Source organism: Choloepus didactylus, chromosome 7 (assembly GCF_015220235.1).
Source record: "Choloepus didactylus isolate mChoDid1 chromosome 7, mChoDid1.pri, whole genome shotgun sequence".
Classification (NCBI taxonomy): Eukaryota; Metazoa; Chordata; class Mammalia; order Pilosa; family Megalonychidae; genus Choloepus; species Choloepus didactylus.
The window spans coordinates 23,463,010-23,688,420 of record NC_051313.1 but is presented as its reverse complement, the minus strand read 5'-3'; the positions used below and the strand labels follow the sequence as shown (position 1 = coordinate 23,688,420).

The 225,411-nt window shown below is 41.3% G+C and overlaps 2 protein-coding genes and 1 non-coding gene across 7 annotated transcripts; 1 reads left to right on the top strand and 2 right to left on the bottom strand.

Moving 5' to 3' along the window:
• Nucleotides 1-30,202: 30,202 nt before the first annotated feature.
• Nucleotides 30,203-179,188, top strand: TPD52L1 (TPD52 like 1). Of its 5 annotated transcripts, none has more exons than XM_037843963.1 (8): nucleotides 30,206-30,465; nucleotides 109,157-109,272; nucleotides 152,347-152,495; nucleotides 165,733-165,834; nucleotides 169,854-169,868; nucleotides 171,392-171,430; nucleotides 174,301-174,361; nucleotides 178,912-179,188. In XM_037843963.1, exons 1-8 carry the CDS (start codon nucleotides 30,447-30,449, stop codon nucleotides 179,041-179,043), a joined length of 633 nt encoding a protein of 210 aa, XP_037699891.1. In that variant the 5' UTR covers nucleotides 30,206-30,446; the 3' UTR covers nucleotides 179,044-179,188. The 5 variants fall into 5 exon arrangements, with proteins under 5 accessions (XP_037699893.1, XP_037699892.1, XP_037699891.1 ...); XM_037843966.1 differs by lacking the exon at nucleotides 30,206-30,465 and adding an exon at nucleotides 104,781-104,847; XM_037843964.1 differs by lacking the exon at nucleotides 169,854-169,868 and having other exon boundaries at nucleotides 30,205-30,465.
• LOC119541034 lies at nucleotides 85,732-85,922 on the bottom strand. The gene has a single exon (XR_005218169.1). It is a non-coding gene; the product is annotated as a U2 spliceosomal RNA (small nuclear RNA).
• Nucleotides 179,189-191,392: 12,204 nt separating the features above from the next.
• On the bottom strand, nucleotides 191,393-215,332 carry HDDC2 (HD domain containing 2). Its single transcript, XM_037844103.1, has 6 exons — nucleotides 215,180-215,332; nucleotides 210,302-210,423; nucleotides 207,954-208,056; nucleotides 200,625-200,693; nucleotides 194,072-194,210; nucleotides 191,393-191,727 (listed from the first exon to the last, which is right to left on the bottom strand). Exons 1-6 carry the CDS (start codon nucleotides 215,258-215,260, stop codon nucleotides 191,630-191,632), a joined length of 612 nt encoding a protein of 203 aa, XP_037700031.1. The 5' UTR covers nucleotides 215,261-215,332; the 3' UTR covers nucleotides 191,393-191,629.
• Between the last annotated feature and the right edge of the window lie 10,079 nt (nucleotides 215,333-225,411).

Here is a 225,411-nt window from a genome sequence, read left to right as displayed (position 1 = left end):
GCAGGCTGGACTGGGGTTGGGAAAAGTGGAAAGCACTAAAAAAGTACTGAGTCATCTCCTGGCCCCAGGTATGTGGTAGCACATACTGATAATGTTGATGCAGGATTTTTAAATAAACTTAAGTGTGCTCTTTCCAATACCCAGAGACCCAAACTAAGTGATGTGGGAGCCTCAATGATTTTCTATTTATTCAGTGTTTTTGTTTCCTGTTTATAAAAGTAGTATCTCATCCCTACCTTCTACGACACACAAAAGTGAACATAAAATATTTCATGGACTTACATGTGAAAGACAAAACAACATAACTTTTCTCAGAAGAATACATAGCAAAATATAGTTATAACCTTGGGAAAAATAAAACCTTCCTAAACAGGACTCAAAAGGCCTTCACCATGAAAGGAAAAAATGATAAACATTGGTTTAAATTAAGAACTTTTGTTCCTCAAATGACACCTGAAGGGAGCAAAAAGATAAATCATGGACTGAGAGAAAATCTAAAGAAATACATGTCATAAAGGACTTTTACCCAAAATTTACAAATAATTCCTACAAATCATCAATAAAAAGATCCAATTTTTAAAAAGGGAGTGGCAAAACATTTAAATAGGCAGTTAAGAAAGATGCCAATAAGCACATGAAAAAGTGCTCAATATCCTTACTCGTCAGATAATGCAAATTTAAGCCACTACACCCACGAGGAAAGTTAAAATTTAAAGTCTGACGATACCAAGTGCCGCTGACAATGTGATATAACTGGACTCCCATATATTGCCAGTGGGAGTATAAACTGATGCACACCATTTTGGGAAAATATCTAGTAATATCTACAAGAGCTAAATATATGTGCCTGCTCTATCACCTACCATTTCCTCTTCAAGTGAAATGAGGGCATTTGTTAACCAAAGAATATGTACAAGAATGTCCATCAACAGAAAAATGTACAAAATATATTGTGGTATATTCATACAATGGACTATTCAGAGCCACAACAATGAATAAACCTCTGGTACGTTCAACAATATGGTTGAATCTTGTAGACATTATGTTGAGCAAAAGAAACCAGACACAAAAGAGTATAATACTGTAGGATGACTTTGTTTGAAGATCAAAACCAGACAAAACTAGTCAATGGTGATGGAAGTCAGAATAATGATTACTAACAGAGTAGGCGTTATTGATTGGAAAGGGACAGGAGGAAACTTTCAGGGATGATAAAAATATTCTGTTACTTGGTGTGAATTGTAGTTACATGAGTGTATAAAACATAAAAGTTTTTGTGCTGTGCATTTGAAATTTGTACACCTTAAACATCTTGAATGTATTCTATACCTCCATATTAAAAAAATTAGTGGAGCAAAAAGAAGTAGACAGATGATAAGTAGACATAAATATTGCACACTTTAAAGTTGATAATTTACTCTGTCATCACCAAGAATTTTTGTTCTAATTTACCCTCATCAAAACTGTTATGTTTGTAATATTTGCCAATTTGATAGATGAAAAAATGGCTAATTTTTTAAAAATTATGACCAAATTTGTTGTAATTATTATGCCAAATTATCTGTTCTCTAAATTTAATGTCCCCAAATCCACTTCCTTTGTTCCTTTCATTGTAAGGAATGAGCAGTCATCATTTCCTTTCATTTTCTGAACATTTCCAGGTTCCAAGTCATTATATTTAAATGCAAAAATGGTGATATCTCTTAATTATAGCTACAATTGCCAAAATACACATATATAATACAGTAGACATATATTTAATTTACACAATTCACCAAAATTGTTTGGCAGGACATATGCCCAGAATAAGCATGAGACTGGAAGTTTCCAGAGAAGCTGGAACAGAATGAGGGGGGAGAGCAGTGAACAGAGAGGGTGGGGGGATGGGAGTGCTATAAATGGAGACGGATAATTGTTATGCATTTGCATGTAGTTTGAGTCAGGTAGGAAGCCCACTGGAGGATGAAAGCAGAGGAGCCCTCATCCTTACTGGATCCCTCTGGCTGTACAGTGAGACAAGCCTAAAGGAAGGCGTCTTGGTTTGCCAGGGCTACCATGACAAATACCACAAAATGGGTTGGCTTGAACAGCAAGAATGTATTGCCACGTGGTTTCAGAGGCCAGCATTCCTAAATCAAGGCATAGGCAAGGCCATGCTTTCTCTCAATCTGTAGCATTCTGGTGCTGGCTGCTGGCAATCCTCGGGGTTCCTTGGCTTGCATCTCTGCCTCTCCATCACATAGCGATGCCCTTGGTCTCCTGTGGCTCTCACTCTGGCCTCTCTGTATTTTGGCTCCCGTGAATGCATCTAAATTTCCTCTCTTTATAAGACCTCAAGTAATACAGATTAAGATCTACCCTGATTCAATTTGGCCACACCTTAATGAATAACTAATAATTACATCTTCAAAAGGCCCTTTTTACAAATACATTCACACCCGCAGGAACCTGGATTAAGATTAAGAACTTGTCTTTCATTGGGGTACATGACTCAGTCTACCACAGACAGCCAGGTAAGAAGCAGGAGACCAGTTAGGAGGCTTCCACAAGAATTAAGGCAAGAGCTGAACCAGGCTGGTGGCAGTAGGTGGAGTAAGAAATTGTTGGATTCAGGGATTTGCTAATACATTAGAGAAACAAGTTCTATTTATCATTCAACATTGCTGGACTTACCCAGAATATTATTAGAGCAAGAAGATTCCGCATCAGTGAAATCAGGAATCCAGGTCTTGGTGGCTTCCAAGCCTGAACTGTCTGCCTACCCCAGACCATAGCTAGATAAGGCAATCTGGGGCCCCAACCAGATGGCTTTCCAGAAGTTATAAGTGAAGCCCATTTTATATTTACAGCTCCTGGAAACCTAGGAATGCTTGGTCCTATGGCCCCAGCCCCTCGGCTCTGTGGGCCTGGGCAGAGTCTACAGCTTCATCAGACTGCCCATACCTGGGCACACCTTGTAAGGAAGCCATTGGTTGCATTCCAGGTTGTGTTCATTCCGGTATCACTGTAGTGGCAGAAGCAATAAATGATTTAAAAAGCATGATTAAAAAATAAAATCAGAAAGGTGGGAGTAAAAGAACTTGGAAATCCATTGGTCCAACCCATAACAAATAAAAAACCATAACAAATAAAAAACCAGGGAAGTGCTAGAAGAAAAAAGTGCACATCCCCTGGCCCAAAGGACAGTTCCAAAACAGATAATGGAATTCATCCTAAATTGCTACCTTTCACTTAACCTAATCCAATCCACCACCCTGGCCTGCCACTTGATTATATAATTAGAGATAACTATAACTCTGAGTGACTTCTCTCTATTCATACCGTCATTCCCTTCATTGATTTTGCCATCGTTTCTGGTTCGTTTCTTGATCACTGCAGTTGCTGGTGTGCTGGCCTTCAGGCTATCCCTCCATGTATCCCATGCCTATCAAGGAGCACCCATAGAAGGCACCCAGTGTATGTAAGTTGGACCGAAGTGTCCTTTACAGGGCTGTCAGGTGATGTTACTAGAACACAAGCTGACTTGGCTCTCCTCTCTCAGGGTGGGAGCCCTGAGCCGCAGACTCGGAATCAGAGGTTTGCAGGCAGCTCTACAGCTAGGCGCTCTCGGGAGCAACACCTGCGGGGCAGTGAGGGCAAGCAGGATGGGCAGGGAGAGAAGGTGGGCTGCAGGGAAGACCCCACAAAGGCCTTCCCCGTCTCTGAGAACCTGTGGAGCTTGAAAGGCCCTGCAGAGCGTTATCCGGAATTGAGGAACGTGGACCAGGAATTTATACCCCCCGTTTCTCCCCAGAGACGGGTCCTGGAACGCGAGCCGCCCCTGGGAAGGGCATGGTCTTGGCGGAGGGGCCTTCGTCACCTGAGAACAGTGTCTGGAGGGTCTCAGCTGAGCGCTGTCCGTGCTCACACTCCCACAGCGGGGAGTGGGGGGCACTGAGCACCTCGGTCCAGGGGGCCCGGGAGCAGGGGCAGGGCCCTGCAGCACATTCCACTTTCCCAGGATCAGCTCACTCCTGCTGGGTCCCCACCCCCACCATTAAACAGAACTCCTCGTCCCACCATATACTCCAAGTACCAACAAATTCACCCATCTTTGCTTGTATCGCATCCGAGGCTTTCCAGCAAGAATAGGAATTCCATGAGGTTGGGGGTCGGTTTCGTCTCATTTTTGTGTCCCCTGCATCTCCTACAGCAACTGGCAGGTTCATCACGGATAATGAAATGCTTGTAAAGGACAAAGCTATGAAACTCTCAGAAGTTAAGAGACTTGCCCAAATTCAGTCAATTCCATACGTGATGAAGCCACTCCAAAGACGTGTGTCCATTCCATTTGCAGTATCAAACACAGGAGCCCAAGATAGCAAATGGGAAACGCCAGCTCGGGATTGTTTGGGGTGAATTCAGAACAGATATTTATCTAGCACCTACTCCGTGTCAGCAAGTCCGCAGGCATTCCTATGTAATCTTACAAGGGTCCTGTGCTGTCGATACTATTCTCATTTTATAAATTAAAAATAAAAATCTAAACTAAAATTAAAAATCAGAAATGCCCAGTGATTTACCTGAAGTCACACAGCCAAGATGCAACAAAGTCTTAACTCAAACTCAAGGTTTTCTGCCTGCAAGTCTGCAGTTCCTTGCCCTGGGAAAATTCTGACATCTTTTAAAGGAAACTGAAAACAAGGGACGAGGGAGTCACCCGTTTGACAATTTCAACACCCTTCTTTTCTCTCCGATCCCCAAGCCCATCAGAAGCAAAACGACACATGCGAATTCAAATCCATATTGCCTTTGCCCAAGGTAGAGATAGCCTGGGCAGGGCAGGAGCCTCCACGCAGAGCCCCTTGTCCCCTCATCGCTAACCTTCCCACGTACTTGGGTGGGAACACCCCATACTGCCAGGAGACCCGCGGACCGATGGGGGCGCGCTCTGCGGTCCTGGGACGCGGCGCTGCAAAAGCGCCTCCTCGGGGAAGTGCGGCCGGAGCCCGCGAGCATGGTGGACCCCAGCAGCCTCTGCCCGACTGCAGCAGTGGCCGCCATGCGCCCTGGGTCAGCTGCGGGCGGTGACTTCCTTGGGCCGGGCGTAGGAGGGCAATGGGTTGCAATACGGTGCCAACCCTGGCGCGTACCTCCGGCAGTACCCACCACCCACCACCCACCATCTTCCACCCCGTCCCGGGCTGATGGCCCCTGCCCCAAGGAGGGGCCTAAGAGAGGGTGGCTCTCCTGGGGGATGAGCTGGACCAGCGACACCCAGGCGGCACCCCCAGCGCCATTACTGTGCCCTGCATGTTTAAAGGAAAGTTTTTTATACGATTTGAGAAGTGAAATTTTAAATTTAAGTATAATTTAATTTGTGCGGAGAGTAGAAAACAGTTGCCCGAAGGGTCCTGGTTACAACTTTCATTTGCCAGTTTGCTTTCACACGATTTTTAAACGTCTCATTGAAAAGAAAAGGATGGGAAGGGGGAAAAGGGGGGAAGAGAAAGGGAACGATAAGAAAATGTATAAATAGGAAAGAAGAGCTATGAGGTACCAGAAACAGTCCTGGGTTGGGGGCAGGATGAAAGGTGAAAAGCACTTTTCCTGCCTTAAGGTATTGGGTGGAAACCTTGGGGCTTGTCCTTCCGGTGTCAGTTTTACTTTGTGATTGGATGTTAGTCATGTAACCTTTCCAGGCTTGGATTTTTGCTTCCTTGCTGGTTTATCTCAAGTGAGGGGGCACAAGGACTGGTTCTGAGGTCTCCTGCAGGTCTCAGATTTGGATCTGCACAACCTCTTTTTAGAAGTTGGCTCAGCTCTCCAGTTCCGGCATTTCTCCAAGCCCCCGCGCACAGGCTGACCTCTAGCTCCTGCCTCCTTCCCACACTCCGGGGCCCATCACGGTGGCCTCGTCTGTGGAGCACTCAGAACCACTACCCAGCGAGGCCCTTGTCTTCATTTGCTGGGGCTGCTGTAACAATTTATCACAAACCGGGTGGTTAAAACAAACAGAAATTTGTACTCAAAGTTCTGGAGGCAGCAGTCCAAGGTCGAGGCGTCAGCAGGCTCGGTTCCTTCTGGAATCTGAGGGAGAATCTGTCCCTGTCTGTCTCCCGTGTTCCTGGTGACCCTTGGATTGTGGGCACGTCACTCTCTCCGCTGCCCACGTCCTCACAGGGCCTTCTCCTCTCTGCATGTCTTCAGACAGCATTTTGATAAGGACACTCTAATCCACTATGACTTCATCTTAACTTGCCTAAATACATCAGCAAAATGTAAATAAGGGACAAGGGGCATTGTCAAAAAAGGTGTCACATTCTCAAGTTCCAGGTGGACGTGAATTTTGAGGTGAGATGGGCAGGTACATCATTATCCCACCTGTAGCACTTACCACACTTCCCTTTTCAATCCTAGGGGTTCCTCCAGGGCAGGAACTGGCAGTGCCCGGCCCTTACTATAAGCTCTACAAAGAGGGGAAGGAAAGAAGTGACAACTGAAGGAAGAAAGGAAAGCAGTGATGGAGGAAAAGAAAATGGAAGGAAGGATGACAAAAAGAAGGAAGGAAAGCTCCATGCTTTCTTTGTTGCAAGAGCCTCTTTCCAAACAAAATACTATTATTCCTGGACAAAGGATTACTTAAGGCATCTTTGCATTTGTATGTGCCTGCAATGTACTTGGAAACCTGCAAAGAGAAAGAACATGGTCCAGCCCTCTTGTCTCCTTGCTGATCACAGGGAGACCACCCCACAGGGTTACCAGATTAAATCCAGGGCATCCAGTTAAAATTTAATTTCAGATAAACAACTAATTATACATATATATACATGTGACTGTGTATGTGTGTGTGTGTGTGTGTCCCAAATATATCCCAGTCATAGTAGAAAGAACATAGACAGACACTGGACTCAGACAGACAAGAGAACAAAATTAGGCTCAACTTTTTAGCTGAGGGAAGTGGAGGTAGTTGCTTAACCTCTCTGTACCTCAGATTCCTCATCTGTTAAATCAGAAAACACTTAGGAAGTGTTGTTGTGAGTTTAAAGTGCCTGGTGTATTTTTCCTCAGAACAGTGAAACATAGTCATCAATAGCTCCACAGATATTTTTGACGGAATGAGAGAACACTTTCCCCTCTTCCCTGTATGGAATTCTCTGGAAGGCTGGGACAGTTTCCTGCTACCCCTGCAAGAGTAGGAGCCTTAAACAGGTCACAACAGGGTACAGGGAGCACCTCCAGGCTTCGCTATGGAAAACCTGCTCACATCCTGTGTTCCCAGAGTAACCTTGTGCTATGATACAGAGTGAGTCTTCTATAAGAGGCACAACCAATTTCAGAGGCACAGCTCTCCTTCTAGAAACTGTGTGATTGCTGGTTGCAATACAAGGGCAGCTGCCTCTTACGACAAATTGGAAAAAGTCACCTAACCTTCCAGAGCCTATTTCCACAAGTGTCACCATGGAATTACAAGTGCCCTCCAAGTTGTGAAGGTGAGCCTAACTAATTTAAATGAATCTCAGAAGCTGTTAAATAGCAATACAGGTGAACTCCATTTTATTAGAAAATCATTGGAGCAGCGAGCGAATGTACTCCCTAGAGCGAAAATCAATTTTTTCTATATCCTTGAAACAGTATTCATGGTTGTATAATTAATTGATAATAGGGAAAAATATCTAAGAAGTGTATTATTGAATGTAAGGCTGTTTCTTTTCAGAAAAAAAAATCATTGTAAAAAGAGAAGATGTTTTCTCTTAATGCTACTATTGTAACTAGGGATTTTGCTCTTGACTTGTCTTCTTAACTGAGAACCTCACATCGTGTAAATAAGGTGAGTGAGGAGGTGAAAAGAGCCCAGGCTCACTGGTCTCGAGACCTGAATTCTAGGGCCTGCTGAGGGCAGTGTAGACTGGGGATCCAGCCTCTCTGTAGCCACATTTCCTTCCCTCAAATGAGGAGGGACCAGTTCTCTAACCTCCTATAACATGTTATATGACCAATAATAACTAATAAAATCAAACTACAGCAGTGATAAATCTCTTTTCATGACTTTATAAACTTAAATTTAGCTTTATCAGCTACTCAGTGGGAATAAACATCCGTGGATATTATTTATCCAGGAGGCCCAAAGTAGTATTCAATGAATGGATAGATTCCCTTCTCCCTTCCTTCAAGCCAAGACCTGGAGAATATTATTAACCACTGCTGGGTTGTCATTACGACGCCAATTAGAATGCTTCCTGGACTAACCATTAATTCCACATTGATTTAACACATTTTCATTTCCAATTTAGAATTTCGGGTTGCCAGGCATCTTTGCATTTTTATGTGTGTGCAATGTACGCAATCGTGGCTAGACCATGCCATGATTGCATACTCTGACTTTTTTATGCTTATTCTATTTCTCTTAGTCTGTCTGCTAGTTAGACTGAGCCCAAGAACTGGCAGTATAAGAAGGACAGCCCCGAGAAATCATCACTGCATTCAGTGCAGGAGTTGGAGGATTTCCCCAGAACCTGCGCACAGAAGTCCTTTCAACATCCAGAAATAGATCCCTGTGGATCCTCTGTTTATCTCTGACCATAAAAAGCAACACACTCTGCGGGAAAGGCTGGCGCTGCAGTGATCCCCAGGAAGCCAAAAGCCTGAAGCCTGAGCTGCTCCAAGACGTTTTGAAATCTGTGGAGTGAACACCACACACATCGATGTCAAATCTCCTGTAACCACCAGAGGCTCTCAGAATCAATCCATTATTCTCAGAGCTGCTTCCTAATGACTATTTGTACATTTCTACCCTGTGGCTAAATGTGATAGTGGTTTGTTAAATGAAGAGCATTAAAAAAAGAAAAAAAAAAAAGATTGGCTGATCCAATTGTTCTCACTTCCCATTTCTTTGTATTCAAACTCTGATCTGTATACAAACTCTGTGTTAGACTAACAGTGATTCTGAAAATAAAGGGAAAACACAAATAGATTTTTTAAGGCCACGGGGAGGCAATAAGAGGTTTCTCACATCATTGCTAAAAAATTAGCGGTTCGTTAAGAAACAACTCCAAACGCCTCTCATATCTTCGCTAAGAGCCCTTGAGAAAATCATTCTCACTGTTTATATTCCATAAAGAATTAATGAAAGCCTGGAAAATTGCAGTAAGCAAATTCACTAGGCATGTGTCCAGGAGCAGAACTTGGAAGTGTCAAGTCCAATCAAGTGAGGGATCCCACCTGAGACTCATTTCCAGATGACCATTTCAACTAAACTTGATGCTAAAAAAAAAAAACAGGAAGGCCCAGTCTTCAATCTCAGAACTTCTCTGATTCTGAACAAATGTGTTTAAAGCTGCAGGTAACTTTTTTTAATTATAAAATTTTAGATTTTTGCATAATACATTGTTTTCATTTATCTAAAATTAATTTTATAAAATAAAAACAAATACTGCTGAGGCATTTAGGTTCTGCTAAGGTAACAAAAGCCTCCTATAGCTGATCATTCCTGCTGAATGCAACAAAAATTTTTAAAAAATGAACTGAAGATGCTGAAAAGTAAACAAAACCAGGTAGATTGGGGAAAGGAGTCAAAACATGGAGACAACTCTCATTTTTTTTTTCTTGTGGTTTTGTCCCAAGGGCACAATGATTAAAATTCCAATAGAGTCCTCTGCCATCTTCTGGCCTTCAGAACTATGGAGAGATGAGGCAAGTCAGAGTGTGAGGGAGAGTCACAGAGAGAGAGAGCTGGAGAATGAGAAATGAATGAAAAGAGGAAATTTCAACATAGAAATAAAACAAAAAAATTCAAAACGAGCCAAAGGAAAATGGAGGACTCAAAAATACAACATCTGAAATGAAAAATTCACTGGATGCATTCAGTAGTATAATGGAGATAGAGTCAGAAAACATGAAGGTAGATTAATAAAATTAGTCTATCTGAAAAATGGAAAGAATCTTAAGGATCTATGGGATGATATCAAAAGTTCTAATATATGATACTTGGAATCCCAGGTAGAGAAAAGAAAGAGATTGAGAGATAGATTTTGAAGGGATATGAGGAAACTTTTTGGGTGATGGAAATGTTCATTAAATTGACTGAGGTGAAATTTTATACATTTATGGAAACTCATCAATTATACATTTTAAGTAAAAGATTTAATGTCAATTGTACATCAATAAGATCATTTAAAAAAATTTTTAAATGTCCATGCACATACACGAAAACAAGAAAAATAAATGCTCCTACACCCATCTAAGATTGAGTGATTTTTATTTTCTAAATCTGCATTATTTGCATGTTTCTTTTATATTCAAATTCTGTATTTTAAAATTCAGAAAAAATTTTTTTATAAATAACAGATTAAATATAGTATTTCTCATCTGGTTGTGTATTTGGGAATTTTTCATTAAAGAAAGATGTAACATTTATATTTGTCTTATCTATTGTATTTTGGTGTGTTTAAAGTATTTCTTATTTCATTTTATTTGAATTATCACTTTAAATATTCCTCAGTATTAAGTTTTTGTTTCCTGTCTATATGATAGAGAAGAAACCCCACAAAAATACATTGATCAGAAATAGCTGTTTAACCATACTTAAAAGGTTCAAATCTAAGCCAAAAATAACATAACCCTGTCTATAACCAAAAATAAGTAAAGGTTGAACCACCTTCTGAATTTATTATTCATGGTTTTCTTTTACTTACAGATGTGAATTTTAGCTTAATCACAGTACTTTGCTATTATAATATTATGACAATTGTTTCCATAACCATTTTAAACACTAAATATGAATGTGTGTTTTTGAACAGATTACTTTTACTATGTTATAAGAACTCAAAATTCTTTAATGTGGGCAGAGGTAGTGCATAGTTTACTGAATAAATACATTTTTACTTGTCTTTGGTTATTTGCTGGTATAAAAACCTTAAACAGGAGAAGCCCAAAGTAATTGCCTTTAATTATAATTGTATCTTAAGTATTTTTCTCCTTTTAATAGAGCTAATTTGTATTGCATCACATAGTTTTCTTTTTCTTCATTAGAAGTTACAACCTAAACAAATAGTCTCTGTTTGGAGTTAAACCAAAGAGAAAGCAGTTTAAATATTTTATGAACAAAAATTTAATTAATAACCTGATCAGTGTTGCTGGTGGTAATTACATTTCAACAATTCACTGTCATCCTATAGCCATAGCAATAAGCCTAGGGTCTTAAGCTGTGCTCCCCCAAAAATGTGGTGCACAAGACTAGATTTTGCTTGAAAGGAGTAGTTGATTTGGGGGTGTGAATACAAGGAAAAGGAGCGAGTGGCTGGGAAGAATGAAGACAGGAAAGGGGGGAAAGCACAGCCAAAGGTCACTATCAAGGTGAGCGCCTCTATGGGCAATTGTGCCTCGGTCCCACAGGTGCAGAAGCCATGTAGAATGTGCCTCAGAACTGTCCACCCCAAAGGTAAAGGAGGGCATATTTATCCACCTGCTCTGGGGCACTAACTCCCTCACATTTCCATGTTGTTACATGAATCCCAAAGGCCCAACAGTCTACACTGGGCATCCTGAGAAGTAGAAGCAGAGGACACCCAAGATGGAAATCCAAGGACAGGTGCCTCCAGTTTATGCTTGCTAGCAGCCAATTGCCTCTGGGTGGCTGAAGTAAAAGGGTGGGATGAAAGGATGTGGGGCAGAGCCCAGATGGTGTCAGTACAGAAAGTTGTAGGGACAAGTACTTCAATAAGCCGAAGAAGAGAAATGAGACAATTTCTAGACATTTCAGGCAAGAAAGATTACATTAGTCCCTGTCTTTGACAAGGCTGCTATGAGAAGTACCACACAATGGAATGGCTAAAACAACAGCATTTATTGTCTCATGGTTTCAAAGGCTAGAAGTCCAAAGTCAAGATGCTTGCAAGGCCATGTTTCCTCCCCAGAGTCGGTGGCATTCTGGTTCTGGCTTGCCACAAGCCTCAAGGTTCCATGGCTGCCATCTGCCTCCCATCTCATGGCAATCTCTCTCCCCATGTCTGTTCTGGTTGCCACAGACATCTGGCTTCTTCCTGTGGCTTTCTCCGACTTCTGCTGACCAAGTGTATCCAAATTTCCTCTTTATATCAGGCTTCTCATCATACAGATTAAGACCCGGGCAGATACAATTTGGCCACACATTAATCAGTAATAACATCTTCAAAAGGTCCTATGGACATCACACCCACAGGAACACAGATTAAGGGATGAACCTACCTTTTGTGGGGGATACTGTTTAATCCCCAACACCGCCAATATATTTTCACCTACACATATGATTGCATGTGTCCTGGAGCCAGCTATCTCCTTGTGAAAGATTGTGAGATTATCTTCCAGACTCCAGGTTCAGTGACATCAAGTTGGTAGTTTGAAATCTGCCAAGATAGAAGTGTTTATACTACAGAAATGGGCCAGCTCCACAAACCAGAGCTTTTCATTTTCCTGGCAAAGACCCGGTTTAACTGCTATATGTATATGTGTATACGACATGAGGGTATGGGTGTGTGTATATACACACACATGATAAAGCTATGGATTGTTTGTAAATTGCATTTTGGTTTTAAATAAAGACTAATTTCCTGATTCCAAAAGTAAAAGCTATCCATATGAGTTTTTCTGTAAAGAAACAAACTTTAAAATATGAGGAAGTATCTTAATGCCACCTCCTCCCAGCCCACAAATTAAGGAAGAAAAAAAGCAACACTGGCTCAGGGAGCAGTCCTATCACAAATCTTACCCTGCCAGGCAGGGAAAAAGGGATGGGGGTCAGGCAGGAGCTGAGGCTGGGTTGGTCCTGAGAAACTTCCTGCCTTGACAGTGGGGAGGGGCATTACCTGCGGGACGGGAGAGTAGGCGGAGCCCCAGGCAGCCCCGAGACAGGGCCAAAGACAGTCTGTCACGGCTAATTGGGTGGACTCACAGAACTTACCAGACAGTCAAGGACCCGGCCATGCAGTGCAGGGGGTCCTCCAATCCTTTCAACGTCCCTCGTTAAATACTGCGCCCTAAAAATTCAAACCTAGCCATTTTTTGTCTCGACTTTAAATTACTAAACTGTCATCATATTTCTTAGCATGTCCTGCAATTTGTAAGATCTTACTTAGAACTTACCATCCTTGGTTTTCAACCACTTTAGAGGACGATCTGGTGACCAAAGATAGAAAGCCTGGTTCAAGGAAGTATTTGTTTAGAGGGCCCAGACACCCAAAAGGGGGAAACCCTCAAAAAGGCAAATGCTTCAGTTCTAGAAATATCTTTGCTGTCAGGAATGGAGGCTATTCTGTTTATGTTTTTCCAAGGTGATTTATTAGTAAAGGAAATATCCTATGGAAGGACTACTATGGCATTTTAAATTTCACATTTTAAATATCTTTGATGGTGTTTCAACTGTAACATATACTAAAATGTAAGTTTTTGTGGCAAGTATTCTGGGCTAGTGAAATGCATTTAGCAGCATCAATATTAGCTGAATAAAAATAGTTATTAAAGTCACAATAATTATAATTATTACCCTGGAATCTCTCCTCGGTTCTTTTTGTTTGTTTTAAATAGAGCGCTCTCTTGGTCCTGATTCTAAGGAGTTTAATCATTGCATTTGTAAAATGACCCCAAATCCTATAGCTCACAATGGTTTGAATTTTTAATTCATTCTTACGTTGGTATGAGTCACTTTATTATAACATGAGATGAACTTCTAGAGTACAATGGTGAATTTACTTGAGTACAGGATTTCTTTCTCTTGCTTTATTCTTTTCTGATAAATATACATACATAAGGAAATTTTTCTTGGGAGAAATTAGCAAATGAACTTTTAAAAGGAAGACAGTGTAAATAATTTCCATCACTTGTATCAATATTACTATTGCTTATATGCTGACTGTAAAACTTCAGCCTAATACCACACCGCTACATTCCATAGGCAATTAACATGTTGAATGTTATGTATTTAGCGCAAAAGAAGAGACCCAGGAAGAGATAAAGGGAAAGAATTTATTCTGAGGTTCTTGAGAGATTGTTTGACAGTGGATGAGGAGGCTTTAGCTTAGATAAACTTGTCTCTTCCAATAAACTACACACCTTGTAATGGGGCAAGTTAATTAATCTCTTAAAGCCTCGGTTTTTTAAATCTACAAACAGGGCATACCATACAATGTAACTAACAAATTAAAATTATAATATATATCAAAGTCTCAGCGTGGGCATAGAACATGCTGAATGCAAAAAAATCTAATAGAACTAAAACAAAAACAAATAAAACATTGTTATTATCTGAGATAATCTAATCTATAAGTGGAGATAATAATACCTAATTTTAAGGGAATAAATAAGTTTATATATGTAAATTGCATAGCAAAATGCTTAGAACAAAGTAGATAATCAAGAAATGATAGCTGTTGTCATCATTGGAGTTATTACCTTTGAAATAAATTCATCTTTCACGCGCTTATATTTTAGTTCTTATGCTTTGGCGCCGTCTGGTGTTTACATTGTGCACTGCACTTTTGACTCTGAGTAACATCAGTATTTCCCCAAGCTGTAACAATTTACGTACAATTTTATGCTATATCTAAAATGGACTATTAGTTATTTAATATTTTAATGTAAATTAACTTGTTTCATAAGGTAAAATCAATGTATTTCTTAAGCCAACTTTTCATCATTATAATAAACGGAACCTAGTGTGTTTTAATACACTTTAACATAAACATGCAACTATTAGATTAAGAAAATCTTAATCTGAGTACAAATCAGAATCATCTCTTATACAACATTTTGGAAAACCGTCTATTGTATCAACGGATTTCATGATATGAATGGTGAGGGCAGGCTTTGTAAAGGAAGGAATTTTGAAAATTTGAACCTTAAAGAATTACAACAAGTTAGCTTAGTGAACAGGAGGACAAAGGATTCAAGAATTTAAGTACAGGTGAATGCAGAGAGTTGTGGGAGTGCTCATCACAGCAGGGAGCTGCAAGTTGTTGAAGTGGCTGGATCCCAGAGGGCAAGCGGGTGAGTGGCTGGAGGTAGACGGTAGGTGAAGAGAAGTGGGCAGTGGCCGTGAATGGGACAACCTCCCCTGGCATGTGTAAAGACTATGGACTTACTTCACATAGTTATCTTCCCAAAAGGATACTTTGAGATACAGTTCCATGACATTTTAAAAAGTGTTTTCCCCACATATGGGTGTATGTGTGCCAATATTTACTTAAATTGCTATTATTACTTTGGGTTTTAGCTTTCAAAAATAAAAACTGGAACACGACCTCTAATAGTAATGATAACCAAACAATCTGGCATTTCAGATTCTCCTTGGATTCCATTTACATACTCAACTTGATAACTAATTCCAAGAATTAACCCTTTGTTGGACTGGTCTTATTTACTGGCCTTCCTCCACCTGTACCATCCTTGCGTCTGCCACCCCCATGCTTTTTCCCATTTCTTTAGAAATCCCTTCCTTCTCTCACTAACCATTTGACCACACAGATCTGCTTGCATGGAGTCTTGCTCAAGATCTGCTTTTACTTGGAGACCAACCTGGCACTGCTGATAACATGATGACTCTGAAACTTTTGGAATCCCAATTGTAGTAATATCTAACAATTCCATATTTCTCTGTAAGGATAACCACCATATTATAAATGATGAAAGCAAACTTGATAAATTTGTTTTTAATATTTCTCCAACATTCTTTGTCACCACTTTTCTCGCTCTTGATGATTTCCATTCTCTGGGAACTCCACCTGCACCCCTGCTTTGAGGCAGCACCCTATCTTCACTTTACCCCATCAAACCTTATCAAATGCAACTTTATAATTTTATTTTAAGGCAATAATATATGGTAATGAATTAATATAGTGTTCATCTGCAGGAACATGTTTGCTTTTTAACAAGGGCCTTCAAGTTATTCAGACCTGTGCCTGGTGTGAGGATTTCGAGCATCATCTTAAGAGTCAGGAGTTATTTTTGGCAGAGAACCGTGCTGACACCTCATGAACCACTCCAAACGCATGCCCGTCCACTCTGCCAATCTATCAGCTCACCGGAGATCAGTAGAGTAATCTTTAAATAGGAAGACTATTGCTGACTCAAAGACTGAAGAATAAGAAAGAAGAACTAGGAATGAGAAAGCCTTGCACTAATAAATTTGAATTTGACAAATGAAAACTTGTAAATCTCTAATTCTGGTAAGATTATAGACTAGAGACCTTAATACCATCCCAGCAATTAATATCTAAATTAAAAATGTTAAATACATGTAAATGAAGATATGAGGCTTTTAACAATGAGGGAAACATGCTGAGGACAGCAGTGAAGTGTGAGCAGATATCTCAGGCAGTAAGTTACCTCGTAAGCAGACACAGATGATTTCCATTCAGAGAGAAGTGAAGGGAGAAATCGTGGAACCACGCAGGACAGGAAGCCGAGTGTGAGGACTCCATAAAGTGTGGAGTCAAACAGGGCTATAACTTCAGATAAAGGATGAATTCAAGCCAAGTCTGAGCCACGGGCACTCAGTGAGGAAAATGACTCAGCGCCTTGGCTCTGGGTGTGGGTCAGAGCAGGCAATGTGTACGCAATGCTGGCCACCAGGCGAGTTTAGGGACTCAATAAACAGTAGTGACATGCTTCAAAAATCACAAGCCTGGAATTGTCGTTTAAAGCGACCCATCAGTTGCCTGGTGGAAGCAAATGCAAATCCTTACTGGATGAACACATGCTCCCTGCAAGGCACAAACATCCCACAGGTAGCGTTTCAGGAACTAGGAATCAAAATTGAAAATCAGAAAACATAAAATGAAATAAGACACCATTAGCAAGAATCAACAGAATTAATGACTTCAGCTACTAGAATGATCAGAACAGGATACAAATTAAGGATGCTTAGGATACTTGAGGACAATAAAAGAGGAAACAAAATCATGATAGTGGTAGGCTGAACGCTGCCCCCCCCCCCCATTACAGCCATGTCCTAATCCCTGTAACCTGTGAGTGTTACCTTTTATGGCAAAAAAAAAAAAAAAAAAGAGTTTGCCCATATGACTAAGTTAAGGATCTTGGGAAGGGGCTATTATCTGGGATTATCTAGGTGGACTTTAAATGCGATCACATGTATCCTGGTAAGAGGGCAAGAAAGGAAAATTTTATGCAGGTGAAAGAGGAGAAGGCAATGTGACCATGTAACCATGGGGACAGAGCTTAGAGTGATGTGGCCACAACCAAGGAGTGCTGGCAGCCACCAGAGGCTGAAGAAGCAAGGAATGGATTCTCTGCTACAGCCTCTAGAGAAAGCGTGGACCTGCCAACACCTTGCTTCTGATCAAGTGAAATTGATTTGGGATTTCTTAGCTCCAGAATTGTGAGAGTTTGTGGCAATTTCTTACAGAAGCCAAAGGAAACAAATACAATGATTAAGGAGAAAGAGATGATAAAAAACAATAAGGGACATGTTTTTCTCTGCACAGCTCTGTAAGGGCCTTTTCTCTGCTAGCTTTCATTCACAAGTTTAATAATGGAAAATTTGAAGAATTGGAGCTATGGTGCTTTTGAGCATTTTTCAATTCCAAAATGACACTTTTAAATTATTTTTTTCTTATTCTGTGATTTGTTGAAACCCATTTGACAATATACACTATTTTAAATTCAAATGTAAGTTGCTTCATTCTATTTTATAGTTTTTCAAATAAAGGTTAATATTACTTTCCTCCCTAGCAGGGCTGACTTTCTGCTTGGGTCTAAATGAAATCTAACCAGGCTAGGTCCTTGAACTTGACTTAAGCTGTATAACAGGGCTTATGTTGGTGTGTTCTTATTGACATACCACACAGTTTTTCTGATCATTTTGTGTTGTCTACCTCATTTATTTAAGACTCAATTTGGACTATTTCAGAGTGTGAAAGTCACTTTGAAGTCTTGAAAAAGTAGCTACTGTGGTCATTAAACAATCCTTTACCAGATCTACCCTGAGACGGGACAGTGGATGTGTGTGCTGTCATCAAGATGTCACCTTGATTTCTGCTGGCCGAAATAAATGAGCTTCCTGGCTCTTTTAACTTTCCCTGAGGACCTTATCAATAATCTTTGTGACGTTCTACTTACCCTTTCTCCAGTTTTTCAATGTCACTTGTAAACAATGAAGCCAGAAGTGTGCATTGTGTTTGGAAAAGAATCTGAGAGCACCTGACTTTCTGGTTTTGTGTCTTGCGAAGGGCATAGTAATTTCCATGTATCCAGAGGTCAGGCTCCCAGCGAGGGCAGCCATCCGAGACACAGCCAGCAACCAGCAATAGTTCTCTGATAGCAAAATGCCTTCCTGGAGCTGTAAGGAAATTGCACCTTTGAATAAATAAGTCGAAAATCCTTTAAGGAAAGAGAAAAGCCAAGGGAATGCACTGTGTGGTAGAGGCCTTTGGCTCTTCGTTGTGTCCCTTTGTGCCTCCCCCTTGGGGTTTTCTTATTTCCATCACCCCTGCCTGGTCCTTTACCAGCCTAGCTCTAGTTGGCAGCAACATACCTATTTTTTTTTCTCTCCTTAATGTTACTGGAAGAGCCTAACATTTTTAAAGGAAGTGTAATAAAACCTAAGAAGAAAAAGAAAATTAAAAAAGTGATGCAAGTAACTTGAAAATAACTAGTTTTGCAAAGTACAGGTTTTGGAATCTTAGAAATCAAATGCTAACCATAAAATGGCTTCATTCCTCCCAGCATATCAGATTTTTTGCCTCTTATGGTGAAGACTCATATAAATGATCTGTCCCTTATCCCCTTTGCTGTCCTTCTCTTAAGAAAGAGACTGTGCCAAGAACATGAGTCACTCTAAAGTCAGCAGTGGCCCTGGGGCCCCCCTGAGGCACTGGGGGAAAATGCAGAAGTGTTGGGCTTCCTCACCTGGATTGTTGTGATGTTGTCACAAACATTGAGGACTGGCTGTTTGATGTGCTAAGTCCTTTATCTTGGGGCTTGCCCTTATGAAGCTTGTTACTGCAAAGGAGAGGCTAAACCTGCTTACAATTGTGCCTAAGAGTCTCCCCCTGAGTACCTCTTTGTTGCTCAGATGTGGCCCTCTCTCTGTCTCTCTCTAAGCCACCTCGGCAGGTGATCTCACTGCCCTCCCCACTATGTGGGACCTGACTCCCAGGGGTGTAAATCTCCCTGTTAAAGTGGGATATGACTCCCAGGGATGAATCTGGACCCGACAACGTGAGATTGAGACCATCTTCTTGACCAAAAGGGGGATGTGAAATGAAACAAAATAAAGCTTCAGTGGCTGAGAGATTCCAAATGGAGTCGAGAGGTCAGTCTGGTGGCTGTTCTTATGCACCATATAGACAACTCTTTTTAGGTTTTAATGTATTGGAATAGCTGGAAGTAAATACCTGAAACTATCAAACTGCAACCCAGTAGCCTTGACCCTTGAAGACGATTGTATAACAATATAGCTTACAATGGGTGGCAGTGTGATTGTGAAAGCCTTGTGGATCATACTCCCTTTATCCAGTATATGGATGGATGAGTAGCAAAATGGGGACAAAAACTAAACGAAAAATAGGGTGGGAGGGGGGAATGATTTGGGTGCTCTTTTTTACTTTTATTTTTTTATTCTTATTTTTACTTTTTCTGGTATAAGGACAATGTTCAAAAAATAGATTGGGGTGATGAGTGCACAACTATATGATGGTACCGTGAACAGCTGATTGTACACCATGTATGGCTGCATATGTGAATATATCTCAATAAAACTGAATTAAAAAAAAAAAAGCGGCCCTGGGTAACCAGTGTGGTGGGTTCAACCCCCAAAAGAGGAGCATCTAGGACTTCCCAGATACCAAGCCACAGCCACACCAGTCATTCTGCCCTCTTTCGTGCTCCCTCTCTCTTTAGGAAAGAGGAAAAGCCCCTCTTTGGCATTTCTTGGGCAATGGCATCAGTTCAGGCAGTAGATGAGGAATGATGGATGACAAACCGAGATGGGAAAACTCCAGGTGCACCTCTGTATGTGGGGATGAGGGGCAAAAACCTCACCCCTGGCTCAGCTTTGAGGGCATCTCTTTTCTAAGGTGCAGGACAGTAATTACTGTTTGCAATGTTTCTGTATCTTCAAGAAAGAGTTCAAGCAGTGGTTCTCATCCAGGGGGCGATATTGCCCTCTAGGAGATGTTTGTCAATGTCTGGAGACATTTTTGATTGTCGTGACTTCTGGGGTGCTGCTGGCATCTAGTGGGTAGAGGCCAGGGATGCTGCTAAACATCTTATAATACAACAAGAAATTATGAAGTAAAAAATGCCAACATTGCTAAGGCTGAGAAATCCTGCATTAAAGCATTTTAAGGCAAATAAGTGTAAAACATATTTTAGAGATTGCTATTTAAAAATGATTACGTATTTTAAAGTTTTTAAGTCTAAAGGAGTAAGCTTTAGATACTTAGGAAATTCATGTATATGAGAACCTTATGATACAATTAACTGAGATGCCTTTTTATCATGTGTCCTCTAAATTCTCTGAATATCCATGTATAACTTACGGATCTAGACAATATGGAAATAAGAAAAAAACAAAATTTGTTTATTGAGATTTTTGTAAAGCATTTTATGTAGTATAACCAGTTCATTGAGGAGATACACAACTTTTTAACGGATAAACATGAAACAGTTGTCCTTTTTCTAATAACTCTTCTCTCAGCTGACTTAATAGCAGCTCCCTTGCAGGCAGCTGGTCCAGATTCATTAGTCAGTTTTTGGTTATTAGAAGAGGCTTATTTGGGTATATGACCTACTTCTCTTTTCAGTCTCAAGCTCAATGTAAATCTCTTCCTTCCTCTCTCAGAATTGCTTGGAAAATGCATGCACGTGTGTGTGTGCGTGTGTGTGTGTGTGTGTGTGTGTGTGTGTGCATGTGTATTGGAGTGTTATGGAATGAAAGCTCATCTGATTTTCAGACCCCAAGTGCCCCCCTCTCTCTTTTAGGTACCAGCTCCTCTTGGCAGGGTTATGGGGAGGGAGGGATTGAGAGGAAGGGAAAAGAACGAACAACCCCCTATTTAACTGGAGGAGATTGACAGCATGTCGGTCCCCTGCAGCTCCCCTCGGCTCTGGTGGACCCTACCTGAAGACGTCAGTCTCCACTCTCTGGTGTTCGCCCATTGGCTCCCTGGCAAGACTGCAGCCCACTGATTCCTCCTGGCACCCATGACTGACTCTCTGGCCGGTGGGCTTGTGTAGGAGCCATCTTCAAGACCTGAAAACTGGGACATTCAGGGAGGTGGAGGGAAGGGGCTGGTGGTCCTGGCCCCATCTGTGAGCCATATCTCACCAGACTCACTCTCCCCATTTCTTTTTGCCCCTGCTGAGTTTCATGATGTAGGGGTGAAGCTGGCAAGTCTGCTGGCTAACTGCCCGTCTCCCTTTGTGCAGCCCTGTTTTGGGAATTGTGTCCTAACCTGCAGTCCTATGGTGGTGAACCCATTTGTACAGATGATTTTTGAAGATCCTATTGAGATGCATCCAAACTGAATCAGACTGGGCTTTAATCCAATATGAGTGTAGCCCTTATAAGCAGAGGAAGTCAGGACACAGCAGCAGGAGTAAGTAGGCATCAGAGGAGAGAAATGGCCATGTGGCAAAAGTGAAGACTAAGCTATGGGTTGTCAGCAAGCCACCACCAGAACACCGTGGCCTTCAGAGAAACCACAGACCTGCTGACGTGTTGATTTTGGACATCTAGTCCCCCAAACTGTGAGACAATAAATTACCATTGTTTCAACCAACCAGTCTGTGCTATGTTTTATAGCAGCCCTGACAAAATAAGACAAGCCCCTTCTATCTTCTTGTGTAATTCTGCTGCACCCCTCCCTCCCCCTGGCTTTGGGAACTGGAGGCCTCCCTTTCTCAGCCGCCTGGAGTGTTAGCTCACTAGCTGGCTCTCTCTTTCCCCTACCTTCTATACCTGACATGGGGCTCAAGGGGACTCCTAGATGCTTTCCTAAACTACTTGGGAAGGTGGGAAATTCAAGGTGACAACAAATACTCACTCTGTCCCTAACATCCCTTGAAATTTCCCGGCCACCAGTGTTCCCAACGGGACGGTCAGGGCTGGGCCCTCTGCGCTCTGGTGGGGGTGGGGTGGGGAAGGGTGAGGCACACAGGCAGACCCACATCCAAGCTTTCCTTCAGACTTCTCTTCCCTCCCCAATTTGAGGACCCTTGGGAGCAGGGGAAAAATTCCTGCTTCTACCTGATCACATTTTCTTTTCATTATTTTCTGTTTACCTGGGTGACACCTTTTTCAATTTAGAAGCTGAGAATTTAGTGCCTTTGGTCTTTGCTGTGGACATTTCTAAAATAGTGGTTCTCAATCCTGGCAGCAACATAACCTAGGGGGCTTCCAAAAGACAACATAAATGTGGTGCAGAAGATGAAGAAGATGTTGGGAACCACTACTCCAAAAATCTGGCCACAAAATGCAGATACCGAGACAGAGAGAGACTAAGAACCTAGCCTGAGATTCACAGCTAGTAATTTTCAGGGTTGGAATCTAATGAAGCCCCAAAGCCCATGGTCTCCTTCAGTGTATTAGTGAGGCTCATGGGCCAGAGTAGCTTTCTTCACCTGCCCTTTTCTACTTCTTTCTCATTTTCCTGTGCTTTGCTCACTTCCCAGGGGCACCTTCAGCACTTGGGGTTACAAGCTTCCTTGAGCTTTAGGCAAAGGCTGTTGAACATGTGAGTACACCGTCCGTTTGGACCTTCGAGGTTTCCACCGCATCCTCAACACTGCAGAGAGATCAACTCTGGAGGACTGAACCAGGTTTTCATTGACTCATTCAAGCACAGTAGCTACAAAGATGAAGAACAGGAGGATGAAGGAGGCTGCTTTATGGCTTTACAGAAGTTATGGAAATTCACCATCATAAGTGGCAAGGAAAAAGAAGGATGTAAAGTATGAATCTTCCTTTTTATAATATATTAGCTTCAACAATAGTTTCCATTGGTTAAACCATTATTTGGGGGCTAACACAGTTTATGTGGCTAATTCGTTCATCCTTCAAGACTCAGCTGAGTCAAGCATCCTCAAAGAAACACTTCTTATCTTCTCACCAGTGAGACTCACCAGTGAGAGTCAGGGGGCTCCCTTGTTGCCTATGGGCCCGCTGGGCCTACCTCTGTCACAGGACTTCCTGCACTGCACGGCTTCATAAAGAATCTGTTTATCCTTCTTTTCACCAGACCATGAATTCCTTATCATCTAGCATAGTCCCTGCCACATAAAAGACGCTCAATAAATATATCTGAATGAATATCAACATTTTATTATTATCAGCAATGGTATATAGGTTGAATTGTTTGCTCCAAAAGGACATGTTTAAGTCCTAACCCCTGTTCTTATGAATGTGAACTTATTCGTAAATAGGACCTTTGAAGATGTTATTAGTTAAGATGAGGCCAAACTGGATTAAGGAGGACATTTAACCCAAAATGGCTGATGTTCTTATAAGCAGGTGTTTGGACACATCCAGGAGAGAGACAGAGACAGTGACACATCATGTGATGGAGACAGAGATGAGTTGTGCCACCACAAGCCAAGGAACCCATGGCTTGTCAGCCACCCACAAGTCAATGGAGAGTTCACGGAGTGGATTCTCCCCTTTAAGAGGGAGGGTGGCCCACCTTAGTTTTGCACTTTGAGCCTCCAGAACTGTGACACCATACAGTTGCTTAGTTTCGATCAACTGGTCTGTGGTACTTTTTAAAGCAGCTCTGGCAAACTAACATAACTGATGAAAAGATGTTAAGGGAGAAGTAGCTTAAGATTTTATAAATTAGAAAAGTGAGTCAGAGTTTAGATGAAGGTGAGATGACTCCAACTGAAAAGTCATTAACTATTTTTAGCTCATTGTAACAGCTGGGAGCTCAACTCTAAACTGGTGTTTATTTCCCAAGTAGAGAGGACAACTGAATCGACTCTCACAGTGAACTCACTTATTCTTGACTTCGCACGTCTGCGGTCACTGTCAGCAAAAGTCATTTGAAAGCCCTACGCGTGGTGTTCTACACAGCAATTTTAATGGCAACAGTTATATATCAGTGAAATCTTCAGTGTAATAAAAACAGTGATATATGTATACATGTACCAGGAAAACGCGAGCTTTCCCTCTTTTAAGCAAAACTGTGAGACTCCATTATTGGTTGCAACTCTGAATGGAGAGTAACTTGGGAATGGATAAAATAGAGCCATTCTGATTAGTTAATGATTTATTCAATAAATCTTCTTTGAGCTGTAATTCATATAAGGCTCTGTGGTAGGAAATACAGAGATTCGATATGAGCCCCACATGGTCTTTGCAGACTTAATATTATCTATTTTAAGAATGAAAAAATGGAAAACCATTCAAGACCAAATGTAAATAAATGCTGCATTGTATTTTATACCTAAGATTGTGTAAATGCTGAGAAAAAGAGGGACTCTAACGGCTGTAGACTTCCTTGCTGGAGATGGGAAGTGGGTTATTTCATGCTCAAATTACCAGGCAGGCCTTGGGGTCAGGACTCTATGTTGTTTTGTTTTGTTTTTAGGGTGAAATCACTTTTTTAAAATTATGGTAAGTTATATATAACATAAATTTCCAAAATTTCCCAAACACTTTATAACCACCAAGCAACACTACCCCCCCCAACCCTTGGTAACCTCTAATCTACTTTCCGTCTGCACAAATTTGCTATTTCTAGATATTTCATATAAGTGAAATCATAAAGTATCTGTCCTTGTGTACTGTGCCACTTTGAATGTATTGTGTCCCCCAAACGCCATTATCTTTGATGTAGTCTTGTGGGGCAGACGTTTTGGTGCTGATTGGATTTGCTTGGAATGTGCCCCACCCAGCTGTGGGTGATGACTCTGATGAGATATTCCCATGGAGGCCTGGCCCCACCCATTCAGGGTGGGCCTTGATCAGTGGAGCCATATAAATGAGCTGACTCAAAGAGAAGGATCTCAGTGCAGCTGTGAGTGATGTTTTGAAGAGGAGCAAGCTTGCTAGAGAGGAACATACTGGGAGAAAGCCATTTTGAAACCAGAACTTTGGAGCAGGCACCAGCCACGTGCCTTCCCAGCTAACAGAGGTTTTCCGGACGCCATTTGCCATCCTCCAGTGAAGGTACCCAATTACTGATGTGTTACCTTGGACACTTAATGGCCTTAAGACTGTAACTGTGTAGCCAAATAAACTCCCTTTTTATAAAGGCCAATCCATCTCTAGTGTTTTGCATTCTGCAGCATTTTGGTTATCATTCATCTGTTGGTGGATACTCATGTCATTTCCACCTGTTGGTTATTGTAAATAATGCTGCTATGAACACTGGTGTACAAGTATCTGAGTCCCCGTTTTCAATTCTTTGGGGGTATATGCCTAGAAGTGGAATTACTGAGTTATATGGTAATTCTGTATTAACTCTTGAGGAAGGAAAGTAAGGTTTTAATCTTTTTTTTTTTTTTTTAACCTGGCTGCCTTATCAATCTGCAGGTTTGACCTATGACTTTCAGATGAGAAGATACTTGTGTATCGATCTCTATCTCTATGTATACATGTATCTGTATCATATCCTTATTATTGTAGAAAATGCAAATATTCAAAACGCCTTAAATAAAACAACCTTGATAATCATTGACTAATATTATCCAGCCCACTAATTGAAAGTTTTACAGTAAATATAAGAATGCTAATTGTAAATAACTGAAATCTAAAATACAGAATATGTACTTTCTTCCTAAATTGTGTAGGGAAAGCCCCAAAGGGAGAGAAACCAGATGAAAAGGAATGCTGGCCTGGGGTGGGGGCAGTTGTGTGGCTGGAGTTGTGCATGCCTGTCCTAGCCCTCTCCCCCCAGCCCTCTCCCCCCAAGGGAAAACAGATGGGAGTAATCACAGGTAGGTTTTGAGTGGAGCTGGGAAGAAGGCTCTTTTGAAGAAACATCCCCCTCCCCCCCTCACCCCCCACCCCAGACACAAGGGCGATCGCCCTCCCTGGGCTCTGGGTGCGGGAGTTGCCAGAGGGAGAAAGAGATCCTGGGAAGTCTGGCTTGGGCTGGAGGAGGACTCGCCCCTGGGGCCTGCAGCAGCGAGGGTCAGGTGGTGGGTGTGCAGGGCGGTGGGGACTAGGAACTGCCTGCATTTGTTCCTGTAGAGAAGCCACAGCTGCTGTAACTGGCTGGAGGCATGAGGGTAACATAACTTCGCATCGGCACATGCAGGTTAGATTCTCCCAGAGAGGTTGGATTCCTTGCCCAGTTTCACATGCTCAAGGCTTCAAGACCATGCTGCCAGCCATTGAAACTCACATCTACTATTGATTTAAGCAGACCAGGGTCATGCAAAGTAAATGAACACAAAGTCACTAGCAAGGCAGGAACAAAGCTAGGGCTTAAACTCTGTGATCTTTACATTATTAGGTCCCTCTACGGAATTGTAGGGACCCACTTAGAGCCATGTATCTTAAATATTATTGAACATCACCCACTGTAAGCAATCATTTTCATATTGTACTCCAGATCATGCAGGCATATATACAATATATATCACTGGAACAGGAGTTTCACAATTCACCATGTAACGCCCTCTGCATAGTTCCTATGCTACTTTATTTTTTCTTAAAAATGGTGATATGATCCATCAAATTTATTGAATGACCTACTAATCAGGAGCACCCAGTAAAAAATATAGGGCTCTCATTGATCTAGATTTGGTCATGGGCCCCTCTTTGGGTCAATCGTGGGAACTCTGCTTGTGCCTAGTCCTGGAAAGCATCAGCCTAAAAGTGGGAAAGGAGCTGTTCCCTAAAGGATGATGAAATGGACACTGGGCCCGGAAACAAACAAAACAGCCCCAAACAGAAATAAGTTATCCAGAAAGTTTTGACAGAAGCATTGTATTAGTTAGAGTATGTAAAGTTAAATACTATAACCAATGAACCTTATCTGGAATCTCATTATTTAAACCCAATAGAAATTTATTTCTCTCACACATAAAATCCATTGACTATGCCATGAGCAAGTTCTGCATGACTAGTCAGGGCCTAAGTGCCTTCCATCTATCCCAACAGGCAGAGGGAATATAGCATATAGATGTTCATTTAGGAAGCTTTTATATTAATGAATTTATTTTTCATTGACTACGCCTGGAGGTGGTGTACTCTTCTTTGCCATAATCCATTGGCCAGAATTCACCTGCGTGGCCCCCAGCTCGCTACAAGAGAAGCTGAGAAATGTGGTTTAGCCACATTTTCCAGGAAGAAAAGGAAATGGATTTTTCTGACCACTTAGTAGCCTCTGCCACGGGCAAATGGTTATTCCTGCTGTAAGTCCTGTGCCTGCAGAGCCCCAGCTGGTGAAGTGTGTCCCTGAAGCACAGCCCATATCTGCAAACTTGTTCTTCACGAGCCTACAGCACGATGTTTCATTTCATCTTCTACCATAAACACACAAGCTCAATAGAGAACCAGGCTCCAAAGAAATGTGTCTCCAGGTAGAGAGATGTAATGAGGATGGTGGCGCAGGAAGTGGATTCCGTTGACAGTAACTAACTTTATTTGCCCCAGATGCTGACAGGTGAGGCTGGGTGAGGGATCCTGGGGAGAAAAGGGAGCGAAGTCTCCAGGTGAAGGAAGTCAGAGCTAGGGCATTGGGTTACCAGGGTGTAGTGGAGCAAAAGGGAAACCGAAAGAGAAGGTCTGAAAACATTTCCCTGATTTCCCATTTTTCAGAGGCCTTCCCTGGGTCTAAACCAAAAGAAACAATGACCCAAAAAAGCAGCTGACTCACAGAAGTAATAGAAATAATGCCTGCTTGTGATGAATCTTATGGAGTGTTCTGAACGCTCACTTAAACACTATGTTTCGTGTGTGTGTCTGTTATTTTCAGCTACTTTTTTTGAAATTTTATATCACTTGTCTAATTTTCCCTTAAAAATTATATAAAGAAAATTATATTTATGTGGCAATGTTCCTGACTCTTACATAAAGAAGCAATTTATATCACTATGGTAGGCTAAAAAAGAAAAAAAAAAAGAAAAGAAAAAGAAAAGGTAAAAAGCTCCCCCTCAAAGATATATTCACTACGTGATCCCTGAACTTGTGAGTTTTACCATCTACGGCCAAAGATATGATTAAATTAGGGATCATGAGAAGAGCCTATTTGGGTTATTCCAGTGGGCTCTAAATGCAGTCACATGCACCCTTCTAAGAGGGCGACAGAGGGAGGTTTGAGACAGAAAGGAGGTGACGGGATGACAAGGCAGAGATTGGAGTGATACAGACAAGAAGTGCCCGCAGCCACCACCAGCTGGAAGAGGCAAGGAATGGATTCTTTCCTAGAGCCTCTGGGGGCAACACGGCCCTGCCAGCACCTTGGTGTCAGCCCAGTGGTCCTGATTTCCACCTTCTGGCCTCCATGTCTATGGTTTTAAGCCTCCCAGTCTGTGTAATTTATTACAGCAGCCATAGGAAACGAATACAATCATCTTTATCTAAAACGTGTGAAAAGCTGATTCATTCATTAATGAGTTATTACCTCCGCATTTAGTACAGGTGGTAGATTCTTATTTTCCTCAATGTTTTGCTCTCTCTCCCTGTAAGAGCAATACATTTCTCCAACTTATTGGTATCAGACTTGGTTATGTGACTTTCTGAAGCCACAGAACTGTGCTTGGAAGTGACGTATGCCACTTCTGTGCAGCTGTAAGAGCAACTGTGTGATTCTGCCCTCACTTTTACCCCTCTGCCATGAGTTCAGCCTGCCCCAATAGGCGCCTCCTCCAAGAAAGAAGATGTGCTGCATTGCCAAAGCTAACCTGAGAAAGATGTGTAGTCTCTGTATGAAACAAGCCTCTGTATTTGTAAGCTGCAATGATTTGGGGGTGCTATTTATTCTTGCAGCATAACCTAGCAAAAGCTGACTGAATTATTCGGCAATTAAAAATCTTTCTTCCAAAAACTCCTTTTTTGGAATCTGACTAAATTTCTAAACATACCTCCTATTAATTAAAAAAATGTGATTTTTGTGTGTTTGTGTTAGACAGGCATATCTTGGAGATATGGCAGGTTCAGTTCCAGACAATTGCAAAAAAGCAAATTTTGCAATAAAGTGAGTCATACTAATTTTTAGTTTCCTAGTGCATATAAAAGTTATGTTTACACTATACTGTAGTCTACTAAGTGTGCAATAGCATAATATATTAAAAAATCTATATACCTTAATTAAAATGTGACACAGAGACATGAAGTGAGCACATGCGACTGGAAAAATGGCGCTGACAGACTTGCTCAACACAGGGTTGCCACAAACCTTCAAATTGTAAAAAACGAAATATCTATGAAGTGCAATAAAACAAGGTATGCCTGTATCATATTACTTACAATATGACATATTATATTTGATATATAATATATTATTATATTTTAACATTATAAACCTCCACTTTTCCTTTCTCCTTTCATTCTTCTACCACTCATTATAAGTCCTCTGTTCTTACAAAAGTCTCCTACAGTTTTCTTCCATCACAGATTCTAATCGCCTCCTTCTTAAGAATACAAGACTATCTTTTTGTTTAAAGTGCAACAATGAGCCTCTTCTGGTTATCTCGGAAGGTAGATGACTGCATTCACTGCACAAGCCCAAGGAAAGCCGCCAGCGGGCCTGATGCCCACGCCCAGGCTGCAGCTGGGTAACAGCCCTCTGCCCTCCCCACAGTTGTTCACTGTGTACCCCAACGAGAGAAAGGCCAGTGATTTGGTTTTGTTTGGTTTTAGGTGTGGGTCAAGGAACTCTTAAGAGAAATGGAAGGAGAAACAGAACACAAGCAGTGAGGAAGGCTGTGAAAGGAGTGGAAGAAAGCAAAAGAAGAGATGGTTGGGAGAAGAGGGGAATAAAGGGGAGCAGAAACGGGTTCCAGACAACGCCAAGAGGAATTTTTAACTTCCCAGGGCTGTTTTCTTTCCGAAGTAAAGGATTCTTTCGTTCGTAGAATATACAGTTCCCCTTTTGCCCAAAGCTATCGTGTCTGGCCCCCAGGCCTCTTTCAACACCAAGTGTCTGGATTCCTGTATTGTGTAAATCCACCCCCCTCCACCCTGGAGGGCTAACCTGGGCCCCGCCAGGCATTTATGGGGCGGGGAGCGGGCGTCCTCCGCGCGCTGCGCACAGCGGCCTGTAGGTGGCGCCCCGCGGCCAGCGCCTTCCCGGCCTGGTCCCGGCCAGGTGGACTGGAAGGGGCGGATGTAACCAGGAGCGGCCAGTGGTGGCCGCCGCCGCCGCCCGCCGTCCCCCGCCCCCTGCACGCAGCGCTTGCGACACGCGTGCCCGGGAGAGGGCGCGAGCGGCGGGGCCAGCCGCGTTCTGAGCACAGCCACCGCTGCCAGCTGCTCTGCGGAGCGCCGGGACGTCCCCGTCGCGCTCGGCCCGAGGACGGCCACCATGGAGGCGCAGGCACGAGGTGAGTGGGCGCCGATCGCCCAAGGGCCAAGTCGTGGGGCCCGCACAGAGACGCTCGCGCTGTGTCTCCTAACTTTGCTTTCTCACAGAGCGAATGGGCGCCATCCCAGATGTCCGGAACTCCGCTCCTACGCGCGCAGTCGGGGTAATTCCTGCTCCCCGAGCTCAGAATTTGCGGTGGGTCGCGGGAGCAGTCGAGGAGAGGACCCTGTGCAGGAAATGCGCCCGCGGAATGCTCTGCTCCGATCCGCAGTCAGTCGTCCCCACTCCTCTAACCTCGAGGGTGCCGAAAGACCTGTTGTGCAGGGTCCGGAATCAGCGTTCGCTCCCTTTTCCTCCGGGAGTGGGGAGGGAGCTCGGCTCCTCTCGCCTGGGCCGTGGGCTCGAGTCCCGCGGCTGGGAAGTTGGGTGGCGAGCGGGGCGCGCGCCGGGGTAGCGGCTCCGCGTAGACGCGGGCTCCCGGCTCCGCGAGGGGCTTCCCGCGCGGGGACCGCCTTCCCAGGCGAGGTGAGAGTTACCGGCCGCTGACCCCCCACCAGATCGACACCTGTGTCAGGGGCTGTCAGGGTCAGGGAGCGACCTCTGCCTTCCCCGGTGCGCGGGGAGCCCTCTGGCCGCTCCGCGCTCCCGGAGCTGCCTGTTGTAGGAGCCGCGGCAGCTTCAAGAAGGGCTGCCTCGTGTATTGGGGTCACGCTGGGAGCAGGATTGGGGGGTCCCCATGGAGCCGTGCAGGAATGGGAATAAACGGACCGTGGGAAGGAACAGAGGAGGGCGGATGTGAGCGTGGGACAGGTAGGAAGGGAACTGACTACGGAGCCAGCCTCGGGAGCAACGCCAAGAAGGGATGTCTTGCGGGGTTAAGCCTTTAAAGCAACCATCGCCACCTTTCCTCCACATTGTGGGAAATTCTGCAGATTTTGCGATGGCCTTATCCTGTTTAAACACAAACAAGCAAAACCCTGAAGCTTCCTGACCCCTTGCGCTCGCCCTCTAGGGGCAGAAGCTGCGTCCTAATGTGAGCGGTTTGGCGGGTGCCCGGCCCGGAGCCACACTACAGGTTTGCTGCCAGGATTACAATGGTCTGAACAGCAAGAACCATCCTGGATCATTCCATCAGCCAATATCCTGTCCAGAAAGCTGCCGCTTCCAAATTTGTTCTGTTATCTAAATAGCAAAGGAGAATTCAACCAAGCTAGGGTTAGTTGGTCCAGAGCAAAAAACAGAGGCTAGTTTTGGCCTTCACACCTGAGCTGAAGCAGGAGCTTTTTAACCTAACCTGCCCATCAAAATCGTTTGGAGAGCCTTAGATACTGGCTCTGGCTCCAGAGAAAAATCAAATTCGAATCTTTGGGTATATTTGAAAGCTTTCCAAGTGATTATATTTTGCAGTGAGGGTGCAGAAAAACTGCAGTGCATAAGGAAGACATTGGTTCAAGCTGATGATACCTGAGGCTGTACACTAAGCACCACTCTTCTCACTGGTTTGCTTTACTTTCTGGATTTACTTAACAGATATCCTGGTTCTTTCCTTTGCCAGGCACTGTGTAGGAAGAGCAAAAACAGGCAATTTCGGCTTCATGAAATTTACGGTAGAGGGAGAGACAGACATTAACTTGATAGCTATTTGATAAATAAAATGTAAAATTGCAGCTGTGTTCATGCTCAGAACAAGGGCCACAGAGTGCAGTGGAGCCTGTAGAAGTTTAGGCTGTATTCCAAACAACAGCAAAATCATTAAATAGCTAGGGGTCATTGTCTACTGTGCCTGTCTCTGTTCTTATTTACGTGTATTGTTGTTCACATGTATTGACACACTTCATCTTCACAAGTCCCATGAGGCAGTTACTTCTCTCATTCCCATCCTACAGAGAGGAAACAGATTCAGGGAGTAAATGATGGGTTTGCCATCACGTAGAAAATGAGTCGCGCCGTTGATGCTGTGAGCTCCCCATCAGCGCTCAAAGCCTACCACTTCTAGAGGAAAGACAGGATGTAAGAACCTACCTAACTCTCCAGCTGCCCCTTTCTGCCCTCTTCCTCTTCCCTTGTGGCTAGACAGAGCCTGAGTGGATGGGGGGAGGACTAGTTAAAAGGTGAATGAAGTCCTTCAGGTGAGATTTGGATTCAGGTGATGGTCAGCCAGAATGTGAAAAATGAACAGGTTCAAGAAATACTTAGGAAGTAAAATCAAAATGACTTGGATTGGATATGGGGGTTGGAGGGGGCTGGTCAAGGATGACCTCAACTTCTTGTATAACCAGATGATATTTACTGCTTAAATCCTCATTTTATCAGTATTTTCAGTTCTTCATTTGCAAATACTCTTTTTGTCCTTTAAGTGTCAGGAATAGTGAGTTCTTTGAGAAAAAAAGCTTTTCACAATGTGTTTTTAGTTTTTATTAAAGGGAAAATCTTCTTTCTACCTGTCACATTTTTGTAGCTAAATGAATGTTTGCCTATTAGGTTCTAAGATAGTCTTGTGATTTCCAAAGGGGCAAGCTTCTACCTTGAGAGTGATCTTGAGTGGGGATGGTCCACCTCTTGATCTGGAGACGAGCAAGGACATGCAAGGTTAAGTAAGCAGCTGCTGATGAGATGTCCCCTTAGAGTTTCTAGGGGACCACGCAGTAGCTATGGACATTATTTGTACCTATAGCTCATTAAAAGTACCAGTGGATCCTAATAACTCTCCCAAAAGTGAAATTCCGGAAATAGGTTCCTTGGTTCTGTAAAAGAAAAGATTACTTCCAGCAAAACAGTAAACATTCTGGGGAGTTGAAATAATGGAGAACGCAGAAGTAGGATTCTGAGTAGAGTGATTCAATAAGGAGGGGCTGGAGAACAGTGTGCAGGGGTAGATCACCAAAGGAAACATTCCAGCTTGCCTTCCATTGGGTCTGCACAATTTTGCTTTAATGGAAGTGATTTTTCGAGAGGGAATTTGGTTAGGAATGTGCCACTCTCCTGAAGTGCATGACCGTCCTTTGAAATAAAAGCTTCCTGATTCTTTTAAACTACCTTTCAATATTTCATTATTGTAAATAGAAAAATGTGTTGTTTTTGCCTTTCTCAGGGTCTTTAATGTGAAAAGGAAAAATTTCTCTCTATTTAACACTTCTTTATGTTCAAATTAATAACTGTATTAGTTCCCTTGGGGCTGCTGTAATACGTCACCAGAGACTGGGTGGCTTTAAATAGCAGAAATGTATTGTCTCACACTCCTGGAGGCCAGAGTCCAAAATCAAGATGGTGGCAAGGCCAGGCTCCATCCAGAGGCTCTAGGGGAGAGTCTGTTCCTGTCTCCTCCAGGCTGGGTTTCTTGGTGTTTCACCCCAGTGCCTGCCTCCGTGGTCTCCTGGCCTTCTCCGCTCTGCCTGTGTCCATCTGCTTCTGCCTCTCTCTTACAAGTTCACCAGTGATTGCATGTAGGGCCCACGTGGATAATGCAGGATAATCACCCTCATCCCAAGTTCCTTAACTTTAATCATATTTACAAAGACACCTGGTTTTTTAAGATAAACATTTACAGCAGCCAGAGGTTAGGACCTGAAATCTTTGGGGCCATGATTTGGCCTAGTAGAGTAATGGTTTTATATTCAGACATTCTACTCAGGAGATTCTCTGAAGCTCATGAATGATGCAAAATAATAAATGTCAGATTAATCTTACCTGCTTTCAAGTTCTAGTTAAATGAAAATGTCATATATACCTTCAATTATACTTTGCTGACTGGAAATTTATTTCCCCTTATCTCGTTGCAGGAAGGACTTAGGGCAGCTTACGCAGATATTTAAAATGCTGCAAGATAATGTGAATTAAAAGTAGATAAAGCAAAACAAAACAAGGATAAGAACAGAAAATGAAGCAAGGGATGAAGCACTAGAAAAATGCATATATCATTTTTATTGAGATTGCATGGTAAAAGGTTCTTTCTTGCTTTGTAAACAAAGTATGGTAGTGTGTTAGAAAATGATAAAATAAGCCCCTGCCCCCACATAACAACATGCACATTCTCTTATATCACAGGAATGGGATTACCTGAGGCAAAAAGCTATTTTGCACATTTTGGGTGATAAAATCATTCATAAACCTCCAACTATGGAAGCCAGGTGTCACACATTTTGATTTATGAATGAGTGTTATTAAGAGTATTTTTACTGTCTTCAAAGCTACCCAGTATGGCTTTATTTTTTCCCTCATTTAGAGGTAGATAGTGATGAATACATTATTGAAATCATTCATTTGCAGCAAATCATACTGTTGTTGCAATTAAAATTCCCATGAAATCTAACCATACAAATGATATTTTATAGTATATTGGACTTTATTTTAGATTGCCTTCCCTAATATGCATCTTCTTTTTTCAATTATCTGGGTAGGCAGGATCTGAGAAGTTGCTTTGAAAAACCAATAAGCAAGAACATCCATTTTTGCGACTATGATAAGATTTGCTGTTTAGTGAGGTACAGTAAATAATGAGTAAGTACTTCAACTAATATGTATTTGTTATATAAATAGTGCAACAAATATTTATTTACTACCGTAGTCACAGCAAATCTTCAACAAGCACCTGCTGTTGAGAGGCACCAGGTAGAGTGGTTAAGGTTCCAGAATCAAGGCACACTGCCGTTGTCACTTAGCATTTACGTGACCTTGAACAAGACACTTGATCTGTCTAGGCCATAGTTTTGCCATTGATAAAATGGGAATAATATTAGTTCCTAGATCATAGGATTGTAATGAGGGTTACATGAGCTTATACATTCAAAGTGTTTAAAACAGAGCCTGGCACATGGTACTTACTACATAAATGTTTGTTGTGACTTTTATTACCATATGCCAAGAATTTTGCATGCATTATCTTACTGAACCCTTATAATAACACCGTGAGATAGATACCAAACTTTCAACCCATTTTACAGACAGGGAAACTGAGGCTCAGAGAAATTAAGTAAGAAAAACAGCATTCAACTTTAGGTCCATCTGAGTCCGGAGTATGAGCTTAGCTATTATGCTGCACGGTCTCTCAGTATGTGTTGGGCACTAAGTGCCAAAGAGGAAACAAAGATGCAGTTGGCATGCATGGTCACCTTTTCAGGGAGTGTAGCAAAGAAGAGCTGACAGTTGTCCCTGTGTGGAATGGCACGTAGAACTGTTGAGCTGACATACTCCCATCCCAATGGGATTCTTAGGGTACTTAGAGTGGTAATTAGAACTAATCCACACTGAGAGTGATAATAGCATTTTAGGGGCTTTAAAAAAAAATCTGGATATAACGCTATGCACTTAAAAAACAAACATCAACTTCTGTAATGACTACAACAAACTCATGAGGAAGGTAGTGTTATTCTGATTTATCAAGTGAGGAAAGTGAGTTGCAGAGTTGAGTAGTTATACAACTTTCTTCTCCACACAGCTTGGAAATGTTGCAGCCAGGATTTGATGTCAGAGAATTTGACTGTATTATGGGTTGAACTGTGTCTCTTGGTCCTGTGAATGTGACCTTATTTAGAAATACGGTCCTTGAAGATGTGATCGTTAGGGTGCAGCCAAACTGGATTGGGGGTGGGGTGGGGGCTAATTCAATCTGACTAGTATCCTTATAAGAGGGAAATTTGGACAGAGACAGACAGACAGAGGGGAGAAGGGCATCTGATGACATATGTAGATATTGAAGTGCTGCCCCTGCAAGCCAAGAAACGCCAAGGACTGCCAGCACACCAGCAGTGGCTGGGAAGAAGCAAGGAAGAATTCTCCGCAGGTTTCAGAGGGAGCATGGCCTGGCTGACACCTTGATTTCAGACTTCCAGCCTCCAGAACTGTGAGACAAAACATTTCTATTGTTTTCAGCCACCCAGTTTGTGATACTTTGCTGTGGCAGTTCTGGGAAACTAAGACAGACTCTACATCTTGGGATTTTAATTACTATTCTGTTCCATCTCCATAAATTGTTATGCCTAGGCTGTTAGTGTGTAAAGTTACAGGTGGTAGGTTTTGCTTTGTATTCTGTAGGGTCAAGGAGATTTTCAATTATTGCACTGTCCATCCCATTTGTGGTCTAGATCTGGGAATCTGAACATGACCCAGAGTGCCTGAGATATGAGAATAAGCCCCAAAATAGGGTTAACTTGCTATTTTAGTTGTGTTTTCAATATGAAGAAGTTTATAAAAGTCAGATAACATGTGATTCTTAGAACAAGTATAGAATTTTATCACTAGCTTCAGGAAAAGCCAGTTCAAAAAATGTGAAATGGCTCAAAAATGTGATTCCACTTGGGATTCATCCTAACCCAGTCATCTCAGGACTTTAAAATTAATACAAGGCATAGGATCTGTGTATTTGTTTCCAGAAAGTAGGGCCTGCATTCTTTAGATGCTGGCTAAGAGGACTAATCTTACTGGGTGCTCCAAAAGAAAGATTTTTTATAGTTTCATAAGCACTATAATTACTTGTTTACATAAATATGTTTTATTCATTTAACCATCTCATAAGCATATTAGCTTAAATTCTACTTGAAAGTATGTATCTAACATAATTATTAAAAAGTGAGTAGCCAGAGATCTGTCCTTGTGATGAGACAAATTGTGTCCCCCTAAAAGATAGGCTGAAGTCCTAATCCCCAGCAGCTTGGAATGGACCTTATTTGGAAATAGGGTCCTTACAGATGGAATTAGGCAAGTTAAAATGAGCCCATACTGGAGTAGGGGGGTGCATTAATCCAATATGACTGGTTTCCTTATAAGAAGGGGAGACACACAGCCAGAGATTGAAGCCCAAAGATTGCTGGCAAATCACAGGAAGCTAGGAAGAGGCAAGAAAGGATTCTCCCCTACAGATTTTGTACTTCTAACTTCCAGCACTGTGAGACAATAAATTTCTGCTATTTTAAGGCATCCAGTTTTTGGTACTTTGTCATGGTAGCCCTAGAAACATATGACAGTCCTTAAGCCACTATGGCAATCTCTGGGTTAAATTTCCATGGTCTAAGGTAGCAAGTTGAAAAGAAGATTCATTTGGCTTGCCCCCTGCATGCATGTATGAACCAGGTGAGTGTGAAACTTTACATGGTTCTGGGATGTGTCCAACAGCTCCCCATCAGAGATGGCGTTTCATAGCCATTTCTTAAATTTAGAGTTAGATTGCAATTAAGAACACATAAAGGATGAGTGCAAAATGTGTATTTTCAATCCCGTCATTCTGCTTTTCATGGACTATTTAAGAAATAAAATGTAGTTTATTTAAAATTTATGCAATAAATTAGTCATTGTTAATGCACCAGGGAAGGCAGCAGAACATTTTAATGAATTTGAATTGGCTAAAAGGAAGGTTTGGATCCCCAAGGAAGGATGAATTTTAAAATAGTTTCTTACAGTGTGAATCGTATATGAGTGTTGCATTTTGATGCAGAGGAAGTGAAAGTCCCAGAATAAAACCACAAATCTCCAAGAATACACCTTATTCACCAATGTGTTGTTTCTTTCCCAAAAGGCAAAAATCTGGCATTTTGCTATTTGTGCTGTGGCCAGATAAGGCACCACACCCTGAAAATGTATGTATATGTTACACCTCCATCTCAAATCTTGCCTATAATTATTTGTATCTTACACAAATTACATTTTCCCTGATGTAAATCTAAAATATAGAATCCTCTTAAACCTCTTGAAATTTTCGAAATTCATCTTCCTGGTCATTAGAAATTGCTTTTGCTAATCCATAGCAAGATTACCTTGTCAGGCATCCTGGAACTGGAACTGATTCATTCAACAGAAAAGGACACGTTGGGATCAACTTTCTTCTGAGGTCTCAATTTCGGGGTCTCTGATGGTTGGAAATTTTTTAGTTTTTCATGATTCCTCCTTCCCTCTTTCCTGAATGAGCTGAGAACAGTGCTAATGAGAGCTGAAAACAAAGTTGTCTATGAATATTTCCTGACATTTTGGCTTCCAACATGGATTTCTTTCTCTGTGAAGACATCACGGAAAGATGGTGTCCCTTCCTTAAGAGTTAGGATAGGCCAGAAGTCTTCACTCCTCTTCAAATGGGTGGAAAATTCTCATGGGCACTCACCACTTTCACTTATTTGCCCCAACGCATGAAGGGCATTCATGCCAAGGGAAAAAGCTAATATTTGTTGTGGGCCTGCTGGGTGCAAGGCATAGTTCCAGCCATCTATAAGATTCTCTTTGTCTACTCTCATCAACATCTTTCCTGAAAGGAAGAAACATATTCTGGGGATTAGTACTTCACATTTCACTGTGACAGTTTAGAGAATGTGAAGAAATTAAGAGCACACATCCAGAATTTTTTGAAATATGATTTGTGTGGTTTAAAAAAAAAAAATCTGCATGCAGAAAAAGTGAGAGGAATAACTACTAGCCAGAAGTCAAGTGATTATGTTGCCACAGTGCTTAACACGTGAATTTTACAGTTTCGCTGGCAAACAGAAGAGCCCAAGACCCTGCCCCTTCTTTGCGGAAATTGTTTTGGCATCTACCAGGAGGAAAGCCTTTGTACTCACAAGTAAACATGTGCATTTGAAAAGCAAATCTTTTATTGATAATAAGAGTTCAGTAACAGTAAACAGAGGTAAAACATGCATCTGAAAAGAAACCCAGACATGCATTTGATAAGAATTGGTGTCACAATATTGTTTTAGTATTGACTTAAATTCCTTTGATTATGGGGTTGCTGATTTCATTAAGAGATCTGGGCCCAGAGTATATCACAAGTATCTAACACTGTCATGTTATGTCCTACTATCCCAAGCCTTACAATTATGCACAGATAGAACTTTTTACAAGCTTTTCAAATGGAGGGCAACAGCAGTTGACAGGATCTGTGATGGTACTTAAATAAAAATCCATTTATATTTAGCAACATCCTGAGTTTTGTTTTCTAACCATTAATTTTGTCATGACCCAGAATTCATATCATACAAAAGTAAACACAAACAAACAAAAACAACTACTGCATTGTGGAGATCTGACCTCCAGAAGAGTAAGAGCTCAGGGCCAGTTCTCTAACTCTTGGTGCCAGTTCTTTGGCTCTTCACCCTTGGCAAGGAGTGTAACACCCTCTTCTCTCCGACCAATGCCCCATGCCTGCCTCTGCACAGCCAGCCTCTGCCCTTCTCAGATTACTGTCTGTTCTTCTTATCTCTTCTCCAAGACAGCAGGAAAATGAATCTTTTGGTTTAATGTAATAGAACGTGTTATACATGCTAGAGGTCCCATGTAAAACAATGGTCCCATGTAATAGCTTTGAAATTTGGGTTCCATTTTGATTTGGGGAAAGAGGAAAATAGCTCTATTGTTTTTAACATACCAAATCCAGCGGTGGGTTCTCCATCCTCATCTGTGCATTGTTGGTACATTTGCTCTCCTCCTTGGAGGACCATGTTCACTTGGTTTTCCAGGGCACCAAACCTTTTTTTTCTCTCTTCACAAGCTCTGCCTCAGTCTCCTTTGCCAGCCATTGGTGTGCCCAACACTCAGTTCTTGGACTGCTTCTCTTTTCTATCTACACTCCCTCTCTTGGTGATCTCATCAAGATTTGTGGTTTTAAATTCAATCCATATGCTAGCAACTCCCAAATTTATCTCCTCGGCCAAGACCTCACCCCTCAACTTTAGACTACCTACTTTGTGTATCTGTGTGAATGTCTAGGAGGCATCTTGAACTTAACATGTCTAACTTCAATCTTCTGATCTCCCTCCTCCAAAATATCCCTAGTTCTCCCAGAGTCATCCCCATCTCAGTTAAGGATGACACCATTCCAAATGCAGAGGCCCCAAACCTGTTCCTTGAGGGCTTTTCCTCCTCCATACCCCATTTCCAGTCTGTCAGATCAGCTCTACACTCAAGGTGTAACCAAAGTTGGAAAAATTCCCATCCCCTCGGCTGATATAGCCTTGGATCATGCTGCCACCATCTCTCACCTGGATGGCTGCAGGAGTTTCCTGGCTGGTCTCCTTACTTTGGCCCTGACCTACCTTCACTCTCTTTTCAACATAGTAACCAGAGTGATCTTCTGAAAATATGTAGCACTCCTCCCTTTGAGACTCTCTGATAACTCCCCCTTTCACTCAGAATAAAGGGGGCAGAAGTCCTTACAGTGGCCCAGGAGGGTTTTGCATGGTTTGTTCCTCTCCTTCCTCCAATGCTTCCCTGACCTCATCTCCTAATACTCTCCCCCCTGTTCGCTTTGCTTCCTTCTCAGAGCCTTTGCACTTACAGATCCCTCTACCTCAAACATTCTTCCACAGATATCTTCCTGGCTTGCCTCCTCACTTTCCTTGGTTCTTTACCCAAATGTCCTTGGCTGGTCTTAGATCTGGCAACTGGCCCCCTGCTGTTCTTGGAAGAAAATGCTCCATAGACCTCTCAAGTTTCTGCACAATTTGTCTTCTGAGCAAAGACATTGACAACTATTTTCCTCTGATCTTTTCAATGTTGTTTGTTTAACAGGCAGCCTTTAAAGATGCAGACTGAATCCTTTAGGAGCAGATTTATTTACTGTCCAGGATAATAAAGATAGGGTCTCCCTCTAGAGCAGTTGCTGGGCAGATTTGTTATCTGCCCCTATGTAAGATTGGGGCTTCCTGATCTCTGAGTTACACTCTTGTAACACACCCCACTGTGTGAGAAGGCAACACCTGGCCCTCATCACATCACCCTGTGGAAATCAGGACTCAGGGAACTGGTACAATGAAGTTACTCTGGCTACTGACATTGCCATGCCTAATACATCATCTCTTGTCTGTGACCCAGGAGTCTTGTGTCTTCCGCCAGCATCCATGAAACAGTGGCAAGATGCCTCTTGTTTTCTTACAAGTGGGGTAAAATCTCAGATCCTTCACACTTCCTGATACCTGTCCTGAGCCTTTGGTTTTAGGGGGCCCCACTCTAGCCCTCCTCTGAGTAGTCCATAGGCCCACCCAAAACCTGTGCCCCCTCTTTTAGACCATGCTCTGGGCACTGGAACTCCAGAATTCTCTATGCAAACAACTCTTAGAATGTGTTCAGTCTTGCAGTTTCCTTCCATGAGCAGAACATGCTGCCAGCATGGACATTCCTAATCCTGAGTGATGACTGAGAGGTGGCTGTTTGCGGGCATGGCAGTCGGGGTGCTCAAATACATAGACTAGAGAATTGGTTCTCAAAGTGTGGTCCCTTGACCACTAGTATCAGCTTCACCCGGGAACTTGTTAGCAATGCAAATTCTTAGGCCCTACCCTAGACCTATTGAATTGGGTGGGGATGGGGCCATGTGCTTTGTCAGACCCTCCAGATGATTCTGACGCACATGCAAGTTGAGAATATGGCAACCTCTCATGATTTCTGACTTCTGGAATTCACACCCTTGTCTCATCCCCTCCCCTATTGGATAGGAAAGACCTGTAAGTGGCCTCTGACCAACAGAATATGACAGAGATGATGGGATATAACTCTGTGGTTAGGTTATATTATGTGGCAAAGGTGATGGGCTGTCACCCCATGATTACATTAGGTTAATAAGACCCCATCTTAGCAGAGTGGAGCTAGAGACTCTCCTTGTGGGTTGATGAAGTAAATGGCCGTGTTGGAGAAGACCAGCACATGGCAAGGATCTGCAGGCACTTTCTTGCAACTTCCAGTGTTTTTAGAGGGTGGCCCACATCCAGCAGCCCTCAGTTCTATAGCTGCAAGGAAATGAATTCTGCCACCACCTGAATGAGCTCTGAAGTGGATGCTCCCGTGGTTGAGCCTCCAGATGAGGATGCAGCCGGGCTGCCACCTCGATCACAGCTCTGTGAGACCCTGCAAGGAGGACCCAACTAAGCTGTGCACAGACTCCTGACCCACAGACACTCTGATACTAGATGTGTGTGTTGATTTAAACCACTGCACTTGTGGTGATTTGTTACGCAGCAGGAGGAAAGAAATGCAGTGCAGGAGTCCATCTGGGTAGAAATGATAGACTGATAGGCTACTGGCCTTCATCTGTACTCCTGCCTTGGGCCCTGCAGATGTTAGTGGGGGGCATGTCCTGGAAATTCCACATAGAATTGCCCCCTTATCCCCCCTCACCCTCTTACCACACACCCAGATATACTTAGCTGCTTTGTTTCCTTTTTAGCAACTATCCCCATTTATGCACTATATAGTTTACTGAATGTATTCTCTTTGTTGTCTCTTCCCACCCCTCCAAAATATAAGTTCCAGAAGGCCAGGGATATTTTACTTTTTTGGTCACTGCTTACTCTCCAGCACCTTGTACAGAATCTGACACATAGTAGGGGTTCCATCAGTATTTATTGAATGAATGAACTAAGCTACACTCTTTTGAAAGGCTACTCGATCCTGTAAATGCTTTACTGAAATCAACCGGCTCTTCCTGCTGTCTTGGCTCAGTATCATATAGTTGCATGAAGGGTAAAAATAAACCTGAGGGAAATAATTTAAACAAAGTATTTAAGGAAATGGAAAATCAGTTCCACCCCCTGCCCCCTCTCCCATAAAAAAGAATAAATCAAACATGAGTTTGCTGTTTAGACAAGACCAGGGTTCCTCTATCAGTGCTGTTACTGAATGTAACCCTGAATTACGATCAGCAGGTCTCTTCTTATTCCCTGGTAGCCCTGGCGGCTGTGTGTTTTGTATGTAGGTGTGAGCCCATGTTCACAGAAGGAACCCAGGAGAAAGACAGTGTCCGCCTTCTGGTTGATCTGTGCCCTGTTCTCTCTCTCTCTCTCTCTCTCTCTCTCTCTCTCTCTCTCTCTCTCTTCCCTATTATAAGGCTTTGTGCCAGGCTCAGGCATTTGAGCCAAAGGACTTTCCACTTTTCATTAGGCACATGGTCCAAGGAATATTCTGGAGAGGATGCTGGTTGCCCTCTCCAATATCACAACATCAATCGAAGCTTTTCTCTGGTTCATTATTTTCTGTCATTCTCTGTCATTCCTTTCTTGATCAAATGCTTTTGGGAGGCAGCCTGAGACAGACAGAGTGCACTGGTCTGGGTTCTGGTCTTGGCATTGCCACCACTCTGTGTTTACAGATCAGTCACCTGCCTCTCAGATCCCTGGCTTGCTCACCTCTCACCTGGGAGGGGACCGGATGCCCTTTGAGATTCTGCCCAGCTCAATCTTAAGAGATCCACTTAAATTCCTTCAAAATTGAGTTGCTTTTTAACTATATGTACACATACTGCAGCTGACCCTTCAACTCCATTGGCTTGCATGAATGTGAAACTTCCATTTCCTATGCGGAAAGCTTGCTGCCACATGAAAGATTTGCAGTGTTCTTATATAATTCCTGAAATTTTATTCTGGATGCAGATGCTTCTCACTTAAAGAATGACTACAAACCCACAAAAGCTATTTCCCCAGTCTAAGGAGATGACTGTGGTCATAGGGGGAGAAGGCAGGATGAAGAAGATAGAAGAAAGTAAAATAAAGGTTCTGTCACTCAAAGGGAGCCCAGTGGAGCTGCAAGGAGCAAGCGTGTTGTGGCAAAGACTTGGAGTCATAACCCCATTCAGGCACTTGTTAGCTCTGTGACCTTTAACTTACCCACTCTCTGTTTGCTTATCTACAAGATGGTGCAATGGTGGCAACCCAGTCAATTTTGTGATGATTGAGATGCTGCAAGTAAGGCGCTTGTGGCAGTACTTGGGTATATGATGGCAATGGGAAGGAAAGGTAAGATTCATTTATCAATTTCTCAGGAAACATGCATTGAGCAGTCCCCTGTGGGCTGTGCACTTGGTGCTGGGGAAGACAGGGAGGTAACCAAAGACCTTCCATCCCAAGCTTACCTCCCTGTTTTGGTTGTAGCAATTAGGTGTTGAGCTACTATTTTTAATGAATTCTTCCATCAGAAAATTCTCTGGATTTTGTACACCACCTACTACAAAATTAAAATTAGCTCTCTAGAGCTCAGGAAAGATGAGTAGGTTGAAACTAGAAGTATCTAAGTTGATGGAATTTGGACAGCTGGCCCACATGCAGAGTTCTCTTCTGAAGCATAAACTTTACCTTCTGAAACACACTGAAATTTTGCTAACAGAAGGATAAATATTTTCTGTGGTTGCTGTGTTTGGTCCTTCTTCATTTACTTGGATGAAAGCCTAAAGACATGCAAAGGAGTTGTGAAAATTAGACATATAAAGTAATGTTCATTGTTGTATGCATTTTGCATTTTGAGGATGAGTAGGTCAATTTTTTTTTTTTTTAGCTTCATTTTCCATTGCTTCTTTCATAATAATTTACGAAAGCATTGAGGGGGAAACGCCAGTAGTGCTTATCTTCTCAGTTATCAGACCTTATTTCAGATCCAAAGTGGCTTAGATGTGAATTGTAACTGTGCATCTTTGCTGAGAAAGGGTGAAGCTCATGGAGAAAGGTGAATGTTCTGGAAGGCAGGACTTTGAAAATCCTGGTGTCTGCTCTGTTGTAGCATGCTGGGGATTTCTGAGGATTCTGAAAATCTTCGCATGACAAATGCAGATTTTTGCTCTCGCTAGTTTAGATATTTCAAAAATAAAATAAGGCACAAATGACAATGTTAAGTGTGCATACAAATAAGATTTTAATTTTCATATATATATATATATGAGCAACCCTATCATCTCTCTCTTCCTTACTTTACCTTATTTTTCTACATAGTCCTATTGCATTTTATATTATGCATAATTATTCATTTGTTCTCTTTTTTGTCCCACCTAACATTTGAGCTCCTTGATGGCAGAGACTTTGACCATTTTCTTCTTTATCCCCAGTGTCAAGAAAAATGACTGGTGCCTGGAAGGCACTCCATAAATAGTTTTTGGGAGAGAAACGAATGATTTAATAAATGAATAGTACTGTGTGGATAATGTCATATATAATCCTGGCAGGGGATGATCATTTCATTTTAAAGAAAAAAAACACTTTATTATAATTCTAAAGAAAGTTCCTAAAATTAAATATATGCTAAAATGATAGTAAGAACTTTAGTTCTCTTCCATTTTTGTTAAATGTTGTTCTCAAATATATTCCATGTCACAGGAGGGTCACACCATTGACAGAGTGTTTTATAATTCCTTAATTGGCACAGATGATTGGATCTCAAATACCTTTCCCTGCTCCCCATATTAAACTCAATTCACTGTCTTGATTGCATGTTTTCCTGTCTTTCTCTTCCTTTCTGCCCCTAAAAGCAAAGATTAATTTAAGGGCAAAGATGAAGTCACTATAAACTAATCTATCATTGTTTTACACCTTGTCATTTTTTTCAGTGCAGAGATTAAAAGTAAGTATAAAGCACCATGATTTAGACTTTTTTTTTGCATGTATCAGAGTCACTGGTAAATGTTGGCTGGGAGCAATCCCTCCCTTTGCACTTGTGAAAACACTTGGAGCACTTTAAGAGATTAGACTGAGAAATAATTAAATACACTTTCTCTTCAAAAAAAGAAAGTTTCTAAAAAATACAAACAGGAAAATGTTTTCAAAACTTTTTTCTCTTATAATATTGGTTTTTTTCCTTGTAAATTTGTTTTCCCTTTCTGAAGATAAATAGTACTGCTACTTAGGATTCTCTTGTGTCACATAAAATATCATATTTAGGTCAAACCATATGAAATTGCCAATATTTGACTAATTTTTACCTACAAAAAGACAATTTCAAGTGGTTCAACCTAATACTATATGTTTGACTTCTATTTTTAAGCCTATTATTTTCTTAATTCATAGCATTTATACCCTGAGATGAGAACTACAGTCCAACTAAGTCAATTGGATATCTTTTTTCCCCAGTGGTTATGAAAGTAAAAACATTTGCATTTTCTTTGTTCCATAGAACCAAATTCCCACTACGTGCAATGTATCACGAAGTTGATTTTACACAATAGAATTCAAATTCTGTAATTCAAATGACTTATCATGAAGTAAAAAACAGAAAAAGACTACCCATAGCAACTAATCAGTTACCATCACTAGAATGGATTCTGACTAGCCTCAGGTGTCTTTCTTGTCTGAGTTATGTAAGCAGTGAAGTGGTTGATTAAAGACTATCTATATTGTGGATGACACATTTTGGGAACATTCTAATTCCAGCATATGCAAATTTTATTGTATTTTCTACTACTGTTGAATTTTATTATTTGTATGAAATTGAATTATGCTATCCCTAAACAAAGTGGGTTTTTTTCATGAAGTATACTCAAGATATATGTCTACTTCTGAGACCAAGATTTATTATAAGAGATGCTAGAAGTTTACTTCAGATATTATTGAATTCTTTGGAAGGGCAAGTAAAGGTATCAAATGATGTTCGAAAGATGGCTTTTATTCTCAAGAAGATTTTTGAGTGTTTTTGGAATCTGTGCTCTCAAGCTACTAAATAGTAATAGATTGCTAAACAATTGATGCGTAGCTTTTGTGTGTACCATGTAGTTTCATGAAAAATATGATGTACGAATTAGGAATTAGAAATATAGCATGTTAGTTATATCATCATAGTTAATAATCATATATCCAAAACCTATTTGCATATGAGTATGCATTTGATTTTCCATGGGGCCGTAAGGGAGCTCTGATCTTTGTTTTACACAATAATAAATTGAGACCCAGAGGTCATACACAAGATTCAAGGCCTGGGATTCATAATCAATAATATTTCTTCATTCCACCAGCCATGGAAGCCATGTGTTAGAATGGTGTATTTTACTGGTTTATTTCATTTATTTAACAAAATCTTATATACAGTATGAAGGTCAATATGGTCCAGGCAGTGTTCTAAGTGCTTTAAACAATTCTGTTGTTTAACACTGGATTCAATAATAGGGTATTTAATTTTCCATTAAATAAATTAAAACCTTTTATAAAAAAGAGAAATGAGAGTGAACATGAGCCACCCTCCATAGACACAAGTGGAATAAATAGAATTGTATCCTGTATGAGATATAATTCAAACTATAATCTTCATCGCCTCATTTACTTTAAAGAGTGAGTCCTTGAGGGCCAAGAATCATCTCTTAGCTTCCTCTGCAGTGCCCACTGGATTTAGATTTAGCCCAGCAGGAACAAACAGTACACCTTAATAAATATGGAAAAATTGGAGCATGATGTTCATCCAGCGACTTGAGTCTCTCCTTGTTCAGCTGCCCCCACCCCAACACTCCAGAATAGACGTGCTTGGAGAAGGTCACCACTAGGGCTGTGGCAGCACACTATTTATGTGCAAGTGCAGAGTTTATCACGTTATACAGATGGTATCAGCACAGGGTTTGTCAAGGACCTATGAAGATTCTAAAATGAAAACCATTTCTATTTAAGATACCATCCAAATATATTAATTGTATTTGTTGCAGTGAGAACCCCCAGTTGGGGGTAAGTAGACTTTTCTAAGCACAGCTGGATTAAGTAAGGACAGCTTTCAGTGAGAGCCTAATCTATAAAGGACATAAACTATCACTGGAATTGTGGATATACTGCCAATCCACTCAGTTTTCTACATGTGACTCCTTATATTAGTGGTGAAATTTGTTGATCTTGCTTCTATTCTATGCAGAAGAAATTCCTTATTTTGAATTTAAAGATGTGTCAGGAAAAAAAATCTTATTTATAGTCTCCACTGCCTTCTAAGGGAAGGTGGATCCTGGTAACTGGAATATTTGTTCTTTAAACGCAAACAAAGCCTTATCCTTAGTCTAATGGCTTTTAAAATCCAGAGGACAGTATCAGGCTTCAGGATAGAAGGCAGAGTAGAACTAAGTGTCTCTTCTTGAGAAAGGCAGAGTGAGGGGAGAGTAGAGAGAATAAGAGGGGATATGGGCAAGAGGGAGGAAAGTACCCACAAAGGGTGAGTCTTGCAGGGGAGGAAAGAAATAGGAAAGAGAGAGGCTGAACTGCCTGGAGACTGAGGAGAGCAACTCAGAACAAGAGATACTTCTAATGATGATGTTTCCAGTAAATAGTCTAAACTGTCTTTTAGTCTCTCCAGTGATATCTTTAGTATATTTTTGCATTGCTCATTCAAATTTTCACAGGATTCGATTTCTGTTGTGGGAGAGTTTGAAAGACAAGAGATCCCTGGACAGCTGATGTATATTTTACAAACAGGGAAATCAGTGTGCACTTTCTCCCCCCCCCCATTACAAATATTGAGCAAATACTTAAGGACTGTCAGTGCAAGGTGTGCAAATGAACAGTGTGCTTTGGGAGCCTTTGCTTTTTCAGGCTGTCCTGGTCTGGAGGCTCCAACATAACAGAAAGGGTGGGGAGAGAAGAACTGCAGCCCCCTCCGTGGGGCATGGTTTACTGGGCAGCTGATTGTTAGTGAAATTGAAAAATCTAACATTGGCAACAGCTGTTTCAATTATTTTATGCAGACACCTGAAAGTCTCTTTTATAAGGAATAAAATCTACAATAATTTGGTGGCATTTTCTCCAATAATGCACACATGGCTTGCTTTGCTTCGCTTAGTTTACAGGGATTTATGCGAAAACGTGTGGATTCTTGTCATGCTGGAAAATATTATTCTGCATGCTGCAAGCAGTTATTGAACTAAACTTAAGAAAATACTGATTTTCTTCCCAGAATGTGCCATCTCCCCAAGTCCTGGCTGATAGCCTGCCGAGGGTTTGAAATATTGATGAGTATAAATCCATTCATCTTGAAATTTCACTGACCTTCCAATGGAGAGTATTTTTAGCTTTGTTGAGAATTTAGGGCAGAGGAACTCACCCAGATAAATACCAAATTATGTGGGTATTCTTTCATTTCCAGAGCACGTAAAATGAACTCTGTAAGACAAATATTTGAGTCATCATCAGTCTTATTCTAATAAAGTAGTATGAGGTCACTTTTATTACATAATAAAGATTGTGTAATTCAAAAGCATATCCTTCTTACAAAAATCTAATCTTAATACAGACAGATATAATAACTCTAATAGCAAACTGTTTGTTCAGGGTAAATATATCATTGTGCTGTTAAACTAACTCCAATATCCTAGAAGATAAGGTAAAGGCTGTGACACTGATCCTTTAGTTTTTTGAGCAATGGAAGACAAGTCATCAAGGCGTTGGTGAAAGGCTTGCTGGACCAGGCTTGATGGCTGCTAATGCATGGACATTTTCTCAGACTTGTTCTTCAAACTGACCTTCTACTTTCCCATGTTAGAGCGCTTGATCAGCATGCAATGCTGATGAAACCCTTATTTTCCCACTGGGAGTACTCTGTCTCTCTTCTCAACTCCCACAGCATTTTGAGTCTGTCTGATGGCCTTGGGAATGCATCATGGAGTTGGAAGGGACTTCATCAATGGCCTGATGCACACCCTCTGTTTCGGGGATGACAGACCTCTGAGAGGTAGGGGACACCCAGCCTCGCTGAGGTCTGGTGAGGGTGGGCACTAGAAGGAGAACCCACCACCACATCCCCTGATTGTTCAATGGAGGCTTGTGGTCTTTCATATGCCGGCCTGGTTGAAAAGGATATTTGGAGTCTTATTTTTAATGGAAAAGTTGACATTTTATGCATTAAATTTACAGATTCTGGAAACTTCAGTTTTAAGTACAGCTCACAAATCTTCCTCAGTTTAAAAAACTAACATGTTAATAATCTCTTTTAAGGAAATTTTGGATACTATAGCATTCAAATAGTGTGATATTACTTGATAAGCAAATTCAGTTAATTTACTCAATTTCGTTTTTAAATACTTCAGTTTTCTGTTTGACCAGCCTTCCTAAGTACTTAGACCAGATAAATATAAAACAAGTCTATAAAAATGGTGAATCTGAAATCCTCTTAAAAACCACAAGTTTAAACAAAATTGCCTAATTAAACATTTAAAATTGTAATTCTACATCTGATGTTCTCTTGATAGACCCAGTTCTCTCAAAACGTGACATAAAATACCAAATATACAGATTTTTTTCTCACAAAAAACACTAGTTCTATAGTTTTGGGGAATTCATTTCTTCATTTCTTCATTCAACAAATATCTAAAAGATCTATGTGCAAGGCACTGTTCCATGCTCTAGGAAACACTAGGAAACAAAGCAAAAATTTCTGCCCTCATGAAGCAAATGTTCTAGGGAGGAGGCAAATAAGAAGATAAATAGAGAAAGCCTGCAGTGTGCTAGATGTTGGTAAATGCTAAGGAAAAAAAACAGGTCGATGGAGGAGGATGTGAAATTCAGGCGATGGCATGGAATGGTGGTTGTAGATTATATACTTAATTCTACAGCTTTCTGGGATTGAAAAATGCTTGCTCTCTGCAGAGAGAGTTGCCTTCCCAGTTAACTGGAGTTATTTTCCAGCAGAGAGGAGTTACTTTCAAGGACACTTGAGTTTGCACAAAGACCAGGGATTTGGGTTGGGACGTTGCCTAGATTCCTACTGGTGACCTCGGGAACATATCAAACTGAGAATTGCTGTGCCCACAGCTCCATAACTCCAAAAGGAAAGCGTGCAGCCCCCGTCTCAGTGGATTAGGTTTTGTATTTCTTTGCCTCCTAAAATATGTAACTGTACTTTCCACCCAATTATAAAGACCTTTGATGTAACCCTGAATTCATTCCTCTTCCTCAGACTACTCAGTCTTAGCAGGTATATCAGACTGACTTCTGGGCACAACTTCTAAGGTCACTTCTTGATCAATTTGAGCTCTCCAGGGAGCAGTGAACGTCAAGAGGACAAACACTGTCTTGGTTCTGCTGTGTTTCTTGCTTGTCATCTTGGTTCTCCTGTGTTTCCCGCTCATCACTGTGTTCTCTAGAGTACAGTGTGTTACCCAAGTAGCACTTCAACAACTTCTTTTTATGGCAGCAGAGTACAGCCCAAAGACATCGGTGCAGGTCCCCAACTCAGCCACCTGGCTGCAGGCAACTGCGCAGAGACGAGCAGACTTACGATAATTCCCACATGCCCTACAGCACTGCGTAAACTGTTCAAACACTAGTTTTCCTTAATATTGATGCTTGAATATTTCTTTTTTAAATTCCTAAAAGTATTTTACAGTTGCGGTCGCGGTTACTGCTTCTAGGGGGAGGGGCGGCCGGTAGCTGAGCCCTCAGCTCTCGGGGCTGCTTAAAGGGTACCGGCGGCGGGGGCTCTTTCCCGGAGGCGAGGGCGAGGCGGAGGACTTGGCCAGGTCCTCGGCGGGAGGCGTGCAAGGTGTGGAGGGCGGCGATAAGGACAAGACACTCTTCATCCAGTAGGAGTATGCGCCAAAGAGAGAGAGCCTTTATTCAGGGGTGATCACAGGTTATATAGGCTGGTAAGAAGGGCAGGGCTGGAAAAGAGGTGAAGTAGCCTTAAATGGCAATACTGAAGGGAGAGGGGCTAGGATTGGTTCTGAGAGGACGCAGGAGCCGTTGCAGCGGGCGGGAGTTGTTCTGGCCACGGTGCATGCGCGCTGGCGGTGGCAGGAGTTGCCTTGGCACAGGGGAGTGTGCGGGTAAGATAAGGAAGTGGGGAAAGGGCGGTTGGGAGAAAGGCGGTTTCTTCCGGCAAGCCTCCCCTGCCAGTGGCATTTTGGGTGAGGAAAAGGGAGCTGCCTTGACCTCGCTCCCCAGGCTCGGGGGGGCTGCAGAGGGCACTAACGCCCGTACCTACTACCCTCCCCAGGGGGTGATATCAGGTCCCCTGGCCCAGGCCTGGTAAGTCGAGGTACAAGCTCAGTCACCCGCAATTCCCCTTTCTTTTCTAATTAGAGGAAGAGGCTTTACCGGAGAGGCCCACTATGGGTGAGGGAAGGGGGAGGTTAGGGAAGGGAAAAAGGGGTTGACGGTGGCTTAGCAAGGCTGGAGCTCAGTGTTGGTGTGGTGCCCGGGCGCTTGACAATGGCTTCGCTGCAGCGGGCTGGGCGAAGGTGAGGGGTTTAAAGTTCAGGGGTTTAGAGAAGCTGGAACTCGAGGCGAGAACGATGTTCAGGTGATTGAGAAGGGCCTCGCGGTTGGCGAGTCGACCGGTGGCGTTGAGGTCGCGGAGGGTTGGCTGTCATCTTGGAGTGGGGGGCGTCAGAGGTGGCGAGTTGCTGATACTGGATTTGCACGAACGAGGAAAAAATGGCATCTGTTTGTTTTCTTACAAGCTGGACAATTTTGCGGATGAGGCAGGGTCCTAAGATGAGAGCTAGAATAATTATTAATAAGGGGCCAAGAAAAGGAAGGATGTATGGGAGGATGGGAGTGAAAAAACTGGACCAATAACTGGTGGCTTCACGATCTCTTTTACGCTTTTCCAGTCCCTCTCGGACCCTTTTCAGGCTGTCCTCGACGAGACCTGTGGAATTGGCATATACACAGCACTCTTCTCCTAGGGCGGCGCAGAGGCCTCCTTCTTTGAGGAGGAGAAGGTCAAGACCTCGGCGGTTTTGGAGCACTACCTCAGAGAGGGAATTGACAGAATTTTTTAGATGGTAAATAGCGTTTTGTAAGTGATGAATGTCTTCGTCAACAGCCGCCCTGAGGTGAGTTAGGGCGGAGCCTTGACTGGCTAGTGCAGCGATTCCGGTGCCAGTGCCGGCAAGACCTAGGAGGGAGGCAATTGTGAGGGCGGTGATGGGCTCTCGCTTTTGCAGAAGGGCAGGAGCTGCAGTTTTTTCCAGACGGAGGAAGAAGTCTTCTTCGCTGTGGTATAAGACCCTAGGGATAAGGACAATTAGGAGGCAAGTTTCATTAGTTGTATTGAGGGTTTGCACGTTAAGGCAGGGGGTAAGTCCTGTAGAGGAGCAGAGCCATTGAGAGGAGTTATGAGGAATGAGAAATTTTGCCGAGCTGCTGGGAGATGAGTAGCTGGCACAGGCAGTGAGGTCGGGAGAGTTACTGGAGCGAGGGCGGACGCACTTTCCCATATAGGAGACTGAATGAAAGGTCAGGGGGACGGCAGAGGTATTCCAATTGCATTCCAAGGGGTTGTTTTCTGTGCTTTCTGAAAAGGAGAGGTTGGAGGCAACGGGCTCGTACAGTGAGGAAGAGGTGGAGAGGCAGAGCCAGCAGGATGAGGTAAAATTGGGGTTGGAGGAGTTCACTGAGGCAAAGGCGGCTTGGATGAGGCTGAGGAGGGGAGAAGAGTAGTGAGAGGAGTAGCGAGAGTGGGGTAGAAAAGGTTGGGGTGGTGGGGTTGGCGATGCGCTGTTTGTAGCTGAGGTGCGGCCTCCGGATGCGCTGCTTGTACTTGAAGTGCGGCTGGAGGGCTGTGGAAAAAGGGGGTTAATGACTTGGTTGGGACCTATGCCAGAGGGTGTTCTTAATGCAGTATTTTGGCTTGGTTGGTTTACAGCTTCCTTTTTTATTAGAATAAGTGATCCTTGGTCGGTTCTTTTCTCATAGATTCTGAAGCCCCAAGTTTGACCGAGTAATCAGGAGGGATCAGTGGGGAGCTGCACTGTAAGATTAAGATGTGTGCAGGATCCCTTACTTTCTTGGCCGAGCCAGTTAACAGTAGGGAGTTTGCACCCTGTAGGGGCCCACTTTAGGGTAAGGTAATGATCAGGAACAGGAGGCTTCCAATTAGTGGCTAATGTTTTATACCCCCAGTATGCACAGTAGTACTCGTTGGGGGAATTACAGTACGATTTTCCAGGATTTGAGGATGGGCACATGTAATATTGGGCCTGGGGATCACTTACTTTTCGAGCGCAGGTCTCTTCGACTCTGGAGACAAAGGTGGCGAAAGGCTTACTCGGCTCCTGGAAGAGCTTGGTGAATTTATTAGGCCGACAGGCAGAGCAGTTGGCAAACGCGCGTAAGGCGATGCCTCTGAGGATAGTCCAGAAGGTGGCATGGACATTAATATAAGCAGACGCATTTAGAAACGCTCCAGTGCCCATATAGGCTTCGGGGGGATGATAGACTCCAAGGGCTGCGTCTTGCTCACTTTGCTTAGCTGCTTCTGCCTGGAAGTGAGCACGCCAGTCAACAAACTGACCGGGGTTAAGAATGGAACGGGCAAGCGAGGCCCAGTCTTGGGGGATGCAATAGTCCATGCCGAGATTCTGCAGTATTTGGGAAGCGTATGGGCTACCTAACCCGTCCTCCTTGACGGCCCTGCGAAGCTGCTTGATAGTATCTGAGTCAATGGGATACCAGTCATACGGTTTCTGTGGGGTGGGGGCAAGGTTAAGAGGAAAGCAGCGAAAAGCTCGAGAGAAAGAAGGACGCGCTTGCAGAGGGCTTGGCGCGGGAGTGGGGGTAGGGGGAGCGTTGTCCCAAGGGTTGCCTTGAGGTGTAGAAGGCAGCCAGGGGTTGTTAGTCGGCAGGGTGGGAGGAGCGGCGGCAGCTGCCGGTAGCGGCTCCGAGGGGGAGCTCGCCGAAGGGGGAGGTGGGAGTGGGAGGCCCCAAGCGTCGCAAGATGGCGGCGCGGTGGGCGTGGCTAAGACACAAGATGGTGGATCAGCCCCGCCCTGTGAAAGGGCGGGGTTCAAGGCATAAGATGGCGGACTAACTCCGCCCTGTGGAAGGGCGGGGTAAAGCGTATGCGGTTTCCGGCTCAGCTTAGGGCTGATGTCATCGCCGGAGCATTTCCTCCCCTCGATGGAAAAAGAAGGAGGAAGTTCGCCATCTTGGTGTGGCGCAGTGTTATTTTGCTTTTTGGGAGTCACCTCGAGCGCGTTGTTAATCTGCTCGACTAAGGACTCCGTGTCCGAGTCATGATTTGAATTAGTATCGCTATCTGAATCTGTTGGCTGGGTTGATAGGGCCTCCTTGGATTTAACGGGGCCTCGATCAGGGGGGAGGGAGCCCTGAAGGCAGGAGCGGATGGTTATCAAGGTGGGGAGCAAGCCGGGAGGGAAGCGCTTGCTCTCATGTTCCATGGCGTTAGTGACTTGATCAATAAGACGATTATAAGTAACAGGGTTTCAAAGATGGCAAGTGGTGAGTCATGGGTTAAAGGGCAGCAGGAGGTCCCAGTATACTTGCAGCTGCCGAACAGACACTTTGTAGCGATGAGTGTCTAGGAGACCCGCTAGAGCACGAACTTGAGGTGCCTGGCACATAGACAGACGATTACCCATAGCTGAGGGGGGAGGAGGGGGGGTTGTTTACCGAGCAGAGAGAATGAGATAAACTGTGGCCGCAAGGCCGAAGGAGACGGCGAGAGCGGAAAGCAGTGCCCTTTGGCAACGGGAGTAGTCGGGGGGGGCGGTTGCAAAGAGGCACACGGCACCAAATGAGGAAATAAAGATACAAAGAACTACAGCAAAGTAATGGAGGGGAAGAGGGAGAGCGTTAGGAGGAATGGGGGTCATAGAAGTGCGCATACAAGAGGACGAAGAGAGCGTGGGGGAAGGGAGGAGCGGCTTCGGAGCAGTGAACCTTCCACGGCTCCGGAAGCGGCGAAGGAGAGGCGGCCCTTACCTTGCAGGCGAGGAAACGGGAAGCTGGAGAGGCGTCCGGGCGAGCGGGCGACCTGCCGAACTGTTGTGTGGAGACCCTTCCTCACACGGGGCACCAGTTGCGGTCGCGGTTACTGCTTCTAGGGGGAGGGGCGGCCGGTAGCTGAGCCCTCAGCTCTCGGGGCTGCTTAAAGGGTACCGGCGGCGGGGGCTCTTTCCCGGAGGCGAGGGCGAGGCGGAGGACTTGGCCGGGTCCTCGGCGGGAGGCGTGCAAGGTGTGGAGGGCGGCGATAAGGACAAGACACTCTTCATCCAGTAGGAGTATGCGCCAAAGAGAGAGAGCCTTTATTCAGGGGTGATCACAGGTTATATAGGCTGGTAAGAAGGGCAGGGCTGGAAAAGAGGTGAAGTAGCCTTAAATGGCAATACTGAAGGGAGAGGGGCTAGGATTGGTTCTGAGAGGACGCAGGAGCCGTTGCAGCGGGCGGGAGTTGTTCTGGCCACGGTGCATGCGCGCTGGCGGTGGCAGGAGTTGCCTTGGCACAGGGGAGTGTGCGGGTAAGATAAGGAAGTGGGGAAAGGGCGGTTGGGAGAAAGGCGGTTTCTTCCGGCAAGCCTCCCCTGCCAGTGGCATTTTGGGTGAGGAAAAGGGAGCTGCCTTGACCTCGCTCCCCAGGCTCGGGGGGGCTGCAGAGGGCACTAACGCCCGTACCTACTACCCTCCCCAGGGGGTAATATCAGGTCCCCTGGCCCAGGCCTGGTAAGTCGAGGTACAAGCTCAGTCACCCGCAATATTGATGCTTGAATATTTCTTTTTTAAATTCCTAAAAGTATTTTACAGATGGCTAGTCCTTTTCCCTATCTCTTCAGGTTTTAAGATAATGTGAGTTGTGCCACTATTTTATTTTTACAATGCTGATAATTTTATTATGCCTGGTGTGTATGGGAGGCACACATACTTTTTTCCACAGGATACTTTTCACTACAGCAGAATTCATTTATTTCTTTGCACTCTATACTACTAACTTGCTTCTTTGTTCTATTATTTCAATTTTCCCACTATAAATACCAGTGATTTTTTTTGATGGATGGAAATGTTCCAAAGGCAACTCATTTAAAGTGGGTCTTTCTTTTCTGCTCTCATGAGTTATACCATTCATCTTTTGAATGTTCTAAGAAAAAGTCAGAAATGGTTTTTAAGAGGGCCGTGGGAGCCGCATCCTCCACACAGTCCAGTCAAGGGAGGGTGTTTGAAGGACATTTTGATGAGGAGGGGCACTATCTCCCTGGGGTCCGAGTACACCTGGACCCCAAGGCAGGACTGATGCTGCCAGCTCATCACAGAACCTGTGGCTCTGCTGGGTGCTGTTTGTCAGTTCGTGTTCTGTCACGTGGGTAACTAACTGTTATACTCAGAGCCTTAGGAAATCACCACATCTCAATTTCTCTCTGCCTTTTTAAATAACTGCTGCATAAGCCCTGGTTTATTTCTATGTGATTATTAGTTCATCACATACAATGTTGTAAACCAGCTTGACCCTTTTGTGGAGTGAAAGTGGAAGAGAGGGAAGGAAGGGAAAGAAAGGCAAACCTTTTCTATGACATTTTCAAAGGCCAATTTATTTTAATTCAGGTCTTCTCCCAGCATCACCTACCACCTGCTAAGACTAACTGGACACAGTCAGTGCCTGGCATGGGGTATAACTTTTTAAAATGAAGCAAAATTGAAAGTCCTGAAATTACTGACACATAGGAATTTTCAAATTAAATGTGGCACATAATTCTTTAATATATATTTACAATATGTGTTTGGCTATTCAGCTGTTTCTTGATCAAAGAACAGAAAGGAGAATGTTAATCACACCATTCTTAGAGAACTCAAATTGTAAGTGACAACAAGAAGTTGCACTGTTGAACATCTATATAAAACACTTTCCTTGTTTCCTGGGCCTTCTAATGATACATTTGTGTATCAAGAATGTTTTCCACTTACTTGCTCAGAGTTCTTTTAAGTAAAGGATCAGAATCATACCAGCTTCCTACTGGTGCGGGGGCCCACAGAATCGCCCCCAAAGGACTTGCTCTTACCCTAGCCCTTTGTATCTGCTGAGTGCTTTTCACTAGATCTCATTGTGAGTGTTCACTGTACTTCCTGATGGTGTGAAGGAGGTTGGTGTTGCCCTGAGTGCTCTGGTACACATTGCAAAGAGACAAACAATGTTGGCTCAAAATAATCTCAGAAGTTGATTTCAATTAGGATCTAGAAAGGTAAAGACTATGGTTGCAGGGACCCAAGTACTATGATGTCATAATTTATTTATTTATGCACTGTGGTAATTAATTAATTTGCAGTAATTAGGTAGCAAGCCTGATAATATGTGATCTGAATGATTGGCATGAGGAACCAAGCCAAGACCAAAATTCAGGAAGACGAAGAGGTCAGAATCTAAGATACCTCTTCAGAAGGATTTAGGAATAACCAAGAAGGCTGAATAAGTCACCTATCCAGGAGAACCAAGAAATGTCTAGGTCAGGATAGATCCAGGAGCTACAGCAGCTGAGGAGCTGGGAGATAGTGTCAAGAGGCAAACTAGCTGTTTTATCTTATTATGTACATGTTGTTTATTTTCTGGAAAGAAAAGGCAGAGAGAAAACCAAAGTGAGACTTAACCTATCTCATGGGATTTAAATATCAAACTATGAATAGATACAGAATTTGGTGTTTTCTATGGTACCAAGGACAGACCTAGATAGAATAACCCATGCTATTTTAGGGTAATATTTATTTATTCACAAATAGTAAATGCTTACTGTGCATTTGGCTGTGTATAGATTCTGAGTTTACAGGGAGGAACTAGAATGGATGCTAAAATGTGTCAACAGAGATTACTATGAATATCTAGGCCATATCAGTTTCCCTTGGCATGGGGTGAGCCATGGATCCTTGACAATTTCGCTTAGAGGCCAGGATTTTCCAGGAGGACTATGAAATGAGTCAATATTGGATGCTGTACTAATCCCAGGGTCTAAGCAGCCTTTGGGACACTAGGATGATGCTAGAGCAGGGCATTGGGTGTCGGTTGGAAAGTTGGCTTTGAACTGCCCCTCCCCAGTTGTCGCCTGCCTCGGGTCAGCTCTCAGGGTTAAGGCTGCCCTGGGACATCCCTGGCTTTAGTGAGGCACTAATGGGCTCCTCTGTGGCTGTACTTTCTAGAAATGAGTTAAGCAGAACAATCGAGATTTACTAGGAAGGCAGGTGGGAGTGGATGCCGAGTCACTGCCTGGGGTGGGGTGGAATCTTTATTAAGCCAATATTTATAAATGTGTCTTTCAGCTGGGCATTGTATGGACTGATTTTAACAGCAACCATGCTGTCTCTAAAGGCAGATGTGCAAACAATCAAAGTACAGCCGGGCAGCAGGGTGGTATGTAAGCGCTGAGCAAATGCACAGCCCTTTGTCTCTTTTCTTTATGGAAAAGCACAAGCTGCCTTTTTTGGGAGTCGTGAGCTGAGTCGTGAGCAAAGTGTTGTAGGAGATGCATTTTTAGAGCGGGTGGGGTGGGGAGGAGAAGCTCTCTCTCTAATAGTCAGGAGAGGGTTGTTGAGGGGGTGGTTTTTAAGACTTGGTTGAAGGTAGACAGGGAGGAACCCGCCATCTGGATGTGTGAGGACATTCCAGGTGTTGGCTACAGCTTCGTTTTTCAACTTTTGATTTGGAAATAATTTCAAACTTACAGAAAAGTTGTAAAAATTATTCAAAAACAATACAGAGAACTCCAAAATATCCCCCATCCAGATACCCATATTTAATAACTTTCAACATGTTTGCCAAATTTGCTATATCATTCTATCAATCCAACTATAATCTACCTACCTACCTATCATCTTTCTATTTTCTAAACATTTGAGAGATTTCATACATCATGCTCCTTTAGCACTTACTACTTCCATGTGTATGTCTTAAAAACAAGGATATTCACTCATGTAACCAAATAACATACAGTTATTAAGTTCAAGAAATTTAACAGTCTGTATTCAGTTGTTTCCAATTGTCCCAATAATGTCCTTTGGGGCCATTTCTCCTCCATTATTAGAACCCACCCATGATCATGTGTCGCATTTAATTGCCATTGTCTCATTAGTCTCTCTTTCCCTTTATTTTTAATTGTGATAACATGAATACAACCTAAAATTTCTCATCCCGGTAACTCCCAAGCACACAATTCAGTGGGATTAATCACATTATAGCTCTGTACTACCATCGTCACCAACCATTATTGGACCTTTCCCATCACCCCAAAGCGAAACCCTGCTCTCATTATGTTTTAACTCCCCATTTCCCCTTTCCCCCATCCCTGGCAAACTGTTCTTTACTTTTTGTCTCTATGAATTTGCATATTACAGTTATTTCCTAGAAGTGAAATAATACAATATCTGTCTCTTTATGTCTGATTTACTTTACTCAACATGATGTCTTCAAGGGTCAGTCACTGGGTATGGCTTCTTAAAGTAGCTTTTATTTCTGGCATAAACTGAAAGAAAGGACATTACATTAATTTGACCAAGAAAAGCTGAGGGAGTCAGGCTGTTAGGACCATGGGTGTCAGACATCATCATCTTTATAATTTCCAGGCCTCTGGACTCTGTGCGACTGCTAACCAGCTATCACCATGCAAAGTCCCATTTCATCTTTACAAAAGCACAACTAAGCAGCAGGTGACAGCATTTCCATTTCACAGATGAGTAAGTAGAGACTGAGAGAATTCAAGGAATTCTTGCACCGAGTACTCAACAATTATTGCGTATGTGTGTTTACATACACACATATGAACACACACATACATATATGGTAGAGATTTAAGACTGAAAGGATGTTACTTTTTGAATACTCCATGCCTATTCCTGTTACAAACTATGAGTATAGCCCAAAAGGACAAATCCTTCCTTTTTTGAGGAATTTCCAATATAACCAGTCCTTTACAATAAATAGGGAGAAAAAGATAAAATATTTATAATATTTGGAAAGTAGCATTAAAGGCATTAAAAGTAGAACCCTGAGGCACCAGGAAGTAGTGCAGGTGATCACCTGGGAGGACTTACAGGAGAACTTCTTGGAGAAATGAGTTTGGGGCCAGGTTTTGAACTTAGAAATGACAAGATATAAATATTTGGAAGAAGCCTAGATAGATGGGGAATCCCTAGTGAAAGTTCTTCAATAGAAGCACATCAGGACATAACTGATGTTGCTTTCTATGACTGTGCTGGAAGATCTTAAGGGAAGGACCTTCAATGAAAACAGTGAACAAAGCATCACTGAATTGTGTGAGAATAAAATTGGGAAACTTTTATGAACTCTGCAGAGGTGACTACTATAGAAGAGTAAGACAGGGATCAAGTCTGGTCAGTTTTTTCTGCAATACATAACACAATTTCTGGCAACGAGGTTGATGTTCAAATGTTGGTGGAATGGACAGGGATAAGGATAGTGACTGGGAATGTGTAAAGTAAGAGCTAAATAAGGTTTCTTAATACAGAAGAGACGGATTGAAAGGAAAACTTAGTCTAAACCCAAATGTACTAAAATATTGCTCTCTCTGCAAAACCGGGGTTTCAACCAGGAGAGGGAGAGTATCACTCATTGTCAACTTGCAGAGGACAGAATCACCCATCTGTTTTGCACAGGAAGGCATCTGTTACAGAGCAAGTCTAAATGGGCTTAGAATCATCTTGTGGCTGATGTAAGAGAGTCTGGTCTGAGCCTTTAGCCACAACCCCAAAAGCTACTCCCCAGAACTAGAGACCCATGTCACTGCTCTCATTGCTATTACTAGAGGGTGGTAGGTTTCAGGAAGCCACTGCCCCATTCCCAAGTTGCTGTCCTGCCGTCCACTCCGGAACTGTACTGCACCTTCTCCTTCTCCTGTCTGCACCTGCAAGATGAATGGACCACACCTTGCCTTTTGATGCCATGGAGTTAGCAATGTCACACTGGGACCTCAGCCATAGGAAAATGATGGCTACAAGACTGAACTTGGCTGCAGCAAAGGCAGGTGTGGCTGGAGTGCAGCTGTTGCCTCACTGCTGTCTCACGAACCTCCTGGGAAGGCATCTGACTGCCCAAACCAAAGTCCCCTTTGGCCTCAGGTTCTGAGATGTTGCAGTAGAGGACGGCACATCCACATCGAAAGGCAATCCAAGCTCATGTCTTGCAGGGGCAAAGGGGAAGGCAATGTAGGTATAAAGGATCTGGAAGGAAGAAAAGAAATAGTCAACATCATAATTTTATAAAATGGCAAACACTTTGTGTTTGGTTACTACTGTTAAGCATTTTGTTTCAGAAGATTTTAATACAGGTAAGCATGAAGGGAAGGCAATAACTTATAGAGCTAAAAAGAGTAGTAGGACTTTAAAACTAACAAGAGAAAAAAGGGGAATGAACAGAAACTCAATGAAGCCAGCAAAATGGTGAAGAGGAGAAAAAGGAAAAAATAATAAAGTAAACTAAATTATAAATATGAAATAAAAAAGGAAAAAAATAAAATGCACGATTGTAACATTAAAATGTAAATATCAAAATTAAATATTTTTTGTGAGTCAGTGTATTTTCCTATTTGCAAGTCTGTGTAAAAGTGACATGTATCTCCAGTGAACCTTGTGCAAATTAAGCTTATAATAAAAAGCGGTCTAGTCTTTCAAAAATACATATATACCTCTATGTAAAGAGAGAGGTTGTTGGGTTAAAAATAAAAACCTAGATAAATTTGCTTATGAGGAATATATTCAAAAAATATAAAGTTTTGGGCAAAAAAAGGGAATAGGCAAAAAAGACACAGGGAAAAAAGCAAATGAAAAAAAAAAGCCCAAGGAGCAATTTTTATATTGTAAAGAAAGCACAAAACAGTATAAAGAAGCATAATTGGTGAAGTCATAAATGTTTATAACCAGAGAGAACTGGTTAATAATTCAGTTTTATAGTGGTATATTTAATAAGTCAGAATAAAACCCTTCTATGAAATAATAGGTGAGGGCAGAGAAGCCTTGAATGATCCAGTTAACAAACCAACTTAATCAGTAGATATTCTAGAACTTTATATAAAACTCCATGTTCTTCCCATCTCTCTCTTAGTGCCACGAAACACTTAGAAAAATCAGTCAAGTATTTGGACCAAAGAATATCTTATCACATTCAAAAGAGCATTTGCAGACCATATTCTTCCGTTATTATCCAATAAAATTAGAAATATTAAAATCTTGCTAAAATTTTTCAACAACTTGGAAATTAAGAAGCACAGTTGGGCCAAAAATAAAATCAAAACTGAAATTCTGAACTATCTAGAAAACAATGAAAAGGAGAACAGCCAAAATCTATGCGACATAGAGACTACAGATAAGACGATACTTAAGAAACTAGAAAAGAACACACTAAAAAAAGAGAGAATTAGTAATGATGGAAGGAGAAATTAATGATCTAGAAAACAGCAGCAACCAAAATAGTAGAAAGGATAAATAAATCCAAAAGTAAATTTTTTTGGAAGATATAAATCCCTGTGGATCGGTTCCCTGGAAAAATGAGAAGAAAGTTAGGAATGGAAAAGGAAACATAACTAAAATATTGATGAGATTTTAGAAGCTGGAGAATAACATGTAAAACTTTTTGGAAACTAAGTGTTAAACCTTGAGAAGGGATCAGTCAACTTTTTCTATCAAAGGTCATATACTAAATATATTAGGCTTTGTGGTCTGTGTGGGGTCTGTCACAACTACTCTGCTCTGCAACTGTAGGGCAGGATGAGCCATAGGCAGGGCATAGTCAGATGGGTTAAATGAGCCAGTAAAACTTCATTTATGAAGCCAGTCTATGGACCAGATTTGGCCCACAGACCATAGTTTGCCAATCTCTGTCATAGAGGAAGTGCATCAAAATATAAACTACTAAAATAGATCCAAGGAGAATTTAGAACTTTAGTAGATGAATTAATAGCTATTTTATGTAATTCCATTTAAAGTCCCAAATGAGGATCTTTTGGAATCGGGTAAAATGCTCTTTGAGTGCCGGGATAGAAGAATAAATGTGTGAGAATTGACAGGGCACTGTGCTAAAAGCAGCTGGGGAGCGGGACTTCCCTATGGGCTGATAGTACGTACCATAAGGGTGCTTGCGTCAAATGGTGGCATATTCGTATTGACACAAGGTGGTACCACAGAATAGAGTCCGGAAATGGATCTTAGAATATTCTGGAATTTAATGTATACAAGCCAGTGGGAAATTGCTTTATTTAATAACAGGGGCTAGTACAACTGTCTGTCTGAAATAAAATAAAATTTGACTCGTATTCTCTGCATTACAGAATTAACTTCATATGGATTAGAATCTTAATTGTTACATCTTAAAATCCTGAAACTGTCAGATGCACATTTATTTTTACACCTTCTCAAAGAGAGGAGATGATGGATTAAATTACCTCCCAAACACTAGGAATTATACAGAGGTTTTTCATGGTTTAAAGGTTTTTTCTGTGGGCTGGAGGGGAAGGTTAGGGAGTGCATTTCATATTTAAACATAATGAGGTCTTGTTGTGGACATTTCTATCGAGAAGATGGCCTGGTTTTATGGCATCATCTATTGAAAAAGAGTATCCCATAGTTATCCAAGCACATCATATATTCCACCAAAGCCTTCACAGTTGGTTAGGTTTCAGAACAAGTTATCATATCCGAAAAAAGCCAGTGACTCAAGTGGAAACTTGACAGCACCTCTCTCCTCTGTTAAGATATCTGCGTCATCAACTGGTTATCCAAGTAGAAAGGCACATTTTAATACTTCAGTGGCTCTGTCTTCTTCATGGAGTATGTGTTGATTCTTCCTCCCCCAGCTGTGTTCTGACTGTAGCTGAAAGGGGCCTCACTCATCCTGTTTAGTCCCATCATTCTCTTGTTGGAAAGGGGAAATTGTATTGATAGTGTGACAGTTCAGAATATTACAGTAAGCAATATGATTGAATATCCTTCTTAGTAGTGTTTTCCAAACTTTTAAAAATCTTGGCACAGACTAACTATTACATTTTATATCATACTGTATTATGCTGGCATGTGCATGCTTTTGTGTGTATGTATTTATATATAATAATGACTATAACAAAGAAAATTTTGTGAAACATTACCCACCCTTACTATATATATCACTAATAATTTCATTTCTCTTATTTCTCTTCTCATTTCATTTCATTTAAAAAATACTGGTCACAGCCCACTACATTGACTTAGTGACCCACCAAATGGGTAGTGACCCGCAGTTTGAAAAACATTGCATTAAAAGCCTCCATCAAAACTGCATGTGATGGAATATTTTGGTAATGGATGGTGGTAATGGTAGCACAGCATTGTGAATGTAGTTAATAGCACTGAATTATATATTTGAATGTAATTAAAAGGAGAAATTTTAGTTTGCATATATGATATTAGAATAAAAAATTTTTTAAAAAACCTATGATCCACACAACACAAACCATGAACCGTTAAGTTAAACCACAGATTATAGTTAATAGTACAATTATTAAAATGTTCTTTCATCGATTGTAACAAATGTTCCACAGCAATGTAAGGTATTATAATAGGGTACTGTATAGGGACCCTGTGTTTTATGGGTGATTGTTCTGTAAATCCACAACTTCTAAAATAAACTAAAAACCCGCATGCTTGGCAATGCACAGTCAGTAAATTTCCACTGGGCTGCTGAGGCAGTTATGAGTGTGGCCAATCCAGACCTGGGGGTGTTTTACTTTATTTTGTACATGCCAGTAAGGACTGCTTATGTGGAAGACATCTAATGGCAGGTTCCTGAAGGAACCTTAGTCTTAGGCTAAGCATTTTGATTCTTGCAGAGAATCAGTTTAAACTGGGGACAAAGAATTCTTTACTGCTAGGGCAGATGCCTTAGGTAATGATTTTCTCTAGCACTTGAGACCATTAGAGAAGGCTGGTCATTTTGGCATAAATAGATGACATCTTCATTGATTTCTCCTGTGCCCTAAGCATTCTTGGATTACCTTTCCCACAGAGACTTTAAAATAATATGAGCAAGTTAGAAAAAGGAGTTTCCTATACCAAACTCAACAGAAATTAAATACAGGCCTCTATAAGCATTATCACAGTTGGGCAAACTGCTAGATTAATTCTTTTTAGAACCAGGAGAGATTAGTTGTACACTCTGTTCCAAACACAGAATTTGTGTGGGTCATAAGCACAGAGGTGGCTTATGTGTAGGCATTTATAGTTTACGTGTTTGGAACCTGACTCATACTTTAACTGACAAAGGAAAATGATGTGTCTTATATCTAACTGGCAATGGGTGCAAAGAATTTCAAAAAGAAGGCAGAATATGAACCCTGCCTAATGCATCCCTAATAGCATGTCTCATTTCAGGTGTGTATAAAAAACAGTTTTAGTTATTGGCTAGGAAAGAATGCTTGTTATAGTCTGCCATTAATCTTCTTTTTAAAAATCTAGCCTATTTTTTCCTATTGATTAACATTGATGCTTTTGATTTTGTGGGTGTTATAAAAAAAAAATAATTTGTTACATGGGAAAAGAGTAGGAACGAGGTTTGGCAACTTCTCTCTGCCTTGGTACTTTTCCATAAGGCTCCTTTCACCAGCTTCATTGTTATTTCCTTTTACTCTGCAGTAGTTCCAAATCTGATATTTTAGGAATTTGATTTTATTTCCTGACTACATGAATGTTTGAAATGTATTGAGCCATTTTTTCTTTTCAGATTGTTTAATAAGCACCACACAGAGAAGAATGTGAAGTAAGACATAAGAGCAACAATAATTTATAGTTGACAAAACATGTAAAAGTTTGGAATACTCTGAAATGCAGGAAGTCAGGTTGTAGGCACTCCTAAACTTCACCCTCCACTTTTCTTCCTTTACTTGAATTCTCTATCCAATAGTGAAGTATTGAGGGTTAGAAAGAGAAAGGAAGTGTAATTAGAGCTTTCTGCTCCTAAAACAGCTGCTACTTCTTTCTATAGCTGAAGACAATTAGCCTCAAAGTAACTGAAAGTTCCAGACTGGAAATAATTTCTATGAACTATATCGGTCATAATTTGAACTATTTCTACTGGCTGTGACTTTGTGAATGACAGGAATTAATATGCCTTTTTAGGACTGTCAAAATATAAGACTCCAAACTTGTAACCAGTCCCAGTTGTAGCAGGCTATTGTCCCCAGTGCTCCATTTTCTGTATAGAACCTGGGTCATTGTCTCTGAAAATAGTACCAGTGGAGGTGACACATGGAAGTCACTACAGTAACCAAGTGAAGACAGGAAATTGCTGTGACAGAGAGCCACCGGTATTACATTCCATATTCTTTAGAGCTTTTGTGATGTATTGAATACATCATTCGCTTTTACTGTACCAAGGAACTGATACGGAACTGTCCTCTATTCCTGTTAAGTGGAATCTTTTTTTTTTTTTAATTTCATTTCAAAATAAATTCAAGGTTACAGGTACAGTTGCAAAAACAATACAAACCCCGTACACAGCATACCCTGAGCCCCCTCCCCCGATACCCTGATCCATCAACTTTAACATGCTGTCATGCCGCCATTTCTTTCCCTCCCTTCCTCCCTATCTATCATCCATCATCTATTGCTCTGTCTTCTGAACATATGAGAGCAACCTGCACACATCCTTGAACAAACACTATAATTCACATATACAGTTCCCATGAACAAGAACGTTCTTTTATGCAATCCCGTTAAGCACAGCTAAGGAGTTCAAGAAATTCAACATTGATACAAAGCTTACATTCTATATTTCCTTTTTTTTTTTTTCCCCTTATGTCCAAACTGTGTCCCTTTGAGCCTCCTGTCCTCCATCCTCATATCACATCCAGGATCATCCTTGGCATTCAATTCTCATCTATTTAGACTTTTTTTTTTTTCAAATTGTGGAAACATATATACAGTCTAAATCTTCCCATTCCACCCCCTCCCTAGCCTTCCATTAGTGGGATTAATCACATTTAGAATGTTGTAATGCTCTTTCCCACCATCCATTACTAGAAATTTCCCTTCACCTAAAACAGCAACCCTACACTCATTTCTTAACTCCCCATTGCCCCTTCCCCCACTTCTCATAACCCCTACTCTACTTTTCATCTCTATGGTCATATTCTCTGATAATTTCTTTGTGTTTACTGTGGGGCTTAAATTTAATGTCTTAAATCCCTAACAATCTTGGTTTTCTTGGATACCAACTTAACTTCAATAGGTCCTGTAAACTATGTTCCTATACTCCTCCATTCCCCCTCCTTTATAAAGTTCTTGTCAAATATTACATATTTTACATTGAGTCCAAAACCACTGATTTGTCATTAGAGTTTATGTATTTTATATCCTGTAGGAAGTAAATAGTTGGAGTTACAAATCAAAAATTATTGACTTCTATTTGTATTCCATTGTGGTCAGAGAATGTGCTTTGAATATATTCAATTTTTTTTTTTTTTTTTTAATTTATTGAGGTTTGTTTTATGTCCTGGCATATGGTCTATTCTGGAGAAAAATCCATGATCACTAGAGAAAAATGTGTGTCCTGGTGATTTGGGATGTAAGGTTCTATATATGTCTGTTAAAATTCTCTATCTCTCTCTCTCCTTTCTTTGTTTCTCTGTTGGTAGGGCTCCTTTAGTATCTAAAGTAGGGCAGATCTTTTATTGGCAAAATCTCTCAGCATTTGTTTGTCTGTGAAGAATTTAAGCTCTCCCTCAATTTTGAAGGAGAGTATTGCTGGATAAAGTATTCTTGGTTGGAAATTTTTCTCCCTCAGAATTTTAAATATGTCATGCCACTGCCTTCTTGCCTCCATGGTGGCCGCTGAGTAGTCACTACTTAGTCTTATGTTGTTTCCTTTGTATGTGGTGAATTGCTTTTCTCTTGGTGCTTTCAGAACTTGCTCCTTCTCTTCAGTATTTGACAGTCTGATCAGAATATGTCTCGGAGTGGGTTTATTTGGATTTCTTCTATTTGGAGTTCGCTGGGCATTTATGCTTTGTGTATTTATATTGTGTAGAAGGTTTGGGAAGTTTTCCCCAACAATTTCTTTGAATACTCTTTCTAGACCTTTACCCTTCTCTTCCCCTTCTGGGACACCAATGAGTCTTAAATTTGGACGTTTTATTTTATCTATCATATCCCTGAGATCCATTTCGATTTTTTTGATTTTTTTCTCCATTCTTTCTTTTGTTCTTTCATTTTCTGTTCTGTGGTCTTTTAGGACACTGAGTTGTTGTTCAGCTTCCTCTAATCTTGTATTATGAGTATCCAGAGTTTTTTTAATTTGGCCAGCAGTTTCTTTTATTTCCATAAGATCTTCTATTTTTTTATTTACTTTTGCAATTCTTCTTTATGCTCTTCTAGGGTCTTCTTTATGTCCTTTATATCCTGTGCCATGTTCTTCTTCATGTCCTTTATATCCTGTGCCATGCTCTCATTCTTTGACAGTAGTCCTTTGATTAATTGTGCCAAGTACTGTGTCTCCTCCGATCGTTTGATTTGGGTATTTGGGATTGGGTTCTCCATATCGTCTGGTTTTAGCAAATGCTTTAAGATTTTCTGTTGTTTTTGGCCTCTTGGCATTTGCTTTGCTTGATAGCTGTGATCTTCAAGGACGTCTGCTGAGGGAAGGCTATGCTATGTCACACGTGCGCACCTTCCCTTAAGGGAAGCCCCAGGCCTCCAGGCCATGCAGGGGTGCTCCCAGCCTGATGCAAAAATGGCTGAATGGCGCATCTCAAACCGCCCCCACCTTTTCGCAGAGCTTCGCCTTCCCAGCTCTGGGACAACTAGCTGTGGTTGCACCCAAGGCCACTGTCCACAGCCAATATTGTGGCATGTGCGCGGCACTGTGGGATACAGTCCCCATCAGACTGGGTTTCCTGGTGCAGCTCTGGGCTGTGGGTACAACCCTGGGCAGGCGTGTCGCCAGCATGCCAGGAAGCCGGCTGCAAGGAGTGCAGTTTCTTTCTCCTTTTGGCTCTCCCCTCTGTCCTTCTGGCCCCAGGACAATCAGCAGCAGGTGTGGGGAGGGCTATCCTCCATGCCAGACACCAAGGCATTGGCTACAGCCCGCTCCTACGGTGCTTCGCTGCACGGTTCTCACTGCTGTATCTGCAGCCGCTCCTGGGCCCCACACCACAGCGCGGCCACGGGACTTTCAGCCAGCTTACTCACCCATTTCAGAATGCAGACTCCCAGTTTCACCAAGTGCATGGCCCCTGTGGATTTAGCAGACCTTGTCCAGGTGGTGCATCACTGGAAGTGGTATTCTGGGTCCCTTTCTGGTTTTTATCTAGTATTTTTCACGGAGGTGTTTTTTTGCCCTGTCTCACCTAGCTGCCATCTTAGGTTCTAAGTGGAATCTTAATATGGTTTTAAATTAAAGTGTTTTCCAAACAATAATTAACATTTTCTCTTAAATCAAATTATTCCTGCTGAATTTTTTTTTTGGTTGTTATTTTTTCAAGTTATATTTTTCCTATTTGTTTTTTATTCTAAATAATGCTATTCCTAACCTTAGCTCCTAGTGAATGACTTTCAGAACAAATTATCTGTCACTTGAATTTCACCCACTGTCCCCTTGACATGTTTCCCTGAGCACAGGCATCAGATTTTCCACATATTTTCTAAGTGAAGGAGAGAGAGTGGCCGAATGTCCTTTTCCAAGTGCCACCAAAATATGGATTTAATCCTTTTTCCTTAATTTCAAAAGGAAATGTGTTTTTTTATGTGATCAAATATGGCATTACTTCTTCTAACTGAAACAGAGTAGAGGAACTACCCACTGCCAAACATCATTTGTATGCCCAAGAACAACAGTGTTGTTTTCCATTTGTCTGGCTATGCTCACACGTAGCTTATCAAAAGTAGAGAAGTTCCCACGTATTGCGGGGTGCGGACATCCGACTCTACACTGTAGACTGAGCATGCTTCCCTCCCTATCATCGGAGAAGAGAGAGGCCTGTGAGCAAAGGAACAAATGAACAACTGTGGGGCATCTGTGAACATCTGTGGCCCTTGGATACCTCTGCCCTCCCCCCTTCATTGGATACCAACCTGATTAGCTATTACTATTCGTAACTTGAACTAGGTAAGTTCAAGAAAAATTAAAAAAAAAAAAAAGAACCAGTATTGATAGGGTGGAATAGCATGTGGAACTTGCTATTCTAAGGCAGAATCTAAGTTGAATCATAGAAGATTTGAACAAAGTTATGAATGAAGAACTCCTATGTGGCTGCTCCATGGCCACCAGCTGCTCTGACTTGCCTGTGGAGGGGACACCTAGATCCTTTCATTGTGGTTCCCTCAGAGCCGTTGTTGTAGGAGAATAGTGGGAGGGGGTGACGATGCCTTTGACTCCAAGTGGGAATTTTTGTTTTTGTTGATCCTGGCTTGCACTCAGGCATAAGACATTTAGCTCTGGGCATCAACTGTCAATGCCAAGTGTTTCAGAATCCAGCTGATCCTAACAGCAACAAATTCTTTTGGATTAGTCTGTAGCTGTCAAGATTTTGAGAACAAAAGAAAATCCTACTTTTAGTTATCTGATGTTGCCTCCATAGGATCCCAGAATCACTTGCTGGTAACTTGGAACACGGTCTATTAAAGGAGGAGAAATGGGCACAGAGATGTGCTGTGATTCTCTCAGACTTTGTTCCTTCCGTGGAGAACATCACCTGGCCACGAGGGGGCACTCTCGCCAGTGAGCTCTTCATTTGCTAGCATCTCATGGGGAGGAAGGAAAGGCTTGTGTTTTTTTGTTTTTGTTTTTGCATAGTAGGTCTTAGAGCGTGAGTCCCCCTGCTTCATTTCTGAGGAAATAAGGATCAATTCCCTTACCTTTCTTAGCTTGCCAGATTGGCTAAGCCCAATTTTCTGAGAGTTGACACAAATCCAGAGAACAAAGGGAATACTAGCCGTAGTTCCGTAAACCAGCCAAGCGTGGTCCTGAGTCTGCACGTCCTCTCGTGGTGTACATCTGACTCACGCACAAACCTTGCTGATGAAGCCAGTCCCACATGTGGCCACCCGCTGTCTCCCTCATGCTTATGTGAGCTGGATCTATCACAGGGTCCCCTCCCACCAGATCTCTTGAGAGATTTTATTGGCATCCACATCCTCTATCTCAAATGTTAATTAGAAGAGCTCCTGACAGTGTCATTGAGCTCTGGTTGGCTGGTTGTTTAGAATACTCATTGCTAACATTTATTCATCATCCTTAGGTTTTAGCTAGACATTGTGCCTAACAGTTTATATAATTTGGTCTCATTTAATCCTCCAAACAACAATTCAGTTATTTTCTGTATTTTACAGATGAGGAAAATGAAGTTTAGAGAAGCTAAAGAAGTTGACCAGGATCCTTCTTTCAATATATCCTGTTGCTAGGACTAGGCTCAGGCTTATCTAACTCCAAAGACCCTATTCTTAAATTATTCTGTGAGTCTCAATTTGGGGACTAAGGGTTGGACTAAGACCTGTCCCCTAGTGGGGCACAGCAGAAAGACTTAGGGAAGTTTTTTCAAGCTGATGGTATTCCTATTCCCCCTTTCCCATTCTCCTCCCCCACTTTCTCTCTCCCTATTCTGATATTCTTTCCTGGTTGGGGTGGAGTGGGAGTGACTGTCCTCACCACTGAAGAATGTCGCTGCCACGTTGAGTCACCTTCCTGATGGCATATGCCTTAGCTCCCAGGAGTACCACGATGGAAAAATAGCTGAGAACCAGTGGGGTGCAGAATGGCTGGAAAAGCCCCAAGCAATTTTTCCGTGGCTTCCTGAGTAAGGTGCCCTCTCTGTGGTGGCACAGCTCAGGTGGCACTCAGCTGTAGGGTGCTGAGGAAGGACAGAAAACAGCCCAGTGCCCAGAAGTCAGAGAATTAGAGGTCATTTCAGCACAAACTTTCCACTGTTAAGAGGGAAGCCAAGTGAAACACAGAAGTCCTACCTCCCAGTTAGGCATCTATGAGTGAGTGTATAAATGAGCAGACATCACTCCCAGAAAGCATGATGATATTGAAATAGATTCTGAGTTGAGTGCCATTGTAATGAAAAACAGATGCATATTGATAAACATGAAAAACATGTATGTAAAAACCTGCATATTCATGAAGACATATATATGAAAACCATATACACACATTACATATATATATATATATGAAAATAAACATACCTATGAAAAATAAATATATTAGACTCCAGGTATGTGTTTCTTCCTCAACCAGTTCCAGCATCAGGATTAGTAAGGATGCAAAAGCTGTTATGCATTCATTATGCAACAACTTGTCTTTGTCCTTGAGCAACTGTTCAGTGTCTTGCAAAGTAGCATGAGCTGGGAGCTGGTGGGAATGGAGGTCTGGCCCAGAACTTCAAGTAGCTCACAAGCCAACAGGCTTTTTTTTTTTTTTTTTTCTTTTTAGAATAGCACTGACAGCTCAATTTATAGAGCAGTTCTCTTAAGTTGTCAGAATTTTGTGGAAAAGTCTTCTGGAAAGTAAGAAAAATAGCCAAGACATGTCCCCAGATTTTTAGTTCATATGAGTGGATTGGCACTACCTTGGGAGTTCAAGTTTATTTACTCAATTATAGGATTAATATTAAGTGTGCTTTTGGTTTCCCTTGGCAACTTCTAGTATATACTCAATAAGAAATGGCAGCTGACAGTAGGGAAAGATCTGGAAGAAATATCAACCCTACATCCTCAGCATTTCTGAACTTTTTATTTGAATGGAAGGGCCATTTATAACTGTGCCAGTTTGAAGCTATTTTGGACCCCAGAAAAGCCATGATCTTTTAATCCAATCTTTTGGGGTGAAATCTTTTGACTGAATGTTTCCATGGAGATGTGACTCACTCATCTGTGGCTGAGGACTCTGATTGAATTATTCTCATGGAGGTGTGGACCCTGCCCATTCAGGTGGGTCTTGATTAGTTCACTGGGGTACTTAAGGGAGCTCAGGAGCCAACACAGATGCTGATGCTTGGAGATGCTTGGAGATGCAGACAGAAGGACGTTCGGAAATACTAAGGTAAGAGATGAAGCCCAGAGTTTGCCCCAGAGAAGCTAAGAGAGGACCCCCAGATGCTTAGAGAGAAAGGCCCTGGGAGAAAGAAGCAAGGATGCATAGTTGCTGAGAGAGAAGAGGAAAACAGAAGCCCAGAGACATTTTGGAGAAAGCCATTTTGGAACACAACCCAGGAGCAAAGGACCAGCAGATGCTAGCCACATGCCTTCCGAGGTGACAGCGGTGTTCTGGATACCATCAGCCATTCTAGTCTGGACACCTCTATGGCCTTAGAACTGTAACTTTGCAATGTAACAAATCCCCTTTATAAAAACCAACCCATTTCTGGTATTTTGCATAACAGCAACTCTAGCAAACCAGAACAACAACTTAACAGCCCCTATGGTCAGCACTGAAGTGCATCATAGCACTAGAAAGTGGTGTTTTCTTCCTTAAGCACAATTCTCATCCTGTCCCTCCCATGCCCGGGCCACTTCTATGTGGAGCACATTGCTACCACAATGCGTAGTGGGAGCACAGCTTAGGGCACAACAGAACCTTTATTACTTGCAGAGAAGAAAGAGTCCAAAAGGACAAATCATCTTGTCACTTATTCAGCACAAAAAGCCCAAAAGAGCAGGGAAAGAAGTCCCCTAAGGGCCAGTCCCCAGGGTGGCTGTAAACTGCTCTGGGTCAGGTTGATAGATGGCAGCTCCACACACCCTGCTTTGCCCAGAAGGACAGAGACAGTCTATACTGTCTGAATGTGGTTTTTATCCACCTCGAGGTACTGAGAAACCCTGTTCTGATAAGCATCTGGGGCTGCTTGTTCCTGATGTCTGTGTTTAAGGTCGGCAACCTTTTCATTAAACTTAGCATCTCTCCCATGTTGCAGAATGGCACACAATGGAAAAGGAGGTGGGGGATGTGGAAGGCTGGAAGATGACCCCTTAGCGTGTGTTTGTGACTTCCCCAGAGAAGGAGGTGAGGGTAGGTGAGGCCTGGGTGTTGGCTACTTAACGGGTGTCTGTGACTTCCCTAACATTCTGTGGTTCTCCTCTGTCTCCAGACTCCTTACCATGGAATTCAAGGACCTCTATGTTCTGGCCAGAGCTCCTTTGTGGTTGTACCAGTTTGCATGTATTATGTCCCCTCAAATGCCATGTTCTTTGATGCAATCTTGTGGGGGCAGACATATTTAGTGTTGATTACATTGGAACCTTTTGATTGGGTGTTTCTATAGAGATGTGACTCAATCAACTGTGAGTGACACCTTTGATTAGGGTGTGACCTCTGGATTGCATGTCTCCATGAAGATATGGACCCTGCCCATTCAAGGTGGGTCTTGATTTAATCACTGGAGTCATATAAAGTGGCTCAGAGACAGAAGGACCTCAGAGCAGCTGCAGCCAAAAGAGATATGGCCATTGAAAGTAGACTTTTGCTACTCCAGAGTTAGCTTGGAAGAAACTAAGAGAACACCCCCAGATGCCTAGAAAGAAACATCCTGGGAGAAAGCCATTTTGAAATGCAAACTGGAAGTAAGTAGATACCAGCCATGTGCTTTCTGAGCTCACAGAGGTTTTCTGGATGCCATTGGTGTTCTTCAGTGAAGGAACCCTACTGTTGATGCCCTTGTTCAGACACTCTCATGGCCTTAGGACTACAACTTTTAACCAAATAAAACCCCTTTGTAAAAGCCAATCCATTTCTGGTATTTTGCATGACAGCAGCATTAGCAAACCGGAACAGTGGTGTATGTCCTACCCCCTTCCCTTGGGGCCCTAATCCTAGCTACAGCACACATCTCCTCATGTTTTAAACATATTTCATTCTTGGTTCTGATACTTCTCAGTGCTCATCTCTATAGGAGGGTCTCTTCCCCTGTCAAATCCTCTTACTTTGTAAGACCAAACACATTTTCTCTATTTGTGTTAATAGCACTTATATGGACCTCGGCTAGAGCACTTAATACCTTCTTTCTGGATTTCTAGTTAGCAGGGTACATGGAAGATCTCGAATCTAACTTCTCTGAGGGTGGAAAACTTGTCTTACACATTTTTGTATCCCTCTCCAGTGAGAGAAGGATTTTTGTACAAAATCAGTTATTCAAAAATGATTTATCGTTAAGAAATAAACTTTAATTTTTCTCTTTAGAGAAAAAGGCCCTTATGTGGAATCCACTGATAACTCTGGACAAAAGAGCATTGTTGTCTTGCATTGCTCTAGTTAACACTTGCATTTTTGATCCTTTGAAGTAACAAACATGGCTTAACTTTTAGGGCTTTTAAACTAGCTCTTACTCTCCCTGGATCTCTCTTTTCTTCGGGGAGTTTCACATGGCTAGCACAACTGGCCCATCCCAGAGAGGCTTTCTCTGAGTTTTCAAACCAAAGAAGCCCCCTCGCCCATCACTCTACTATGCTGCCTGCAGTATCATAGCACTTACCTGCTACCAGGTGGGTTATTGTTTATATGGTCATCATGTGTCTTCTCCAACTAGAATATAATTTCCCTGAGATAATGTCTATGCTGATAATCTCTGTATCTCTAGGACCTAGACTAGTGCTGGGCACACAGTGGTGCCCCTTACATATTATATTACTTAAACCCGGTGGTTTTCAACATTGTCTGCCCATCAGTGTCACACATGCACAAGGCTGACCTTGAAGATTCCAATTCAGTGGGCCCCTGGGGTAACTCCCTTAAATTTGGCTCTAAATGTTCAAATCATCAAACACTCAGGAAAATAGGGAAAGATAAGCTTCTGAAGCTTCCAAAGTTGTGATTGTTTTTCAGATTTTATTTTATTTTCAATCCTCCTCTCATATCCTTAATCCTCATGACTGTCACAGAGAGATAATAAGATCAAACACAAACTTACATTAGCTGCATAAACATCTGGGTCAGTTCCAAAGCTTTAATTACTATTTCTGTAATAGAAGAGCTTAATTATAGTTTGAATGTATAAACAAGTTTTGGTATGTTGCCCTATAAATAAAATAATTGTCACCTGGGCTTCTGCCTCAATTTAAGATCCACAATCTCCAAATTATTTTTTTAAAATTTACTTTACATTAGATGGTTATCAAATGAGGTTTTCTGTTAGCTTATATTAAATACACGACACTGAATGATTTGAAATAAATGCTTAGATTCTCCGTAACATATACATTAGTGTTTATCAGATTCAATTAAAATAGTGCAACCAATTTCCATGAAAACAGAACTCTCCTTTGCTCCTCACATTTGTGTACTTGGTGTCAGACTTTACTCTTGGACTTGCCACCTCATTCATCATGATGGTATCTAAGCAGATTTGTAAATATGATGCTCTGTCACCCTTATTTTATACAGGAGATGAGCACGAATAAGAATCTTGCTCTGAGCCATTTAGCTGAATTGTGGCAGGTCCAGTGTTAGGGATTGAATCATGTCCCCTGCACAGATGTGTTCTAACCCCTGGTTCTGTGGATTTGAACCCATTTGTAAATCAGATCTTCGAAGGCGTTATTAGTTAAGATGAGGCCAAACTGAATGAGGGTGGGCCTTACTCCACTGGGACTGGCGTCCTCGTAGGCAAAGGATGTTTGGACATAGGAATAGGAGTCAGGAGACCAACGGCCACATGACAGAGGTAGAGATTGGGTTATGGATTGCCAGCCAGCCACCGCCAGGACACTACAGACTTGGGAGAAAGCATGGCTCTGCTTGACTGTAGCCTTCTCCCCTCCAGAACTGTGAGACAGTACATTCCTAGTGTTTAAGCCAACTGGGCTGTGGTACTGAGTTCTGGGACCCCAGGCAAACTGAGACAAGTGGTATTTGAATTCCCCCCCATTAGTGTCAAGTGTTTAGCTCTAGTCCTAAATCATTGGGTAGGAAAACAAAACTAAACACAACTTAAAGCTATTCCTCAGAGATGCCTGGCTATACCATGCTTTTAATAGCAACAATCAAGTGGTATATCTCCTCCAGTTGAGAGTTCTTCCAACCTTTCTCTACTATTTGGAGCTACGTTTAATTTATAATCAGGAAACTGTTCCTAGAACAGATGCATAAATCTGCTTGCTGAAATTTAAGTTTGGTCCATTCTGGTCCATTCTTCTCTTGCTGAGGAAAGAGCTGGTTGCCCTTTTCCTTTTAACTACTCTCCCTGTAAGAACCATCTCTAGAGATGCCCCTTTTCCAGACTAAAAATCTATTTTTATGTATTGTCTCTTTGATCTTCTGACCCACTGGAGTGATTTTACTCTTTGATCTTGGTAGGTATGTTCTCTTCAGACTCTAATCTGCGTAGCTCCACCACTGGCCACGTGTTCCTGTTCAACACAGAGCAGTTAGGGATCGAGTTCGTCAGCTCAGATGTGGAAGAAATGGAGCTTTCCTCATACTTCTGCAATTCACTTTCATTTCTAGTTTGAGTTCTTATTTCACCAGGGAGGCTGCTTTAGGGCAATGTTTGTCCCCAAATCAGGGGACACTCCCCTCTTTCTCCCTTGCCATCCCGCAAAGTAATTAAGAGACTCTTGAGGTTCAGAACTATTAAGGAGCAGAGTAGTTGGAAGGATTTTTTTTTTAAGCAAAGTCTATTTTTTATTCAAGATAAGATATAGTAATCAAGTGTACACACTTATTATATATAAAAAAGCAAATAATTGAATGTTTTCTTTAGCTGAGACCACACTTCTGAAACAAGAGTAGCTTTACAGTGATTGCTCTCAACTAAGAAGATCTCAAAATATTATAACCACTTGGCAAGTTGGTTTTCCCTACATTTTGGTGCTAAGGGGGCAGATTACCAATGAATGGCAGCAACTAAGCATGTATAGTGTACATGATAAGGAAGAGGTAATTAGAATCAGAAAAGTAATTGATGATGACTAAATCTCAGAAGTGAGGGCTGCACTATCCAAATTCCAGAAAGACAAGAAGGCATTTGTGTGTTCATTAGAGTCAGCAGTATCTCCAGAAAAAAAGAAATAAATGTGTGGGGGTGGGGGGAGGCCTGCGTGTGCAGGGGAGGCAAGGATGTCACAATGAGCATGGTTAACAACAACCTACTTCTGGAATCCACCTGGGTAAGATTTGGCAAATGCTGCAGCCTTAGGTCAGGTAGAGCCTGAAGCCTCTGAGAAAGCCCTGGGTTCCCATTACATAAGGAGAGGCCAGGATCTGGGAAGGTCAACTGAGCCAGAGCCCTACCAGGAATGGGGAGACTGATCTAGTGTGACCTTAAACTTGACTTTACTGGGGAGGGAAGACAGAGCCTTCAGTCTATCTGCCTTCAAGGACATGGGGTCTGCGCTACAGCAGAGTCTACTCAAGATGCTGTCAGCCACTGGGTGGTTCTTACCAGGGATTAAACACTGGAAGACAATTTGCATCATCTTCTGTATCTACCATCTTTTCAGGCATCTTGGCCTCAGCCTCCTGAATAGAATTTGAAACCTGAAGTGACTAGGTTGATAAGTGACTTTTCAGCTATTCATTGGAGGTGGAAAAATTACAGAGTTGCCCTCCTTCATTTTCCATCTGGCAGTGGCTGCCCCAATTCTGTGCCTGGCCGACATGCTTGAATGCACGTGGTGGGGAGATCCACTTAGAAACACATGGCCCAAAAAGAGGCCACTTCTTCCATAGCTGGGAGGGTCAAGGGCACACGAGGTGATTGGTCCAGTGACTACAGAAAAAACTAGGGACCCAGCTCAACTGATTACTCTGTGTGAAATCAATTTTTCTCATTATAAGTTAGAGTTAGTAATACTTACCCAGGTGAAATAATGTGTGTAAAACCCCAGCACAGTGTCTGATATGTGAATACAAGTGCCAGTTCCCCCTGCCCACCCCAACTGTGGCCATAATAGTGGACATGGGGCCTGGGCAGAGCTTCCTCAGTGGTTCTCACTCAGGCACAGTTTTGCTCCCCCAGAGGCCACTGGACAATATCTGGAAACATTTTTGGTTATTACAGCTGGAGAAAGGGTGGGAAAGGGAGGGCTACAGGTATCTAGTGGGGAGGGAGGTGGGCAGTGCCACAGGTAGCTAGAGACTAGTTACTCTGCTAAACTTCCTATAATGTGCAGAGCAGCCCCTGTCAAAGAAAAATTGCAGACAATGTGAAACAGGCAAGGATGACTTTATTTAAAGTTATATGCAATAGAAATGAGAGAGACCAGAGGCTGTTGTGATAGGGAGACCAGAAGACAATCACAAGAGGAGAGAGAGAGAGAAGGCTCAACTTGCCTGAAGCAGAGGGCAGGAGTTTTTAAAGACTGGGATGAGCTAAAGAAAGAGGACCGGAAGGGGACGTCAAGCAATGGAGTGTGTTGATTACATGCGATCTCCTGGTTTTTACTGTCAAGGCCAGGTGGAACATGTTCTGTCTGGATTCTGTAAGGGACAATGAAGGAGGTTGGGGGCCTAGAGACAAGGAGAATCTGCCTAAAGTTTAGTCAAGCTAAGAAGTTAAGGTCACGTTGGTCAGTAACACGATGGTTGACAAGGGTGGGGGGATTTCTTAACCTACACTGTTTTTCAGGACCCCAGGGCTCGGGTAAAATTGAATATTGTCAGTCTCCACAACAAAGAATTCTCTGGCTCAAAATGTCATTAGTACCGGGGTTGAAAAACCAATCCAGCTAAATAATTGTACCAAAAGGGGCCGAGGTTAGCTGATTTTCCGTCATCTTTAGGAAAGAAAACATATTAACATACTATCTTCTGCTTCTTCTAGCACTTAAAGAGACAAAGAACCTATAGAGTCTAGACTTCACCATGAAACGAAATCTGATTCCAGGGAGAAGACTCTTCCTTGATTCTAATTGGAAAAAATATTTTTTATTTAATCATGCGAATCTAACTTCTCAACTGGTTTACTGAACTATAAATTGAAGAATCTACGGATTTTGTTTGATTTTATTTTTTTTTACCAATAATACAACTAAAAAAATGTTTTGCTGGGTTTGTATGTCATTAGATTTATGAAATAATTACTGATATTTTTATAGCAGGTGGGACCAAGAAAAAGTTATATATTAAATGCTGTGTATAAAGTGACTTACTTCAAGTCAAATGAGACTCTAAAGGAAAAAATATTAAATTTAGCAGGAAGCTAAATTACAAACAAAATGTGCTAGAATTGAGAACTTTTGTTGCAAAATATTGAAACTATGATTCTGATGAAAGTTTTAAAGTGATTTAGTGCATAAAAATGCTTAGGAAACACAGGAACATTTTTAAGCTCGACTTTGGTTGTGTTTCCATGCTGTTTCAGTGTGCAAGGTGAAGCTGGCTTAGTGGGTGGATTAACCACTATCTGCCCGAGCTGGATTAGCTGGGATGAGATTAGCTGGGACAGGATTAGCTGGGATGGGATTAGCTGGGGCCCCTCAGCCTGGCCAAGGGAAAGCCCTCACTGCCATCACAGCTGCTAGACTGGGTTACACTTCTGAAGGGGCCCCTTTTTCAAGGGAACATACATTTTCGAATCCACTGACTATTAATCCCTTCCTTCAGTCATCTTACTTGTGGACTTTCCGTTTTTAGTTTTGTTCGCCATCTGGGAGACTCTTAAAAGCGGACTTGAGCTTTTTCCTGCTCCTATGTTTGGCATGCCATAAATTCCATGAATAAAATCTTAATGTGGCTTCATCTTCTATTTTCTTTAAATAGTTCTAGATTCAGTCATTTGTTAAGAATATGTTGGAAATGGACTACAATTGTACTAGCTGCAAACAGATTTAAATGCACATTTCTTTGAAAATTTTTCCATTCAAAATATCAGGAATGTTTTCAGAAAACAGGGACAAAAGGTATACACTTTCTCAGCAATGCAACACTGAGTAGTTTTTAAATGTTCGTAATGTTTGACCGCAGTAGCCATTGATCTCCAGAGGGAGCAAAGCTATGTGTCTGCGGGGGCGGGACCGTCCAGCAGCTGCTGGTGAGTGAAGGTTCCAGCAGGAACAAGAGCGGGTCTCTCGGAGAGACCGGGAGGAGGCCCTCCCTGGGGACTTGAACTTCAGGACTTCCTGATTCTCCCCGTCCCAGACACACTGTGGCCTCGGCCACCTTCTAAAATCAGTACCCACTTTGACCTTGGTTTGTATATTTTAAGATTTATTCATTCATATTCCTTATCCAACCTATATTTGATATAAAATAATCATTCCTGATTTAGAAGGGCATCAGTTTGCCTCCCACTGATACCAGAATTGTGTAAAGTGAAATGAATTAATTTATGATTTATGTATATATAAAACATGCATATATTGTCTTTTGATGAAAATGTTGAGACAGTTGAAAAGACTCATCTTTTCTCTTTTTTTGTCTTTAAACACTTTAAGAGACGTACGTTTACAGAAAAATCATGTAAAAAATAAAGCATTACCATATACTCCCCTATTGTTAACAGTTTATGTTAGTGTGGTACCCTTGTTACAGTTGAGGAAAGAATATTAAAATTGTACTATTACATTAGGGTGTATTTTTCCCATATACCCCCCTATCGTTAACACTTGTGTTAGTGTGGTATATTTGTTATAATTCATGAAAGAACATTTTTATAATTGTACTATTGACTACAGTCCATCATTTACAATAGGGTTCACTGTGTGGTGCAGTCCTATGTTTTATATTTAAATTTTTATTCTAGTAACATATATAAGCCCTGAAACTTCTCCTTTTAACCACATTCACATATATATTTCAGTGCTGTTAATTACATTCACAATTTTGTGCTACCATCACTACCATCCGGTTCCAAAACTTTACAATCAACCTAAATAGGAATTCTGTACTAACTAAGCATTAACTCCCCATTCCTTACCACCAACCCAGCCCCTGGTAGCCTATATTCTGGATTCTAACTCTATAAGTTGGCTTATTCTAATTATTTTGTATCAATGAGATCATATAATATTTGTCTTTTTATGTCTGGCTTATTTCATGCAACATGATGTCTTCAAGATTCATCCATGTTGCCTCATGTATAGGGACTTCATTCCTTTTTACGGTGAAATAATGTTCCATTGTATATATATACCACATTTTGTTTATCCATTCATCTGTCAGTGGACACTTGGGTTGCTTCCATCTTTTGGCAATTGTGAATAATTAACATTGGTATGCAAATACCTGTTTAAGTCCCTGCTTTTGATTCTTTGGGGTATATAGTAGCGGGATTGTCAGGTCATATAGTAATTCTATACTTAGCTTTCTGAGGAACTACCAAATTGTCTTCCACATCTGCTGCACTATTTTACATCCCTCCCGGCGAGTGTACTTATTTCTCCCAATCCTCTCCAACACTTGTAATTTTGTTTTTGTTTTTTTTAATAGTAGACATTCTAGTGAATGTGAAATGGTATCTCATTGTGGTTTTGATGTGCATTTCCCTAATAGCCAGTGATACTGAGCATCTTTTCATGTGCTGCTTTTTAGCCATTTGTATATCCTCTTTGGAGAAATGTCTATTCAAGTCTTTTGCCCACTTTTTAATTGGGTTGTCTTTTTTATTGTTGAGGTATAGGATTTCTTTATAAATTCTGGATATTAAAGTCTTATTGGATATGTTGTTTTCAAATACTTTCTCCCTTGAGTAGGTTGTCTTTTCACTTTTGTGGTAAAGTCCTTTGATGCACAAAAGTTTTTAATTTTGAGGAGGTCCCATTTATCTATTTTTTCTTTTGTTGCTTGTGCTTTGGGTATAAATTCTAAGAAACCTTTGCCTAACACAAGATCCTAAAGATGCTTCTCTATATTTTTTTCCAGGAGTTTTATAGTCCTGGTTCTAATATTTAGATCTTTGATCCATTTTGAGCTAATTATTGTATATAATATGAGATAGGGGTTGTCCTTCCTTGTTTTGCATATGGATATTCAGTTCTCCTGGCACCATTTGTTGAAGAGACTATTCTTTTCCCAACTGAGTGGACTTGGAGCCTTGTCAAAAATCAATTGGAAAAGGCATCCAAATTGGAAAGAAAGAAGTAAAACTTTCACTATTTGCAGATGACATGATCTTAAAAATAGAAAGTCCTGAGAAATCATCTATTCTTACTGTTCTCGTACATGTAAAGATCTATCTTCTTTGAGTATGGGTGAAAAAGAATGCCTTTGGTTTCTATTTTTAATGGCAGTATGTAAGACAGTTTCTCTTTCATAAACTCCCTAATATGCTTTCTCAGGAAAACTTCCTAATTCAGGGCTCCTTCTTTTTTTCCTTCTATTTTGTTGGTAATTTTTGACCAGAAGTTCCAGTAGTTCTTTGTGATTTCATAGTATATGAAAATATATTTCATTTTTATTCATCTGCATATTCATTTATTCCTCAAATACTTTTGAGAATCTTTTATGTGCCACACTGTTCTAAGTGCTAGAGATTCAAACGTGATTCAGACAGCGCCTGTTGTTTGTGGAGCTCATAATCTAGCAGGTAAGCATGAAGAAGCTCTATGTTCAATGTGGTAAGTGCCAGGACAGCACCGGTTTTAAAGGGTGAGAGCCAGACACAAGTTAATTCAGAGGCAGAGGAAGGTTGAGAAAGTCTTCACAGTGAAGGGCCATCTTGCCTGGGGCCTGAGGATGAAGCTTAGGTGGACACATGAAGATAGTGGGAAGGGTATGTCTTGCCAAAGACCAGTAGGAACAAAGAAAGGGGAGCAGGGAGTGGTGCTGTTTTGAAGGTGGCCCCACTAAGGGAGAGAGGCTGGCAGGGTCCAATGTCAAGTGGCTGTGCCTAGTATTGAATGCTCTACTAAGAGCAAGAGGATTCTATTTTATTTTGGACCCAGTGAAAAGTCAGGAAAGGCTCTGTCGTGTTCTTACAGACAGGCTGATCATAAGTTGCAGGGAGATGTGATGTAGGGGCCCAAGCAGTCTGATATAGATAGTTCTACCTTGTTTTTTCTTAGTAAATGTTTTCTATAGAAAATTTGAACACAGGAAAGGATTAGAAAAAATTGGAAAAAAAAATCACAAATAAATCCACCTACTAGTAATAATCATTATCAAGGTTTTTGTGGATTTCCTCCTTAGGGCCCTTTTGTATGCATAGAAACTATATGCATTTTATATAATATTTGATACAAAATTGGAAACTACAATTTTATATTTTTAAAATTAACATGATATCATGAGCTTTTGATATTATCAATAATTGTTTTTTTCTGAAAAATGATTCTGTGGGAAGCATAATAGTCCCTCAAATGGATTAAGCAAAATATATATAAATATTCCTCTAATTTTGTATGCTTAACCTATTTCTACTTTCTGTTGATGTTGTGAACTGAGCCTTCCAGTTGATAACGTTAAAGCGAATAATGCTGCATTTGTGAGACTGTGAATCTGTTCACTAATTCCATTGGAGAAAGGACAATTATAAATAAATGTTGGTAGAACTGAATGGGAATGAGATAGCTGCTTCACTGGTAGTTGGAGCAGTTGGGGAAGAATGTCAGGAAGGACTGCTGCCTGTAACGTCTGTGGGACAGTATTTGCCACTACGATTCCTAAGCCTATAGCACCATTCTCTGGATAGTTTAAAAACAGACAGCCAGAATATTTCACGTCTACATTTCATATTAGAATTGATTGGTACAGTCAATATCTTAAGTTTAACTCTTAAGATTTTCAACTTCTTTAATCCTTTAAAAAAATATTTCTATTTTAAATTTCATTGGCTTTTATAGATGTTTAGCAATTGCACGCTTATTGTAACCAGTCAAGTAATGCAGAGGTGTATAGAGCAGAGTTAATCTTCTCCAGATAGTAATCCTTATCCCATCTTGCCCTTCTGGGGAAACCAGGGTTAATGAATCATTGTGAGTCTTTTCTTGTCACAGTTCATACAAATCTGTAGATCTGGCGCATTATTTTTTCAGGGGTTATGGGGTGCACCATTCCTGGAAGTGCTGTAATACCAGGTCGATGCTTGGAGTGGAGGGAGCAAGCTCCTATTCCATCTCCTAATTCCAAAAATCCATTTAATATTTTGTCCTCGGATAGAGGATGTATCAGATATTAAACTGATAAGAACAGATACTACACTTGATCTTAGCCAAAAAGCCAAGAAGTGATGATGCATTTTTTTTATCTTCATTTTATTGAGATATATTCACATACCACGCAGTCATACAAAACGAATCGTACTTTCGATTGTTCACAGTACCATTACATAGTTGTACATTCATCACCTAAATCAATCCCTGACACCTTCATTAGCACACAAACAAAAATAACAAGAATAATAATTAGAGTGAAAAAGAGCAATTGAAGTAAAAAAGAACACTGGGTACCTTTGTCTGTTTGTTTCCTTCCCCTATTTTTCTACTCATCCATCCATAAACTAGACAAAGTGGAGTGTGGTCCTTATGGCTTTCCCAATCCCATTGTCACCCCTCATAAGCTACATTTTTATACAATTGTCTTCGAGATTCATGGGTTCTGTGTTGTAGTTTGATAGTTTCAGTTATCCACAACCAGCTACCCCAATTCTTTAGAACCTAAAAAGGGTTGTCTAAAGTGTGCGTAAGAGTGCCCACCAGCGTGACCTCTCGGCTCCTTTTGGAATCTCTCTGCCACTCAAGCTTATTTCATTTCCTTTCACATCCCCCTTTTGGTCAAGAAGATGTTCTCTGTCCCACGATGCCAGGTCTACATTCCTCCCCGGGAGTCGTATTCCACGTTGCCAGGGAGATTCACTTCCCTCGGTGTCTGATCCCACGTAGGGGGGAGGGCAGTGATTTTACCTTTCAAGTTGGCTTAGCCAGAGAGAGAGGGCCACATCTGAGCAACAAAGAGGCATTTGGGAGGAGGCTCTTAGGCACAACCATAGGGAGGCTTAGCCTCTCCTTTGCAGCAACCGTCTTCCCAAGGGTAAAACCTATGGTAGAGGGCTCAACCCATCAAACCACCAGTCCCCTATGTCTGTGGTCATGTTAGCAACCATGGAGGTGGGGTAGGCGAATACCCCTGCAATCTCCACAGGCTCCTCAAGGGGGCACTACATCTTTTTTTTCCTTGTTTTTCTTTTTCTTTTTTTTAACTTTCCCTTCTTTTTTAAATCAACTGTATGAAAAAAAAGTTAAAAAGAAAACAAACATACAATAAAAGAACATTTCAAAGAGACCATAACAAGGGAGTAAGAAAAAGACAACTAACCTAAGATAACTGCTTAACTTCCAACATGTTCCCACTTTACCCCAAGAAAGTTACCTAATATAGCAACATTTCTGTGAACTTGCTCCTACTATATCCATCAGAAATTAACAGACCATAGTCATTCCTGGGCATCCCCAGAACGTTAAATAGCTTATCTGTTCTTCTTGGATTATTGTTCCCCCTTCCTTAATTGCTCTCTATTGCTAGTTCCCCTACATTCTACATTATAAACCATTTGTTTTACATTTTTCAAAGTTCACATTAGTGTTAGCATATAATATTTCTCTTTTTGTGCCTGGCTTATTTCGCTCAGCATTATGTCTTCAAGGTTCATCCATGTTGTCATATGTTTCACGACATCGTTCCTTATTACTACCGTGTAGTATTCCATCGTGTGTATATACCACATTTTATTTATCCACTCATCTGTTGAAGGACATTTGGGTTGTTTCCATCTCTTGGCAATTGTGAATAATGCTGCTATGAACATTGGCGTGCAGATATCTGTTCGTGTCACTGCTTTCCGATCTTCCGGGTATATACCGAGAAGTGCAATCGCTGGATCGAATGGTAACTCTATATCTAGTTTTCTAAGGAACTGCCAAACTGACTTCCAGAATGGCTGAACCATTATACAGTCCCACCAACAATGAATAAGAGTTCCAATTTCTCCACATCCCCTCCAGCATTTGTAGTTTCCTGTTTGTTTAATGGCAGCCATTCTAATCGGTGTTACATGGTATCTCATTGTGGTCTTAATTTGCATCTCTCTAATAGCTAGTCAAGCTGAACATTTTTTCATGTGTTTCTTGGCCATTTGTATTTCCTCTTCAGAGAACTGTCTTTTCATATCTTTTGCCCATTTTATAATTGGGCTGTCTGTACCATTGTCACTCAGTTGTAGGATTTCTTTATATATGCAAGGTATCAGTCCTTTGTCAGATACATGGTTTCCAAAAATTTTTTCCCATTCAGTTGGCTGCCTCTTTACCTTTTTGAGAAATTCCTTTGAGGTGCAGAAACTTCTAAGCTTGAGGAGTTCCCATTTATCTATTTTTTCTTTTGTTGCTTGTGCTTTGGGTGTAAAGTCTAGGAAGTGGCCGCCTAATACAAGGTCTTGAAGATGTTTTCCTACATTATCTTCTAGGAGTTTTATGGTACTTTCTTTTATATTGAGATCTTTGGTCCATTTTGAGTTAATTTTTGTGTAGGGTGTGAGGTAGGGGTCCCCTTTCATTCTTTTGGATATGGATATCCAACTCTCCCAGCCCCATTTGTTGAAAAGACCATTATGACTCAGTTCAGTGACTTTGGGGGCCTTATCAAAGATCAGTCGGCCATAGATCTGAGGGTCTATCTCTGAATTTTCAATTCGATTCCATTGATTTATATGTCTACCTTTGTGCCAGTACCATGCTGTTTTGGCAACTGTGGCTTTATAATAAGCTTCAAAGTCAGGGAGTGTAAGTCCGCCCACTTCGTTTTTCTTTTTTAGAGTGTCTTTAGCAATTCGAGGCATCTTCCCTTTCCAAATAAATTTGATAACTAGCTTTTCCAAGTCTGCAAAGTAGGTTGTTGGAATTTTGATTGGGATTGCATTGAATCTGTAGATGAGTTTGGGTAGAATTGACATCTTAATGACATTTAGTCTTCCTATCCATGAACATGGAATATTTTTCCATCTTTTAAGGTCCCCTTCTATTTCTTTTAGTAGAGTTATGTAGTTTTCTTTGTATAGGTCTTTTACATCTTTGGTTAAGTTTATTCCTAGGTACTTGATTTTTTTAGTTGCTATTGAAAATGGTATCTTTTTCTTGAGTGTCTCTTCAGTTTGTTCATTTCTAGCATATAGAAACATTACTGACTTATGTGCATTAATCTTGTATCCCGCTACTTTGCTAAATTTGTTTATTAGCTCTAGTAGCTGTATCGTCGATTTCTCAGGGTTTTCTAGATATAAGATCATATCATCTGCAAACAATGACAGTTTTACTTCTTCTTTTCCAATTTGGATGCCTTTTATTTCTTTGTCTTGCCGGATTGCCCTGGCTAGCACTTCCAGCACAATGTTGAATAACAGTGGTGACAGCGGGCATCCTTGTCTTGTTCCTGATCTTAGAAGGAAGGCTTTCAGTCTCTCACCATTGAGTACTATGCTGGCTGTGGGTTTTTCATATATGCTCTTTATCATGTTGAGGAAGTTTCCTTCAATTCCTACCTTTTGAAGTGTTTTTATCAAAAACGGATGTTGGATTTTGTCAAATGCTTTTTCAGCATCTATTGAGATGATCATTTGATTTTTCCCTTTTGACTTGTTAATGTGTTGTAATACATTGATTGATTTTCTTATGTTGAACCATCCTTGCATGCCTGGAATGAACCCCACTTGGTCATGGTGTATGATTTTTTTAATGTGTCTTTGGATTCGATCTGCAAGTATTTTGTTGAGGATTTTTGCATCTATATTCATTAGGGAGATTGGCCGGTAGTTTTCCTTTTTTGTAGCATCTTTGCCTGGTTTTGCTATTAGATTGATGTTAGCTTCATAAAATGAGTTAGGTAGTGTTCCATTTTCTTCAATGTTTTGAAAGAGTTTGAGTAAGATTGGTGTCAGTTCTTTCTGGAAAGTTTGGTAGAATTCCCCTGTGAAGCCATCTGGCCCTGGGCATTTATTTGTGGGAAGATTTTTGATGACTGATTGGATCTCTTTGCTTGTGATGGGTTGGTTGAGGTCTTCTATTTCTTCTCTGGTCAGTCTAGGTTGTTCATATGTTTCCAGGAAATTTTCCATTTCTTCTACATTATCCAGTTTGTTGCCATACAGTTGTTCATAGTATCCTCTTATAAGTTTTTTTAATTTCTTCAGGATCTGCAGTTATGTCACCTTTTCCATTCATTATTTTGTTTATATGGGTCTTCTCTCTTTTTGATTTTGTCAGTCTAGCTAGGGGCTTGTCAATCTTGTTGATCTTCTCAAAGAACCAACTTTTGGTGATATTTATCCTCTCTATTGTTTTTTTGTTCTCTATGTCATTTATTTCTGCTTTAATCCTTGTTATTTCTTTTCTTCTACTTGGTTTAGGATTGGTTTGCTGTTCATTTTCTAGTTTCTTCAGTTGATCCATTAGTTCTTTGATTTTGGCTCTTTCATCCTTTTTAATATATGCGTTTAGTGCTATAAATTTCCCCCTTAGCACTGCTTTTGCTGCATCCCATAGGTTTTGGTATGTTGTGTTCTCATTTTCATTCGTCTCTATATATTTAGCAATTTCTCTTGCTATTTCTTCTTTAACCCACTGATTGTTTAGGAGTGTGTTGTTTAGCCTCCAGGTATTTGTGAATTTTCTAAGTCTCTGATGGTTATTGACTTCTAATTGTATTCCATTGTGGTCAGAGAATGTGCTTTGAATAATTTCAATCTTTTTAAATTTATTGAGGCTTGTTTTATGTCCCAGCATATGATCTATTCTGGAGAAAGTTCCGTGAGCACGAGAAAAGTATGTGTATCCTGGTGATTTGGGATGTAATGTCCTGTATATGTTTGTTAAATGTAATTCATTTATCAGATTGTTTAGGTTTTCAATTTCCTTGTTGGTCTTCTGTCTGGTTGATCTATCTATAGGAGAGAGTGCTGTGTTGAAGTCTCCCACAATTATTGTGGAAACATCAATTGCTTCCTTTAGTTTTGCCAGTGTTTCTCTCATGTATTTGTGGCACGTTGACTGGGTGCATAGACATTTATGATTGTTATTTCTTCTTGTTGAATTACCCCTTTTATTAGTATGTAGTGGCCTTCTTTGTCTCTCAAAACATCTCTGCATTTGAAGTCTGTTTTATCTGAGATTAATATTGCTACACCTGCTTTCTTTTGGCTGTAGTTCGCATGAAATATTTTTTTCCATCCTTTCACTTTCAGTTTCTTTGTGTCCCTGTGTCTAAGATGAGTCTCTTGTATGCAACATATTGATGGTTCATTTTTTTTGATCCATTCTGCGAATCTATATCTTTTAATTGGGGAGTTTAATCCATTTACATTCAACGTTATAACCATGAAGGCATTTCTTGAATCAGCCATCTTATCCTTTGGTTTATGTTTGTCATATTTTTCCCCTCTGTCTATTAATATCCTATATTGTACCCATACCGAATCTCTTTAGTACTGAACCTTTCTCCAAGTCTCTCTGTCCTTTCTTTGTTTCTCTGTCTGTAGGGCTCCCTTGAGTATCGCCAGTAGGGCAGGTCTCTTGTTAGCAAATTCTCTCAGCATTTGTTTGTCTGTGAAAAATTTAAGCTCTCCCTCAAATTTGAAGGAGAGCTTTGCTGGATAAAGTATTCTTGGTTGGAAGTTTTTCTCACTCAGAATTTTAAATATATCGTGCCACTGCCTTCTCACCTCCATGGTGGCTGCTGAGTAGTCACTACTTAGTCTTATGCTGTTTCCTTTGTATGTGGTGAATTGCTTTTCTCTTGCTGCTTTCAGAACTTGCTCCTTCTCTTCTGTGTTTGACAGTGTGATCAGAATATGTCTCGGAGTGGGTTTATTTGGATTTATTCTATTTGGGGTTCGCTGAGCATTTATGATTTGTGTATTTATTTTGTTTAGAAGATTTGGGAAGTTTTCCCCAACAATTTCTTTGAATACTCTTCCTAGACCTTTACCCTTTTCTTCCCCTTCTGGAACACCAATGAGTCTTATATTCGGACGTTTCATATTATCTATCATATCCCTGAGGTCCATTTCGAGTTTTTCAATTTTTTTCCCCATTCTTTCTTTTATGCTTTCATTTTCCATTCTGTCATCTTCCAGGTCACTGATTCGTTGTTCAACTTCCTCTAGTCTTGTAGTATGAGTGTCCAGAATCTTTTTAATTTGGTCAACAGTTTCTTTAGTTTCCATAAGATCATCCATTTTTTTATTTAGTCTTGCAGTGTCTTCTTTATGCTCTTCTAGGGTCTTCTTGATTTCCTTTGTATCCCGTACTATGGTCTCATTGTTCATCTTTAGTTCTTTGAGTAGCTGCTCTAGGTGCTGTGTCTCTTCTGATATTTTGATTTGGGTGCTTGGGCTTGGGTTATCCATATCGTCTGGTTTTTTCATATGCTTTATAATTTTCTGTTGTTTTTGGCCTCTTGGCATTTGCTGAACTTGATAGGGTTCTTTTAGGATTTGTAGCCCAATTGAAGTCCTTATCTCTAATTTATCAGATCTACAGCTTCGTGGAGTACACTTTCTCTAACTAACCAGCAGGTGGCGTCCATGAGCCACCTGTTCTCCACAAGCCAGTTCTCCCCTGGTTAGCCTTTTTGGTGAGTGGGGGAGTGAGTCTTGTGGGATCCAATTGGTGTACCAAGCTTGCGTGTGTAGTTGGTGTTGCCCACCCTGTATATGGGGCGTGTTTCTGGGCAGTCAGGGAGGGGGGGTGGCTCTAACAATCAAATCTCCCTGGTGATCCTAGAGTTTTAAAGCTGCTGCAATAGTCTAATCCTTCAGTTCAGTCCTGCCACAGTTTGTCTCTGCCACTGACCCACAAGTCCTTGGTATTGGCGTATGGCTCCTGAGACTTGCAAGTGGGCCCCTCTTCCAGGCTGTGCACCCCGGGTCCTCTGTTGAGGGATGACTGTGCTATGTCACAGGTGAGTGCCAACCCCCCAGGGCGGTTCTGGGCTGCTGGGCTGTGTAGGGAGGCTCCCAGTCTACTGAAATGATGGCTGAATGGGGCTTTGTTAATTCACACTGCTCCACCTTCCCAACTCTGGGACAATCAGCTGAGGTTGCAGGGAAGGCTACTGTCCATGCCCAGTTTTGTGGTGTGTGCCTGTTATTTGAAGCACTTCTGTCACACTGGGTTGTCTGGGGCAGCTCTGGGCTATGGGGCTGGCGATGGGCAGGAGTGTTTCCTGTCCCCCAGGATGATGGCTGTGAGCGGACACCCCCCTTTTCTTGCGAAGTTGTGGTGTTTAGTGAATTTTCTCAGCCACTGGATTATTGCCTTTTGTCTCAGAGCTCTTTTAGTTCTGCTCTTGTCTTGACCTGCCCAAATTGCAAGTCTTTGAAGCTTTCTGTATTGGGCTTCTTAGAGTAATTGTTTTAGAAAAAGAAAAAAGGATTTAAAAAAAAAAAAAAAGGGCCCTCCTCAGAGATCTAATGGGTTATTGAAATGCTAAGAGACAAAGCAATTAAGGCCATTAAGGAAAGGTCCACAGGGCAGAGAGATCAGCTTTTCTTCGGGATTTGCATATGAGTCTGAGGGCCTGAGCTCTGCCCTTCCCCTTTCTATGTTCACCAGAACTCCAAAAATCCTCCGCTTTTATTTTGGAGTTTTTCGTGCGTTTTTTTTCTATGTCTATCTCCTCTCTGCTGGGCTGGCTGCTCTCAGATTCTCTGGTGTCTGGTCTCAGTCTATCTATGGTTGGAGTTTGGATCAGTAGAATGAGTTTCCGATAAGAGCTGCCACTGCAGTTCTCCCTTCTCCTTCCCGGAGCTGACAGTCCCTCCTCCCACGGGACTGAGCCTGGCAGGGAGGGGCGCGGGTCCCCTGGCCGCAAAAACTTACAGATTTCGCTGATCTCAGCAGTTCCACATTTTCATGAGTGTTGTATGAAGTATGCCCAAAGTCAGATTGCTCTGTGGTGTCCAGTCCACGCAGTTCCTGGCTTTCTACCTACTTTCCTGGAGGAGTAACTAAAACATACAGCTCCTACCTTCTTAAATTAGCATGTGAAATATTTTAGGCTGGCAGGCCCACAGAAAAGGGAAATTTGGGAACTCCTTTGGGAAGGACTTGTGGCTCCTGAGCCTGTCTGTGGTGTTGCCCAGCTCTGAGTTGGAATGAGAAGTCCTGAAGGTTATGGATACGGCCCTGGCTCAGTGTTCTGCGGTGGAGAGGCAGAAAAGAGTGTAAGTCGGAACAAGGCAGGGTCTCCCGATGCATTTTTTTAATAACTGAAAAATAGTAAAGGTGAGTGTACTGTACTTGTTTCAATTGTCCCCTATTGATGGCTTGCAAGGTTTTGTCATTTTCTGCCCCTACTGACAATGCTGCAGAGAGCATTTTATACACATCTCCTTGGGTGTGGTCCTTTTTTCCTATTAGATCGATTCTCAAGAGTAGGTTGGCTGGGTCAAAGGGCATGCATATTTTACTTTCCCAATCAGCTGTCACAGTCCAAAAGCCAGTCAATTATTAGAAGAGCCATTTCTCCACAAACTTGCCAATGCAGGCTATTATCTGACTGTTGCATTTCTGCTAATCCCTTAGATAAAAAAATGTCATATCTTTCTGATTTTAATTAACATTTTTCTTATTGCTAGCAAGGTCAATAGTCTTTTCATTTCATTTGGCCATTGCATTTTCTTGTCTATGACTTGCCTTAAACTTTTCTAATTCTTGCATATCTTAATTTTGCCTAATGTTATAATGTTTCCTGATTCAAAAACACATATTTCCATCCCCTTTAGCATTTCCTTTCCTGTCTAGATTTCAAGATGAAAAGAGATTAATTTTCTGCCGGACATTGTCAGTAGCATCTGTCCGAACTGCTGTAGATATGACAAGAGGCACTGGAGAAATGAGAAGATTCCTGAACACAAACTTGATTCCTTGAAGTAAAGGGAAGACTGCCTAAACCTTTGACAGATGTTTTTCAAACATTCAGGCCTTGAGGGCTGGGCCCAGATTTCACGAGTTGGCATCTATGTTCTGACCTCGTTCCCTAACCCTCCCATGGCCTTGATGTTGTAGAAGCATTGCAGCACTTTTTAAATCTCCAGGCTATCTGAGGAAGTCTTTCTCACTATCTGCCCCTTTCTTTAAATATGCTTGGGGGGAAAAGTTACATTTTCTCCTCCTTGCTATTCATGGCGAATATATTCCATTGCCAAGGGACTGGCTTTACTAACATTTTTCCTGAGCTAGTCCTAAAAGGTGATCCAGCTCCTCACAAAGACCAGGAGCATTCAAGGATGGTAATGTAGCTTGTCCAGTAAAGCTGACAATGAACCCCGTGTCTGTCTCATACCCCCAGGGGTTGGAGGAGATGAAAAATTGGTCCCTGAGTCTTTGGCTGTAGCTTGGGTATATCAGGACAACTCAAGTAACGAAATAAATGAAGGAAAACTCAATTTTCAAGTTTATTTTTAAGGATAAGAAAAAAAGAAGAAAGAATTTCTTTCTAAATGAATGCTACTTCTTATTTTATTAATGAGTTCAAATTCAGAATCATTTATTACCCTGGAGTTGTCTTATACTATAAGAGTCTTTTCCCCTGCTTGCTCAGGGCAAAAATCTAAGGCTGGGTGTTAGATTTGGAAGTTTCTCTTTTGCCAGGTTTGGCTTCCGTTTCCAAGCTGGTGAGAGGTGAATTTGAGTATGTGGGTATGGAGGGGCTGTCAGGCGCTGGTGGGGAGGTGGAGAGGATGCCTTAAGGTTTCCTTGGTCTGCCTATTTTTGGTTTGTCTACTATACCTATTCCTGCAATAGTTGTGTATCTTTTTCCTCATGCAGTGTAGGATTTTATTCAGAGAAGGAAGTTCCTAGAGTCTACCCATCAGGAACATCAGCTATTTTTTGTTTCTTCTGCCATTATTATTATTTTTTTTTCACAAATTTGGGGCTGTTTGTTTTTATGGCTTTATTTTTGGTTTGAGTCTGTGTTATAGTTGTGTCCAGTGTGCGTCTATTTTGTTTGTATCAAACTTTGTCTTTCAAGTATAGCAAATACTGGTTTAAAATGGGAAGAATATTCCAAATGTCTTAATGTTATGCTTGAAATGTAGGCATTCGGATGAGCTGAGGAGATTTCAAATAAATATTTTACACCTTTTTAAATTATTATTAGGGAAGTCATGGGTTTACAGAACAATCAGGCGTAAAATACAGGGTTCCCATATATCACCATAGTATTAACACCTTGCATTGGTGTGGTACATTTGTTACAATAGATGAAAGCACATTTTTATAATTGTACTATTAACTATAGTACATGGTTTAAATTAGGGCTCATTGTTTATGTTGTGTACATCCTTTAATTGAATGGTGATGTAATGTTTCTCTCAGTGGTTTTGAGTGTGGTAATAACACAGCAGAAGCCACTGGTGTGGATAAGGCCATGTGACCTCCCCTCAGGAATAAAAGCTCGGGTCTGAGCAGCTCGTTCTTGAGAGTGATTCACGGTGGCCCCATTGGAGTGAAGTTCAGAAGCAGCCCCTGGAGGAACACGTCTACCACACCATCTGTAAGGAAAACTTAAACTTTTCTATTTCTGGCTTTCATTTTGGAAAACCTCATGTCTTCTGATATTTGTTCCCTTGACCTACGTCTAAATCAGTTTTTTAAAAGTTTGTATAGTATTCACTTAGTCAACTAGAGCTTTCTTATACTGATATATTCTAAATGATATACATTAACATGGAGACTGGAAAACACAACACAGCTACATTTTGGTGACATGAAGACACATCTTTCTACTATAAGCACTCCCAAGTATATATCCACTTTGACTTGTCAGGATGTTGGATAAGATTTCACTATAGGTGCATTCTATTACCAATTAGAACTAACATTCTAGGGTCACCCACCATGTCATGAAGATTTTAATTCACCTTATCTTTTTCATTTCACTTACTTATAGCCTTTCTAAGAAAGTAGAGATTTTCGAATTTATCTTATCTGTGAATGTAAAAAGGTATCAACTCAAGTAGAGATTTGATAGAATGAAGCTAGCCTCTGGCTTAATGTATCCTTGAAGGCTATACACAGTAGCAAAAATGGAATGAGGGCATCCGTATGGCTGATATGCTGATGCATGCTGACTGTTGTTACTTCTCTGTCACATGTCATTTGAAAACCCTGTCACTGCCACTGCACTGGTTTTAAGTCTTGGTCCTTTTATTTTCATCACTACAAGAAGGAAGATGCCCCCCACTGGCTATATATCAAATTTAATTTGTAGGCATTTGAATAGTGCATATGTAAGGCAGTGATGACTAATTAAATTATTCCACAAATATTTATTCAGCACCTAATATGAGCAAGGCAGTGGTTATATAGTGAATAAAGAGGAGAGAGACAATGAATCATGTGATTAAAATCCAGCCTATTAAGTTCTACAGTACTTTAAACTCATCTGACTCCCTTTATTCTTTTCTATGCTTAGCAAATAATGTTTTGCTGTTCATTTGGTTTCTCAAGTCAACTTTCTTCTGAGGAACAAAAATGCATGATACTTACTATAATATTTGGTCTACTTGACTTGCTATAATATTTGGTCTACTTGACAAAATGATCTCCCAGAATACTAGATAGTAGCCACTATCACCTAAGAGGCTGATCACCACAGTGTGAACTAGTGACATAAAATTTCTGGACCAAAAATCCAGGGATGCCATCTTGGAATATTGTGATCTCTGGAAAATGCACCAAACTAGGGATCCCTGCCTGAATGGCTAGCTGGTCTTACACTGTAATTAAAGCTTGGCTTAATGCAATATCAAAAGTAGTTTCATGTAGCTAGCCCAGAGAAATGATGTCATAAAGCAAGCCACTCCCATGCCCCTGGGCAATGTCACTGTGTCAAGGGATGCGTAAGTCCTATCCATCACCCCAAATTCCCAGAGTTTCTAATGCCTTTAGGACCACCCAAAGGCATGGGAATAAGGAAGCCTGGGGTAAGTGAGGACAGTTCAGGCTCTCTGAGTCTCTTAAACATGAAGGTGGAGCCCTGCTCAATACTGGGCCATAGAGCTGCCTGTTTAGGTTGATGCACACCCTGAAAACCCTTAAGTAGTTGAGCTCCTTGAAGGTTGGCCACCCTTCAGGACCCTGTGATACTTGGCTGCTTATAGGGCACCCTAATCTTCCTGTGATCTTTAGACTCCATTGTACTTCGGTGACTTTGACAATACATAGTTAACCTGAGAATTTCATATCAGGGTATATTTTCATATCACCTTGTACATATGGATGAATATGGGCAAATATGAATGAATGAGAAATGGAAGGAATAATTACATATATATGCTGATCTCTATCTGTATTAGCATCTCACTTCCATCTCTACCCAAAGTTAGGTGTTGACAAGTTATGAATCTTTAGAGATTAGAGTCCATGTTAATCAGCAACTAACTATTTGGGATTGTCAACTAAACAGCATATTTTTTTAAGAAATGGGAAGGTGGAATATAGGAATTCAGTTTAATCTGCCGGCAACCTCAAAAGCATCTTCAGATAAAATACTTGATAAAAAGTATAACATCTTTCTTTATTCAAATGGTTGGTAATACACTCTCAGACTAAGCATTATAGACAGGATTTCTTTTTTTAGCTATATTATTAAATGAAACCAAAGCTTTAGAAAACAATGCTATTAATAGTGGTGACTCATGTGTTCTTCATATTTTAAGAAGGACAATAAACTTTTCAGGACATCGTCTGAAATATTTTCTTCATAAGCTTTAACTAGAATTATAGTAATATTTAGCATTATGTGCCAATGCAATTTATAATGTAGTTTATACTATTCATAGTAACATATGCAGAATACAAAATCAACATTTTAGGTCAAAAGAAGGCACACTCATGTTACTTGTTTGTTATTCTAGTGTTGTTGGCAACAAGGTAGGATTCTTAGAATGGGAAATGAACAGGAAGAAGAAAGAGGCTTTTGAGAATTTAAGTGGCACAAAAAGCATGAAATTGAACAGAACATGAGTAAGGGACACTGGGTATGACAGCCCCAGCTGGTCCAAAAGCTTTAGTGGGAAAACCATAGGCAGTCCAATTGGAATCATTACTTGAACTCAGCTGTGAAAGGTTTTTAGTGCTGGTATAAGAATTTTCAAATTTAAGCTGAAAGCAATAGAGATGCGTTGAAAGTTTTTTCGAACTGGGTTTTGACATGATGAAAGTAATGTGTTCAAAATATTGATTTGAGTGTTGTTGTGTAGACTGTATGGTGGGGAAAAAGAATGCAAGGAGGGAGGTGAAATTTAGCTAAGATTTCAGTAGTCTGAATATGTAGTGAAAAAAGCCAGAATCATTGTCATAGTGGTGAAAATTAGAAGAAATAGACATATTACAGATACCTTGAAAAGAGCATCAAGAAGAATTGAGAGCTTGATTTTTTTTTTTTTTTTTAATCTCAGAGGATTAATTCAATAAACATTCACTGAGAAGGGGTGTGGGAGACATAAGCCTACACTGGACTCTTCCCAATGCTTGACAGAGGGGAGGCTGCAAATGTCAAAGCTTTAGACCTTGGTTGCTGTGTGCCCTGGTCCTGGTGAGCATCAGGTTTCCCTTTTATAGAGGGTCTTAAAAGGTCTTGAGTAGGATAGACATTTTTGTCCTGTCCACCTCTGCAGGAAGTGTTGTGGTCAAGTAGAAAAGGCATACACCTTGCAACCTAATTGAATTAGCATTTAAAATCTCAAGTTCACCATTCATCACCTATGTGAGCTTGGATAAGTTATTTAACTTTCTGTGCCATTGTTTCCTCATTTGAAAAATGAGAAAATACCACCTTCAGAAGTCAGTTGTCCAAGGTCTCTTGCATTTCTGCATGTCTTGCAAGCAGAGACACTGGCAGCCTTTTTTCTGGACTCTACTTGTCTGCCCTTTGTCTCTAGTTCAAATTCCTAAGAAAGGAATCTATAGGCCACCTTTGGGTCAGGGGTCCAATAAGCAATGGCCAGAAAGGGTAGTGCCAAATGAACAGGGGGCTAGCCCTTTAGGGATCAGGGAGATTAAGCTGTAAGGATACACTGAGTGTGACATGCAGATCTATATTTCTCTAGGTCATTCATTTTGTACTTAATGCATGCTGCCATGTGCTGATACTTCAGATGTATATGTGAGTGGCTAGTCTCCACAGTGAAGTTTTTCAGCTCCTTGAAGATAAAGTAATAGCTCCTATTTTGTTTTCTCATAGCCCTTGAATTTTATGAATAATTCAGATCCAGGAGGGATGTCACTCAAGTATGACCAGATGGTAGCCAATGTATGCTAACTGATTATTATATGCCAGGCAATGTTAGGCATTATGCAGAACTGTAATCTTCATAACAGCCTACCCTGTGGGTGGGCATTATTACACCCGCTCTATAGATGAAAAGACCCAAGTTCAAACTATCACAGTCACAAAGCTGAAAAGGAACAGAGCTGGAATGCTTCCTGAGATTGATTTGTCCCCAAAATGTATGCTTTTCACATTATCATTGCACTATCACCTGATGAGTCATTAATCAAAGTATCGAGGTGAATTCTGCAAGACATAGCCTGGTCTCGCCTACGCATCAGTAGTCAGCTCCAGGAGAAGAGGCTTAAGATGCATAACAGCCAGGCGCAGTGTGTATCCTGGACTGGATATTGACTTGGAAAAAACAGTTCTAAACACATTATAGGGCCAACTGGAGACTTTAATATGAACTGGTTTTAAATGATATGAAAAAAAAAATTGATGGAGAGGAGAAAATTGTTGTGTGAAAAAAATCAACTTAAAAAACAGTGTTGAAATCACTGCCCTCCCCCCTACGTGGGATCAGACACCCAGGGGAGTGAATCTCCCTGGCAACGTGGAATATGACTCCCGGGGAGGAATGTAGACCCGGCATCGTGGGACGGAGAACATCTTCTTGACCAAAAGGGGGATGTGAAAGGAAATGAAATAAGCTTCAGTGGCAGAGAGATTCCAAAAGGAGCCGAGAGGTCACTCTGGTGGGCACTCTTACGCACACTTTAGACAACCCTTTTTAGGTTCTAAAGAATTGGGGTAGCTGGTGGTGGATACCTGAAACTATCAAACTACAACCCAGAACCCATGAATCTCGAAGACAGTTGTATAAAAATGTAGCTTATGAGGGGTGTCAGTGGGATTGGGAAAGCCATAAGGACCACACTCCACTTTGTCTAGTTTATGGATGGATGAGTAGAAAAATAGGGGAAGGAAACAAACAGACAAAGGTACCCAGTGTTCTTTTTTACTTCAATTGCTCTTTTTCTCTCTAATTATTATTCTTGTTATTTTTGTGTGTGTGCTAATGAAGGTGTCAGGGATTGATTTAGGTGATGAATGTACAACTATGTAATGGTACTGTAAACAATCGAAAGTACGATTTGTTTTGTAAGACTGCGTGGTATGTGAATATATCTCATTAAAATGATGATTAAATAAATAAATAAATAAATAAAGGCAGGAGCCAACCCTAAACTTGCTCCACTAAAAAAAAAAAACAAAAAAAAAAACAGTGTTATCTCATTTTTAGGTATATGAATATAGATATGGATCTATCTATTTATCTATCTATATATATATGATTTTTCAAACCTAAGTTGTCAAAGATTTTAAGATACTCATTGTTTTTTATACCACCAAGAAAGGGGAAAAATGCTGCCAATTAATTTTAAGACACCATTGATTGTAAGAGGCATTCTGATTTCAGAGATATTAAAATATACTGCCATATATAGGGAAAGACCTGGAAAGCTGTGCTTGGGGGTGTTACACTGGTGATCTCTGGAAGGTAGGCGTATGATTTGTTTTTTTTTTAATTATTATTTGTCTGTGTATTCAAATTTCCTATGATTTTCCTACCAATTTTTAATCCCTGCTTTACTCTTTAACCCTAATCTGAAAGGCTAGAGATAGCAGCACCAGTTTTTAACGCTCTTAACATGTGGTGCCTTAGAGTTCAAGCCTTGACTTTAGGATGTGAGGGTGAAAGGTTCCCATTGTATTGTTCTTGGCATTTGAGACCTGTGCCAAAAATCCAGGAAACATGGCAAAGTTTACATTAAAAATCCTGTTATACATGTAGCTTAATAATAGGCCAGATACACATTATTGGTAAACAAATGGAAAACAATTCCACCATGGAAATAAGAAATAACATTTAGTTAGGCTTTTGTGGTAGGTTTAGTAAATGCGCAGAAAGTAAAATTTTAATGAACTTGTTTTATATCTTTAATTTCTACCCTCCTAGAGTTAACATGAATTAATTTTTTGCATACTTTAAAGATAATCATAAATTCAACATTAATAAGGTCGGCTGAATGTTTTCCCCCCTTGGGGAAAAGATGACGATATTTTGAAGTTTTATGTTAAAAGATGCCTGAGGTTATTTTTACCAAGCATCATGAAAAAAAAGAAATTAAGAAATAGATATTAAAGTCTTAAGTTTATTATTTAAAACACGATCTATTTTCAATTATGCTGTTTTACTGCATTCCTTCTTTTATTATGTCCTGGGATATTTTTGTATTCTTTTTGAAAGCATACATTTTTCTCCATTTGCTTGGTTATACAGTAGGATTTTTTTTTTGATTCCCTAATGTAGTGTACACACACACACATACACACAAAATGAGATAATCTTACTATTTAAAAGACATTCTGTAATATCTATATATTTGCCAACAATGCAGGATATGGTTACTGATCTGCAATCACTGTCTGTAATCATTTTAATTTTAACTCATAGCTGTCCGTCCTATTTCAGTCTTGAGCATGAAGCTGTGACCTCACCCACAGGACACTTGACAGGTGCACTGAAGGAAGGTTGGTGCCAGTGGGTGATTTCATTTCAAGGCTGACAGAGGGTCTTTAATCCGAAGCACATCTCTTGACTCGTACTTCCCAACATCTTCATTCTAGTCTTCATAGGGTTGGGGGACAGGAAGGGCAGAGGCTTTGGAGCCGGGCCGGCTGAAAGAGAAACTCGCCAGCAGACTGGACTGCAGTGACTGACTTCTCAGTTGGACCTGATTCAGTTTGTTGGGTCATTCAGTCCCATACCTGGGACCTAAGTGGAGTCATCACCAGCCAGTTGTAGGTACAGTGAAAGCAGGCACAGGGTAGACTTTGACAGGCACTTGAAGGCCTGCCTGCAGCCAAAGATTTCACTGGGCCAATGGAGCATCCAGATCCTTGCATTAGAGTCAGACTGTAAATATTTGTTATCGTTATCAAAACAATTCTATATATTTTATTATGTGTAGAAAAAAGTAAAATGGTTGTAAAAGGCTCATATAGCAATGTTGCAAAATTTATTCACACTACATCTTGGTGTACATACCCGTGCTCAATAATTTTTCTTTTTCTAAAAACCTTTTTGTTTTGAAATAATTTCAAACTTATGGGACAGTTGCAAAAATAATACAAACCCCGTACAGAGAACTCCAACATACTCCTACCCTGCCAGATGCCCAGGAAGAAGCAACCAATAGGCATGCATGATAGGGTGCTTGAATCAGGAGAGTTTAATGGAGGGACTATTAGAAAGATGAGAAGAATTAAGGGAAATCATCATGGGGCACTGAAGCACCCTGGGACAGCAAGAGCAGGATGGCAATGCAATCTCTGGGTTGGGGTTCCTGGAATCTGGCAAGAGCTGAGCCGTGGAAGAGGCAACCTAAGAGAAGCCGTGACTTTTGTGTCAGGAAAATGCAATCTGGCCGGAAGGGAGGCAAATGGGGTGTACATTCCCAACCCCCTCCTCTGCCCGCCAATGTCCTTCTGAGGTTCCCCAGTGGCCGACCCAATCTGAAGCTGAAGGACAAGAGAATCATGTTGATGTGGTCCCCAGGCCAGGACACAGCACAGAGTGGAGGAGGCAATAGTGTGGGTCTGGAAGGACAGATAGTATTTCCAACAGGCTCCTTTATAATCCTGACACATTTCATCCATTCCGAGACAAAATCTACAGAGGAAGATGGGACACACATCTCACAGCTACTCTTTCCTCATGTTTTCTCCCTTTCCTCTTCCCACCACCTCCCAGGGATAGAAGAGGAGGCACATATGTCCCCTCCCAGCTCACAGCTGACAAATTTCCTCCTCCCAGCACACTGCTGCAAATCTAGGGTGCCGCACACCTAACGGGGACTTCTTGGACTGGGTGTCCAGGGCTTGGCTTTTCATATATAAAGAGGGAGATAAAGGTACTTAGAAAATCCCTAAGACTATTTTACAAGGCTGTTGCCTTACTGCCAAATAAGATTCCAAAAGCCAAAATCTAAATGTTGACCCTTTCTGTGGGCTGCTTCTACCTCTGCTCCACTTAAGACAGATGGAGGCCTTAGGCCAGCGGGGAAAATATTGCATTCTTGGGGAGGCAAGAGAGAATATAGCACAATGATATTTTTTAAATGATTCCCCCCAATTATGCCATATGCCGCCACGGATGGTTTGTAAATTAAAAAATTTTATGGCACATTCATATCTATCATCTTATTTAATATTGTTTAAACTTATCAACAATCCTGCAAGGAATCCTTTTTACAGATGAGAAATCGGGGGTCCACTGCACTCTGCCAGTTAGTGGCAAACCCAAGGCTGGAATTGCAGAACTCCTCACTCCTGTTGCATTGCCTTTTCTTCTGTGCCAGACTGAGAAGGCATGGTTTGCACCTTTGCAAGAGGGAATCAAGTTCATGCAGTTGGCTCATAATGTCCTAATACCTGCTAAAAAATGTGCTGCTTAAGCAGTTTCGCCCACTGATAATTGCTTTTATTTAAAAATGTTTTTATTCTTCTCTATTGCCTGCTTCCATGTTAGCTGGGGGATTTTATACTCATTAAACTGCCCTCATCACAAGATCATCTGTCATGTACTATCTTCTACCTCCCCCCTCAATGGGCTCTCACTGAATTTCATTGCCTAATCACTCCAGAATTATCCTTTGACCTCATAATATGATTGTTGCTTCCCTAACCCAGCACATCGAGCATGCTCTGCTGAAACAGCCTGTCTTGCGTTCATTTTGTCTGCATTTACATGGTGCCCTGTGCTGAGCTGTATAACTCAGAGAACACCCACTGCCACAGGATGCAGCCGGGAAATATGCATGTGAGTAGAAAAATAAGATAGGGAACTGGCATTTTATTTCAAAGATAGGAGCGAAGAAGGTAACTGGACTAATTAGACTTAGACTTATCCCAGTCCAGCACTGGTCTCCAGGCAGATTCCCTGAGTAGGTGGTTTCTGAGAATGAGGCTTTGAGAGATTCATGATGTCCCCAAGAAAAGGATGTGCAACAAACTGGAGCTAAAGCCCAGTGCAGAATATCTCACTTTGTAAGGTTTATGTATCTCCCCCTGAAAAATAGAAGCTACCACATTGGTACTCAGTCTGCCTTTCCCTAAATTCATGTATTATCAATTAAAATGGGTTTTGAAATGTTTTTTTTCTTACTAGAAAATAGGAAGATACTGAAGATGTTCAATGCCTTGAAAAGTCTAAGTGCCTGGGACTATGTCTCTTCCCTGTCCTCTCACACTGTCAAGACAAGGAGAAGACTGAGAATCTGAGTTCTCAGTTTGAGCATGATCTGTGCATTGCTGGGGCAGGCTGACTTGGAGAGAAGATCTGAGCCTTGCAGGCTCCCACCATGGCTCTCTCCTAATCACTCCCCACAGCTCCTTCTCCCATGCTGAGGGCAGCTTAGGTACTAGGCTTATCCCCTGTACCTGTGTGGGGAATTGCTGCTGATTCTTGGTTTAGAAAGTTATCCCAGAGCATTGACTAAAAATACATTAGCCACATGTAAACATAGATATTTGCTAACAGAAATAAGTGACACTGCTTTATTCCCCTTTAAATGCCCTAGTCACATTGTTTTATAGATAGTATAGAGCTATCCTCATAGGCTGCTGATGGAAGCACAAAACTGTTGCAGCTTTTCTTGGGGATACTTCGGCAGTAAGATTCAAAATGCCCGTGCCCATTGACTCAGTAATTCAATGTATGGAAAATAATCAAGATTTTGCGTAATGACTTAGCTTTAAGATATGTTCACTGTGGCATCTCAACAAAGAGGGTAACTTATAGATCATGCATTAGACAAGATACTGTGCAACCATCCAAAGTATATAAATGTAGATATGTGGCTTTAGACACAAAAAGATGTTCATGATGTACTATTAAATAAATCAACTTCACAACAGTAAATGGAGTACATATATACAAGAAAATGGAGTACATATACATAGAAGAAAGATCAGAAAGGATGGACCAAAGTGATAACTATTTCTGGGTAGTGTAATTAGTAGTGGTTTTAATTAATAATGGGTGACTATATTTTACTGTCTTCTACAATGAACAGATTCACTTATTTAAAAGAATATATTTAGCTTCAAAACTGGTCTCTGGAGTAGAGAGAGTGGACAGGAATTGATGAATTTAGATCAGCAAGATGCCATGTGTGCTAACGTGTTTGTGTGTCCGCGGTGACACAAGTTGCTAATGGTGTGTTATTGATGTTACCAAAAGGATTTGGGGAAAAGGACTCATGAGTGGAGACAACTGGAGGAGAACTATGCAGTTTGGTTCATAGTTTTACTCTCTTTACCAAAAATGTTCTGACTTTGTTGGGTAAGTGTTCACCTCTGTCCTTTGACTTTAGACAACAACCACTGGTAATAGTTTTTGTTAAATAATAATATGCAAAGGAATGTTTACAACATAGGTGTAAAATGCAAAAGTCCTCATTCACAGAAATTCTGTGCACTGTCCACCAAGTCCCCAAAATGGAACAACATGAGCCATGAAGTAACCCCCTCTTCTCCCTCATCCCTATCTCCTTCCATCCCCACTCACAGAAAACCATGGGCTCAAATTATTTTTATCATCACCTTACTTTTCTTTATAATTGTACCAGATTGTTTTAGTCCTAAACAAATGTTGTTTTGTTTTGCATGTTTGGAGAGTCTGTAACAATAGAATCAAACTTCATTATTCTTCTGCAACTTGTGTTTTTCACTAAGTGTCATGTTCCCAAGTTTCACCAATGCAGTGTGTGTAGCTATAATTCACTCACTTCACTACTGTCAAGTCTTCATGGTATAAATGTGATATGATTTACTAATGCATTCTTTGCTTTATGAAATTTTGTATGACTTATATTTTCACTACCATGTAAGTTCTTACTAATGCCTTCTGGTGATCAAATACCAGATTTTCTTGGGTGTATGCATAGGAGTGGAACTGTTGGGTTGTAGGGTGCACGAATGTTCAGCTTGACCAGATAATGCTAAATTAGATTCTAAATTTTATCTATTTATATTCTTACCAGAAGTGTAAGAGGGTTTCTATTCTCCACATAGTTGACAACACTTAATAATGTCAGACTTGTAAGTTTTTGCTAATCTAGTGGACAAGAAATAGTTAATTTGTATCTCCCTAAACATCAGTGAGGCTGGGCATCTTTGTTAGGTTTATTAACCATGTGTGATTCCTTCCTATTAAGGGTCTTTTCTAGTCTTTTACCCACTTTTGTATTGGGTTACTTCTACTTTTTAAAATTGGTTTGTAGGAATTCTGTAGATTCTGGGAACTAATCTTTTGTTAGTTGTACATGTGGAAGATATCTTCTCCAATTAATGGCTTGTCTTTTCATTTTCCTTATAATGTGTCTGATGAAGAGGCATTCTTAACTTTATCCATCCTTTCTTTCATCGTCTGCCCCTTTTGTGTCTTAAGAAATACCTTCCTATCCAGAAATCCATAAATATAAACTCCTAGATTGTCTTCTAAAATGTTTATAGGTTTGCCTCTGTGAATGGTATGATGGTGTCCGACTGTTTTTCCATGTGAATAACGGTTCTAAAACAATTTATTAAAAGACCTTCATTTCCCCATAGACATATAAATCTCAGTGCTGTTGTAAATGTCATAAATGAAGTTTCCATAAATGTGTGAATCTGTTTCGTAGGTCTTCCAGAAAACACATGCATGTGGGTCTGTCAGGTGTGGAGGGGCCTTATATGAGAGACTTTCATATGAAAGGACTTACTATTTCACATAATAAGGCATTTATCACATATGGTGTGTTAGAAGTAGAGCTACTCCTGGGTTAGTATTTGGCATGATGAGACCCTGGCACTTCTCATCTCTCTGCTCCACCACATTCAATTAGCCTGTGACATTTCCTCACAGCTGTTGCTGCTTGCAAGGTTCATATCTGCATGCTACCACATCCAAAGTGGCAGAGAGATTCCAAAAGGAGCCGAGAGGTCACTCTGGTGGGCACTCTTACGCACACTTTAGACAACCCTTTTTAGGTTCTAAAGAATTGGGGTAGCTGGTGGTGGACACCTGAAACTATCAAACTACAACCCAGAACCCATGAATCTCGAAGACAATTGTATAAAAATGTAGCTTATGAGGGGTGACAATGGGATTGGGAAAGCCATAAGGACCACACTCCACTTTGTCTAGTTTATGGATGGATGAGTAGACAAATAGGGGATGGAAACAAACAAACAGACAAAGGTACCCAGTGTTCTTTTTTACTTCAATTGCTCTTTTTCACTTTAATTATTATTATTGTCATTTTTGTGTGTGTGCTAATGAAGGTGTCAGGGATTGATTTAGGTGATGAATGTACAACTATGTAATGGTACTGTGAACAATCGAATGTACGATTTGTTTTGTGTGACTGCATGGTATGTGAATATATCTCAATAAAATGAAGATAAAAAAAAAAAGACTGTAACTGTGTAACCAAATAAACTCCCTTTTATAAAAGCCAAAAAAGAAAGAAAAAGTCTTTAGGACTTTACATTGTTATGTCAAGGTTGTTTTGGACCACCCCAGGGGTGTCATTCAAGTTGCAAGCTCACTTGCAGTCACATTCAGGATTATGAATTCTCAGGAGAAGGATATTTTTCTCCGTCTACTCAGCAATGAGGTTTCAGGACAGGCATTTGGCCTTGCAGGTCTCTGTGAGGAATGTAGTCGTTTATTTCTAGTTCACCATACTCTGTGGGTAGACCCTGTGGGACTCCGATTTATGCAGGTATCTCACATCTCATATTAAACTCCTCTCCTTGGGTGGCCTAGGGCTAGGTCTTCTGCCCCCTGCACCCCACAGAACAGTGAAACTGAAGCTGGAATCCACCTGTTTGGCTGCTGTAGAACTTGATGAAAACTTGTTTTGCGTACATCTCTGACTTTCCCACATTCACTGGTTTCTTGGCTTCTTAGTTTCTTTCCTTTCTTGCCAGCTCATCACACATTTAAAAAGATACCTTTCTCTGGAATTTTTAGTTGTTTTCGGTATGAGGGTCGTCAGTGTATCTAGCCCTCCAGGCTGTGGAAATAGAAGTTGGCTAAATTCACTTTAAAAATTCATTACGTTTTATCATTCTTGCCTAAGGTTTGCTGGAGACTGAGCCATTGCAAGGAAGAGATGAAGATGCTGTAGCCAGTGCTGACTTCTCTAACATGCTATCAGAGGAGGAAAAAGAAGAGTTAAAGACTGAATTAGTTCAGGTATGGTTAGTATTCTTTTTACTGTTCTCATTTCTAGCTGTGAATCTTGAGAGTTATTACTGGTTTGGTGTAAGTCCCATATTGCAATTATGTTGTCTTTCATTTAAGAAAATTTGATAAATGAATATTCTGTAAGATGATTCATTTTCAGGGGTAATTTGCAATGCTAATGGCCCATTGACTATTGATTAAATGAATGGCAAAATGAATGATTGTGCTGCATAAGCAACAATAGTAATTTGTTCTAAATATGCACCTTTTATTCTTTTAAGAATCAGAATACTAAGAGAATAATAAATCACTTTAAAAAACCTGATGGAGTGCAGTCAAGACCATGCACAGGTGCAAGCTCCCTTTTTCTAGGCACGCTTGTTTTAGGTCAGCAACTTAGGTCAAAAATATTCTGAAATGATTCCTTTTATTTTTTTTAATCAAAAAGGAAACCATAGTAGCAAATGAATATCAACTTATATACTCTTTTGCAAAAAGAATAAAGCTCTAGGGGTACAGGGGAAAGCTATTATTAATTTGGCTTAATTAGAGGTCTCCTGCAGTTGCTGTGGGGTTGAGGACTTGCTCATCATGAATAAAATCTTTGTTCAAGCCTTTTGTTTGCAGTACCCACTAACCCTTAAACTCTTCACTAAGTGGCCTTTATTTTATTTATGTATTATACATAAATATGATTTATGATTTTATTTATATTATTATAAATGATTTTATTTATATATTATGAGTCAATGCTCATTCACGGATTCTATATTTGTAAATTCACCTACTTGCTAAAATTTCTTTGTAACTCCCAAGTTGATACTTGTGACACTTTTGCGGTCATTTGCGGACATGCGCAGGGTGGGGAAACATTAGAGTCACCTGATGCCCACGTTCCCAGCTGAGGTCAAACAAGATGACCCTCTGCCTTCTAGTTTCAGATCTCATGCCATGAACAAGAGTCTTTTTTGTGGTCTATTGAGTGCCAGGTTTTCACATTTCAGTGCTTTTTGAAGGTGATTTTGCTGTTTAAAATGGTGAAGTGTGCTGTCTAGTGTTCCTAAGTTCAGGAGGCTGGGATGTGCCTTGGGGGGAGAGTACATGTGTTAGATCAGCTTCCTTCAGGTGTGAGTGAGGGCAGTTGGCCATTAGTTCAATGTGAATGAATCAATGCTATATATTAAATAAGGTGTCTTTAACACACATAAAACAAGGTTGTGCATTGATCTGTTGACAAAAATATTGTGACCAGAGGCTTGCAAGACCCTAACCCTGAATTTCCCCCAGGAGCAATGGTTCGGTATTCACTCATACAGCGTTTCTGGAGACTTTACAGAACAGAAGTACTGGAATAAGGAGAAGCGACTGAATATGTGTTACATGCATATTATTTTATATGCATTGTATTTATATTCTATAAGGAGGCATGGGTGTTCCAGTTTGCTAATGCTGCCGGAATGCAAAACACCAGAAATGGATTGGCTTTTATAAAGGGGGTTTATTTGGTTACACAGTTACAGTCTTAAGGCCATAAAGTGTCCAAGGTAACGCATTGACAATCAGATACCTTCACTGGAGGGTGGCCAGTGGTGTCCGGAAAACCTGTTAGCTGGGAAGGCAGTGGCTGGCATCTGCTTGCTCCCAGGTTGTGTTTCAAAATGGCACTCTCCAAAATGTCTGCATCTGTATTAGTTAGGGTTCTCTAGGGGAGACAGAATCAATGAGAGATGTAACAAACTGTCAACTCGAAGGAAGATGTCCGATGAACTCCTCGGGAAATGAACTGACAACTTCGACAAACTCCTCAGGAAACGAACTGGCAACTTTGACGAACTCCTCAGGAAATGAACTGGGATTTTCGAGGAACGTGCTCGATGAACTCCTCAGGAAACGAACTGGCAACTTCAACGAGCTCCCCAGGAAATGCTTCACTGGGCAGCCGAAGAAGTGAAGGTTCTCTAACCGTCCCGCTTATAAGCCTTCAACTGATCACCTAGACCAAATCCAGCCAATTGCATTCTCTCATTCTGGAAGGCATGCCCCTTGATGAGTCATCAGTCACCTGCAGTCAATTGACTGATGATCCAACAAACCAGCCCCTTGGTTTATTAAACAGCCTCAAATATCCTCACAGCAATCTTCAGGCCAGTGCCCGCTTGACCAGACAGCTGGGTCACCTATCCAAGTTGACACATGAACCCAACCATCACAGTCCACCCCTTGTCAACTTGGCAGTTGTACACATCACCTAATACCATACCTTCAAAATGAACGTTACAGCTTATGCCATATGATAAGGGGATAAGACAGAGAAGAAAGCAAAGATATTTGCTTTACAGACAAATACAAACATAATCATAACAAAACGAGGAGGAAATATTTATGTCATCATAGTCCTCATTTCTGTAACTGGTCACGTGGCCGTAGTTCATATTTATCACGACCTTCTTCTACTACCCATTCCATGTTCCCTTTACCCTCAGCAAGCACTTCAGCTGGCCGTGGTTCTTTGCCTGGTGGGGTGACCCAAACCTTCATTCCTGAAGTTTCTTGGCCATTGGTAGTCCTGCCTGGATTGGGTTGTTGCAGTTTTCCATTGACTTTAATCACGGGACATGGTGGTACTAAGAGACGCCCCAGGGGATCTCCTGTATTCCAGGAAAACTCTTCTTTACTTCCATTGTGTAGTTGCAGTGCTATTTCTCCTTGATAGTCAGGATCAGTCACCCCAGCCAGTACAGTAATCCCCTTACTTGCCTGTTGATTCAGAGGCATAAGAAGCCTAAAGTGGCCAGGTGGCAGTCTTAACTTCCAGTTCAATGGGATTATTGTTGTGTTTCCTGGTAGAAGCACTCCTCCTTTTGGAACCAAGACCTGTAGACCAGCAGAGCTTAAACTTGCAGGGACAGGAAGCAAAAATTTACCTAGTGGATCACTAGGAGTGATAGTGAGTGGTGCTACTCCTGTTTCCACCCCTTGATTCCTGGACCCATGAATCCTGGCTATGGGAGAAAGCACCATAGAGTGGATGCTGACTAAGAGCATACACAGCCTCCTGGAGAACACTGCCCCAACCCTGCAAGGTATTGCCACCTAGTTGGCGCTGTAACTGAGTCTTCAATAGGCCATTCCACCGTTCTATCAACCCAGCTGCCTCTGGATGATGGGGAACATGGTAAGACCACAGAATTCCATGAGCATGTGCCTATCCCCTCACTTCATTTGCTGTGAAGTGGGTTCCTTGGTCCGAAGCAATGCTGTGTGGAATACCATGACGGTGGATGAGGCATTCTGTAAGTCCACGGATCGTAGTTTTGGCAGAAGCATGTCGTGCAGGGAAGGCAAACCCATATCCGGAGTATGTGTCTATTCCAGTAAGAACAAATTGCTGCCCTTTCCATAATGGAAGTGGTCTGATTTAATCAACCTGCCACCAGGTAGCAGGCTGATCACCCCGAGGAATGGTGCCATATCGGGGACTGAGTGTGGGTCTCTGCTGCTGGCAGATTGGACACTCAGCAGTGGCTGTGGCCAGGTCAGCCTTGGTGAGTGGAAGTCCATGTTGATGAGCCCATGCATAACCTCCATCCCTACCACCATGACCACTTTGTTCATGAGCCCAGTGGGCAATGACAGGAGTTGCTGGGGAAAGAGGCTGATTGGTATCCACCAAACGGGTCATTTTATCCACTTGGTTATTAAAACCTTCTTCTGCTGAAGTCACCCTCTGGTGAGCATTCACATGGGACACAAATATCTTCATGTTGTTTGCCCACTCAGAAAGGTCTATCCACATACCCCTTCCCCAGACTTCTTTGTCACCAATCTTCCAATCATGTTCCTTCCAAGTCCCTGACCATCCAGCCAAACCATTAGCAACAGCCCAGGAATCAGTATACAGATGCACCTCTGGCCAGTTCTCCTTCCAAGCAAAGTGAACAACCAGGTGCACTGCTCGAAGTTCTGCCCACTGGGAGGATTTCCCCTCACCACTGTCCTTCAGGGACATCCCAGAAAGGGGCTGCAGTGCTGCAGCTGTACACTTTCAGGTGGTGCCTGCATATTGTGCAGAACCATCTGTAAACAAGGCCCGAGTCTTCTCTTCCTCAGTCAACTGACTGTAAGGAACTCCCCAAGATGCCATAGCTATGGGCTGGGAAAGAGAAGGTAAGGTGGAAGGAGTGGGGGCCATGGGCATTTGGGCCACTTCTTCATGTAACTTACTTGTACCTTCAGGACCTGCTCAAGCTCTATCTCGTATATACCATTTCCATTTTATGATGGAGTGCTGCTGTGCACGCCCAGCTTTATGGCTTGGTGGGTCAGACAACACCCAGCTCATGATAAGTAACTCAGGTCTCATGGTAACTTGGTGGCCCATGGTTAAGCGTTCTGTCTCTACTAAGGCCCAGTAGCAGGCCAACAGCTGTTTAACAAATGGAGAGTAGTTATCTGCAGAGGATGGTAAAGCTTTACTCCAAAATCCTAAGGGCCTGCATTGTGATTCTCCTATAGGAGCCTGCCAAAGGCTCCAGACAGCATCTCTATTTGCCACTGACACTTCCAGCACCATTGGGTCAGCTGGATCATATGGTCCAAGTGGCAGAGCAGCTTGTACAGCAGCCTGGACCTGTCACAGAGCCTCATCTTGCTCCGGTCCCCACTCAAAACTAGAAGCTTTTCTAGTCACTCGGTAAATGGGCCGGAGTAGCACACCTAAATGAGGAATATGTTGTCTCCAAAACCCAAAGAGGCCAACTAAGCGTTGTGCCTCTTTTTTGGTTGTAGGAGGGGCCAGATGCTGCAGTTTATCCTTCACCTTAGAAGGAATATCTCGACAGGCCCCACACCACTGGACACCTAGAAATTTTACTGAGGTGGAAGGCCCCTGTATTTTTGTTGGATTTATCTCCCATCCTCTGCCACGCAAATACCTTACAACAAATCTAGAGTAGTTGCTGCTTCTTGCTCAGTAGGTCCAGTCAACATGATATCATCAATATAATGAACCAGTGTGATGTCTTGTGGGAGGGAGAAATGATCAAGATCCCTGCGGACAATATTATGACATAGGGCTGGAGAGTTGCTATAACCCTGAGGTAGCACAGTGAATGTAAACTGCTGGCCTTGCCAGCTGAATGCAAACTGTTTCTGGTGGTCCTTGCTGACAGCAATTGAGAAAAAAGCATTTGCCAGATCAATAGCTGCATACCAGGTACCAGGGGATGTGTTAATTTGCTCAAGCAATGATACCACATCTGGAACAGCAGCTGCAATTGGAGTCACCACCTGGTTAAGCTTAAGATAATCCACAGTCATCCTCCAAGACCCATCTGTTTTCTGCACAGGCCAAATAGGAGAGTTGAATGGGGATGTGGTGGGAATCACCACCCCTGCATCCTTCAAGCCCTTGAGAGTGGCATTAATCTCTGCAATCCCTCCAGGAATCCGGTATTGCTTCTGGTTCACTATTTTGCTAGGCAGGGGCAGTTCTAGTGGCTTCCACTTGGCATTTCCCACCATAATAGCCCTCACTCCAGGAGTCAGAGTTTCTGCCAGTTTCTGAGTATGTCTATTCCAATTATGCATTCCGGCACTGGGGAAATAACCACAGAATGGGTCCGGGGACCCACTGGACCCACTGTGAGATGGACCTGAGCTAAAACTCCATCAATTACCTGACCTCTATAAGTCCCAACTCTGACTGGTGGACCAGAGTGACGTTTTGGGTCTCTGGGAATTAATGTCACTTCTGACCCAGTGTCTAATAATCCATGAAATATCTGATCATTTCCTTTTCCCCAATGCACAGTCACCCTGGTAAAGGGCCATAGGTCCCCCTGGGGAAGGCTGGGAGGAAGATTAACAGTATAAATTTTTGGCAGTGTAACAGGGTCCTTTCCCAAGGGCACCTGGCCTTCCCTTCATTCAAGGGGCTCTGGATCTGTAAACTGTCTCAAGTCTGGGAATTGATTAAGGGGCCGTGACTCTCTGTTTTTGTAATTCAAGGGAGACTTTTGTTCACGTGACCTAGAATTCTTCTGCTTATATAGTTCAAACAAGAATTCAGTCGATTCCCCATCTATTTTACTACTTGGTACTCCATGATCCACTAGCCAACGCCATAAGTCTCTGCGAGTCATATTATTTTGATTGCTGCTTTGAGCCTGTTTTCTGTTATGGTAGCCATGCCCACCTTGTCTGTGGCGATTAACTGCAGCCACTTGGCTTCTGCTGACTCGGGACCCGATTATCCCCATTGTGTTTAAGGATTCCAGCTCAGTGACAGCAGTTCCTACAGCAATATCTGACCTACAGAGAAGGGCGACTACAGAGCTCTTCAGGGATGATGGAGCTAGTTTCACAAATTTATTCCTTACAGTCCTGGTAAAAGGTGTGTCCTCTGGACATTCCAGGGCTGTGTGAGCAGGTCTTCCATGATAAATCCATTCTAACATTCCAATCTCTCTAAGCCTTTGAATCCCCTCCTCCACATTGTACCAGGGCAGTTCTGGCATTTCAACCTCTGGTAATGCCGGCCACCTTTTGATCCATGTTTCAGCCAGCCACCCAGACAAACTGTTAACACCCTTTCTAACCCCTCGAGCTACAACACTGAATGCAGAATGTCTGCTTAGTGGGCCCATATCAGTAAATTTAGCCTGATCCAACCTTATATTCCTTCCACCATTATCCCACACTCTTAATATCCATTCCCACACATATTCCCCTGGTTTCTGTCTGTATAAGTTGGAAAACTCATACAGTTCTTTTGGAGTATAGCATACTTCCTCATGAGTCACACTTTGTACCTCACCCTTTGGGGCTTGTTGGGACTTGAGCCTAGTTATAGGTCTTGAAGCAAAAACTGGTGGTGGGGGTGGGTCATGAAAAGAGTTAGAATTATCTCTCAAGCCATTCACCTCAGGACATTCTGTTGCATTTTCATCTCTTAAAACAGTATTAGCAGGCACTGAAGGGTTAATCTCCTTAGGTGGGGGTTGGGTGGCAGGCTCCTTAGGGCAGACTGGAGGCAGAGAAGCTGTTTCCCCAGGACAGCCCTCTACAGGTAAATCTAACAATGACCCAGCAGAATCCAGGGTTCCAATGTCCTCACTGCCATTATTATCAATCCATATGTCCCCATCCCAAGTTTCCGGGTCCCATTCTTTTCCAATCAATGCCTTTACTTTAACAGCAGACACCCTGAGAGGTTGAGATTTTAGTTTACGTTGTAAATATGCTACTCGCACAATGAGAGACTGCGTCTGATTTTCAGAAACTTCCAGTCTGTGAGCACAGGAAATAAGATTTTCTTTTAGGGCACACATGGAAACCTTTACATCTGTCATACCGCGTTTAAGTTTTGAATTTGAAGCCTTTAGCTCATCCCTTTCTCTTTACAACTGTATCCAAAGTATCTAAGAACAGCCAGCCAACATCATTATACCTCTTAATACTGCAAAACTCCATGAAAGTGTCGAAAGCACTGTCACCCAGAGCCTTGCTTCGTACTAGAGTATGATTAGGAGAATCAAATGGTGCTATTTTGCGTATTTCCTTTGCCAACTCATGCCATGGACTGTCAGTGCCCTCTTGATTATTGGAAATAGAGTCATTAGTGCCTCTGAATCTAATCAGAGTAGAAAACAAATTGTAAAAGCCCATTTTAAGATTCTGTTTCTCAAGAACCACTCCTGGTACCAAGTTGTATTAGTTAGGGTTCTCTAGGGAGACAGAATCAATGAGAGATGTAACAAACTGTCAACTCCAAGGAAGATGTCCGATGAACTCCTCGGGAAACGAACCGGCAACTTCGACGAACTCCTCAGGAAATGAACTGGGATTTTCAACGAACGTGCTCGATGAACTCCTCAGGAAATGAACCGGCAACTTCGACGAACTCCCCAGGAAATGCTTCACTGGGCAGCCGAAGAAGAAGTGAAGGTTCTCTAACCGTCCCGCTTATAAGCCTTCAACTGATCACCCGGACCAAATCCAGCCAACTGCATTCTCTCGTTGTGGAAGGCACGCCCCTTGATGAGTCATCAGTCAGCTGCAGTCAATTGACTGATGATCCAACAAACCAGCCTCAAATATCCTCACAGCAATTGTCAGGCTAGTGCCCGCTTGACCAGACAGCTGGGTCACCTAGCCAAGTTGACACATGAACCCAACCATCACAGATACCTTCTCTGGAGGATGGCCAGTGGTGTCCGGAAAACCTGTTAGCTGGGAAGGCAGTGGCTGGCATCTGCTTGCTCCCAGGTTGCGTTTCAAAATGGCGTTCTCCAGTCTAAACTTGCATGTAGTTGTGCCTAAGTCTCCCCCTGAGTACCTCTTTGTTGCTCAGATGTGGCCCTCTCTCTCTCTAACTGAGCCATCTCGACAGATGAACTCGCTGCCCTCCCCGCTACGTGGGACCCGACTCCAGGGTTGTAAATCTCCCTGGCAATGCAGAATATGACACCCAGGGATGAATCTGGACCCGGCATCGTGGGACTGAGAGTATCTTCTTGACCAAAAGGCGGATGCAAAATGAGACGAAATAGTTTCAGTGGCTGAGAGATTTCAAATGTAGTCGAGAGGTCACTCTGGTGGACATTCTTATGCACCATATACATAACACCTCTTAGGTTTTAATGTATTGGAATAGCTAGAAGTAAATACCTGAAACTACCAAACTCCAACCCAGCAGTCTGGACTCCTGAAGAGAATTATATAATAATGTAGATTACAAGGGGTGGCAGTGTGATTGTGAAGACCTTGTGGATCACACCCCCTTTATCTAGTGTATGGATGTTCTAGTTTGCTAATGCTGCAGAATGCAAAACACCAGAGATGGATTGGCTTTTATAAAAAGGGAGTTTATTTGGCTACACAGTTACAGTCTTAAGGCCATAAAGTGTCCAAGGTAACACATCAGTAATCGGGTACCTTCACTGGAGGATGGCCGATGGCGTCTGGAAAACCTCTGTTAGCCGGGAAGGCACGTGGCTGGCGTCTGCTCCAAAGTTCTGGTTTCAAAATGGCTTTCTCCCAGGACGTTCCTCTCTAGCAAGCTTGCTCCTCTTCAAAACGTCACTCATAGCTGCACTCAGTTCCATCTCTGAGTCAGCACATTTATATGGCTCCACTGATCAAGGCCCACCCTCAATGGGTGGGGCCACGCCTCCATGGAAATATCCCATCAGTTATCATCCACAGTTGGGTGGGGCGCATCTCCATGCAAACAACCTAATTCAAACATTCCAACTTAATCCCCACTATTCTGTCTGCCCCACAAGATTGCATCAAAGAATATGGCTTTTTCTGGGGGACATAATATATTCAAACCGGCACAATGGATGAGTAGAAAAATGGGGATAAAAACTAAAGGACAAATGGGGTGGGATAGGGGGATGATTTGGGTGTTCTTTTTCACTTTTATTTTTTATTCTTGTTCTGGTTCTTTCTGATGTAAGGAAAATGTTCAGAGATAGATTGTGGTGATGAACGCATAACTATGTTATCATACTGTGGACAGTGGATTGTATACCATGGATGATTGTATGGTGTGTGAATGTATTTCAATAAAACTGAATTTAATAAAAAAAAAAAAAAAAGGCATTCTCCAAAATGTCTGCATCAGCTCCCGTCGGCCATCTTTAAAATGCCTGTCTCTGCTATAGCAATGACCACCTTAATGTCTGAGCTTATATAGTGCTCTAGTAAACTAATCAAGGCCCATGCTGAATGGGCATGGCACACCTCCATGGAAATACTGAATCAATAGGTTCCAACCTAATCCACACGAATATGTCTGCGCCCACAAGACTGCATTAAAGAATATGGCTTTTTCTGGGGGACATAATATATACAAACCAGCACAATAGGCTAAAGAAAGGGAACTCCTCAAGAAGAACCAAGCAGCTGGGCAGGAGGGGAGCAGGTCAGCATTCCCACCCTATTCTCTGTTCCCTGGGTTGGAAGCTCCTGTTCCAGCTGGAAGCAAAGCTTTGCCTGAGGACACAGCTGTGAGCTTCACTTTCTGCTCACCCCCAATTGTCCCCTCCAGCCTCTTGAAGCACTGACATTCTGATAGCATATGTTTAGCTAATAATAATATCAAAGACTTTTCAGGTGCTTTCGCAAGACACACCCCAAATAAAGTTCTTTATAGGATAAAAGAGAAGCTGGTTTTTCTGGTACAGCCAGAAATTACTTCAAATGCAATGCCTGATCCTTTAGCTGTGGCCATTGATCCAGAACCACAGTTTATGCCACGTTGGCCCCACATGCCACAGGACACTTGCCAAAGTCAGCATTAATTGATTATGCACCAGCTCCACATTTTCTTAAGGCCTGAAATTCTGGTTCATGACCTGTGCATGTCAATTGAAGTGTCCAAAAGTTATGTTCCGCCAACCGGTGTAAGCTAATTCAAAGCTAAAGTTCAACCTAGAGGCACAATCTCTTTAAAAAACCAACTATGACAAAATGCCTTGATTTTTCTGAGTTCTGGAATTACTCAGATCTACAGACATCAATATGCACTTGTTTTTGTGCATTCTGTATCTTCTAAGTATTCAACAATGAGTATATATTACTTTCACCATCAAGAAAAAAGTTAACAGTTGTAAATGGATGCCCCAATTACTATAAAACCTAACTGTGCTCTCAGAAACTCTTATTTCATCAGGTCACATTAGTAAACTTCATCTCATTTCTAAGATTTTTTGAGCCTGACTTTTGAAAATCTCATCAGAAACCCTGTTATGTTCAGCTGACTGGGGTTCATGTTTGCATCTTTCAAAATGCACTAGACTCTATGCTCCCAGCTTCTTAATTCTGGGTCATTCAGAGATGAGGAGGTTTCACGTCTTGCCACAGGTACTGTTGGATGATTGGATGACTTCTTCCACGGCAGGTGGGAGCGGCTGTACGCCACAGGCCGAGGGGAAAGCAAAGGCAGCGTGTCTTTGGTGTTTTTTCTCTTCACATTTTCCTTTCTTCTCCTTCCTCCTCAAACCACCTCTGCTTTATGCTCCTTCTTTCCTTAAATCTCCTTACCCCTCTCTTTTATGTGCATGTTTGCATGTATGCATGTGACACACACACACACACACACACACACACACACACGGTAAATCCGGTTCTTTTATCTTACAAATGCATTAAGATTACCTCAGGCACTAGGGTTTGATTATAGCAAGGACACTCAAAGAGCCAACTCAGCAGTCCCACAACTGGCCTTGTGAACTAGAAGATATTTTAAATGGCTCAGCTCCCCTGTTTCAACTCTCCACGGACCCTCTTCCTGGGTCCCTGGTTGCCAGCAACCCCTCTCCGTTTCTGAGGGAAGATCCTACTGGGTCTGTCAGCCACTGGGTAACAGGACACTCACAGGCTGCTAGGATGGTTGCCTCTGGTTCAGGCAGTCAGTCGTGGCCATGATCCAAAGCAAGGTCTGTGTGTGGAAGACTTCGAATCTCTTATTTCTCGCTCAGAAGGGGTTTTGTGTTGTCGCAGGTTTCCAGTCTCCTCTTCATTTCTCTCCTCTCCCTGGTTTCCTCATATTCTCCTACTATCTCCTGGCTATGCCGGATCCTTTCCCTCCACCCTCCTCCTCCTCCTTCCGGCCCTGTTTTATCCTGCATTGTTTTGTTGTTCATTTTCCCTTGTGGAAGTCCTTAGATGTTGTACAATCTTATAACTCCATTTACCCACACAGTCAATGTATTTTGTGTACCTGCCACATGCTGGCAACAGGGAGACTTGTCCTTTCGGTGGAAAACATAAAATAAGCCAGTTGTGTCCAAAAGACTTACATCTTGGACAAAGTCTGTGTTTTTAAAAAGGAATGCATTGTTAACCCAATCTAATCTCTAATTTTTTCTTGTGGTTGTGCAATATGTGTGTTCTTAATATGAAGTCACTATCACCTCCGATCTGGTGCAGTAGGCCACACATGGAAGGTGCACAATTAATATTAATAGTTATCTAGAATATTTTATAACTTCAATAAGCATTTATATTTGTAAATACATGAAGTAGAATATGTTTTTACAACCTTATCATATGAAGACATACTATTTTGTTTTCAGATATTTGTTCTCATTGGATTTACCACTGGCTACTCCAGACATCTTTCTGGGGTCTTTGCATATCTATTCTGATTATTTTCTCTCTGTTTTTAAATAAATGTGCTCAGTATTTCTGTGCTACTAACATCCCACCCCCTCTTTTATTTCATTGAGTTCCGTTCTATGCTTGGCATTCCATAATGTGTCTTGGCCTTTGAAAAGGATGAAGCGTTGGCACTGGTACTGAAACATTGGGATTATATAATAATCAAATGCTGCCAATGTCCTCTGGGATAAAATGACTGAACAAAAATAGGCATTAATAGGAGTAGGAAAAATACAGTGTTATCCAGCAGGCTAGGCCTATTTTCATGCTCCTTCCATCTCCCCTTTGGCTCTTCCCTCTTCCTTTGCTGTGAGGTTCTCCAAGAAGAGTGTCCTGAAGCCACCCAAGGTCCCTTGGACTTGCAAAGAAGTGCCTTAGGCTCTGGACCTTTCCCTCTCAGTTCCTTCTTTTAAGACCTCCAGTTTTTCTGGACTGAGCTATAGTGGACCCCTCAAGTGTTCATAATCAGTAATGTCTTATTGTAAATGCCCCTCCCAGATAGTATCTGCATTTTAATCTTATATTTCCCAACTCTTAGCCAAGGCAGGATTCTCAGCCAAGGCAAGAGAGTCCAGGAGACAAGGCCAGCCTTGAAGCAGTGTGTGTGAGAGAACTGATGCTATCACTACGGAACATCATGCTGGTCATTGATGGGTTATGAAAGTATTTCTTCTTGGTTTTAGTTAGAAATTTTATGCAATCTAGCAGATAGCATAAAAAAGTAAAATTTCAATCTTACAGATTTTGTTTTCAAGCTAAATCATTAGATAATTCTGATTAGCTAATTCATATTTAAATAATGAAGTTTGAATATCTAATATTGGGTGTAAGTGGTTATCCTACAAAGGGATCTTCTAGGCAGTCAAGGAACAAAAGAAACAGTCAATTAGTTTCTGATGAAAAAGTGATTAGCTTAAATCTAAAGTAGAGAGGAATTATTAAATAGTTTAATTAATTAATATGATGGGCCTACACTCCATCTGGAATGTGACCTGGCTCGCAGTGGTACTTACAATATAGAGTCTCCATATGAGTTGCATCTGAATCTTGGGGTGCTTGTTAAATGATGCAAGCTGTCTGGCCCCACCAAATTTACACATCAGAATCTTAGGACATTGAAAGGGCCATACACCTGGGAATCTGCATTTTAAATATGCTCTCTGGGTGACTCTTCTATAAACTAAAGTTGAGAACCACTGGTATAAACAGACCAAAAAATCTCATTAGCCAAATGAAACCTTGAATTTCACCATCACGGTCATTGAAAGCACTTGTGATTGAAAGCTTTCCTGTTGTGGCAGGACTCCCAGGTCTGTGGAAAGGGAAGTGATTTGCCATTTTGAGTCTTGCAAGTTAATATAATTTAGGATGGTCTAAAATAGGATTTGCTATTTTAATAGATTCTTTTTAGCATATAGTTAGGTCTCCAATAAATATATTGAAAGCTTTGGGAAGTGTTACCTTTCTTTTCATTGAAATGGTTAAACTTTCATTATAGAACCTGAGAATTGACCTAATGATAAAACCAAGTTCATGTCTGCATCAGTAGGGGTTTCACCTCCTCAAATGCATTTTAAAGTTTGCTTCTATTTTAAAATTATTAGGTGTGGGACTTTATATTTCCTTCTTGAGGATAATGCTTGGTAAATTTGTCACATCAAAGCCAAGTTTCTCTGTATCACATTTTTGGGTTCAAAGATTGCTTTGAAAACCTGTTGAACCACCTTCTCCATATCCCACCCCCACCCAAACAACCAATGAATACCCCACTGTCCTCCCCTATAATTTTGAATAAATGTCTGGGGTTCCATGGACATGAGTTGAGAATTTCATGATGTTTAAGCCTCTTTCTCTTTTCCCAGTTTTGTAATATATTTCTGCATATTTAATTTTTTTTTTTTTTTTTTTTGCATTATTTCTGTTGCACAGTGGAAACTATAGTAATACCCAATGTACCAAAAACCCAGATCCTGGGCCCTTTCAGTCCCTTAAAGCATATTATGGATCAAAAAGAAATCAGAAAAAGTCTTTCTGATAGAGAATAAAAAGCTAACACAAAGCCCAAGCATTTTCTCTGGTGAGACAGCTGGAGACAGAACCGTGGGAAATATTAGGCACCAGACTAGATGTGGTAGGACGGATTGACAAAGATGAAAAGTGGAAGATGACACGATAGCAACAGAATAGAGAGGTTTAATTTTTAAACAATGTGTTCTTATTTATTGAGCAACTACCAGTATTATTCCCTGTCCGGCGCTGCCCCGCTCGGTCCCCGGTTCCCGGCCGGCGAGGGGAAACAGGGAAGGAGAGAGAGAGAGATGCAGACTGCGCGAACTAACCTGGTCATGAATCACGACTCGAACCACACGGCAGTTGTGAAAGCAAGCCCTTTACTACAGCTAGATGAACATTCTGTGTTACTGGTTCCCACACGGGGCACGGCGCCTCGTGGGAGAGCAGCCTCGATGTGGCCGTCAGGCACGGCTCCTTGTGGGCTGTCTCACCCTACCCCGTCCGGGTAAGACCTTTTATACACAATTAACAACCAATAAGCTTCTAGGCTAGTATCGCGTATACAGGATTTCGATTGGTAGGAGCGGGTGGCGGATACATGCGTCACTATGCGGAAACAGGATGCAGGCGCCATCTTGGCTCACTCGATGGGCGGGGGTAACTCTAGAGCAGGCTGCAGCGCATACGCTAGGCCCGATTCGGGAGGCGGCTTTCCACATCTCCCCCTTTCTTATTTATTTTTGACCCAGTGTCTCCAGTGATGAGCGTGCTCCCGTGAACCCAAATGGTTCACAACCTCTTTGGTGCTTTGGGGAGTCTGGACTAGGCCTCAGCCATCCAGCGGCGGAGCCTCTAGCACCAACCAGAATGCTCACGTCATATGGAGACCGGAGAGTCCGTAAGCTGGAAGCAACGTGACTCTCCCTGCAGTGCTTTGCCTGGCAACTGGGGAACAACGACGGGGGCAGGAACAGCAGTAACCAGAGTCGGGGGTGTCACTAGGTGTCTCTGTGCAATGGCTAGGGTCCAGTCTGGCCACAACTAGGACTCTGCCCTAGAGACCCACCTGAGACAAAATTATGACTACTGGTGTCGCCTTTTACACCCGAGAAACAGCCATGCGATTCGCTACAAATTTTGCTCCAAAGCGCCCCACCTGAGGCGACCAGGAAGGGGTATGGTTAATAAATCGGTCACTATCGGGGGTAACAGAGGTGGGAGTCATAGCCATCATAGTGGTAACACGCAATTGCTGCTGCGCTTGAAACAGGCGTTCTAGCAAACATTTAACAACGACTAATCCCACCAATAATCCCACTGCAATGAGGATCCAATTAGTTAAATTGGGCCAAGAGAACCAGGAAGAAACACTGTGCAATAGTTTCTGTAGAACCTCGCCTAACCCGGAGAGATCGACTTTAACGGGTTTTAACTTGATCCCCCCAATTGTGTCTAAACTAGATTCCACCTGTTGGGAGAGATTAACAAATTCAGGAAAATATGACCTTTTCAGCCAATCAGAGACTCTGGAAATGCTTCCGGTCACGTTGGCCCTGACAGGAGTGACACAGAGTTTAACCGTAAGCCACCGGGTGTCACATGTTTGCTGAAGCACTCTCCAGAGTCCATCTGTTTCCAGTCCAAGTTCATCTATCTCCGCTTGGAGTTTCTGAATGGCCTGGAAATTTAAGTTCAGCATCTGATTGTGGCGGCGTAGCACGTCTCGGGTAAGGTTGACCAAGCCATTTACCGTTTCCATCGTTATGGCGAGCTGCCGATCTGTCCATGCTTGTAGCACAGCCTGCCCGATCGTTGGGACAAACAAAGAGGAAGCTACACTGGCAGCATTCGATAGCCATTCTTTTATGCCTCTTGGACGCCTAGACTTAGAGAAGGGGATATTGTTAAGTGAAACAACTTGAGAAACAGGGCCAACCCAGTCGGTTGCCTTGACGGGGAGCCAGACATAACTTGGGCGATACACTAGGATAGCGGGGCGGCGAGGCATCCGGGTCTTTGGAACGGTTGCAGACTGTAGGAGCAAACCCCGGAAGGAAAAGGCACCTTTGAGTCTCCTTTTTACTCAAGATCCCTTCACAAGACTGGCGGCTCTTCCCTGTAACGTTAAGAAATTCAAGCAAGACTCCCTTACTTAACTCGCCAATACCAGTTTCACAAGTAGCATTCGCCGCAACTGTGGTGTTGACAACCTTGACAGAGAGGTTAGCAAAAGAGAGGATAGGCAGATTAGAAGGATTGCTATAGGAGAGCAAAGAACAGAGTTACCGATCCTCTTTTTGGGCAACCGCGGGGTGGTCAGTCCTACTATTATCGTCTTGTCGGTCGTCGCCATCATCAGCAGGGTCGGAGGCTTGGTCTAATGGTTCAGGTTGTATATTCGTTGGCGTTTCTGACAGCTGTTCCTTGGCTTCTTCAGGTGATGTCACGGTTCTCACCAGTCTTTCCGGAACCCACACTGGTTGACGTCCTGGTTCCTGGGGAAAAACACAAACAGAGCCTCTGGCCCAGCTGAGCACCGGGTCAGGGCCTTTCCACTGCCCCGACAGGACATCCTTCCAACGGACTAGACCTCTATGCGGAGGACTCGGGGTGGTGTGTTGCAGGGCAGGTGTCATTCCTTGTGAATTTTCGTTTAAAAAATTATATGTGAGCAAGGCTACAGACAGTCGAGCTTTTGGGGACAGGCCGTGGCCTATACCCTCTTTCTGTTTTTTAAGCAAGTCTTTGAGAGATCTGTGTGCTCTTTCAATGATTCCTTGCCCCTGAGGGTTATAGGGGATGCCATGTTTTAATTGGACATCCATGTTGTCACAAAATTTTTGGAAGGATTTACTAGTGTAGGCAGGCCCGTTATCCGTCTTTAACGTCTTTGGCTTACCCCAAGCTGCCCATGCAGCAAGGCAGTGTGCAATGACGTGGGAGACTCTTTCTCCTGGTTCAGCAGAGGCAAATAAAACTTGGGAGCATGTGTCCACCGACACATGTAAGTACTTGATCTTACCATACTCTGAATGATGAGTGACATCCATCTGCCAAGTATCCCCTGGGGTGAGACCCCTAGGGTTGACCCCAACCGAGGGGACTGCTCTCTGCTCTGCACAATTGTTGCAGGCTCGGACAATATCTCGAGCAGCTGCACGTGGTGTGCTGAACCGCTTAGCTAGGGTACCTGCATTGATGTGAAACTTGGCATGGAATTCTCGGGCTTGTTGATACGGTACCAGCGTCGGAAAGATGTGCAGCTGTCGAGTGGCTACATCTGCGCTATGGTTCCCCTGGGCCATAGGGCCAGGCAAACCTGTGTGGGCTCTAATATGGGTTATGTAAAAAGGGTGTTGCCTGGTCCATATAACCTCCTGTAGTTTGGCAAAGAACGTCCTTACTGTAGAGGAATGTTTAACAATGCCCACCGTTTCTAAAATTTGTACAGAGTTCACAACATAAGCAGAATCCGAGACGACATTTAAGGGCTCGGAAAGGCTTTCCAGGACTGCAATGATAACCTGCAGTTCTACCCATTGAGGCTTTTGTGGTTGGAAGAGCACTGTTTTAGGAGTGTCCCCCTCCACACAATACGCCCCTGTTCCAGAGCTGGAGCCGTCCGTGTATACGGTGGGGGCGCCTGCTAGTGGCCTAGGAGAGGTTACTTTGGGAAAAATCACTGGGTGCCGGGTGACAAACTGCAAGAGAGGAGCCTTAGGGAACTGTTAATGGGACCAAGAAATGTACACCGGAGAATGGCCCATTGATCTATGCATCCGGTGAGTATCTCAAGCTGCTGGGAAGAATAAGGCACCCTGAGATTTTTGGGCTGCTGACCGAAATGCTGCACAGCCCTTTTAATGCATTCTAGGGCCAAGTCTGCAACCGCTGTAGGATAGTGCTCTAGGACTTTTTTGGGGGAAACTCCAGGGTGGACCCAGAGCAGCGGCCCCCGCTGCCACAGTACCGCAGTGGGCTGTAATTCTGTCGGCAGCACGCAGGCTTCAAAAGGCTCATCAGGGTCTATTCTCTTCAATGCAGCGCCACTGAGCGCCTGTTCCACCTGGCATAGTGCTCGCCTTGCCTCTGGAGTGAAGCTTCGAGGTGAGTTTATATTAGAATCCCCCTTCAACAGGTCGAACAAAGGTGTTAGTTTGACATTGGGTATTTTTAGGTATGGACGGATCCAATTGATATCCCCCATGAGTTTTTGTAGATCATTGAGAGTGTGTATATTGTCTAGCCTGAGAGACACCTTTTGGGGGGAAACATGAGTGGGTGCGACTTTCGCCCCCAGGAAAGTGGTAATGTCAGTCATTTGGATTTTTTCAGGGGCAATCTCTAGGTTAGCTTCTCTAAGACTAAGGACTAAATGTGACAAAACTGTTTTAAGAAGATCTGCGTCTCTATGGGCTAAGAGAATGTCATCCATATAATGGATGATTTTCACTTGAGGGAACTGCTGCCGAGTGCTAGCTAGCTTCGCAGCGACATACAGCTGGCACATGGTAGGACTATTAGCCATGCCTTGGGGCAGGACTGTCCATTCAAAGCGTTGACAGGGCTCCTCTTGATTACTAGAGGGCACAGTAAAGGCAAACTTAGGGGTGTCTTCAGGGTGGAGCGGAATAGAAAAGAAGCAATCTTTCAGATCTATGATGAAAATCGACCAGTGCTCCGGTAATGCCGAGAGGAGGGGCAGTCCCATCTGAACGGGCCCTAAAGGCTCCATGCAATCGTTAATAGCTCTTAGATCATGTAGCAGTCTCCATTTACCAGATTTCTTTTTTATTACGAATATAGGGGTGTTCCACGGTGACGTGGAAGGGGCGATATGGCCCTTTTCTAGTTGTTCTGATACTAGGGCGTGCAACGCTGCAAGTTTTTCCTGTGGCAAGGGCCACTGAGGCACCCACACCGGAGCCTCGGTTTTCCATTTTAGTTTTATAGGTGTGGGTGGGAATCTCTCCTCAGTGGCCCCTATGAAAAACCCAAGCCTCGTCTGTCAGACTTGGGGGCAGCTTGTATAGGCTCCGCACGTCCGTGCAGTGAAGCTCCTAAACCCTTGCCGGGGGTATACCCCATTTCTTTTAGCAGTCGCTTAGAGGTTGGGGAGTAGCCGCTAATTAAAGTAACGTCCATTTGGGTCAGAATGTCTCTTCCCCACAAAGACACAGGCAGGGCTAATACATAAGGCTGGAAACTGCCTTGGTGTCCTTCTTCATCGGCCCAATGAAGGGCAGCTGCACTGAGCATGGGCGCTGAAATTTGGCCTATTCCTCTAATGGGCTCTTCCGCCCTGCTCGTTGGCCAGGTGGGGGGCCATTCTTGTTGTCTTATGATAGACCGATCGGCCCCTGTATCGAGCAGGCCCAAGAAAGATCTGCCTTGCACCTTAATGGTTAGCATAGGTCGAGACTCCAGGGACATATGGAGTCCCTCAAAAATCGCTCCACTGGATCCGAACCCTTTTTCCCCTCTCTGTCTGATTCTGCTTGGAAAGACTGCATGTAAGCTGGGTAAGAGCAGGAGCTGCGCCAGCTTATCACCTTCTGCAATGACTAAGGTGCCCCGCTGAGATTGAACCATAACTTGGGCACGGCCTGTGAAATCTGAATCTACAAGTCCTGGTATAACTGTTAATCCTTTCAGGGCCGTGGATGCTCTTCCCAATATGAGCCCTACAGTACCAGCCGGTAAGGGCCCCTTGAAGGAGGTCCCTACTAACTGGACACCCATGGAGGGGGTTAGTACGAGTCTGGAGGTGGCACAGAGGTCCAGTCCTGCTGAGCCGGGGGACGCACGAATTTGATCGGATCCTGTGTTGTCGAATGGCATGCAAGGGGGTCCGTCGAAAGGGCGGACCCCCTCTTCCCGTTTTTTGGAATCTGCTCGGGGCGGCCAGAGAGGCGTCTACCCTGCGCATCGAAAACCGATTTACAGTCTTCTGCGCGGTGGGGGCCTTTGTGGCAACGGCCACACGGCCTGGTTGCTGCACCTGGTTCGCCAAACCGTTGAGTGGCAGGGGGTTGACGTCTATTGGGACAATCTCTCTTAAAGTGCCCTGATTGGCCACAGCCATAGCACCCGTTAGACTTTGCCCCTAAGGTTCTCGGGCTTTTTGTAGCCACCTGTAGGGAGCTGGCTAGCATGGCAGCTAGACCTGCATTAGTTAAAGGGCTGCCAGCATCTCTACAGAGCCTGACCCACTCTGTCAAATTTTTTGCTCTGTTTTGTGCCAGGATAACTTTGCACTCCTTGTTGCACTGCTCAAAAATCATTTGCTTAACCACAGTCTCTGCTACTCCTGGATCTGAGAAGATTCTCTCAGCTGCGGTTTGCATCCTGGCTACAAAATCCGCAAATGGTTCTGTGGGGCCTTGGTGTATATTGCTGAGTGAGGCCTGAGCCTCTCCCTCACCTGTTAGCTTTTTCCAGGCACCCACAAAACAGCGGAAGATCTGGGCATAGACCTCTTGTGGGAAACCCGTTTGGTTCTGGGCATGGGCGCCTCTCCCCAACAGCATGTCAGCATTCCACCCGCCACGTCTCCCCGCCGCATTCCTTGCGGCCTGCTCTTCAGCTAACTCCTCAAACCATGCTTTCCAATCTATGAATCGGCCTGACGGCAAGCAAGCACGGGCTAGCTGAAAAATATCTGCGGGTGTATGATTTAGAGCAGAGAGGTTCTCGATCATGTTCAAGGTATAAGGGGCATTGGGGCCATACTGATGGACGGCCTGCCTCAATTCCCTCAATAGTTTGTAATCATATGATTCGTGCCGATTGCCACCTTGGGGATTGATAATAACCGGGTACATTTCTGAGACTGGCTGCGGCTCAAGTGGCTGGTAGCCACCCAGCATGCCAAAAGGTCTAAATGTTGTGAAAGGGTTCCATCTCCAGAAATGTCTCCCACCACTACCTAATGGCAAAGGGTCCTGAGGGCCTGTATACTCGGGCGGGGGGTACGGCAAAGGTTGCCCCTCCCCTGACCGACCCATCGGGGTTTCCGGGTCTGGCAGCAAAGGATAATTACATTTACTGGGCATGGCCACTAGAGGGAGCTCTCGGCAAGGTCCTTTGGTGGGACCGCCCAAGGCGTCAGTTGGGAGCTGGGGTGTCCCTGGGGGTGCAGCGGTAGACATTGGCGGGGCGGAAGGCCGCACGGGTGTGGCGGGAGGCTCCTCCCACTCAATTAGCGGGGATGCTTCCGCCTTCTCGTCAGTATCGCTATCTGACTCTGAGTCAGAGTCACTGGACTCCGGCGGTTTGCCCTTACAGGAGCCGTCCGCTGACGAAACTGACTGGGTTTCTTGGAGCGCGCACCGTGCTTCTTGCAAGACAGAGGACGGGCTTAGGCCGGTAGCCGATTCTAGTTCAAGGACCGCACGGACGGTCTCCCATATGGGTACTAGAATCGGGTCCATACACACGCCCGTCTGGCGCGCTCGGTCTATGTCGCGACCGAGCTTCATCCAAGAGGGTAGGCTAAGGCTGCCGGTGCAGGCAAACCAAGGGGCAAAAGTATCAACATCATCAAGAAAACGCTGAAGGGAGCTTTTCCTGACCGAGATACCCCGTTGTTTCAAAAGGTTCTTTAAGGGAGCTAAGAGAGGTGAACTTCCGGACTGCCCCATGATTGCAGTCGGCACTATACTTCAGTCACTCGGAGAGCTCTTCCGAGTCCCCCGGGGTCACCTGAAAACCCACGGGCCCTAACTATCATGTAATAAGACGCACTCACCTTCTCGCGTTGATCAGGCGCGGGAAGTCCGCCGTAAGCTCGACGCGCAGCGCTGCTCTCCTCACAGAGGGACCGTCGAGAGCGAGGCAGGAGGAGGAGCTTCCCCGTACGGGCCACCACTTGTCCGGCGCTGCCCCGCTCGGTCCCCGGTTCCCGGCCGGCGAGGGGAAACAGGGAAGGAGAGAGAGAGATGCAGACTGCGCGAACTAACCTGGTCATGAATCACGACTCGAACCACACGGCAGTTGTGAAAGCAAGCCCTTTACTACAGCTAGATGAACATTCTGTGTTACTGGTTCCCACACGGGGCACGGCGCCTCATGGGAGAGCAGCCTCGATGTGGCCGTCAGGCACGGCTCCTTGTGGGCTGTCTCACCCTACCCCGTCCGGGTAAGACCTTTTATACACAATTAACAACCAATAAGCTTCTAGGCTAGTATCGCGTATACAGGATTTCGATTGGTAGGAGCGGGTGGCGGATACATGCGTCACTATGCGGAAACAGGATGCAGGCGCCATCTTGGCTCACTCGATGGGCGGGGGTAACTCTAGAGCAGGCTGCAGCGCATACGCTAGGCCCGATTCGGGAGGCGGCTTTCCACAATTCCCTTTGGATGCCCCTGAGATTATTCTTCTTACAGTAACAAGATATGTATACACACATGTGCTCATCAAGTAAAGACATAGTTCTATTGATTATAGCATGTGTGATGGTTAAGTTCATGTGTCAACTTGGCTAGGTTATGATGTTCAGTTGTTTGGTCAAGCAAGCACTGGCTGGATTGTTACTATATGGATATTTCATAGATGGATTTGCATCTATAATCAGTTGATTGCAACTATATCAATAATGTAGGTAGTCTCCTCATCCAATCAATTGAAGGTCTTAAAAGCCCAAAATTGAGGATGTCAGAAGTCAGAAAGATTTTCTGCCCTACTTCAGACAGCCAGCTCCTCCTGGGGAATTCAGCCTCCCCTTCATCAGAGTTTTCAGCTTGTGGCCTGCCCTACAAAATTTGGTCTTGCTAATCCTCATAGTAGTGTGATCCAATTTCTACAATAATATATAGGTATGTGTCCATCCTGTTGGTTCCGTTTCTCTGGAGAACCCTGAGTAATACAACACATTCATAGGCTGTGTAATTCATTTTAGAAAGATTTTAGGAAGATTTCCATGAACATAAAAATTTTTTTGAGGGTCTCATGGATAGTGTTAAATTGCCAGGATGTTTTGCTGGTATTGAAAACCCCAAGATATTGCCCTTTCCTAGTGTGGTGTTCAGATGTATTTCTACCTATTTTGCCTAAATGGTTCCTTTTTGTGTATATGAAAGCTCACAACAAAATTCCTATCTCTTCACCATTGGGGCACCATCTTCCTTGCACTAGTAAAAACACTATTTGTTTTTTTTTTTTTCTTGCAAAGGTAGAAATCTTTCTTGAGCTGCTTTTCTAGCTGTGCTGTGTTTCTGGGGACCCAAGTAAGACAGTTGCAAGATGACTGACTGGGTTAGTGATGCAGATTGTGGTCAGAAATAGAATGGCACTTTGAATGTAAATGAGATGTGGGTGCTCCAATACCATCCAGTCAGGCTTCTGACCCCATCTTCCACAGAGCTGCCTTCCGTTGCCCCCACATTGCTAACTCAAAGGTTAATTCTTGGACCTATCCGCAACATTGCATACAGTTGATCGCTCTCTCCAACTTGATACTGTTTCCACCTTGGAAATAGCACACTTTTTTGGTTTTTCATTTATCTTACTGGTCATCCCTTCTCAGCCCCCTCTTGTCAGTTCCTTCTCTTCTCCCTGGCCTCTTACTCTGGATTGCCCATCAACAATTTCTCTTCTCTATCACCCCTCTCTCCCTTGGTGATCTCGTTCAGACTCACAGCTTTAAATTGGTGCCTCTCATTTCTTTGTCCGGCCCAGACCTCCCTCCTGAACTCTGTACCCAACTATCTAACTGCTAATTTGACATCTTCATTTAAGTGGAGATAAACTCAACCCATCCAAAACTTAACTTGGTATATTCCATTCCATTCCATTCCACCCCACACCGTTCCAATATGAAACCCACTCTACCCACAGTTTTCTTCTCTTTTTATGGCAACTCCATTCTTCCATTTGCTCAGGCCCCTGATTTTGATGTTCTCTCTCCCATCTCACATAACATCCATAAGGAAATCCTGTTATTCTTGTCTTCAAAATATATCCAGGATACTTTTCACTACCTCCACTCATCCAATCTATAATTATCTCTCACCTAAAAAATTTCAGTGGCTTCCTGTCTTAATTTCCCAGCTGCTAAAACAAATACCACACAATGGGTTGCCTTAGTCAATGGGAATTTATTGCTTCATGGTTTTGCAGCTATGAGAAGTCCAAAATATAGGAATCTGCAAGGTGATGCTTTCTCCCCAAAGACTGTGGCACCGTGGTGTCTGGCTGTTGGCATTCCTTGGTCCTTGGCTTTTCTGACACATGGCAAGGCATGTGGCTATGTCTTCTTTCTCCTCTGGGTTCCATCGACTTCAGACTTCTTCCCATGGCTCTTTCCCTGTGGCCTTCTCCCCAAGGCCTCCAGTAATAGGGCTAAGACCCATCCTGATTCAGTTGGCCACACCTTAACTAAAAATAACATCTTCAAAAAGTCCTATTTACAATGGGTTCACATTTGCAGCAATGGAATAAAATTAAGAACATGTTTTCCTGGGGTACATAACTCCAAGCCACCATATCTCCTTACTGGTAACCCTGCTTCTCCTTTGCACTCCTCTCCCCACCTCCAACATCCCACCCCCCTCTTATTCTCGACACTGTTGCCTGAATGATTTCGTAAAATCAAAGTCAGAGCATGTCATTTCTATAACCTGCAAGGCTATCAAGATGGACCCCAGTTACCTCGCTTCGCTGGCCTCCTACTAGTACTTCCTCTCAATCTCTACACTCCAGCCACACGGCCTCCTGGCTGTTCCTTAAACAGGCCAAGCACACCCCGTTCCTCAGAGCCTTTACACTAACGTTTCTCCGCCTGGTGTGTTCTCCCCTAGAGTTCTACATTGCTAATTATATACTCTCCAAAATAACTCAAGAAACAACAACCACTTGAATATTTTCAATCTCTATTTGTGAAAATATTAGTCAGTTTTAAGAGTTACTCCTGTATTTCTGCATATCACATCCTGAATAAATGATGCATTAATCAAAAGCAAGCCTTGTTTGCAGACAAGGGTTAACCTAGCAGCCCTGACACTGCTCTCCTTAGAGAGGCCTGCTTGCAAGGTTGGGCCTTGGCTGGCATCTGGGAACTTGTATTTCAGGATTGTTCTTCCGTTCCCTAACGGGGTAAGAGTGGCTCACTGTGCCCAGACTGTTTGTACAAACCAAGTGGTTAACACTGAACACTTGCTTTCCTTCCCGGAGTCTGGCACTTTGGTACGAGCTAGGCGAGCAGTGTCTACGTGACTCACTCCCTGGACTCCCAGGCTCGAGAGCGTCCCTTGTCATTGCCACATTTGATGCTGGAGGAATTAAGCATATCCTGTGTAACTCCACTGGGAAAAGACTCTTGGAAGCTTGCGCCTGGTTTCCTCTGGACTTTGCTCCAAGCTTCTCTTTCCCTTTGTGGATTTTGCTTCATATCATTTCACTGTAATAAATCATGAGTACTATTGTATGCTGAGTTTTGTGAGTCCTAGTAAATCACTGAACCTGAGTTTGGTCTTGGGAACCCCTAATGCACTTGTTATTTAAACATCTTCATAATTAAAAAAATTTTTTGTTGAAGCATGAGATGTAAGAATTTGTGAATCTAAGAATAAATTTTGATTTAGTAAATTGAAAGAGCGATTTTGTTTAAAACTGGGGGGCTTTTAAAAAGAATACTGAAGTAATAAATTTATCAAATCACAGTATAAGGGAATTAAACTAATTTGTTTATGATATTCTAGAGATTTAGTTTCTTAACATGGCTATTTTGCTGAAATAATCTAGATTAACAATGGGGGAAAAAAACTAGATTCCAGTCCCAGCTCTGCCATAAAGGAGCCTCATCTGTGAATGTGGGGCATAGTTGTTAAAGTTTTTATGCTCCTCAGAGTACTAACATTTAGTGACCGTGACATCAACAATGTTATTACTCACCACCTCTGACTGTGGTCTACACAGAGGATTCTTGAAATGACACCACAAGGCAAAGCAGCATTCATGGATTTTTTGTGAAATTCCTCATCCTGATATGGTACCTTCTGTCAGGTAACAAAGGTGACTTTTGTCCAAGATGTTAAGAAACAAAGAGAATAAAAATGTGTGGGTTTTATTATGTATATACACAAAACATACACATACACACATATACTCATTATATTTATATATACATATTTGAAGGAAGTTATGCTTATATTATATACTGGAGTAATATATTTCAGGAAGTTAAATTCCAAAGTCTGAGACTCGGTTAAAAATCAAATGTAGTCGGAGGGAGGATCTAAGATGATGGCATAGAGAGGAGTGGAAGCTAAGTAGTCCCCCTGGAACAACTGAAAAAAAACAGAAACAACTAGTAAATAATCCAGAATAACTGCAGGGGAACAAACGTGACCGTCCACTCATCATACACCAACCTGAATTGGGAGGAATGCCCGAGATCACAGCATAAAATCTGTAAGTAAAAACTGCGGATCCAAATTGGGAGACCCCTCCCCCACAGCCCGAGCAACAAAGCCTCATGGTGCCAGAAAGAAGCTTTCTCCCAGCAAGCAAATATAGCTCAGCTGAGCTCCAACTGGGGTTTTAATTAGCGATTGTGAACTGCTCACTATCAGGTACAAATCCCCAACAAGCAGAGGCTTTGGGTGACGACTGACCTTGGAGAGCCAGAGGGTCGCCTCGGACTAGCTCTGTTCCTTTTTCGACTCCATGGCGGGGGGGCCTCAGCCATTTTCAGTTCCCAGTTCTGTGACCCAGACAAGGGTATAGCACAGGCAGAGAGAGACCATCGAAATGCTAATGACCTCCCCCTAGGATGTCTATCTTCTCTAAGAGGAAAGGGGTGGGGTGCAGCTCTACTACCTGCCTTTCATTCAGAACTTACACCAGTCAGGAATTATAGGCTAACAGGCACCACCTGCTGAGCATAAAAGCACAGTGACCGGAGGCATCAGAGGGTGTACCAATTTTCTAAGACACACCCTCAGGGAAACTGGATACTGAATATTTCTTCCTTCTGGGACCTTAGCCCATTCTGGTCTGGGGAGGCCTGACTAGGGTAACCAAGGAAACCATGCCCAGACAACAGAAAACTACAGCCTACACCAAGAAAAATGAGGTTATGGCCTGGTCAGGAGAACAAACTAGCACTTCAACTGTGATGCAGGAATTGAAACAACTAATAATAAGTGAATTCAAAGAGTTTAGGGAAGATATGGCAAAAGAGATGAACTGTATAATGAAAACACAGGACGTACATAAGGTAGAAATTGAAAGTTCAAAAAACCAACTGGTAGAATCTATGGAAATGAAAGGCGCAATACAAGAGATGAAAAACACACTTGAAACATACAACAGCAGATCTCAAGAGGCAGAAGAAAACACTCAGGAACTGGAGAACAAGGCACCTGAAAGCCTACACACAAAAGAACAGATAGAGAAAAGAATGGAAAAATACGAGCAACATCTCCAGGAACTTAAAGACAAAATGAAAAGCAAGAATTTACATGTAATTGGTGTCCCAGAAGGAGAAGAGAAGGGGAAAGGGGCAGAAGCAATAATAGAGGAAATAATCAATGAAAATTTCCCATCTCTCATGAAAGACATAAAATTACGGATCCAAGAAGTGCAGCGTACCCCAAACAGAATAGATCTGAATAGGCCTATGCCAAGACACTTAATAATCAGATTATCAAACATCAAAGATAAAGAGAGAATCCTGAAAGCAGCAAGAGAGAAATTATCTATCATATACAAAGGAAGCTTGATAAGACTATGTGTGGATTTCTCAATAGAAACCATGGAGGCAAGAAGGAAGTGGGGTGATATATTTAAGATACTGAAAGAGAAAAACCGCCAACCAAGAATCGTATATCTGGCAAAACTATCCTTCAGATATGAGGGAAAGCTTAAAATATTCTCTGACAAACAGGCAATGACTGAGTTTGTGAACAAGAAACCTGCTCTACAGGAAACACTGAAGGAAGCACTGCAGACAGAAAGGAATGAGAGGTTTGGAAAACAATTTTGGGAGATAGTAGCACAGCAATGTAAGTACACTGAACAAAGATGACTGTGAATATGGTTGAAAGAGGAAGGCTGGGATCGTGTGGGACACCAGAACAAAAGACGAATGATAAAGACTGGGACTGTGTAACTCAGGGAAACCTTAGGATGCCAATGATTGTAATAAAAGGTACAAATATGTTTTTACATGAGTTAGAACAAATGAATGTCAACATTCCTAGGTGTTAAAAATAGGGTGGGATTGGGGGGAAAATACAATCAATGCAAACTAGTGGCTAGAATTAACAGAAACATTGTATTATGCTTCCTTTAATGTAACAAAAGCAATATACCAAAGCTAAATGCATATGGGGGGGGGGTGGGGAATAGGGGAAAGGTATAGGACTCCAGGCATTGGTGATGTTGTCTGACTATTCTACTTTAAAGATGCTATCTTTCCTTTCGTCACCTTCTAGCTATCAAGTTTTTTTGTTTGTTTGTTTGTTTGTTTTTCTCTCTTTTCTTTTTCTTTTGCCTCTCTGCCTTCTTTGACTCTTCCTCTGTCTTTATGGAAGAAATGTCCTTATATAGAGAGTGGCGATGGTGCTCAATACATAAATATGTGACTATACGGGGAACCAATGATTGTTTACTTAGGACGGAATGCACAGTGAACAAAACCATCGTTAAAGAAATGGGTTGATGAAGAAAACTTGAGGGCACTATATTGAGTGAAATAAGACAGACACATAAAGGCAAATATTGCACAGTCCCACTAATATGAACTAATTATAATATGTAAACTCATAGACATGAAACATAAGTTACCAGGATATAGAATGAGGCTAAAGAATGTGGAGTGGTTGCTTATTATGAGCAGAATGTTCAACTAGGATGAACTTAAATATTTGGAAACGGACAGGGGTGATGTTAGCACGTAATGAGAATAACTAACAGTGCTAAAAGGTGTGTGAAGGTGGTGGAAAGGGTAAGCTCAGAGTCACGTATGTCACCAGAAGGAAAGTTGGAGGTTAAAAGATGGGAATGTATAAAACAGTGAATCTTGTGGTGGACAATGTCCATGATTAACTATACGAATATTAGAAATCTCTTTCACAAACTAGAGCAAATGTATGTCACTATAACTAGAGGTTAATAATAGAGAGGCATATAAGGAAAAAATATATACCTATTGCAAACTATATACTACAGTTAGTAGTATTTTAACTTTCTTTCATCAACAGTAACAAATGTACTATACCAAAACTATGAATCAATAATGGAGCGGGGTTGGGGGGACGTGGTTAGGGGTATGGAAGGATGTGAGTTTTCTTTTTTTTTGTCTTTGTTTCTTTTCTGGAGTAGTGAAAATGTTCTAAAAATTGGAAAAAAATAATTGTGTTGATGGATGCACAGCTATATGGTGGTGATGTGGGCAATTGATTGTATACTTTGGATCTTTGGATAGTTGTATGGTATCTGAGCAATCTCAATAAAAAAAATCAAACGTAGTCAAAATTACCATTGAAAATCTCTTTAATCATCATAAAATCTGTATGTTATTGTAAGTATTATACATCTCTCAATAAGTACAATGTAAATTTCCCTCTGCACTAGAACTTTGCTCCCTGTTTGATCAGCACCAAGTGAAGTTGTTGGTTTGCGTTTAGGATCCATGTTTATATGGAATATAATTTTCTTTCTTTTTCTCTCTTCTTTTCCCCTGAGTGCACTAAGTTGAATTAGACTGCATTGAGTACAGGAATGTTAAACTCCATGCTAGTAAGTAATACTTAGATTAGATAAAGAAATAACTACATTTTATATGTGTAGTTGTATATCCTTTACTCCAGGTAGGGGAGTTCTGGTCTACCCCAACATTCTGTGTCCATCTACAATAGACATTCCCCAAGCATGCTAATTCCTTTCCCACCTCTTATCACCTTGGTTAATGCTGTTCCCTCCCTCCTCCCTCTTATCTGCTTGTTCCCCATTCCTTTGAGTGTATATACCACATTTTATTTATCCACTCATCTGTTGAAGGACATTTGGGTTGTTTCCATCTCTTGGCAATTGTGAATAATGCTGCTATGAACATTGGCATGCAGATATCTGTTCGTGTCACTGCTTTCCGATCTTCCGGGTATATACCGAGAAGTGCAATCGCTGGATCGAATGGTAACTCTCTATCTAGTTTTCTAAGGAACTGCCAGACTGACTTCCAGAGTGGCTGAACCATTATACAGTCCCACCAACAATGAATAAGAGTTCCAATTTCTCCACATCCCCTCCAGCATTTGTAGTTTCCTGTTTGTTTAATGGCAGCCAATCGGTGTTAGATGGTATCTCATTGTGGTCTTAATTTGCATCTCTCTAATAGCTAGTGAAGCTGAACATTTTTTCATGTGTTTCTTGGCCATTTGTATTTCCTTTTCAGAGTCCTGTCTTTTCATATCTTTTGCCCATTTTATAATTGGGCTGTCTGTACTATAGTCATTGAGTTGTAGGATTTCTTTATATATGCAAGATATCAGTCTTTTGTCAGATACATGGTTTCCAAAAATTTTTTCCCATTGAGTTGGCTGCCTCTTTACCTTTTTGAGAAATTCCTTTCAGGTGCAGAAACTTCTAAGCTTGAGGAGTTCCCATTTATCTATTTTTTCTTTTGTTGCTTGTGCTTTGGGTGTAAAGTCTAGGAAGTGGCCGCCTAATACAAGGTCTTGAAAATGTTTTCCTACATTATCTTCTAGGAGTTTTATGGTACTTTCTTTTATATTGAGATCTTTCATCCATTTTGAGTTAATTTTTGTGTAGGGTGTGAGGTAGGGGTCCTCTTTCATTCTTTTGGATATGGATATCCAACTCTCCCAGCCCCATTTGTTGAAAAGACCATTATGACTCAGTTCAGTGACTTCGGGGGCCTTATCAAAGATCAGTCGGCCATAGATCTGAGGGTCTATCTCTGAATTCTCAATTCGATTCCATTGATCTATATGTCTATCTTTGTGCCAGTACCATGCTGTTTTGACAACTGTGGCTTTATACTAAGCTTCAAAGTCAGGGAGTGTAAGTCCTCCTACTTCGTTTTTCTTTTTTAGAGTGTCTTTAACAATTCGAGGCATCTTCCCTTTCCAAATAAATTTGATAACTAGCTTTTCCAAGTCTGCAAAGTAGGTTGTTGGAATTTTGATTGGGATTGCATTGAATCTGTAGATGAGTTTGGGTAGAATTGACATCTTAATGACATTTAGCCTTCCTATCCATGAACACGGAATATTTTTCCATCTTTTAAGGTCCCCTTCTATTTCTTTTAGTAGAGTTATGTAGTTTTCTTTGTATAGGTCTTTTACATCTTTGGTTAAGTTTATTCCTAGGTACTTGATTTTTCTAGTTGCTATTGAAAATGGTATCTTTTTCTTGAGTGTCTCTTCAGTTTGTTCATTTCTAGCATATAGAAACATTACTGACTTACGTGCATTAAGCTTGTATCCTGCTACTTTGCTAAATTTGTTTATTAGCTCTAGCAGCTGTATCATCGATTTCTCAGGGTTTTCCAGATATAAGATCATATCACCTGCAAACAATGACAGTTTTACTTCTTCTTTTCCAATTTGGATGCCTTTTATTTCTTTGTCTTGCCGGATTGCCCTGGCTAGCACTTCCAGCACAATGTTGAATAACAGTGGTGACAGCGGGCATCCTTGTCTTGTTCCTGATCTTAGAGGGAAGGCTTTCAGTCTCTCACCATTGAGTACTATGCTGGCTGTGGGTTTTTCATATATGCTCTTTGTCATATTGAGGAAGTTTCCTTCAATTCCTACCTTTTGAAGTGTTTTTATCAAAAAGGGATGTTGGATTTTGTCAAATGCTTTTTCAGCATCTATTGAGATGATCATTTGATTTTTCCCTTTCGAATAGTTAATGTGCTGTAGTACATTGATTGATTTTCTTATGTTGAATCATCCTTGCATGCCTGGAATGAACTCCACTTGGTCATGGTGTATGATTTTTTTAATGTGTCTTTGGAATTGATCTGCAAGTATTTTGTTGAGGATTTTTGCATCTATATTCATTAGGGAGATTGGCCGGTAGTTTTCCTTTTTTGTAGGAATACCTGGTTTTGGTATTAGATTGATGTTAGCTTCATAAAATGAGTTAGGTAGTGTTCCATTTTCTTCAGTGTTTTGAAAGAGTTTGAGTAAGATTGGTGTCAGTTCTTTCTGGAAAGTTTGGTAAATTCCCCAGTGAAGCCATCTGGCCCTGGGCATTTATTTGTGGGAAGATTTTTGATGACTGATTGGATCTCTTTGCTTGTGATGGGTTGATTGAGGTCTTCTGTTTCTTCTCTGGTCAGTCTAGGTTGTTCATATGTTTCCAGGAAATTTTCCATTTCCTCTACATTATCCAGTTTGTTGCCATACAGTAGTTCATAGTATCCTCTTATAATTTTTTTAATTTCTTCAGGATCTGCAGTTATGTCACCTTTTTCATTCATTATTTTGTTTATATGGGACTTCTCTCTTTTTGATTTTGTCAGTCTAGCTAGGGGCTTGTCAATCTTGTTGATCTTCTCAAAGAACCAACTTTTGGTGATATTTATCCTCTCTATTGTTTTTTTGTTCTCTATGTCATTTATTTCTGCTTTAATCCTTGTTATTTCTTTTCTTCTACTTGGTTTAGGATTGGTTTGCTGTTCATTTTCTAGCTTCTTCAGTTGATCCATTAGTTCTTTGATTTTGGCTCTTTCTTTTTAATATATGTGTTTAGTGCTATAAATTTCCCCCTCATTACTGCTTTTGCTGCATCCCATAGGTTTTGGTATGTTGTGTTCTCATTTTCATTCGTCTCTATGTATTTAGCAATTTCTCTTGCTATTTGTTCTTTAACCCACTGATTGTTTAGGAGTGTGTTGTTTAACCTCCAGGTATTTGTGAATTTTCTAAGTCTCTGATGGTTATTGACTTCTAATTGTACTCCATTGTGGTCAGAGAATGTGCTTTGAATAATTTCAATCTTTTTAAATTTATTGAGGCTTGTTTTATGTCCCAGCATATGATCTATTCTGGAGAAAGCTCCATGAGCACTAGAAAAGTATGTGTATCCTGGTGATTTGGGATGTAATGTTCTGTATATGTCTGTTAAATCTAATTCATTTATCAGATTGTTTAGGTTTTCAATGTCCTTATTGGTCTTCTGTCTGGTTGATCTATCTATAGGAGAGAGTAACGTGTTGAAGTCTCCCACAATTATTGTGGAAACATCAATTGCTTCGTTTAGTTTTGCCAGTGTTTCTCTCATGTATTTTGTGGCACCTTGATTGGGTGCATAGATATTTATGATTGTTATTTCTTCTTGTTGAATTGCCCCTTTTATTAGTATGTAGTGGCCTTCTTTGTCTCTCAAAACATCCCTGCATTTAAAGTCTATTTTATCTGAGATTAATATTGCTACACCTGCTTTCTTTTGTCTGTAGCTTGCATGAAATATTTTTTCCATCCTTTCACTTTCAATTTCTTTGTGTCCCTGTGTCTGAGATGAGTCTCTTGTATGCAACATATTGATGGTTCATTTTTTTTGATCCATTCTGCGAATCTATATCTTTTAATTGGGGAGTTTAATCCATTTACATTCAACGTTATAACCGTGAAGGCATTTCTTGAATCAGCCATCTTATCCTTTGGTTTATGTTTGTCATGTATATTTTTCCCTTCTCTCTATTAATATCCTTTATTGTACCCATGCCGAATCTCTTTAGTACTGAACCTTTCTCCAAGTCTCTCTGTCCTTTCTTTGTTTCTCTGTCTGTAGGGCTCCCTTTAGTATCTCCAGTAGGGCAGGTCTCTTGTTAGCAAATTCTCTCAGCATTTGTTTGTCTGTGAAAAATTTAAGCTCTCCCTCAAATTTGAAGGAGAGCTTTGCTGGATAAAGTATTCTTGGCTGGAAATTTTTCTCACTCAGAATTTTAAATATATCGTGCCACTGCCTTCTCGCCTCCATGGTGGCTGCTGAGTAGTCACTACTTAGTCTTATGCTGTTTCCTTTGTATGTGGTGAATTGCTTTTCTCTTGCTGCTTTCAGAACTTGCTCCTTCTCTTCCGTGTTTGACAATGTGATCAGAATATGTCTCGGATTGGGTTTATTTGGATTTATTCTATTTGGAGTTCGCTGAGCATTTATGATTTGTGTATTTATGTTGTTTAGAAGATTTGGGAAGTTTTCCCCAAGAATTTCTTTGAATACTCTTCCTAGACCTTTACCCTTTTCTTCCCCTTCTGGAACACCAATGAGTCTTATATTTGGACGTTTTATATTATCTATCATATCCCTGAGGTCCGTTTCAATTTTTTCAATTTTTTTTCCCCATTCTTTCTTTTATGCTTTCATTTTCCATTCTGTCATCTTCGAGGTCACTGATTCGTTGTTCAACTTCCTCTAGTCTTGTACTATGAGTGTCCAGAATCTTTTTAATTTGGTCAACAGTTTCTTTAATTTCCATAAGATCATCAATTTTTTTATTTAGTCTTGCAATGTCGTCTTTATGCTCTTCTAGGGTCTTCTTGATATCCTTTGTATCCCATACTATGGTCTCATTGTTCATCGTTAGTTCTTTGAGTAGCTGCTCTAGGTGCTGTGTCTCTTCTGATCTTTTGATTTGGGTGCTTGGGCTTGTGTTATCCATATCATCTGTTTTTTTCATATGCTTTATAATTTTCTGTTGTTTTTGGCCTCTTGGTATTTGCTGAACTTGATAGGTTCTTTTAGGATTAGTAGACCAATTGAAGTCCTTATCTCTAATTTATCAGATCTACAGCTTCGTGGAGTACACTTTCTCTAACTAACCAGCAGGTGGCGTCCACGAGCCACCTGTCCTCCACAAGCCAGTTTTCCCCTGCTTTGCCTTTGTGGTGAGTGGGGGAGTGAGTCTTGTGGGGTCGAATTGGTGTACCAAGCTTGCATGTGTAGTTGGTGTTCCCTGCCCTGTATATGGGGCGTGTTTCTGGGCAGTCAGGGAGGGGGGGTGGCTCTAACAATCAAATCTCCCTGGTGTTTCTGGAGTTTTAAAGCTGCTGCAATAGTCTTATCCTTCAGTTCAGTCCTGCCACAATTTGTCTCTGCCAGTGACCCACAAGTTCTTGGTATTGGCGTATGGCTCCTGAGACTTGCAAGTGGGTCCCTCTTCCAGGCTGTGCACCCCCTGGTCCTCTCTTGAGGTATGACTGTGCTATGTCACAGGTGAGTGCTGTCCCCCCAGGGTGGTTCTGGGCTGCTGGGCTGTGTAGGGAGGCTCCCAGTCTGCTGAAATGATGGCTGAATGGGGCTTTGTTGATTCACACTGCTCCACCTTCCCAACTTTGGGACAATCAGCTGAGGTTGCAGGGAAGGCTAATGTCCATGCCCAGTTTTGTGGTGTGTCCCTGTTATTGGAAGCACTTCCATCACACTTGGTTGTCTGGGGCAGCTCTGGGCTATGGGGCTGGCGTTGGGCAGGAGTGTTTCCTGTCCACCAGGATGATGGCTGTGAGTGGACACCCCCCTTTTCTTGGGAAGTTGTGGTGTTTAGTGAAATTTCTCAGCCACTGGATTATTGCCTTTTGTCTCAGAGCTCTCTTAATTCTGCTCTTGTCTTGACCTGCCCAGATTGCAAGTCTTTGAAGCTTTCTGTATTGGGCTTCTTAGAGTAATTGTTTTAGAAAAAGAAAAAAGGATTAAAAAAACAAAACAAAACAAACAAACAAAAAAGGGGCCCTCCTCACAGATCTAATGGGTTATTGAAATGCCAAGACATAAAGCAATTAGGGCCATTAAGGAAAGGTCCACAGGGCAGAGAGATCAGCTTTTCTTCAGGATTTGCATATGAGCCTCAGGGCCTGAGCTCTGCCCTTCCACTTTCTATGTTCACCAGAACTCCAAATTCCTCCGCTTTTATTTTGGAGTTTTTCGTGCTGATTTTTCTATGCCTGTTTCCTCTCTGCTGGTCTGGCAGCTCTCAGATTCTCTGGTGTCTGGTCTCAGTCTATCTATGGTTGGAGTTTGGATCAGTAGAATGAGTTTCCGATAAGGGCTGCCACTGCAGTTCTCCCTTCTCCTTCCCGGAGCTGACAGCCCCTCCTCCCACGGGACTGAGCCTGGCAGGGAGGGGTGTGGGTCCCCTGGCCGCAAAAACTTACAGATTTCGCTGACCTCAGCAGTTCCACATTTTCATGAGTGTTGTATGAAGTATGCCCAAAGTCACGCAGTTCCTGGCTTTCTACGTACTTTCCTGGAGGAGTAACTAAAACATACAGCTCACCAGTCCGCCATCTTCTGTTGTATTCCCCCATTCCTTTGAAACCAGTTCAGGTGCCCTGTAAGCTACAAAGTATTTCCCAATTTTTTTTTATCATACATTTATTCCCAACAACTTATCTCAATTCCAAAATAAAAATTCATTGCACTACTTAGTAAAGCATTACTAGTAACTTTCATAAAAAAGGTACAAACTCTGTTAAAAATTTATCAAGCCTTCAAATGATTTAGTTACAGATATTTATAATATGTACATTTAAAACTATATGTTAACGAATACAATGGAATATGATTTGAAGAAAAGACTCAGCAAATGATTCAAAAACACACCCCCATAAACTTTCATAATCTGATACAAACACTTAGATGAGGTAACCAAATGTACCAACAGGTGGAAAAATAGCTTTCTAATGAAGGCCTAAAGATATCTGTGAAAAATAGTCTCATAAGTGAGTTGGTGAGATCTCATTCAAGAGGCCCAAATTTTAAGAATCTTAAATCACATTTCAGAGAGTGTATAAAAACTAAATATTTTGTTCCAAGAAAGAAAAATTCAAATTAGAAAACCCTAATATGAGATCTTGATACCTGGGGGCCTTGACTTATTTTATTTGTTGGGGGGTGGGGGTGGGGGCCAGTAGGGGGGTTGTTAAAATAAATCAAAGTTGATAATTCATGAGGAAAAAAAACCCACAGCAGAGTTAAGATGGTAAAGCCAATATTATTTTAGGAGAAAAGGAGAGGAAGGCCAACAAACCAAAATCTGCCTGCTATCCAGTACATCACTCAAGGTGAAAACAGCAGGGCATAATCAATTATCCTTCCTCTTTTGCTGGCCACAAAGTTGCTCACTGTGGCTAGTCTCAGTTAGTTAAGAACACATAAATGTGTGCTCCTAGTACACACTAACCACGGAATAAGCAAGTTGGAACATTTCTGAGAGCCCCATACAAAGAAAAGACATCCCCAGAGAGATCAGTCACAAGAATGTAGTAATTAATTATTCAGGATTTTACCAAGGTAGACCCTGCTGCCTCTAAAATGGCAAACTGTCTCTCAGAAATTTACTGAATAGGAATATTATGACAAGAATTCATAGTTGGAGCGAGGGGGAGAAAGCTACTTTTCCTAGTCATTAGTACAATGTGCTGTTGATTAGGTATCTACATAAATTAGAAAAAGTGCTTTACTTGCTTGCTACAATAAAATGAATACTGAGTGTAGTAATGTGTTATGTTATACCTGTATGGATATAAATGTTTCTCAACTATATAAAAGAATCTATGTATAAATAGGGCCTTTACCATTTTAAACATGATTTTTTAATTAAAAGAATAAAGATTAAACTGTACATGATTCATATGTAGCTGATTATTATGCCAATAATTTTGGATTTTGGTCTTTCAACCCAATTTTTGTTCCTCTGTGTGTGTGGGTGTGTGTGTGGATATCCTAATGATTTAAAAATAGCATGTTCAATTTTACTACCACTGTTAGGTTATTTCTTCTGATGCATTGGCAAATCTATGGGCAAATAGAAAGTATGCAAAGTCCTATTTGATAACTAGATTGAGGCAACAGTGTCTGGAAAAGGGAAAACTGGGCTTTAGTGTGAATTGACTTTACTGAGCTCTAGGCTGTGATGAGCTGATAGAGACTTCAAGGGAAGACATGCAGCATGGCAGCCACGAGTAGTTAACACTGTCTGAGTAGAAAACTGTGACCTTGGAAACCACTTATCCCCTCCGTGTCCTGGTGTCTTTAACTCTAAAGGGGGTACAATAAAGGTACCTACCTCATGGGGTTTCTCTGAAGATAAAAAGTGTCACTGCTACAAAATTGTTAGGACAGTGCCCAGCACACAGTGAGCTCTCGATACATGTTAGTTATTACTAAGTCCACCACGTACTGATGACATTGCATGGTGTATTATAATTACTTGAAACTTGGATGCTTTCTTCACTAGGAAATACACTGCTAAGGGAAAAGACTATGTCATTTTTGTTTTTGTTTTTGAATATGATACTAGCATGTTATCTTATTTTGCACATAATGAACACTCAATGAAAGTTTCTTGGACTGATTTTAAAATGTAATAGGTTTTGAGAAGAGGTTGATAAACTTCTATGCTTAAAGATTGTTTAATCATTTATTATAATTGCTAAGTGTAAAACAAAGAAGAATCCATTAAGGAAAAGCGTGTAAATTATACTCTAAAATATTTAAAACATAAATGTGGAAAAAATATATCATACTGAGGAAGATACTTGCAGCTTCAATGGCAAAGAGCTAATATGTCAATCTATATTATACTAGGTATTGATATATGTATATATATTTCTAAAAAAGGACTCATAAATCCAAGAGCATGTTCAAATGTTATTAATAGGCAATTAAAAAAGAAATTCAATGGAAAGTTAAACTTATGGAAAGTTGTTTATCCTCACTAGTGATAAAAACAAGTGAAATGAGTAGTGATTTACATTTATCTATCAGATGAGCAAAGAATAGCCATTGCAATGCCCATTGATGTTTACAGTGTGTTGAAATGGGCATTTTTATTCATGGTTATGGAGCATAAGTTGCTACATATTTTCTGTAAAGCATTTTGGAAGTGTGCTTCAAAATCTTTAAAAATATGAATACACATCCTCTTCTACATTGTGTCATCAGGATATTCATTACATCATTGTTCATAATAGAAAAAAATCTATTATCAAGTGACAACTAACTGGTAAATTATTTTACATCCACATAATCATAATGGCATAGAGATTGGCCATTAAATGTCTATGTAACTATTTTATTGATATAGGAAGATCCCTATGACATATTTGTAATTGAAAGAAGTTGTTTACAAAATAAGGTATACAGTCCAAAATCAATTTTTGTTGAAAAATTATATTTATGTACAACTTTAGCAAAACCTTTGGAAAGCTAAAAACTAAATATTAGAGCCCTGCACCAATCAAGATGGTGGAGTGAGATGCTCCAATGTCCCCCCCCCCCGCACCCCCAGAAACTTTGAACAACAAGCACAACTGGCAGAAACATCTTTGTCAAAGCTCCAGGACACAGTTAAAGGATTGCAGTAACAGGGTAAATGCCAAGTAAAAAAAAAGACAACTTATAAATGGTAGGATTCTGCAGTACCCTTGCTGACCCCTCCCTCACCCCCTCACTGGCTCTGCACAGAGCTGGCCCACATACCCAGTGCGGGTCCCTGGTCCTGGTTTCAGACGGAGAAGAGTAAGCCTCCTGCACATAGCTGGGAGCATGTATGTCTGTGCCAGTCTGTCTGGTGGCAAACTGAGGGACTGAACCAGTTCACTCATTGTAGGTTTGCCACCCCAGAACTTTCCCTGAGTGTAGAGGCAGCCCACAGAACTCTCCTAAAGAGGACTGTTGTGCGGTCAAATCACAGCTGCCTGGTGTAAAGGTTTGCTTACTGTGTGGTATATAGAGCAGTGCCTAAGATCATAGGGGAATGAAGGCATTTGGATACATCTAAATAGGGGAATTCCTAGGGCCACTCACCTAATGCTTAGGACAGGATGCATGTATGGAAAAGCCTGGGAATGTCTTCATGGTTTTGCCCGGAGCTCTTCTCTAAATTCATTGTTTAAGCTCTGAAGGAGGTCACTTGCACAGACAAGTCTGAAAAGACTGGCAAAGGTGTTTTATCCTTTTTCTTTCTTTCTTTCCTTCCTTCCTTCCTTTCTTCCTTCCTTCCTTCCTTTCTCTCTTTCTATTAGCCTCTGACATTCAAAGAAATCTGGGACAAGACTAGCTGGATAGTAGTCTGGCTGTGAACCTACAGAATAGGCTTTGCCAAAGTTTGATGGGCACCTAAGGCTGAAAAACAAAGCAGGCCACTCCATATAGCAAAATTGTAACAGTTTACTGAGAACTTACAAACCGGGAGCTGGTCCTTGGTGGCCACAGGATGTTCAGAGTAGCACTCTCCATCTTCCGGGAGTTTACAGAGGTTATACAGGAAGGCACAGAGCCAAGTCAGGATTTGCAAGATCATAAACATGTTTCCCTGAAGTTACTGATATGTAGCAGAAATAGTTTAGTACAGATATTAGTTTAGTACAGTATTTAGAATGTACACATATGCTTTAAGATGTACCTACAGGGAGGGGTATTTTGCCTTATCTAGGAATTTATGGTTTCTCTGGTTTATGACTTTACAGAGCTTATTCTTCTGTGTTTAAATTTCTCACAGAGTCTAAATTCCAGAGAAAACACATTAAAATATCAAAATATCCAGGTTGCAACCAAAGATCAAAAACACAAAGAAACAGGAAGCAATGGAATACACAAAGGAGGTTAAGGTATTAGAAACCATTAATGACAAGGATCAGACCTAGGACATACCAGATAAAAACTTTTAAAAACTGGTATTAAACATGCTCAAAAAGATACAGGAAAATATGGAAAAAGAAAAAAAGGTAATCAGGAAAATGGTTGATGATCACAAGGAGAACATCAATAAGAGACAGAAACTATGAAAAGGTGCCAAAGAGAGCTGATGACTGCAGTAACAGAAATTGAAAAGTTCCTAGAGGGGTTACACAGCAGATTGTACCTGGCAGAAGAAAGAATCAGTGAACTTGAAGGTAAGACAACTGAAATCATCTAGTCTGAGGAGCAGAAAGAAAAATGAATGAAGGAAAGTGAACAGAGCCTGAACAAATTGTGGGACACCACCAAGTATACCAATATATGTATGTGGGAGTCCCAGGAGGAGAAGAAAGAGAGAAAGGGGCAAAGAGAATATTCAAAGAAATAATGGCTGAAAACTTCCCATTGAGCAGCTCGACAGACTCCAAAATGGATAAACCCAAATAGATCCACACCACAACATATTTTAGTTGAACTGTTGAATGCCAAAGATAAAGAGAAAACTCTGAAAGCACAAGAGGGAAGCAACATTTCACATATAAGAGAGCCTCAATAAGATTAAGTGCCTATTTCTCATAGGAAACCATGGAGGCAAGAAGGTAGTGGGGATGATATACTTAAAGTGCTGGAAGCAGAAATCTGCCAACGAAGAATTCTATATGTGGCAAAACTCTATTTTTAAAATTAGGGAGAGTGTAGGACATTCCAAGATAAACAAAAGCTGAGGGAGATCAATGCCAATAGGCAAGCTCTATAAGAAATGCTAAAGGGAGTTCTGCAGGTTGAAAGGAAAGGACACTATGCAATAAATCAAAGCTGCATGAATAAGTAACGATCTCTGGTGAAGGTATTGACATGGGTAAATGTAAATGCCAATACTATTAAACTTTTGGCTTTTGGTAACTCTATTTTTTACTACCTATAGGATTTGAAAGGCAAATGCATAAAAATGTGTGGTAAATCAATGATTTGGGACTTGTAATGTATAAACATGTAATTTGCAAGAACTACATAAAGGCATAAAGGTGGGGGGATTGAGGGATATAGGAACATAGTCTGTGTATGCTACTCAAGTTGATTTGGTATCAAACCAAATGAAATTGTTAGAGATTTATTATGTTAAGTCTAAGCTCCATGTTAACCACAAGAAAAATATCAGAGAATATGCAGACTCATAGTGAACAGAAAATAGAATACAGTTTGCCAGGGGCAGAGGACAGAGGGCATAGGCAGCTCATGTATAATCACTCTTGGGGTGATGGGAAGGTTCTGGTAAGGGATGGTGGTAAGGATACCACAGCACCATGAACGTGGTTAACGCTACTGAATGGTATGCTTGGGAGTGGTTGAGATGGGTACGGTTATATTTTAAATATGTTTCCACAGCTACAAAAAAAAAAAAAAAAAAAAGAGCAACTAAAGAGACTGACAAATAAATGCAACACATGATCCTAGATGGGATCTAATAATGTAGAAGCAGAGACTCAAAAGAACATTATTGGGACATATGAAAAAATTGATCTAGACACTAAGCTTTAGATCAATGTTAAATTTCTTAACTTGATAACTATACTTAAGGTGGCTATATAAATGAATAGCCTTGTTCTTAGAAAATGTACATGGAAGAATTATGTGTTCAAGGAGACTGATGTATGAAATCTACTCTCAAATCTACTTCAGAAAATAGTTTGATAGAAAAGATAAGATAGATAAAATAGGTAGATGTAATGATACATGGATGGATAGATGATAGGAAGATAGATAGAAGGATAGATAGATACTGTAAATGTGGCAAACTATTAAAATTGGTGGTTCTGGGGTTCTGTGGGTGGGGCAGGGGGCAGGAGTATGTTGGAGTTCTCTGTATGGAGTTTGCATTATTTTTGTAACTGTCCAGTAAGTTTGATATTGTTTCAAAATAAAAGGTTTCAAAAAAACAAGTGATGGCTATTCTTAGTGGATTACAGGTGACTTGTTTTCTTATTTATATCTCTCTTTACAGTCTAAATTCTTATTTTGAGGATCATTGATTACCTTTATAACCATTAGAACAAATAAATCTGTTTTCATCTTTAAATACTAGAGGGGACCACTATCTCATCTTTGTAGGATGTTTGATATAGCCAAGCATAGAACTTCTTAAACAAGAGTATACTCTGAAGCACAAGGAGCTTTTGAGATGCACTTTTCAGCTGATCTGACATTTTTTTCCTCACCATTTTCCCTTCTACCCATAGCTGGAAGACGAAATTACAACTTTACGGCAAGTTTTATCAGCAAAAGAGAGGCATCTGGTTGAGATAAAACAGAAACTCGGCATGAACCTAATGAATGAGTTAAAACAGAACTTCAGCAAAAGCTGGCATGACATGCAAACTACAACTGCGTAAGTAGGAGATTAACACAATTTTTTTTTTTAAATTTACTTGACCTGCTGTCTTGCCACAATTCTATTTTTTTTTAACAAAGCTAATTTGATGCTTATAGTTAGGAAAAATATTTTCTCTAGATGCAAAATAAAGACATGTGTAATCATTAAATATGTTGACTGCAAAGTAGACTCTCTAAACTGGCTTCATGAAATAAAACTTCCTTCACTAAAACTGTCTATACTCAGACCACTTTCTTGGGGTTTTGTGGTTTAATTTCTTTTCTCATTATTATACATTTTTAAACATTTGTTAAATATATTTTTATTTACTTTTTCTTACAAAAACTATAAATGGGCAATTGGTTTTCCTTCAGAATACTTGACACTTCAAATTTTGAATTTTCAATCGTGCATGGTCTGCCATTTTAGCACTACCTTGCTGGCAATTAATTTTCCATTGCTTTGCTTTGTTTTGTTTGGAAGTGTTGTTTTATTTGATAAATAAAGTAATTTTAAAATTAAAAAAATAAACGTGATCCCTGTTAAATTTAAAAAAATAATAATTTAGAAAGAAGACCTTGTACTGCTCATCTTTCGGGCTGTGTTTCTCATCCTAACTACTCTAGGGAATATTTTGGACTGGATTTAGGTCAACAGAATTGTTTTCAGCTTTTCATTAACTTCTTGTCTTGTATTGGGCAAGGTACAGAATAACTTTGGTTACTCTACAATTTTACTTTTGCTGGATTACTTTTAAAATTGCATAAAATACTTAACTATTGTGGTACTTTTCTGGTGATTTAAAATCTTTTGCTTGCCAGGTGCTTTTGTACCAAAGGTAAGAAGATGCCCACTTATGTGATGTGATTTTTCTTTTTTGTGGGGGCTGATAGGGAAATACAGAGGCTCTCTATCTATATAACCCTAACTCTAGCCCCAAAGGAATTTTTTTCCTTTAGGTTCTACATTTTCTTCCCTAGTGTCACCCATTGGAAAGTAAAATTGCTGCATTGCTAATATCTAAGCCTGAACCAAATTCCCCCTTTGCTTTTCTCCTGGGCATACAGAGGCTTCATAGTAGGAAGAAGTTCTAATGATGGACAGCAATTATTTCATGTTTTCTGTGGGTCAGTTTTACCTGCTGATCCTAAGATCTAAGGTCTAGGATCTTTTGCTTCTGTGTGAAGATGTCCTTAGTATGAGAGGCTGGATCTAAAAGGAGCCCAAAGTCTTCCCAGTGTGCTCCCTTAGTTTTCATGTGAAAGGGGAGCATCCTCTCCCCTGTAACGTGGGCCAAGCCGTCCTGATATGTTTCTCTGCTTATGCACCACCAAGTTGTCATCCAGACAGGTTCAGGGCCACCCAGAGCCAGGCAGGAGGGAGCCAGGAGCCCATCAGTTTATCTCCAGAGGGTAACCACCCTTCCCCAACCTGAGATGACAATTACAGAGGAAGGTACAAAACCAGACATTGATGAGCATCAATTTAAAATGTGTTACAACACTGAAAAGCACAGCTGGTTTCCAGGCCCTCAATTAAAGGAGATCATCTGTCAGAAGTTCTAGCCTCATCTTTTTGCTTTGATGCCCTGTAACAGTTAATGGCCTTGACAGTGTGAAGCTGAACCATCGCCAATTCCCTGAGTTGGACTGCCTCTGTATTTAATCCAGGCCCTGAGGGCTTGGTGTCACTGATCTGAACTTCCTTCTGGGCTTTAAGAACCCGGAAGGATCTTTCCTCGTGGCCTCCCCAGTCATGCTTCAGGGACAGACAGAACGGAGGGTGGGGCCGTTCAGGTGATTCTGTCGTGAAAGGAGTGGGGGAGGGGGTGGGACCTCCCTGTGCAGTGGGTGTGTTCAGAATGAAGGTCATGTTTGCCCTACATCCGATGGGGCAGGGTGGGAGGCAGGGCCTCTGGAGAGAGGGTCATACTCTTCCCGAGACAAAAACAGGGACAGTTTTTGGTCCCTTTTACAAGCGAGAATATGTAGTTTGCATTTGAAAAACAAAAAGAAGTCCATTTAGTGTCCAACTTTTTGTCGGATGAATAGAACACTCTTATTCCCTGTGGTTATGAGTTTACAGATTAGTTAGAAAGACAGTATTTTTTTAACAAGTTATTACAAATAACCCATTAAATCATGGGTGAAAAGTGATGTGAAGAACACAGGATACTGTGGGAATGTAAAGCAGGGAATGGAACTTAGTCTGGGGTCTCAGGAAAGGTTTCCATAGGTAAGTGATGTTTACGCCACTTGGGGAAGGATAAATCAGGCCAGGAGGGACGGGAGAGCCCAGCAGACACGTAGCCTGAGTGAAGCCTGAAGTAAGGGAGGTGGGAAAGTGGCCCGGTCAACTAGTGTTAGTCGGCGGGGTGGTCACACAGGGCCTGTGACATGCGTTAACGGGGTTATTTTTTATCCATGGGCAATAGAAAGCCATTAAAGGGACATGACGGTTCATGCATTCAGCAGGTATTACTTGGATCTACTTGTAGGCGTTATTGCCCGGGATATAGGAAGCAACAAGATGGATAAGACTCCTGCTGTCCTGGAGTGTCGAAAGGGAAAAGGACAAGAAACAAAGAAATAAGTGAATGAGGACATATCAGGAAGTGCTGTGATGAAAATAACACAGAGTGAAGTGCCAGAGAGCAGCCTGGAGAGGGTTGGAGCTGCTTAGGTTGGGTGGTTACATTGAGCCAGGACCTGAATGACAAGCGCCAGTCTTGTGAAGATCTGTGGGGGGAGAGTTAATGGACCAAAGGAAAGGCCACTGCAAAGCCAAAAACCAGCTTTGCAGCTTTGAGGAGACCAAAGAAAGTGCTTGAGTCTGGAGAGGAGTTCAGAGCCTCTGGGGCCTCCAAGCCAGGGAGATGAATGGGGATTTTATTCCAAGGGCTGTGCATGCCATTTGAAGCAGGGAGTGACCTGTTCTGATTCTCCTTTTGAAAAGGTCACTCTGGTTACAATGTGTAATGTAGATTCTGGAGGGGCACGGCTAGAAGCTGAAGAATCATTTATGGTGCTATTCGAGTAGTCCAGGTAGAGGTGATGGCCCTAAGATTGGAGAGGGAGAGTCAGGGACAGGGAGAGGCTAAGATTTGGAGGTTGAGCCAACAGAACTTCCTGGTGGTTTGCAGGTGGGGGGTAAGGGAAATAGAGGGGTTGAGTATGACTCTTAGTCTTTGAGTTGGACTAACTGGATGGATATTGGGACTGCTTACTACAGTGGGCACACAGCGTTGTGGGTAAGCTTGGGAGCTGTGGAGTCCGATTGGTTGAGTTAAAATCTGGGCCTCAATGCATCCATAAAACGAGAGTCTTCCTAGCACCTATTTCATAGCTAGTGGAGGATTCAGTGAGTTTATCTTTGCCAAGCATGCAAGATAGTGTCTGCTGTAGATAGGCAGTAATTGTTTGTTACTGTGGGAAAGACTGAGAGGGGAGACCCGAGAATTCTGTTTGGATAATGTGAAGTCTGAAATGCCTACTAGAAATCCAAGTTAATATATTGAGAAGATAACTCAGAAGAAAAGTCACAGGCAGAAATGGACATTTGGGAGTCATCTGTATATGGATGCTACTGAAAGTTGTAGGACTAGATGAGATGTCCTCAGAGATTATTTAAATAAACACAGACAGTCTTGGACAAACATTTAGGAATGAAATAAACTTTTCCTTTGTAGGGAACAGCTAATCCCTTTCTTAAAGAGGGGGTGGGGGTGGGTGAGTCTATTAATAATATACTTTCAGGAGAGGGTCTTCCTTCAACTTTTTGTTCTTGGCTGCTGAGTGACTGGAAAGGGCTATAGTCACATTCGGATGAGAAAGCCATCTCAGAGCTCCTGAAAGGTAACAGAATCTCTTTCCCCCGAATTAAGGTCCTGCTCTGTTAGTATTCATGATTCCATTCCAGAACAAGATCTATACCTCATCTGAAGAAAAACTTGATGTGAGGAAATGATGAGGTGGTGTTAGGTCAGGTGGGGTGGAATTAGATTTCAAATCACTGAAAAGAATTTTAGGTGCCAGAGGATTGTGTGTGATGCCTAGGGGCAATACTTTGCCTACTGATTAAGTGATTGCAAGTTGTTTGGTTTGATTTATAAATGAAAAGAAAATCTGTGACATGTTAATGAAAGATCTTGGCATATTTTAGTCTGTAGTGGGATTCAAATTGGAGTAGGACCCAATGAGTAGCAATAATCACCCAGCGGATTGAAATTATCTCCTTGATAGAAAGAATCTTAGGACCAACCACACATGAGTTCAAGAGATCATCTGTGTCTGGGGCTTGTTGCTGTTTGTCTTGTCATCTTTTAATTATTTATTTATTTTTTTAATTAGAGAAGTTGTGGGTTTACGGAACAGTCATGCATAAAATACAGAATGCCCATATACCACCCTATTATTAACTCCTTCTATTTGTTACACTTGATGAAAGCACATTTTTTTTCCAGTTTCCCCTATTATTTTTTTTAACAGTTGCATTCACACACCATGCAATCCATCCTAAGTTTACAATTAATGCCTCTTGGTGTAATCACTTAGTTATGCATTCACCTCTACATTCAATATGAGAACATTCTCATTTCTTCTGAAGAAAAAAATCCCATATTCCTTCTATCCCCCTATTATTGACATTTAGCTTTGGTACAGTGCCTTTGTTATAATTAATGAAAGAATATTACAGTGTTACTGTTAACTTTAGACCTTAGATTACATTAAATGTATTTTCACCCACATAACACCCTATTATTAACACCTTGTAACAGTGACATACATTTGTTCTAGTTCATTTCTTATATTTATACAATTAACCACCATCCACTCTAGGTTTTGCTAAGCTATACAGTCCATTTTTATCCCCTAGCTTTCTTTCTGGTGATACGTGACTCTAGCCTCCCTCTTTCAACCATCTTCTCACTCAACTTTGTTAATTACACTTACAGTGTTGTGCCACCATCACACAATATTCCATTATCCATCTCTGAACCTTTACAATAACCTTATTGAACATTCTGTACTCCTTAAGCATCAAGGAAAGCACATTTTTATAATTGTATTGAGAGAATCTCAGAACACAGAAAAAGAACCCCTATTTTTTTGTTTTTGTTTGTTTGTTTGCTGCTGCCTTTTTATGTTGTCTTTAGGCTTCAAGGAGTGGTGGGAGGCCACTGGAGGAGAAATTAAATGTCTTCTGTAGGTAGATGAAGTAGGAATTACGAAGTGCAACTTGATGGTAGGCTATTCAAACTGATATGCTTCCTTTTAATAAGTGTGCTGCCTGTGCTAACCCATCCCATAAAATTCACATACTCATAAGACCCTTTGAGTTGAGTCTCAAATCAAATTGTAGGTGTACAGAGGGGAGGTTTGGGAAGGGAATGTAAACTATTCCATCTTCTTAGAAAACTTAATAACCTCATCCTATATAGAGAGGAGTAAAACACTAACATTTGGCATTTAGAAATGCACAGAGCTTAAAAATTGAAGTTTAATTTATGATTTATTTATTCTTTGATTTTGTGCTTAGTTCTAAGACTTCCACACTGTGGTGATCGGTGATGATTATTATTTCTTTTTACGAGGATCCTGGTGAGGCACTGTTGAATTCAGAAGCACCAGTGAAGATTAAAGATCTAACTGAGAAACACACACATCCCCATTCTCTCATTCAGTTGCTCATTCTTCTTACCTTTAGGCACTCATCCATTTATACAAGGTAGGAGATAGATTCTTTTTTTTTTTAGATTCAAGTGGTAAATTAAAATTTGATAGCATGTTTAGTGTGCCTTTGGAAGAAAATGATCCTCAATGCTTTTTGTATCTTTGGTGAAATGCTGCATATGCAACCTTTGAAGTAATGATCTTTTTAAAATTCTCGTAGTAGAATCTGTATGCATGCCATGAAATATCTTCTTGTAAAAAGACTGTTGGATTAAAAATTTTTTCTATTTCTGTGTATAAAAATGCTCTAAGTCAAAATATTTTATAAGATGGCATGTTCTCTCCTTTTGATTATTAACACTGACTTTCAAATAAGTAAGACATGACAAGAGGAATCTGCATGAAAAAATGGAACAATTTTTATTTGGCTTGTAAAGAACCTTATCCCACTACTGAAGCTCCCCTGCCAGTGTGCTAGGCAAACAGCTAATCTGTCCAGGCAATTAAATGCTATCCATTCCAGCAAATCGGAATCTCTGAAAAGTAAAGCCTATTTTCCTATTGACTTTCAGTGGAAAACAGGAAGTTTACTTGTTCTCAAAAAATCTCCCAGTCAACAGTCTTAAATGAGTTAATGCATATAAAGTGCTCAATAAATGTTAGCTCTCATTGCCAGCAGGGCTAAATCTTTGCCAGAAAAATGTTCAGGACAAGACTGGATTGGTGCCTTGTTAGGAAATGTAGCCTACCTAGTAAGAGAGATTATTTACTGGAGCTGCTTCGGAGAACAGGAGGAATTTCCTTTCACTCACCTTAAGGCCTCAATTGCTCTCCCCAAAGTTAGAAACTTCACACTGGAAAATCCTGACTCTGCACCTGTAGCTGAGGTCTGGGACTGGACTTTTTCTTTCCTTTGACCTTTGTGTGGACCTTGCTGTGGTTTATTCAGGCAATTTGGCTACAGCCCTGATGTGGCCTTCCCCTCAAGAAGTTCAGGCTGGCCATGAAGGCAGATATTGGAAAACCGTAACTGCAATATGGGGGAAAGTGTTCTGAATGAGCCGTGCAAAGGAGATTATGGAAACAAAGAGGAGAGGCAAATAATACAAGCTTTTTGAAGCATATACTCCCAGTTTTTCTAATGCACAATTGACAGCAATCTTGAATTTTTGAGTTTTATTTCAGGAAAATGTATGAGTTCCCTGCTTTATCAATTATGTAAGTTAGCAACGGTGGAGCCTATATTTAGCTTTAAATAAGAGATAATATAATCTAAAATGCTAAGTACCATTTCCATTTGAATTACAAGGTTGTCAGGTGGATCAGAGCAATGGTATTTAAATTGTTTTTCATTATTTAAATATTATGGAACATTATTTTATATAATAAGATTGAAAAATATTTTAAGTATCATTATCATTGGTACAAACTATGTACCAAATTCTGTAGCATAATAAAGGGCATAAAATGTAAATACTGTGACTTTCTTGGGGGTTAGGTCTCATAGGAGGAAATTTTTTCAAGATTCAGGCTCCTAGCCTCTGGGTGGGAGATCTATATTACTTATTCAATTTTAAGATCAAGCCCAGTCGGGGCATAACATAAGGTTACAGAGTCTGGGTAATACACAACTCCAGAGGGGCCCTGCACTTAGACTATATGTGAGTGGTACCTCAGGGAGTTTTTTTAAGGACTCTGAGTCCAGTGGCCTGTTTCTTTTGGGGAACCTGCTTCCTTTGCTCTTGGAAATCATTTCTCCACGTAGAAACCCCTCTCATTGCCTGTCCCCTTGAAATTGCTTTCCCTCAACGATTGGTGTCTAAGTAATACACATAAAATGGCTACTGATTGTTTTCTAAAACTGTGGTGTGTAGCCTAGGGAAGGGGTGTAGAACATGTGAGAAAAAATAAGGTGCATCTTGGAATTCTTGAAATACAGTATTATTATTTCTTTCCTGGAGCTATATATAGACAGCTGACTTAATTCGCCCTCAGATGTCTACCGTCTCCAAGGCAACAAGACATCCTGTGGAAGGCAAGTTCTGGGCTGCTCCTGACCCATGCTTTTTTGTTGAAGAGTCACCTACCCATAGCCCTTCTGGGCCTCAGTTTCACTATCTGTCATTGGAAGGGATTGGGTTCCAGTGCCTTCCAGATTTAACTTTATGCAATTCTCAAAAATCACGGGTGAATGGACCTAAAACCCTTCCTTAAAACTGCATTGAACCATCCATATAGCTACATTTTAACTTTGAAATTTCACATAGAAATAGAGTTGCATTTTTTGTGATGCAGACATGAATTTCATGACTAACCACACCGAGGCCTCTGGGGCCCTGCAGATGTTCACCCTCATGTGGCCCTCAAAGTGCCTTTGAAACAGAACTTTGCTGAGACTCAATGCATGCTTCCTATCTGTACTTCTCTCTAGATAACTATTTTTAAATTAAAGCCATTGAATTCAGAATGTGACATACACACACACACACACACACACACACGCATGTGTTCAGAAGCTCACCTCTGATCCAGAATGAACGTCCAAAATTCAAACCACTCTCAAACACCTAAAGCTGAACTAGGCAGAGCAGTTATAAGAAAGCAAGATTAGATGCACAATGTCTGAAGAACATGCAATCAATAAGGAAGGAAGCTATCCAGCCACCGCCATACAAAGGCCACAGATGGTGCAGAATATCTCTTTATTTTTCTTTCCCTTGAGCCACCTTTCAGGCCATACAGAGTCAGTGCTGGGCAGATGAACAACAGTCCTTCTTCCCTCAGCCTCCCTCATTTTCCTTTTCTACCACTGTGCCCCCTCCCCAGATCCTAGCTTCAGGAAGAGGAGGGAGAGGAAGAGGGGGAGGAGGAAGATATGATGAGGGCCCTGCCAGGGGACGTGGCTGTGTGGGGCCAGTGTAAGGTCCATTGTGTGGACTTGGATTTTTATTCTGAGTGAAATGGGAAGAAGCCAGGGCAGAGTTTGGAGCAGTGGAGGGACAAGCTCTGAGTTAGTGTTTTTAATGGATCCCTCTAGCCGCTGTGTGAAGAAGAAACTACAGGGAGATAAAGGGAGAAAGAGGGAGAGGAGTTAAGAGGTTGTTGCAATAGCCCAGGTGAATGCTGATGGCCGATTGAACTAAGGCGGAGAGCAGTGGAGGTGGTGAGAAAGTAGACAGATTCTGGAACTGTTTTGAAGTTTAAACCAACATCATTTCCTGATAGATTGGATAAGGAGTGTGTGAGAGAAACAGGAGATCAAAGATGATGCTAGAATTTCAGTCATTCTGTTTTCTCACTAACACATGAAGAATTTTTGCAGGATTTCTTGAGGGATTGGGTCCAGAATCTGAGAGAAATAAGAGTCAAAGATGATGCTGGTGTCCTATTTGGGTATTTCAGTTGTTCTGTTTTTCTCACTATTATACATGAGGAATTTCTGCATTGAAATTTTTTTTCTTGATGTTTTTTAGAATTGTGGTATGAGTAGAAAGAGTCCTGGGTTGGGAATCAAGAGACCTAATTCTAAATCTCTATGATTGGGGGACTTTAGATGCATCACAGAACATATTTAGACCATGGAGTCCTATAAAATGAAGAAGTTGGATCAGAAGATCTCCAACAGCCATTTTTGACCTTATGTTTTTCTTTCTGAGCTGCATGTGTCCCTGTTTCTCTAAATTGAGAAATGAGACAGAAAGTTTCATTCTCCTATATTTTCTTCTCTTCAGATGGAAAGCTTCCATAGTGCAAGAGCACGTTTCATCTAGACAGAATACTGTGCTTCCCTCACTTCCAAAATGAATGGATTCCATTGTTTTAACGAATTTTCATAGATCTGGTTTCTTGGCGCAATTACTCCTTCATGAAAGCTCTGTCAGCATACTGAGAATATACCCAGAATAAGAATTCCAAGGTTTTCTTTCTGTTCTTTAACATTTAGTACTATTTTAACTGCCTTATCATTAACAACGAATTAGAGATTACGTTATTTCACGTGTCAACTGCCTGAAATTTCAGTTTCATGCGATGAAGTTTTTTCCATAATTAAAAACTTAAAATTATGTAGTAAAATGTAAAAATAAAATTGTAATCTGAATAAGCTGATATTTTGGGACCTTTGCACACACAGAAAAACATTAGACAGACTTCTTTAAATGCTACTCGTTTCTTCCACTTTCTTACCTCTCATTTACTGTTTATCCCAGTGCTACCTGGCATCCACTGTGTTCTACTCACACAACTCTCTCCTGTGACGTGAATTACCTCCTAGTCACCAGATTCTTCTTTGGCCTTCATTCCTCCTGTTTTTTCCACATCCGTAGGCCTGATTACACTGTTATTTGGCTTCAGTAACACTCTGCTCTTCTTCTCTTCTGCTGGTGGCTCTGCTTTTCCTGCTCAAGAACACAAGTTCCTTGAGTATTAACATTTTATGCCATGTGAAGGCCATGCAAAGATTTCCAAAGGAGGCATAAGATAGAATAATAGGTGCCCTTAAGGAGCATACAGCCAATTAGGGAAGTTAGCGCATACGTGGACATGCAAATACACACATGCATATATAAAAATGCAAAGTCAATTCTAGAGATATGTATTAAAAGACATTTAAAAGATTTGAATTTTAAGGATGGTAGCAAGACCTGACTCCTTGTGGAATTAGTGTGAAAAGGAAAATATCAGGGAAGAAGCCTGCTGCAAAATTCTGCCTAGCTAGATTTCCTAACGGTGGCTATTTCAAAATTCTTGTACAGGTAAAATATTTCATATCTGTTTTATTCTTACATATGTCACATTACCTGACAGTCTTTACACTTATTAAAAAGCAAATGAGCTAGTATGTGTGCAATAACTGCAAAATGGTAAGCAAACATAAATTAAGTTTACTTTAGGCTCATGGAATATAACTTTTATTCTAGCAAAGCAGTGCCATGTTCCGTCGATGAGAGATTAGGAAAGAGAAGCTAGACTCAACTTCATTGCCAGTATTAGTTTGAAATCTAAGAGTGTAAAACTCCCTGAGGGAAAAGAGTGGCCTCTGAAGAACAGAGGGCTGAGGCCTGAGCCTTTAGGCACCCCCTGGTTTTGTTGTTGTCCTTGAGCAGGAGAAGCGGGGTCACCAGCAGGGGGCAGGAGACCTCCTAGGTTTGTGGGAAAAACAGAAGAGCTTCATGTTCTAGAGATCCAAAGACTGAATGTAATCCATACTGTGAAAAGTGGAAAGATCTGGGGAGTGAAGGCCAAAGAAGAATCTGGTAGGTATTAGTCAGGGTTCTCTAGGGAAACAGAACCAACAGGAGGTATCTGGAAATATGAGATTTTATGAAAATGTCTCACGCAACTGTGGGGATGCATGAGTCCAAATTCCACAGGGCAGGCTGCAAACTGGCAATTCCCATGAAGGTTTTCAATGAATTCCCCAGGAGAGGCTAGCTGGCTGAAGTAGAGATGGAAATTCTCTCTTCCAACTGCTGAAGTCATCACTTCTCCTTTTAAAGCCTTCAGCTGATTGGATTAAACCTCTCTCCTTGCTGAAGACACTCCCCTTAGTTGATTGTAGATGTAATCAACCATAGATGCAATCAACTGACTGATGATTTAAGTTCATGAAATGTCATCGCAGTAGCAGTTAGGTCAGTGCTTGCTTGACCAGACAACTGGGCACCATCACCTGGCCAAGTTGACACATGAACCCAACCATCACATGGTGACGAGATGTTAAGCAGGTCATTTGGGGAGAGTTGTTTGAGTACAATGGAAAGTTGGGCCCCAGATGGCCCTGCATTAAGCAGCAAGTGGTCAGTGAGAAAGTGGAAGAAATGAAGTTTTTTATAAGTTTGATGGAAAAGAAAAGAGAAAAATGGAGTGATAGTTGAGGAGTTTGCAAAATAGTTAATTAGTAACAATAAAAATTAAGGATATTTTTCAGAGGCAGGCAAGACCGTTGAGAGATCTTGTGGCTTTATTTGTCAACATTTTCCTAGTTTAATGTAATGGAATTTATATGGGTGCCCTCAAACTGTAAACTCCTATGGGGGGGATTTTATTTGTATTTACTTTGTGGTTACAAACCCATTATAGTGCAGCGCACTGAAGGAACTGATAGGACATGTCTGCTTGCTCCAGCAAAGTGAGTATTTGTCTTGTTGGTCTAAATAATATAGTTTTTATACTTCCTGAAAACCAGGCAGTTTGTAAATAAACAACATAAGGAGCTGATAACATTATAGACTCATTACTCCATCCTGTTAACAAAAAGAGAACTACAGAAGTGACTTCAGGCCCCGAAGAAGACCACAGGGCGTATTTTAAAGCATTTCCTTAGACTCTGACATTATTTTAGGACTGGGTGTCTATGTGAGATGGAAGGGTCAGAGGGAAGGATAGCAGGATAAGGGAAGTTCCCAAAATAACTGATATTCTATGATATAAAGGGCTCTCACAGGTACCCTATGCATGTAAGTTAAAGTTTACTTTGCAGGTAGCTTTGAAGGAACTTACCTGGGTGTAGCATAAATACCAAAGAAGATGGTATGTGCATTGTAAGAATGAGTTCATACCCCCCAAAATTCTATACAAACCTTGCTAATATCTCATTATTTCCTCAAGTTATGCACCTTCTGCTTGTATATTTAATATAACTCAGAAATTTCTCAGTCCTATATATGACACCATCGTCCTGTCATCTATACTCAAAACCTCAGGGAAGTCTTTTCTTCTTGTTCTTATTTGTGTCCTATAATCTCCTGTCAAGTTCTATCCATTCTATCTCTAATATCTTGTTGCATCTGACGCCCTACTTTTCTTTTTACCTACTGCCAAACTCCAGTTCAGAGCAGAGTGTTCTCTTCAATGTCACCCATTCATTCATCTGACATTTACTGAGTGTCTCCTAAATCTCTCTGCCAGATACTGGGGACACAAGGAATGATGGCTTCCCAGACTGCAAGGAGTCACAGGCTCATGGGACATTGGTTTACAAATGATTGCAGGACAGTGTTGCTAAAAGTGTTTTGAAGATAGTCACTATATTATCTTTTGAAGATAGTCACTATATTATCTTCAGAAAATGTGCCCTTATTCTCAGCTACAGATATTAGGGAAAAAAAAGTTAATGAGTTATAGTTTGCCTTTTTCTGGCTAGTTTTACCCAAATTAAACAACTAGTAAGAGCTTAAATTTCCCTTTGAAACTACATTTTCTGATCTCCATGTAGCCTTTGGTGGCAAGAACTTTCACTGGAAAGTATCTCCTGCAGGCACAGATGCATGTCTTGACGGATAACTCTCTACTCTATGAGCAGTTCCACAACTTGTGGGCAAAAGTTTGCACATTCATGTATATATTTGTGTTGTATTTTCTTCCCGAGTTCAGATCCAGTGCTCTGACATTCTCTCTAATGCACGGCAGTCCACCCATCATCCCCAAATAATGAACAGAAACATTTACTTCTGTGGCTCATCTCCTCCCTAAATCTATTTACTAGAGAGAATTTTCAAAGGAGAGAAGGAAGATGAATATTTGATGGGAGACCGTGGATGCAGAAACTGTTACTTACTGTGGTTCTGTTTTTCTTCCAGCTACAAGAAAACACAGGAAACCCTGAGTCACGCGGGGCAGAAGGCAACTGCGGCTTTCAGCAACGTTGGGACAGCCATCAGCAAGAAGTTTGGAGACATGAGGTACTGTGGGAAAGGGCCAGGGGAAGATATTAAGGCCTTGGCTTTCCAAGAAAAAGGGAAGCAATACCTATCAGTGGGTCTTCTTAATGTATTCTTTCTTAAAATTTTTTTATTTAATTTTAATGGTTAAAAGTTTCATGGTGACTGAGATAAAGTTTTTATACTGGAAATTTTTCTGCCTTAAGATCAGCCTAGAGGGACCCAGTTCCAAAGATGCCCTTTCCACTGGCCCCAACCTAGTACAAATAGAAGGTAGAAGGTGCCTTGAAATCCCCCTTAATCATTAGTAATGAGGAGAGTAGGGGTTCAAACGAATGAAGTGCAGGCTGAAACTTAATTGCCATAATTTAAATGATAACTTAAAATAAGCAATGAGTGGAATATGCTTTGAAAAACTATTCTAGGTTACATTTTCATTAATATCCTTCTTATTTTTTTCTGTGCTAAATACATACATATTTATTCTGTTATTGTAAAATGGTAGATACTTCTTGATAGCTTTCTTTCTTCGCTTTAGCAATATATTGTATTTGAATATGTTAAAATACATTTATTACACCTTCATTTTTAGTGGCTATATCATCATCCAGTACATAGTGGCAGCATAACTTTTAAACAAGTCCCCCTATATATTTTGGCTATTTTCAGTATTTTACTATTAGACAGAATTGGGGTGAATATCAAGGTAAATTTTGAACTGAGAACCAAATGTACTGTAGACACCAGAAAAGAAAAGGTGGTATTCGCCATTTTTATTTTTTATATTATAAATTAGAAAGTTATCTTACATAATTTTTTCTTTTTAAAGTATTTATCGTAGTGTTTTTTTTTTTTGTTATTTAAAAAGGCATATATATTTATTGTACAATACTTAGAAAATACAGAAAGATAAAGAACATAAAATATTACCAGTTGTATTTCCTGCTAGACTTTCCTGCCTGTGTTGGTTTTAAAAATTTTTAATTTTTAAAATGTTTATTGTGGTAGCATACATACAGGATAAAATTTCCCATTTTAACCACTTCCAAGTATACAATTCAGTGGTATCAGTTACATTAACAATATTATGATACCATCACCACCATCCATGACCAGGACTTTTTCATCACCCCAAACAGAAAGTCTGTACCCATTAAGCATTAGCTCCCCATTCCCTTTCCCCCTCCCCACCCACCCCTGGTAACCTGTAATCTTTCTATCTCTACCTATTTCATATAAGTGAAATAATGCAGTATTTGTCCTTCTGTGTCTGGTTTATTTCACTCAGCATGACATCTTCAAGGTCCATCCATGTTGTAGCAAATATCACAACTTCATTCCTTTTTACAACTGAATAATATTCCATTGTATGCATATACCACATTTTGTTTATTCATTCATCTGTTAATGGACATTTGGGTTGCTTCCACTTCCTTAGTGCTGCTGTGAACATGGTATACAAATATCTGATCACTTCTGTCGGATATATACTAGACATGGAATTACTGGGCCATTTGGTAATTTTCTGTTTAACTTTCTGAGGAATTGCCAAACTGTTGTCCATAACAGCTGCACGATTTTACATTCCCACCAATGCAAGAGGTTTCCTATTTCTCTGCATCTGCACCAACACTTATTTTCCCTTTTTTACATAATAACCATTCTAGTGGGTGTAAAATGGTACCTCATTGTGGTTTTTGTATCTTAGTTTATTTTCAAATATATTTTTCTTTTTTTAAAGAACATCTGTCTATTTATAATACTGGATTCTTGAACTATTCCTTTATATATTACCCTACAGTTTGACACCCGGAGGCCAATATGTATATCTTAGGGTTTAAATTACTTACTGGCTTCCAAAATTGTTGACTTGTGCCGAATAGCCATGCACCATCTTAACAACTTGGAATTTATGGGGTTAGAGTGAAGTAAGTACATGTGCATGAATCTGAGTACAGTTTTATCTTCATTTTTACTAATATTATAATAATGAAAAGCAATTGCAATTTTTCAGAGGCAGCATGTGATGGACAGGTAAACCTTCTGGATTATTAATTAGCGCTAATTTTATTACACATAAAATTTGTAATCATTTAATGGCATTAAAATGTTTACCTAAATAATTCCTCAAAATAGAAAAAACCCTATTGTCTGTTATCCACAAGAAAATATATTTTGCCATGTTTATAAAATTTGTTCTCTGCAGACTTAATTGAAACCTTTTACTTTCATACTGGGACCTCGGCATAACTCTGCCAACTAGAATTGTGTTTCCCCATTTTAGGGGACCTTACAAATACCTCTGAAGCTTCTTTAAAATGCATATTCCCAGTTTCCACCACTCAGAGATTGTGATTGAGGTCTTGGGTGAAGTCTAAAAATCTGCATTTGCAACCAGCCCCCAGGTGATTCTGCTTCAGCCGGACAGGTTATGGCTGGGTGTCCTCATTTACAAAATGGGGATAAGAGTAACAATGTCATTGGGTTATTGTAAGAGCTGTAGTTAGGAGAGAGCCTGGCATGTAACAGTCGCTCAATTCTAGTTTTTATCCTTACCAAGTGGACCCTCTCAGTTACAAAGTGGCCCCACATAATGGAAATTAGGGAGCATCCATTAACATAAAGGCTCTGCTACTTATTGTTTCAAGATAGCAAAGAATATGGCATATTCCCGTTCATACACTGATTATGTATGTCTAGGTTGTGTCCACCGGCTTTCCTTTTTATGCAATGTGGTTTTGTTTTAAGGTAATGGATAACCTATTTCCCAGGAGCATTAATTAAATCATTGCTCAATATAGAAGATACAACACTTGCATTATAAACTGTGGCTAGAAATATTGGAAAATGTATCCTATGTTACTAGAGACTCAAATATAGTCCTGTAATATTTTGTAGCATTTGAAAAATTCAGAGCTGTATTTTTCTCCAACTATCAGATCTAACATTTATATACAGGTGAGGGTAACTTTCTATGAAAGCAATAGCTTTGCAGAGTTTTTTAAGTTTTAAATTATGTTTAAACAATATATACAGAAGTCAAATTTTAAAAGTGCTTACATTTAATAAAGATTCTTAGATTATAAAAATGTGTAGGTTTTCATTTAATTCTTCAAATTTATGTGCCAGTTCATGAAATGATAGTGGGCACATTTTAAAATTTTGTCACAAGCATTTTTCTTTAAAGTCTTCTTTTTTTAAAAGTGACATATTATTCTATATATTATTAGTCATGTTATCAAATTCTTTTGTGCATTCTGGGAACAAATTTTTGAACCTGTTCAAAAATATTGCCACAAAATTCAGATACCTGGGAATAAAAATAGTACCTCTAAGTTTTTATTAAAAATAATGCCAAATTAATGCTCAGATTCTGAAAATCTAGAATTTGGACCTTTTAAAAACTGAAAGCAAAGCACTATGTTAGCATTTAATGTATATATTTTATAAAAATAAGTTCTATTTCCAGAACTAAGTTTCTCATTTTAGCCTGATCACTGTTGAGTGAAGTTGCCGTGGTCCAGTCACTAAATTGTTCAGTCTCTTTCTTTGTAAATTAACATTGTCAATACCAACCTAACTAAAATGTTTCCTGTCACATTAAAATGAGGTCACTTTGATGAAAGCACTCTGAAGCAATGCAAGCTGCTGGAATCATTTTTATAGTAACATTGGCAATTTCTTGGAACTTTGCCGTGAATTTGTTCACGCTGTGATCCAGGGGTGATGAAATGATTGGAGGAGGCGCATCATTTTATTAGAAAGGTCCAGCTATCTCTACATATCCATGGGAATAATAGGCAGAAGCAAAATTCTAAGACATTGGTACAATGATTTTTAAGATGCATTAACAAGTCACTATACTTAAAAAATAAAAGCAAAACAGAACAAAACAAAATAAATGTAAACTGATGGATGAAAGGAGTTAACTAATTTTTGCCTTTGGGGTCCTGAAAGAAGGGACAACCTGGGGTGGTTGCTTTTAGCTTGCTGACATGCTGACTGCTCTGCTCTTCTCTTCTGTGCTGCGCTGGCTGCAGGTCCCACTCCATTGGGTAAGCATCGCCTGGCCCGGATGGGGCTGTCTTCCTGCTGCTTTGCTGCTGCTTTGCTTCTGGCACACTGTGCCTCCACACCAAGAGCAGACCTCCTCTTCCTGAGCGTGCTCATGACCCAGGAAGATGCAGATCGTTGGGCACCTACTACACTTAAATTTACTTACCTTGTTTCCGAAATCCTGGACCGATTTCCATTGCTGAGCAATGTCTTTGGTATCTTCTTGCTGACAGTTCTTCCCACTTACGTAAAGGTTGTTGTTTTATCCGTCCATAGAATTGAAAGAAGACAAAAAAAGGAACGTGGAACTTGAGAGTTGTGTCCTTGTAAAAAATTTATAGAAAGTGGAGTTGAGAAAGGGGAAGTTATTTTCTCTAGATGGTGTGTTTCTCCGAATTTCTCGTAACGATTATTGTATGGGTGTTTTACCTTCAACTCTCTGTGCCTTCTGAAGTTGAAGGAGAGAAAGATTGCTGGAAAAGGACATTAGTCATAAAGTGTGCAACTGACAGCCACAGGCCTCTGAGCCTTTTTTTTTTTTAAGCTGGAACCTTAATACTTTTTTTTAAATTCCTTTTTCTAAGAAAACTGCCTATCTTTAAAAAGATGAATAGCTTGGTAATGCTGATAAATTTCTTTTATAAGGTCTATCTTGATGTAATTTCTGAGGAAATATTTTGCCTATAGTTTCTAAACGGAATGTCAATGGTAAGACCATAAGTGTCCCCTGAATTTCCCTGTCCTTTTTTTACCCTACATTCCAGTAAAGCACTTCCCATCCCAATGACCTCAGTTGCTATGGATGGGGATGGGGGATGGGTTTGACTGCTGACCTGTGAGCCTCTTGGGAGAAGAGAAAGCAGGGAAGGTGTTGAAGTGTGATAGCCCCATTTGGCTCCCTCCCTCCCCCTGAGCCCTGATTTCTGAGTGGAACGCACATAGAAAATAACAGGCAATCTGAGGGAAGGGGAGAAGGCAGAGTCTTAGAATTCTGAGGAATATTTATATTTGTACCAGATGTCCTTGCCAATTAAACCAGAATAGATGCTGGAGCCCCTGCTCTCCTGCTGGACTCGGTGAATGGTGTTTGGACAGCGTGTGCTTCGCATTTAACTATCGCCTTCCCTCTGCCTGGCTCTCCTTCCCGGGTTCTTCTGGTCCCCACTTGCTCTATTCCTGAGCAGAAAAGTGGGGAGATCCTGGTCAGAGCAGGAGTGGATGGCCGTGGGCTACTGACCTGACCTGGGGGAACCCTTCTCCTCAGATTGCTTGGTTCAGGGAAGCTACAAGGAGCGAAATAATATGCAGCAACCCACCATTTACTCTTCTTACCCTTGGAAGCCAACTGTGGCTCATCACACCAAAGGAGACCAAACATCCTCTCTGTGGGTAGACAGGGAATACTTCAGATATTTGAAATTGCTGTTTTAGAACTGTGACTAGGGAGTTTTTCGTGAACTTATATTGTGCTGTTTTCTTTTTCCTTCCTTTATTGCCCCTTTAATCTGCTTTTGCCCTGAAGCTACTCCATTCGCCATTCCATAAGTATGCCTGCTATGAGGTAATGTGTGTAAATTATTTTTATATAATATTAATGTGGAATGCATATGAACTTGTTGATATTTACTCCATGTTTGTTTTCTTCCTTTAAATGAAAGGAAATTATTGATGTGCCAACCAACTTTCTTTTCTAATGGTTGTGAGGAACAAAGGCTGACAATTCTATAGAATTATGGTGTAATGGGTTTGGGCTTTTGACCAGACAGACCAGCTTAAATCCTGTCTCTGCTGTGAGAACCAAGACAAGTTAACTAACCTGTCCCCAGTCTCCATTTCCTTAAATGTACATAGGGTTGTAGTGACATGCAAACAAAGTAACTTGTGTAAAGCCCTTAGCACAGGGCCTAGAAGATTCCGGGCACACTTGGGAAAGATGAAATACATTTCCTATTTCAACATAATTAGATGCCAGCCCAAGAGAAAGTTTAAAGGGAAGGATAGAAGACTAAGAAGGCCACAGTTCTAGAAAGGATATCATTAGTCTTTTTAAGGTAGATATTAAAGTGGGCAATAAAAGTGTTCTTAAAATGACTGGCCAGATGGAAATTTGTGCAAGAGACATTTCCAGATAAATGCATGGCTTACTGATATAAATGAGACATGGTCAAACTAATCATAATAGAGTACAGAAGAATGAATGTGAGATTGGGAACCAGAAGATGCAGGTTGTACCCCTGCTCTGCCAAGAATTAGCTTTGCAGCCTTGGGAGTCAACTCAATGATATCAGTTTCATCACATTTAAAATAAGGGGCTAGAACCAGGTTACACCTCTTCCCACAGTGCTCCCCAGAGCCCTGGAGCTGCCTTAGACTATTGAGGGGGACAGGGAGAAAGGAGTGGGAAGATCGACCTCTGGGATTCTCTCCCACTTCGGTGAGAACTGTGCCTCTTCTTCCTGCTTTATCTATTGGGGTGTTAATATATTATAGAGGGGGCTCAGTTACTCTATTAGCAACTGTAGTGGTATGTGTTATGATTAAATCTGATTAAACAGTTTCTGTTTTCCAGCAGGCACTCTAGTGTAATTTAATTAGAGGAATGTCTATTCTATTATGTCGGATGAACTCTCTTCTACACTTAGGTTATTTGGTTAATTTGCTGATCCGGAAATTTTACCACAGTATTTTGTTTCCCTAATTTGGTGACGAATAGAGGGAACAGATTCAATGTTGCTTAGTTCATCTTTGAATGACTTTTTGCCTGAGCATAAGAACCCACAAATTGAGTAGTGCCACCTGCAAATCTGAGCAACTTGTCAAATTTTGGGTGTCCAAAGAAGGCTTGCAAATAATGAACATGATTTTCCTCTGTGTACCAGGAATCCATCTTGAGGCAGGTGGGTCAAATGCATGCGATTTCCTGAAATTAACTTCAAAGAAATGATTGTAGTCATCTAACACATATCCATGAACCATTAGGCTTAACTGTCCGCCTGCCGTGTCCTGTGGTGGATGATAGATCTTGTGAGCAGGCTTGGGCAAATAAAACCTGCAATGGAAGTAAGAGGCCAATACATATATAATTTTAAGTTGTTCAAGTGTAACTCCACTAATGTTTCATCATGAAACAAAGGCTTTATGGAAGATCACTCCTAGGAACGTGACTCATGTTCGAGTATCATGTAACAGCCCTCTTGTTAATTCATGCAGCTCAAATGCAAATGTATTTCTGATCCCATGGAGGTCACAGCCTCAGAGACAATCCCTAACAGGCAAACTCACTCAAAAACATATTCTCCATGTTAGTTTCCTTTGATAGTATTGGACCCTGCTTCATTCCACACCATACAATGAAGCCCATGTTTTTAGCCATTCTCTCTAATGGTGTTTTCTAGGCCAGTCCTCTTTATTTATTTATTTTTTTCTGCACTCAAGAGAGAATAAGTGGTGTCTCAAATAGAAGAACATTCAGTTGAATTCTATGACTGGAAAATGATGGCAGTACTAGTTGATGAAAGCTGACATGGATACAAGTTTCAAGATACAGTTTTAGTTCAGTTCTTGTCTCTATATTTGGACTTAACAATACTTTTAATGGTGACAGTGTCATTAAGTGGTAATGTCATGTTGCCAAGTCCAATATAGGAAACCTAAAAGCACCAAATGAAATATCTAACTCTTAAAACAGCAATATGGTATATAGATTAACACCATAAATGAGTGTAAATAAAATGCCAATAGGCTGTGAAGGTTCTGTCTGGTAAGAGAGCAAATAGGTATACCCTTTTTGGGAGGAAAAATAAGAACACATGCCAATAACACCATTTGTCACCAGGCATTAGACAAGTAATGGGTATATTTTGACTTAAAATAATGAAAGCATTAACTTTCAGAAACACGCTTCATGGTCATTGACAAAATGATTACTTTTTAATGGAATTGGAAAAAAAACCTATGAACTTTTTTTCCTTTGGGCTATTTCTGTTTTATCTCACATTCACTAAAAGAGTAAATAACTTTAAATCTCCAAGGGGAAAAACTTGAACATGACATTCTTCATACAGACTTGCCCCTGCTTACAAAATCACTGAGTTGGGAAAAGGAGTGTTGTGATAGAAACAGATTTAATTAGTAAGTGAAAAATTTAGCTATCTACCACTCCTTTGACTCACTGGAAATAATTTTCATCTGGAATTATTACAATGGTATCATTGCCAAATGCTGTATTATTTATTCCACAGTTGAATATCTGACCATTTATGTAGGAAAATACATGTCAGGTTATGGTTTCTGGACCTAACCTAGCAGAAGCAAAATATATTTTAAAGCAGCTGGTCAACTGACAAGCTTACACAAGAGCTGACAACCAGCAGTACGGTTGCCAAGACAGCTAGGTCTTTGGAGCTGACCTCTCTTTTTTTATTATTTTAGGAATTCTCCTACTTTCAAATCATTTGAGGAGAGGGTTGAGACAACTGTCACAAGTCTTAAGGTACAGATGAAGTGAATTGTGTGTGCTTGAGTCCACTGAAATCAGGACAGCTTGGTCACTGCTACAGTTAGTTCTGGAAGTGGTGCCAGGCGTGAAGGCAAATGTTCACAAAGTCAGTCCTTTTTCCTTGCTTACAAATCTGTAAATGAAACCAGCATGGAATAAGGGTTACAGACCCTACAGAGCTGTTCCTGTAATGCATGCAGGGGTGAACTGCTCATTACAGTGAATTGGGTTGGTGTTCACCACTCAATCCTGTCACTGGTTAGAATTCTTAATCTAGCCCCTACAAGTCAATACATGAGAAAGGATTGTAGAGACAGGATAAAGGACGTGTGAACTCTGAATTTAGAGTGTGAGTGAAAGCTCATAATAGCCAAGAGCTTCTCTGGTTTGGACATGGACCAGCCAAAACAAACTTGGTCATGTATTCTACTTCCACCCACTGCATGTCAGCCACCTAGAATCGTTTACTGAATTCACATACTGAGCACAGTACGGTTATCATGGAGGGAGGATAAAGCTGGGTCTCAAAATGTATTACTTCGTAATAATGCATTTGATTCCTGGGTATAAACTGAACACAGTCCCATCATTTGGCAGGTGCTGAAAAAGTTCATTGAATTTACTGTTTGCACACAGAAAAGTTAAGCTATTCTACATAGAACAGAACAGAAATAAAATCAGTTTACTCTTAAAATGTAGATAGAGAACTTTTTAAAACAGGAAAAATTTTTCAAACTCCCAACAATATTTTTAACAAAGAACCTCCTAGACAATGATTTAATTACATGTTGACATCAATGGCTTGCTTTTGTATACAATCTGTTTCTGTATATTGGTATTACAGGGAAAATTGAGAATATGTTTGATCTTGAACCAGCTCCCAGGCAGATATATGCATATGCTGATTGTTTAGTTCTATCACCACAAAGCTCTCACAGGTGCTGCCTGATAAAAGGTATCTGAGGTTGTACATTACTCCTTGCTAAAGGTCCCAGATACTCTTATTCATTTGGTTCCAGAGAGTCTTTCCCATAGGTTAAAAATGAAAATATTACTCAGCGTTTACCATGCCTTCATTGCTGATTGTTCACTTCCAGTTTCTAGTTGTGGTTTCATTACTGTGCTTGTCACAATCATGACTTACTAAGTGTACAAAGACCTGTAGGAGCCATTAAATTGCCCCATTTGTAGGGTAAACTTTTGAAAGGGGGACACGTCCAGGATCATGGACCTTTTTTTTACTAGAATATCTAGTATCAGAACAAAAGGCTCAAAAATCCTAAGGATCAATTTGTCAACATTCAGTAGAGAGCCTTGTCCTTAGACAATCCAAGGGGATGAGCCCTGTTGCTTGTTAGACAAGTTCTGATATAGGAAAAGTTGTCCCTTCTGAGTTTTCTATAGAATGGGAATATGAAGAAGAAGAAAAAAATGTGTTTTCATTTGCTTTGGGGAGATTCTAGTAAGCACAGAGCTCATACATGGTTGATGTGTTTGGTAGCCATCCTCAGTCTCTCACTTTTCTCACCTCATCAGGATGGAAGGTGTAGAGCCTGCCTCCTCCTTCTGACATGCCCATGACTAACTTGGCTGAACAGATACCAGCCTAGGTCAAGACCTCTTGAAAGTGGATTCTCTGCCTGCGTGACTGTCCCTGGGTTTAACAAGACCTGGGTTTAACATCCCACCCACCTGGGTTTAAGAAGACTTTGGGTTTAACATCCCACCCACCTCCTGTACCACAGCCAATGCCTACTTCTCTTTTTCTGCCCACCCAGGCAATGGAGAATAGCTGATAATTATACTTCGTGTAAAACCTCCCACTACCTCAATAATTATGAACTTCTCATTCCTCTTTCCCCAGGCTAAATAATAGATATGTTTAACCCTTCTTTAAATAGCTTATTTCCTGCATCGCTTAGTTTTTTTCTTCTAACTCTCCCCTACAAATTCTCTATCTTTCTTCAATTATCGATTCTGAGGCTGCTTTCTGCCGAAGGAATGACTCTTGAACCGGTAAAAATGAGTGAAGTTCCTTGCAAGTCTACATACCCCATTTCTAGTTACACGTACTGCTGTTAAGCATGATTTTTAAAACACCACTTATAGTGAGTCATGTTCATATTTGTGTTCTATTAGAAATAAAATCCATTCTCCTGTCTTCTTGTCACACAATCTGTCACATACAAGGTGGCATCTGTACCCGATTGACTGTGCTTCCTTTATATCCAATTTTGTAGCTAACTTGATTTTCCATGAAATTCATTATAATCATATAAAATGTAGTCCTTTCTGCCTAAATCCTTGCAATGCATTACTTCGTGACATCTCAGCAGGTATCACCTATTCAATCCATGAGTATACTTTCTATTTCATTCAAAACAAACAAATGAACAGGTTTAAAAAGCATCAGACCCAGAATTAATCACCGTGAACTCCATTTGATATACTGTACCATGTCCAAGTGAAGCATCCTTTTCCCTCATTCTGCACCCATGTCATATATTTGGAGCACCTACATTTTGATGAATACATTTTGTGCCTGAATCAACACCTTAAAAAAAAAAAAAAACCAGATATATTATACTTCTTGTTTCTTTATGTCTTCTCAGTCAGCTGCTTTATTATGAGAGAGATTAGGAAGCCCAACTCAATAATTCACATGAAATTGTATGCAAAGAACAATTGTAATTTTCAGGACAAAGTGACAAAAAAATTATTGGATGGAAAGCCATAATGACTAGAGGGGTGGCCAGACCGGTTTATTGTCCATGTGTTTGCATAAGCAGGTCCTTGCCAGAGTATTCCAGTGTGCAGCCAGCAAGCCCATGTGGTAAAGAAACCCCTTTATTCCACTCCACTCTTCGCCAAATTCCTTTATTTCAAAGTGGTTGCCTTCTTCTTCATTTTGCTATAATGATTTTAGAGAATCAAGATGTGGAAGAATGAGACAAAGCCCAAAAGAGAATTGCAGTAATTGGTGTTCACCTGATTTAATCTTTATGTGTCATCTACTGCAAAAGAGAATTTGTACTTAAAAAGAAAAAAAAAAAAAAGTGGAGAATGAGGGACTGTTCATAACCAAGCAACCCCCTCTTCCTTATGATCACTCACAGAGCTGAGAAGGAATCAGTGCTTTAAACCTGGGAGCAGCAAATGCCCAATCCAGCCTGCCACCTATTTTTTGTATGACCTGTGAGCTAAGAATGACTTTACATTTTTAATTTGTTGAAAAAAATCAAAAGAAGAATATGTTGTGAAGTTTAAATTACCCGAAATTCTCGTTTCAGTGTCCACAGATAAAAGTTGTGTTGCCACCCAGCCCCGCTCTTCCACTTAGGTATTGTCTGTGACAGCTTGCGGGCTGCAAAGGAAGAGCTGAGCATTTGCAACAGAGACTGTGGCCTAAAGTATTTACTATCTGGCCCATTACAGTTTTCCAGCTCTGGCTCTAAACCATGGAGCCGAGAGGAAAAATCAAAACTAGTAAGTTAAAGGGTTGAGGTCGAGAGGGATTTGCGAGACGACTGGAGAAAAGTGTGTGTTGGTTTTGTAATGAGGGGACTGCTTTTTAGACCCTGGTTGAGATTTTGTAAAGGGCAGGCCCGGCAGTGCGTGTGGAGTCAGCACGGACATCCGAGCGGTTCACGTTCTCTGGGAACTTCGTTTCAGTTAGTGAGGCTAGGTAGTAATTTGTCAATAGCAAAGTTCTTATCTCTTCTTTACTTCCTTTTCCACAGTGTTTTCCCACATAGGCTAATGGTTAAAGGCCAATGACTAGTAATGAAAACTTGCATTAAGCATTTTGGACTATTAAATAGTCTTTTGAAGGGCTTTTTTGCCAGGAATTTTTCAAAATAATTAAACTTATTTTTAAGTTGTAAGTTGATTTCTTCCTGTTTCTATTTTGATTAACTGATAACAAGAACACAAAAGGCATCAGAGCTTTGTTTTAAGGGATATTTCCATTATAAAGGCAACAACAGCCTAGAAAGAAGTGAAATTGCTGGCACCTGGCCCCATCGCCCTCTCAAGGCAGAGACTGGAAATCCCGGTCAGTTGAGCCCCTCCTGGCTGTTTGAGAGATGTTCCTCCAAAATCCGACGTGCCCTATCAAATCCCAAGTGGAAAATCTAAATTTAAGTCACTTAAAGACATGTATACATTTGTAAAATTGGGGGGATTAAACCTAAAATCCAGCCCCCTGCAGTTTACATGGGTGCCCTGGGTGAGGGGATAGGCCTTGCACATCCACAGATCGGGTTAGACTCCTGGAGGGATTTGAAGATCTTGACCTAGAGGCAGAAGAGAAAGACAGCGTTGCTAAAATCCTTGTACAGAAGGAAAGTTTGCAATTCTGCCCCAGAACCGAGTATGACTGCCATTCTAGGAAACCCACTTACTTCTCCACTTTCTTTGCATCTCCTCTAAAGAAAAACAGTATTTCTGAATTTGAAAAGAATCAAGCTATGGCATTCTTCTAAAACCATGACCAAAATAATAATAAATAACCGACGCTGTTTTTGCCTGTTTGCCCATTTCAGACGAAAGTAGGCGGAACGAATCACAGCGGAGGCAGTTTTGAAGAGGTCCTCAGCTCCACGGCCCACGCCAGTGCCCAGAGCTCGGCTGGGGGCCCCCGGCGGGCCGAGGGGGCCCCAGAGCTGCAGTGCTAGGCCCCGCGGGCCCGAGGGCACCAGCCCCTTCTCCTGCCCGCCAGGCTCCAAATCAGAAGACCAACCCCCCCTCGGGAAGAACCAAGGCCTTGTTGCTATTCAAATGGCCTCTCCACCCAGCTGAATAAATTAATTTCCACTGGCATTTGTGTTTCTGATGAACTGACCACTCGACCATTAGTCACACTTCAATGTTTATAGACTGTCATCTTTAAAATGTCCTCACCTGAGCATGGCCAGAACCCTTTCTTTCTGTAATTCAGCATGTATTTCCCAAAAATGCCCTTGCACCCATGGAAAGTGCAATCCTTGTAGGCTGAGTGAACAAGCCTCTCAGTTCAGTCAGATGGGAGGTATTGGTTGGTAACCGTTTCCAGCAATGCGATGACTTATTGCAAACTCTCCTAGTTACTTCTGCTCTCCCTCACATATATACATTACAAAAATTAGATATTTAAGCAATTACAACACTTAGCTTTTTTTGTTATAAATTCAGTTTTATTGAGATATATTCATATACCATACAATCTTCTATGGTGTACAATCAACTGTTCACAGTACCATCATACAGTTATGCATTCATCACCCCAGTCGATTTTTTAACATTTTCCTTACGCCAGAAAGAATCAGAATAAGAATAAAAAATAAAAGTAAAAATGAACACCCAAATCAACTCCCCCATCCCACCCTATTTTTCATTTACTTTTTGTCCCCATTGTTCTACTCATCCATCCATACACTGGATAAAGGGAGTGCGAACCACAAGGTTTTTGCAATTACACTGTCACCCCTTGTAAGCTAATTGTTATACAGTCATCTTCAAGAGTCAAGGCTACTGGGTTGGAGTTTGATAGCTTCAGGTGTTTACTTCTAGCTATTCCAATTCAATAAAACCTAAAAAGTGTTATCTTTATGGTGTGTAAGAGTGTCCACCAGATTGACCTCTCAACTCCATTTGAAATCTCTCAGCCACTGAAGCTTTATTTCATTTCCTTTTGCATCCCCCTTTTGGTCAAGAAGATGTTCTCAATCCCATGATGCCGGGTCCACATTCAGGTTATACAGAAAGGGATCAGTATCTCAGAGTTTGGAGATAGCCATTACAATTCAGGAATAGATTTGACTGCTGTAAGAGCTTACAGTCTAGGGACCATTACAGTAATCATTTCCCTACTAGGCTGTGTGCTAAGATTCAATTCAGAGTTTACACATTGTAGTTAGTTCATATTGTGAGGCATTATAGTGTTTGCCTTTGTTTCTGGCATACTTCACTCAAAATGCTGTCTACAGGATCCATTCAGCTTGTTGCATGTCTCACAGCTTCACTCCTTCTCGTAGTTGCTCAATATTCCATTGCATGCATACACCACAGTTCACCATCCTGTTCCTCAGTCAGTGTACCCTTAGGCCACCTCCAGCCATTGCTAATCATGAATACTGCCTCCATAAACACCAGTGTGCAAATGTCCATTCATGTCTCTGTTCTCAGATCTTCCAAGTACATACCCCACAGTGAGGTTGCAGGACCTTAAGGCCCCACATACTTAGCTTCTTGTGGAACCACCACACGGACCTCCAGAAAGGCTACACCATTCTGCCTTCTCATCAACAGTAAGTAGGTACATCCCTCTCTCCATGTTTTCTCCAGCACTTTTACCCCTATTTATATTTTTTCCTACAATTTTATAGAGATATATTCACATAACATACAAGTATCCACAGTGTACAATCAGTATTCACGGTATCATCATATAGTTGTACATTTATCACCATAGTTAGCACTTGAACATATTGATTACTATGAAAAGTATTTTTTTTTTTTTGCAAATAATAAAAGATAATTAAAAGAAAAAGAAAATGCCATAGAATACAATATAATAGTAAGGACAGAAAATAACGCCACTACCAAGAATCCCGTATCCCTCCCTTATATCCCCCTCTCATACACATTTAACTTTGGTATATTGCCTTTGTTACATCTAATGGAAGCATATTACAATGTTACTGGTAACTATAGACTCCAGTTTGCTTTGATTATCTTTTTCAACACTCTGCATGGTTGACATTCATTTGTTCTCCCACATTTGAGAACATTTTTATATTTGTACATTTAGTAACAGTCATTGGCCACTCCAGTTTTTGCAACATTATACAGTCCCAGTCTTCATCATCTATCTTTACCCCTGGTGTCATACATTCCCCTGTCCCACCTCTTTCAGCTTTACTCACAGACATCTTTGTTCAGTGCATTTACAATATTGTGCTACCATCACACAGTATTATGTTATCTATTTCTAGATCTATACAATCAATCCTGCTGAACTTTCTGTAGTCTTGCAGCATCAAATTCCTGATCTCTACCCTCTTTCTATCTCCTGGTAGCCTGTGTTATCAGCTTCTAACTCTCAAAGTTTGCTCATTAATATTAGTTCGTATTAGAGAGACCATAATGTATTTGTTCTTTTATTTCTGGTTAATCTTGCTCAATATGATGTCCTCAAGGTTCATCCATGTTATTATCTGTTTCATGTCTTTGTTCTGTCTTATAGCTGCATAACATTTGGGCTGCTTCCATCTCTTGGCAATTGTGAATAATGCTGCAATAAACATTGGTTTACAAATGTCTGTTTGTTCTTAAATTTCAATTCCTTTGAGTATATACCTAGCAATGGAATAGCTGGGTCATATGGCAAATCTATAGTTAGCTTCCTGAGGAACTTCCACACTGTCTTCCAGAGTGGTTGCACCATTCTACATTCCCACCAATAGTGAGTAGGTGTGCCTCTTTCTCCACATCCTCTCCAGCACTTGTCATTTTCTGTTTTTTGGATAACGGCCATTCTGGTAGGTGTGAGATAATATCTCATTGTGGTTTTGATTTGCATTTCCCTAATAGCCAGTGAAGTTGAGCATTTTTTCATATGTTTTTGAGCCATTTGTATTTTCTCTTCAGAAAAGTATCTGTCCATGTCTTTTGCCCATTTTTTAATTGACTGTTTGTCTTTCTGTTGTTGAGTTGTAGGATCGCTTTATATATTTGGGATATTAAACCCTTATCTGATATGTGGTTTCCAAATATTGTCTCCAGTTGTATGGGTGCCTTTTTACTTTTCTAACAAAGTCCTTTGATGTACAAAAGTGTTTGATTTTGAGGAGATCCCATTTGTCTATTTGTTTTTTGGTTGCTCATGCTTTGGATGTAAGGTGTAGGAAACCACCTCCTATCACCAGATCTTTAAGATATTGCCCTGCATTTTCTTCTGAGAGTCTTATGGTCTTAGTGCTTATGTTTAGGTCTTTGATCCATTTCGAGTTAATTTTTGTATAAGGTGTGAGGTAGGAGTCCTCTTTCATTCTTTTGGAAATGGATATCCTGTTCTCCAAACACAATTTATTGAAGAGGCTGCTCTGTCCCAGTTGCTTTGGCTTGACTGCCTTATCAAAGATCAATTGTCCATAGATGCAAGGGTCTATATGTGAACACTCAATTCGATTCCATTGGTCAGTATCTCTGCCCTTATGCCAGTACCATGCTGTTTTGAGCACTGTAGCTTTGTAATATGCTTCAAAGTCAGGTAGTGTGAGACCTCCAACTTCATTCCTCTTTCTCAATATATTTTTGGCTATTCGGGGCACCTTGCCTTCCAAATAAATTTGGTTATTGGTTTTTCTATTTTTGGAAACTAAGTTGTTGGGATTTTAATTGGTATTGCATTGACTCTATAAATCAGTTTAGGTAGAGTTGACATCTTAATTATATTTAGTCTTCCAATCCATGAACATGGTATGTTCTTCCATTTTTTTTTTTTTTTTTTTTAGGTCTTGTTGGATTTCTTTTAGCAGTTTCTTGTAGTTTTCTTTGTATAGGTCTTTTGTGGCCTTCATTAAGTTTATTCCTAAATACCTGATTCTTTTGGTTGCTATTGTAAATGTTTTTTTTTTTTCTTTCTTCCTCTTGTTGCACATTACTTGTGTATAACAACACTACATATTTTTTCATTTTGATCTTGTAGCCTGCAACTTTGCTGTATTCATTGATTAGCTCTAACAGCTTTGCTGTAGATTTTTCTGGAATTTCTATGTATAGAATCATGTCATCTGCAAACAGTGAAAGTTTTACTTCTTTCTCTCAATTTGGATGCCTTTTGTTTCTTTTTCTTGCCTAATTGCTCTAGCTAGAACTTCCAGCACAATGTTGACTAACAATGGTGACAGGGGGCATCCATCTTGTTCCTGATCTTAGAGGGAAAGCTTTCAATCTCTCCCCATTGAGTACGATGTTAGCTGTGAGTTTTTCATATGTTGCCTTTATCATATTGAGAAAATTCCCATCTATTCCTATCCTTTGAAGTGTTTTCATCAAGAAAGGATGTTGAATTTTGTCAAATGCCTTTTCTGCATTGATTGCGATGATCATGTGGTTCTTCTGCTTTGATTGATTGTGGTGTATTACATTAATTGATTTTCTTGTGTTGAACCAGCCTTGCGTAACTGGAATAAACCCCACCTGGTTGTGCTGCATAATTCTTTTAATGTGCTGTGGATTCGATTTGTGAGTATTTTGTTGAGGATTTTTGCATCTATACCCATTGAAGAAATTGGTCTATAATTTTCTTTTTTTGTAGTTTCTTTGTCTGATTTTGGTATTAGGGTGATGTTGGCTTCATAGAATGAGTTGGATAGCTTTCCCTCCTCTTCAATTATTTTGAAGCGTTTCAGCAGGATTGGTATTAATTCTTTCTTGAATGCTTGGTAGAATTCACATATGAAGCCATCTGGTCCTGGACTTTTCTTTTTTGGGAGCTTTTTGATGACTGACTCAATCTCTTCACTTGTGATTGGTTTGTTGAAATTGTCTATTTCTTCTCTGGTCAATATTGGTTGTTTATGTTTTTCTAGGAAGTTGTCCATTTTGTGTAAGTTGTCTAGTTTATTGGTTATATAGTTTCTCATAGTATCCTCTCATTATCTCCTTTATTTGTGTAGGAACAGTAGCTATGTTTCCTTTCTCATTTCAGATTTTTTTGGTTGCTGCTTGCATCAATTTTGTTGATTTTCTTGAAGAACCCACTTCCGGTTTTGTTGATTCTATTGCTTTCCTGTTCTTAGTTTCATTTATTTCTGCTCTAATCTTTATTTCTTTCCTTCTGCTTGCTTTGGGGTTAGTTTGCTGCTCTTTTTCTAATTCAGCCAGGTGGACAGTTAATTCCTCATTTTTTGCTCTCTCTTCTAATATAGGCATTTAGGGCAATAAGTTTCCCTCTCAGCACCGCCTTTGCTGTATCCCAAAAGTTTTGATATGTTGTGTTTTCATTGTCATTTGACTCAAGGTATTTACTAATTTCTCTTGTAATTTCTTCCTTTACCCACTGGTTTTCTAAGAGTGTGTTGTTTAGTCTCCATATAATTGTGAATTTTACAATCTTCTGACTCTTATTTATTTCCAACTTCATTCTGTTATGATCTGAGAAAATGTTTTTCATAATACCAATACTTTAAAATTTGTTGAGACTTGCTTTGTGACCCAATATGTGGTCTATCCTAGAGAATGTTCCATTAGCACTTGAGAAAAATGTGTGTCCTGCTGTTGTGGGGGTAGTGCTGTGTAAATGTCTGTCAAGTCTAGTTCATTTATCATACAATTCAACATCTCTGTTTCCTTATTGATCCTCTGTCTAAATGTTCTATCCATTGATGAGAGTGATGTATTGAAGTCTCCAACTATTACTGTGTAATAATCTACTTCTCCTTCCAGTGTTCTCAGTGTTTGCTTCATGAATTTTGGGGCACTCTGGCTTGGTGCATAAATATTTATGATGGTTATGTTTTCTTGATGAATTGACCCTTTTATCAATATATAGTGTCCTTCTTTGTCTCTTTAATTGTTTTTACTTTTGAAGTCTACTTTGTCTGATACTAATATAGCTACTCCCACTTTTTTCTGGTTGCTGTTTGCATGAAGTATCTTTTTCCAACCTTTCACTTTCAGCCTATTTTTGTCCTTGTGTCTAAAGTGAGTTTCTGGTAGACAGCATATTGATGGGTCCTTTTCTTAATCCATTCTGCCAGTCTCTGTCATTTTATTGGGGAGTTTAATCCATTAATATTTAGCATTATTACTGTAAGGGCAGTACTTTCTTCTACCATTTTGTCTTTTGGGTTTTATATGTCATGTCTTATTTTTTCCTCTCTCTCTTTTTACCCTTCCTGATAATCTTCATTTCTATACTCTTCCCCAAATCTCTTTCTCTTGTCTTTTCCTATCAGCCTGTAGCACTCTCTTTAGTATTTCTTGTAGTGCTGGTCTCTTAGTCACAAACTCACTCAGTGTCTGTTTGTCTGAAAATATTTTAATCTGTCCCTCATTTTTGAAGGACAGTTTTGCTAGATACAGAATTCTTGGTTGGCAGTTCTTCTCTTTCAGTGTCTTAAATATATCATACCAGTCCTCTCGCCTTCATGGCTTCTATGGAGAAATCTGTGCATAGTCTTATCGAGCTTCCCTTGTATGTGATGGATTGCTTTTCTCTTACTGTTTTCAGAATTCTTTGTCTTTGACATTCGACAATCTGATCAGTAAGTGTCTTGGAGTAGGTCTATTGTGGTCTATTCTGTTTGGGTTGTGCTGTACTTCTTGAATCTGTAATTTTCTGTCTTTCATAAGAGTTGGGAAATTTTCAGTGAGTATTTCTTCTACTATTCTTTCTGACCCTTTTCCCCTCTTCTCCCTCTGGGACACCCATAACACATATATTAGTGTTCTTCAAGTTGTCACTCAGCTCCCTAAGATCCTGCTCAGATTTTTCCATTCTTTTCACCATCTCTTCTTTTGTGTGTTTGAACTCAAATGTCTGGTCTTCCAATTCACTGATCCTTTCTTCTCCCTGTTCAAATCTATTGTGGTGTCCCTCTATGGTCTTTTCCATCTCCTCCATTATACCCTTCATTCCCATAAGTTCTGCCAATTGTTTTTTCAAGTTTATGAATTCTTCTTTATGGTCATCCAGTGTCTTCCTTATATCCTTCATCTCTTTTGCTGTATCTTTCCTCAGTTCATTGACTTGATTTTTGAATTGATTTAGGAGATTTGTTTGAACATCTTTAATTAGTTCTTCCTTCAGTTCATTGAATTGATTTAGCATTAGTTGCCTTAACTCCTGTATCTCAGTTGAACTATTAGTTTGTTCCTATGGCTGGTCCATATTTTCATGTTTCCTAGTATGCTCATTATCTTGAGCTGTCCAGGCATCTGACTTTCTTGATTAGTTTATTCTGGAGCTCCTTTCCTCTCTTTTACCTAGGGTTTTCTTGTTGGTTGGCTTTGTTCTCTAACCTCTGGTGTTTAGTTCAGCTTATTCTAGGCCTCTAACTTAGGTTCTATTTAGTTGATTGGAGTTTTTCACCTCTTGTTTTTCTGTTTCTTGCCCTGCCTCTATGTAGCCTTTGTGCATGAGGGTCTCCTCAGATATGGCCGACCGCAGTCAGGTTTTCCCAGTCCAGAGAGGCCCAGGTCTCAGGAGGAGTGTATTGAGTTTCCTTGAGAATGAGACCCTCCTGTGAGTCCTCGAGACTCGGTGCTTTTCCTATACTGTCCAGCAGGTGGCACTTGCCAGCCCACAGCTCCCCCACGAGTGTAAGGCGGTGTGGAGCCTTTAGTTCTCCTGGTGACCCTCACCCTGTCGGGGGTGTGGCTGACTGAAGCTGATTTCTGAATTCCAGCCCCTGGGATGTGAGTTCCCAGAAGGAGGGCTGCCACTGGAGCTAGGCCATGCCCCCCTTTCTTGGGTAAGTTATGTCTTTGGCAAATTTTCTCCACCACTAGACTTATTGCTTTGTCTCTCAGAGCTATCTTAGCTCTGCTCTTGCCTGGGCCCAAATTGCAAATCTTTGAGGCTTTCTGTAATGGGCTTTTTAGAATCATTATTTTATAAAAAAGAAAAAGATTTAAAAAAAAAAAAAAAAAGGAAAAAAAAAAAGAAAAAGAAAGGCACAGTATGGACTATTTAAAGTCCTTGCAGTTCTGATAGGCTATTGAAATGCTAAAAGACAAGGATTTGAGGGCGATTAAGGAACAATGAAGAAAGCAGAGAAACTGGCTTTTCAGAGAAGGGCCCTGGCTTCCTGGCTTTGCATATGTGCCTGATTCTTTTGGCCCTTCTCTGTATTATGTTCACCCCACCTCCAAAAGTCTCTTTTTATTTTTATTTATTTTTTGCTGCTTTTGCTAGCCCTATCTCCTCTCCACTAGGCTGACTGCTCCCAGATTCTCTGGTTTCTGGTCTCAGTTTACCTATGGTTGGAGTCTTTGTTCGGCAGTCTGAGTTGTTGATCAGTGCTGCAGCTGCAATTCTCCTTCCTGATTCCCAGCACCAATGGCCCCTCCTCCCTCGGGGTTGTGCCTGGCAAGGAGGGGCACAGGTCCCCTGGCCACAAGAACTTACAGATTTCACTGGTCTCAGCTGCTCCATGCGTTCTTGAGTGTTTTATGAAGAAGGTCCAAACTCAAATTCCTCTGTGGTGTCCAGTCCACGCAGTTCCTGGATTTTTACCAACTGCCCTGGAGGAGTAACTAAAACCCACACCTCACCACTCTGCCGTCTTGCCCTGCCCCACCAAGTTTTAATGATAAGACTTTGAATTCTTAATTTCCTTATGTCCTTGGGGCTACTGATGACTTTAAAATTATTAGCTGTTATTCTACAAATGCTATTTTAAATCAACTTCTACACTAATTTGGTAAACATGAGGGAAAATAAAAAAGTCTTGGCTAACCTCCCCTGCTAAAAGAATCTCCAATTCTAAAATTATCTCCAGTCTACATAGAGTAGTAGTTAACTCAGGTAAGGGGTATCTAAAAAGGGGACATCTAGAAAATGGTAGAAGCAGAGTTCTGCAACCCCTACCAGCTTGCAAATTGTTCCTATGTATGAAAGAGCATCAAGTTAATACAGTCAGATTTCCTAGAGCAAGTAACTTTTAACTTCCGTACTGTATACTTCTCTTCTAAACGGGAACATTTATTTATTAAGTAGCAGGGCTATATCCTTAAGATACGTTTGAAAATGTACACTGAATAAACCTACTAACTAAAAATCACAATTTTAAAAAATCCACATATACCTGTAGAGTGTTGATTATATTTTTTTAAAACTAAAAATACTGTTGCTACAATGGAAAATATTCATACAGTTTGCTACAACTTTATCTTACAACTGACATCTCATGAAGATGATGACTATCGGTAGGCCACATCAGCAATCTTTATCCTACTCTAAATGATACATATTGGTAGGCCATGTCAGCAGAGTAATCTGCATCCTACTCTAAATTACACATTTTCTTATAAATCTGCTCTTGAACCATAGAAAACAGACCAAACTGCATGCTCTATTATGGAACATCTTGATACATTGTGCCATCCAGTGGTTAACATGGAGAGAACGCTGGAGATCTAAACTGCTCTTCTGCCACTGACTGCTCCAGAATTAACTTTTGGCTTGAAATTTGTTGGAATTTACCATAAAATGGAGAAGGAGGTCGTGAACTTCAACCCCAACACCCTCCTCTCAGTCTCACATCGGAGTTGGGGTGGATAAAGAAAGATGCCGGTAAAGTTAAAAAGTGATTTAGTATGAAATGAAAAATGTTTTCTTCAAGGAATGAAGTCCTGACGCATGTGACAACATGAATGAATTTTGAGGATCTTGTGTTGAGTGAAATAAACCGGACACAAAAGGACTAATATGATCCAATTATAATAAGCAAACTCATAAAGTTAAAATCTAGAATATAGGTTACCAGGCAATAGAAGGAGGGCAGAGAATAGGGAGCTGATGCTTAATTTTTGCAGAATTTTTAAAAAGGTTGATTATATATGTTTGCAGATGGATAGATGAGGTGATGGTAGCACATTATTGTGAATGTAATTCACAGTGTTGAATTAGGTGTGGTTGTGGTTGAAAGCGGAAGTTTAGGGTCATGCATGCCACTAGAAGGAAAGCAAGGGGATAAAATATGGGTCTGAACACAGTGAAACTTGTCGATGATGACTGGGGTTAACTGTACAAATATTAAGAATGTTCTTTCATGAACCAGAACAAAAGTACATAACTATTGCAAGGTGTTAACAGGGTGGTGTAAGGGAAAAAATACACCTAATGCAAACTATGGACTATAGTTAACAGTAATATTTTAATATTCTTTCATCAGTTGTAACAAAGGTACCACACCAATACTAAGTGTCAATAAAAAGGGGGAATAAGTGGAAAGTGGTTTTTCTTTCTGGAGTAATGAAAATTTTCTAAAATTAACTGTGGTGATGAAAGCACAACTCTGTGATCATAGTGTGGGCCGTGGATTGTACACTTTGGATGGATTGTATGGTGTGTGACTATATCTCAATAAAACTGCTTTAAAGAAAACACACACACAAAAAACCCGTTCTTCAAACCTGGTGTTCAAATGAAACTTTAAACTATTGTAATATTTGGCAAAATCTTATAGTTTCTTTTTATAATCTCTAAGAACAGTAAAATCCTTATTGCTACATTTTTATTTGACCTTCAGTTCATATCATAAAGGGTATTTAAGGCAAACCAAAAATAATAATCATAAGTCTCCCCCAGAAATAACCCCCAATTCTCACCTTTGAATATGAAGACAGGCAATATACTGAAATAAAAATGTTGGGTACAGAGGGTGCTCATTTCACAAGGCAATTCCTCATCATTTATCCCAGAACATGGATCACCCCACCAGGCTTTGAGATTGGACAGGTTGGATGTATTGTTGGAAATGACAGTTTTCAAATACATGGGCAACAAGAATTATCTAACAGCAGATGAAATTCTAGTTGATGGGTGAAGTGGTAACAAGGAATTGTTTTTTACTGAGTTCAACCCAAGAATAATAATTTACATTGCATCATAATTCAGGGCTTTTTATTCAGAAGACCAATTCCAGCAGGAAGCAGGTCTCTTTTCCAAGAAAAAAAAAATCTAAATGCTAATGCTCAAATATTGAAAGACATTGCTGGCAGATTCAATAACTATCTATGTTATTTTCACATTAAACATAATTTTATTAGAGCACAATTAAATTTTTGCTTTTTCTTTTTTTTAAACATTACCTCATTGAAGAAGGTTTAGGACTCGCTGCTTGGCAGGTAGATGATCAACTGTGATAATTACTAAGTGACCCAATATTACAGCTGACCCAGCAGAGGCTTCCAAGTTTCCTCTGTGAACTGTGTTGGCTGTTTACAAAAATTACAGCAGGCAAAGCATTCAAAATAAAATTCCAGGGACACAGAAAACCTTCTGGTTATAAATATTTTAACTTTGTGCAGATTTTTGTGCCAGGAAAAAAAAAAAATCAGCAACCCAGCAACACTGGTAGATGGAATTGTTTTCCTACCAACCACATCTCCAACAATAATCAGACTTGGCACTCTTTCTGCTTTTCAATGCAGAGCAACTATATGTACCTATTTGTATTGCTTCTGAAAAGTGCATGCACCTTACCCTGCAGACTGGGTATCCATGGATACTGTGAAAAGTTTCCAAAGAAATGCTGCCTAGAATTCTCACCATGCCAGCCTAAAAGGCCTTCTTCAAATGGAAACTGACATTTGAATTAAAAGGACCTCATTCCACACTGAGCTACTGAGCAGGTTGGCCTTCCTTTCCTCGCCATGCAAGGGTTGAACATGACTTAGCAAGCAGGGGTGGGATGACTTATCCTGTCTGGAATGGCCACTTCCCCTCAGATAGGTATAAATCGTAAAGGGGAGGACAGAAGAAAGGGAAATGAGGGGAAGATGCCGGCTTTGATGTTCTCCCTACATAAGGCCCAGTGACCCCAGCAATAAACTTTTCCGATTACATATTTCTCACCTGGTTCTTAGCATCAAGGTCTCAAGATGTGGAAATGAGAAGTGGAAAAATACACAAAGGAAGAAAAGTGGCATGTGAAACTGGAAGCCCCGATTTATAGCCCCAAATGACAACGAGGAGGGGTTGAGGTATGGAACCTGTTAGCAGGTTTAGAAGTCTATGATCAGGGACATAAAGCAGGTCACAGTGAAATACAAAATCGGACTCAAGACAGTGACCATTCAAATAAGGCAGCATTTCATCTGGGGAGAGAGGACATTACTATTTTATTTTCTCCCTCCTGGCTCTGCATTACTAAGTCAGCTGAATGATCTGTTCTTAGAAGCAATTATAATTAAATTTGCCACCCTTCAGTAAATCTGGCCTTCAAGGATGCAGATTACTAATTCTGAATAAAATGATTTAAAATTTCCAATAAATACTCCAGTTTTAGGTTTTAAACATTTATTTATTTAGTTCATAGAAAAGGTGCCTCCCCACCACCCCCGTCTTCATCGGTGGCACCTTAATCACCACCCCCCATTCTGTAGCTTCTTTGCTCAAATTACATCACGCTTCTTGCTGCACTTCAGACAACTGAAGATAAACAGACACACATCTGGGAAATCAACAGACCCATAGGGGCAAAACACGATGCCATAAAGCAGAAGAAGAAAATGTCTGTCCCAGGAGCACCATGACTTGGGGCCATCTCAGGAGCATGGCTCACTGGAGGCTGCAGCTCTTTTAGCATTTCTTTCTGCCTCAAGTTCAGAAACAAGCTCGACTATTTCAGGGTGGCTGAACTTCCCTGCAAAGCAAAAAGACAGAAAAAGACATTTCCATTTTGGAGAGAGAAGAACCAGTCTCTCCACAGCTTCATCCCAGGGCTTCTGAGTGGCTTTAGTCTGGGATCTGACCTGTACTTCATGCAAATCAGAATCATGGAAAAGGATGCATCTCTCCACCCCAATGCCAGAGAAGCTGGGTACGAATCAGGCACAGAACCGTCATTTAGAACGAATGGAAACCGAACCAGGCAGCTCCTGAAAGCCTGCACCAGGGACCATGAGGAAAGACACTGAAAAAGCTGAAAACATCATCTCTGCCCATTAAGACTTGTAATTAATTAAAGGGACAAAGCATCTATATATAAAAAGACAAGGAGGGAGACAAAGCAGTCTACAGGAGGCAAACAAGCATGTAAAAAGCTCTCTGTCTATAAGTGGCAAGTCACCATTGTCCAGGCCCGAAGTTTCATCATCAGTAAAATAAGGAGTGTAGCCTAGATTACACTTCCAGTTGAATTCTCTGTAATTCTGCTAGTATTGTCATGTTTCATTTTCTAATTTTCACTGTGACTGTATCATAATAGATGATAATGGTATGCAAACTGCAAAGAACCACATAAACATGTCTTCTATTTTAGTTACATTATTGACAAAGTACGCTATCCTGAACCCAATCATTGTTTATAACAGGGGTAATTTTTTTCTGCAAAGATCCAAATATTTTTAAATTTGGTCTCTGTTGCAACTACTCAACTCTGTTATTATAGTGCAAATAGGAGAAACAATATGTAAATAGGTGTGGCTGTGTTCCAATAAAAATTTATTTACAAAAACAGGTGACAGGCCAATTTAGGCCAAGGGCCATTGTTTGCTGAACCCTGGTTTAGAACATTATTCTCTTGAAGTGTAGTGGAACATTTTTGAGCACCACCTATATCAATGACAGACAGGACATAGTCAGGGCCCTCAAATAGCTCGGCATTTAGTGGAGGGCTGGAAGGGAGAAAGAGAGGAACATCATGAAGTAAATGCAAGTCAGACTGGAACAGTATGGCAAGCTGTAGACCAAATGCAGACTGAGCAGAAAGAAGGAACAATTCCTTCTGATGGGGAGGATCAGTAAACAAGGGCGGAGCGATGGGTGACATTAGACAACAGGGCCTTTTGGGACACTTGAAAGGGCCAGGATTTTATTGTTTGGCAGGAGGAAAGCCACGGAAGATTTTCTAATACAAATGTGATGATACCGGCACCTTCAAAGGAGGAAAACACTGAGATATGCAGGATGGACTCACAAGCCTTAGGCAGGTGAAGTCAGGAGGTGAATCTAACAGTCCAACTTAGAAATAATAAGAACCTGGTCTGGGACTCAGGAAGTGGGGTTAGAAAGGGGAGAAGGGAAATGGAATTGGCCGCATGACATGGCAAATCATATTTTGGGACATGAGCTGTGAGCTGGGAACTTCCTCCATGTGGCGAGGTCATGGAGGGTCCTGAGAGGACAGAAAACTACCACTAGTGGTACCTCGTGGGCGATGGAGGCTGCGCTGAGCCTGAAGAAATCCCAAGGGAGAGAGAGGACATTGTATTCCAGGGAGCAACAGGAACGACGATCATCACTAATACAGAGTCCTTAGCCACGTACTCTGGAAACTGTGGCAAAATGAAGATAGCTAATGCTTATTGAAGGTTAATGAAATGCCAGCTCCTGTCCTAAGCACTTCCCATGAATTAACCTGCAATACCCTCAAACAACCCTAGAAATAGATCCTATTATTATCCCCACTTAACAGATAAGGCGACTAAGGCCCAGAGAGGTTAAGTGGTTTATCAACGGTTACTTAAACTTATAGGCAGCAGAACCAGGATTCAAAACAAAACAGTGCAACTCCAGGTTTGTGCTGTGAAGTGCTAGAATGAAGATGGTGACTACAGCCGCTTGGGCTTTTCCTTTTTCAAATATCTACCTCTATACCTTTACCTCTATTTTACACAGCCTTGTATCTGCAAAGCATTTCCAGATTACAAAGTGTTCTCACATACACACTCTCTCTCGAATCTCAAAAACAACCTTTGACTTAAGTAGGATGAGTATCAGCTTCCCGTTTTTCAGATCAGAACATAGGTTCAGAGAGGTCAGGAGACTGCCCCGGGTTGCACGCCAGGAGGCTGCAGAGCCAGAAGGTGGACATGGCACTCAGGCCGCAGGTCGGCAACACTCTCACCCACCAACCCACCTTTCACCAGGAACCCTGCCAATTTCTTTTTAGATGCTCGGCACAGAAGGGCCAGAAGAGGGCAACACCAGTGGGTTTCAGGAACATGACTTCAGTCACTGCTCTGGATTCTGCAGACACACAGTACCTGCTGTGGAACTGAAGAACTCTTGCAGTCTGCCTGGTTTGTTCTCAAGGTCTTCATATTCGGATGCCTGCAGAATCATCTCACACTGGTCCAGCTGCTTCACAAACCTGGCTTCTGCACTAGATTGGGTCTCATACTCCTAAGGAAAGAGACAGTTACAGCAGCATGATTAGGGCTGGCAGGATGGGGTATTCCAGGAAAATCCCATATTTTCCAGAAAAACTGGGTATTCTGGTACCCGAAATCATAAAAGCACATACAGTAGTGGCCACATTTCTGAACAGTACAACCACCCTTCACAGAGAGGCTTCAACTATAATTCCTCAGCTTAATCCCAGGACTCCTGCAAGAAGGATATGCTCACAATTCCAGATTCCACCCCATGCTTAGGAAGTCTCATTTCTTCTTGAAACTTCCAAGCTCTTCCTGTTTAATATCCTGACTTCATCTCAAGATCAGTATGCTTTAATCCACCTGAGCAGCTTAGATCTTCAAACTTTCAACTTCAAACTGAAATTTCTACTTTTACTTTTACTTTTCTCTCCATTTACTGTCAGGTTTCCTTTCCTTCGTAAGTGAATTTCTAGCTTTACTCTTACTTTTCATTACTGCTTTGTGTTGGGAATCTCTGTCCTTCCTTTCCATATACATAGACCTCATCAAGTCCCTCTGTGTCCTGAGGATCCTGAGGATTGACCCAGGATCTGAGTTCTGCAGGTGGTGGTTGGTGCGTGTGCCTGTGCTGGAGGGAGGGAGGGGAGAAGGTGTAAGTGAGGCGGCCTTCTCTGCTCTCCTCTTCCCCTTCCCTCCTCCCCCCTCAGAGCACACCTGAACTAAGAGGTGCAGGAGGCCTGCTCCTCAGAGCACTATGCATGTCACGCAGGCACAAGTTCCAGGCGACACTATGTAGAGTCATCCTTCTATTAAGACCTAAATGCTCCCAACTGGCTTTGCTGCAAAGTTCTCCTTTGTAACTCCACCCCAGACATGTTCGGATAACCAGCCTGTCATGCTCGCTCAGCAGAGTGGTGTGACGTGAATCACTGAAAGGTTTCTTGCTTTTTATTAAATACCTTATTTTTATAAAGGTAGCTCTTTGGATTTTAACAGAGCTAAAAGTTGTATGGGGGATCATTTTAATATGAAAGGAAATACATTGTGTTTTATTTCGATGGCACTTAAAATAATTACATTTTATTGAAGTTTTTATTCACCTTCATAGTTACATATTTATATATAATGTATTCAAATTCATTATTTAATGAAAAATGTGGAATGTTCCAAGTACAGCAGTCTAGGGGCTTCCCCTGTTTAAAGTGAGAAAAAGAAATACTACAAGACTAGTTGGAAATACAACATATTTTATAACAAAGTCGGGTGTACTTATAAATTTCTTTTAAAAACACAAATTATTGCATTTTTCCCCTCAAAAAATAATGACACAGACATTTCCTAATTTCACTTTCTACCAAGGAGGCAGTGCAGGGAGAAGCGCAGGGCAGGCAGATGAAGCTCTGGGGGTGAGAAGGAACCTCAGCATCTTTGGGGAACTTACAGCGATGTTCCGAATGACTGGATGGAGGGCTCCAGGGAGGAAGAGGCTGGAGATGAAGGCAAAGGCCAGCTCCTGAAAGGCTTGTGGTTGAAGCTAAGGTGTCTCAGCTTCATCCTGCAGCTACAGGATATCACAAAGGACTTCAAGCAGGAAGAGTAAAGCTCAGATGTGCACGCATTTTAGAAAGATTATCCTAGGTGTAGTGTAGGTAACGGCCAGATTGGGAGTAGAGAAATCAGGCTGAGTCGTTGTGGCCCTAGCCGAGGAGTTATGCAAATCTGGCCTAAGATGGATGGGAAGTGGGCACATTTGAGAAATGCTAAGGCTGACAGACCACAATGTGAAAGTGAATGAGATGAAGAGGTGAAAAGGATTTTTTATTTCCTAGCGTGGGTAGCCAGGTAGATGGTAAAATAGGGAGCAAAAAAGAAACATAATAACCTGACAAATAAAGGAGATACAAAACCAAAATCTCTAAAACACTTAAAACAAGGGGACACTATATTCTTACAAATCCTAAAACATACGTGGGTGGGGAGAAACTGCTTCCAGCTGTAAGCCCTGCACGTGGTCAGCATCTGTCTGGGAGGAAGCAGAGGGAAGGAGCAGGGTGTCTGATGGACAGGGGACCAGAAGCATCTCAAAACAGACAACAGGGCTTCATGTGAATTCTCATTACAAACAGTGGCTCACACTGGCAGGGATCTTGTCCAACAGTGGATGAGCACAAGGAGCTCACACTAGGGAGAGCCAGCCTGAGCAAATTCTCTAATTTGACCTGCAGGGATCCCTTCCAGGACAGGGCCCCACACAAGGAGATACTGCCATGAGTAAAATAAAATTTCAGCAGGATAAGGACAGCAAAGATGAAGAAAAGAAAAAGTCCAGATAAACGTGATGAAGGAACAAAGCCAGGAAATCTCTGAAAGAACACTACGTAAAAACAATGGAAGAAGCTCTGTGAGGTTTAAAAAAAAAAGCTTTCTGAGCCAAGCTGCTTTCCAAAATTTCACATCAAAACGAGCAACAGAAAAGTACAGAGGTCAGATCTCATACCAACTGACCATAAGATAACGACAATAAGAAGCAAAATAACATCTCTGTAACTGTTTGAAAAGGAACAAAAAAGCATTAAGAAAATGATATGACATTAAAGAATAATATAGAAAGAATTAGAAATAAAAAGGTTTTTTAGAATTGAAGCCTAAGCAAAAGGAACACAAGGATAATTAGGCATAAATAGCACCTTACAAGAAATAGAAATTGAAAAAGAGGTTAAGCTTAAAAGTCAAAAAGTAGTGAAGAAACCCACCAATCTATGGTCAATTGATTTTTGACAAGGGTGCCAAGTCCACTCAAAGGGGAAAGAAGGGTCTCTTTAGCACATTTGCTGGGAAACTGCAAAAGAATGAAACAAGCAAAAGAATGAAAGTGGACCCCTACGTTATACCATATACAAAAATTAACTAAAAATGGATCAACAACCTAAATATAAGAGCTAAAACTATAAAATTCTTAGAAGAAAACATAGGGAAATATCTTCAGGACCTTGTGTTAGGAAATGGATTGTTAGACTTTATACCCAAAGCATGAGCAACAAGAGAAAAAAATAGATAAATGGGACCTCAACAAAATTAAAACTTCTGTGCACTGAAGGATATTACCAAGAAAGTAAAAATATCCTACAATACGGGAGAAAATATTTAGAAACCACATATCTGATAAGGGTTCAATATCCAAAATATATAAAGACCTCCTATTACTCAACAACAAAAAGACAAACAACCCAATTTAAAAATGGGCAAAGTACTTGAAGAGACACTTTTCCAAAGTAAATAAACAAAAAGCCAATAAACATGTAAAGATACTCAACATTATTAGCCATTGGGGAAATGCAAATCAAAACCACAATGAGACACCACCTCACACCTACTGATCTGGATATTTTAAAAAAGACAGAAAACAACAAGTGCCAGTGAGAATGTGAAGAAATAGGAACTCATACACTGACAATAAGAATGCAAGATAGCGCAGCTGCTGTGGAAAAAGTTTGTCAGTTCCTCAAAAAGTTAACCAAATTATCATATGACCCAGCAATCCCACTGCAAGGTAAATACTCCAAAGAATTGAAAGTAGGGACTTAATAAGTATTTGCACACCAGTGTTCGTAGCAGCATTATTCACAATAGCCAAAAGGTGGAAGCAACCCAGTGCCCATCAACAGACGAATGGATAAACAAAATGTGGCATATACACAAAGGAATATATATCAACCATAAAAAGGAATGAAGTTATGAAACATGCTACAGCATGGAAGACATCATATCAAGTGAAACAAGCCAGACAGAAAAGGGCAAATATTGTACGATTTCACTTATATGAAATAACTACAATATGCAAATTCATAGTCAGAAAGTAGATTACAGGTTTCCAGAGGCCAGGGGCAGGGGGAGGGGAAACTAGGATGGGAGTTCATGCCAATGGGTGCAGAGTTTCTATTAGAGGTGATGGAAAAGTTTTGGTAATAGATGATGGTGATGGTAGCACAACTTTGTGAATATAATTAATAACACTGAATTGTATACTTGAAAGTAGTTAAAATGAGAAATTTTATGTCATATACATGTTACCACAATGAAACAAAAAGAAATGAAGGATTTGAGAAAAAGTGGCAAATATTGAAGAGGCAAAGTAGAATCAACACACAAGTATACTGATATATAGGAGGCCCTGAAAAAACAAAAACTGTACTTCAAGAAAACTTACTTGAAATTTTTTTTAAAAAAAGGATTTTTAAGTTCATATTCAAAATGCACACCAAGTACCTAAGGATATTAATCTAGAACAAGCAACACCAAGATACATTCTAGTAAAAACCAGACTTAAAAGAAAAAATTGTTTGGACAGCTAAGCGAAAAAAGCATGTGACATATAAAGAAAAGAAAATTATAATCAGACTTTGACAGCAATGCGTTATGCCAAAAGAAAATGGAGAAACATTTTAGATAGTCAAGGAAAGAAACTCTGAGTCAAGGATTTCATATCCAACAAAACTGACCTTCAGGTAGAAAGAATACAGAGAAACTTGATAACATGCAAGAATTTAGGCATTATTTTTCCCATCAGCCTTTCTTGAGAAACCTACTAGAGAACCAGTTTCAGAAAACCAAAATGACTGGAGTGAGCCTGACATCAGGACTGGTGATGTGCATCAAATACATAGGTACCTGTAGAACAAAGACTAAATAAGGTTTAAAAGGGAGAGATTATAGCATGTGATGATTAAACATTCCAACAGTGTAGATCTAGTAAAACTACAAAAATAGGGGGAGAAGAGAGAGAGCACAGGCAAAACAATTTTTCAAAAAACGTTCTCAGTAATCAGAATTGATGATAGAGGATGAAAAAGGGAAGAGAAGGGGAGGAAAGCAGAGGGTAATCAATTTTCTCCCTCTTCCTTGGAGAAAGGGTGGCCCTAACCAAAAGTTTATTTTTTGCATATTCCACTGTCCCACTTCCTAGTGATTCTCCCTCCAGGGTCCCAGGATCTGCATGTGGCTCCACATCAAACCTCCCAAAAAAAAAAACCATGGAGACATTTTTTAAAAAAAGAGGTCCCGTTAGCCCAACTACATCTCCAATTGATGGAACGTCTGATGGTGCTAAGAAGAAATCTTAGGCAGGGAACAGTCCCAGGGTGGGTGGTAAGCTGGGCTTTCATCATGGGGGGTGGCTCCCTGCTACATGGGGCTCACTAGCATATTTCCTTAAAGCTGAATGCAGGTGATGGGGCAGATATTTTTCTATGATACTTTAAGGAAAAAAAGTAGAAATGTTTTCCCTTGGCTTGCTGAAATCTGATTTCACACTTCTATGGTGAAAGATAAATTATAATCAAGGATGTTTAAATGCTTTAAATAGATGTGACCCTCTGGGCTGACAGCTATTTGTAGTGGTGCATAGCTGTGATTAACACTGCAGAAACCAATCAACTGGCATTTTCTATGTAGCTAGTACTTTTCCAAGTTTCATGGGCACAGTATGACCATATTTTCTTCAACCCAAATCAGGATATATGGATGGAGACAGAGAAAAGCAAGAGCTTACTATGTACCTGGCAGTATTCTAAGTGCTTTACATATATTAATTTAATTCCTACAACAATTCTATAAAAATAGATATAAGCATACAGGCAGAGGGAATTTATTATGGCCATTTTATGGATGAGGAAATCAAGGCACCGAGAAATTAAGTAAATTACTCGAGATGACACAGCTAGTAGGTAAGGGAGTCAGTACTTGAACCCTGAAGTCTGATATCAAAACCCATGCAGTAATATTGGAGGATAAATTATAAAAATGTAAAAAATATGAAAACCTCCTACTTATATATAACTTGATCTGGTGACATGGAGAACCATAAATGGTTATTCAATTAATCAACAAGCAGCACAATGACATAAAGTAAAGAGGGAACAAGGAGTTAGCAGCACTGGGAAGAGAGCAAGCACTGATACAGCCCTTTCTGGGCCAGGCATCATGGCAGCACTTCCCTGCTTGGCCTAGCTCAGCTCTAACAGCCTTGCAAGGCCTTATAGATGGGAGAGGCTCAGCAAGGGTAAAAGGCCCCAGGTCACAGGCTCAGGAAGTGGAGGACTGGGATTCAAACTCAGTTCTAAACTCTCCCAAAGGCCATATTCTTTTCATGGAGTAGAACTGGGTGGGTGTGTGGCGGGGGGGAAGCAGGCAGGAGATCCAGGGCTGGTGAGTCAGGGTCCATATCACGCATTGTAGTGGCAAGACAAATGGGGAATTTGGAGGGAAGGAATATTTCTACCCGCCATGAGAAATTTCTACAGCAGCTGGGGGTAAGAAATAGACAAAAACCAAAAAGCAGTAAGTTAGAAAAAGACAAAGATAATCTGAGCCAACTAAAACAGCGATGGGCCACATACAGTCAGTGATAATAAATAAAAAATAACCCATTATGTATACTTACCTCCCAAAGTTCATAGAGCTCCTTCTTGAGGTCTTCTGGTAGGAGCTGGGTTAGCTGCGTCATAGCTTTCTGAAATATCAAACCACTGTTTTAATTATGTTTACATTTATCTACATTAACAACTAGCCTACAAAAGTCATTTAAAGGGCTCAGACTCCTACAGACAACTCCCAGAGGGGCAGCAGAAGGGAGAGGTCTGTATTGGACAATGTTATAGTTTGCTGAGAGGGTAGTTGTACAGGTCAAATAAATAACTGTATTTACTCATACGGGCGTCATTTTGTACTATTTTGTGGCCTGCAGCACACTTGACCCCAGAAACGACAATGACCAAACTATGAGATGATTATGGAAGTACCAGAAGTGAGGCCAAGGATTGTACATCTTGTGGATGAATTACAACACACTCACATAAATTTCAATCATAAACATATTAGAGCCCAAAACAAACCCAAGACTGTGGAGAATGAGAAAGTAAGACTAGATTACAGCTCAAAGAACTTTTTGTATAGTACCATACTCATTTTCTATTGTTAACAGATTTTCTTTGCAAAATTTAAAGTACTATACAAGTTGGCAATTATTGTCATTAATAATATAAAGGAAATTACATAACAGAATTTTGTAGACTCATAGACTCACAGGCTTAAAAAACGAATATTAATAGATACTTAGAAATTAGATTAGTGAAAATAAACACAGTTTACTAAAAATTTTTTTAAAAAGTTACTTAGACATCCACATAATTTCTGAACCCTTCAATAGCATTGCTGAACACTTCTTGTCCTCCCTCCATAAATACATCTAGCGGCAGGAGCATAACACCTCCAGAGGCTGCCCCCGTGGGCTTTAAGCAGAGCTAACAGAAAGTATTTTCTTATATCAACTGAAAATAGTCTCTGTAGTTCTTCCACGATGCCTTACCCCATCCCTCCTCCTTCCCTCCCTTGGGCACAAATACCACGTCAATCAGATGGGTAATGACTCAGTGGGGCCCTAATCCCACTGGCCAGTGACTGGTCCCAGGGATAGCCTGGTAATGCAGACCAGGCCAGGCCAGCCATCTGCACGATCTGTCCAGCAAAGACTGAGAAAGAGGCCACCGTAAGCAGAAGCCTGAGAGCGCCACAACACAACAAAGGGCAAACATGAGAGAATGAGAGAGCTGAAGATGTTCTGTATTTACTTCTAGTCTCTGAAGTCCCAGAGCTACCCTCTTTCCCATGGCTCTTCCCTCACTTCGGAGTTACTACAGTATCCTTCTAAAATGTCACCTTTTGCAGGCACATGGTCTATATCCTACTACCAAAGGGCTTCAGATTCCTTCACCATCCTCATCCCACACCTCTTAATTTGCTTTACTTCTTCAATATAGTAACTGTGATGACTAGAAAATGGTTGTAAGAACCATTTTTGGCAAGATAAGGAGTTGGGGAACAGCAGTGAAAATAAAATGGATATTTGTGTGCATGTATATTCATCATCCAGTGCAAACTACATTGGGCAGCATTAATAATCTGCTCTTCAGAGGACTGTTGCCATCCTGAGAGGTTTGTTCAACAGAGCTGTAGCATCATGGTCTGCTGAGGATACACACAATGTATTTGTGCACAGGTGGCAGAGGGTGTGCTTGAGCCAAGTCCCCAGTTAAATCCTAGCTCTGCAGTCTACTGAGTAAACACTTAAGTTCCTCTTGTGCTTCAGTTCCTTCATGGATAATATGGAGACTTCTAGCATCAACCTCAGAATGTTTTCTGAGGGTTAAATGAGCGAACATGTATAAGTTATTTAGAACAGTAACTGGCTGGATAAACATTTTAAGTGTATACTATTATTAAGTTACGAATGGCATGAAATGTAGTGAATTTTGTTGTCTGCATTCCCTCTTTTCTTTTCCAGAAATCTTAGCAAAATACTTGAACAAATACTTGGCATTTTCACAAATTAAAGGCTTCTTTATAAAACAGCACTTCTTTCCCACCAAAACTATCCTTTTGTTTAAAAGGAATGCACTGAATAACAAGTACGTACAGGTATAGCAAATCTAAATTTTTAGAATACAAATATAAAGCTCCTGTGATGACCAAGGATTATGGAATTATTTTATTCCCTTAAAATGGTGAGCGCAGGATGGCATGCACTGATTCATGTGTGATCTGGCCAAGGGGGAGCAGAATGGAACCATCCAACATCTCCCACATGCTATAACTGTATGTTCCTACAAATGCAGCCTAAGACCAAAGCGGCTTTTTGGAGATCACATCCAATTATTGGTTTATTAATCAACTTCCTGTTGACTAAAACTACTATGTCCTTTAAAAGAACAAGAACAACCAACAAAAATGCTGCTGTTTCCTTCCTGAAATTGAACTGTATTTCTAGAATCAATACCTTACATTTCTGTCCAATTTCTGACACATTCAGTCCATCAAGCGCCCTGCATCCCATCCACGTGGCTGCCTGTGATCTACACATTTGAGGAACACATCCTCTAGACCAGCAACTCAAGCCCTTCTCTTCAGGACAGCCTCAGTGTAACGTATAATATGGGCACGCTCAGAAAAGTAGCCAGGACCATGCCAACTTCCAGTCCTATATGACAAACATTCTTTATCTCCCACTTAAGAAAGAATATCAGAATACAAGGGAGAGTATCAGTAATAAATAAGCCATAACCTAATCTAATTTTGTTGCCCACTTTGATACTTTTACTACTATTATCAAATTATGACACACCTCACATCTAAGCAACATTACACCACCACACTAAGCAGAAGGCCAACTTTTTTACTCAAAATAAATGAGACCTTTGTATGTATGCTTGGTTATATGCTCTGACTTCAACAATATACATATATATAGAGAGAGAGAGAGTCTTTAAAAACCTAATCTTAAAGGAAGAGCTGAGAAAAAATACCATGATAGAAAAATAGGCAAAGCCCAGAAACAAAAAATTACAAGAGGAAAAACTGAACATGTTAATTTTACTCTCATTAGAGAGGAGATGCCCATTCTTACCAAATTAGCAGAGACTTTAAAAACGGTCACACTTAAAAGTTAGTAAAGACTCAGGAATAAAAGCATTCTCATATTTTGTTGGATCAGTCTAAATGTTCTGGAAAACCATCTGCCAAAATCTATCACTAGCCTTAAATAATGTCATTTCAGTAATTCTGCTTCTGGGAATCTGTCCTAAGAAATAAATCAGGAATAAAGATCTGTGTATAGAAAAAAAGTTGGAAAATTCAACAATAAGACAGAGTTAAATTATGGCACATAAGTGTGATGCAGCTAATGGAAAATCGTATTTGCAAAAGTTTTTAATGATACGGAAAAATGTTTACAATAGAGTAGACTGAGCAATTTGAGAGGCCAATATAGCTTTTTTAGGCCTACAAAACTAGCAATTTCATCAGCCCAAGATAAAGTAAAATACTTTAGACTACAGAAGTAGCATGACCCCATTATGCAAAATAAAAAATATGTAAGCATATAAAAGACACTTGAAGAATTATAGTGTTATGAATGGTTTGTAATATGCTTGTTAATACTTTCTAAAATCTCTACAATCAACATGTATTACTTTCATAATCCGAAAAATTAAAAATTATTTTAATCCAAGTTTACTGGAGGGCGGTTATTCCATCAGAATCACATTTTTGAGGCCTCTTTAGACAGTGAATATTCCTTGGTTAGCAGCATTTGCCACGGACTCTGGCCTACCTTTTTAAATGAACTCTGACTTCCCTAACGTCCAGAGCACACAGCTGAAGGGGCCAGCCCTTCCCTTCCTGCTCTTGGTCCTGCCACTCCCACTTTCACACTGAGTTTCACCTCCTTGTTCGAAGATTTAGAAGGAAAAAGAATTTCCTTAGCGTCTGCCTCTGTTAGCAAAGCATGTCAAGCATTTACCAGAAGTTCTCAGCTGAAGAATCAAGTTTCCAGCAGATGTCTTGTGTCAGTCCTGTGACAAGTATCTGGAAAGCATTTAATTATCATTCACACATCACTGATTAGACCCAACAGTGTAGTCGTAAATTGCAGATTCTAGATCCTAAACCTGGCTTGGCCATTTACTAGCCATGGAACCCCGAGAAAGTTAATTAGCCTGTCTGGGCTTCAAATTTCTCATCTGTAAAATGGGGTTAATAATAGTACTATTGAATGATCGTAAAGATTAAATGGACAAATATATATATATATATATATATATATATATAGCACTGTGCCAGTTTGAATGTATTGTGCCCCCCAAACACCATTATCTTTGATGTAGTCTTGTGGGGCAGACATTTTGGTGCTGATTAGATTTGCTTGGAATGTACCCCACCCAGCTGTGGGTGATGACTCTGATGAGATATTCCCATGGAGGCATGGCCCCACCCATTCAGGGTGGGCCTTGATCAGTGGAGCCATATAAATGAGCTGGCTCAAAGAGAAGGAACTTAGTGTAGCTGTGAGTGACGTTTTGAAGAGGAGCAAGCTTGCTAGAGAGGAACGTCCTGGGAGAAAGCCATTCTGAAACCAGAACTTTAGAGCAGACGCTAGCCACGTGCCTTCCCAGCTAACAGAGGTTTTTCGGACGCCATTGGCCATCCTCCAGTGAAGGTACCCGATTACTGATGTGTTACCCTGGACACTTTATGGCCTTAAGACTGTAACTGTGTAGCCAAATAAACCCCCTTTTTATAAAAGCCAATCCATCTCTGGTATTTTGCATTCCGCAGCATTAGCAAACTAGAACAAGCACTTATTACCTGGCGCATAATAAGCATTCCATAAAGGTTTGCTTTATTTTTCATTTTCTTCACCTTGCCTTGTTCACTCTCAGGATAAAAGTTCTAATCTTCTCCTCTTTTATCCTTCCCAGAAGTTCTCTGGCACCTTTAACTTGCAAAGATACAATACATACCACAAGTCTGCCCTCCATCTCGAGAAGTTTTTCCCTTCACACAGAATATAACCTACCATTTCTGTATTCCAGCCTCAAGTCCCATCCCACTAGTTGTGCAACCAGGCAGTATCGGTCAACTTGGGTTATAATATCAAGTTTTTTGTAGCATGTTAAGGAAGGGAGTCAGACAATAAATGCTGATTTTGGCTCCCTTCCTGAATTTGTTCTTCTGTCCCCTTTTCTCCCTTTCATCTTAATACCTGCTCTCTTCTAAGACAATCAGTCTTCCAGGTTTATCAAGTATTTTTCCTCCCTCCTCCTTCAGTTTAAAGCCTTGCTGATCCAGTCAGCTTGCCCCTGGGCAAATGATGCTTCCCGGCTCTCATTATGCATGGTCCACCTCGAGCCAAGACATCCTCTAGTGCAGACATCCAAACCTTGTTCATAAAAAACATCTGCATAGAGAATCTTTCATCTCCCAGTTCCAAAATCCTAACCGAGAGCAGGAAGGAGCAATGGAATATCAGTCCTCTTCAAGCCTTTGGCTTCTTGTCCAAGAACTTGTGGTCCTTTAAGATGTGTCCTGGTCCCTTTTGATTATGACATTTATTCCCCCATGAATCAGCAGATGTGGGCAGCAACCAGGAGGTTGAACGAGGCCAGAAAGGTTTTTCATCACAGCCCAGATACAGAGCCCAGAAGACAGGAGCACCCCCTCTGGTTGGCTGTAAAGGTCCCTGTATGCCCCTCCATGAGGCTGGGGGGAGTCACTAGCCAGGCCCCAGATCTTCTCAGGGCAGGAGCAGTTTTTCACTCTCACACCAGTGTTAAGAGCATTCCAACTGATGTTTGTTTTTCTTGCTTCTATGTAAAGTGAGCCTCAAATTCACTGTGTACCTCTGCAAGGACAGTTTGTCTTTTCTTCTTCCTCTGTGTCACATTTATCACTCTTCCTCATCCCATAAAGGGCTTTGATCACCTTCAGGTACTTCATCCTATTACTCCTCCACAATGTCCAAATTTACCCTCTGAATAAAGCCATCAACCAGCCTGAAATGAGCTGTAGGATTGAGGGTGGGCTTTTTTTTTTTTTTTTTTTCCTTCTTTCTCTGTCATACTTCATTACTCATGAGCTTCTGGTTCAGGTATTAATTCCTTTCTGTAGGTAATTGTTATTATTATTATTATTTTATATTAACGCTGCCAATCAACCCCAGCAATTCTTTATTCATGATGGTCTAGACTCACATATAGGAACACTCCTTCTCCTTCCCCCTCTTCTCCTGTGATGGTTATCAGACTTGGATTTGGATTTGTATTTTGACAGAAAGAACAGCGCATTCCTTGCACCAGTCCCCTTGTTCCCATATTTAGGGTAGGCTGAAACTCTGAAACTGGGACCCAGTTCCTTATGGATCTTCTTAAAGAAGCAAAATACCTTTTGGCCACTTAGCTCGTCTCCACCAGCTCTGAGAACAGCTGTTTAAGTCCATCCCTGGTACACCACTCAGCAACTTAGGACCAATCTCTCCAGCCTACAATAAAAGTGGCTTGTGATAAGCCCTGAATTGGGAGCCAGCCATGTGGCACTGAAAAAAAGTCTTCCTGGATTTCCCAGTCTCTACTTCAAAGATGTCTCTCTCATTGGTCCTGGGTTCCAGGTTTGAAACCCAAATCTGGATACTTTATTGGTCTCTCTCTTTGGTCTTGTTTGGAACCCAAATCTGGACAATTTCTTGATGCTATTCATCTTTTCCTGATACAAATATTTTTCTTTGCTTTACTTCTAACCACCAAGTTAAAGGACTAACTTAAAGTTTACTAAATAATAATAGCAATTAAGCTTGTGATTTATAGAACTTCTCTTCAAAGCGCTTTCCTAGCACAGGAAATTTCCACATATCCACTAAGGTTCCATCTGTTTCCATTGTTTGAAGGAAAGCCATACTCTCTGGATCCACAAACTAATGAGAACTGAAACCCCCAAAATTTTCTGTCCCTGCATTAAATAAGGCAGGAGACAGGCATACTTACCTGTCACTGTGCTAAACAAGACTGAGAATAAGCAAAAATAAATATTCCAAGAAATCTTTGCTCTTGGAACTTAAGACTATAAACCACCTAAAACAGTTTAACTAACAGCCAGCTCTTTAAGATGCATTAAGACCCTACCCTCGTTGCTCCCACTAATCCAAAACTATCATGTCCTAAATTCTGTTCAATCCCAACTAATTGTCCACCTTGCAAGATCCATCTTAACACCCTCCAGCCCAGGCCCTAAAACCCTGTAAAAAGCTTCCCCCAGCCTTCCCTGAGACACTACCAAGACCATCAAGATGCTGTCCTCCCTACTGTAGTAGGTCGCATCAACTTGGCTTTGCTTCAGTCACAGGTTTTTCCAACGGTCTTTTGCAGGGTCAACAGTCAACACTGACCTCTTCTCGCCTGTGTTTTTCTTCTTTGGGGATGTTATCTGCTGGAGCTATGTCCCCAACGATGCACTCTGCCATATCATGAACCAGGGCTAGGCGTACACATCTGACCAGGTGAGAAACGTTGAATAATTACACAGAATCAAATGCACCACATGTACCTCCTCTATAGTATTTTGAAGTTACATAAAATATTTTTGTTTCTCCAACCTCACAGAGTATTTTAATGCAGTATTTTCTAAAGTAATTATATTCTTCCAGCCTATGACAGTTCTGAGTCAAAACTGCTAATTAATATTCAACACAAATACATGAAAGTGCAGGGGAAAAAATCATTGTGGTTAACATGAATTTTTAAAATAAAATAGCTGGTTTCTCAAGTCTCACTTTAAAACGTGGATCACATCAGATTACAAAACCAGTAGCTGATATGGTTACAGTATTTACTTAATGATACAAAAGTCAGAGACAATCATTTTCCCATCTGTACTTAACATCCTGCTTCTGGGCTAGTGTTAGATGCCAAGAGAGGCAGTTTAGAGAATAATGGGAATAGGTGGACAGATGTGGATTTGAACCCAGCAACCACCATTTATAGGCTGTGTGACCTATGCCAAGTTACTTCTTAAATGCTCAGTTTTGCCAAGCTTCATTTTATCATCTGTAAAAAAAGGGATAATAATACTTCACAAGCTTGATGTGAACATTAAAATGTGACAATTTATGTTCCTGGCACGTGTTACGCATTCAACAAATAGCCATGATTATTAGTGAGAATGATTAGTGATTATGATAATCATTATCAAAATAACAAAGGCAGGTCATGAGATAAAGGTCCCTGAGGGCCAGTCTATTTTATGCTCCCAGTTATTACCAAGGCAGCACAAGGCCTAACAGCCTCCTCTTGGGTTTCCGTGCCTCCAGCCTCTCATCCAATTCAAATCTCAGACTCCCTTAAGTTCACCTCCATATGATACCACTTTTATCTTGTACTCTTTGCTTAAGTTCTCCTCAATTCCACGCCTTCTACAGACATAGGACTCTTCAGACTAAGTAAAGCCTCTGCCACAATCAAAATTTATTTATTTATCATTTCCAAAGTATACCTGGGATGGTTAATTTAATGTGTCAACTCGGCTAGGTTATGGTGTCCAGTTGTTTGGTCAAACACTGTGGAGCTATTTTGTAGATACGATTATCATCTACAATCAGTTAACTTTAAGTAAAGGGGATGACTTTTACATAAATATGTCGGTGGGCCTCATCCAGTCAGTTGGAGGCCTTAAGAACCAAGAAGTAAGGATTCCGTAAATCAGAAAAAATTCTGCCTCAAGACTATACCCTCTACTCCTCTGAATCTGCAGCCTGCCAGCTTGCCCTAAGAAATTCAGACTCAAGACTTCAACATCACCCTTACTGGAATTTCCAGCTGCAGCCTGCCCTATAAAATTCAGATATGCCAGCTTCCACAACTGCATGAACCAGGCCCTTAAAATAAATCTGTGTATTTGTATATGTACACATATAGGTATATACACACGTGTGTATGTTTATGTAGAATATATATACATGTATGCAGGTATCCTGTTGCTTCTATTTCTTTGGAGAGCCTGAATACTATACCTTTACTTTCCACCACCAGGGCTTTGGTTTCTATGTCCTTCTGTCTGTGTGCCATGACTTCCACTTCCCTACCTATGGAAACCCTTTACTACTCAACTCAGATTCCACTCCTTCCATGAAAACCACGCAACACGAGGTGATTTCCCCTACTGTTACAATGCTATGCTCAATTTCTAACATAACTTATTCTGTGCTTTTTACAGAAACCACACTGGGTCTATGTAATATATATGGGATTTATTTAATGCCTTATATTGTTAATAAACTTTTGTTCTGTGCTCAACAAGTATTTTAAATACTTGCTGACTGACTGAAAGGAAAGGGAGAGAAGATACCTCTATCTCAGCCATATCTCGCTGATAATCACTTTACAAAAGGGTGCCCCATGGGAGACGCTAGATTCAAGTATACAGTTTACTAATACAATGATGGAATTTTAGACATAAAATACTTTCAAGGCCTGGGAAACCTAGTGTCACCCTTAGTGTGCTAAGAGACCAAACCAGGCTCTACCAGATGCCAACAGAAACTCCAGATTACAGTTGCAACAAATAAACAACAATACATACTTCCCCTCCCCACACAGATCAGAATCTGTATGATTTGCCTCAAATAATTTTTATTGACATACAAACTAACCATCAAGAATCCAAACAGGCCTGAGTCATCAAAGTGGTACGAACCCAGAGACCTGCAAACTTCGAAGGTCAAAGCTCATGTCCGCTTACCGGTCTTTGTTAAGATGGTCATCCCTGGTCACCAGAGCCATAACTGCCATCCTGTACATGTGATCCGACACACTCTCTGGATTCTCTACTTTTCTGTATACCCAGCCAGTCCGTGGAACCCTCTATTGATAAGAATAAAGAAGATAAAGAAATTTTAAAAATAAATATCATTTTAACCACTTGCACTGTTCTCCAAGAAGCAATGCCATGTCTTGGCTTCAGAACCTATTAAACAATGCTTGACTTAACTAATTAGAATGGTCAACATCCTCAATCAAATAAGCCAATGAGCCCGGAGAGAGAAAGGTGGATCGATTCACGTGCTTATTAGTTACAAAAGTAGTTAAAAAGTATACAATATAGGGCCCCACCCATTCAAAATGGCAAAGTGAGATGCTTCAGGGCTCTGTCCTCAAACAGGAGCCTTGAACAACCAGCAACAACTGGATGAGGCTACATAAAAGCTGTAGGATCTCATAGCACCCTGGCTGGCCCTTCCCTCACCACTCACTGGCCCATCTTGGAGCCAACCACGCTCTCAGTATGGACTCCTGGTCTCGATTCCAAAGAAAGCAAAGTAATCCTCATGCAAATACTGGGAGTATGTATGCCTGGTCCAATCTGTCTGGTGGTGTCCTGAGGGACTTGCCATCCTAGAACTTGCCCTACATGTAGAAGTCCAGAAGGCAGCTTAGAGAGCTCTCCTACAAACACTGTGGGAGAGCAGTCAAGTTGTGTTGCCTGGGGAAAGGGACTGTCGGCTGTGGAACATGCACTGCAGTACCCAGAAAAGTGCAGAGACTGTTTCCTAGGGAAGACGGGACATTAAGCCCTTCGCAAGTGGGGAATTCTTAGGGCCACATGCACATGCCCAAGACAAGATGCACGTGCAGAAAGGTCCAAGAAGGCTCCTATGCATTGGCCTGGGGCCTCTAAGCTCACTGTATAGATAAGCCTTGAAGGAGAGCACTTACACAGGTCAATCTACAAAGATTGGGAAAGGTATTCTCTTCTCCCTTTTTTAAATCCTAGCAATCAAGGAAAGCTCTGTCATAGCACTAGCTGGATACAATCTTAAGGAACAGCCATCTCAGAGTCTAAATTCCAGGGATAACACATTAAAATATCAAAACATCCAAGTTTCAGCAAAGGTTACAAAACATACAAAGAAAGAGGAAGCTATGGACCAGGCAAAGGAGAAGATTAAAGCATCAGAAACCATCAATGAAGAGGACCAGACCCAGGACATACCAGACAAAGACTTTTAAAAAATGGTCCTAAATATGCTCCAAGGGCCAAAGGAAAGCATGGACAAAGAACCAAAGGATATCAGGAAAACCAAAGATGAACATAAAGAGAATACCAACTGTGCCGGTTTGAGTGTATTGTGTCCCCCAAATGCCATTATCTTTGTAGTCTTGTGTGGGGCAGAAGTTTTGGTGTTGGTTAGATTTGCTTGGAGTGTGCCCCACCCAGCTGTGGGAGATAATTTTGATGAGATGTTCCCATGGAGGCGTGGCCCCACCCATTCGGGGTGGGCCTTGATTGGTGGAGCTATATAGATGAGCTGACTCAAAGAGAGAAAAGGGAGTGCAGCTGTGAGTGATGTTTTGAAGAAGAGCAAGCTTGCTAGAGAGGAACGTCCTGGGAGAAAGCCATTTTGAAACCAGAACTTTGGAGCAGACGCCAGACACGTGCCTTCCCAGCTAACAGAGGTTTTCCAGACGCCATTGGCCATCCTCCAGTGAAGGTACCTGATTACTGATGTGTTACCCTGGACACTTTATGGCCTTAAGACTGTAACTGTATAGCCAAATAAACCCCCTTTTTATAAAAGCCAGTCCATCTCTGGTGTTTTGCATTCTGCAGCATTAGCAAACTAGAACACCAACAGAGATGGAAATTATTAAAATAAACTAAACAGAGCTGATGACCACAGTAACAGAAATTTTAAAATTGTCTAGAGGGGTTCAACAGAAGATTGGAGCTGGGAGAAGGAAGAATCAGAAACTTGAAGATAATTGAATCATGAGTCTGAGGAACAGAAAGAAGAATGAAGAAAAGTGAACAGAGCTTGAGGAACCCTTGAGATATCATCAAGCACACCAATATATGCATCGTGGGAGTCTCAGAAGAAAGAGAGAAAGGGTAGAGAGGATATTCAAAGAAATAACGGCTGCAAAGTTCCCAAATGTAATGAAAGACATGATGCCCAAAGAACTCCAAACAGTATAAACCCAAATATTCTCACATAGCTCCATGTTATAATCAAACTGCCAAATGCCAAAGATAAAGAGAGAATTCTGAAAGCCACAGGGGAAGCAACATGTCATATACCAGGGAGCGTCAATAACATTAAGCGCCAATTCCTAATCTGCAACCGGGAGGCAAAAAGCGGTAAGATGACATTATTTTAAATGCTGAAAGCAAAAAAACTGCCAACCAGGAATTATATATCTGGCAAAACTGTATTTCAAAAATGAGGGAGAGATAAGAAATTCTCAGATAAACAAAACCTGAGGGAGTCTGCCATCACTAATTTCACCTGCAAGAGATGCTAAGGAGAGTTCTGCAGGTTGAAAGGAAAGGACAAGAGACAATAAACAGATCAAAGCCACATGAAGAAATGAACAACTCCTGTGAGGGTAAAAATATAAATGCCAGTTTTATTGTATTTTTGGTTTGTAACTCCACTTTTACTTCCTAAGGGATCTAAAAAGCAAATGCATAAAAGTAATGATAAATCAGTGATTTTAGATGTATAATGTATAAACCCATATTTGTGACAAGAAGGTGGACACAGGAGTATAGGAGCATAGTTCGTGTATAAAATCAAAGTTAATTTGGTATCAAAGCAAATAAGATTATCATAGATTTAGGATGTTAAATTTAAGCCCCATGGTAACTACAAGGAAAATATTGGAGAATATGTAAGCTCACAGAGAGAAATTAGAGCACAGGTTGCCGGGGTAGGGGCAGGAGGACTGGGGAGTCAATGCTAATGGGTATAGCGTTTCTGTCTGGGAAGAAGGGGGAGTTTTAGTGATGTAAGGTGATGAGGGGACCGCAATATTGTGAATGTGATTAATCTCATATGGTATGCCTGGGAGTAGCTGGATGGGAAAGTTTATGTCGCATATATTTTGCACAATTAAAATAAAAAAGAAAGAGCAACTAAATGTGTTAAATGTGATCCTGGATGGGATCTAACAAGGGGGAAGAAAACGATCAAAAGGATGTTTTGGGGATATATAGAAAAATTGGAATATAAATTGTAAGCTTCATATCAATGTTAAATTTCTTGAACCACCACTTAAGGTGGTGACATAAGTGAATATCCTTGTTCACAAGAAATGTTCGTGGCAGTATTAAGTGTCCAAGGAGTGTGATGTATACAGCCTAACCAAAAAGTGTTCAGAACATGGATTGAGAAATAGAATAACAGACAGACAGAATGATATGGCAAATGTGACAAAATATTAAAACTGGTGAGTATGGGTATTTGGGGGGTAGGGGTATGTTGGGAGTTCTCTGTATGGGGCTTGTATTATGTTTGTTAACTGTCCTATAAGTTTACAAGTATTTCAAAATAAAAAGTTTTTAAAAAGTATGCAATATAAAAGCCCAATAGTCAAGCTACTCTGTGTTGGTGATGCATAATTACAGAACTTGTACAAGTCCTTTTACATATGTATATGAATATCTATATGTGCATATGTATATAAATTTACGTATGTGTATGTATATATACATAAAACAAAACTATAAAGTATTTATTTTTCTCAACTATGAGAATTGGGGCTCTCTGCCTTCAGCCAACTCTAGTTCATTGTGGTGAAAGTTCTGACTGTGACAGACTCCTCAATTCTGAAGCTTAATTGATAAAGCATGTCTAATTGCTTGGTGCTTCCACCAGTCCTGACTCTTGCTCTAATACAGAACATGATGTGGCTTTGGGAGACTGCATTTTCTCCTCAGAATTCTACATCTTTAAAGAATTTTATAAACAGTGATAATAGTGGCATGAAACAGATAATCTGCTTTGAACTTGGAGAAGTTCTGCAAAATCACTAACTGAAAGGGAGCGGGGTACATGCTGTAACTCCAGTGCGCGTTACATAAAAGCCTCTGCAGAAAGTCGTATCATTTCTGGAGGTAACTGTGAGACCGATTTAAGGCACCCCACTTATATCTGCATGACGGATGGATTCTGTTCTTCCCCCTGCCGCCCCAAAGCACACCCCACCCGCAACCCCACCGCAGTTACCGGGTCAAGACCCCCGCGTGTATTCACTGCAGGCGCGACCCGCGGCGGAGAGTCCCGGGGCTCGCGGGGCCGGCTGCCTCCCTTCGATCCCACGGGGGACCCGGGCGGGCACCAGGCTCATGTCCCCACACAGGCGGCTCACCCGCCCTCCGTGCAGTCCCCACCGACCCTCCTCCTCCGTCTACAGAGCAGACGCGGCCGCAACTAGTGGTGCTTTCTATGCCTCACTGCCTCACGGCAGGGAGGGAAGAGGAGAGAGGAGGGTGGAGAGAGCAGGAGGACCGGAAGGCAATGGCCGCACGAGGAGAGGGAGAACACCGGGCGGGGGAAGGAATGAGGGGGCCGAAAGAGGGGAAGGGCGCGAGGGGAGAGGGGGTAGGCCGCAGCGGGGAGTGTGGGAGCACGAGGAGGGAGCGAAAGGGGGGGATGCCGGGGCCCAGGGGAGCGGGGTCGGGGAGAGGGAGGGAGCGGCAGCGAGGGGACGGGAAGCCGAAAAGCCGCGGCCCGCGAGCTGCGGGGCCCGAGGTGGGCCGGGGAGCTGCCCCGCGGCCCTGGCTCCCTCTCGCGGTCCCCGTCCTGGCCTCTCCCCGCCCGCGGGGACTCCCGCTCACCTTGAGATGCCCCACGAGCCGCAGGAACCGCAGCAGGCTCCGGGCCCCGTGCCCCGAGGAGGCGGCGGAAGCCGCGGCCATGAGGCCTCTAGAATCAAGAGGGGGATGAGAAGGCCGTGGGGCGCAGGCCCGGAGCTCCTCCCCCTTTTTCTCCTTCACCGCCTCCCTTCCTTCTCACGCCTTCCTCCTCCTCCCTCATCTTCCTCCCCTCCCTCTCCCCCTCCTCCTCCTGCTCACCCTGCCACGTCCCTGGCCTTGGTGGCTGCTGCTTGGGCGTTGTGTCGCCGCAGGCAGACAGCGTGCTTGGCACATGAAGCACTCAAAACTTGTTTGCTAACCTCCACTTATTCTGAACTCCAAAAAACACTTTAAAGAGATTGCATTTGTGAGGGGTGGGGGGAGGCAGCCTGGAGAGGCAGGTGTGTGAGTGGGAAAGGGGGGCTGTGAAATGTCGCCCCCCCCATCTTGCCTTCTAGGAACTCAGCACCTATAAGCTAGGTGATTTAAAACGACAGAAATTTATTCTCTCACAGTCTAAATCACTATGCCGGCAGGGTCATGCCCTGTCTCAGGGTTGTAGAGAAGATTCCTTCCTTGGCATCTTCCCACTTCTGGTAGCCCCAGGCATGCCTTGGCTTGTAGCAGAATAACTCTAATCTCTGCCTCCGTCTTCGTGTGGCCTCCCCTTCTTAAAAGGACAACAATCCTGGGTTGAGAGCCCACCCTACTCCAGTGTGACTCCATGTTAACTGATTCCATCTGCAGTCACCCTGTTTCCAAATAAGGTCACACTCGGGCTCTGGGTCTTAGGACTTCAGGGTATTTTTTTTAAGGTAGAGGGGGAAAATTCAGCTCATAATACAGGGAGAGATAAGTAATTCAAAGCAGGCAGTTGACAATCACTTTAACAGAGGCACAAAGAAAGTGTTTGGAGGAGAGAAATTAATAAGCAGTAACAGTACTGGGAGACTTCGGAGGCAGAGGTAAATGAGCTAGAAAGTCAGAGCAATTTCTCAGTGAAATCACCTGAGGTGCTGAAGAATGCCCTACACCAAAATGACGGTTAGGGTCTTCTGTCGTGATGTCATCGGCAATCTGTGGTACTGATTTTTATTAAAGGCAGTTAATGGACAAGCAGACAGCGGGACTCAGGGAGAAAGGGTAACAGACAAAAATTGGGAGGAAAGCATAAAAAGGAAATGGAATTCTTTCATTCATTCCACAAATGATAAACGAATACCTGTTATGTACTGGATACCAAGTGCTGGTGATTCTGTGTGGGGAACCAAGCCTATCATGTTACTTAGACCATGTCCGGGGTGACGACCTGGAATGCTGGGCAGCAAGCCTGCATGAAACGCCGTGCAGGCACGCCTTGTAAAGATGTGTGTCTTGTGACTATGACAGCAGCGTTAACCATTGACCGCAGATTGTTCCTTCTTATCTGCAGCAGGATGTAAAGGCTAATATCTGAGAGACCCTGAATGCTTTTGATCACATAGTGTAGTCTTGCTTTGTGTAACAAACGAGTAAATAACTGGAGCACGGGTGCATGAGCACCCACTTGGCACACAATGCTCTGGGTTCCCTGCTCCCTTAAATCATAACTTTGTGTCTGTGTTTCATTTCTGCATCACCCTGTCAGCAACAATTCTGTGATGAACTCTGCAAGGGTGGTCCTTGCTTTTTGGGTCACTCACAGTCCCACAGTCTATCCAAAGAGACTTCTCTTATGCAGTGGGAACTGTGCTAAAAATTTTCACCTACCCTGTTTTATTTATTCTTCACACCAATAAGTTGATGGTTCAGAAGACCACAGAATAGCTTCTGTGGATCCCTACCTGAGACAACCACATGTGGTGGCAGGACCCCAATACCTTAAGACCACCACAGTAATGTAAGGGCACTGGGCAGCTCTAAAGAAGTAAACAATTTTGGAATTCTTCACCAAAATAAAAGCATAGAAGGGTACAAGTTCCTGACACCACCATTCACCAAACTTGCAGTACCGCCTCAAGTTCCCATGAGTTGCCTATGCTATCCTTATCTTCGTTTGTCTTCTTTATAGACTTCCTTCCTATTTATTGCATCTTCGGTGCCTTCCTTGTGGCCTTCAGAGCTGGTTGGGTTGGAAATGATCACAGTCAACATGCATACTGAAGTGGCCCTTCAGCGAGTAAAATGTGTCCATGTTTCTTACGTAATCCTGGTATCTTCAAAAAACTTCCATTACTTATTTGGGATTTAGGACTGAAAGGAGATTATTCATATGAAAAAGTCTTCTTTTGGGGAAGGGGGGGTGGTGGATTAAAACCCAGTAATGGCAGATGGCACTTACCATCTGGCACTTACCTGCCATGATGTCCCTTGCTGTAAGCACTGGGCATTGCCTCAACAACTTGATGGAAGACACATGCAACTTTCTGAGCCACCCTACATAGTGGGTGGAGCAGCTTGTTACTATCTAGACCCGAGCAGGAGCAGTTTGTTGCTATCTAGACCATGTAGTGACCGTATAGAGGGGAGACACCCCAGGCTCTCAGGCAAGATGCCCAGGCTTTGGACTCTTCTCCTGGATCCAAAGCCCAACTCCACCACTTACTGGCTTTGTGGACATTGGGCAGGTTATTCAGCCCCTAAACCTCAGTTTCATCATCTATAAAATGGAGCTAATCATAGCATCTGTCTTGTGAGAGTTCTGAGGGTTAACTGGGCCAGTGCAGAGAAAGCACTTAACTCCTTGGAACCACAACAGTTGTTACTATGTAATGTGCAAATCAGTTTATCTATTTAAGATAACGTCTACAAAATGGTTTTTCAAAAATAAATGCTTCTTTACACTCAGGGACTGTGGTAGGTTGAATTATGTATTCCAGAAAACAAAAACAAAAACAAAAAAAACCACATTCTTAACCCCATTCCTGTGCGTGTGAAACAATTGTAAATAAGACCTTTTGAAGGTGTTATTTTACTTGAGGTGTGGCCCAGCCTAATGAGGGTGGGCCTTAATCTGATTGCTAGAGTCCTTTACAAACTGAAGAAATTCAGACATAGAGAAGACCACAGGAGAAGCCAAAAGTCAGCAGGAACCCAGAAGAGAAAGGAAAGGAAAGGACATGGCCACATGATGGAAAAGCCAAGGAACCTCAGGATTGCTGGCCACCCGGAACCCTACCAACCCTGGGAGGAAGCAAGCCTTCTACTTTCGAAACTGTGAGCTAATAAATTCTTGTTGCTAAGCCTACCAATTGTATGTTATTTGTTTTAGCAGCCTGGAAACTAAGACAGGGACTAACTCATGCTATTTAACAGTATTTGTTGTTAATCCTCTGAATGCATAGCATTATAGGATATATCCAAAATTAACTAATCTAGAGGTTCCAAACTGTTTGTCCTCCCCAATACACTCTAGGAATATTACTTTTCCATCAGTAACAGAGACTTAGTAACCAAGTTGAGATTCCCAACTTTGGAGGTGGGGATGGAGAGGAGCAAGTGGGAGGAGGCAGAATGAACAAGAAGGAAGCATTTAGGCAGTAAAATTCCCCAAGTGATCCTGACACATTTTCAACATTTTTTTCCTTTAAGAATCACTGACTTATGTCTCAAAAAATTTACTATTTACTTGGTATAAGATTCACATACCTTAGAAATTCCATAACTGTTTTAGTTTCCTAGCTGCTAAAACAAATACCATGGAATGGGTTGGCTTAACAACAGGAATTTACTGGCTTACAGTTTCAGAGGAAGAAGGCTTGCTTCCTCCCGAAATCAGTATCTTCTGCCAGATCAACAATCTTTGGGATTCCTTAGCTTTTCTGTCACATGGCAATGCACATGGCAGCATCTTCTCCTTTGACTTCCAACTTCTTCCTTCTCCCACTGTTTCTTTTCCCATCTGAGTTTCATTCTGCTTGTAAAGGACTCCAATAATCCAAATTAAAACCCAACCTCATTCAGTTGGGCCACACCTTAACTGAACATCTTGAAGAGATCCTATTTACAATGTGTCTCTATTCACCAGAATGTGGACTAAGACCAAGAACACATCCAAATTGGGGTATACAATTCAACCCACCACAATAACTATTCAAGGCAATATATGCTTTATTTATTCAAATGTTTATTGATTCCCTTATTTATTCCAAGCACTCTCTAAGCACTGGGGATATATCAGTGAACAAACAGGAAAAGGTCCTGCCTTCATGGAGCTTGTATTCTAGTTAGGGGGAGACAGACAATAAGAAGAGAGCAAAACAAGAATTTTCAAACCATGAGAAGTACTTGGGAAAAAAAATAAGCAGAGTAAGGCTAGAGTAATGACTAGAGATGTGGGGATATAATTTTATATAAGATAATCAGAGAAAACCTCACTGATGAGATTTGAGCAAAGACTTGAGGAAAATTAGTGAGTCATGAGGCTGTCTGGAAAAGAGAATTCTAGGTGGAATGAACAGTGCAAAGCCCAGAGGGAGAAACATGCTTAGAAATTCTCATAACTACAAGGATCCTGGTGTGGCTTCAGCTGAAAGAATGAAAGAAACAGAGTAGCAGGTGATGAAATGAGAAGAATGTGAGTGGCTGGTTCATTCGTGGAAGACTTTGGAGGACTTTGGCTTTTATTCTGAGTGAGATGGGAGGCTTACAGAGGGCTTTGAGCAAAATAGCGACTTGCTTCTAATTTACTTTTTAAATAGACCACTCTAGCTGCTGTCTCAAGAATAGACTATTTGGGGCAGGGTGGAATTAGGGGGACCAGTTAGGAGACTATTGAAACAACTCTTTGGAGAGAGACTTTTTGCTTGGTCCCAGGTGATAGCAGTGGAGGTGGAGAGATGTTGAATTCTGGATATAATTTGAAGGTTAGAATAACAGGCTTTGCTCACAGAGTGGACATGGCATATAAGAGAAAGAGAGGAGTCAAGGATGACTATAGAATTTTTGGTCTGGGCAACTGGAAGGGTAGTTGCGATTGTATGTAGAGCAATCTACTTACTCTTCCTGAAAACTACAGGAAGAGTAAGTAGATTGGGGGAAAGATGGGAATCAGAGATGTGGTTTAGGACATGTGGAGATTGAGATATCTATTCAACATCCTAATAGAGATTTAAATCTGGAGTTCAGGGAAAAGGTAGAAGCTAGAGGTAAAATGTTGGTGTCATCAACATTAAATATAGTACATAAAACCATGAAATCAGATCAGATCATATGGCAGTAAAGTGTGGATGGAGAAGAAAAGAGATCCAAGGCCTGAGCCCTGGAGTACCCCAATATTTACAGTGTGGGAGACCAAAAAGGAGTAGCCAGTGAGGTAGGAGGAAAACGAAGAGATAGTTGTGTCCTGGAAGCCAAATGAAAAAAAAATTTTTTTCAGAAGCAAGACTAGGCAGCTAAGTCAATATTATGTCAGATAAGGACTAAACTTTGACTTCCAGACTTAGCAAATTTGATGTCATTGGTGACCTTGATAACAGCAGTCTTGGTGTCATGGCATTCTGGAAAGAATGGGAGTGAGTATTACAACTCACTCAAAATGGGGGTGGAGGTCAGAATAACTAGAGGAAAGAGTGTTTATTTATTGATGGGTGATCTAGTTAGGAAAGTACTGATGATGTAAGAGACACAAAGGAGAAATGCTTGGATGATGGCCTCAAGTAGGTAATAGAGGGTGTGATTCAGTGTGCAAGCTGAAGGATTGGCCTTAGGAGCATGGAGAATTCACCCATAATAACAAGAGGATAGCAGAATACATGGTGGCAAATCAATGGCAGATGTGGTTGTGGGACGTTGTAGTTCTTTTCTTGATTGCTTCAATTTTCTCCTTGAAACAGAAAGCAAAGTCATCAGCTGAGAGTGAAGATGGGTCTTGGTCACAGGTTATATTGTAGTAACAACCAACCTCATATCTCAGCAATTTTATCCACCAGAGGTTTATTTCTCTCTCATGCCACCCATCTATTTCAAATTAGCTAGAAACTGCTCTAACACCATTCAGGGGGCTAAGCAGCTTTGTGCTCCTCCACTGCAGAAACTGGAAAAAGGGAAAGTGGCACCCTGCCTCTTAAAGCCTGTCCCCAGGAGTGATATATGTCCCTTCTGCTCACATGTTATTGGCCAAAGTAAGTCACATGGGCACATTTAACTTCAAAAGGAGCCACAGAGTGCAATCTTACAATGTTTGTGGAGGAGAGGAGAACCAGACTATTTGGGAGTGGAAGAAGAGGCACTGGAAGTTTAATGAGAGAGGAGAGGCATAATATAGCAGTCTAGAGAGTGGGACAGAGATAGATAGAGCTAAATATGATTAAGAGCCAACTGAATGCATGGGCAGGGTGCTTGTATTAAAAATGGTTTGTGTAATGGGCTAGAACTATTTTTACGGTGGCAGGTAGTGCTAAAGAAGGATCAGAAGCAAAGTGGTTGGGTCCACTGGACGAAAGCAAAAGAAAACCAACAAAAGATACAGGAGAATAAAGATGATGAGGATGTTTGATTAGACAAAAGGATGTAATAAAGGTCCTTCTAAATATGAGTTCTGTGGAGCCATGGGCTGCAGGCCAGATGGTGAATGTGTAGCACAACCAGTTGTGTTTCCTTCTTTGGGGAAACAAAAGAAAGCCTTGGCCCCTTCTTTTGTCAAGAGTGTTTTGATTTCCTTTGGGCTCTCCCCTATTCATTCAAGTTTGATTTAGTCTTCATGAGAATCTCTACTTGCATTGCAAACTTTCTTTACAGAATGCATGCATCTCAACTTTGTTGAGTTATAAAGAATTTCACCAGTTGCCTGAGTCATCCAGAAAGACATTGAGTTGCTGAGAAAAAGTGAATTGGGTATATGTAGCCTTTAAGGGGCCACATTTAAAGAAGATTTTTTTTTTAAGGGGGTTTATTGTTAACTATAAAAAGTCAATTGTTAACTATAAAAACTCAAAAAATATTGTCAACTTCTTGCTTTTTCTAAACTGCAAATGTTCATCAGGACTTGTAATGGTGTTTATTCTTACCTCATTATTAAATATACCAAGAAGGAAGTGACCATAGTAGGATGAATAATTACTTCCCAAATATGTCTGTGTGCTAATCCCTAGCACCTGTGAGTATGTTAGATTACATGGCAAAGGGGAATGGTAGGTAGCAGGTGGAATTAAGGTTGCTACTCAGCAGACATTAATATAGAGAGGGCATCATGGATTATCCATTGTAAACACAAGGGTCCTTAAAGGTGGAAGAGGGAGGCAAAAAAACGAGTGTCAGAGTGGTGTAATGTGAGAAAGACTATACTAACTATTGTTGGCTTTGAAGATAGAAGGGGGCTGTGAGCCAAGAAATGTGGGTAACTTCTAGAAGCTGGAAAAGGCAAGAAAATGGATTATTGCCTAAAGCTTCCAGAATAGAATGCAACCGTGACAAAACCTTGATTTTAGTCCATTTGGACTTCTGATCCCCAGAACTCTAAGATAATAAATTTGCGTGTGTGCCATTTTTAAACCACTACATTTTTGGTAATTTGTCATAGCACTAAAAGGAAACTAATACAGTAACTAACCCTATTAGGTGACCTTCACTCCTTTTAACCAATTACCTTTCTTCACCTTTTTTTCTGAAGAAGGGAAATTGACAAGTGAGTTTCCACTTCACCAAACCAATCACTTATTTAAAGGATGTGTTGGCAAACCATCTCCTCTTAGCATCAGAGGAAATAGGAAGAGAGTTCAGGTTTAAAGCAATAGGCAAGGAAAGCAATTTGGCACTACCTGATTAAGTCAACTGGAAGAAAAGATGTTTGAACTTAGAAGGATCTAGTTAGAGGAATTCTTCACTTGGGCTGTCTTTTAGTTTTCCAGGCTGCTATGACAAATATCACTCAATGAGTTGGCTTAAACAACACAAATTTATTGGCTCACAGTTTCAGAGGCCAAAAGCCCAAAGCAAGGCATTGGCTAGAAGGCGTGCTTCCTTCCAGGATGGTCGCTTTCTGGTTCCTGGCAATCTTTGGGTTCCTTGGCTTTCCTGTCATATGGTTTGCCAGTTTGGATATATTATGTCCCTCCAAAAGCCATGTTTTAATCCAATCTTGTGGGATATTTGGATTAGGTTGTTTCCATGGAGACGTGACTCACTCAACTGTAGGTGGTAATTTTGATTAGATTATTTCCATGCAGGTCTGGTCCTGCCCATTCAGTGTGGGTCTTGATTAGTTTACTGGAGTCCTTTAAAAAGAGCCACCACAGGCCCAGACAGCTGTAGCTGAGAGAGACATTTTGGAGAAGGCCTTTGAAAGCTGATTCTTGGAGATTTGGACAGAAGGATATTTGAAGATACTAAGCTAAGAGATGCTAGCCCAGAGATAGCTCCGGAGAAACTAAGAGAGGACCCCTAGATGGTTAGATGCACAGGGGCTGAAGAGGCTAAGAGAGACAAGCCCAGAGACATTTTAGGGAATGCCATTTTGAAATGCAACCCAGGAACAGCAGATGCCAGCCACATGCCTTCCCATCTGACAGAGGTGTTCTGGATGCAACTGCCCATTCTTCAGTGAAGGTATCTTCTTGTTGATGCCTCAGTTTGGACACTTTTATGGCCTTAGGACTGTAACTTTGTAACCAAATAAACCTCCTTTATAAAAGCCAATCCATTTCTGGTATTTTGCATAATGGCAGCATTAGCAAAGCAGCACACATGGCAATGTCCTTTCCTTTCTTTTCCAGGTTCCATTCACTTCTGGCTTCCAGCTCCTCCCTGTGGCATTTTCACTCTATGTCTGAATTTCTTCTGCTTGTAAAGGACTCTGGGCCACACTTAACTGAAGTAACATCTTGAAGAGATCTCATTTACAATGGGTCCACATTCACAGGAATGTGGATCAAGACCCAGAATGTGTCTAAATTGGGATACATAATTCAATCTACCACAGACTCAGTATACTCTTCAGAGAAATCTGTGAATATCCCAAAGTTGTCTACAAATTGTGTATTGCTTTTTTTAAATACATTTTTAATTGTGAAGTTCAACATATATACAGAACAGTAACAACTTTCAAAGGACAATTTAACAAGCAGTCAGAGAGCAAACTTCAAAGAACGTTATGGGTTACAGTTCCACAATTTCAGCCATCTCCCCACTGTGAAATATAACATATACACAGAAAGGTGACAACTTTCAAAGTACAATTTAATAAGTAGTTATACAGGTAACCTCAAAGAATGTTATGGGTTACAGTTCCACAACTTCAGTTCTTTCCTTATTGTGAAATACAAGATACACACAGAAAGGTGACAATTTTCAAAGTACAATTCAATGAGTAGCCACAGAGCAAATCTCAAAGAATGCTATGGGTCACAGCTCCACCACGTCAGCTGCCTGCCCCCCAGCTATTCCAATATCCTAGAATCCAAAACATATATATTTATATAAAGATTCAGTATTCGTAATCCTTTGTTAAATCCTATCTTGTCTGAGCCAGCGCCTGCAGCGGGAGATGAGACCCTCGCCCTGGCCTTTCTGGGGTCTCCGGCCTCGAGACAGCGGGAGGCAGCACGAGAACATCTTCTCCTCTCCAGTGTCTGTGACCGAGTGAGCTGTCGGGGCCGCCTCTGGAATGCGGGTGCCTGGTTACTGGGGTTCCATGTTCTGTGGGGCTGTGTCTCCAAGGAAGTGAGGTCACTTCCTGTGCCCCCTCCCCGGATAAAGCTCTCCCCAACCCCCTCTGCTATTGACTGCTCACCTCCTCCCCCATGTTGTCCCTTTACTGTACACGGTGTCACCCACACAGTCCTCCATGCTGCCCCCCAAGGCCTGGGGAACTCAGGACACCACTGGGAGGTGGAACTGGGCTCAGACCCGGTCTTCAACCAGTTCTGTGACCCGGAAGACGTCATGGTGCCTCTCAGGGCCTCCCAGGTCACCCTCCTGCTCGAGGGGACCGTTGTAGCTTGTCCTTCCCAAGAAGGAGGTGCACGCACAATAATTCCTATGAAACTCGAGGGCTGGTGTGGCCTCTGGCAGGTGCACAAGCTTAGAGAAGGGAGAATTGCCAGGAGTGGGAGGAGCAGGGAACCCACCTCACATCAGGGCTGAGCCGTGGGGTGTGATCCGGGGAAAGTCATGACCCTCCCAGGCTTCATTCCTCAGTCCACACCAGGAGGGGCTTGAGATTCCGTGTAAAGCAGACGTTGTCACCCTCGGGTGTCAGCCCTCCAGGGCTCCCCATTCCATTGACAGTCAGGTCCGAG

What these genes read in the sequence shown, in the direction of transcription:
- HDDC2 (XM_037844103.1), bottom strand. Translation starts at nt 215,260, where the DNA reads ATGGCCGCGGCTTCCGCCGCCTCCTCGGGGCACGGGGCCCGGAGCCTG. An exon ending in GGCTCGTGGGGCATCTCAAG is followed by an intron (nt 210,424 to 215,179) that starts GTGAGCGGGAGT and finishes TCTTATCAATAG; the next exon opens with AGGGTTCCACGGACTGGCTG. An exon ending in GTTCTTCAGTTCCACAGCAG is followed by an intron (nt 191,728 to 194,071) that starts GTACTGTGTGTC and finishes TTTGCTTTGCAG; the next exon opens with GGAAGTTCAGCCACCCTGAA.
- TPD52L1 (XM_037843963.1), top strand. An exon ending in GACATGCAAACTACAACTGC is followed by an intron (nt 152,496 to 165,732) that starts GTAAGTAGGAGA and finishes TTTTTCTTCCAG; the next exon opens with CTACAAGAAAACACAGGAAA. An exon ending in ATAAGTATGCCTGCTATGAG is followed by an intron (nt 171,431 to 174,300) that starts GTAATGTGTGTA and finishes TTATTATTTTAG; the next exon opens with GAATTCTCCTACTTTCAAAT.